The sequence below is a fragment of the Dipodomys spectabilis genome, unplaced genomic scaffold (assembly GCF_019054845.1).
Source record: "Dipodomys spectabilis isolate Male_0828 unplaced genomic scaffold, ASM1905484v1 ptg000363l, whole genome shotgun sequence".
NCBI classification, from domain to species: Eukaryota; Metazoa; Chordata; class Mammalia; order Rodentia; family Heteromyidae; genus Dipodomys; species Dipodomys spectabilis.
In genome coordinates, this window is record NW_024871040.1 from 4,665,907 (window position 1) to 4,934,755 (window position 268,849).

The following is a 268,849-nucleotide window of genomic DNA, read 5'->3' on the forward strand; positions in this document are numbered from 1 at the left end:
AGGATTACAGTGTGAAGCCAGCCTGGTAAGAAAGTCCGTGAGACTCATCAATCAACCTCCAAGACACCATAAGTAGAGTTGTGGGTCAAGTGGTCACCTGCCAACCTTAGCAGAAAAGTCAAGCAAGAGCATGAAGCCACAAATTCAAGCCCCAGTACCAGCACCAGCACCAACAAAAGAAAGGCAGCCAAACACTGGTGGCTCATACCTGTAATCCTAGCTACTCAGGAAGCTGAGATCTGAGGGCACAGTTCAAACCCAACCCAGGCAGGAAGGTCCTTGAGACTTATCTCCAATTAATCACTAGAAAACTAGAAGTGGCACAGTGGCTCAAGTGGTAGAATGCTAGCTTTTAGCTGAAGAGCTCTGCAACAGTGTCCAGGACCAGAGTTCAAACAAAAAACAAAAAGATGAATTTTGCCTAAGTTACAAGGAAGCTAGCTGTTTGGTGGAAATATGGAAGGAGTGAAATAGGCGTGGGGACCATCAGGCCATGGCTACTTAGCATCAGACCGCCCTCTGCAGTCAGGTTACCCTGAGGCTTCCCTCACCTGACAAAGACTAGAAGTGAGAAAGTAACAGGTGGGTTCATAGCCTTCATGGACCTTTTGGAGGTGGTTCTCATGGGCTGTATCTGGTCAACCTCGGGTGAAGGCTTGATACCTGGCTTCTACCTGCAGTGTGGCTCAGATTGTCTCCAAACACTGCTTCCTGCAGACCAGAATCACCCTATCCATGGACAATGGTTATGTGACAATGAGATTGAGACCCAGCCTGATGTCGCTATCAAGTGAGTGTCCAGCCCTAAAAGGCTAATTTTTGTGCCTTCTACCCTTATCTGCTTGGACCTATTTGGAAATATTGCACACACACACACACACACCCCTCTGGTTTTTTCAAACAAGAACCAAAACTGACTTCTTACTAAGTTTTTGAGAGTTGGGGCTAGGGCTGGCCCAACCCAAGCCAAGTGGCATCAGAGAATGGGTAAAACCAATCACTGCTTCCCCAAATCTGAGTTTGTTGACATCTCTAAAAATCCTCAGAGACCTCCAAATCCACCCTCCTTTCTTGATAGACGGGAAACCAAGGCAGGCAAGGTATTTCCTACCATGAAGCATCCCTAAACTGGCCTGTCAGCAGAGACTAGGGGCTCTCATGACTCCTTGTCTCCAGGCTCACCATCAGCAGAAAGACTGCCGAACGAGAGGAGTCAAGGCCAAACCTCACCCACCAGCCCTGTGCTGCCAATGTGGGCCCACGGACTAAGAATTCCTGGCAGCATGTTCTGTTCAAATAAAGGGAAGACAGGAATACATATAGAGACCTCAAAATAAAGCCCTAGTTGCCTTTAAAGGAAGCATTTATGGACTCTAATGATGAACTGTCACAAGGAGTTCTGGAAAGATAAACAAGATATGAGGGAATGACAGCCAGCTCTTGAAGAAGCCCAAATGGCCTGGGGAGCAGAGGCCACAGGTCAGTGGGCAGGATTGGAGCTGGAGGAGTGTTGTTCTTGAGGGGAGGGGGAAACAGACCTAGGATGAAAATGTTGGAGCCCAGTTTGCATAACTTGAGTGGGAGGGAACAGTCAAGCAATGGGTCAGCTACCAGGCAGAACCCTGGGTCATCCCAGTTCTCACAGAAAGGCCAGCTAGGGATGTGACAAAGACATGCACATAAATGGGGTTCTGGAAGACAAGACCATATTGTATCTCTCAACATGACCAGACTGGGAAAGAAACCAGCTGTTGGGGTAAAATGATGCCCTGGAACTGGCAGCCTGGTATGGATCACATGACAATAGAGCAGAGGACTTTAGGAGCCCCCAGTTCCAAGGGCTCAGTCCACATTCCCCACATGCATTCCAATGAACTGAACTGGGAAAGGCCTGACTAATCACTGTCCAAATATGAGCCCCTCAAGTCTGCTTTTTTTTTTTGGTCAGTTGTGGGGCCTGAACTCTGGGCCTGGGCGCTGTCCCTCAGCTCTTCAGCTCAAGGCTAGCACTCTACCACTGGAGCCACAGTGTCACTTCCAACTTTTTCTGTTTATGGGGTGCTGAGGAATCGAACCCAGGGCCTTATGCATGCAAGGCAAGCACTCTACCACTGAGCTACCTTCCCAGCCCTCAAGTGTGTACATTTAAGTGACATCCTGGTCAACGAAAGGCATGAGGAATGGAACCCAATAGCTGCTGGCTCAGCAGCTACCAAAAGAATAGGCCCCGGGAGGGGTGCTGGTGACTCACAGGTAGCTACTCAGGAAGCTGAGATCTGAGGATAGCAGTTTGAAGCCAGCTGGAGCAGGAAAGCCCGTAAGACTCTTTAACCACCAGAAAACCAGAAGTGGCTCTGTGACTTAAAGTGGTAGAGTGTTAGCCTTGAGCTAAAAAGCTCAAGAACAGCACCCAGGCACTGAGTTCAAGCCCCATGACCAGAAAAAAAAAAAAAAAAAGGCCCCAGAATGGTGAGTATGAAAGATTCTGAGCTACTGTGAAGCAGGCAGTCCCCTCCATCCGCTCCAGAGACTCAGATGCCCACAAAGATGTCAAACTCTGAACCCCAAGGCACAGTTCAAGAAGTATGGGAAATCCAGGCTCATCTAGAGGGAGACAAATGCCACAACTACTTATGTAATATTGCTGCAAAATGGATTAGGGACTTAGATCAGCAGTAGAGCACTTACCTAGAATATACTAGAGCCTGGGTTCTGTCTGTAGCACTACAAAAATGCAAATAACTCTGCCACCAGAAGCTTACACTTGTAATCCTAACTCTTCAAGAGGCTGAGATCTGGAGGGCGGCAGTTCAAAGTCTGACTTGGCAGAAAAGTCCTTAAGACTCCATCTCCAAAATAATCAACAAAAAGCTAAACTGGAGGTGTGGCTTGAGTGATAGTACACCATCTGAACAAGCAAGCTGAGCAAAATTGAAGCCCTGAGTTCAAACCCCATTACCACTAAAGAGATGTGAAGCCATGCTCAGGAGGCTGGATGAAACTGATCTTCAAATGAAGGGTTGGGGGGGGGGTGTCATGATATGAAACAATGAGGATATTATTTTTCCCTGATTTTTAAAAATAATAATAATGTGTGTAAAATAAAGTGTGTGTGTGTATGTGTGTGTGTTCACACCTACCCAGGATTTTCTGCCCAGCCTGGCTTCAAGTCACAGTCCTCAGATCTCAGCCTCCTTGAGTAGTTAGGATTACAAGTATGAGCCACTGGCATCATTCCAATCTACATTTTTATTCTTTGTTTCTGCTTTCTTCATCTCCTCTTTGTCTATAAGACTAAACCTTGGAGCTGGGAAGGTGGCTCAGTGGTAGAGTGCTTGCCTTGCATGCATGAGGCCCTGGGTTCGATTCCTCAGCACCACATAAGCAGAAAAAGCTGGAAGTGGTGCTTGGCTCCAGTGGTAGAGTGCTAGCCTTGAGCTGAAATGCTGAAGGACAGCACCCAGGCCCAGAGTTCAGGCCCCATGACTGGAAAAATAAAAAAAAACCCAACCCTTTGGACTCAGCTTATTGGAACACTCGTTTTATTACCGAGCTGTCACCCAATTCAAGAATTTCAAGTTAAAGCCAATTAAGATCTTTATATTTCTTATAATTTTGTCTTTGACATCCATTAGCCAGTCACTACCTCTATTCATCTGCACTCCCTGGCATCCAACATTCTACCTTCTCACTGTGATTTTGTTTTTTGGTTGTTTTTTTTTTGGGGGGGGTCCAGTCGTGAGGCCTGAACTCTGGGCCTGGGCGCTGTCCCTCAGCTCTTCAACTCAAGGCTAGCGCTCTACCTCTTGAGCCACAGCGCCACTTCCGGCCTTTTTTCTTTTTGCTTATGTGGTACTGAGGAATCGAACCCAGGGCCTCATGCATGCAAGGAAAGTGCTCTACCACTGAGCCACCTTCCCAGCCCCTCACTGTGATTTTGACAACTAAATAACTAAGGATTTCTTCTTTGCTATTTTGTGGTGCTGGGAATTGAAACAAGAGCTTTAAGCACACTGGACAAACCCTCTACTACTGAGCTACACACCTAGTCTGAACTGAAGATTCCTTTTTGGGTTGGCCATTTAATCTATCTATCTATCTATCTATCTATCTATCTATCTATCTATCTGTTTATCTATCTATCTATTTCAGGATCTTACTTTGTAGCCTAGCCTGGCCTTAAATTCTCCATCTTCCTGCCTCTGCTTCCCTGAGTGCTGGGATTACAAGGATAGGTCACCAAGAATTGTCCCAACTGAAGATTTCATGACCCAAGGTAAAGCAATTTATAAATGAGTGAGAAAAGGCCAACTGTCAGGTGGACCACTTCATATTGCCAGGACAGATGTGTTACCTTGATTATGATGATGGCTTCTCCAGATGCACAGACCCAAGTCAACAAATCCTCAAGGCCATTATTCCTGCTGATTGGTATTGTGAGAGTTTCTTTGTATTCAGACAAAACAAAGTCTTTGAAAGGGAAAGTAACTCTTTAAAGGCCCCCGTGGCTTGTTGAAATGTGCCTTCCTCCAATTCTGTCCACCTGGAAACTCAAAATGTGCCCTTATTTGGAATAAATGCGTATGTGCTTATTATGAAGGGAAAATTCTGATGATGAGATCATCTTGGATTGGGGAGGGCTCAAAGCCTAAGGCCAAATGTCCTTATCAGCGACAGAAAAGACATGGAGATTCCGAAGAACACGATGCAAAGATGGAGACAGAGATTAGCAGAATCCATCTATAAACCAAGGATCACTAAGGGTCACAGGCAACACAAGAAATGAAGAAAGCATGGAACAGGCATGCCCTCAGGGCCTCTAGAAAAAAAATCAAAATAATAAAAACACATTTTTAAAGGCTGTCAAGTTAACCTATAATAGAAAATAGTCCTTCATGGGCTGGGAAGGTGGCTCAGTGGTAGAGCGCTTGCCTTGCATGCATGAGGCCCTGGGTTCGATTCCCCAGCACCACATAAGCAAAAAGAAAAAAGCCGGAAGTGGCACTGTGGCTCAAGTGGTAGAGCGCTAGCCTTGAGCTGAAGAGCTGAGGGACAGCGCCCAGGCCCAGAGTTCAGGCCCTACGACCAGACCCCCCCCCCAAAAAAAATAGTCCTTCAAATCTTCAAATATTTCTCTGCTTTACTCTTTGTTTTCTAAATCTGTTTCTTGTAATAAAGGAGTGATGTGCAAAAAAAAAATACGCATTCATCTTAAACTTTTGGCCTCCAAAACCGTGAGAGAGGAAATTTCTGCTGTTTTTGTTGGTGATGGTGGTGGTAGTCATGAGGCTTGAACTCTGGGCCTGGGCTTTGTCCCTGAGCTCTTCAGCTCAAGGCCAGCACTCTACCACTTGAGTCATAGTTCTGCTTCCTGTTTCCTGGTAGTTAATTGGAGACAAGAGTCTCACAGACTTTCCTGCCAGGGCTGGCTTTGAACCGTGATCCTCAGATCTGTCTCCTGAGTAGCTAGGATTACAGGTGTGAGCCACCAGCACCCAGCTAAATTTCTGCTGTTTTAAGTCACATAGTTAGTTGTAATTTTTCTAAGGCAGCTACAGGAAACTAGTAAGTTAAAAAATGATCCCAGGGGCTGGGAATGTGGCTTAGTGATAGAGTACTTACCTAGCATGCATTAAGCCCCGGGTTATCAGATAAATAGAAAAAGCTGGAAGTGGCTCTGTGGCTCAAGTGGTAGAGTGCTAGCAGTGAGCAAAAGAAGCCCAGAGACAGTAACCAGGCCCTGAGTTCAAAAACCCAAGACTGGCAAAAAAAAATGATTCCAGCTGGATGCTGGTGACTCATGCCCTTAACCCTCGCTACTCAGAAGGTTGAGATCTAAGGATTGTGGCTCAAAGCCAGAAAAGGCAGAAAAGTTCATACAATTCTTTTTTTTGAATGTTTTTTATTGTGAAAATACTGTACAGGGGCTGGGAAGGTGGCTCAGTGGTAGAGTGCTTGCCTTGCATGCATGAGACCCTGGGTTCGATTCCTCAGCACCACATAAGCAAAAAGAAAAAAGCTGGAAGTGGCGCTGTGGCTCAAGTGGTAGAGCACTATCCTTGAGCTGAAGAGCTGAGGGACAGCGCCCAGGCCAAGAGTTCAGGCCCCACGACCAGCAAAAAAAAAAAAAAAAAATACTGTACAGAGGGGTTACAGTTATATGAGCAAGGTAACGAGTACATTTCTTACCAAGCATTGTTGTCTCCTCCTTTGTTTTCTCCTACCATCCCTTCCCTCCCACCTCCTCAACTACACTCCCCTCTCCCCCTCCCAACCCCCCCCCCCCGCCTAAATTGTAAAGTTCGTTTTTCAGTATGGTATCTTCTACATCTCATTGTTGCAATGGGTCAACCTGTATCACTATTTATACATTTTGTTTTTGCCCTTCCCCACCCCAAATTATACCAATATCAAATACAGTGAAAACAGGGGTTATACCATGGGGGAGGAACATACAAAGCAACAAAAAAATCACATGATACCTTATAAATACATTAGGAACAATAGCAAGAAAGAAAAAACCACTTGTGTTCCTATCTTGGGGTTCATTTCACTTAACTTCATCTTATCTGGTCATATGTACATAGTTTTTGACCTTTTCTACTTGTCCCAGAAATATACAAGTTATTGCAAATAAGGGAAACCATGGGACCTATGTTTTTTTGGGCTTGGTTTACTTCACTTAAGATAACTTTTTCCAAGTCTTTCCATTTCCTAACAAATGGGGCAATGTCATTCTTTCTGATGGAGGCATAGAATTCCATTATACATATATATAAATATATATATATATAAAACACATTTTCTTGATCCATTCATCTACTGAGGGGCATCTGGGTTGGTTCCATATCTTAGCTATGGTAGATAATGCTGCAATAAACATAGTTGTGCTGGTAGCTTTAGTGTGGTCTTGTTTGTGATCATTCGGGTAAATGCCCCAAAGTGGGATTGCTGGGTCATAGGGGAGCTCTATGTGGAGTCTTTTGAGGGACCTCCTTACTGCTTTCCAAAGTGGTTGAACAAGTTTACACTCCCACCAACAATGCAGTAGGGTTCCCTTCTGGCCACATCCTCTCCAGCATCTATTGTTATTAGAGTTCTTGATTATAGCCATTCTAACTGGGGTGAGGTGGAATCTCAATGTTGTTTTGATTTGCATTTCTTTTATGACTAGAGAGGTTGAACATTTTTTCATGTGTCTATTGTCCATCCTTATTTCCTCTTCAGAGAATTTCTCTTTAAGTCTTTAGCCCACTTATTTATTGGGCAGTTGCTTCTTTTTTTCTTTTTTTTTTGTCAGTCGTGGGTCTTGAACTCTGGGCCTGAGCGCTGTCCCTCAGCTCTTCAGCTCAAGGCGAGCACTTGAACTACAGCGCCACTTCCGGTTATCTGATGGTTTATTGGAGATAAGAGTCTCACGGACTTTCCTGCCAGAGCTGGCTTTGAACTGTGATCCTCAGATTTCAGTCTCCTGAGCAGCTAGGATTATAGGCATGAGCCACCGGCGCCTGACTTGGGCAGTTGTTTGAGGATTTGTTGTTGGGGGATTTAATTTTTTGAGTTCCAGGTATATTTTAGATATGAGACCCTTGTCCGTTGTATGGCTAGTGAAGATCTTCTCCCAATCCATGGGCTTTCTATTGATCTTGCTAGCTATGTCCTTTGCCATGCAGAAGCTCTGCAGCTTCATGCAATCCCATTTGTCCAACCTTTCTTTGATTTGTTGTGTTTCTCGGTCCGTGAGATTCTTATCACCAGTTAACTGCCAAAAAGCCAGAAGTGGAGGTGTGACACAAGTGATAGAATACCAGCCTTGAAAAAGCCAAGTGAGAGCACAAGGTGCTGAGTTCAAGTTCCAGCACCAGCACAAAAGGAAAAGAGAAGAAAAAAGAAAAGAAAGGAAGAAAGAAAGAAGGAAGGAAGGAAGGTAGGGAGAGAGAGGAAGAGAAAGAGAAAGAAAGAAAGAAAAAGAAAATGAGAGAAAGAAAAAGAGAGAAGAAAGAAAAAAAAAAAGAAAATGAAACAATCCCAACTCTGCTCCCACTTACAAATTCAGTCCTTTTCTGGGCAAACTTCCACTATCCCATCTCAGGACAGAAGGCTTCAGGGGTAGGGTCCAAGGAGACAGATACAGGAGTCACCCCCAAACTTGATAGGGAAGCAAAAAGTACTTGAGTGAGCAAAGTGCTTACTTAACCCATCCAGTGCTCTGGCCCTGAGCTGAAGCTGTCTGCCACCGCCACCATCCCTCACAAAAGTGGAGCGTGCCTTTTGCTTTCTCCTTGCTTATCCTCACCTGCACACTTTTGGGTCTACACCTTCTTTCTTTATTTTTTTTTTTTGTCGGTCGTGGGGCCTGAACTCTGGGCCTGGACGCTGTCCCTCAGCTCTTCAGCTCAAGGTGAGCGCTCTACCACTTGAGCTACAGCGCCACTTCCGGTTTTCTGGTGGTTTATTGGAGATAGGAGTCTCCTGGTCTTTCCTGCCAGGGCTGGCTTTGAACCATGATCCTCAGATCTCAGCCTCCTGAGTAGCTAGGATTACAGGCGTGAGCCACCAGCACCCAGCTTTACACCTTCTTCCTCCTCTGCTTGGAATCCCATCACCTTGTCGCCCAAACATAGCTTTCTTCAAACTCTAGCTATTAGAAAGCATGAAAGAGAGTTTTGTGGTGGGTAGCTCAGTAGTAGAGCACTTTATAACATGCATGAAGCTTTGAGTTTTATACCATTATGCCACAAAGGAAAAAACAAGAGAAAGAATCAACAATCCCAGCACTGGTGGCTCATGCCTATACTCTTAGCTACTCAGGAGGCTGAGATCTGAGGATCCCAGTTTAAAGCTACCCAGGCAGACAAATCTAAGACTATTTTTCCCAAGCCTAGGGCTTGAACTCGGGGTCTGGGCACTATCCCTGAGCTTTTGTGCTCAAAGCTAGTGCTCTACCATTCGATCCACAGCTCCACTTCCAGCTTTTTGGTTGTTAATTGGAGAGAAGGATCTCATAGACTTTCCTGCCAGGGTTGGCCTTAAACCAGGACCCTCAGATCTCAGCCTCCTGAGTAGCAGCTAAGATTACAAGTGTGAGCCACTGGTGCCAGGCAAATCCAAGGCTTTTATCTCTCTTTAACTAACAAAATGCCTGCAGTGGAGATATGGTTAAATTGGTAGAGTACCACTAGAGCAAGAAAAGCTAAGCAAGAATGTGAATCCCTGAATTCAAACTGTACTATAGGCAGACATGTGTGTGTGTGTGTGGTGTGTGTGCATGCACACTACACACACACACACACACACACACACACACAGACCAACCCCACAGGATAAAACTCAGGAACACCCAGATGGGACGGATACATAGGCAAATGGGTGGGGTGAAGGTTTGGAACTTTCATATCTCCCTTTCGGCTCAGCCACCCTCTAAATGTTCAGTGATCCAGAAGGTCTCTCTGCCTATCTTTTTGGGAGTCTGCATGGAGGCTTCATTCCACAGGCATGACAAGATCAGTGGGCACATAGGCAATAGAGACCTAGCCAAGGACACAAGGAATACATATAAGGCATTAATGGAACTTCAGTTTGCCAGCAGGGCTGCTCTGGGAACAAAGGGAAAAGCCAGTCTTTACTGGTTTGCTGGAATGGGTTAACAGCCAATTGTCATTTTGCCTCAAGAACTCAGATGCTCAGATCCCAGGGAATAGCTCAAGCTGCAGACCCTCCTGGTGCTATGAGCATGAGAGTGGGGTAGGATTCTAGGTGCTTAACCTAGTACTGTTGCAGCTAAAAGTGCCCTTCAGGACCCTGAGAAAATACCCTAGGCAACTGTTAAAACAACCTACATGCACAGGCGTTCTCCACAGCAAAGCTAATAGGAAACTAATAATGTATTACCCAGTTGGATAATCCATTATTATCCAACTAATAATGGGTTGTGTGGCCCAATATGAGGTCACACACACAGTAATATTTGTGTGTGACCTCCAGTATGAGTGATCATTAAGTGAAGCTAGGGGGTGTATTTAGGTTTTCTTGAGGTAACTTGACAATCTCTGATCTTTCTTGACCATGAAAGAAGGCAGATTTGCTGACTGAGTCACTTTCCCTTCTGTGTTTCCTCTGGGCAGGCTGCAAGCAGCTGGACATCCCATAGAGCCTCTCTAGTTTCCAGCCATGATCATCAGGTACATGGGGGTGAGTGGGTTTGGTTGGAAGAGGCAAACAGCTCATCTCTGCTTGCAGACACCTCCTTGTTTGGCTGACAGTTGCACATTTCCCAGGACTTACAGCATGGCTGGTTCCAAAGGAAACACGCCAAGCATCCTAAACCTGATGTCGCAGCACTCAGAGCTGATCACTTGCTAAGGGCTAAGAACAGTTGTTTTTCAATAAAAACTTGGCCTGCAGCTCCCCACTAGTTCTGGCTCCTCCAGCTGTGGTGCAGATGGAGGAAGCTGGACCCAAGAAACTCAATGGACTTTGAGGGATGGGTCACAAAGCTGAGCGAGGGAGAAAGAACGGGAGAGAGAGACAGACAGAGAGACACAAAGAGAGAGACAGAGACACAGAGAGACAGAGACAGAGACAGACACAAAGAGAAAGACATAAAGAGAGAGACAGAGACAGAGACACAGAGAGACAGAGAGAGAGACAGAGACACAAAGAGAGAGACAGACAGAGACAGAGACACAGAGAGACAGAGAAACAGAGAGAAGTGTCCTAGGACTTGAATTCAGGGCTTGGTCACCGTTTGCTCCAGGCTAGTGCTCTACCATTGAGTCACAGCTCCATTTCTGAATTTTTCAGTAGTTTCGTGGAAATAAAAGTCTCAAAGGAGCTGGGAATATAGCTTAGTAGTAGAGTGCTTGCCTAACATGCATGAAGCCCTGGGTTTGATTCCTCACTATTACCTAAACAGAAAAAGCTGGAAGTGGCCAGCCTGAGGAAAAAAAGACAAGACCTTGTTTGAAAAATAACTAAAAAGGGGAAGGAAGGGATGGTAGAGGAAAAACAAAGGAGGAGGTAACAATGCTTGATAGGAAATGTACTCATTACCTTACTCATGTAACTGTAACCCCTCTGTACACTATTTTTATTTTTTATTTTTTTTGGGTCCGGTCGTGGGGCCTGAACTCTGGGCCTGGGCGCTGTCCCTCAGCTCTTCAGCTCAAGGCTAGCGCTCTACCACTTGAGCCACAGCTCCACTTCCGGCTTTTTTCTTTTTGCTTATGTGGTGCTGAGGAATCGAACCCAGGGCCTCAGGCATGCAAGGCAAGTGCTCTACCACCGAGCCACCTTCCCAGCCCATGTACACTATTTTTACAATAAAAAAGAAAAATAACCAAAAAGAAACTTGTAGGGCTGCAGGCCAAGTTCTTTAGCTCGCTCCTTCCTTCCTTCCTTCCTTCTCCCTCCTTTCCCTTTTTTCTTTTTGTGCTGGTACTGGTACTTGGCCTCAGGGCTAAGGTTTTCTCCTTTAGCTTTTTCACTCAAGGCTAGTGCGCTACCACTTGAGCCACAACTCCACCTATGACTTATTGTTGATTCATTGGCGATATCTCATGAACTTTCCTTGCTTCAAATAGTAATCCTCAGATCTCAGCCTCCTATATAGCTAGAATGACAGGTGTGAGCCACCAGTATCAACTTGTGCCCTCTTGTCCTTTCTCTTAGAATCCCTTGCCCCTAATGTTATATACCTTCTCCTTGTGGAAACCCACCTCCAAAAATCCCTCTGACCTCTCTAGACTGTGTTAGCAGCATTTCCATATGATGTTAAACCACATAAGGCTTCTGCTTCAGAGCAAAAGCCTCTTAGAGGCTGTGGACTTTGGGAAACCATCTATGGCTGCTTCCTTCCCTATCTAGAGGCTCTGGCCCTTCATTCTCAGCACTTGGTAACTGCGAAGGAAATGCCTGCTCAGTAAGCTATTTTTGGCTGAAAAATGGCTCTTTCTGGCCATGTGCCTATTAGCCTGCAGTTCTGACTATTCAGGAGTCTGAGATCTAGAGGGTCATAGTGTGAGGCTAGTCTTGGCAGAAAAGTCTGTAAGATTCCATCTCCAAAATCAGCAACAAAAATTAGGGCTTGAGGATATGTGGCTCAGGTGGTAGACAGCCAGCCCAGCCAGCGAGCTGAGCTAGAATGAGGCTGAGTTCAAATACCTATAAGAAAAGAAAATGTGGGCTGGGAAGGTGGCTCAGTGGTAGAGCACTTGCCTTGCATGCTCGAGGCCCTGGGTTTGATTCCCCAGCACCACATAAGCAAAAAGAAAAAAGCCGAAGTGGCGCTGTGGCTCAAGTGGTAGAGCACTAGCCTTGAGCTGAAGAGCTGAGGGACAGCGCCCAGGCCCAGAGTTCAGGCCCCACGACCGGACCCCCCCTCTCAAAAAAAGAAAAGAAAATGTCTCTTTTGTTTTAGAATTTCAATAGAAAATATATTTTAGAGTTTTTGTTCATCATAAACAGTTAGCTGGGCTGTGGTAGAGTATTATCTAGAATATACAAGGCCTTAGCCAAAACAAAAACAAAAGACACTCTTATATACAAGAATGTTCATAAGAATGTTATACTTTAAAATTTTATGGTACTGGGATCAAATCCAGGGCCTTGCCCATGCTAGGGATGCACTAAACCCCAGCCATAGGAACTTATTTTTAATTTTGGGGCTTAAACTCAGGGCCCTAAGGCTTACTAGGCAGATGCTCTACCACTTGAACCATGCCCCAGCCCTTTTTTGCTTTAGCTATTTTTTTTGATAGAGTCTTTTTTCTAGGGGCCATCCTCAGGCTGAGATCCTCCTTCTTATATACTCCTCCTCTGTACTCAAATGCATACCACCACATCTGGGTTATTGATTGATATGGGGTTTTGCTAACTTTTAGCCTGGTTGTCCTTAAACTAACATTTTACCCATCTCAGCCACCTGAGTACTTGGGATTACAGGTGGGAATCATACTTAATTTTTAATACTAGGGTGAATTTTTGTTCCTGGTGGTGGTGGTGGTCATGGGGCTTGAACTCTGGGCTTGGGTGCTGTCTCTCAGCTCTTCAGCTCAAGATGAGATCTGTACCACTTGATCTACAGTGCCACATCTGGTTTCCTGGTGGTTAATTGGAGATATAGATCTCACGGACTTCCCTGCCGAGGCTGGCTTTGAACCTTGATCCTCAGATCTCAGCCACCTGAATAGCTAGGATTAAAGGCATGAGACGCTGGTGCCCTCTGTCTGTCTCTCTCTGTCTCTCTATCTCTCTCGTCAGTTGTCAGGGTCTGGGATCTATTCTTGAGCTCTTTTTTTTTTTTTGGGGTCCGGCCGTGGGGCCTGAACTCTGGGCCTGGGCGCTGTCCCTTAGCTCTTCAGCTCAAGGCTAGCACTCTACCACTTGAGCCACAGTGCCACTTCCGGCTTTTTTCTTTTTGCTTATGTGGTGCTGGGGAATCGAACCCAGGGCCTCAGGCATACAACGCAAGCGCTCTACCACTGAGACACCTTCCCAGCCCCCTTCTTGAGCTCTTTTGCTTAAGGCTAGTGCTCTACCACTTTGAGCCACAGTGTTACTTCTTAGGGTGAATTTTTAATTTCATTTCACTTCTTTATCTCCCCCTCCCCTCCTTTTCTCTCACTCACTCTCCTTCTCTGTGTTGAGAATTGAACCCAAGGGCTCAGGTATGCTAAGCATGTAGTATTCTACCATAGATTTACACTTAGCTTTAAGGGCAATTTTCAGAAAGTAAAACCATGTCTCTTGTACAAATATAAGCATATGTCAAAGAGATCATTTAACTTGTTAATTAAATGAGGAAACTGTTAAGATATTACTATCTGTTTAGAGGAGATCAATAATCAGACACACTTAGAGTCTAGAAATCTTGAAATGAACTTGCAGATTAAGACAGAACTGGCTTTTCTGTTGGGGAGAGCCATCTTTAGGTAAGAATCATTTACATTGTTAACTATTTTCTATAATTTTCAGAGTGCTAAAAGAACTTGAAAGCCCAGTCTTGCACAGATTCAAAACCAGATAACCTAGAAGGGCCAGCTCTAATGTAGCTTTTTACTAAATACCAGGATTATCTGGGTACTGATGTCTTATGCTTGTAACCCTAGCTACTCAGAAGGCTGAGATCTAAGACTCAAAGTTCAAAGCTAGCTTGGGCAGCCAAATCATAGAGACCCTTATCTCAATTAATCAGCAAAAACAAAGTGGAGGTATGGCTCAAGTTTTTAGAGTGCCAGGCTTGATTGGAAGGAAAAAAACTAAGTAAGAGCACAGGGCCCTGAGTTCAAGACTCAGTATTGGCACTAAACAAAACAAAAACAGAAATACCAAGATCCTTTTTTGCTCATTCTAATTTTCCTTACAACAATACCTCATAATTAGAGCCAACCCAATTTTTCATCAATGGGAAATGAATAGACAATGGTTGATACATTCATATAATGGAAGGTTGCATAGCAACCAAAATATTAATTTTACACACCACAGATATATGCAATGAGATAGATGGATGAAAGAAGACAGACACAACGGAATATAATCTGTATTTCTAGCAGGCTGTGTAGTGACCTCCAAAGATATTACATCCTAATTCCTGAAATTTGTAAATGTTGCCTTATTTGGAAAGAAAATGTCTTGGCAGATGTGATAAATTGAGGACCTTGTGATGGCAGATGATTCTAGGTGAGCTCTAAATGCTATCATACGTGTATTTATCAGAATCAAGGGGAGTGGAGCATAGTGGTGCACACCTGTAATCCCAATACTTCAGAGACTAAGAAAAAAAGAATTGTAATTTAAGGCCAGCTTGGGCTAAATAGTTAAGACCCAGACTCAAAAAAAAAAAAGACAGGAAAAAAATACATATACACACAAACATACATATACAAACAAACAATCTGATGTAGGGTTTTGTGAAGACAGGAGCAAAAATTGGAGTGAAGTGGCTACAAAGAAAGGAATTTACAAGGAATGCAGGTCGATGCCAGTGTTAGATGAGGCAATGAGTAGAATCTCCCATAAAACCTGCTGAGGAGGCCCTGAGTTGTGGACTCAGCCCCTTGAGTAACTAGGATTACAGACAATGAACCCCTGGCATCTGGTATTCTGGTTAAGACACTAAGGCTATGATTGATTTATTACAACAGCTCTAGGAGACAAATGCAATACTATAGGTTTCCATTTAATGTTAAAAATCAGGGCCTGCAGCAGGATAGGGGTATAGGGAAATTGAAATTGCTGAGTAACTGGTGATTGAACTCAGGACCATGTTCTTTTTTTTTTTTTTTTCTCTGTTATGGGGCTTGAATTCTGGGCTTGGGCACTGTCCTTTAGCACGTCAGCTCAAGGCAAATGCTCTACCACTTGAGCCACAACACCATTTCCAGTTTTCTGGTGGTTTATTGGAGATAAGAGTCTCATGGACTTTCCTGCCTGGGCTGGCTTTGAACTGCAATCCTCAGATCTCAGCCTCCTGAATAGCTAGGATTACAGGTGAGAGCCACTAGTGCCTAGCCAAAAAATTATATATTTAAATAGCTGTCACAGCTTGACAGGAAGTGAAATGATGTCAAGTGGTTGGGATAATATTATTCTGGATACGACATTCACTAGCTGAGTGGTCTTTCTTTCTTTCTTTTCTTTTCTTTTTTTTTTTTGGGTCTGGTCGTGGTGCCTGAACTCTGGGCCTGGGCGCTGTCCCTCTCTCAGCTCTTCAGCTCAAGGCTAGCGCTCTACCACTTGAGCTTCCGGGTTTTTTCTTTTTGTTTATGTGGTGCTGAGGAATTGAACCCAGGGCCTCAGGCATGAAAGGCAAGCGCTCTACCACTGAGCCAACTTCCCAGCCCTGGTCTTTCTTTCTTTCCTTCCTCCCTTCCTCCCTCCCTCCCTCCCCCCCTTCCTTCCTTCCTTCCTTCCTTTCCTTCTTTTTTTTTTGCCAGTCCTGGGGCTTGAACTCTGGGCCTGGGTGCTGTGCTTGAGCTTCTATTGCCACAGTACCACTTCTGGCTCTTTTTGAGTAGTTTATTGGAGATAAGAATTTCATGAACTGTCCTGCCTAGCCTGGCTTCAAACCTCAATCCTTTGATCTCAGCCCCCTTGAGTAGCTAGGAGTCAGCAGCCACTGGCTCCTGGTCTGAGTGGTCTTTAGAAAGTGAAATAATTTCTTTGAACCTCAAATTTTCAAAGTATGAAGATCAAAATGATGTAGCATATGTTGAGTGGTTTTTGAATTAGAAATTCCAGTATGGATGGAGAATTAATGCCCAGGTGCACTCACTAGACATCTTCAGGGTGCTGGCATTGGGCTACAGCCTCTGCATGTGCTCATTCCACTTGATCACTACAATTTATAAGTACAGAATAGTGGGATGCAAGGATTGCTAATAAGATTTCAACCCAGGCTGTGGCTGTGAGTGCCATGATCTTTGTCCTTAGTCCTAATGTAGACCGAGTGTTAAAGCATTATGGCTATGCTATTTTGTTTTGTTTTTGTATACTGCAGGTTGAACTCAGAGCCTACGTGGTGTCCTTTAGCCTTTTTTCCCCTTTTTTTCTCAGGGCTGGCGCTGCTATACCACTTGGGTCACAATTCCACTTTTGGCTTTTTGATGGTTAACTGGAGATGAGTCTCACATGCTTTTAGCTGTGTCCTAAGATTTCAGCCTCTTGAATAGCTAGGATTACAGGTGTGAGCCATCATCACCCAGCTGGCTTTTTGGTTAAAAAAAAAAAAAAGGAAGAAAAAGAGCCTGTTTATTGGATACCTGTTTATATTAAGTGCAATAATCAGTTGCATGTATAGGGATTGGGTTGAAATGGTTGCTGCTTTCTGAATTCATTCATTAGAAATACACTCAGAGATACATAGGAAAAAATGAAATAAAAAACTGTTAGGGAATTTTGAAAAGATTTTTTCCAATAAAGATTTAACTTAACAAGGACATAGACAGTCTATCTACTGTCAGAACTTGTAAATACAAGAGGCAATCACAAGTACCTACAAAAGGCGCTTGTAGTTTGGCGCCTGCGCAGTCCCGTAAAGAGGAGTGGGCGGGGCGGTGGACGCCTGCGCAGTGGCAGGACGTGGACGGGACCAATACGGCGCCTGCGTAGGGGGCGGTGGCGCCTGAGAGGGGCGGGGAAGAGGGCGGAGTCCAGAAGGAGGCAGGGCGGGCCTGGCAAGCGGCGCCGCGGGGTTGGCTGCTACCCTGAGGCTGGACTCAACGGATCTGGGCTGCGCCACCGGGCGAGCTTGCCGCCCGGCCCCTACTCTAAGCCAGCGTGAGAGCGAGGCGGTGCCGCGCGGTAAGAACCAGGCCGGGTCCCTTCAACCTGCGCCGGCGGGTCGTTTTATCTCCTCCGCGTCGCCCCCGCAGCCAGGCCCGGGAGGCCCCGCAGACCCTAGCGGGCCCCGCGCCTGCGCCGTCCCCCTAATAGGGCCCCGCCGAGGCCGTCCCGCGCTTGCGCCGTCTCGTTCCCCGGCTCCGGGGCCGGTCGGCAGCGTGCCGGGCTGGACCCCCCTCGCGTCCTGGCGGGTGTTGGGGCCCACCGGTCTCGAGTACCCGATCTCCCCGCTGAGAGGTTGAAGTGCAACCCTGGGTCTTTTCTTTCCTTGGGCCCAGGGAGAGATTGGGGCCATCACCCCGGCCCCTAGTACCTTGTCCCGGGCGGGGACAGCGTTGCTCTGGGGTCCCGAAGACCCGGCCGGTGTACCGGGGCTGAGAGCGGCGGACCCAGCCTGCCGCGGCCGCTCCTTCTGCTGGGGCCATGCCCCTCTCCGTTGGGGCCGGGGCGGCCCGAAGCAGGAGGTGTCTTTTAATTCTTGAGACCTGGAGAATTGCATCAGATTGAACATGAATAATCCAGGGTATTGCTGAAGAAATCTTGTCTTTCCAGGAACCTGCTTTTTAGCTGAATGGTTATAGTTCTTTCTTTGGCACTTGCCCTGGAGATAAATAGGAAAGAAATCCGTTTCCAGATCGGTTTAGTCTGTTGACAGATAAAACAATTGCCTTTATATATCCTGGGCTGGAAACCTGGAATTGTTGATGCCCTTGATAATTCCTCTTAAAGTAAGGAGGGGCCTGGAAGAATTCCAGTAAATTCACTGGCCCAATTGACTACAGATTTTGTTGTGCAGACAATCAGGCTATTGATAATGTTTTAGTTGAGACTGATTCTAGAACCTTTAATGTTGGAAGAAGCAGGGATTTTTCGTGTTTTTTTTTTTTTTTTCTTTCACTAAACTTGGGAGGTGAAGCAGGAGGATCTTGAGTTGGAGTTTACCTGGATACAAAGCAAGACCACCTCTCAAAAAAATTGCAAAAAGGTTATCCTGGCACCCCCAATTGTAAAGTCTAACCAGATTTGGGGGTCTGTCATTTTCCTGCCTGGCTGACTTCGAACTTTGATTCTTAGACCTTTAAGAGTAGCTAGTATTACAAGTGTGAGCCACCGCAGCCTGGCTAGATTGATCTTTAAACAAAGAAAAATGGAAAAAAATGGTGTGCTGAACATGTACACATTTTGTCACTATTCCCTAAATACAGTATAACACTATCTACATAGCATTTTCATTGTATTTAGGTAGTAAAAGAAATCTAGGCGGGGTGCCAGTGGCTCTGGTCTGTAATCCTAGCTACTCAGGAGGCTGAGATCTGAGGATCGTGGTTCAAAGCCAGCCGGGGCAGGAAAGTCTGTGAGACTCTTATCTCCAATAAAGCGGTCAGAAAACCGGAAGTGGCATTGTGGCTCAAGTGGTAGAGCGCTCGCCTTGAGTTGAAGAGCTGAGGGATAATGTCCAAGCCCAGAGTTCAAGCCCCACAACCGACCAAAAAAAAAAAATCTAGAGATGTTTTAAAGTACTGGAATATCTATTTTCATAGCTTATATGCAGTATGTTATGCAACATACAGTCAAATATTTCACTATTTTATCTAAGAGACTTGATATCCATAGATTTTATTTATCAGTGTAGACTCTGGATCCAATCCTCTTTAGCTGTAATTTTCCTTAATTAAAACAAGGTAGGGTTGGGGATGTAGCTTAATGGCAGAGTGCTTACCCAGCATGTGTGAGCCCCTTGGTTCAATCCTCAGCACCAAAATACATACCAAGCTGGGTTTTGGTATCTCATGCCTAAAATCAATCCTATCTACTTAAGAGGCTCAGATGTAAGGATCACAGTTCAAAGCCAGCCTGGACAGGAAAGCCCATGAGACTCTTATCTACAGTTATCCACCAGAAAACTGGAAGTTGCTCTACGGCTCAAAGTGGAAGAGTGCTAACCTTGAGCAAAAGGAGCTCAGGGACATGCCCAGTCTCCCTGACCTTCCCCCCCCCCCCCCCCCCCCCCCCCCAGTTAAAGCCCCATGTCTGACATAAAATAAATAACTAACTAAATGAAACAGCCATGGTAGAGCAGTAGCCTTGAATACAAAAGCTCAGGGACAGTGCTAAGCTCTTGAGGTCAAGTCCCAGTTCCAACACACACACACACACACGCACACACACACACACACACACACACACACACGTCTCCAAAGGCTAGTAGCCTTGAATACAAAAGCTCAGGTGCTAAGCTCTTGAGGTCAAGTCCCAGTTCCAACACACACACACACACACACACACACACGCACGCACACACACACACACACGCACACGCACACACACGCAACACGGACAGTGCTAAGCTCTTGAGGTCAAGTCCCAGTACACACACACAAACACACACACACACACACACACACACACACACACACACACACGTCTCCAAAGGCTAACACCAAGTGCCGGTGGAGCTACTCAGGAGTCACTGAATCTGGGTTTGAAATCAGCTCACACAGAAAAAGTTCTGTCAGATTCCATCTTTAATTGACCAGTAAAATGCTGGAGGCATGAGCAAGCCAGCCTGAGAGCAAAGGGTCATAAGTTCAAACCACATTAACAGCGCGCGCACGCGCACACACACAAATCAGTATAGAAAAAGTATGTAGTGAAAATGTATTGATCTGAAAAATTTTTCCCCTTTTTTGTCGGTCATGGGGCTTGAACTCTGGGCCCAGGAGCTGTCTCTCAGTTCTTCAGCTCAAGGTCAACGTTCTTCCAGTTGAGCACAGTGCCACTTTCTGGTTTTCTGGTGATTAATTGGAGATAGAGTCTCAGGGCTATGTACGTATGATCATATTAGATGATGTTAGGTGAAATGGACCCCAAGATAGGGACACAAGGGCTTTTTTTTTCTTTCTTGCCATTGTTTTTAATGTATTTAAAATGCACTATGTGATTTTTTTGTTTCTCTTGTATGTTCTCCCATGGTATAACTCCTGTTTTCGCTGTATTTGATGTTGGTGCCCTGCATTCTGTATATACAGTTTTCTAATTTGGGGAGGGGAAGGGAAATAACAAAATGCTAAAATAAGGATACAGGTTGACCCATTGTAACAATGAGATGTATGAGACACTGTTGAAAATGAACTTTACAACTTGGGGGGGGGGGAGTTGGGGAGTTGGGGAGGTGGGGAGGGAAGGGATGGAAAGGAGGTGGTAACAATGCTCCATAGGAAATGTACTCATTAGCTTACTCATGTAACTGCAACCCCTCTGTACAGTATTTTTACAATGAAAAACATATTAAAAAAAAAAAAAAAAGAGTCTCAGGGACTTTCCTGCTCAGGCTGGCTTTGAACAGTGATCCTCAGCCTCCTGAGTAGCTAGGATTACAGGTGTGAGCCATCGGCGCCCCGCTAAAATTTTTCTATAAAGAAAAAACTGATTCAGCCTGGAGCTGGTGGCTCACGCCTATAGTTCTAGCTACTGAGGAGGCTGAGACCCGAGGATCACTGTTCAAAGCCAGCCCAGACAGGAAACTGCGTGAGACTCTTATCTCCCATAAACCACTAGAAAACCGGAAGTGACGCTGTGGCTTAAGCGGTAGAGCGCTCATCTAGAGCTGAAGAGCTGAGGGACAGCCCCAGGCCCTGAGTTCAAGTCCCACAACTGACAAAAAAAAAAAAAAAAGAAATAACTGATTCAGTAATTTGTTATCCATAAAATCTTTTTCCCTTTGATTTAGTTAGTGGGCACAAAGCAATCTTTTTCCATTTGCCAGTATGGGGACTTATACTCAAGACCTCAAACTTGCTTGCTTGCCCAGCTAGCCTTCCACAAAGCAGTGTTAAGGCATCACAATTTTAGATACCAGCTGCATGCTTTGTAATGGTTGCCTATGTATAACCCAGGTATGCTGGAATTGCCTTGTGTTCATTTTTCAGTAAAAAAGTGGTAACTGTATCAGAGAAAAATCACTGTGTACCTTGATAACAGTCCAAATAGCTTGAGTGTCAGGTACAGAAGGTTGGTGGGTAGAGAATAATTACAGTAGTTGTAGTTAAGGTGAAAGTTTGTTTTCAGAATTCCTATTTCAGACTTGAACTTTTAGTAACCGGTGTGTTATTTGGGTATGGTTACCTTTCAAGCAGAAGGTTCTCTTAATAGCTGACTTGAAACAGTATATTTGATCACATGACTCAGGTGCTAGTATCGTGTAGGTTCAAAATTACTATTGGGGCGGGTTTTCTTAATATATAAGCCTTACTGTATAATCACTACATATTGAAGTCACATGGCTAACTTGAAAGTATTTTGCAAACAGTATGTCTTCAGTAGAAGAATGGTGACAAATTCTTTTGGTTTTATGGCTTTGGACAAGTCACCTTTATTTTTTGGCCCTTCATTTCCTTGTTTAGAGGACAAAGGAGCCTCAGGTGGCTTTTTTTTTTTTTTTAAAACATTTAAAGGGTCCTTTTCTATATAATGTAGAAGGTGAATTGGGTCTTTTCTCTCGTTAGTAATGGGACTTGCACTTGCTGCTCTACCACTTGAGCCACACTTCAAACTCAACCTGGGGCTTCTCACCAGTTCCATAACACTGTAGTCCCTCCTAAAAGATGGGATTTGGGCAAGCTACATTATGAAGTAAGTAAGAATGAATCTCATATACTTGGGGGATCAAGCCTTTCAAATGGAGAGTTAAATGGGTCTTAATGTAATAAAAAAACAAAAGACAGGCTTTAGAGTTGTTGTTTTTTTGTTGGTTTTTTTTTTTTTTTTTTTTTTGGTCCGGTTGTGGGGCCTGAACTGAACTTGGGGCCTGGGTGCTGTCCCTCAGCTCTTCAGCTCAAGGTTAGCACTCTACCACTTGAGCCACAGCGCCACTTCCGGCTTTTTTCTTTTTGCTTATGTGGTGCTGAAGAATCGAACTCAGGGCCTCAGGCATGCAAGGCAAGCACTCTACCACTGAGCCACCTTCCCAGGCCCTCTTTTTTATTTTTAAACTGAGGCTTGACCTCTGGGCCTCAGGCTCTCTTTCAGCATTTTCCTCTCCCTCAGCTTTTTTTCCCCATAACTTAGGCTCATATCATTTGAGATACGCTTCCACTGTTTGTTGATTAATTGGAGATTTTTCAGATTTATCTGCCCAGGTTGCCTTTGAACTGTGATTCTCAGATCTTAGCCTGAGGGGTAGCTAGGATTTATAGGAACAAGCCACTGACATCCTGGTTACACTCCATTTTTTATTGGTTGAAATGGAATTTTGCACACTTTTGCCTGGGCTTTCTTTGAACCTCAGTTCTCCCAATTTCAAACTCCTCAGTAACTAGGATTATAAGCATGAGCCACTTGCACTAGACTGAGTAAAGACCATTTAGCGAAGTTTTCCTGGAGCTTTTACCACATCTTTGTTATAGTTTTCTTGCTGGCTAAATCTAGAGGTTTTCTTATACTTATGCATTCCAATAAGTCTTGTACACTTTAATTTCTCCCACCGTGTTAACATAAGTAAGGCCTCTTTTAGTTTGGTATTTGGACTGCTCCTTCATTGACCTTTGTCCTAAACTCACATCTTTCCTTCACTTCTGTTGAGATACTTCATTGAGGTGGGAACCAGTATTGAAATCCGATTTCAGTTCCTTGAAATCACTTTGTCTCCCTCTGCTGGCATGTTTTGTTTTTTGGCCAGTCCTGGGGCTTGAACTCAGGGCATGGGCATTGTCCCTGAACTTCTTTTGCTCAAGGCTAGCACTCTACCACTTTCCACAGTGCTACTTCTGGCTTTTTCTGTTCATATGGTACTGAGGAATCCACGGCTTCATGCATGTTAGGCAAGCACTCTACCACTAAATCACATTCCCAGGACTGGCTTCTTTTTAATTCAGCTACTGTTAAAACTCAGCAGCTGTTTTTACCTTGCCTATAAGGATTCTCTAGTCCAGTAGATTTGTTGAGCACCCTGTACATCTAGCATTTGGTATACTGTTTTGTCTACTACTTTTATTGGATGGTGACATGGTGGCAGCGTATAACTGTGGCTTGATGGGAAGTTGTTAAATCTGCTGGGTGTTAGTGCAGTGTTTAGGAGCTCATTGTCATAGAGGAAGAGCACTCCTTAGTCCCTCCCCTCAGGGAACTTCTCATTCCACTTACTCTTACCCATGTGCCTGCTAGGAGACAATTCTTAGTAGATTACCCCTGCTTTCAAAGTTCATTTGATTATCTAATTTAAATTTGTATGTTCTCAAGGAGGAGAACACGTCTCCAATGTTTGTTTTATCATCCAGAAACCAAGTCACTTTCATCTTTTTTCCCCCTGCTCTGGGGACAATGTGCATTTGGTACAGATTGCTTCCCTTTGCCTCTTGTACACCTTATATTTTTCTCCTCTAAGTTTGATGTGTTTGGATAGTAGAGGTTTAAGAGATTAAGATTTTGGCTATTATGTATGCATGTACCTAGGGAAAATTAAGAAGGTAAAAATACTATTCTTTGAAAAGATCCATTATTATACTCTTTTTTTCCTGAATAACTGAAGTAACACAAAAGAAAAAAAAGGCTATGGTTAAACTTAGGAGTCAGTGCCTTCTTGCTCACAAGATTATTAAGATGTGTCAAGGAATACTTATTAAAAATAAAGCTGTCCCATTCTTCTTCCCTCTTTCTATGCAAAATTTCCCTTCTTCAATGGGTGAGATTTTGGGAAAAATTTAAACAGTGGATTTATTTTTCCTGTGATAGGCGATTAAGCTCAGGGTATTATGTTTGCCAATTAAGTATATACTTTACCACTTGAAAATTTCTTGTTTTCTTCACTTAACACTCTTTTCATTAAATTGTCACTTTTAATTTCCTGAATTAAATGGCTTTATAGTAGCATTGCATAGTACCATTCATTATGCTCAACAGATTTGCCATGTATTGCTCTAGGTACCAGGATAACATCAAAAGTCATTACATTCTTAGATTTTTTTTTTTTTTACCTTGTTTTTTTTTGACATTTAAAATTTTTTTGAGATAAAGGGTGTTACCTGTAGCCCAGGCTGGCTTCAAATCCTCCGGGCTTAAGTGATCTTTCTGTATCAGCCTCCCCAATAGCTGGTGGAATAGAGGACTGTACCACTGCACCTGCTTGGTAGAGTTTTCTTTGTAAAGGCAGGGCTGGGAATGGTGGTGAGAAGTGGAACTGTATAGTATAGAATTCTGTTAGAGCATTTGAGCCTTTGCTAGCTGTCTGTGCAGTGTACGTGAATATTGGAGACAATTACTTCAGTTACTGTAGTCAGTATGATTAGTGTTAATGACCTTGCAGATAAAAATGGAAACACTTGGGCTGGGAAGGTGGCTCAGTGGTAGAGTGCTTGCGTCTTGCATGCATGAAACCCTGGGTTCAATTCCTCAGCACTACATAAGCAGAAAAAGCTGGAAGTGGTGCTGTGGCTCCAGTGGTAGAATGCTAACCTTGAGCTGAAGAGTTGAGGAACCATGCCCAGGCCAGAGTTCAGGCCCCACAACAAAAAAAAAAAAAAAAAAAAGAAAAAGAAAAAAAGGAAACACTTTCATAAAATAAAAAACCCCAATAAACTGTAAATGTGTAGTATTTAGAGAGAGAAACTGGTGAGCTTGAAAACTAAGGCTTTGATAACAAAGTTTGAACATTCCTAAATCTAATTTAGGTGATAAATAATAGTGATTTTTATATTGCTTGACTGATTATTGAGATTATACCTCTAAGAAAACCTACCTTAAAAATATTAGAGGAAGATGATAAGAAATGTACTCATTATCTTGCCCATGTAATTGTAACTCCTCAGTATAGTATTTTCACAATAAAAAAAAATTAGAGGAAGAAAAGTTCTCTCTGAAATGGTAGTCTTATATTGATATAATTCCTTCTCTTTTGGTATTGGATAAAATAAAGTTAAAATAAACAGTAAAAAAAAATTGTTAAGAGTCTAGATCCTGTATCCCCAAGATCTAAAGTTTGAGGCTCTCCAGGGCCACATGGAAGACTATGTCTCAAAAAAAATGAAAAAGAAATTAGAAGTTAGAGGCATGGGTCAAGTGGGACAGTGCTTGCCTGGATGAGGCCCTGAGTACAATCCCTCATGTGTCTCTCTATCTCCTTACCTAGGCAGGCACTAAGTGTATATATGCAGATATGCTTTTCTTTTGGTGGTGGTGGTGGGGGGGAAGGGGTAGTGGTGGCGGCTTGAACTCAGTGCCTGGACACTGTCCTTGAGCTTCTTTGTTGAAGGCTAAGGTTCACCACTTGAGCCACAGCTCCACTTTTGGCTTTTGGTGGATTATTGGAGATAAGAGTCTCACAGACTTTCCTGCCCTGGCTGTTCCGCACTGTGACCTTCAGATCTCAAGCCTCCTGGGTAGCTAGAATTTAGGAGCTACCAGAGCCCAGCCCTTTCTGTATTAACACCTATTTACTCATCTTTCCCCTTGTCCATCGTGTATGAGCCTGAGTGGTTTGTGTTCCTAAACTATTTATGAAACTAATTCACAAAATTTGTGAAGTATATTGAGGTCCTGATGGCCCACACCTCTAATGTCAGCCACTTAGGAGGTTGAAATCTGAGGATTGTGGTTCAAAGCCAGCCCAAGCAGGAAAGTCCGTGAGACTCTTATCTCCAATTAACCACCCAAAAGCTGAAAGTGGAGCTGTGGCTCAACTGGTAGAGTGCTCACCTTGAGCTGAAGGCTCAGGGACAGAGCCTGGGCCCAGAGTTCAAGCCCCATGACTGACCAAAAAAAAAATTTGTGAAGTATATTTTGGTAATAGAACAGAATCTAGTGTGCATCTGTAATACCATGTTGGAAAACAGGTATTCATTTTGTGTAAATCCCTCATTGAATTTCTATTTCAACAAATAGTACAATTACATTTTCCTTATACAAAATGAGAAAACAGAATATAGAGCTAACTAGTGACTGAGCTTGGATTTGAGCCCAGGTTTTCATTTAGATACCTTATATTCTTTTCACTGTTAGGCGCTGCCTTTCAAGCTAAAATGTGGTTATATGGCTGAAGGAAACAATACTATTTATCCTGGAGATCAGAAGACTTGGGTTCTCTTGAACTGAAACTTTTGAAGGGTTTTCATATGGGAAAAGGAGTGAGTTTATTTTGTGTTGCTTTGGGAGGTAGTCTGGTAAATCATAGTTACAATTACATTGAGCTCCCTATCCAGGAATTGGAGAGCTGTCCTTCAGTTAGCCCCTGGTAGCAAAGGCTGTGGAGTTGGTAGTGTGGATGGCAGATGAAACTTGATCCTGCTCTGTTTCACCAGAATCTTCTCACCTCTTTGGCATTTCTTTCTTTTTCTTTTTTCTTTCCCCTTACGTTCTTTCTGGTCTTAGCTTTATGCCTTCTTTCCCTTAAGCATTGAGAGACATTTTTTTTTTTTTTACTACATTAAATTGTTTCTTGATTATTTAATATAATTAGTCATTTTCTCATACTTGGAATGTCCTAATTTATTCCATTAAAATAATGTCACTGAAAGGTATGAATATAGAATTTATAATTTTTTTCCAACATTAACCTCCTATGGGAATTTTTTTTCCCAAAAATGAGATAAAAATTGGAGTGTAGCTTAGTAGAGGAGCACATGGTTAGCATATGCAAAATCCTAGGTTAGAGCAGCACCCCAAATACCAAACTAAAAGAGGCCTTACTTATGTTAACACGGTGGGAGAAATTAAAGTGTAAAAGACTTATTAGAAATGCATTAGTGTAAGAAAACCTCTAGATTTAGCCAGCAAGAAAACTACAACAAAGATGTGGTAAAAGGTCCAGAAAAACATTGCTATATGGTCTGTACTCAGTTTAGTACAAGTGGCTCATGCTTATAATCCTAGTTACTGAGGAGTTTGAAATTGGGAGAATGAGGTTCAAAGACAGCCCAGGCAAAAGTGTGCAAAATTCCATTTCAACCAATAAAAAATGGAGTGTAACCAGGATGGCAGTGGCTTGTTCCTATAAATCCTAGCTACCCCTCAGGCTAAGATCTGAGAATCACAGTTCAAAGACAACCTGGGCAGATAAATCTGAAAATCTCCAATTAATCAACAAACAGTGGAAGCGAGTCTCAAATGATAAGAGCCTAAGTTATGGGGAAAAAAGCTGAGGGAGAGGAAAATGCTGAAAGAGAGCCTGAGGCCCAGAGGTCAAGCCTCAGTTTAAAAATAAAAAAGAGGGCCTGGGAAGGTGGCTCAGTGGTAGAGCGCTTGCCTTGCATGCCTGAGGCCCTGGGTTCCATTCCTCAGCACCACATAAGCAAAAAGAAAAAAGCCGGAAGTGGCGCTGTGGCTCAAGTGGTAGAGTGCTAGCCTTGAGCTGAAGAGCTGAGGGACAGTGCCCAGGCCCAGAGTTCAGGCCCCCCGACCGGACCCCCACCCCCCCCCCCAAAAAAAAAAAAAGTGAGCAGTGCTGGGGGTTAAGCCCAGGACTTGGCCCATGAGCGCTTGCCTTGCATGCCTGAGGCCCTGGGTTCCATTCCTCAGCACCACATAAGCAAAAAGAAAAAAGCCGGAAGTGGCGCTGTGGCTCAAGTGGTAGAGCGCTAGCCTTGAGCTGAAGAGCTGAGGGACAGTGCCCAGGCCCAGAGTTCAGGCCCCCCCGACCGGACCCCCACCCCACCCCCCCCCCAAAAAAAAAAAAGTGAGCAGTGCTGGGGGTTAAGCCCAGGACTTGGCCCATGCTGGGCAAGCACTCTACCACTGAGTTCTAGCCTCAGCTTTTTATGCTAGCACTGGGGTCTTGAACTTGGGCCTTGTGTTCTCTCTCACTCATGGCTGGTACTCTGCCACTTGATCTAGATCTCTAGTCCAGTTGTTTTGCTGGTTATTTTGTAGATGATGAATTTTCTGCCCGACATGCTTTGAACTGAGATTCTTAGATCTCAGCCTTCGTAGTTGTTAGGATTATAGGCATGAGTTACTGGTACTAGGCTCCTCCCACCCCATTTTTTTTTTTTTGTCGGTCTTGGGGCTTGAACTCTGGGCCTGGGCGCTGTCCCTCAGCTCTTCAGCTCAAGGCGAGCGCTCTACCACTTGAACTACAGCGCCACTTCCGGTTTTCTGGTGGTTTTTATTGGAGATAGGAGTCTCACGGTCTCTCCTGCCCGGGCTGGCTTTGAACCGCGATCCTCAGATCTCAGCCTCCTGAGTAGCTAGGATTACAGGCGTGAGCCACCAGCGCCCGGCTTCCCACCCCATTTTTAATATGGTGCTTTTAAAAGTGAATAATGGAAGGCTGGGAATGTGGCTCAGCGGTAGAATGCTTGCCTAGCATGCTTGAAGCCCTGGATTCAATTCCTCAGTGCCACATAAATAGAAAAAGCTAGAAGTGGTGCTGTGGCTCAAGTGATAGAATGCTAGACTTGAATAAAAGACGCTCAGGACAGTGCCCAGGCCTTAAGTTCAAGCCCCAGGAATGGCAAAAAAGAAAAAGAAAAGAAAAAAAAAGGCAATGGTGGAGCTGGGCACTGGTAGTTTATGCCTGTAATCCTAGATACTCAGAAGGCTGAGATCGGAGGATTGTGTTTGAAGCCAGCCTGGGCAGGAAAGTCCATGAGACGCTTATCTCCAATTAACTACCCAAAAGCTGAAAATGGGGTTGTGGCTCAAATGGTAGAGCAAAAGTCTTGAGCAGGAAACTAAAAAAGAATAACAAAATCCTGAAGGACAGCACCTAAGGATGGGCACCCAAAAAAAAAAAAAAAAAAGAAAAGTAAATGGTAGGCCGAGGGAGGGAATGGATCAAGTTGGAGAGTGCTTGAAGGGCCTAAGTTTAAACTCCAGTACCACCAAAAACAAAACAACACCAAGGGTAAATGGAAGCTTGGCACTGGTGGCTCATGTTTGTAATACTAGCTACTCAGGCGGCCAGGAAAGTCTGAGACACTCTTACCTCCAATAAACTACCAAAAAGCCAGAGTGGAACTATAGTTGAAGCCCCAGGGCCGACAGACCAAAACAAAAAGGTAAAAGGAGTTATGTATTTGGAGAGCTGAACCATTGTGAATATTTAGCATTCCAACTAAATAAGAATAGCACAAGAGCTTTATATTTCAGTTGATGTCTATTAATTGGCAGCCCTTCTTGTTCTACAAACTCTTGGTGAGTGTGGAGGCCAGGACCAGCTACTTTTAAAGGCAAGCTTATTTGATGTAGGGACATCTCTGAGTATTAGCTGCCTTTGAAAATGTCTCTTACTAACTTTCACTCAATAGTCCTATTCTGGTCTTCTGGAACTTTCCAAAATTGAAAACAGCTTTTTGAATGTTGTCTTTGTGTTGTACTCCAAGCTTTCTGGACTGGAGGCAAGCTGTTTTGTTAGAGTCTCTGCTTGTAGTCTTATTTTAGAATTGTGAACAGTACACCTCTGGTCCTCTGAGGAGCCTCGTTTGACTGGGACCCCTGTCAGCCTTGATCTACAAGAGTAATTCAAGTGACTTATCTCAGGCCTGTATTAGTACTCTTGGAGCAGCACTGGCATGCTGGAGGCACTGAATTTATGATCAGTTTACACTCCCATGTGGCCTCCTGGAGACAGGTCTTAGAATCCACAATCTTGGGCTGGGAAGGTGGCTCAGTGGTAGAGCGCTTGCCTTGCATGCATGAGGCCCTGGGTTCGATTCCTCAGCACCACATAAGCAAAAAGATAAAAGCCGGAAGTGGCACTGTGGCTCAAGTGGGAGAGTGCTAGCCTTGAGCTGAAGAGCTGAGGGACAGCGCTCAGGCCCAGAGCTCAGGCCCCATGACCAGACCCAAAAAAAAAAAAAAATAAAAATAAAAAAGAATCCACAATCTTCTTGGGAACTCCTGGATCATAAGATCAAATCCTGACTTTTGGTAGCATCTGCATACTTCAAAAAATTGGTTCATTTCTTAGCTGCCATTTTAGATTGGAGATGAAAACATTGGGTATCCTCCAAAGTTGAGAGTTTCTTACCTGTGACTTCAGTTACAGAGATGGAGAAGGTTTTTTTTTTTGGTTGGTTGTGAGGCTTAAACTCTGGGCCTGGGTGCTGTCCTCAGCTCTTCAGTTCAAGGCAAGTGCTCTACCACTTGAGCCACAGTTCCACTTCTGGTTTTCTGGTGGTTTATTGGAGATCAGAGTCTCACAGACTTTTCCTGCCCTGGCTGTTTTCAAACTGTAATCTTCAGATCTCAGCCTCCTTAGTAGATAGGATTACAGGTATGAGCCACCACCAGTGCCTGGTTGATTTTTTTTCCTTCTTTTTTCTTTCTTTCTTTTTTTTTGGGGGGGGGGGTCCGGTTGTGGGGCCTGAACTCTGGGCCTGGGCACTGTCCCTCAGCTCTTCAGCTCAAGGCTAGTGCTCTACCACTTCAGCCACAACGCCACTTCCGGCTTTTTTTTTTTTTTTTGCTTATGTGGTGCTGGGAAATCGAACCTAGGGCCTCAGGTATACAAGGCAAGCACTCTACCACTGAGCCACCTTCCCAGCCCTCCCTCCCTCCCTCCCTCCCTCCCTCCCTCCCTCCCTCCCTCCCTCCCTCCCTCCTTCTCTTTCTTTCTTTCCTTCCTTCCTTCCTTCCTTCCTTCCTTCCTTCCTTCCTTCCTTCCTTCCTTCTCTTTCTTTCTTTCTTTCTTTCTTTCTTTCTTTCTTTCTTTCTTTCTTTCTTTCTTTCTTTCTTTCTTTCTTTCTTTCTTTCATGTCTTTGTCAGTTTTTGATATCAGTAATGCTAACTTGCTAACTTCATATAATGGGCTAAGAAATAAGTCTTTTCAGTTTTCTGAAAGAAAGCTATGATCTGGATGTGTTCTCCTTATGCCAGGATGGGGGGGTGGGGGGGAAGGGAGGGCTCATGCCTATAATTCTAGCTACTCAGGAAGCAAAGATCTGCAGTTTGAAGCCAGCCTGGGTAGGAAAGTCTATGAGACTCTCCAGTTTACCCCTCCTCCCTCAAACCAACAACAACAACAACAAAACAAAACCAGAAGTGGAACTGTGGCTCAAATATTGAACACAGAAGCTCAGGGACAGTGCTGAGGCGCTTAGTTCAAGCCCCAAGACCTGCAAAACAACAACAACAACAACAACAACAACGCCTCATAAACTTAATCCTGATGCCACAGTGTTGCAAGGTGGGTCTTCTGAGTGGTGTTGGGCATTCACTTGCTCTCTGATTTTGTCTTCACCTTTCGTCAAGAGGTGACACAAAAAAGGCCTTTGCCAGGTGTGTCCCCTCAGTCTTGTTTTTGTTAGCCTCCCGAAGTATGTACTGAATAAATTTTTGTTGTTTATGCCTTAACTAACTATACGCTGTTAGAGCAGCGTAAAACAAAGTAAAACAGAAAATTGGTTCCAAGAGGAGGGAGGCTGTTGCCATGTACAAGTATCTGAAAATGTGTGAGCCGCTTTGAAAGTGGTTAATGGGTAGAGACTGGAGACAACCAGAGACAGCCAGTAGTGGCGCTGCGGCTCAAAGTGGTAGAGCGCTCGCCTTGAGCAAAAGAGCTCTGGGACAGGGCCCAGGCCCTGGGTTCAAGCCCTGTGACTAACCAAAAAAAAAAAAATGCATATGGACAGAAAGAACCAAGTTCTGCTAGTGGAGAGTGGGAGAAAGACCCTGAAGACATTTCAGAGACTTTGGGACAAGTAGGTTCAGTAGGTTCTTGAGGCCAAAACCTTCAGCATTTGCTGAAACTTAATTTGCTGGAACCTCAGAATTTGCTATCTTGTATTGCCTCTAGATTGTACTTTCCAAATCCCAGTTGCAGTGTCCCTCAGCTGCCCAAGTGTGTCTAGGTTCCTGTTTTGGAGGGTGCAAGTTATGAGCCTTGACCATGCCCATGTCATATTGACTCTGCAGAGGATGTGCTGAAGGCAAGAGCTGTGGGACCACACCAGCCTTCTTCTGTATTTAAAAGATGTACTGGACGGCATGGAGGAGACTCAGGCAGAAACCTGGGGCAGGTCAGAGCCAAGACAGAGCCAAACTAGTGTCATGTTCATTGTGAATATGGGATCAAGGCTGCCACAGACTCCAGCAGTATAGAACTACCAGTATGCAACTTGACTGTAAAATCAGCAGGCCTAAGGTTCCAGGTCCAGTCCCATCCCAAGGTTAGGAGGCAAGGAGTCAAGGAAAATTATTGTGGACTTTCCAGGAACCATCTATACCCCTTTTTTCTTACCTAGTTTTCTCTTACAGAATAAGACAGTTGGGGCTGGGAAGGTGGCTCAGTGGTAGAGTGCTTGCCTTGAATGTATGAGGCCCTGGGTTTGATTCCTCAGCACCACATAAGCAGAAAAAGCTGGAAGTGGCGCTATGGCTCAAGTGGTAGAGTGCTAGCCTTGATCTGAAGAGCTGAGGTACAGTGCCCAGGCCCAGAGTTCAAGTCCTATGACCAAAAAAAAAGAATAGACTGTCTTATGTTTGTCCCATCATTGCTTTTGTTTTTGAGATAGGCCTTACTATGTTGCCTAGTCTGGTCTTGAACTCCAGATACTCCTGTTTCAGCCTCTCAGACTCAGAGGTCATAGGCTTTCACCACAAAGTCTGACACCATCCTTGCATTTTTTTTTTCTAAGTAGATTGCTTGTTTGTTTGTTTTTGCCAGTCTTGGTGCTTGAACTCAGGGCCTGAGCACTGTCCCTGAGCTCCTTTTGCTCAACACTAGCACTCTACTACTTGAGCCACAGCGCCCCTTCCAAATTCTTTTTTCTGTTTATGTGGTACTGAGAAATGGAACTCATTCTACCCATTCTGGGTAGCACCAAGCCATTCCCAGCCCCAGATTGCTTGTTTTGATGTTGCACAGCTGAGGGGAAATTATGTTAGGATGAATCATGCCGAGACTCTTACCCATATCTGTTTTGGATGAGACTTTGGAATTGGTATGGAAATACTTTGGACTTTGAGGCTAGTAAGATGAAATGAATGGATTTATGTCAAAGGACATAAATTTGAGGGGCCAGAGGCTAGATACTATATAGCTTAATCTGGCCCCCTCAAAACAGTGCCCAGGAAATTTAATCCCTAGTGTCACAGTGTTGGAAGATGGAGGCCTAATGGGAGATGTTGGGTCAGGAAGGGTCCAGCATCATGAATAGATCACTGGCAACCATAGAGGAGTTTGAGATTGTGAGTTCGACCTCTTTTTTTCTGATTCTTGTCCTTTCACCTTTTAGGAACATGTGCTAAATAAACTTCCTCTTTTTTTTTTTGCCAGTCCTGGGGCTTGAACTCAGGGCCTAGGCACTGTCCTCGAGCTTCTTTTGCTCAAGGCTAGCACTCTACCACTGGAGCCACAGCACCACTTTGGGCTTTTCTATTTATGTGGTACTGAGGAATAGAACCAAGGTCTTTATGCATGCTAGGCCCGCACTCTACCATTCAGCCACATTCTCAGCCCCCTCAAATAAACTTCTATTATGAATTATATTCTGTTAAAGTAGCCCAAAATGGACAGAAACAGTTTGTAGGAAATTTATTTTATTCTGTTTGGTAGAATTTCTAGTAAATCTGGCTCTGGAATTTTCTTTTCTTTTCTTTTTTTTCTTGTGGGTTGTGGGCCCTGAACTCTGGGCCTGGGGGCTGTCCCTCAGCTCTTCAGCTCAAGGCTAGCGCTCTACCACTTGAGCCACAGTGCCACCTCTGGCTTTTTCTGCTTATGTGGTACTGAGGAATTGAACCCAGGGCCTCATGCATGCAAGACAAGCACTCTACCACTGAGCCACCTTCCCAGCTCCCTGGAATTTTCTTTGTGAGGAAGTTTGGTGGTTGTTTTTGTTTTTTTGTCAGTCCTAAGGCTTGGATTTAGTACCTCACATTGCCACTTGGCTTTTTTCACTCAAAGTTGGTACTCTATAATTGAAGACACAGGTTTGCTTTTGGCTTTTTTGTAGTTAGTTGGAGATGAGTGCCATGGGCATTTCCTGACCAGGCTGGCTTCAATCCTTGATTTTCATATCTCAGTAGCTAGGATTACAGAAATGAGCCATCAATGCCTGACTAGTTTTGTTTTGTTTGAAACAGGGTCTTGTTCTGTAGCTTAGGCTGGCCAAAAAGGTATGCTCCTCCCCCATTAACCCTTTAAGTGCCAGGATTTTAGGTTGGGATTACAGTGTGTACAACTATACCAGTCCACTGTGGGCTATTTCCCCCTTGATCTTAATTGGCATTATTTTGCAATCTAGACTTGGACAAAGGTTTGTTCTACAAAATGGGTAAAGTTGCCATTTTAGGAGGTTAACTGTAAATTCAAATTTTTCTTAAGTATTAGGCTATTCAGGTTATCTGTGTGTGTGTGTGTGTGTGTGTGTGTGTGTGTGTGTGTGTGTTTTCCTGGCGATTGAACCCAGAGTGCCACTTGAGCCATACCGCCAACACTGAGGTTATCTCTCTTTTTTATTTTGTTGTTCATGGTACTTGAACTCAGGGCCTGGGCACTGTTCCTGAGCTTTTATATTCAAGGCTAGCTCTACTACTTATAGTCACACTTCACTTTTATTTTTATTTTTTGTGATTGATTGTCTAAAAGAGTCACTTGGAAGTGGCGCTGTGGCTCAAGTGGTAGAGCGCTAGCTTTGAGCTGAAGAGCTGAGGGACAGTGCCCACGCCCAGAGTTCAAGCCCCACTCCTGACCAAAAAAAAAAAGACTCTCACAGACTTTCCTGCCTGGGCTGGCTTTGAACCTTGATCCTCAGATCTCAGTCTCCTGAGTAGCTAGGCTTATAGACATGAGCTAACCAGCACTTGGATGAGGTTATCTCTTTTTGTGTGTGCTTTTGTAGTCTATTTTAAGAAATCTGATTATTTCATTTAACTTTTTGACTTTGATATGCATTTGTTCAGGATAGTCATTTCTTACCCTTTAATAAGAGATAGAATCCATAGTGTTTAGCTCTCATATCCAATGCTGGCACCTCCTCTCCATCCTCTTCCTCCTCTTCCTCTTACCCCTCCTTCCTCTTCCTCCTCGTTCCCCCATCATTTATTTATTTCTCCTCCTCCTCCTCCTCCTTTTCCTCCTCTACTTTCCTCTTTTTCTCTTTTCTGGCATGGGTAGCAATTTATCAATGTTACTAATTTTAAAGAAACTTTTTTGTTTCATTGATCTCCATTTTTCCCTTTTCTCATTCATTGGTGAGTCTTGCTTATCATATTACTTCTTTTGCTTGTTTTGAGTTTTATTGTTTTTCTTTTTTCTTATTTTTTAGAGTAGAAGCTGAGGTATTGCTTTGATCCTTGTTTTTCTGATGTGTTAAAGTTCTCCCATGTACTATGTTTGTACTATCACGAATTTTGATACGTCATATTTTAGTTTTCATTCAGTTTATAATTCTTAATTTCCCTTCCCCACTTTCCTTTTTGGACATAGGATTCTTGCTATGTTCTGTAGACTGATCTTTAAAGGGGCTCAAGCCATCTTTCTGCAGCCTCCCCAGTAGCTATACCACTGGACCTAGCTATTATCCATTTGATTTCATCTTTTACTGAGACTATTTATGTATATGTTAGTTTCTATGTATATGAGAGTTATTTGGACATGCTTCCATTACTTTCTAATTAAATTATAAGGAATCTTTTTTTTTTTTTTGTGGTTCATGGAGCTTGAACTCTAGTCCTGGGCATTGTCCCTCAGCTCTTCATCCTCAGCTCAAGGCTAGCACTCTACCATTTGAGCCATAGTGCCACTTCCAGTTTTCTGGTTTATTGGAGATAAGAGTCTCACAGACTTTCTGGCCCAGGCTGGCTTTGAATCTTGATCCTCAGATCTCAGCCTACTGAGTAGCTAGGGTTACAGGCTTGAGCCACCAGCACCCAGCTAAGGAATCTTTTTAAAGAAAGCACAACCACAAAGCCATTATGTGTGATCAAAGTCCAGTGACAGCATTGAGTCAGGGTGAGGGAGTAGACCAGAAGAGAAAGGGATAGACAATATAGATGCCAGGGTAGTCAAAGTGAAGAAAAGCTAAGTTTAGATCCTGGTTGAGGAAGGTAGAGGGTGGAGAGCAAGGGAAGATTGTATTGTATTAGACCAGAGTTGGCATCAAAGCCTTAGAGGTAAAGGTGCTACTTGGAATGGAATGCTTGAAGTGGCCTGAAAGAAATCTCTAAGCTTCATTGTGTAAGTTAGGGAGTAGAAGAATTATGTTTCTGCTAGTATCATGAAGAAATAGAAAGAGGTAGTAAGAAATAAGATCAGGATAATGAAATTTTCCTTGCTGTAATTAGGAAGGAAAAGAAATTATAGCACCATGTGCTGAGCTTTTCCTTGTTATTCATACATTGTTCTTGTAGCATCTGGTTCTTGCAGCAGCCTATGTAATAGTTCCTTTTTTCATGGGTAATTTTTTTCCCTTCTTGGTTTAAATCTAAGATCTCACACTTACTAGGCAGGTCCCACTTGAGCCATACCACTAACCCTCCCTCCTTGTTTTTTGCTTTTTAGTTATTTTTTCACATAAGGTCTTAGGTTTTTGCCAAGGTTTGGCTTCTGACCTGAATCCTTCTACCTGTGTCCTCCCAGGGAGCTGGGATTGTAAGAATATATCATCATGCCTGGATGGCTAACTTTATGCCTGGACTGGTCTTACATGTAGTTAATTTATTGTATTTATATTTCTCCCCTCCTCCCCTCCCAATTTTTTTTTTTTTTTTTTTTTTTTTGGTCGGTCGTGGGGCTTGAACTCTGGGCCTGGGCGCTGTCCCTCAGCTCTTCAGCTCAAGGCGAGTGCTCTACCACTTGAGCTACAGCGCCACTTCCGGTTTTGTGGTGGTTTATTGGAGATAGAAGTCTCATGGTCTCTCCTGCCCAGGCTGGCTTTGAACCGCGATCCTCAGATCTCAGCTTCCTGAGTAGCTAGGATTACAGGCGTGAGCCACCAGCGCCCGGCTTCCCTCCCAATTTTTTTAACATGCTCTATTTTCTTAATATTGTATTGGTTATTTTGAAACTGATAAATAATTGAGCTGTATTTCTTGAACTTGCAGTAAAGACACACAACAAGATTTAACTTGAATTGGTGAAAGCAAAATCTGTAACTGAGTTATGTTTCAGAATTTTAGGAAGGAAGTATGGACTGTGACGCTTTGAACTTGGAAGTACTTTCTCATTTTCCTTCTTATATCCTCATTTTGCTACTAAGAAGTGAATCTGAACTTGAGTTATGGGATATCTCATGATAGGCTGTGAATTGTGTAGTAGGTGATGAACTGACCTATTTTGTCTTTGATGTGCATGTACTTTTCATCAGTGATTGGATTCTTCACATCAAAGCTTTGATTTTGTCTGTTTTTCAAGTGTTTGTTAAAGTGTCCATATGGTTTTTGAGGTACTTGCCCTGTTTGCCGTAGATACAGGGCCTGTGCTTTCTAGGAGAAACCTGTGGGAGAAATTTACATACAGTGTTGCTTGAGAGTCTGTTGGTAAGTGCTATAAGAGTTAAACACACATGTTGGGAACCAGGTGTGATTGCTAGTTTGTGAGTCATAGGTCCTTTCATATGTACTTCATGGGGGAATGAGGGTGGAATGGGATGTAAGGGGTAAGAGCATGCGCGTGCATATGTGTATGTCTGTGTGTGTATGTACTTGTGCCTGTACTAGGGCTTATACTCATGATCTTATTTATACTCATACGTGGCTAGTACTCTACCACTTGAATCACATCTCCATTTCTGACTTTCTGCTGGTTAGTTTCAGATAAGAATCTTAGATTTGTCTGTCCAGGCTGGCTTTGAACTACTTTCACAGTCAATATCATCAATAACTCTCTCACTTTCCAAGTTATGACAGCCAAGAATTTCTATAGACAAAGTGCAATGTCAGTGTCCCCTATGGTGCAAAATTGCTCCGTGTCCTCTTGAATACATTGCTTTATATTTGTAGAAACAAGGTTAAACAACTGCATAGAAGTATTTTTTTTTTTTTTCAGGCAGAAAAAGAGTTATTGGTGGGAGAGCAAACTGTGGGCCTGCAAGAGATGGAGACATGTGGAGAGAGAGGGGAAGGAAGAAGAGAAAAAGAGAGAGAACAGAAATATTTTTTTGTGTGTGCTGGTATTGGGTTTTAAATTTAGGGCATCATACTGTCATTTGTTTTTTTCACTCAAGGCTGGCACCCTACCTTTACTTTTGGCTTTAGTTTTTTATTTATAAAGATGATATACAGAGGAGTTACAGTTACATAAATCAGGTAAAGAGTATATTTCTGGGTTGGGAAGGTGGCTTACTGGTAGAGTGCTTGCCTTGCATGCCTGAGGCCCTGGGTTCGATTCTTCAGCACCACATAAGCAAAAAGAAAAAAGCCGGAAGTGGCGCTGTGGTTCAAGTGGTAGAGCGCTAGCCTTGAGCTTTGAAGAGCTGAGGGACAGCGCCCAGGCCCAGAGTTCAGGCCCCACGACCGGACCCTCCCCCCCCCCCCAAAAAAAAAAAAAAAAGAGTACATTTCTTTTTAGCAATGTCATCCCTTCCTCATGCTCTCTCAGATTTCCCCACCCACAAGTTGTATAGTTCATTTTCAATATATTTCTAGTGAGTACCACTGCTGTATTTGTTCACCCTTTGTCCCTCCATTTCTGCCCTCCTTCCTGAAGATAGAAAAATGAACAAAACAACAACAAGGAAAAAAAACCTTGTTTTCATTTCAATAAACCTTATTTTATATGATCAAATGCACATGGGTGTTCGGCCTTTGTGTTCCTCTCTACAGAGAATCTTCCTTTAGTCTCACCGCATGAGACTCCATTGTATTTTAGATTTAGCTTCTGCATATGAGAGAAAACATGTGATATTTGTCTTTCTTGCTCGGCACTTTTGGCTTTTTGATGGTTAATTAGACATAAGAATTTCACAGACTTTCCTGCCTAGACTAGCTTCAAACCTTGATCCTCAGATCTTAGCCTCCTTAGCAGCTAGATTATAAATGTAAACCATTGGTGCCCAACTCCATAGCACTTTTTATTCATTTTTCTTCTAAAACCTAACCAGTAAAAAGTTTGTTGGAAAGACACGTAATTTTTACCAAACTTAATTTGAATTCTAATCTGTTTTAACTTTTAGTTTAGAAAGACTTCCTTTTGGGCTAGGAATGTGGCTTAGTGGTAGAGTGCTTGTTTTGCATGCATGAAGCCCTGGGTTTGATTCCTCAGTACCACATAAACACAAAAAGCCAGAAGTGGTGTTGTGCCTCAAGTGGTAGAGTGCTATTCTTGAGCAGTAAAAGCTCAGGGACAGTGCCCAGTCCCAAAGTCAAAGCTCCAGGACTGGCAAAAAAAAAAAAAAATCCTTTTTGACATTATCGAAACATATTTGCAAATATAAACATTTAAGCTTTTCAAAAAGCATTTTTGCCGGGTGCCGGTGGCTCATGTCCGTAATCCTAGCTATTTGGGAAGCTGAGATCTGAGGATCAGGGTTCAAAGCCAGCCCTGGCAGGAAAGTCCATGAGACTCTTATCTCCAATTAAGTAGCAGAAAACTGGAAGTGGTGCTGTGGCTCAAGTGGTAGAGCACTCTCCTTGAGCTGAAGAGCTCCGGGACAATGCCCAGGCCCAGAGTTCAAGCCCCAGGACCAAAAAAAAAAAAAAAAGTTATTTTTATGGGCTAGGAATGTGGGTTAATGGTAGAGTGCTTGCCTAGCATGAATGAAGCCCTGGGTTCGATTCCTTAGTACCACATAAAACAGAAAAACCTGGAAGTGGCACTGTGGCTCAAATTGTAGAGTGTAAGCCTTGAGTGTAAGCCTTGAGCACAGAGAGGCTCAGGGACAGAGTCCATACGGAATTCAAGCCTCAGGACTGGCCAAAAAAGTATTTTTACATTGTTAAACTGAATTACTAGTAAAATATAAAAGTTTTATTTTTGTATTTTTGATGAGAGTTTGTTACAAATGTAGAGGCATATAAATTGGTATTTTTAATTAAACATAGCCAGAAGTTTATTTATGAATACAGTATTGTATAAGTTTGTGACTTCCTGCCAAGTGGCTGAGCATAAAGCCATGATTATAGAAGTCCTGAATAAACATATTATTTTTCTAAATACTAAGAAACTTTGACTGAGAAGGGTGGCCAGGGGACTCAAAGTTTCTTGCCTTCTGGCAATTTGAACATTGGGAACAAATTTGTTTTGGACTAAATCTGGAAAAATCATTTGTGTAGTATAGCCAGAAATTCTTTTAGGTTGTCCTTTTCCAGCTTTGTCACTTGTCTGGAATGCTAAGTATTATCAATAGGCCTTTCCAGCAACTTGTATTAAAAAGAGATCTTCCAGAATTGGATCTGAGAGGCTTACTGAGATGGTTACTCTTTGAAAAACTATTAGAAGGATAAGAGTTATATGATTCTGAGTTTGAAAAAAAAAATCTAGGGAGCTTCTAATTCTTTCTAAATACTGTGTTAAATCTTACAGAACAATAAAGAAAAATCATGTGTCGGCGTGAGTGGCCTTTTCTCTGATTAGGAAAATTGAAAATAGAGCTTTGTTATGTTGTGACCTTTTGAGCTGGGGTTACTAATAATTAACTTAATTAACTTCTTCTCCCTCCCCCCCCCCACTATCCCATAAGTAGATGTAGCTTAGTGAAAAGAATTCTGACTAGCAAAAGTTAGTGAGACTCTCTTAGAAATAGGCAGGAATGGTGGCTGAAGGTGTGGCCCAAGTATAGAATGCTGAATTCAATTCCCAATACTGCTAAAAAGAGAGAAGAGAGGGGAGGGAGAGAGGGAGAAAGAGAGGTCAGTGCTTTCCTTGGACCTGTTCTGTAATTTATAAAATATTAAAAACCCAGCCCAGCAAATAAGAACAATGATTGGTGAGAGTGCATCAAGTGAAAAACTTTCTGCACATCAAAAGGAACCATTGCAAAAGACAATCCACAGAACAGGGAAAAAAATCCTTGCCAGCTGTTCAGTGGATAAAGGATTAATATCCAGAATATACAAAAAGCTTAAATTAAGCAAAAGAACAAATAATCCCGTTAATAACTGGGCAATTGAACTGAACAACCAGTTCTCAAAAGAAGAAATACAAATGGCTAATAAATACATGAAATGTTACATTAGACATAAAAGAAATTCATATCAAAACTACACTAAGATTCCATCTCATTACAATTAGAAAAGTAGTCATCAAGAAGACAACAGTAAATGCTCCTGAGGATATAGGTAGGGGAAGAAACCCTTATACAGTGTTGGTGAAAATGTGAACTAGTACAGGCCACTATGGAAATCATTACAGAGATTCCTCAAAAAGCTAAAAATTGACCTACCTTATGATCTCTTTGTACCACTATTGGATATATATATATACAAAGGAGAGTAAATCAATTTACAAAACGATAACTTGCATACCCATATTTTTTGCAGCTCTGTTCATAATAACCAAACTCTGGAATCTTCCTAGATGCCCAACAGCAGATAAACGTTACTCAACATGGAATATTATTGAGCTGTTAAGAAAATGAATTTACATCATTTGTAGGGAAATGAATGGAGGTCATCATCTTGAATGAGATAAAGCAAACTTAGAGATCCAAATATTGTAAATTCTTGCACATCTTTGGAGTATAGATTTAAATGGTGATACTTTAGTGATAACAAACATGAATAAAAGGGACTGGAAGGCCATCATCTGGAGGGAGTAGGGGAAAAAGAGGGACTACAGGGGTTAAAGAGAAACAAAGGACAGGAATACCTCTCCCTTCAATAACAGCATAATGAAACCTACCAAATGCTGTTTCAAAAAGGTCAGGAGGAAGAAAGGCAATGGGATTATAGTGGAAGGGGTGAATTTGTTCAAAATACTCTGTGTGCATATGGAAATAACGCAGATCCCTCATTTTACAAATGTCATTTGACTCAAAAAAAAAAAGGTTAAAAATCTCCATGTGTGTTGAAGAATTTAGTATAAGATCAATTGGCTGTATTATTAAACCTTTTTTTTTTTTTTTTTTTACTGTGCTACTAGTGTTTGAACTCAGAGCCTCACTTTTGCTATTCAGATGCTTTACCCCTTGAGCCACACCTCTAGCCTAAGAAACATTTTTTTTTTTTGGGTCCGGTCATGGGGCCTGAACTCTGGGCCTGGGCACTGTCCCTCAGCTCTTCAGCTCAAGGCTAGTGCTCTACCACTTGAGCCACAGCGCCACTTCCGGCTTTTTTCTTTTTGCTTATGTGGTGCTGAGGAATCGAACCCAGGGCCTCGAGCATGCAAGGCAAGTGCTCTACCACTGAGCCACCTTCCCAGCCCCCTAAGAAACATTTTTACTAGCTTTTTCTCCCCCGGATTTGTTTTTTGGCAACTAATATGGTTATCATATTAGTTGTTGGTTTTGATTTACCTGATGCTAACTTACTGACTTATGTAGCTCTCTTCATGAGTTTAAGTTTTCTTTTGACTAACTCCTCTGTTTAACTGTTTTTAATACATCAATTTTATTATGATTCGTATATCTTCAGTATAGAATTTTATGAGAGATAAATGTATTTATTGTTTGCTTCAAGTACTTTGTGAGTTTTTAGTAGAATATTGATAGGCATAAAAGATAATTATTAGGGCTAGAGGTATGGTTCTGGTGGTAGTGCTTTTTTCTAACAAATTAGGGGAGTCTCTGAGTTCAAACCTCAATTACCTGTGTGTGTGCACAGCACTCCCACACAATCCTAATAAGCAATTTCTTCTCTGAGAAAAGTTTTGGTTACTGGTTCTAAAGATACAAACCATGAATGGAGTTTCTGAGAAGCCAAAACAAAGATCTTAATTCACCTTTCTTTACTAACAAGGATGACTTGCTCAAGGCCATGTAGATGGTGCCAAATGTGGAGCAGCAATACTAGACTTGATTATCATTCCTGTGGACTCTCTACCATATATTTCCAGTACTTCCTGATATGTAATTTTCAGTGAGAAAGAACTAGAAGCTAGAGTTGTTTGTTGACATTTTATGTGCCATAGTATATAATTTAATGTAAGTACTAAGTAAAACAGTCTTTCGTCATTCTTTATAAAGGATTTCTCTTACAAAGTGTCTTTTGAATTGCTGCCTTTATTTTAATAAGGCATTAGTCATAATTGGGGAATGCAGTGTGTTTTGGAAATTATGATAGCTCCCCATTTACCTGGTCTTTACTGTGGGCTGTCACCCTGGCAAGTTCTTTAGTTCATTATTTCATTTAATTCTCTCACATAATTCCATGCACCTTCTAAGATACGAAGAATTACCAGTCCTCTTTTATGTATGAGGAAACTGAGACTTCAGAAAGGTTAAATAACTTGCCCCAGGATACAGATTTGATTGAAAGAGGTTAGGTGAGTCTCATGGGTGGTAGTTTTAAAGTCAGTACAGAGAATTTACACCTATTGGACAACAGGTTAAATGGTTTTAAGTAGTTATACATTTCCTACAACTGGTAGAAAAGATTCTAATGGAGGAATTTAAAGGGAAAAATTAGTGACAGCAGTCAGAATCCTGGTGTGGCTATGATAGGAGAGGTTGGAACCACTCCTGTAGTTGCCTACAAAGGTTCTTGTCCCAAAATGTGCCTAGGCTAAAAGTACTTCTCAGCTGGGCAGTGGCCTCAGGGCTTCCATGTGGTTTCCTCTACAGTTTGTGTTTTCAATTCAAGGTGAATCCTTCCGGATGCCGAATGACAGTGAGAATGCGTCTATAAATTCCTTTTGACATTACCAGTGAAACCTGGTTGGTGTGTCCTTTATATAGGTGGATGGTTGAAGAGGGTGGGGTTTTTGAATCACTGAAATAAGTTGTCATACCCGATCTTGGCTTGTTACACCATTTTTATGACCTTTGAGTCCTGGTGAAATAACTCCTGTACTTGTGTGCAAGGACTTTAGCTCTCATTGGCTTACACGTGCTATTTTGCACAGCAACTCTGTAAGTTAGATTTTATCAATTCCTATTTATAGGAGAGGACATTTGTAAAATACAAAGTATGATTAAATGGTTTTCCCTTACATAGTTATACAATCATGTGACAAAGCTGGAGTTTGGACCCAGGTCTCTTGACTCTTAAGTTCAGTACGCTACATACTAGATGAGGCCTGGAGGGAGCTTCTTATGGTATGTCACAGCTTTATCATTGCTTTGTCCTATGTAAAATTGTTATATGGTATGTGAATTATAAGGTTTTTAGAGTTGGAAGGTAACTTAGATTCCCTTGAGTTCAGTTTCTTTTTTATTTTTATTTTTTTAAATGCCTGTCTTGGGTCTTAAACTCAGGGCCTGGGCACTGTCCCAGGCGTTTTTGCTCAAAAAATTTTTGGTGGTTAATTGGAGATAAGAGTCACACAGACTTTCTAGCCTAACCAGGCTGGCTTCAAACTGCAATCCTCAGATCCTAGCCTCCTAGTAGTTAGGATTACAGGGGATTACAGCTCCCAGCTTCAGTTTCTGGTTTGTTGTAGAAGTTATTATTATTATTATTTTTAATGTTTTAATTCGCCGAGGTTCTGAGTGCTCTATATATATATATTTTTTTTGTCGGTCGTGGGGCTTGAACTCTGGGCCTGGGGCGTTGTCCCTCAGCTCTTCAAGTCAAGGCAAGCACTCTACCACTTGAGCTACAGCGCCACTTCCAGAAGTTATTTTTTATTTATATTTTTTTTTGGGGTCCGGTCGTGGGGCCTGAACTCTGGGCCTGGGCGCTGTCCCTCAGCTCTACTTGAGCCACAGCGCCACTTCCGGCCTTTTTTTTTTTCTTTTTGCTTATGTGGTGCTGAGGAATCGAACCTAGGGCCTTGTATGTACCTAGGCATGTAAGGCAAGTGCTCTACCACTGAGCCACCTTCCCAGCCCTGTTGTAGAAGTTAAATGGACATAGTTTGAAGACAGCACTTGTTAGCATGGAGGGTAATTTTAGCATGTCATATGAAAGTCAGAATTTAGAAGTGTTCTGAGCTATTCCAAGTACAGTGTGGTGGTCAGGCTTGCAATTGTAGCACTCAGGAGGGTGAGACAGGAGGAGTACAAGTTCCAGCACAGTCTGGACTACACAGTGAATCCCTGTCTCAAAAACACCAAAAGTATTTCAGAGACTGGAACCTTTATCTAAAACTGACCAATTGAAAAAATTTAAATACATAGTATACATTTTTCATAATATAAATTGCCCAGTTATATAAAAAGGAGAAAAATGGGATGTTTACTGTGCAAGTTTTTTTTGTGTATGTGTGTGTGCATGTTTGAAAAGTTTGGTGAAAGGAGAAAAAGGAGAAAAGCAGTTTAACAGCAGTTTCTGTGACAGACTAGAAAGTATTAGGTAACCATGAATTCAATATGTGCCTTTGATACCTCCTAGAAAAGCAGGATTGTTCTTTTTTGTTGTTGTTTTGTTTTTCTCCTTAGATTAAGAGCAACCCAGACTGGCACACTGTATTCTGAGCTTGCCAGCCTACATTTTTCTGGTATCTGTGTCACCTTCAAGGTATCCTCACTCTGTGATGCTAGTGGATAGAGATGGTGCGGGAATTGAGTATATATGGCCTGGGAGGGTCCACTATAAAGAATTACAAGGCAATCTTCAGATAGTAGGAGTGCTGCTGTTGAGTGTAGAGCTTAGATTTAAGGCAGAGAAAAACGTAGTTTAGAAGGAAGATGTCCAGTCTCATTTCCTCTTATTTGATGTGCTCATTCTGTGGCCATTGAGTTTGCTGTGCACAACAGCCCCAGATTAATGTAGGAGGTAAGAGATGGCCCCTCTGTGTTTTATTTCCTCAGTAGGTTTTAATCATACCATCTCCTTAGATGCACAGGAAACTCTGGAACTTCCTGCGTGGCTTTGGATGTATAATTAGGTTTAGGCAGGGCTCCTGGAGTTCAAAATCCTCTTCTAAGGAGGCTGTCCTAACCAGACATCTGGTTAGAGTCTGGCCACCCAGACTGCAGCCTTTGAAAATGCAGGGTTTATTTCTATAATGAAAGCAGTTTATGTTTCCACCCATGTCTGAGAAATCATGAAGTAAAAAGTAATCAGTATCTACAAATTAAATATGGTTATAGTTAAGAATTTTACTTTTATAGCTCTAAATTAATACATAGAGGTCTAGAACTGGCAATACATTTCCTGTTTTGCAAAACTATGTATTTTCTATTAAATAACATGATAATTAGTACCTCAGAATGAAAATTTTTGTTTACAAATACAGCAATAGGCTGGGGAATGTAGCTTGGTGATAGAGTACATGCTTAGCATATGCTAGGCTCTGTGTTGTATCCACAGAATCTCCCTTTTCTCCAAGAGTCCCTCACTGACCCATGGAACAAGGAGATAAATCTAGAAAGGGCAGATTGGACAATATAGTGTTATCACCAAATAGTTATTAAATTCAAAATTGTGAGTTCTTGAGGGATTCATTATGTATGGGTGCATTGCTCCTGTAGACCATTGGGTTGGGAGTAGAATTTGAATTCAGAATATTGTCACCAGTGACAGTTGGTTCCTTAGTAGCTTCTACTGTAAGTGCCCTCTTGGTAGACTCTTATGAGGGCTTGGTGACTTGTGCTAGGTTCTGCATAGGCCATATGGTATCTGCTGTGTGGGGTGGGCTTTAGTGACCTTCCCTTCAGTTTTGGGAACAGTACATCCATTTTGTGTTTTCAAAGAAATATTTTGTGATAAATACATGTGACATTCTTCATGGATTATTATAGTGAGAGATTAATTTAGCATTTAGCGGCTACATCACAGTTTTCGTGAGAATATTTTTGTTGTTGTTGCTAGTCCTGGAATTTGAACTTAAGGCCTGATGCTGAAGGCTAGTATTTTGGTAATTTATTGGAGATAAGAGTCTCATAAACTTTCTTTCCTGGACTGACTTCAAATCACTATTCTCAGATCTTAGCCTCCTGAGTTGGAGGGATTACAAGTGTGAGCCACCAGTGCCTGACTTGTGAGTACTTTATATTCCACACGTTGACTTGGCTAGATGAAGTAGGTGATGGGTGCTGATGTGACACCCTTCAGTAAGGCTGGAAAAGGCATAGGTAGCTTCTACGGTGTTTGAGAAAAGAATTTGCTTGTTTTAGTCTATTGATTAAAATGTTAATTTCATCTAGAAATATCCTCATAGATAGACCTGCAATAATGGCTGGCTGAGTGTCTGGGCTTTTCTTTTTTTGATTAGTGCATAATTGAGACAAAAAAATAACACATTAAGAGTGGTTCACTAAGCCAGGTACCAGCGGCTCACATCTGTAATCCTAGCTATTCAGGAGGTCTGAGGATCATGGTTCAAAGCCAGCCCAGGCAGAAAACTCTATGAGACTCTTATCTTCAATAAACTACTTTAAAAAAGCTAGAAGTGGTGCTGAAGTTCAAGTGGTAGAGTGCTAGCAAAAGACCAAAAGAGCTCAGGACAGTGCCCATGCCCTGAGTTTAAGCTCCATAACTGGACTCCTCCCCTCCAAAAAAAGTAGTTCAACTTTTTGGAAAATTGGGTTTTTAATTTAATTAATTAATTTTTGATATTTACACACGGACTTTAATCAGTAATAGCAAAATTAGGTGCTTATAGGAGATTCACAAATGACTACATCTTAGTTTATAAAATAAACTAACAAATTTATAATAATTAAGATGATAAAAATGTTCTTAGGTCATAATACTACCAAACCGGAATTTAACAACAGAAAAGTATTAGTCTTTAGATTCTTTTGGAAGTCATACAACCTGATGGGTTTCTTTTTGAACTATATATATATACACACACTTCCACTCTCATTGCATTGTTTCTGAGGAAGTCAGCTAATAATGGTATCTTTGTTCATTTATAGTAAGGTGATTTTTTTTTTTTTTTCTTCTCAAGATTTCTATTTCTGGCTGGGCACTGGTGGCTCGAAGCCAGTTAATTACCAAAAAAGCCAGAAGTGGAGCTGTGGCTCAAGCAGTAGAGTGGTAGCTTTGAGCAAAAAAGCTCAGGGACAGTTCCAGGTACTAAGTTCAAGCTCCAGAACTGGCACCAAAAAAAAGATAAAAGATTTCTGTTTCTCTTCCTCCTATCTTTAAGGAGTTATACAAAAGTGTTTCAACATGTCAGTTGATCAGTGTTACCCTATTCATCATTCTCTCTCATCTCTTGATCAGTGTTACTCTATTCTTCACTCTCAGCTCTCCCAACCCTACTCATCCCTCTGTTATTTTATTTTTGTGATGTTGGGGATTGAATCAGGACCTTGTACATATATGATAAATACTTTCAGATTCAACTGTACATCCTCAGTCCTAGGAAATTATTGATAGCTTCATGATGATAGTGTGATATCTGAGTTTCTGGTAGTAAACGCACAAATCAAACTGATTTATGTAATGATTTGTAATTTATTTTTATTTAAATTTTGAGAAGGGGTTTTACTATATAGCCCCAGCCTTTTGAGTGTCCGGATTACAGGTGTGTCATCCATCATGCCTAGTTGCCAAATTCATAGGGATTGAATTTAGAGTTGTGGATTTCTAGTGTCGTTCTGCCTAATAATTTACAAATTGAAATTCATACTTTGTTATAAATTTTACTTTATTTTTATAGACCTTTGGGAAGTGTGTATTTCATTTCAGGATAGTGAAGGTATGTTTTACATGATTTTTTTTTTTTTTTGGGTCCAGTCGTGGGGCCTGAACTCTGGGCCTGGGCGCTGTGCCTCTTCTAGCTTTTTCTGCTTATGTGGTGCTGAGGAATCGAACCCAGAGCCTCATGCATGCAAGGCAAGCATTCTACCACTGAGCCACCTTCCCAGCCCCTTACATGATTTTTTGAGGATAGATTGGGGTCTGATGTGCTAATAATCACTAGGTTAAGAGATCTCAAGCTGTCAGCTTCTGGGACCACTCTGTCTCTCAATGTATTCATTGCTTCACCTGAACTTCCTATTTCTTAGGACCTTTGCAATAAGTATTTCAGTGTTGGAATTTATTTTCCAGAAATCCTTGTTTGATATTATTCATTAGTTGTTTTCTAAAATGTATAGGTTGTTGCGTTTCATACATGATACTATTTGCCCATTAAAAGTGTAAAATTTCGTGTTTTTTTAGTTTATTCAAAGTTATGAATTATTGTCACAATCAGATTTTAGAACTTTGCATCACCCTAAAAAGGAATAACCAGCTGCATACACATTAGCAGTCACTCTGTTTGCTATCCATAACCTCTGGTAATTGCTAATTAACTTTCTGTCTCTTAGTGTATCTGTTCTAAACGATTAATATACAGGGTTACATAAGACATGGTCCCTTGTGTCTGACTTCTTTTGTTTAATGTGTTTCAAGGTTCATCCATATTGTGACATGTATCCATACTTCATTCCTTTTATTGCCAACTCCATTCAAATGGAGTGTTATTGGATAAATATAGTACATTTTATTTATGGCCATTGTTTATCAGTTGATGAGAATTTGGAGTTGAAACAAAATTGTTTGTTATATAAAAAGCATTAAAATTAATTGTGTTATAAGATCCACAATTAATACATAACAAATATATGCTAATAATTAAAAAAATTAAAAATTATTTTTCTGCTTATGTGATATTAAGGAATCCAACCCAGAGCCTCATGCATGCTGGGCAAGCACTCCACCACTAAGCCACATTCCTAGCCCTATGCCAATAATTTTAAAAAATTTAAATATTGTTTTTTATTATTTTTTAATTGTGAAAATACTGTACAGAGGGGTTACAGGTACATGAGCAAGGTAATGAGTACATTTCTTTTCTTTTTTGGGGGGGGAGGGGGTCTGGTTGTGGGGCCTGAACTCTGGGCCTGGGCGCTGTCCCTCAGCTCTTCAGCTCAAGGCTAGCACTCTACCACTGGAGCCACAGCGCCACTTCCGGCTTTTTTTCTTTTTGCTTATGTGGTGCTGAGGAATCGAACCCAGGGCTTCATGCATTTAAGTACTCTACCACTGAGCCACCTTCCCAGTCCATGAGTACATTTTTTATCAAGCATTGTTGCCTCCTTTGTTTTTCCCCTACCATCCCTGCCCTCCCATCTCCACGACTATACCCACCCCCCACTGCCTAAATTGTAAAGTTCGTTTTTTGGACACAGCATCATTGTTTCAATCCGTCAATCTGTATCCCTATTTAAACAATTTGTTTTTTCCCTTGCCCTCCCCAAATTATACCAACATCAACTACAGTGAAAACAGGGGTTATACCATGGGGGAGAAACATACAAAGCAACAAAAAAAATCATATGGTACCTTATAAATACGTTAGAAACAATAGCAAGGAAGAAAAAAAACACTTGTGTCCCTATCTTGGGGCTCATTTTACTTAACATCATCGTATCTGACCTTTTCTGCTTGTCCCATACATATACTAGTTATTGTAAATAAGGGAAACCTTATTGTCAGTTGTGGGGCCTGAACTCTGGGCCTGAGCACTGTCCCTCAGCTCTTCAGCTCAAGGTAGCACTCTACCATTTGAGCCACAGAACCACTTCTGGCTGAAGGTAATCTGTGCTGTCAGTTCTGTTAGAGACAGATGTAAGACACTCTTACAGAATAATATTCAAGGAGGAAGCTTTAGAATTAGAGTACATTCTGACAAGTAAGTCTAAGAGTTTTGCTATCACTTGTCTTTTATTTCTTCCTAATTTATTTTCTATAGTGACATGTAGCTTTCAAACATGTTTATCAAATTGTAAATGTCTTTCAAACAGATTTTTAAAGAACTTTCTTCCAGATTTGTCTCAGTGTGAATGTTATTTCTTTTACAGATTGGATTGTAAATGCATCACCAAGAGGCAGCGCAGAATGAAGAAAGCAAGCAGGAGTGTTGGCTCAGTGCCTAAGGTATCTGGGACAAGTAAATCGCAAACAACAGAAAAAATTAAGCCTGAAAACAGTTCTTCAGTTTCTACTGGAGGCAAACTTGTAAAACCTGCAACAGCAGCATCACTGTCAAAGGTATTAATTTGAATATGTGATAGAGTTTAGGAAGAGTGCGTTTTCGTATGATGTTGAATTTATTAAATGAATATTATTTAGGGTGTCACCCTTTACTGGTACTGGCTTTTTGAATATCTCTTAGAATTAGGTGGCTTTAATTGTTGCTTTGGTCTATCGCTATGAATGAAACTCATAGTAAGTATCATATGAAACAAATAATTGAGGACCTGCCTTTTATAAGGTGTTGTGCTTGTGACGAGAGGTAGAGTCTGCCTTCAAGGAACTTGTGGAGTAAAAGGTAGTATGGTGAGATCCAAACATAAGTAACTGAAACACACAGGGAAAATGTCAGATGCCCTGCAGGAGCAGAGCAGTGTGGACAGTTTCAAATAGGAAGATACTTCTTGTAGCCTAAGAAGGTTTTATGAAAGGAGCATGTAAGCCACTCTACAAGACTCAGCAGCTGTGGTGTTCCGGGATTCAGTGTCTAGTCCTACTACATACCCTTACGTACCATAAGCTGCTCTTCTTTTTTGGACAGCTGATTGATCCAGTATGAATCCTAGATAAAACAGGATTTTAGTTTAGTTGGTTTTCTTTTTTTTTTTTTTTTAAATTTAATTTTATTTTATTTGTGAACATACTGTACAGAGGAGTTACAGTTACATGGGCAGGATAATGCGTACATTTCTTACCAAGCATTGCAGCCTCCTCCTTTGTTTACCCTTCACATCCCTTCCCAGCCTCCCCCCTCCCCTAGTTGGTTTTCTTTATACTCCTTATAGACTATATTATTATTATTATTTGTGTCTGTCATGGGGCTTAAACTCAGGGCTTGGGCTCTGTCTCTGAGCTTCTTTTGCTCAAGGCTAAGCTCTCTACCACTTAAACCATAGCACACTTCTGGTTTTTTTGTCAGTAGTTTATTGGAAATAAGAGTCTCACGAAACTTTTCTGCCTCGGCTGGTTTTGAACCTCAATCTTCAGGCTCTCAGCGTCCTGAGTAGCTAGGATTTATAGGCATGAGCCACAAGTACCTAGTTGCTTTTTTTTTTTTTTTTTTAAGTGCCAATTTTGGGTCTTGAACTCAAGGCCTGCTTCCTGGCCCTGAGCTTTTTCACTCAAGGCTAACTCTACTACTTGAGCCATGGCTCTACTTCTAGCTTTTTTGGGTGACTAACTGGAGATAAGAATCTTAATGGAGAGGGAAAAGGGGGGGGGATGGAGGGGAGGGGAGTAAAACAAAAACAAACAAATAAACAAACAAAAAAAGAATCTTAATGGACTTTCCTGCTCTGGTTGGCTTCAAACCACCATCCTCAGATCTCAGCCTCCTGAGTAGCTAGGATTATAGGCCTGAATCACCAGTGGCTAGCTAAACGATTTGTGGAATGAAAAGTAATTAATTAGACCACAAGCTTTGGAAACAGATCTGCGCTTAGATCCTGCTTCAAAAATCTATAGACGGGGCTGGGAAGGTAGCTCAGTGGTAGAGCGCTTGCCTTGCATGCCAGAGGCCCTGGGTTCAGTTCCTCAGCACCACATAAGCAAAAAGCAAAAAGCCGGAAGTGGCGCTATGGCTCAAGTGGTAGAGCGCTAGCCTTGAGCTGAAGAGCTGAGGGACAGCACCCAGGCCCAGAGGTCAGGCCCCATGACTGGACCCCCAAAAAAAAAAAATCTATAGGCAATTCAATCCCCATGACCGACAAAATAAAAACAAAAACAAAAATCTATAGTCAAGATTAAATGAGGGAATGTATGAAAGTAGGTAACACAGAGCTGGGCAAAGACGACGTGTTCAATAAAATGACAAATAGTAGCATTCTTTTTGTTGGTGGTGGTGCTGGGGTTTGAACTCAGGGCCTTGTTCTTTTCAAGTAGGTATTCTTTTTTTTTTTTTTTTTTTTTTGTCGGTCGTGGGGCTTGAACTCTGGGCCTGGGCGCTGTCCCTCAGCTTTTCAGCTCAAGGCGAGCGCTCTACCACTTGAGCTACAGCACCACTTCCAGTTTTCTGGTGGTTTATTAGAGATAGGAGTCTCACGGTCTCTCCTGCCCGGGCTGGCTTTGAACCGCGATCCTCAGATCTCAGCCTCCTGAGTAGCTAGGATTACAGGCGTGAGCCACCAGCGCCCGGCTTCAAGCAGGTATTCTATTACTTGACCACTTGAACCAAATAGTTGCCCTCTCCCTCCTATCCTCTCACTTTCTCTATCCCTTCCTTCTGTTTTGTGGTATGTACTACTTGAGCCATGCCTCTAGTCTTTATTTTCCTGCTTTCTTTTCCTTTTTTCTGTATGTTTTTTTTTTTTTTTCTTTTTTTTTTTTTTTTTTATTGTAAAGCTACTATACAGAGGGTCACAGTTACATGAGTGAGGTTATGAGTACACTTCCTCTTGAACATTGTTACCCCCTCCATTGTTTTCCCCCTACCATCCCCTCCCTCCCTCCCTTCCCCGAGGTTCTTTTTTTTTTTTTTTTTTTGATTGTGATTAAATGATTACATAATTTCAAAGTCACAAGTTCATTCTAACTTCCCTGGAGCAAATTGTCTACCACAGTCTGTAATATATAACAGTGTTCACATGTTATATACCATATTTGTGATCAGCAGCATGAGGATATTTAGTAGTGGTTCAACCAGATGAGCGGGAGTTCTTTGTTTCTTAAGTCCTGTTAGTTTTGTCGTATCACTAACCTTTTGGATTTAGCATCCACTTATGAGGGAGACCATGTACCGTTTGTCTCTTCGTTCTTGGCTTACCTCGCTCAACATGATTCCTTCTAGCTCCATCCATTTCCCTGCAAATGCCATTATTTTGTCATTTCTAATGGCTGCATAATATTCCATTGTGTATAGATACCACAATTTTTGGATCCATTCATCTGTGGTGGGGCACCTAGGTTGTTTCCATATCCTAGCTATTGCGAACAGTGCTGCAATAAACATGGAGGTGCACGTGTCCTTGTATATTGGTTCCTGTTGTTCAGGGTAGATGCCTAGAAGTGGTATGACTGGGTCGTAAGGGAGGTCAATCTTTAGCTTTCTAAGGACCCTCCAGACTGCTTTCCAAAGTGGTTGTATAAGTGTACATTCCCACCAGCAGTGTAATAGGGTTCCTCTTTCTCCACATCCCCTCCAGCATTTGTCGTTGGCTGATTTGTGGATGTGGGACATTCTGACTGGGGTAAGGTGGTATCTCAGGGTTGTCTTTATTTGCATTTCCTTCACCACCAGGGATGATGAACATTTCCTCATGTGTTTCTTTGCCATTTTTATTTCTTCATTTGAGAAGTCCCTCTTTAGTTCCCTTGCCCATTTAGTAATTGGTTTGTTAGGTTTGGGAGGGATTAGTTTCTTGAGTTCCCTGTATATACAGGATGTTAACCCCTTGTCTGATATATTGCTGGTAAATATTTTTTCCCAATTAGTTGGTTGTCTTTCTAGCTTAGTTGCGATAGATTTAGCTGTGCAGAAGCTTTTTATTTTAAGGTAGTCCCATTTGTCGAGTCTCTCTCCAACTTGTTGTGACCCTGGGACTCTGTTCAGGAAGTTCCTTCCTGTGCCTATTAGTTCAAGTGTCTCTCCTACTCTGTCCTGCAGTAGTTTCAGAGATTCAGGTTTAATGTTAAGGTCTTTAATCCATTTTGAGTTGATGTTGGTGCATGGTGATAGGCTGGGGTCCACTTTTAGTTTTCTGCATGTGGCTGCCCAGTTTTCCCAGCACCAGCGGTTGAAGAGGCTGTGTTTCTTCCATTGTATGTCTTTGGCTCCTTTGTCGAATATCAGCTGGCTGTAGGCCTGTGGATTTATATCTGGATCTTCTATTCTGTTCCATTGGTCTTCGGGTCTGTTTTTGTGCCAGTACCATGCTGTCTTTGTGATTATAGCTCTGTAGTAGAGTTTGAAGTTCGGCATGGATAGCCCTCCCATATTGTCTTTATCCCCTAGAATTGTTTTGGCTATTCTAGGTCTTTTGTTGTTCCATATAAATTTTTGGACTGTTTTCTGTATTTCAGTGATGTACGTCATTGGGATTTTAATAGGAATTGCATTGAATTTGTATATTAATTTTGGAAGTATCACCATCTTTACTATATTAAGTCGGCCTATCCAGGAGCATGGGAGGTCTTTCCATTTCCTAGTGTCTTCTGCAATTTCTTTCTTTAACTTTTTATAGTTCTCATTAAATAGTTCTTTTACATCTTTGGTTAGGTTAATTCCTAAATATTTTATTTTTTGGGAGGTTATTGTGAATGGGGTTGCTCCCTTTATTTCCCTCTCTTCCTGTGCGTTATCAGTGTATAGGAAGGCAACTGATTTTTGTGGGTTTATTTTGTATCCTGCTATTTTGCCGAAGTGACTTACGATTTCTAAAAGTTTGGGGATGGAGTTTTTGGGATCGTGGAGGTATAGTATCATGTCGTCTGCAAAAAGGGATAGTTTCACTTCTTCTTTCCCTATGCGGATCCCTTTAATGTCTTTTTCTTGCCTTATTGCCCTGGCTAAGGGTTCTAGGACTATGTTGAAGAGGAGTGGAGACAGTGGACATCCTTGCCTTGTTCCTGTTTTTAGGAGGATTGGTTGTAGCTTTTCCCCATTAAGTATAATATTGGCTATTGGTCTGTCATAAATGGCTTTTATTGTTTTTAGAAATGTTCCTTCTATTCCTATTTTCTCCAGAGCTTTTAGCATGAATGAATGTTGAATTTTATCAAAGGCCTTTTCTGCATCTGTGGCGATAATCATGTGATTCTTGACCTTGGCTCTGTTGATATGCTGGATTACATTTATTGACTTACGTATGTTAAACCATCCCTGTGTCTCTGGGATGAAGCCTACCTGATCATAGTGTATTATTTTTTTTATGTGTTTCTGGATTCTGTTAGCTAGAATCTTGTTAAGGATCTTTGCATCTGTGTTCATCAAGGAGATTGGCCTGTAATTCTCCTTTTTGGTTGGGTCTTTGCCTGGTTTGGGGATGAGTGTGATATTGGCTTCGTAGAATGAGTTTGGGATAGCTCCCTCCTTCTCTGTTTCTCTGAAGAGCTTGAGGAGTATGGGTATTAGTTCTTCTTTAAAGGTCTTATAGAATTCTGCTGTGAATCCATCTGGTCCTGGGCTTTTTTTTGTTGGAAGACTTTTGATAGCTTCCTGTATCTCATTATAGGATATTGGCTTATTTAATTGGTTAACTTCTTCTTTGCTCAGTTTGGGTAACTTGTATTTCTCTAAAAATGCATCCATTTCCGCCAGATTTTCTTCCTTTAGAGAGTATAGCTTTTGAAAGTAGTCTGTTAGAATTGTTTGGATATCTTGGGTACGTGTTGTGATGTTTCCCGTGGCATCCCTAATCCTATTAATATGGGTTTCCTCTCTTCTTTTTTTAATTAATCTTGCCAACGGGCCATCAATTTTGTTTATTTTTTCAAAGAACCAGCTTTTTGTTTGGTTTATTTTGGTTATGGTTTTCTGATTTTCTAATTGGTTAATCTCTGCTCTCAATTTGGTTATCTGGCTTCGTCTAGTAGCTTTAGGTCCCATTTTTTCTTGTTTTTCTAGCTGTTTTAGTTGCAACATGAGATTATTTACTTGGTCTGTCTCCATTCTCTTGATGTGGGCACTGAGGGCAATAAATTTGCCCCTCAGGACTGCTTTTGCTGTGTCCCACAAGTTTCTTTGTGAGGTGTTTTCATTTTCATTGAGTTCTAGGAAATGCTTTATTTCTTCTCTGATCTCTTCTGTTACCCAGGCCTTGTTAAGGAGTGTGCTGTTCAATTTCCATGTATTAGAGAAATTTCTGCGGTATGCTTTGTTATTGAGAGCTAGCTTGATTCCACTGTGGTCAGATAGGATACAGGGGATTATGTCGATCCCTTTGTATTTGCTTAAGTTCCTTGAATGAACTATGATATGGTCTATTTTGGAGAAAGTTCCATGAGCTGCTGAGAAGAATGTGTACTGTGTTGTTTTAGGGTGAAATACTCGGTAGATGTCAGTTAATTCCGCTTGAAGTATGGCCTCACTTAATTCGGTAGCTTCTTTGCCAATCCTCTGGTTGGTAGACCTGTCCTTTGGTGAGAGTGGCGTGTTAAAGTCTCCTAGTATTATCGTATTGGGATCTATTTTATTCTGTAAGTTTGAGAGCATTTGTTTAACATATCTGGGTGCACCGATATTTGGGGCATATAAGTTGATGATGGTTATATCCTCCTCTTGGATTGTTCCCTTTATTAATATGTAATGTCCGTCCTTGTCTTTCTGTACTGATTTTAATGAAAAGTTTATTTTGTCAGATATCAGGATAGCTACACCTGCTTTCTTATTGGGGGAATTTGATTGGTAGATCCTTTTCCACCCCTTCACTCTGAGTTTGTTTGTATGTTTGGCTGAGAGGTGGGTCTCCTGAAGGCAACAGATGGATGGGTCTTGTTTTCTGATCCAGTCCTCAGTTCGTTTTCTTTTAATTGGCGAATTCAGCCCATTTATATTAAGAGAAAGTATAGAGAGATGCATTGTTGTCCCTGCCATTCCGTTTTCCTAAGTTTTTCTTCTTTCCTTTCCTCCTGTGCTTGCTCAGTTAGACTTTGAGTAATGCCTGTTTGGGGCAGGTCCCAGTTCCTGGTTGCTTTCTTCAGGTTGTGTCCCCCCTCTTAGAATTCTTTGTAATGCTGGCTTAGTGTTTATGTATTCATTTAGTTTTTCTTTGCTATTAAAAGTTTTCAGTTCTCCATCGAATGTGAATGCTAGCTTTGCCGGGTATATCAGTCTGGGTTGGCAGTTATTGGCTCTCAGGGCTCGTATGGTGCTTTCCCAGGCTTTTCTTGCATTCATTGTTTGTGTGGAGAGATCTGCAGTGATTCTAATTTTTTTCCCGTTGTAGTATAGCTCCTTCTTCATTTTTGCTGCATGCAGGATTGTTTCCTTATTATTCAGATCCATCATTGTTACTATTATGTGCCTAGAAGTGTTTCTCCTGGGATCTTGCTTGTTGGGTGTTCGATAAGCTTTTGTGATGTAGTTAAGATGGTCGTTTTTGAGGTGGGGAAAATTTTCATTGACTATCTTGTTAAATAGGTGTTGCATTCCCTTGCTCTGGAATTCCTCACCTTCGTCCACTCCGATTATGCGAAGGTTAAATTTTTTAGCATTATCTGCTTGCTCTTGAATTTCCCTTTGGTTTAATTTGAGTGATTTTTCCATATCTGTCACTTTTTGGTCCAGTTGGTGTATTCTGTCTTCTGTATCTGACACTCTACCTTCCATTTCATTCACTCTGTTGACCGTGGCTTCTATTGTGGTTTGCATGGTGGAAATGGATCCCTTTATGGATTCAATGTTGGTTCTCAGAGTACTGATCTCACCTCTCAATGAGGTGATATCAGTATGCATTACCTCTAATTTGGCGTTTATCTCACTTCTTACTGAGGTTTGTGCAGCTTCTATTTTTGCATCCAATTTTTGTTTGATATCCTGTATATCTTTTGATAGTTCATCCTTGTGCTCTTTCAATTTCTGATCCATTTCTCGCTTTATTTCTTGAGTCATTGCCTCCAGCAACCCTTGGATGTAGTTTTTGTCTTCCATTCCTGCTTTGCTCCCACTGGGGCTCTCCCCTGCGTGGCTGCTGGCTTTTGAGGTGAGCTTGCTGTCCTGGGTAGTGGTAAACCTTGTGATTTTTCTCTGTGATTTTCGCATGGGGGTTCAGGAGACTGCTCTTCAATCTTGTTTTGGTGTGTCTGTCTTTGCTTGGTTGCTGATTCTCTATTGGTAGAGAGAGTCTGTGTCTGATCTGGATTCTGTTGGGAGCCTATTTCCAGCTGCTATTCACTTAGGATTCTCAGCTCTCTGCTGTAGCAATTCCCGCCTTTGGAAGGGTTGAGCAGCCTAGACTGCTTGTGTTTGCTCCTGCGGGTGCTCTTGGGAAGATCAGATGCTCTGGATGCACTCTCCCAAATACTGGAGTCTGCTATGGGCTCCTGATGTGTTTTTGTTTGTTTGTTTTGGGCTGGTTGTGGGCTTGAACTCTAGGTTTGGGTGCTGTCCCTCAGCTCTTCAGCTCAGGGCTGGCACCCTACCATTTGAGCCACAGCCCCACTTCTGACCCTTTTTGCTTTGTTCAGGCGCCGGTCCCCTGGCCTGGTTCCGGCCCCAGCCTGGAGCGCGCTCGTTAGGCCTGTGCTAATGTGTATACCACCTTGGTTATGCAGCCTGGAGGACACAGTTCAAATTTCTTCTACTGTTGGTAGTCTTGACCCAGGGGCACTGTTCCTGGCTTGAGCATTTAAGCTCCCTTCCCGGGGCGCTCTTGCTCTGGCCTGGCCAGCAGAGTGTGCTCCACCGGCTGGTGGGGCTCTCGAACAGTTCCCAGTTTTAGTGGGTCCTGTGGTCCGGGTGTTGGGGTAGGGAGTCTAGGTCAGGGTCTGGGGATTCCCTCCAGCTCTGGTCTCCCTTGATGGATTCCCTGTCCCCTGATGGGTACTCACCCTGTAGGTCGTCAGTTGTTGTTGCAGTCCGTCAGTTGTTGTTGCAGTCCGAGTTCAGTTGGGGTGGTTGCGGGCTGGGTTGGGCGGCCCCCCGCCGGGTCGTTGGGATCGCGATTGGACAGGTCCCTTTGTGGCGCTGCTGGTGCCGGGCGGCTTTGGCGGGATGGAGCCTCTCCGCTCCGGTGGAGAGTGATGGGTGGGGTGGGATCCTCCTGGAGACTCCCGGCTGGTAGGTTTCTCTGTTCCTGGCGATCCGCTGTTCTGCAATCCGGTACCTGGTGATCTGCAAGCAGCCCCCTGTGTCTCTGTGGCTCCGGCAGCCCCCGCCGGGCTGGGCCGGCTGGCCGGCGGCTTGGCGCACTGCCGCGCGGCCAGTAAAGGTTGGGGGAGGGGTCTTCGCTCTTCTCTGTTCTGAAATTCTTCTTTTCCTCTCTTTCTTTTTTTGTTATTTTCCACCTCTGGTTTTTCTCTGAGTGTTCGTCTTTTTGTTGTTGTCGGTCTCTTGGGGAGATTAAAGGTTGGAACTCGAACTCTCTTTTTGGTTGGAGAGAGCTGTGGCGTTTCCCTACTGCCCCGTCGCCATCTTCTCCTTTTTTCTTCTGTATGTTTTATTAGCATCAATTAGTTGTACAAGGACATCTCATTTTGATATTTTCTTTTTTTTGATGGAAAAACAGTTTATTTCAAAATTAATTTAGGAATAGAAAACATCTTGGAAGGGGGATAAAACCAGAAAAAACACCAAGTATTTAGATGAATGTTTACTTCGCGAGCTTCTCGAACCCTCACTCACTCACCCACAATGATGTTATTAATAGGGATATGGATCAATTTTACGAAGAAGCCAATGAAGCCCATTATTGCAAATCCTATTGCTGTTGCCATGGCAATCTTCTGGAATTCTTTTCTATTGGGTTTGGTGCATCTTTTTTTTTTTTGGGGGGGGTCTGGTCATGGGGCCTGAACTCTGGGTCTGGGCGCTGTCCCTCAGCTCTTCAGCTCAAGGCTAGAGCTCTACCACTTGAGCCACAGCGCCACTTCTGGCTTTTTTCTTTTTTGTTTATTTGGTGCTGAGGAATCGAACCCAGGGCCTCATGCATGCAAGGCAAGTGCTCTACCACTAAGCCATCTTCCCAGCCCCTGGTGCATCTTTTAACCAGTCCAATTGAATCCTTTACAAACTGCCGACTTGGCTCAACAAACTGCATTACCTGATCCATGATTACCGGGCGGCTACTCCTCATGCCAGTGACACGTCGCACTAGAGCTGCCGGCCTGATATTTTCATATATATATATATCTTGATTAGTCTCTTTCATTTCCCCCCCCCCCCTTCTCCTGGCCTTTTTTTTTTTTTTTGGTCTGTCAAGTTGTGGGGCTTGAACTCTGGGCCTGGGTGCTGTCCCTTAGCTCTTCAGCTCAAGGCTAGCACTCTACTACTTGAGCCACAGTTCCACTTACCATTTTCTGGTAGTTAATTGATTGGAGATAAGAGTCTCACAGACTTTCCTGCCAGGGCTGGCTTTGAGCCTCGATCCTCAGATCTCAGCCTCCTGAGTAGCTAAGGTTACAGGCATGAGCCACCAGGACCTGGCTTTACTTACTTTTTTTAAAAAGGTCTTAGGTATATGCTTATTTATCCTTCCCACATAGCTAGGATTTGAGGTGCATAACATATCCAGCTGTTAATTAACTGAGGTTGAATTTTTGAGTTTGTGCGTTGGCTGGCCAGGAGCTGTGATCCTTCTGCTCTCAACCTCCTGTATAGCTGGAATAAAAGGCATGCACCATCTTGTTCAGCTATTGGTATGAGTCTCAGGTTTATATACGGGTTGAGCTCAAACCAAGATCCTCCAGATCTTGTCCTCTTAAGTAACTAGAATTATAAGTATAAGCCATTGGCACCTACTTCCACATAGTGTTTTTGTTGGTTAGATCTACAAACTTTTCTTTAACCCTGGATTGTTTTTTGAATATACCAGTTTTCCCATGGTATGTTCTCAGTGTCTGTTGATTTGGGCCATCCAAGGGACAAGATTGCTTTGTGCCATTTTCCTGCTGATCCAGCCTTTGATATATTGTTGCACATAATCCAGTCTTTTTGAATTTCAGTTCAAAATTCTTTTGTTCTTGTTTACTTTAGGTTGTGGTGTCTTGGTAGAAACTTTGATTCTGCAGAAATCTAGAAGAGCATTTCTGCTACTCTGATAGGGAGAAATGAAGCATGACCTGAAACATGAGTTGTTCAAAAGCCCTTTGTCCAGGCAGATAGAGTGTGTCTTAATTATTTTAAGAAACACCTCAGAAAGGATGAGCAGATGCCATTCATGTGGCTTTATTAAGAAGGAAAGTAAAGATCTCAGGTAAGTTTAAAAAAAAAAGAAAAAAAGAAACAAGCCTGGTGCTGGTGGCTCACGCCTGTAATCCTAGCTCCTCAGGAGACTGAGATTTGAAGATCGTGGTTCAAAGCCAGCCTGGGCAGGAAAGTGAGACTCTTACCTCCAGTTAACACCAGAAAACTGGAAGTGGTGCTGTGGCTCAAGTGGTAGAGCACTAGCTTTGAGCTGAAGAGCTGAGGGACAGTGCCCAGGCCCAGAGTTCAAGCCCCACGACCGACAAAAAAAAAAAAAAAAAGAAACACCTCAGAGGAACAGTTGATTAGAGACTAACTTATCAGTGTTGAAAGATCTAACAGGAAATGCTGGTTTTTCTATTCTGAGGTTGTTAAAATGAGCCTAGACTTACTCCATGGCTTAGGAAAGGCCCCCTGGTTTTCTTGATACAGCCCTGATGACTTGATAGGTGTCATCCTATGGCATGGAGGATAGTACCAGGATAGGTCTTTGCCCTGCTGACATTACTCTGAATCAGCACCCTGAAGAATTTCCTTGATGGTAGTGCTGCCACATGTCTAGAAGTCAGGCAGCATTTTCTAACCTAACTGGTTACTCCATTGCTGGGGTTGTCCTCAGAGTGGAGGGCCTGTGTGATTGGGTGACCTGTTGTTGTGACTGGAAGAATAGGTTGATACATTGGCCCTGGATGTGCACTACTGCCTTCCTTCTATGGCTTCCTCATCAGTGGCAGTCAGTGTCTTTGAAGATTAACTATGGAGCATGCATGGAGCAGGCATGTCAGATCTTCTGAGGTGTGGATCTTGACTCACTGGCAGTTTGATCTGAAAAGTGAGTACTTTTCCATTCTAAAACAAAACTGAGTATCAACTCTTGCCGGCACGAGCTAGCTGTCTTACCTTTGACTTTGCTGTGTTGACAAGTCTATTTAAATTGATACGTGTGTAGGCAGGTAGGTAGTGGAGATGGTTAGGGAAGAGCTAAAGCTCTTTTGTAATAGTTCCTGTAGGGAGTACTATGTTTTACCTAAAAGAGAAGTCATTGATTAGCAATTGAAGAAGTGAATGTAGGAAAAAAGAAAATAGTGAAACAGAACAGAAAAATTGAAACCATTAAGTGGCTTTTGAGGGGCCAGAGTGTAGCTCAGTTGTAGAGCACTCATTTAGGATAGTTTATGCCCAGGTTCAATTCACAGCCCTACAAAAGAAGGGAGGGGAATGGAGTAAGACTTCCATCTCTGGCTCATGATACCTTTCACAACTTGAATTCCAATAACTATGATGGAGCAGTGATGATTAGTGAGCTGAAGGAAGCATTTGCCTTTTAATTATTTAGATTCCTACACAAACTCATTTGTGTGCGGACTCATACCTGGGTATCAGCATTGCACAATATTCTTATGCCCCTTTTCAGTAGTAAGGTATAGGACAATGCATTTTCTCACTTACCTCATTTCTTGAGGCTAGATCTTATCAAGAGCTAGGAGGAAGAACCTCTGATGCTGAGTATCTCACTGCTCATTGGAGCTGTGGTTATCATTGAACAAGCCACTATTATTGTGCAGTAAGTTTGGAGGAGGTTACTCTTTTCAGGAGCTGTGACATCTTGTATGGGGATTTTGTGTGTTCTTTGTCACAAATAATAGAATTATTTTCTTTCTTTCTTTTTTTTGGGTCCGGTCGTGGGGCCTGAACTCTGGGCCTGGGCACTGTCCCTCAGCTCTTCAGCTCAAGGCTAGCGCTCTACCACTTGAGCCACAGCGCCACTTCCGGCTTTTTTCTTTTTGCTTATGTGGTGCTGAGGAATCAAACCCAGGGCCTTGAGCATGCAATGCAAGTGCTCTACCACTGAGCCACCTTCCCAGCCCTAGAATTATTTTCTTTGTAGAGATAAATTCATAAATGCCTGTTCTGCCAAAATCAGCATACTGATCAGTATTCATAGTTTGTGCTTGTAGGATCAATATGCCTTTTTCATTATACTGGCAAATACTTTTTTCCTAAAAATGGATAGATGGAAACTAATAACCTTCAATCAGAGTCTGAATGAATAGCTGAGTACTTATGATCATACCTTTTTTGTGTGTGATCTTAACCTTATAGTCCAATATTAGGTTATCAGAGCAGAGGAGGTAGCTAGTGATAGTTTGTTTGTTTTTCATGAACAAGGTCCCAGGTTTAGGTTGCCAGCCACGTCCCCCAACCCCCATAACAGAAGAAAGCAGTTAATGGTATGAGCAGTCCATCTCTGAAACTTAAAAGGTAAAATTTAAAGCAATTTTTTGATATATAAGCGTTTGAACTCGAGGCCTCCTTATACTTGCTAGATAGGCATTTCTACTACTTGAGCTATGCCCTCTGTCCTTTTTTGCTTAAGTTTTTTCAGATAACCTTGTTCTAGCATGGCTGTCCTACCTACAACCTCCTTAGTAGCTTAGATTACAGGTGTATGCCATTCTTACCTCTTTAACTTTTTGCATGGGCTACCCTTGAACTACCATCTTCCTGATCTTTGTCTCTCAAGTTGCTGGAATTATAAGCATGAGCCACCACATCCGACCTTGAACACTCATCTTAAAATTTGAGCTGAAGGTGTTCATTAGGAAACTTTGACTTGACCTTGAAAAGTGTATAGTACTTTAGTTGTTGTATTTTATTATCAATATCTGGAATATTTTACTGAACAATTTGTATTTTACATGTTATTAAAAAAGTGTTCTTTCATCAACTTCATTTATTTGTGTGTATGGTGTGGGTGTATATGGGGGTATTGGGAATTGAATACCATACCCCATTCCAAATTTCATGTGTGGAAACGTATGTGTGTGTACAGAATCTTGTGGCAATATTTAAAGAAATAGGAAAAGCAGCAAGCCTACAGGTAAGTGTAAAAGGTAAGCTGGAAAGTGCCTTTTGTTAGTTGTGGGGCTTGAACTCAGGGCCTGGACACTGTCATGAGCTTTTTTACTCCAGACTAGTACTCTACCACTTTGAGCCACAGTGCCAGTTCGGTTTTCTGTTGGTTAATTGGAGATAAGTCTCATATACTTTCCTACCCGGGCTGACTACAAACTGTGATCCTCAGATCTCAGCCTTCTGAATAGTTAGGATTACAGGGGTGAGCCACTGGTGCTTGACTTGGTTTTGTTTTTACTTTGTTGTTGTATAGTCTATGTACAGAAAAATTCACACAGCTTGGTATTTTTTTTTTTTTTTTTTTGGTCTGCTGTGGGGCTTGAACTCTGGGCTTGAACGCTGTCCCTGCGCTCTTCAGCTCAAGGCAAGGCTCTAACTGCTTGAGCCACAGTACAACTTCCAGTTTTCTAGTGCTTTATTGGACATAAGAGTCTCACAGACTTTCTTGCCTGGGCTGGCTTTGAACTGTGATCCTCAGATCTCAGCCTCCTAAGTAGCTAGGATTATAGGCTTGAGCCACCGGCACCGGGAGGTATTGGGTTTTTTTGTAAGGTGAACATACACTGCAGCCACCAGCCAGATCATGAAACAGCAGGAACTTTCTCTCCAGAATCTTCTTTGGCCCAGATAATAATTACTCTTCCTGACCTCCCCAGAGTAATACTTACATGTAGAACCATAGGTTAATTTTTTTTCTCTCCAGTTTTTGATCTTTATTTGAATGGAACCATGTATGCTTTTTTTTTTTTTGGTAGTACTGGAATTTGAACTCAGGGCTTTGTGGTCACTAGGCAAAGCACTCTGTCATTTGCGCCACGTGCCCAGCTATACTCATTTATTTTATTTTTTTATGTATGCCTTCTCTTTTACTCTCTATTATATGTAACAACATTCCTTCTCTTTATTGCTGGTTAATAGTCTGTGGGATGAATGTACTACAATTTATTATTTATCTACTTACTGTTGAGGGATTTTTGAAGGTTTCACTTTGAGGCAATTTTATATGCATTTTTTTTTTTATTGCATGCATGTAGAATTTCTGTTGGTTCAGAGTATAATTAGTGGATCAGAGAGTGTATTATATGTTTAGCTTTAACAAACCAGATTGCTTCTCAGAGTGGTTACTAGTTCTTACCTACATTTATATTGTTATTCTTTTCATTTTAACCATTCGGCCCAGAGTGGTAAAGGGGTTCTTTTGTGGCTTTGATTTTCGTTTGTGTTGTTATTAGTGAGATTAAGCACCTTTGTAAATGGCCTTGATTATTTTTTTTACGCCCTTTGAATATACTTTTTAAAATTGGTATATATTTATTATACATTGAAAAGATATTTGTTAGTTATATTCACTCTGTTTTTCAAAGTTTCTTGGTAGCTATTAAAGTCAAGAAGAAAAAAATTCAGTTCTTTTTTAATGGTATATTCTCCCAATCTGATCCTTAGTTAATTTATTTTTATCAGCTGGCATTAATTGTGCAGGGAGGGATTTCATTATTGGTATCCACACATTTACTCTGCTTTTCAATCTCTTCCCCATCTGTCTTCTTGTCTTTGTAAACAGGTTTCATTGGTGTGTGTGGATGTGTGGGTGTGTGAGTATGTAAGTGTGTGTCCTGGGGCTTGAGCTCAGGGCCTGGGCTCTGACCCTGAGCTGCTTAGCTCAAGGCTGGTTCTCTATTACTTGAACCCCAGCTCCACTTCCAGTTTTTTTGGTGGTTAACTGGAAATAAGAGTCTTACAGACTTTCTTGCCAGGTCTGGCTTCCAGCTAAGATTAAATCTCAACCTCTTGAATAACTAGGATTACAGCTGTTAGCTACCTACTTCCTTGTTCCACTTGAATAATTACAGTGATTGATTTGAACGCTAACCTTCATCACTCTTCACTCTCCCTGCAGCCCAATCTCCCATCTAGCAAAAGAGTTGATTTACTTTGTTACTCAGGCCTCAAACTCCTGTACTCAAGCAATCTTGCTTCTGCCTTTCAAGTAGCAGGGATTACAGGCAATATAACTACTTTGTTACTATATTGTATACTTCATATTAAGCTTTTATTAAGATTGCCTGATTACTTGCCACTGCATATATGTATACATACACATATACATGCACATACATATACATGTATATATACATACACATATATACCATATATTATATTGAGTAAATTTTTTGGGGGGGTTGGTTGTGGGGCCTGAACTCTGGGTCTGGGCACCGTCCCTCAGCTCTTCAGCTCAAGGTGAGCGCCCTACCACGTGAGCCACTTCTGGTTGTTTTCTGCTTATGTGATGCAGAGGAATGGAACCCAGGGCCTCAAGCATGTGAGGCAAGCACTCTACCACTGAGCCAACTTCCCAGTCCTGCATAAATTTTTTCTTAAACTTTATGAGAAAAATTCTAGACATACAGCCCTTACCTAATATTTTAGTATACATTTACTAAAAAACAATGATGGTTTCTTTTATAACTATAATTAATTGCAAATAATTGCAAAATCAGGAAGTTAACATTGATATAATGCTAGTATCTGAAATATAGACTTTGATTAAATTTCTCCAGTTGTATTAATATTCACATTGAGAAAAGAGAAAAACACTTCATTTTTGGTCCAGTATCCAATTCAGGATCAGATTACATTAAGTGGTCTTTGTTCTCCTTAAATTTGGCATAGTCCTTAATTCAGGAATTTAGAGCACAGACTAGTTATTTAGTAGACTATCCTGACAAATTGGGTTTGTCATTGTTCCCATGGGACCAAGTCTGGGTTATGAGATTTTGGTGGGGAGAGAGCAGATATGGCACATCCTTTCTGAAAACATACGGCTTCTCTTTGTTCTGGTACTGGGGACATATATTTGCTTGGTTAAGGTGATGTTGGCTATATTTCTTCACTGTCAGTTATTATGTTTGCTTTTGTAACAAATAAATAACCTTGTTGGAGATACCTTCTTTTCCCCTGTTTCCATTTTTGATATGTAAAAATTTTTTGATAATTTTTAGAATCATTTATTACAATGGTTTTTGCCAAATGGTAATTTAGTAATACCATCATTCCTTTTACAGATAGTAGTTGACATTCTATTCTAAGGAAGAGTTTTTACTTTCTCCCTCATCTATTTATTTGTTGATTTGGATTCATTGTTTCTTCTCCAGTGTTCTGTAAATTATATTAGCCATCACTTGATTTCATGCTTACATTGTCCCTGATTTGGCCAGGGACAAGGGCCAGGAACCTTTCCGTGTGGCTCCTCTGTCTCTTTAGCATGTTTCTGTTATTTCTTTGAGCACTTCCTTGATTGCTGGCAGAGTAAGCTTTGTACTTTTCCAGGTTTCAATTAGACTTTGTTAATCTTGTAATAGAGGACCGAATTTTAAAACAAAGGTCTAGAAGTTAGAGATGTTCATTATTTTTGGGACATGCACATGCATACAAACATGCCCTGGGTACTGTGGATTACACCTGTGATCCAAACTTCTTAGGAGTCACAGAGAATGGGAGGATTTTGGTTAGAGGACAACCTATGCAAAAAATGAGCAAGACCCCATCGCAGCCAAGAAAAAGCTAGTCATGGTGGTTCTTGTCATTCACTCCAAATATGTGGGAAGAATAGATAGGATGATTGTGGTTCAAAGCTCAGGAGAAAAAGCACAAGATTCTATCTAAAAGATAACTGAAGCATGCCAGGTGCTGGTGGCTCACGCCTGTAATCTCAGGAGGCTGAGACCTGAAGATCGAGGTTCAAAGCCAGCCTGGGCAGGAAAGTCCATCAGACTCTTACCTCCATTAAACCAGAAAACTGGAAGTGGCACTGTGGCTCAAGTGGTAGAATGCTCTCCTTGAGCAGAAGAGCTGAGGGACAAAGCCCAGGCCCAGAGTTAAAGCCCCAATGAGTGACTCCCCACCCACACCCCCAAAATAACTAAAGCAAAAATGTATGGGGGCATGGCTCAAGTGATCATTTTCTGTATAGCAAATACAAAGGCCCCGAATTCAAACCCAAGTTCTGAAAAAAAAAATAATGATGAGTTTTGCTTATATTTCAATTCCAGTAGCATACAAGGTTTGCAATCTGTAGTTTGTAACATCTTTTTCCTTCAGTGAGAAACCGTCTGTTTAATATCTAGATTCTCGAATCTTAGGCTATACAGAAAATTGTTTCAGACTGCTCATCTGTAATGAGCAGGTAGGTGTGTGTGTGTGTGTGTGTGTGTGTGTGTGTGTGTGTGTGTGTGTGTGTGTGTGTGTGTGTGTGTGTGTGTGTGTGTGTGCGCGCGCACTATCCCTGAGCTTTTTTGCTCAAGACTAGAGAGCTCTGTCACTTGAGCCACGTGTGTGTGTGTGTGTGTGTGTGTGTGTGTGTGTGTGTGTGTGTGTGTGTGTGTGTGTGCACTATCCCTGAGCTTTTTTGCTCAAGACTAGAGCTCTGTCACTTGAGCCACAGCTCTACTTCCAGCTTTTTTTGGTGGTTAATTTTTGGAGAGTTTTCTTGACTGAGCTGTTTTTCAACCATGATCTTCAACTTCCTGAGTAGCTAGGATTACAGTCATGAGCTACCAGCACTAAGTTTTAAGCTTTTTCTTTTTTTTTCTTACCATGTATATTTTTATTGTAAAAATACTGTAAGAAGGGTTACATTTACATGAGTAGGGTAATGAGTACATTTCCTATCAAGCATTGTTACCTCTTCCTTTGTTTTTACTCTTTTTTTTAAACAATAATTTGATTGCCAGTTCTAGTATTCATAATGTTCATTTTCTTTTCAAAAGCTTATATTTTTAATAATCTTTATACAATATAGCTAAATGTTACAAATGGTTTTTCTCAAGTGTGTTGTGATCTTTGAGGCAGACTAGCCTTTGCTCTTCCTAGGAGTTGTGTAGTTTAAACGTTTTTTTAAATTAAAATATTTTATTGTTATTATAAAGGTGATGTACAAAGGGGTTACAGTTATATAAATCAGGTAAAGAGTACATTTTTTCATCAGGCGAGAGTGGCTCATGCTTGTAATCCTAGCTGCTCAGGAGGCTGAGATCTGAGGATTGTGGTTTGAAGCCAGTCTGGGCAGAAAAGTCCACAAGAGACTATAGGAAACTCTATCTCCAATTAACTATTCATAAAGTGGAAGTAGAGCTGTGACTCACATTGGTAGAGTGCTAGCCTTGAGCAAAAGAGCTCAGGAACAGCAAGCACCCAAGCACTGAGTTCAAGTCCCACAACCTACCAAAAAAAAAAGTACATTTCTTTTTGGACAATGTCACCCTTTCTTTCGCATTGTCCCCATTTTTTCTCTTCCATCCTCAGTTCTGTAGTTTTTTGTTTACTTATTTTTTTTTGTCCATTGTGGGGCTTGAACTCAGGGCCTCGATGCTGTTCCTGAGCTCTTTTCTCATTGTTAGTGCTCTACCACTTTGAGCCACAGCTCCACTTCTGGTTTTGAGTGGTTAGTTGGAGATAAGAGTCTCCTGGAGACTTTTCTGCCTGGGCTGGCTTCAAACTGTGATCCTTAGATCTCAGCCCCCCTGAGTAGATAGGATTATAGGTGTGAGCCATTGGGGCCTGGATCTGTAGTTTTAAATTTATGTATTACCTTGGTCTTCAAAAACTCAGCTGGGTGCTGGTGGCTCACGCCTGTAATCCTACTTACTCAAGAGGCTGAAATCTGAGGATCACAGTTCAAAGCCAGCCTGGGCAGGAAAGTCGGTGAGACTTTTATCTCCAATAAACCACTAGAAAACTGGAATTGGTGCTGTGGCTCAAGTAAAATAGTGCTTGCCTTGAGCTGAAGAGCTTAGGGGACAATGCCTAGGCCCAGAGTTTAAGCCTCAACTTTTTTTAAATGTAAACTTTACTAGATAATTAGTTAAGAAAGGTGCATTTCATAGGAATTTTATTTAGATTTTAGTTCATAATTAAGTCACTTTGGAGCAGTGAAGATCATTTAACTATTTTTTCTTTTCTTTTCTTTTTTTTCTAGTCCTGGGGCTTGAACACAGGGCACAGCCATTGCCTTGAGCTTCTTTTTGGTCAAGGCTAGCACTCTACTACTTGAGCCTCAGCACTGCTTCTGGCTTTTTCTGTATATGTGGTATGGTACTGAGGAATCGAACTCAGGGTTTCATGCATGCTAGGCAAGCACTCTACCACTAAGCCACCTTCCCAGCCCGATTATTAACTATTAATAATTCTGCTCTCTTGAAAGTGTGAGTTGGCACTTTGTATGGAAGTATGGAACTGTTCTGAGATAGCCCATGTGGTTTTGCTGAGATGATTCATGGTCCAAAGTCAGTCCTAGATGACAAGGGTGATTTACATATGTGATTTTAGTATCTTAGCAAGATTTCCTATAAGCCATAAGGAGATTCTGTTAATGAATGTCTACCCAGTGTGGTTTGCTGCTTACTAAAAATCATAAAGTCTCCGTGTGGCTAAATTAAACTCAGTTTGAAAATCAAGAACTTTGCTCATTCTTGAAATGCTTATTCTTGCTTTGTCTTAAATTTATTTTTATTTTCTGTTGTTTCTAGACCAAGAGCAATGATGACCTTTTAGCTGGAATGGCTGGAGGAGTAACAGTGACTAATGGTGTTAAAGGAAAGAAAAGCACCTGCTCATCTGCTTTACCTTCAGCATCTGCCCCTGTCATGACCACTGTGGAGAACAAATCCAAGATCAGCACTGGTAGGGGGCATGCCCTCTTGAGATATCAGCCGCCTTTTGTTTGTACAGGCACAGTGCATTCGTATTTGAAGTGTTCCATCTAATTACAGTATTTTAAAGCTAAGAAAAATATTCAAATGCATATAAAATGGACACATTTTCATTGCCATTATCAATTCATAGTCGGTTCTAGCTCCTGATATCCATCCTCCTCTCCCGTTACTTTTATTGATTGGTTGTTGTTTTTGTTTGTTTGTTTTGGGTTTTTGAATCAGGGTCTTACTGTGTAGCTCAGGCTGGCCTTGAACTCATAATCCTTTTGTCTAATTCTCCTGAGTGCTAGGATTAAAGGTACGTGCTACCACACCTCGGCTGTTTATATATTTTTGCTATACTGAGGGGTCAAATCTAGGATTTAGTAAGATGTAGGCAAGTGCTCTACCACAAGTGCTCTACCACTGAATAATACTCCTTAAACGACTTGCAATTTTGAAACAAATTCCAGAGATATACTATTTTATTATGTTTGAAAGATAAGGATTCTTCTACAGCATAATCACAATACCACTTGAGTTCTTGAAAATAACCTTTAATCAGAACCAGGCTCTGTCCAGGATCTTGCTTAATGCTTTCCACAAAGCTGGGACCGTGGGTGCTCACCACCTTTTGGCTTGTTGGATACTGTTTTTTACCTTGAGTGACCTCAACCTGTGATTCTCTTAGTCTCTGCCTCCTAAGTATTAAATCACAAGTGTATACTTCCACGCTTGACCTTCTTCCCCCTACCACCCAACAAGCTTGGTTCATATGTGGTGGTTTGACCAAGCATCAGGAGGCACATTTCTTATGGTTGTTTCTCTTTCTGTTTTAGCCTTTGATTAATGGCTAGGATCATTCATTCCAATTCTCTAACCCTTTGTTTGTTCAGTAGCAGATGTTTTATTTTAGACTTAGTGTGAGTGATCCGTTAACCCATTCTCCTTAGTCTAAAGAGGAATGCTACTACATTATACTTCTTAGATTTATAAAGACTTCCAGTAAACATAAAATCACATGATGAAACCCATTAATTTGTAAAGTTGTGCTGCTAATTGTAATAAAAAAGAAAAAAGCGTCATGTAAATTGTGATAAAGCCCAGAAAGGCTAGTTGGCCAACAGAATAGCAGATCCTGCTTTGTCATCCTGAAAGCTGTCAGCCTCTGTCATGTGTGTTAGACTTAGCCAGAATTTACTACCTGCCTATCCCTATGTCTGCTTTTTTCCCCCCAGATCATGATACATTGTTTTGGGTTTTTTTGGGGGCAGTTTTGGGGCTTGAACTCAGGGCCTGAGCACTGTCCCTAAGCTTTCAAGGTTAGCTCTCTACCACTTTGAGCCACAGCATCACTTCCCATTTTCTGGTAGTTAATTGGAGATATGAATTTCATGGATTTTCCTGCCTGGGCTGTCTTTGAACCATGATATTCATAAAAATACCACCGAACTCAGTGCCCAGGCCTTCAGTTCAAGCCTCATACTGACCAAAAAAAAAAAAGGAAAAAGGAGAGCTGATAACAGCAGGAAAGGAGAAGCTCCCCACCCATGCTCTTGTAGGATGAGTAAGGTGTAGATAAGCTGAGGTAGAAACCACTATTTTGCACACTGGAGTCAAACAGCTTTAGGAAGGTCATCAGGAGTAAGCAAAAGTATAGCATGAAAACTGAAGAATAAGGCTGCTGACAGGCTGAACTGTGTCCCCTTGAAATACCTATGTTGAAGCCCCAATGCCCATAATCTCAGAATGACATATACTTTCAGACTAAGTACTGTAAAGAGGTGATTAAATTAGGATGGGGTTAAGGTAGCCCTAATCTAGTCGGAAGGAGATGAGAAGGCAGGATTGCCACGTGAAGACATACTGAGAAGGCAGCCATCTGCAAGCCAGGGAAAGAAGCTACAGGAAAATCAGCCCTGCCCATACTTACTCTTAGACTTAGTAGAATTCAAAACTGTAAGAAAATTAATTTTCCTGTCTGGGCTGGCTTCAAACTGCATCCTCAGATCTCAGCCTCCTGAGTAGCTAGGATTACAGGCGGGAGCCATCAGTGCCTGGCTCCTCTCTCTTCTTGTTTCTTTACCTCTCTTTTTCACTTCAGGCGTGTTTATCCTTACTTTCATTCTGGATCCTTTTTGTTTGTCAATCATTCATAGGTTTTTTTTTCTTTTTGCAAAGGTTTAGATATGAGGAATTAATTTTAGAAGGTAAGTATAAAAGTTATACTATTCCAGTTTGGATCACCCTCTGCATTAGTTTGTTCTAGTCGTGTTTCTCTCTGCCTTTGAAATCTGCCACAGACTTCCTGCCCTGTTTTTATTACTGCTACTTGAGTTTCAATTCCTGTGTATTCTTTTTTTTTTTTTTTGGGTCCAGTTGTGGGGCTTGAACTCTGGGCCTGGGCACTGTCCCTCAGCTCTTCAGCTCAAGGCTAGCATTCTACCACTTGAGCCACAGCGCCACTTCTGGCTTTTTTTTTTCTGCTTATGTGGTGCTGAGGAATTGAACCCAGGGCCTCATGCTTGCAAGGCAAGCACTCTACCACTGAGCCACCTTCCCAGCCCCAATTCCTGTGTATTCTGTGAAGTGAAATTTCTTTGCACTCATTTGGTCATCATTTTTGTGTTTTGTGTAGGTAACCTAGATTTTTTAGTTCATTCTTTCATTGCTAACCTGTGATCTTCCTTCACCCTCTGTTTCTGCACTTAGTTTGCCACATGGCTGATCTTCGAATCATCTTCACTTGGTTTGCTCTATAACTTTTTGCCCTGGCTAACTCTTTTAGGCCCTATTTTCAGTTTTGAGTTTGTGTGTGTGTATGTGTATTTTATTTTTAATGCTGCTACTAGGGTTTAAACTCAGAACCTGGACACTGTCCCTTAGCTTTCGCTTTCCTTTTTTAAAAATTAACTTTTAATTGTCATTATAAAGGTGGTGTACATAGGGGTTAGAGTTATATAAGTCAAATAATGAGTACATTTCTTTTTGGACAGTGTCACTCCTTCCCTCCCTCTGTCCCAGTTTTTCCCTCTTGTCTCCACCCACAAATTGTATAGTTCATTTTCAATGCAGTGTCTAGTGAGTACCACTGCTACATTCGTTTACCCTTTGTCTCTCCATTTCTGTGCCCCCCACCTTGTTTCCATTTTTCTGGAATTCATTTTGATAAATGTTATTGTATATGATCAAAGGCACATGGGCATTGGGCCTTTGTATTCCTTCCTTAAGAATATCCCTTAGCTTTTTTTTTTTTTTTGTGCAGTCCTGGGGCACTCAGGGATTGGGCACTGTCCCTAACTTTCTTTGGCTCAAGGTTAGTGTTCTACCACTTGAGCTACAGTGCCACTTCCAGCTTTTTCTGGAGATAAGAGTCTCATGGACTTTCCTACCCAGACTGGCTTTAAACCGCAGTCGTAAGGTCTCAGCCTCCTGAGTATAGGTATGAGCCCCAGTGCCCTGCTCCCTTAGCTTTTTCATTCAAGGCTCACATTCTACCACTTGAGCCACACAGCTCTACTTCTGGCTTTTTAGTGATTAATTGGAAATAAGAATCTCCTAGACTTTACTGCCTGGACCGCCTTTGAATCTCAGACTTTATATCTCAGCCTCCTGAGTAGCTAGGATTATAGATCTGAACCACCAGAATCTGGTTTAATAGGTATATCTTTTTAAACAGCTCTGTTGAGTTACATTTCACATTCTATGATATTTACCCTTTTTAAGTCTAAATTAGGTTAACAATTTTTTTATGTTTTATTTTTATTTATTTGTTTGTTTATTTATTTTTGTCAGTTGTGGGGTTTGAACTCTGGGCCTGGGCACTGTCCCTCAGCTCTTCAGCTCAAGTGCTCTACCACTTGAGCCACAGTGCACTTAGGTTTTCTGAGTGGTTTATTGGAGATAAGAGTCTCATGGCCTTTCCTGCTAGGGGTGGCTTTGAACTGTAATCCTCAGGTCTCAGCCTCCTAAGTAGCTAAGATTATAGGCGTGAGCCACTGGCACCTGGCTTATAACAATTTCTTAATTGCTTATTAAAAGATGAATGATCTAGTTTTGAGGAAATTGAATGTTAAAGTAATGAGACTATAAGGTGAGATTGATGCAGGTCTAAATCGTGGTATATAAATCAGACCTGTCCATGAACTCTAAATCCATTTGTTGCTAATATTTTTGCTTTCAATCTTTGTTTTAAATATGTAGGCACAAGCTCGTCAACCAAGCGGAGCACTTCTGCAGGTAATAAGGAATCCAGTTCTACCAGAGAAAGATTACGAGAACGTACCCGACTAAACCAGAGCAAAAAGCTACCTTCTACAGGTCAGGGAAATAGTGATGTGGCATTGGCAAAGCGTTCTCGAAGTCGCACTGCTACAGAATGTGATGTTCGCATGAGCAAGTCGAAATCAGACAATCAGATCAGTGACAAAGCTGCTTTGGAAGCCAAAGTGAAAGATCTCCTCACCCTGGCAAAAACCAAGGACGTGGAGATTTTACATTTGAGAAATGAACTTCGAGATATGCGTGCTCAGCTGGGCATTAATGAAGATCCTTCTGAGGGTGATGGAAAGTCTGAGGGGAAGGAAACCATCATTGCTCACCAGCCGACTGATGTGGAGTCCACTTTGTTGCAGCTGCAGGAACAGAACACAGCCATCCGTGAGGAACTCAACCAGCTGAAAAATGAGAACCGAATGCTAAAGGACAGATTAAATGCATTGGGCTTTTCCCTAGAGCAGAGACTGGACAATTCAGAAAAACTGTTTGGCTATCAGTCTCTGAGCCCAGAAATCACCCCTGGCAACCAGAGTGATGGAGGGGGAACTCTGACTTCTTCCGTGGAAGGCTCTGCCCCAGGGTCAGTGGAAGATCTCCTGAGCCAGGATGAAAATACCCTCATGGACCATCAGCACAGTAACTCTATGGACAACCTAGACAGTGAGTGTAGTGAGGTGTACCAGCCCCTCACCTCCAGCGATGACGCCCTGGACGCCCCATCATCTTCTGAGTCTGAGGGCATCCCGAGCCTAGAGCGCTCTCGGAAGGGGAGCAGTGGGAATGCCAGTGAAGTGTCTGTGGCTTGCTTGACAGAACGAATTCATCAGATGGAAGAGAACCAGCACAGCACAAGTGAGGAACTTCAAGCAACCCTGCAAGAGCTGGCTGATTTACAGCAGATCACTCAAGAACTAAACAGTGAAAATGAAAGGCTCGGGGAAGAGAAGGTTATTCTTATGGAGTCCTTATGTCAGCAAAGTGATAAGTTGGAACACTTTAGTCGACAGATTGAATATTTCCGTTCCCTTCTAGATGAGCATCACATTTCTTACGTTATAGATGAAGATGTAAAAAGTGGGCGCTATATGGAATTAGAACAGCGTTACATGGACTTAGCTGAGAATGCCCGTTTTGAGCGAGAGCAGCTTCTTGGGGTCCAGCAGCATTTAAGCAACACTTTAAAAATGGCAGAACAAGATAATAAAGAAGCTCAAGAAATGATAGGTGCACTCAAAGAACGTAGTCACCACATGGAGCGAATTATTGAGTCTGAGCAGAAGGGCAAAGCAACCCTGGCAGCCACCTTGGAGGAGTACAAAGCCACTGTAGCTAGCGACCAGATAGAGATGAATCGCTTAAAAGCTCAGCTAGAGAATGAAAAACAGAAAGTGGCTGAACTGTATTCTATTCATAACTCTGGAGACAAATCTGATATTCAAGATCTCTTGGAGAGTGTTAGGCTAGACAAAGAAAAAGCAGAGACTCTGGCTAGTAGTCTGCAGGAAGATTTGGCTCATACCCGAAATGATGCCAATCGATTGCAGGACACCATTGCGAAGGTATTGTCTAAACAGATAAAAATTTGGCTGAGCATTATGCAGCTGCCTCATATACCGCATGCTTATTAAGAACCAGAAATACTTAATGTGTCACGAACTTTTATTCAACTGTGTGTGTATTTTTGTCACTGTGCCTGTACTGGGGCTTGATCTTAGGACCTCAGGCTTCCTTAATTGGTTCTCTACCATATGTGCCAGGCCTCCAAACCAACTTTTTGCTAATTATTTGGGAATGGACTCTCATGGGATTCTCTGCCTGCGCTGGCTTTGAATAACCATCTTTCAGATCTCAACTTTCCAAATAGCTAGATTACAGTCGTGAGTCACCAAGGCCTAGCCTTTAAGCTAGTAGTATTTTTTAAAGCTCAGGAATTTTTTTCTTTTATTAGAATACTGTGAAAAGTATTCTTATAATATTGTCACTGCCACTCTTCATTGTTTTCTTACTTGTGGGAGAATGGGCTAGATTTATAAAACAGAATGCTTTCTGCCTAGTTCTGGGTATGCCTATGGAGTGTGTCATGGAATTTTGTGTCCTTATCTATAGTCACTGTGGCATAAGATAATGCAGAGCTGGAGTTTCAATCTGCAGGACTGGCAATGCCCACTGCCTGTTGCCCAGCTATAGTGGCAGCTTTTCAAGTAGAGTTTTGCTAAAAGTAGAGGTGTGGCTCAAGTGGCAGAGTGTCAGCCCTGAACAAAAGAGCCAAAGAATAGCATCCAGACCCTGAGTTTAAGTCCCAATACTAGTAAACAAACAAAATTTCTTTGTAGTTGCTTGATTTGATATTGAAACTGTCTCAAATACATCCTTTTTATAGGAGAACATATTTGTTAATCTCACCAAATGCAGCGATTAGTCCAACCTTTGGAAGAGGGAAACTTTTGAAATTCCCTCATAATTTGATTAAGTTCAATGATACATCAGTGTAATTTCAGTGATAGAGCAACAGTTTATGTAAAACATTTATGTAAAATCTTATATTAATGTAGAATAACATTTCATACTTTTAGTTCTGTTTTTCTTTTTTTTCTTTGGTGGCATAGTCTTGAGCTTGCTAGGCTGACACACTACCACTTGAACCATGCCTCTATCCCTACTTTTTGCTGATTATTTTGGAGATGGAGTGAACTTTTCTGTCTGTGCTGGTCTCCTACTTCAGTTCCCTCAAATATCAGCCTCCTGAGTAGCTAGGATTATAGTTGTGAGACCCTAGCCCTTAAACATTTTTTTTTCTTTTTTCTGAGACTTGGACTCAAACTTGGTATCTGATGCTTCTGCTCATTGGATGGCTGTCTACCACCTGAGTCACACCTTCAACCCCTAAACATTTCTTTTAGTTCATGAGTAGCTGCTCATGCTTAACTTCTTCTTCTTTTTTTTTTTTTAGGATTAAAAAAAGCAAGTTTATTAACAAATATCTTGCAAGATATAGAAAAGATAGATAAGGGGCTGGGGAGGTGGCTCAGTGGTAGAGCGCTTGCCTTGCATGCCTGAGGCCCTGGGTTTGATTCCTCAGCACCACATAAGCAAAAGGAAAAAAAAGCCGGAAGTAGCATGTGGCTCAAGTGGTAGATCCCTAGCCTTGAGCTGAAGAGCTGAGGGACAGCGCCCAGGCCCAGAGTTCAGGTCCCCCCCCCAAAAGGAAAAGATAAATAAGGAAACCTGACAATGAATTTTGAGATATACCAATGACATATTTGGGTCCTTTGTGGATCCTAACCATAGTAACTTGCTATACCTTTGATAAAATTGACAAAGTTCAAACATGGACTGGATACTGAGTGATACTAAGAAATTAATTTATAAACTATTTAATGGCAACTCCTTTTTGTTGTTGTTCTTGTTGTTGATCATGGGTATGAACTCAAGGCCTGAGCACTGTCCTTGAGCTGTTTTCTCAAGGCTAGGTAGCACTCTACACTTTGAGCCACAGTGCCACTTCTAGTTTTCTGGAAGTTAATTGGAGATAAGAGTTTCACAGACTTTTCTGCCCGGGCTTGGCTTTGAACTATGATCCTCAGATCTCAGCCTCCTGATTAGCTAATATTTACAGGCGTGGACCACCAGTGCTTGACTGACAACTCCTTTGTACGACTACTTAAAGATAATAAAAATATTTTTAAAAAAGAAATTGCTCTTGAATGTTGTTATGGTCATATTAAGGAAAAATGTAGAAATAACGAATATATGTAGAAATAACTTGAATGACATGCAAATACCTATGGAAATAACATCATAAGGAGAGTGGGCAGTGGGCAGTGGGAGAAATGAATCAAACAACACAGACCATGTACTCAGTGACTTCAAAGCTGAGTTGTTAGTACACAGGAGTTTATTATTCTGGTCTCTACCATGCATCTTATTTATTCCGTAATAAAAAAGGGAAAAACTGTACACAGAAGATATAAACCATCTATTACAGCATTCAGAGATGGAAACTAGGGTGCTGGACATCCTAAAGGATTACATCATGCTTAACTTGTGTGGGTTTCAAAATTTTGAATTTATCTTAGATTCTCCCAAATCTGTTAATTTTTTATAGGTAGAAGATGAATACCGAGCCTTCCAAGAGGAAGCTAAGAAACAAATAGAAGATTTGAATATGACATTAGAAAAACTAAGATCAGAATTGGAAGAAAAAGAAACAGAAAGGAGTGACATGAAAGAAACCATCTTTGAACTTGAAGATGAAGTAGAACAGCATCGAGCTGTGAAACTTCATGACAACCTCATTATTTCTGATTTAGAGAGTAAGTAATGAGGGAACTTTTCACTTCTTTTGTCCTACCTTTAGAATACATACACATTTAGTAATACGATAAAAAAGCCAGCCCAGCTGGCTTGCAGAAATACATACATATATAATGTAATTCATACATAATAGACAAATCTTTATATGGATATTCCTTATATTGTTTTTGCAACTTTTTGTTAGTTTGCAATTGTGTCTGAATAACACAGTAAACGTTTTTGTGTATTGTTAAATTTTGTCATATGGTCACAAACTTGAAGTTACTATACATATATAGTTGACAAGGAGTATGGAGATAGCCCTTTTCCATTCACTAGTTACAGCTTCTTAAACTTTTGGTGTACTTGCTGCTCCTTTGGGCTCTGCCACCTTATTTTTTAAAAATTGCTATTGTAAAGGCAATCTACATTGGGGTTAGAGTTACATAAATTAGGTAATGAGTACATTTCTTTCTGGGCAGTGTCACCCTTTCCTTCTCTCTCCCAGTTTTTCCTTCTGGTCCCCATCTATAAGTTGTATATTTCATCTTCAACGTAGTATCTAGTGAGTACCACTATTGCATTTGTGCACCCTACTTTATTGTTTCTTGACAGAGGATTGATTGGCAAATAAATCATGGAACCCCATCCCATATACTATGGATGCATGGAAATTTGTGGCAGAGTGGGTCATTTCTTTGAAGCCCTCACTGTAAACTGTGGCTGTTCTAAGCTCTCGCTAGCTGACCTAGCATCTGCAGGTTCAATCTCTAGAAGCCTTTGTAACTAAAGCAGCCAACTTCAACTGTGTCTCTGAGATGATGGAATCATTAAAATGCACTGTCTCATGTACAGCCTTACAAAACTTGAGTCTAGCACTTATATTTAGTCTTGTTATATTTAGTTTTTGAATTGAGAAGAATTATTTAATTCTACTTCATAAAAGAAAGTGGTTCTAAAGTTTTTTAAATAAGCTTGTAAGATTGTTTTGCTTTGAATGGGGGAAGAGTGACATCTTGTGGTAGTTTGAGCAATAGCTAGAAAAATGTTGGGTGATCAAGATTCCCGGGTTGAAAATACAAATCATATTATGTTTATTTTAGCTGTCTTTTTTTTTTTTTTTTGCCTTTTACTTTTTGGAGGTTAGGATCGAACCCAGGTTGTTACGTTTGCTAGGAAGTGCTTTGCCACTGAGCTACATTGTACTCTGTTATGCAGATTTTAATTGGGAAGTAACTGCAAACCCTAAAGTTTTTAGCCACAAATCAGTATGATGACAGAAAGCTGTAATCCTAATTATGTGGAAGGCTGAGACTGGGAGGATCACAGCTCTACACCAGGCTAGGTAGAAAAGTCTATGAGACTCCCATCTCAATGGAAGTAACTGGAGATTATGCAGCAACCTTTCATCCCAGCTATAAAACAGGCAGTTCATGGTACAGGCTTGCACTTTGGAAAGGAAGTGAGCCTTTACCTCAAAAGTAGAAGTATAGCCAGGCACTGGTGGCTTATTCCTGTAATCCTTGCTACTCAGGATTAGCAAGTACATCTTTTGGATGTACACCTTCATTGGAATTGTAAGTATGTGGTGCCATACCTGGCTTGTTTGTTGAGTTACTTGATCAGAAGATGGAAGTTTTCAGGTAAAGAAATCAGAGACTCCCATGTCTAATTTGCTAACAAAATGCTAAGTTTGAGGCATGACTGAAGTGGGAGAGCGCTTGCTGAGCCAGAATATAAGATCTTGATTGAGTTCACAACCTGGTACCAGCATGAAAAAGAAGTATTGCACAAAAAAACTAGAGAAAATAATACTCAGAAATAGAATTTCTGTCTCACAAGCATGGGGCTCTGAGTTCAAACTTCCTATTTTTTTTCTTTCAGCCATATAGCTTATCTTTTTAAAGTTTTGATATGAAATTTCATATATGAAAGAAATAAATGGTTATTACCTACCACCTATATTAGACAGTTGTTAGCATTTTACATTGCTTCTCTTGAGTGTGTTTAACCAACAATATGTTGTAGACCTTGTGACACTTAAGCCCTACATATTTCAACATGCCACTAAAAAATTTCTCCTTGTAACCACAACACTATAACATCTAATAAAATTAGCCCATAGTGGGTGGGGGGGGTGGGAGGGTGGGAGATGGGAAGAGATGGGAAGGGGAAACAAAGGAGAGGCAACAATGCTTGATAAGAAACATACACATTGTCTTGCTCATGTAATTGTAATCCCTCTATATGGTATTTTCACAACAAAAAAAATTAGCCCATATTTACATTTCTTCTTACCTTATAATGTCTTTTTTTTTTTTTTTTCTGGTCGGTTGTGGGTCCTGAACTCTGGGCTTAGGCGCTATCCCTCAGCTCTTCAGCTCAAGGCTAGCGCTCTACCACTTGAGCCACAGTGCCACTTCCAGCTTTTTCTGCTTATGTGGTGTTGAGGTATTGAACCCAGGGTCTCATGCCTGCAAGGCAAGCGCTCTACCACTGAGCCACCTTACCAGGCCTCTCCTCTCTTCTTCCTCCCTCCCTCCTTCCCTCTCTCTCTCCTCCCTCCCTCCCTCCCTTCCTTCTTCCCTCCCTCCCTCCCTCCCTTCCTCCCTCCCCCCCCCCCCCCCTCTCTTTTGGATGTACACCTTCATTGGAATTATAAATATGTGGTGCCATACCTGGCTTGTTTTTTGAGCTAGAATCTCATTAGTTTTTCCCTGGCTGATCTCAAACTGAACTTCACCTTCCTGGTAGCTGGGACTGTAGATATACATACAGCACCATACTCAGCCTCATAGCTTTATTTTTAAGAAATTTATTTGGTGCTAGGGATCAACTCTTGTGCCTTTTGCTTGCTAAGAAAGTATTCTACCACTAATCTACACTCTATTGTTTTTCTAAAATAAGAAATGGGAGCCAGGCACCAGTGGATCGTGCCTCTAACTCTTAACTACTCAGGAGGCTGAGGTCTGAGGATTGTGGCTCAAATCTAGCCTGGGTAGGAAACTCTGTGAGACTCTTATCTCCAATAAACTACTCAAGAAATGCTGGAAGTGGAGCTGGGTTCAAGTGGTAGAGTGCTAGCCTTGAGTAAAAGAAGCTCAGGGAGGGTGCCCAGGCCCAGAGTTCAAGCTCCAGGACTGGCAAAAAAGAAAAAGAAGTGGGCTCTAAATGAATTTTGCACATTGTGTTTACTTGTTGAATCTTTGTGGTTTGGGTGTTACTTTTATTCCCTTTGAGAACTCTTGAATTTAAGTTAGGTATTAAGTCATCATGCTATAGGAACTTGATGATAGAAAATAGTTACTTGAGAAATCAGAATTTTCCTCTTTGGGATGTTTTTTTAACAACTGTCACTATAAATCAACTTTAGAATTTACAAAATCATCATCCCAGAAGAAATCTTTTTGTTCATTGGTAGTAATTACTTAGCTGCCCCAGATAAATTCTTGACTTTGGAATTAGTGGATAGGATTTTAATGCAGCTGTTTACTGAATGTGGAGGAAAATATGCTTTTAATAAATGAACAAATGGCAAGTCTTAACAGAGAGATAAAAACTTCAGAAAGAACCAAATAAAAGTTCTAGAACTGAAAAATTTAACATCTGCTATAAAAGTTTACTGAGTCATTTATACATCAAATTAAAGGTAGAGAGGAGCCAGTGACCTGTCAATATATCAATAGATATTTTCCAGTTTGATGAATAGGAAGAAGAAAGGTTGAAGAAGATAGAGTATTAATGACTTATGTAATGACTCATGTACTTAGAGACCCAGGAGGCTTCAGCTCATGTGGGCACCACACTGTAGTCCTGACCTGTGTAGTCCTGCTCCTTCCCGCCCCCCCCCCCCCCCCCCCCAGTACAGTAACTGGCCAAAGGCTCTGCTGCTGACATACACAGAGTTGCCACCTTGCAACAAACATGAAGGGGAAGGGAAGATGAATCTATTTTGTTGTTGGAACCAGACTGCCTTCTTTATGTGGTTTTCTCTTCAAGACCATATGGCAGCCTGCAATCATATTAGGTACTAATTCACTTTTTTCTGACACTAAAGTCATGCTAGAAGTCCTGGCACTTTGTTTCACTCCATTTAGGAACTGGGCTCAGCAAGAGGCTGGAGGGCAAATGAGCTAGCACCCTACAGCTGGATAGTAAGGTTCTGACTTCTGGTATTCCTTTAGCACCATGGCTTTCTGCAGTGTGTGTGTGTGTGTGTGTGTGTGTGTGTGTGTGTGTGTGTGTGTGTGTGTGTGTGTGTGTGTGTGTGTGTGTGTGTGTGTGTGTGTGTGTGTGTGTGTGTGTGTGTGTTGGTATGTGTTGGTGTGTGCTGGTGTGTGCTGGTGTGCCAGTCCTGGGCTTGAACTTAGGGCCTGGGCTGTCCCTGAGCTTTTTTCCCAAGGCTACTGCTCTACCAATTGAGCCACAGCTCTACTTCTAGCTCTTTTGGTGATTAAGTGGAGATAAGAGTCTCACAGCCTTTCCTGCCCGGGCTGGCTTTGCATCGCAATCCTTTGGTCTCAGCCTCCTGAGTAGCTAGGATTATAGCATGAGCCACCCGTGCTCTGCTCTCTGCAGTTCTTTTAGTTAGTCCCCATGGTCACCACGCTGACATTCTCCTCTCTCCAAAGTTTGATGGGAACATCATTACCCAGAGCTTCATTTTTCTCTTCAATTTTATTCTGTTTGAATGCTCTCCATTCCCAATTCCATATGCTTTTTGTTGTTGTTGGTTGTGGGGCCTGAACTCTGAGTCTGGGCGCTGTCCCTTAGCTTTTCAGCTCAAGGCTCTACTACTTGAGCCATAGCGCCACTTCCAGCTTTTTTTTGCTTATGTGGTGCTGAGGAATCGAACCCAGGGTTTATTGCATGCAAGGCAAACACTCTACCACTGAGCCACCTTCCCAGCCCCATAGGCTTTTTTATATTTCAGAAATTCCTCAAATTACTTACCAGTTGGTGGGACTCTGCCCTATACCTATCTCAGTTTTATGTTAGGTTCACTGTAATTTCTTCTGTCACTAAGAGTTTAGGAAGGAGAGGAAGGGAGTATATGTATGGTCTTGAATCGGATATTGTACTTGTGTTTTTATATCAGATCTTTCCACATATTAAATTCTAGAGCTGATGATAACCTCTGAAAGCCAGGTTTACTCAGTGTATTGCTTATACAATTTTTTGTAGTATACCAATAAAAATTTAAAAGTGTAGCACCAACTTAGTAGTCTACTCCTAGAAACTTGCCTTTCAGAAGATCTTCCACATTTATAGATGTTTGCACAGATATAGAAGCTTGTTACAGAACTGCTTGTTAGGACAGAATTTGGAAACTTGCTGTATTTTCAGGAATTGTGATCTAGTTAATAACCCACGAGAGCAGTGCCCCTACTTTGGCTACCATTTCACTAGTGAGGATAAATCTCTGTGTATACTGGCTATAAAATAAAGCCAGGCACAGGACAGATACATACAAAATTTTATAATTTAAAATAAATGAAAGGTGTTTTTTTTTTTTTTGTTGTGGCACTGGAGTTCAACTCAGGGCTTGCTAGATGAGACATATCTGTAGTATTTTTTCTTTAGTTATTTTTGAGGTAAGTTCTCACATTTTTGCCTGGGCCAGACTCAGACCTGTGTCTTTCCATGTAGTTGGGATCACAGGCAGGTACTACCATGCATTCATGGCTCTTTGGTTGAGATTGTTTCTTGTTAACTTTTTCCATCTCTGCCTCCTGAGAAGCTGGGATTATATGTGTGAGGCCTTTAAAAAGTTTAACCATAAGTAAATAAATGTAATAATAACACTAAAAGATAGCCAGATATACTAATATTCTTTAAGAAATGGTAGTTGCTATGTATTAAATAATACAGTAAATAACTTGGTAATACTCAGAAAAACTCTGACTACTTGAGCAGGACAGAAGCTCTTAAAGCACTGATTTGGGTCCTATTAGTAATTTAAAATGGGCCATCTTTTTCCTCTTATTGGAATTGTTCTTCAAATAATACTGAACAATTGTGTGAGGATGCTCATGTTTATAATAGATTTGAAATGATTTTAACTGATTATTGAAACTTGCTGAAGCAAATTGTGATGCGTTTATTTGATGAATTACTCTGTACTCGTGAGTATAGCTTTATTGATTACAGTGTCCATTATAATACTAGCCAGACAGCTAAGAGAAAGGTTGCTTAAGCCCAGGAAATTTGAGGCTAATCTGGCTAATTTAACAACAGTGATTTAAAGAGAAGAAAAAAAAAAAAAAGCAAGACAACGCTGAAGTAACATAAGAACTCAGAAAGGCTCAAATGCAAATAATGAATTACCTTTTTGTTACTCTTATTGTTTTCTATTTTCCAGGCCTATATGTGTGTGTGTATTATCAGTAATAGTGCTTGAATAATAGTGCTTGAACTAAGGACCATGAGCTCTTTGCCTTAGTTTTTTCATTCAAGACTGGTACTCTATCTACCGCTTGAGCTACGCTTCTATTTCCAGATATTTGCTGGTTAATTAGAGATAGAAGTCTTTTGATTTTGTTTCCCCAGGCTGATTTCAAACCGTGATCCTCAGATCTCAGCCTCCTGAGTAGCTAGGATTACAGGCATAAGCCACCAGCATCTGGCTTTTCCAGGCTTTTTATTGTGAATTACTAGAATGAAAAAAAAAAAAAAAACTACCTACTTTTTGTGGAAAAATAAAGTTGAGTTATAAAACTTAAAATTAGCTGGGCGCCAGTGGCTTACACCTATAATCTTAGCTACTCAGGAGGCTGAGATCTGAGGATCTTGGTTCACAGCCAACCTATGCAAGAAAGTCCTTGAGACTCTTATCTCCAATAAACCACCAGAAAACTGGTGTGGCTCTGTGGCTCAAGTGGTAGAGCACTCAGCTTGAGCCGAAGAGCTGAGGGACTGTCCCCAGGCCCAGAGTTCAAGCCCTACAACCGACAAAAAACAATAACCCCCCTCAAATTAAAATTAGCATATAGTTCATTTGAAACTTACCTGTCTTTTTTCTGTGTCAAGAGTCTTGGGTTGAAGATAAAACTGTCCAGGTGTCTGACACACTACCTACCCTGCCCCTAAACTTATTGATATTGTTTATTCTTGTTCTTTTCCTTCCTCTAAAAATCACATATGGAGTTCACTTGGAATTAAAAATCTCTCTAAGCACGGTCCAGTCCCCTGTGGGTTTTGTGGGCATTCAAATGGCAAGAAAGGTTGTTAGGGATTTTACCTCATGTCCCCAAGAGTTACAGGTTGAGCTTGTGCCTATGGCAACTGCCTGATTGATAGGTAGAGCTTAGAGGATTACTCTTGATTTGTCATAAAAAGATTATGAGTCCCATTATTATTAAATTGTTATGAGTTTTATTATTAAACAGGCTCAGAATTGTTTACAACAAAGTTAGTTTAATAATTAGAATAGCATTTGATCTGATTTTTAGAATAAAAACACTGTAAAAGTAGAAGTAGAATTTGTAATTGAAAAAAAAGATACATTTCTGTTCTATGCTAGAATTTGAATTGAAGACAGTAGGTGGCAGTGTCCCTCACACTAGGCAAACTGGAGAGGCAGGAAATTACATTTAGAGGTTCCAGAGTTAAGAGTGAGACCTTTTGGGACTACTTATGGTACTAGGTTAGGTGGTTTTGTTAAGTAGTCTTCAAAACAAGAATGTAAATATAAACTCATGTGTGTGTGTGTGTGTGTGTGTGTGTGTGTGTGTGTGTGTGTGTGTGTGCGCACGTGTGCTTTAGCCCATGTGGTGGTGTTTTTTTAATTCAAGACTAATACTGTGTCCTTGAGCCACAGCTCCACTTCTGGCTTTTTAGTGGAGGTCAGAGTCTTTTTAGATCAAAGTCAGCTTTTTCTGCTTAGGTGGTGCTAAGGAATCGAACCCAGGGCCTCATGCATGCAAGGCAAGCACTCTACCACTGTCTTGTCATTTTTAATAATTCATATTTCATAGGGAAAATAGAGACACTTTTACTATTCTTTATTTCTATTTAAATATGTCCACTGGCTGACAGATTTCCTTCTAATTTGAAAGGGATGCAATAATAAGAATATAACACTAGCACTGAAGAATATGCTTGTAAGAATAATGGGGTATGTGAATTCTATGCCCATGAAGTTGGAAGTTGGTAAAGAGAAAAGATAAGAACAAGAGAAATTGAATGACAGGGCTGGGAAGGTAGCTCAGTGGTAGAGCGCTTGCTTTTCATGCATGAGGCCCTGGGTTCGATTCCTCAGCACCACATAAGCAAAAAGAAAAAAAAGCCAAAAGTGGCGCTGTGGCTCAAGTGGTAGAGCGCTAGCCTTGAGCTGAAGAGCTGAGGGACAGCACCCAGGCCCAGAGTTCAGGCCCCACGACTGGACACCAAAAAAGAAAAGAAAAAAGAAAGAGAGAGAAATGAATGACATTTGGAAATTTATGATCAGTCTAAATGTCTTAAAATGTCATTTAGAAGCTGAATGCTGGTGGCTCATGCCTGTAATTCTCAGGAGACTTGAGATCTGAGGATAGCAGTTCAAAACTAGCCTAGGCAGGAAAGTCCCGTGAGACTCTTATCTCCAATAAGCCATCAGAAAACTGAAAAGGCCCTGAAGAACTGAGGGACAGCACCCAGGTTCAGAGTTCAAACCCCATGACAGACAAAAAAAAAATCAAAACCCTCCCCCACAGTATAACCCCTGCGTTCACTGTATTTGATGTCAGTATAATTTGTGGAGGGGAAGGGGAAAAACAAATCATTTAAATAGGGATACAGGTGGACCCATTGCAACAATGAGATGTATAAGTCGTTATGTCGAAAACGAACTTTACAACTTTCGTGAGGGGGGAGGGGGGGAGGGGGCAAGGAGGATGGGGTGGGGGAGGCTGGGAAGGGATGGGAAGGGGAAACAGGTGGAGGCTACAATGCTTGATAAGAAATGTACTCATTATCTTGCCCATATAATTGTAACCCCTCTGTACAGTATTTTCACAATAAAAAAAAGAAATTAAAATTTAAAGAAAAGGAAAGCGCTTTTTAACAAATTTCAAGAGAAATTACATCCTAATATATTTTTGTGTACCTATTTGTTATAAAATGTCATTTGTGGGGCTGGGAAGATGACTCAGTGGTAGAGTGCTTGCCTTGTATGCCTGAGGCCCTGGGTTCGATTCCTCAGCACCACATAAGCAAAATGAAAAAAAAAAAAAGCCGGAAGTGGCGCTGTGGCTCAAGTGGTAGAGCGCTAGCCTTGAGCTGAAGAGCTGAGGGACAGCGCCCAGGCCCAGAGTTCAGGCCCCATGACCGGACCAAAAAAAAACCAAAAACATCATTTGTATATAAATAAAAGTGTAACTTTTAGTTTCAGCTTTTGTCTTTATTCTTTCTCTATATGTGATATTATCATCCAAACCCTGAGTTCATTCATGGTTAGGTTTAAGGAGCCAAGTTCCCTCGCTTGTTTCAGAGCCATTCTTACCTTTGTCTTGGCGAAGCACAGGTGTCTTGCCCATAACTAGATGGATGGGCCCAATTTGGACCTCAGTTTCCAGTTTAAATGACCTTTGGAGTGGTTTGTACTTCAGACACACTTTGTTTTGGTGGTTCTCATGTTTGAGTGCATGGCTTTTATGCTTACTAGGAAGCATTCTACTGCTTAAGCCATGTTTCTAGTCCTTTTTTAATGCGGATATTTTTGAGATAGGGACTTTGCTTTTTGTTTTATCCTTCTTATCATAAGCTGAGATGATACTTGTATACTACCACACTGTTGAGATGATTCTCCTGAACATTTTAACCTGTATTGACCTCAGATAGTGATCTTCCTGATAGTAGTTCCCCAAGTAGCTAGGATTACAGTATAAAGCATGGCAACCAGCTGAGACACACTTTTAAAGTTTAATCCTTTGCATATATATGTTTTTAATGTTTTCAGCACTTAGAAAAAATGTTTGGCACAAAATTGGTACCACAGGGTTTTTTTTGAATAAATACTTTTTATTAATTAATACTTTAAATTTTTATTTTATTTTATTTTTTTATTATTTATTTATTTTTTATTATGAAAGTACTGTACAGAGGGGTTACAATTACATGGGCAAGATAATTAGTACATTTCTTATCAAGCATTGTAGCCTCCTCCTTTGTTTCCCCTTCCCATCCCATCCTCTCCCCACCCCCCCATCCGACCCTCCTCCTCCTCCTTTTAATTTTTTTGAACCCTGACTTTGTTAAAAATTTTTCTTGGGGAAGTGGCGCTGTGGCTCAAGTGGTAGAGTGCTTGCCTTGAGCTGACAAGCTGAGGGACAGCACTCAGGATCAGAGTTCAAGCCCCATGATCAACAAAAATAAATAAATAAAATGAATAAAACAATTTCTTTTGGGGCTGGGAAGGTGGCTCAGTGGTAGAGTGCTTGCCTTGTATGCATGAGGCCCTGGGTTCGATTCCTCAGCACCACATAAGCAGAAAAAGCCGGAAGTGGCTCTATGGCTCAAGTGGTAGTTTGATTGCTTTTATATCAGTAATGTATATATTCCTAACAACTAACTTCAGTTAACTTTTTGTTGCAGAATTAATATATTTAGGAAGTAATCTAGAAACCATAATTATAACTTGGTATATTTCTTAGAAGTAATGTTGCTGAATACTTGGATTGAACATGCCTTTTTACTTTAAAAATTCTGAATTAAGAATAGTCTTCAGGCAAGACAATTTATTTGCATGTATGCATACCTCCTTCTCCACATGTATGTGCATATATATGTATATAGATATTTAATATAGTGCTAAGAATATTAAAACTTTTGTGGTCTTTGCAGACACAGTTAAAAAGCTCCAGGACCAAAAGCATGACATGGAAAGAGAAATCAAGACACTCCACAGGAGACTTCGGGTAAGATAAACCTTGTTAGGAAACAGTTTTCTGCAATTTGAGATGTGGTCATTAATCTATCATTTACCTTAAGCTGTAAATACAGTGTGATATGGGTCCCATTGGGCTTTGAGTAGATGGTAAATGCTATCATTTCAAGTTGGTACTGGTGCTAGATTTGGGGTAGAAGAAAGTACTAGTAATTTATGAGTGAAGGTTTTAGGAGGATAGATTTAGGAACCTTGTATATTTGGAAAGACAACAAGTATTAGTTTTTAATTATAAAGTGTCCTAAGACTGGGCTTTTTTCATGTGTTTTTTTTTTTTTAATTACATACGTTTAGTTATGGGAGGGGTGGCATTTCACTGTGACTTTTCCACGAGTTACAATGTTTTAGGTTTTTTAAACTGTACATATGTACATATATATATATATGTAGATAGATAGATATATGTCTTTTTTGGTATTGGGAATCAAACTCAAGACGTTATATTGCTAGGCAAGCACTTACTCACGAGCTACATCCCAATCCCACACATTTACAACATATTCCCATCAGTCTCACTCCTCTATCACTCTTTCTTCTCCTCATCCTCCTCCCTAAAATAATTTCAGCAAGTTTTGTTTTTCATACACGCGAACAATCAATTTTGACCACATTCATCTTCTTTCATCCTACTTATTATGTATGTCGTATTATGTTTTGAATGGATTTGATCAGCTTATATACTAACTTTAGAGTTTAGGTCTTGCTACAATTGCTTAGGCTATCTTCACGATGTCAAAAATTGCTTTGCGGGTGAAAGGGCTCCAGGATGGCCCAGCTGTGGCTGTGTTGGAGGTGGGGCCGTGGAAAACTTTCCTGCCCAGTCATACTGCCCCCTCCATGACTGTGGGAAGCAGCACGCCATGCAGCTCCTCGCTGCCTCTTGTATAATTTTGTCTGCCTATACTGAGTTCAGTGTTTTTCTTCTGACTTCCTCTTCCTTTTCCTTTACTTTTGATTTTTTTTTCCTACTAGTTTTTGATGTCAGTTTATTTATAGTTTTGTACTGTATGGTTCACATACCATTTATATACCTTCTTGAGTTTTCTAGAGGTAAAGTTCTAGACTTTTGATATTTATTTTTGTAAGATTAGCTTTGAAAAGCTTTATGTTATTCTCCTTAATATATATTGAACACTCGGATGCTTTAGTAAGCAGATCATCTAATCTTCCCTTTTTTTTTTAAGAACAGGTCTACTAATAGTTGTATTACTGGTTAGGTACAGACTATAGCAATTCTCTAGGATTTAAAAAAAGTCATTAAAAGGCATGATAGTATAATCACACAGTTTTATTGCTTTAAAACCATCATTGTTTTCTTTTGGAAATAAACTTTTTTTTCCTTTTTTTTTTTTGGTCGGTCGTGGGGCTTGAACTCTGGGCCTGAGTTTTTTTTTTTCCTTTTTGTGCCAGTCCTGGAGCTTGAATTTAGAGACTGGGTGCTGTCCATGAGATTTTTTTTGCTCAAGCCTAGCACTCGACCACATGAACACAGCTCTATCTCTGGCTTTTTGGTGGTATTGGATATGAGTCTCAGACTTCACTGTTCTGGCTGGCTTCAAACCTCAATCCTCCAATTTCAGCCTTCTGAGTAGCTAGGATTATAGGCATAACTAATATTTAGATTTGGTGTGTGTGTGTGTGTGTGTGTGTGTGTGTGTGTGTGTGTGTGTGTGTGTGTGTGTGTGTGTGTCTGTCTGTCTGTCTGTCTGTCTGTCTGTCTGTCTTGGGGCTTGAAATCAGAGTCTGGGTTCTGTTCTTGAGCTATTTTGTTCAAGGCTAGCACTCTACCACTTGAACCACAGCTCCACTTCTGGATTTTTGGTGGTTAATTGGAGATAAGACTCTCTTGGACTTTTCTGCTCAGACTAGCTTTGAACATTGATCTTTAGATCTCAGCTTCCTGCATAGCAAGGATCGTTAACATTTACTTTTTTAATATAGGAAGAATCTGCGGAATGGCGACAGTTTCAAGCTGATTTACAAACCGCAGTAGTTATTGCAAATGACATTAAATCTGAAGCCCAAGAAGAAATTGGTGATCTGAAGCGCCGATTGCATGAGGCACAAGAAAAAAATGAGAAACTCACAAAAGAATTGGAGGAAATAAAATCACGCAAGTATGTTCTAAGAAACCAGTTGTGCACTATATTTCAGTAGAAAACACTTCAACACCAGTTTAGTGATAAACTTTGTTTTTGTTTTTGTCTTTTCGTGGGGCTTGAACTCTGGGCCTGAGTGCTGTCCCTCAGCTCTTCAGCTCAAGGCTAGTGCTCTACCACTTGAGCTACAGTGCCACTTCTGGTTTTCTGGTGATTTATTGGAGATAAGAGTTTCACAGACTTTCCTGCCCGGGCTGGCTTTGAACTGCGATCCTCACTCAGATCTCAGCCTCCTGTGTAGCTAGGATTACAGGCGTGAGCCACCGGCACCCAGCTTTAGTGATAAACTTTTTGCATCTTATTTTATGAGACCTGTAAAATACTACAGTCTGTATGAATCTTTCATAGTGTTTTTCTGTGTTCCTGGTCAACAACTTTGGAGGCAGATGATTTAAAACTGTACCTTGTGATTCTTCTTATCTTACATTGATCCAGTCCTGTTGTTCCTTTTTCCTTTTCTTTTTCTATTTTTGTACTAATATTGGGGCTTGAACTCAGGGTCTTGCATACTCCCTTAAGTATCCTCAAGGCTGGTGCTCTAGGCTCCACTTCTGGCTTTTTGCTAGTTAATTGGAGATAAGAGTCTCATGAACTTTTCTACCCAGGCTGCTTTTGAACCTTGATCATTGGATTTCATCTTCCTGACTAGTTAGGATTGCAGATGTGGGCCACTGGTTCCTGTCAAGTTTTTCTTTATATTAGGGTATACTTCCCTTGTGTCCCATTCTGAGGTGCTCCTTGCTTCTTATTAGCTAGATCTGATCTTGGTCAGCAACCTTAATTTCCCTGAGCAGCCTCAGTTTTCTCATCTTTGAAGTGAAGACAATACTACTTTCTTTCTTTTTTTGGGGGAGGGGGGTCCGGTCATGGGGCCTGAACTGTGGGCCTGGGCACTGTCCTTCAGTTCTTCAGCACAAGGCTAGCACACTACCACTTAAGCCACAGCGCCACCTCCGGCTTTTTTTCTTTTTGCTTATATGGTGCTGAGGAATCGAACCCAGGGCCTCATGCATGCAAGGCAAGTGCTCTACCACTGAGCCACCTTCCCAGCCCAATACTACTTTCTTTACAGTATTGTAAGGAGTAAATGAGATGGTACCTACAAAGTGTTCAGAGCAATGGCCAGTACACTTTAGCTAGTAATTTTAGAAGTAAAGAATCAAAGTGAATTTCTCTCTACTTCCTATTTAAAGAAGGTCCATTTGTTACAATCACATATCAATAGTACATTTTTCCTTCATCCAACAGATACTGGAAATGTATAAAATTTACTAGGTGAGAGGCCGTCAGGATATGTTCTGAACTCCACAATGAGACACCATCTATGAGTAGGGGAGAGTAGCTTTGCATTTGAAGTTATTACAAACTGGATTATTCCTTGAGTAATTCTTTTTTTTTTTTTTTTGGGTCCAGTCGTGGGGCCTGAACTCTGGGCCTGGGCACTGTTCCTCAGCTCTTCAGCTCGAGGCTAGCACTCTTATCACTTGAGCCACAGCGCCACTTCCGGCTTTTTTCTTTTTGCTTATGTGGTGCTGAGGAATCGAACCCAGGGCCTCGAGCATGCAAGGCAAGCGCTCTACCACTGAGCCACTTTCCCAGCCCCTCCTTGAGTAATTCTTAATTAGACATAGGAAAAAGTTAAAAAATAGTGTACCTATGACAACTTTATTTTATTATTTCCTAGTCTTAGTGTATGTCCCAGAGAAAAGTATTGCTAAACATTTTTCATTGGCTTCCTTAAGTAGAATTTGAATGAGGCTAAGGATTTTTGATCCTCCATTGATAGACTCTTTGTTATTTTTGTTTCTCTGTATATTATCAGAAATGCCTTATTTAAGGAGTTATGATGAGTGACTGAAATTCTTTTTGTTTATTTTTGCCATTTTGGGGACCACAGAGGATCAAACTCAGGGCCTTATTCATGCTAGGCGAATGATCTACCACAGAGCCACACTCCTCGCTCTGAAATTCTCCTTTTAAAGGATCATTCCATTGGCTCCTAAAACCTCATGAGTCTTTGAGATACATGTTTACAACAAGTTGCCTTCCAAAAGAAGCAGCATCTTGTACAACAGTAATCGTCAGTAATTTTGAGGCTCTTATACTTCCACAAGACCCGTTCAGTTAGCATTGTTTTCATTGTATTACTAACAGGTTGTTAGCTCTTTTTACTGCGTTTTCCTTTTTGGTGGTACATTCATTTTTTGAGGGGCATCTGGGTTGGTTCCAACATCTCTGGCCATAAAAGAAATGCAAATCAAAAACAACACTGAGATTCCACCTCACCCTAGTTAGAAAGGCCCTTATCAAGAAATCTATTAACAACAGATGCTGGCAGGTATGTGACCAAAAGGGAATACTACTACACTGTTGGTGGGATTGTAAACTTGTTCAACTGCTCTGGAAAGCAGTATAGAGGTTCTCAAAAGACTAAACATATAGCTCCCCCATGACCCAGCAATCCCATTTTTGGGCATTTACCCAAATGACCACAAACAGGCCCATACTAAAGCTACCAGCACAACTATGTTCATCATAGCATTATTTACCATAGCTAATATTTGGAACCAGTCCAGATGCCCCTCAACAGATGAATGGATCAAGAAAATATGGAATATAATTATTATTAATATTTTGTCAGTCCTGGGGCTTAAACTCAAGGCCTGGGCACTGTCCCTGAGCGTCTTTTGTCCAAGGCTAATGCTCTACCACTTGAGCCACAGTGCCACTTCTGGCTTTTTCTGTTTATGTGGTACTAAGGAATTGAATCCAGGGCTTCATACATGCTAGGCAAGCACTCTACCACTAGGCTATATACCACTAGCCCTATAATTACATTTTTAATAGTAACTTTTCATAAGGATATTTTCATCATGTAAGTCCCGGGTTTACCTTTGTTTTTAGGTGAGATAAATATTTTATATAGTTCTTAGTTTTAATTAATGGATAAGTAAAAACTTTCTGGAGCCCTCAATAATGTTTAGGAGTGGAATGGATTTCTGAGAGCCAAAAGTTTGATTGCCATTATTGATCATTAAAATTTCTAATCGTGACAACTAGCTGAATATGAATCCTATTGTACATTTTGAGGCAAGAAAGCCTGCCAGCAGAGTCAAATGACTACCAACAACAATTTTTCCTTAAGGACTGGCTTAATTTTTGTTCCTAAGTATACTTGATAGTTTTATGACATGCAAACTCTGCAATTGTAATCTCATTTCAGATTAAAAAAAAATTTATTAGCTCAGTAAGAAGGTCAGAAATGAATGGTAATTTACTTTTCTGATGACTCAGGATAAATTACCATGAGCTGCTAGGGGATTCATGTTACAAGTATGGCCTATTCTTCTAATTCTTCATAGATATCTGTTTAGAGATTATAGCAGTTTTGTTTTATTCTTTAAGAACATGGGCTTTGGTTTCATTTCTTCATTTTCATGTCAAAGTACAACATATTAGCCAGAGCTGGCAAAAATTATCTACATAATGCTGGTAAATTCCCAAGACTCCTAAGGACTGGGCCTTCCCAGCAACAGAGTACTCTACTTCCCAGAAGTAGAGATTCCAGCTTCAAGTCAGGCCTGCAGCTAGTCTGCCTCCCATTTCACTGCTGATTACCTACTGATGTCCTCACTGGCACATACTTAGGTGAAATGAAATTTGATGGTTACTTAACTTACTTAACCTGATTTGAAAATTTTAATATCATTTCCTGATATTTACCAAGCAAATGAGACTATTAGACTGGTAGTCTATTCTACTTAATTGTACACTTTGAAACAACAATAACAACAACCAAAAACAAAAATTAATACCTTTCACTGCTTTTCAATTTAGAGGAGAAAATGTATATGATCTCTCATACAGCCACACATGAAATGCCCAAAGTTTAATATTGTTTTTAGGCAAGAGGAGGAACGAGGCCGAGTGTACAACTACATGAATGCGGTTGAGAGAGATTTGGCAGCTTTAAGGCAAGGGATGGGACTGAGCAGAAGGTCCTCAACCTCCTCAGAGCCAACTCCTACAGTAAAAACCCTCATCAAGTCCTTCGACAGTGCATCTCAAGGTAAGTACTTCCTTGTCTCCTATGCTCATGGCATATGATTATACCACTTGCCATGTGTTTCCTGGACTTTATCTTAGTCTCTTGGTCTTTTATATAATATCAAACTTTTATATAGTATCAATAAGCCAAAAGGCCAGATCAATTTTAATGGAGGAGTTAGAATCTGTTCTGCTTTAGAAGCCTTTGTCTCAGACCTTACCATGTATCTTCTCCTCATCTGGATCACACACGTTCTTATTATTTCCTTTTTTTTGCTGGTCCTGAGGCTTGAACTCGCGGCACTGTCCCTGAGCCTCTTTGTGCTCAAGGTTAGTGTTCTACCACTTGAGCCACTTCTGGCTTTTTCTGAGTAATTTTTTGGAGATGAGTCTCATGGACTTCCTGCCTGGTCTGGCTTCAAACCATGATCCTCAGATCTCAGCCTCCTGAGTAGCTAGCTAGGATTACAGGTGTGAGCCACCATGCCTGACTTCTTATGACTTTCAATAACTTCTTTTTTTTTTTTCTTTGTTGGTTGTGGGGCTTGGACTCTGGGCTTGGGCGCTCTCCCTGTGCTCTTCAGCTCAAGGAGAGCGCTCTACTGCTTGAGCCACAGCACCACTTCTGGTTTTCTGATGGTTTTTATTGGAGATAAGAGTCTCACAGACTTTCCTGCCTGGACTGGCTTTGAACTGCTTTCCTCAAATCTCAGCCTCCTGAGTAGCTAGGATTACAGGCGTGAGCCACTGATACCCGGCTTTCAATAACTTCTTTTCTAAAACTTCCATATATACAACTATAGTTCTCTGCCAAAGGGAAAGTTCCCTTCCCTTTATCTTAGCTTCTTTAGTTCTATGTATCTTAGTGCATCCTTGAGATTGACACTCATGTGTCCTAGACTTTTTTTTTTATCGGTTTGAATTTAGGACCTAATACTTGTTTGACTTGCTTGTGGCTAGTGCTCTATCACCATGCCTCTAGTTTGGCTTTGTGTGTGCGTGTGTGCGTGTGCATGTGTGTGTGTGTGTGTGTGTGTGTGTGTGTGTGTGCGCGCGCACGCGCCTGTACTGGGACTTGAACTCAGGGCCTTGAGCTTTGTTGACTTTCTTGCTCAGGGCCGGTACTCTACCACTTGAGCCATACCTCCAATCTGCCAGCTCAGCTTTTTGCTGGTTATTTTGGCCTCTTAGACTTCTCTACCTGCACTTGCTTGAACTGTTGATCTATGGATCTCAACCCTCCTGAGTAACTAGGATTATAGGTGTGTGCCACCACTGCCCAGCACTTTCCTAGATATCTTATGTACCAAACAGATCTTATGTTCCCCAGCTTTCTTCACCCATGCGTAAACAGGTATATATACATATATACTTCTAGAATAAGAAAATAATGGCATTTACTGTGAAGTTATAATCATGTGATGATTCAGAATACTAACAAAGCACCTCTAATAAAACATTACATAATAATAAAGTATATCTCATTGACCCAGAAAAGAATTACATAAGAATTGAAAGTAAGTATTTAGACAAAGAATTGTACATAAAGTGTTCATGATGGCACTATTCACAGTAGGCTCTCTAGTGACTCTATGAATGGAATAATGAAACCTGTTAAAGCGTATTCAGTAAAGGGAGAATAAAAGAGTAATAGAAAAGGTAAATTTGATAAAAGTATATATACATGTATGGAAATAGCACACCGAGAACCCTTTGTATAATTAGTATACACTAACAAAATAAAACACTCCTAAGTGTCCACACAGGACAAACAAAAAATACAGTGGAATAGATATCTCCTCAGCCATAAGGAATCAAATATTACTACATGCTGCCTTCGTAGTATTATATTCAGTGAAAGAAACCAGGCACAACAGACCACATTTTCATAGAAACAGAAAACAGATTGCGATGGGCTGCGAAGGGTAGATGAAAAGTGACTGCTTAATAGGTAAGGAGTTTCCTTCTGGACTGATGAAATAACTTTGGAGCTCGGTAGAAGTGGCAATTGTATAATATGGTAAATGTGCATAATGCCACTGAACTGTACATGTGAAAATGGCTAATTTCATCTTGTGTGAATTTTATCTTTGTGTAGAAGATACCGGTAAAATTCCCAATTCTAAGTATGAGCACTTGGCTCTATCAAACGGTCCTCAGTGGTCAATGCTTTATCTTGCCATGCTCTGGGAGGGCTTCAGTTCACTGATGTAGCTCATTTTGAATTTAACTCTTCTTCAAATGAATTATTATTTTGGTTTTTTAAAATAACCATGTTTTTGCAGCCATTACTAGAACCTAGATATATAAAAATAAATACAAAGTATGTATAAATAAGAGGTATATATATATATAGAGAGAGAGAGTTGGATAGTTCCAACTATTAGGAAGATTGACATACAAACACACATATTAAATACATGTTAGGTAAAGCGGTCAATTCTACTGGAGGAAGTAAGGAAAGATGAGCAGGAACGCACCTTTCTTTGATATAATACTCAATTGCTGGATATCTACAAAATGTCTGGCCTCTTATCTAAAGCACTTTTATGTGTATGTATTCCTCCCTCCTTCCTTCCCTTCCTTTCTTCCATGAACTCAGGGCTTTGTACTTGCTAGGTAAGTGCTATAGGCCATTGTAGGCAATGCCTGACAACCTGTCTCTGTTTATTTTGTTTGTTTGTTTTATACCAGTCCTGGGGTTTGAATTCAGGGCCAGGGCATTGCCCTTGAGATTCTTTTGCTCAGGGCTAATATTCTGCCACTTAAGCCATAACACCATTTCCAGTTTTTTCTGTTGATGTGGTACTGAGGAATTGAACCCAGGGCTTCATGTATGCTAGGCAAGCACTCTACTAAGCCACATTCCCAACCCCTGTTGGTTTGTTTGTTTCTGGTTTGGGGGCTTGAACTCAGGGGTTGGGTGCTATCCCTGAACATGAGCCATTGGTGCCCTGCTCCATCTCGTATTTTTGTTGTTGTTGTTTCGTGTGTGTGTGTGTGTGTGTGTGTGTGTGTGTGTGTGTGTGTGTGTGTGTGTGTGTGTGTGTGTGTGTGTGTGTGTGTTTTGCTGGAGTTTGAATCTAGAATCTTGATGCATGACCCTCTGTAAGTACATTGTACCTTTGGGCTATACCCCTCAGTCCTCTTTTTTTAATACGTAGATTTCATTGGTTTATGGACTACTTTTGTAAAGTAATTAACAGCAAAAATGAAATACTGGCTTAGGGAGACAGAGAGTTTACCTGGTAGGAGGGGAACCTGTCTTGAAGGGCATAGGTTAGACAGCAGCTAAGGTAGTGGGAGGGGGTGGGGTGGGGGAGAGTCAAGAGTATTGGCTTATCTAGTGAATTGTTAAATGGAGTCCAGTTAAGAAAGCTTCTATTCACACTGTAAAGTATTCAGTTTTTACTTGTTTGTTACTTTTGTAGTACCAAACCCTGCTGCAGCTGCAATTCCTCGAACGCCTCTGAGTCCAAGTCCTATGAAAACTCCTCCTGCAGCAGCTGTTTCCCCCATGCAGGTAAGGGCTGGGAGCCCCAAAACCTAAAAATGAAATCTCTTCTTTAAGTCACACATGCATGACTCAGGTAGGCACTGATTACCTGAGAGAGGCATATGTGGAATTTGTTGCTTAAGACTGTATATTCTTCATGGAAGTAAATCATAAATATAAATGGTATTATTCTAGAAAATGTAGATGACTCTCTAAGAATGTAATTGCTATGTTTCATCTTTTCTGTCTAGTGAGTCACTTCAAAATTTAGTGACTTAAAAGTGCAACTATCTTATTAAAAATTGCTTTAGAGCGCTTGTCTTGCATGCCTGAGGCCCTGGGTTCGATTCCTCAGCACCACATAAGCAAAAAGAAAAAAGCCAGAAGTGGCGCTGTAGCTCAAGGGGTAGAGCACTAGCCTTGAGCTGAAGAGCTGAGTGAAAGTGCCCAGGCCTAGAGTTCAGGCCCATGACCGGACCCCCCAAAAAAAAAAATAAATAAAAATTGTTTTAAAATTTGACGTAGATGTACAAAGGGGTTTCAGCTTAACAAGTTGGGTTATGAGTATAGTACATCTTGATCGTTGTCACCCCTTCCATCATTGTTCCCCATCTTTCCCATATTGAATATAATGACTATATTTGCTCCCAATTCCTGTCTTTATTCATCTGACCCCCTTCTCTTTCCCATACCCAAAATGTTTCAGCTCCCTGGTATTCATTTGTTAGACTGTTCATTAGTTGTTCAGAGGAGTTACGCCATTGGAATCTTCCCTTGGGTATACCATACATTAGTCTGTTGTGTATGTATGTATATAGCTGAACATATTTTCATATATGTTTAAAATTTAGGTCTAACCTTCACATATGAAAGCACGAGTCATTAATCTCTAGATTCATCAATTTCCCTGCAAATGACATAATATTCAACACACTATTCTTTCTGATAGATGAGTATGTGTGTGTGTATGTGTGTATATATATATATTTATAGTGTGTGTATGTATGTGTATATATATGCATAAATACATATATACACACATTTTCTTCCTCTGTTATCCATGAAATGGCAGATACCCTATTTTCACTTTCTGGGTTGGCTAGGCAGTCCTTTGCTGCTGTGCTCAGGCTCAGTATTGTGATTGCAGTATCAGGCAGAGTTGGCTGGGGCCTGAGCTTAGCTGGATCCTGGGCCCTTCTTTCCACACGTTCTTTCTCTGATTCCTTCATCCTTTGGTCCAGTTCCAGGAGAATAAAAGTGGAAGTTAGCAAAAGCCATGTTGAGAAGATCTCAACATAGATCTTGGACAGAATCACTTGTAGCTTGCTGTTTTGGTCCAACCAAGGCACAGGATCATCTCAGATTTAGAAGGGGAAGGATCTGAACAAGGCATGAGTGCAGAGAAGCAGTATTCATTTGGGGCCATTTTGCCACAGTGTAGCACGAAAACATGATTGATTCACATTACATTCAAGCTTCAGAAGTTACCTTTCATTGCTGTTGGGGGAATGTAGGCCAAGAGCAAGGTGGGGTCTGTTCTCTGTGGTGCTCAAAAGCCAAAGTGGCTTAATGGAATATGGGTGAGAGTAGCCAGAGGAAAATTGCCCCAAACTTAGTTTCTGTGATACAGAGAAGTCTTGGCCATACCTACTCTCTAAAACAATAGGACATAGGAACATTTTCCTTTTGAATTAACTTTTGTGCTATGCTAATTATTGGTCATGTATTTTATGAGTGGACTTTTGCAGAGTGTTAGCTTTGTCTTGGGATGTTTGGGGTACTGCATGGGAATAAGGACACCAACTCAAAAGGAACTCAGCAAGGCAAAGTTTACTTTTGCAGAAGAGTACACCATCAGTCACAGCAGGCAGGCTGCTCCCCTTTTATCCCTAACCCAGCAGGCCCTGCCCTCTGTTCACACTGGCTGAGCTCAGGTTCACAATCTGCATTAGAATTTGGCTTAATTAACAGGAACAGGATGTCTTAACAGGAACAAGATGTAACCAAAATTCAGTAAGCTTGTAAAAGTGTAGCAGAAATATCCTACTCCTGTTTTCATATCTGTATATGTATGAAATGCAGTCAACAAGGGCCACGCTTCCGGAGTAGCTAGGATTATAGGCACGAGCCACCATGATTTTTGTTGGTGGTGGTGGACTGGGGTTTGAACTTAGGACCTCATTCTTGCTAACTAGGTGCCTTACCCCTTGAGTCAGGCCCTAAGGTTTTAGAGCATAGCCGAAGCTGTTTGAAACCCATGACTCTTCTGCCTTTTCTTCTTCACCTTGTTGATTATCAGCATGAGAATTTTTAAATGCATATATTCCCAGGCTTCATCTTAGTGAACCAGAATCTCTGGGGACTAGAGTCTAAGGTTGGGATTGCTAGGTTTTGTTGGTTTTTTTTTAAACTCCCTGGGTGGGAATTCTCTTCTGACCATGAGGGAGTTGCAGGAGTTACTATCACAAACAAATAGAAAACAGGACAAAATGTAAGAACCAATTATTTTCAGACATTGTAATGTCTGAAAAAGTGATACAAAACTGTTATTCCTAGAAAATGAAGGTACATAGGAAAACCCTGCTATGGCCCATGTTCTTTTTTTCTTGGAGGCAATTTCCAGATGATGGTGCCCAGAGATGAACTGCCTTGGAGCAAAGCAGGGAAGCCAGTCAGATCTAAGGGGACAGTACTGGGATTTTGACTTCATGCTTACTAGTAAATGCCTCTACTATTTCTTTTTTGGGGGGTTGGTCATTGGGCCTGAACTCTGGGCCTGGGCGCTGTCCCTCAGCTCCTCAGCTCAAGGCTAGTGCTCTACCACTTGAGCCACAAGACCACTTCTGGCTTTTTCTGCTTATGTGGTGCTGAGGAATCGAACCCAGGGCCTCAGGCATGCAAGGCAAGCGCTCTACCACTGAGCCACCTTCCCTGCCCTACTTGAACCACTTCCTAGCTCTTTTTGCATTAGGGCTCCCCCACCTTCACCCCCTAGGATATTGTACTTTTTCCTAGACAGTCCTTGGACCAAAGTCCTCCTGCCTTTGCCTCTTGAGTAGCTGGGTTATAGATATGAACCACCATTCCTGGTTTGTTTTTTGAGATAGGTGTCTCACTAACATTTTATACAGGATGGCCTCAAACCACAATTATCTTACCTCTGCCTTCCAAGTAGCTAGGAAAATCATCATTTATGAAGAATGAAGAAATTTCAGGGTAGAGTTCTTGTAGGGAAGGAGCTTTATAAAGAGAGGGTCCAGAAATCTGCAGGGACATCCCTTTGAGTCTGCGTGATTGCAAGGGTAGGCATGTAGTCTCCATTTGAGCCATGCCTCCAACCTGAGTGCCAGTCTATACATGCATCCCCACAAAGCCAGACAGTAGTTTACCAGGTCAGTTATAGGAGCCCATCAGACAAATACTTTCATAGTTTACATAGGGTAGAGAAGTATGTGAGTTCCTATCAGCAACAGTAGAGAAACCTCTTTGACTAGATAAGGCAATAAAAATCGATGAGAGCGGGTCTCTCCTTGCAGCGTCGGCGTGAGAGCAGAGTCCGAGTGGCGACCTCAAAGAGTCATGGCCGGACAAGCATTTAGGAAGTTCATTCCTCTGTTTGACTGAGTGTTGGTCGAAAGGAGTGCAGCTGAAACTGTAACCAAGGGAGGCATTATGCTTCCAAGTATTGCAAGCCACAGTAGTGGCTATGGGATTGGGCTCTAAAGGAAAGGGTGGAGAGATTCAGCCAGTTAGTGTGAAAGTGAGTGATAAAGTTCTTCTCCCAGAATATGGAGGCGGCAAAGTAGTTGTAGATGACAAGGATTATTTCTTATTTAGGGATGGTGACATTCTTGGGAAGTATGTAGAGTGAATACATCACTAAAATGGCATCCTGTGAAGTTCTGAGATCTTTCATCATGTAAATTATTTCCATATCTCCCTTTTATAATAAACTGATAGTAACTAAAAAAAAAAATCGATGAGAGCAAGAGGCCCTAGGTTCAAGTTCTGGTACCAGCACCAAACCAAGCCCAACAACTTCAAAAAGGTCAAGGGGAACAAAGATCAAGTGCTTCCTAGTGATTCTCAACTCCTAGTAACTATTGCTTATATAATCTGCTCTTATTAAGCGTTGACTGGACTTGATTTGTTTCTAATAAATGGAGTATGGCAGAAATAGTGGAATGTTACTTGTAAGAAGAGGTTACAAAAAGAGAAACTGGGCCTCTTATGTATTTTCCTCCCCTCCCCTCCCCTCTCTCCTCCCCTCCCCTCCCCTCTCCTTTCCCTCACCACTCCTCCCCTCCTCTCCCTTCCCCTTCTCTTCCCTTCCCTCCCTTTTTTCTCCTTTATTCCTTTTATAGTGGGAATTGAACTCCAGGCCTCACTTAAGCCATGTCCCATTCTTTTTAGTTTTTTCCTTTTTCTTTTTCAAATAGGGTCTTGTACTTTTCCCTATGATCCTTGGACTATGATCCTTATACCTTTACCTTTTGAGTACTTGGAATTACAGACATAAACCATATCTGGTCCCTCTTGTACGTATCTGCTGGGAATATGAAAAACAGTAGCCTTGAGTTAACTAGATTTTTTTTTTTTATTGTGAAAATACTGTACAGAGGGGTTACATTACATGGGCATTAGCTAGATTTTTTTTAAAAGGGCCGAGTAAAAGCTGAGGGAATGACTGACATCTGAGAAAAGGCTCAAAATATTAATTATGTTATTGGTGTAAGTATCACTGGTGAATATTTCCACATAGTTCTGGAAATGAAGAGACTATTGTTCTGGGGTAGTTCAGAGTTAATTAGTTGGTGGCAGAATTGAGGTCTGTTTGTAATAAGAGTAGGAATGACTAATGTAAGCATAATAGAAATATGTCTGCATTTCCATATGGAGATTTTTTTTTCTTTTTTTGGGGGGTCTGGTCATGGGGCCTGAACTCTGGGCCTGGGCGCTGTCCCTCAGCTCTTCAGCTCAAGGCTAGCGCTCTACCACTTGAACCACAGCGCCACTTCTGGCTTTTGTTTTTCTTTTTGCTTATGTGGTGCTGAGGAATCGAACCCAGGGCCTCATGCATGCAAGGCAAGCATTCTACCACTGAGCCACCTTCCCAGCTCTATATGGAGGTTTTTTTTAATTTAATGAATTGCCGTTAGATATTTCAAGAATTTTTAAACAAAATAATGCAGTCATTATCAGGAGACCAGTAATCAGGGGTCTGCAAGGGAAAGATGGTTGAAACTGTAAAAGGACCATAGAAAAAATCTTTATGGGGGCTGGGAAGGTGGCTCAGTGGTAGAGCGCTTGCCTTACATGCATGAGGCCCTGGGTTCGATTTCTCAGCACCATATAAGCAGAAAAAAAAAGCCAGAAGTGGCACTGTGGCTCAAGTGGTAAAGTGCTATACTTGAGCTGAAAAGCTGAGGGACAGCGCCCCAGGCCCAGAGTTCAGGCCCCACGACCGGACCCAAAAAAAAAAACCAAAAAACAAGAAAAAATCTTTATGATGACGGAAAAGTTCTATATCTTGATTATCACTATCCTGGTTGCAGTGTTTTTTTTTGCTGTTGTTGTTTGTTTTTCCCAGTCCGGGCTTGAACTCAGGGCCTAGGCACTGTCCCTGAGCTTTTTTTGCTCAAGGCTAGCACTCTACCTCTTGAGCCACAGCACCACTTCTGGCTTGTTCTGTTTATGTAGTACTGAGGAATCCAACCCAGGGCTTCATGTATGCTAGGCAAGCACTCTACCACTAAGCCACATTCCCTGCAGTGTTTAACTACAGACTTACCAGGTGTTAGTATTTGGGAAAACTGAAGAGAACATGAATTTCTGTATTATATCTTACAACTATATATGAATCTACATACATCTATACATCTCATAATATTGAAGTTTTTAAAAAGTTCATTAATCCCATGGTATGCCTATGGCGTATGAATGTTATAACATTACTATAGCACAGGATGCAAATTTATGTTTCATCTTTGCAACACTTTTTTTTCATGTGAGTTTTAGTACCAGATTTTACCTGACTTTGTATTATGTATCTTATGATTTCAGAGACATTCCATAAGTGGACCAATCTCAACATCCAAGCCCCTAACAGCCTTGTCGGATAAAAGACCAAACTATGGAGAAATCCCTGTTCAAGGTACATCTAAAAAAATGTCAAAATCTTGCCCTTTGTTTTGTTAGTTAGATTCTTTTGGCTGCTTTGGCTAATTATTTGCTACTTTCTTTGCTATTGACATCATATCAGGCAATCTGGTATACATTTGTAGCCAAGGTTACTAGTATATCTGGTGATGCTCTAGGCTCAGTCCCTATCTCAGGAAAAAATAAATAAAAGGAAAGAGTACTTTATGTATTAATTACAAGTAGGGAAATGAGTTATTATTAATGAATGTAGTTTTTACAACTCTTTAAGGTTGTTTGTTTTTGGTACAGGGTTTTTCTATGTAGCCCAGGCTGATCTGAAACTTAGGATCTTCTCCTCTTAGAAAGACCTCTTCTAAAGAAACAGTGAAAGGTTTAGAATCTCCTTGGCCTAAACCCTGCCTTTCTTTCTTTTCTTTATATACCATTTTCTGAGTAGACCTTCACAGGATTTACATGGGAGGAAAGGCACAAAGTTACGTAGTACTCCTCGATACATCCTGACCTACCTTTTAGCCCCTATGATGATGTCCCCAATCTAAAACAGTATATAGCTCATGGAGTGCTTAAGTTCTCTCTTTAGGCTCTCCTAAACTCTCGAGTCAGACTTCCATTCTGACACTCAGCTCATTTTTAAAGCCTTGCTTATCCACCCCTCTTCAGTGAGGCCCTAAGTGTCATTGTAATATTGTGAATATGTCCCAGGGGAGGAGATGAGTGGACAAAACAACAGCTAGAGCCTGTAAAGTGCTTAGCACTATTTTATCCCCTAATAAATATCCACTGTCAGCTTTTATTAATTATCTCTGTGAACTTAGTAGCACAAATGGCTGATGAATCTTAATAGCCTACAAGTAAAACATTTTAGACAACTGAGTACTGTAGGATTTAAAATTTTAAATTATCTTTAAGTAGTTGTACAAAGGAGTTGCCATATGACAAAGCAGTTTATGAATACAGTTCATCTATTTTTTGTTGTTGTTGGTTGTGGGGCTTGAACGCTGGGCTTGGGTGCTGTCCCTGCGCTCTTCAGCTCAAGGCGAGCACTCTACCACTTGAGCCACAGCGCCACTTCCAGTTTTCTGGTGGTTAATTGGATATAAGAGTCTCACAGATTTTCCTGCCCAGGCTGGCTTTGAACCATGATCCTCAGTTCTAAGCCTCCTGAGTAGCTAGGATTACAGGCATGAGCCTGGCACCCGGCTTGAATACAGTTCATCTTGATCAGTGTCACCTCCTTCAACATTTTCACTCTTCTACACACCCCTTCCCTCTTAGATCTACTATTTCCTGTTGTTGATTTTGCTGTGTTTTGACCTAGTCTTTCTAACTGTAGGATTTTGTATGCTGCCAACGAAGAGCTATGAAGAAGTATCTATACAAATTGTGTTCTGGGCTATATGCATTGAGGGCAGAGATGGAAATCAGTGGCTCAGGCACTCTCCTTCTGCAGCTAACTAACTACATGTGCCCTGGCCTGGGGATAAAGTCTACCTGCAGTCTATGCCATTGTGGTCAGGGCAGGTACCAGGCAGCCATAGATTCTGGAGTATGTGTAACTGTGGGATGATGCCCTCAAGCTTTGGTTAACTAGCTTGCCACTTCTGTGTGGTACTAGGCTGGAAATGTCTTGTAGGAAGGATCCTATCTGGAGGGCTCTCTACTTCTTTCTAGAGCATCTGGTTTGGGCTGCAGCAGAGTGAGATTTACAAGGGGAAGACCCATCTCTGGCAGTATTGTTCAAATGTACTTGAGTCACTTTTTTTTTTTTTTGGCCGGTCATGGGGCTTGAACTCAGGGCCTGGGCTCTGTCCCTGAGCCTCCCTGTGCTCAAGGCTAGTGCTCTATCACTTGAGCCACAGCACTACTTCTCTTTTTCTGTGTATATGGTACTGAGGAATCGAACCCAGGGCTTCCTGCATGCTAGGCAGGCACTCTACCACTGAGCCACATTCCCATCCCTGAGTCACTTCTTTAAATATGGGATCCTAGACCTCTTAGCTCATGAGCTTCTAGGAAAAGGAGCTTGGAAATTCCATTGTCATAAGCACCACAAGGGACTCTTAGCATCAACTTGGGAATCTGAGCAAAAAATGAAAAAGTTTATTATTTCTGGCTTTTGTGGGTAAAGAAGGTGGAAGTTCTGTGGACCAAGGTTACTGAAGACAAACTAAATGTCTTAAAATTCTGTTCCTAGTTCTTTTCTTTTTATTACCTGGTGCCTCATTGACATGGCATTGGGCATGAAGTGTGTACCAGGAGCTGTGCTAGTGCTGTTCCTATTCTCTCCCTAGGCTCTTCTAATGTCTTAATGAGGTTTAGTTGGAACATTGCAAATACAGGATGTAGGGAAACACTGGGATGAATTTTTATGTGGTAATTTGTTGATCTTTTAAACAGTTATTAGAAAAATGACTACCTACAAAATTAAGAACAAGCAAATGACTTGTAGCCATACTAAGCTGTTATTTCCTGGTCATAAAATCTACTGTGGTTATCGAAACTGTGACAAGAAGAATAGGATTTCTGAGTTCTGTCTTAAGCTGCTTTTCTTCTTTGTCTTGGCATAATTTTTTTTTCATTTATTTTATACTAAATGTATTCCTGGGCTCTGTAAATTCAGTGACACAATTTGGGTACTTTGCTCACCTAGATGTGTTCAGTGACTAGGGAGCTACCTCTAAACCCTTCAGTTCAGCATTACTCTCTGCATTCTTAAACTCGTGCAACAGAAAACTCTTTTTTGGGCCACCAACCCTGTGTCCAGCCCCACTGTTTGGCCTGGGCACACCTGCCAACTCCACCACTGTAACATCAGAATGGCACACATGGCTTCTTTAAAGTGACATCTTTCAGATGCTCAGTCGCTTTTCAAATATGTTTACCCTTGATGGCTTGGGCTGTTTCTCTGGTGTTCTTAAACTGAACACAAAGATTTGAACCTCTTGGCTTGTATGATTTTATAGGGTTTTCAGGTTAAGCAGATCACCTCGGGCCAGGAAGAGTGGCATAATTTTTTTTAATCTAGTATATAATTTTCATTTTGAAAGTTTAAGTAAAATTACTAAAATTTAAAAGGTCCTGTCTCTTATTCTACTTACACTTAAATAAGAGAATTTTGTTTTTCTAATTAGTATTTTATCATGTGTGCGTTTATGTTATAGCACCATGCCTGATTGGATGTTAAATTGCAAAAAAATGTCTCAGGTTCAGCCAATAAAAATCTCCTTATTAATGGACTAGTGCTTGCACGCTCTCTCACGCTCCTCCCCCCTCTCCCCTCTTCCTCTATGTCATGGGGCTTAAATTTAGGGCCTGGGCGCTGTCCCTGAGCTCTTTTTTTCAAGGCTAGTGCTCTACCACTTTCAGCTACAGTGCCACTTCTAGTTTTCTGGTGGTTAATTGGAGATAAGAGTCTCATGGACTTTTCTGCCCAGGTTGGCTTTGAACCTCCATCCAAAGATCTCAGTCTCCTGAGTAGCTAGGATTACAGATGTGAGCCACCAGTGCTCAGTTCAGATGCTCTTTTACTAGTACTTTTGGCAATTGAATTTAGTGGCAGGGTTTGTTGATGCTTCCTCCAGGAATCTTTATATCATATATCAGTTAGCTCTGGTGGGAGGTAGCTACCTGGCTAAAGAGCTGGAAAAGTTTTTACTTTCCCACTAACTCAGTGGAATTAGGAGGTCTTCAGTATTCAGCAACTGGTGGTGTCTGGATGAAAAGCTTGAGATTACTTGATGCTGATCAGATCACCATTGCCAAATAATGGTGTTTTAGTCAACTGTAGATCCATTATTAAATGGTAACCATCATTTAATAATGGCAATTCTTCCATTGGAAGTTGACTAGTCCAAGTGTAGCCATTAATTGTATGGATATGTTTCCATTCTTATAGTTGTATCTTTTCCAGAATGTGATATAAATGAAATTGTACAATGTACAGTCTTTTAAGTCTGTCTTCTCTAAGCAGTATGCATATGTTTTGTTCTTATTGGGAAGCTTGTTTTATAAAAAAATATCAGTTAGACCCAGGTCTTCTATTTCCTTACTGATTTCATGCCAACTTCTTCTATTATCAAGTATTGAACTCTCCAAGTATTTTGATTTTCAATTCTACCCATTTTTACTTTCATTGTTTTAAAGTTCTTTTTTTTTTTTTTTTTACGTTTATTTAATTGTAAAGGTGATGAACAGAGGGGTTGCAGTTACCTAAGTAAGGTAATGAATACATTTCTTGTTGAACAGTGTTACCCCCTTCCTCTTTTATTTTCCTGCTAGTCCTGAGGCCTAAACTTAGGGCCCGTCCCTGAGCATCTTTTGCTCAAGGCTAGCACTCTACCATTTGAACCACAGCACCACTTCTGGTCTTTTCTGTTTATGTGGTACTGAGGAATTGAACCCAGAGCTTCATGCATGCTAGGCAAGCACTCTACCACTTAGCCACATTTTTAGCCCTAAAGTTCTTTTTTTTTTTTTTTTTTTGGTTGGTTGTGGGGCTTGAACTCTTGGCCTGGGCACCATCCCTCAGCTCTCAGCTCAAGGCTAGTGCTCTACCACTTGAGCCACAGCCCCACTTCTGGTTTTTCTAAATGGTTTAATGGAGATAAGAGTCTCTTGGACTTTTCTGCCCAGCTGGCTTTGAACTGCAATCCTCAGAGCTCAGCCTCCTAAGTAGCCAGGATTACAAGCATGAGCCACTAGCACCTAGCCCTGAAGTTATTTTGATAGGTACATTCACATTTATAATTGTTAGGCCTTCCAGAAAATTGAACCCTTTATTATTGTATAATGATCATTTTACTCTTGATTATGTTCCTTGTTTGGAAGTTTTCCATGTCTTATACTAATATAGCTACTCCATTCTACTCTTCTCTTGGTTAGTGTATCATGATGTGTCATTTTCTTTCATTTGTCTTTATCTATGTGTAAATTTGTCTTTGTCTATATTTAAAGTGGACTTTTTATAGACAGTATATGGTTGGATCTTTTTATTCTTTTAATCTATCTTTTAAGTAATAGATTTAGACTTTGTGTGTGTTGGGTCTTTTTATTCTTAGACTGTCTTAATTGGTAGATTTAGACTATGTGTGTGTGTGTGCATGTGCATGCATGCACATACATGCATGCTGGTTCTGAGGCTTAAACTGGTGATCTCGGTGCTGTTCCTTAGCTTTTTTGCTCAAAGCTGGTACTCTACTACTTGAGCCATGCTTCCAATTTCAAGTGCTTTGCTGGTTAATTGGAAAAGTGATTCTCACAGATTTTTCTGCCAGGGTTGGTATATAACCATCCTCAGATCTTAATCTCCTGAATAGCTAGGATTACAAATAGGAGCTACCAGCTCTAGGCTCCTTCCAAGCAAGGTTTGACCTCAGGAACTTGAGTTTTTAGGCAGGTACTGTACTATTCAAGCCCAGCCCTAGGCCATTTATCCTCTTCCTTCCAGTACTGAGGATTGAACTCAGGGCCTTATGTTGATTCAGCTTACTTGCTCAGTGGTGCTCCACAACTTTAGCCATACCTCTAGCTCAGCTTTTTGCTGGTTATTTTAGAGAAAGAGTCTCATGGACTTTTCTGCCTGGATGACTTGTAACTGAAATTCTCCAGATCTTACAGTACTTAATATCTAGGAATAGGCATTGGCCACTAGCACCTAGCTCATTCACTTTTAATGTGCTTATTGATATGGTTGGACTAAAATTTATCTGGTTGATAAATGTTTTCTATTTGATTTGTATATTTTATGTTTCTCTTTTCTCTCGATCATTATTTTTTCTTTCTCTATTTTGCCTCCTCTGTCAACTTATTATTTATATACTTCCTTTTTATTAGTGGTTGCTTTGTTAGCCTTGGCCTTAGTTAGGCCACACAAAGTTTGGTTAAGGGAAGCTGTTTTGTGAAGTATAGGATGAAGTATAGGTATTCCTGGCTTCTATCCACTGGAGGGTAAGTGCCCACTAGGATGCTAGTAAGCTCCCCACACCAGTGTTCTCAGTTAGGCCCCTGGGGGATTATTTTCTCCATTTGAGCACCAAGAGGCATGATCATCACAGTTTTATTTGTATAATTTGTACAAAGAAATTGAAACTACAAGAGAAAATCAAATCAGAAATCCTAACTGACCTTGTATATTTTCTTACCTTTTCCAGTAGGTACTTTAACATATTTATCATAATTATTAGAATGCCTGGTCAGATAGTTCTAACATTTGTGTCATATCTGAATTTTGTTTTGTATATATACTCTGCCTTATTGTAGTGAGGTGGCTATGTTGAATTTCCTTACCCTTTGTTTCTGGTTTCTGGTTTTTGTTTTGCCTTTTTTTTTTTTTTACATATTGCCATTCAGCCCAGATCTGAGTGACTAGATTACAGGCAAACTAGCCTTTTCTTGCTTGCTGTATTTTTATATTTGTTTGTTGAAAATGAATGTCTTATTAGAAAATAGATTAAACTTTGTGTCTTATAGTAGGCACCTACTTTCCTTCTGGTTGGTCTTTAGCTGTGGGAGTTTAAGAAGATCTACTCAGGAAATGTTGTTGCTGTTGTTTGTCTTCAATGAATGAGTTTCCATTTCTTCTAGAAGTACTTTGAATTTCAAGTGGGGACTATATTTTCATAAGTCTTTCTCAATGTTGGTTCCATTTTCAACTTTAGATTGTCCTTTGAATTGTATTTCAGGGATCACCTATCTTATATTCTTAAAACTCTTTTAGCTGAGATTTCCTATTTCCTTGCAGTAGAGTTTTCTTTGTAACCTTGATCATATTTGTGGGGAAGTGGAGGTATGGCTTAACATGATAGAGCACCAGCCTTCAGTGGAAAAAGCTAAGTGAGAGCTTGAGGCCCCAAGTTCAGGCCCCAGAAACAGCACCAAAACACACACACACACACACACACACACACACACACACACACACACACACACACACACACACACACACACACACACACACACACACACACACACACACACACACACACACACACACACACACACACACACACACACACACACACACACACACACCCTTTTTGACTAATACTAACATATCAGCTATCTTCACTTAGCAGACCATGAGTAGCAGGTATGACCATGTTATCTCCAGCTGTCTATCTGAAGTAAATAGAATTTATCTATGGCTAGATGTATCTGTTTATCTGTCTTTTTTTCCTTTCTTGCTCCCCCCTGCTTCTCTCATATCTGTACCTGGGATTGAACTCAAGAGTCTTGGACTGGGCTGGGAAGGTGGCTCGGTAGAGTGCTTGCCTTGCATGAGGCCCTGTGTTCAATTCCTCAGCACCACATAAACAGAAAAAGCCAGAAGTGGTGCTGTGTCTCAAGTGGTAGAGCCCTGAGCTGAGGGACAGCATCCAGGCCCAGAGTTCATGCCCCATGACCGACAACAATAACAACAACAAAAAAGAGCCTTGAGCTTACTTGATAGGCAGTCTGCTACTTAAGCCATGACCTCAACGCTTTTTTGCTTTGGTTATTATTATTATTATTATTATTATTGCCAGTCCTGGGGCTTGAACTCAGGGCCTGGGCACTGTCCCTGTGCTGAAGGCTAGCACTCTACCACTTGAGCCACAATGCCACTTCTGGCTTTTTCTGTAGTACTGAGGAATCGAACCCAGGGCTTCATGTATGCTAGGTGGCAAGCACTCTACCACTAAACCACATTCCCAGCCCTGCTTTGTTTTTGTTTTTGTTTTGTTTGTTTTGTCGGTCATAGAGCTTGAACTCTGGGCCTATCTGGGTGCTGTCCCTCAGCTCTTCGGCTCAAGGCTAGTGCTCTACTACTTGAGCCACAGCGCCACTTACGGCTTTCTGGTGGTTAATTGGAGACAAGAGTCTCACAGACTTTCCTACCCTGGCTGGCTTTGAACCGTGATCCTCAGATGTCAGCCTCCTGAGTAGTTAGGATTATAGGTGTGAGCCACCAGCGCCAGCCTTGGTTATTTTTTGAGATAGTGGGGTTTTTTGTTTGTTGGGTTGCCTGAGTCTAGTTGGATTGTGATCTTCCTGCTTATACTTCTTTCATAACTGGTATACAGATATGGTGCCACCATACCCAGCTCTTTAGGGGGAGGAGAAAGATAGAGGGTCTCATTTTTTGTCCGGGCTGGCCTCTCAACTGTGATACTCCTACTCTCTGCCTCTTGAGTAGCTGAGATTGCAGGTGTGAACCATAGCATCCAGTAGGGCTTATGTCTTTATCTGAACTCTGAATCTTACTTCTTTGAGCATTTTCAGATGCTATTAGTCTTTTTTTTTTTTTTTTAGGTCAGTCATAGGGCTTGAACTCTGGGCCTGGGCGCTGTCCCTGAGCTCTTCAGCTCAAGGCCAGTGCTGTACCACTTGAGCCACAGTGCCACTTCCACTATTAGTCTTATGGTTTGATTGTCTTTTTTTTTTTTTCTATACCTTTAACTTACTGGCTCTCTTCCATCATTCACAAATGTTCATATCTTGGGCTAGGAATGTGGTTTAATGGTAGAGTGCTTGCCTAGCATACTTGAAGCCCTGGGTTCAGTTCCTTAGTACCACATGAATAGAAAAAGCCAGAAGTGGCACTGTGGCTTAAGTGGCAGTATACTAGCCTTGCACAAAAGAAGCTCAGGGACATTACCTAGGCCCTGAGTTCAAGTCCCAGGACTGGCAAAAAAAAAGAAGCAGCTCATATCTTACTGGGTGTTAGTGGGTTATACCTATAATCCTAGCTACTTAGGATGCTGAGAACTGAGGATCATGGTTCAAAGCCAGCCCTAGCAAGAAAGTCTCTGAGACTCTTATCTCCAATTAGGGACACACACGCACACGCGCGCACTCACACACACACACACACACACACACACACACGCGCGCACGCACGCACGCACGCACGCACGCTCAAGTGGTAGAGCTCTACCCTTGAGCAAAAAAAGTTGGGACAGTGCCCCGGCCCTGAGTTCAAGCCTTAGAACCAGCAAGCCACCCTCCACCTACCCCTCCCCCCACCCCCACAAACAAATGACTGTGGTGCTTGTCTGAAAGCTCATCATTTAGGAAACTGAGGCTGGAAGGATCATAAATTCAAAACCAGTCCAAGGTACATTCTGAAGGAATTTTTAAAAAATGAAAAAAAAACCTTACAATGTATTATACCTTGTCCTGTGTTCCGTACCCTTGTACAATTGATCTCTACATCTTTCCAGTCTCCTTTTACTAATCAACACATTCTAACCTTACTTTGGTCTCTGCTAGTGTGTTAAATTGGTCTGACAAAGGTTACCAGTGAGATGTGTCAATACATACCCACACATCCCCAGACTACATGTTTACTTCACACTTTTCCTCCTGAACTCTCTGTGGTCACCTGTGCCACATCTTCTCTTGGGTGTCTCTAATTCTTTAACTTTTATTCCTTTACCTTTTATATCTCTGTATGTGGTATCCTCACTTCCTCTTCTATCAGTCAGTAACTGTTTATTATACCTTGTTAACGATCTCTTTAATCTGTCCACCTTAAGTTTTCACTACTGGTAACCAAGTCCAAGTCAGCATCATCTCATCTGTATTGAAAAACTCATATCCTGTACTAACCTCTCCAACCTACTGAAGCCAGAATAATGCAAACCTGAGAAAACCTTCATTGGTTCCCACTGCTAACAGGATAAGTCCACAATCTCCTTACCTTGCGGTTTGCCTGCATGACTTTTCCTTGCCTTTGCAGGTTTACCTTGCTCCATTCTTCCCCTTGCCCTCTGAACATCATCCTCCTGAACACTAAGCTGGAGACACTTTTCCTTCCAAGCTTTCCTTGCCTGTATAAAAACTATCAATTATCCTTTTAGTTTCCACTTCACTGTCATTTCCTGAGAAGGCCTTTCCGGACTACCAGCAAAACCAGGCACGTCACACTCTGGGTTCCCAGGGCCCCTGGCTTGTTCTTTCCTCGCATCATTTGCTTATGAATTGTTTAAAAGTCTGGCTTCCGCTCTTGACTCTGAGTTCCCTGAGAGCAAGTTTCTTGTCTCCTTTCTCTGACCTTTGCACCTAGCTCAGTGCTTGGCAAGTAGTGAACAGCTAAGTGATTTTTGTCTGATGAATGAATTAAAGATGAGAATAGCTCCATATGACAATTAAATAGAATCTATTACCATAAAATATAATATACTAATCTTATTTCCTGAAGAGGGCTAAACTAACATTTGACATGAAAATGAAACCAGTAAGCATGTCTGCATTCTTACTGTGACAAGTGCCTTGATTTTTTAAATTTTTTTTATTGTAAAGATACTGTACAGAGGGGTTACAGTTACATGAGTAAGGTAATGAGTACATTTCCTATCGAGCATTGTTACCCCCTCCTTTGTTTTTCCCCTACTATCCCTTCCCTCCCCACAGTGCCTTGATTTTCACAATATAAAAGTACTTCATGAAATGGTAACTGACTGTGTTTTGGCTCTTGGAAGTTCCCACAATTCTTTGGTGGGAGGGGGCAGATAGTATTTGGGATGGAACCCAGAATGTCGTATATCCTGAGCATACCCTCCATGTTGAGCTACACTCCTAGTACTAGCACAAGTAATTTAAAAATGAATAGCCAAATAAGGTCCAGTGCATTTTTGTATGTTGTCAAAAAGTTTAGCTGTTAAGCTATTTCAGGGACTACCTGTAAAATTGAGATAGATACAGAGCTTTAAATGAACAGTAACAGAAGTCCAGTGTTGAATACATATATCTGTGTAAATTTTACATAGTAGAAGAGTAAAGTTTGAATAAGTCACCTTTACAAACACTTTCCACCTAGAGAATGAACAAGTTTTTGTGGTTGTCTATAGCCTTTGTCTTCAGTTTCTTGACTTTGCTGTGTTCTTTGGGAGACAAAGTTTTTTAGTGAAATGATTCTTTAGTTTCATAATTGTAGGATGGAAATTTTGATTAAATTTAAAATGTTGATTTCTGCTTCCTACTATTTCCATGTTCTGCTTTGTTTTGTCTGTCAGACTTTGTGCATGGTCTGCTGTTCAAGTAAAGATAAATGCCAGCTGCAGACAGGGTTCAAGATTCTGATTGATGTTTGCTTGTAAGTTCTTTGTGCAAAAGTGATGTTTTTTCAGGATAAACATGTTGTAATCACTTTGAGCTTTACATGTCCTATCTTCATTTGGAAAGTAAGTTCATTCTTCTTACTCTGGAGGCATCTAACGTAGGGAGTGATTATAACCAGTTGTTCTTCAGGCTCTTAAAAAATGTAATTTGAAGTGAAAGATACTCTGTCCTTAAGAGACAATGTTATAAGCCATTGTTTTGACATACGGTATTTTGAGAAAAGCTAAATTATGTATGTACGTATGTATGAATGTATCTATCTATCTATCTATATCTACCTATCTGTCTAGTCTGTTGGTACAAACAGTAAATGCAAACAGTAAGTAGATAGTAGACAGTATCTGATTGTGATCTTCAAATGCTCAAAAACGACGATGCCTACAGAGAAGGTTCTTCATTCAGCCTGTCTTCCCTGGAAAGCCACTCTCATGCTGCCTGTTGTTCATATATCTCATAGTATAGTTATATAAGGCCTTTTTTTTTTTTTTGCTTACTCACACCTTTATTCTGATTTTTGTCTGGCTGAAATATAGTTCCCCACCCTTCTTCTGTGTTTATCAGGCCATTATGTTTTTTTGTTTGTTTGTTTGTTTGTTTTTGGGTCTGGTCATGGGGCCTGAACTCTGGGCCTGGGCGCTGTCCCTCAGCTCTTCAGCTCAAGGCTAGCGCTCTACCACTTGAGCCACAGCGCCACTTCCGGCTTTTTTCTTTTTGCTTATGTGGTGCTGAGGAATCGAACCTAGGGCCTCTGGCATGCAAGGCATGCGCTCTACCACTGAGCCACCTTCCCAGCCCCCAGGCCATTATGTTTTTAAAGCCTTCTTTGTTGCCTGAAATGTTTCCCCCTACCTTATCATCCTAGTACTGTAATTATTCCATCCCGACTTTGCTGTGGCTGTATGTGTTTGTGATCGTCTCACTAATATAGGCACTAAGGCAATGTTTTATTTAGTTTGTGCCTTAGATCGAAGGGATCTTTTTATTTTAGTTGAAGAGGTAAGTGGCAGTCAATGACTTGAAGCATTCTTCTGGGTAGAGCATCTTATCCCTAGAAATAAGACATTTAGATGGTTGGGCTGGGAAGGTGGCTCAGTGGTAGAGTGCTTGCCTTGCATGCCTGATGCCTTGGGTTCGATTCCTCAGCACCACATAAACAAAAAGAAAAAAGCTGGAAGTGGTGCTATGGCTCAAGTGGTAGAGCGCTAGCCCTGAGCTGAAGAGCTGAGGGACAGCGCCCAGGCCCAGAGTTAAGGCCCCAGGACCGGACCCCCCCCCCCCCCCCCCAAAAAAAAAAAAAAAGACATTAAGATGGAATGTTTAACCATATTCCTTGTCTGTAGGGTATGTTTTCACAATGAGGCATTGTTGAAGTGCCTTGTCTTAGGAAGAAGGTTGAGCCTCAGTGTTGAGAAGACTTAAGTTCAACTTCCTTGTACCTTTGTTACTTCACCATTCATCAAATTTATATATTGTGTATGACTTTTCCACTTTATGCAGAGCATCTACTGAGAACATCTTCCACCAGCCGGCCTGCTTCTCTACCAAGAGTTCCTGCCATGGAAAGTGCCAAAACTATCTCAGGTAACGATTCCTACCTGATATTTTCTTTTAGAAGATTCTTCCAGTTTTTAAGGGCTTACAGTGTAACAGATAACATGGTGTAAATACAGCTTTGTGCAAAATTGATAGAGTCAGGAAAGAATATTTATCCCCAAGTGTTTCATGACTGATTTTAAAGAAGTATTTGAAAGCACATTCATAAATTTCTGGAATCTAAACTTTCCAATGTGATAAAGCCATATAATAATGAATTAATATAAAAATGAATTTTAAAATTTTAATGATGAATTTTTTTTTCTTTTTATTTATTTATTTTTTATTTTGTCGGTTGTGGGGCTTGAACTCTGGGCCTGGGCACTGTCCCTCAGCTCTTCAACTCAAGGCGAGCACTCTACCACTTGAGCTACAGCGCCACTTCCGGTTTTCTGGTGGTTTATTGGAGATAGGAGTATCATGGTCTCTCCTTCCCCGGGCTGGCTTTGAACCGCGATCCTCAGATCTCAGCCTCCTGAGTAGCTAGGATTACAGGCGTGAGCCACCAGTGCCCGGCTTTAATGATGAATTTGATAAGCTTACTACTTTGTCTTCGGAACCTCTTTAATTTATAATTATTTATTCTATTTTTCCTTGTGGCTTTTTCTTATACTACATAGCTAAACTATAAACTGGAAATAACTTCTCAGTACAATTAATGTTCCTCTTGCACATGGCCCTTCCTTCCTCTTCCTTGCTTTCCAACTTCATATGATTATTATTTTGTATTTTCAGGGTCAGGATTTAGTTTTCTGTATGTTATAGATGGTCTTTGAGTCAGCTGAGTTTTTTACTCTTTGAGTCTGTATTCAATTTATATACTGTACAAGAGCCTTTTCCTTTTAATTCTTTGGGGTGTTTTGAGACAGAGTCCCACTATGTAGGTTATGTTTTTCTGAATCTCATAATTCCCCACTTCTCAACATGTAAGTTCTGTGATTTATACCATGCCACTCTCCAGACCCTTTATTTTCTATGTGCTTTTCTTACAATAGAGCTCTTCAGATTCTCCCTCAGTCTGTTTCTCTATTTAAAAAAATAGTATTACTGGGCTGGGAAGGTGGCTCAGTGGTAGAGCGCTTGCCTTGCATGCCTGAGGCCCTGGGTTCGATTCCTCAGCACCACATAAGCAAAAAGAAAAAAGCCGGAAGTGGCGCTGTGGCTCAAGTGGTAGAGCGCTAGCCTTGAACTGAAGAGCTGAGGGACAACGCCCAGGCCCAGAGTTCGGGCCACGACCAGACCAAAAAAAAAAAAGAAATAGTATTACTATAAAGTCAGGTAAAGAGTACTTTTTTTTTAGACAATGTCACCCTTTCCCTTGCTCTCTCCCAGTTTTTCCCTCCTATCCCCACCTTTAAGTGGTATAGTTCATTTTCAACTATTGTCCAGTGAATACTGGACTGCTGCATTTGTTCACTGTTTGTCTCTCCATTTCAGTGCCTCCCCTTACATTCCCCCAAAATATAAACGAACGAACAAGACAAAAAGGAAAAACAAAACAAAAAGCCAAAGAGAAAAAACCTCTTGTTTTTTTTCCTGGAGTTTATTTTGATCGATCAGATGCATATAGGCATATGCCTTTCTGTGCCTCTCGTACGAGTATCCTCCTTCAGTCTCACTGTGTGTGAATATTCTGGTATTTTAGATCTAGCTTCTGCATATGAGAGAAAATGTGCCATTTGCCTCTGTGGGCTTGGCTTACCTCACTTAACATGATTTGGTCTAGATACATTTATTTCCCTGCAAATGACATATTGTTATTCTTTCTAATGACTTTTCTTTATTTTGTATAAACTTTTTTTTTCTTTTGTGTGCCAATCATGGGGCTTGAACTCAGGGCCTGGGCTCTGTCCTTGAGCTTTTATATTCAAGGGTAGCACTCTACCACTTGAGCCACAGCTCCACTTGTAGCTTTTTGGTGATTAATTGGAGATGAAAGTTTCACAGACTTTACTACTTGGACTGGCTTTGAACTATGACCCTTAGACTTTAGCTTCCAGAGTAGCTAGGCAGTGGCACCTGGCTATTTTGTACAAACTTTTGAGAGTTTTTTTCATCTAGTTTTCTAGCATAGTACTTAAAAAAAAAAAGCCTACAGATTTTAAAGGCCTAAAAAAAGATTGAGAAGAAAAATAATTATAAAATTATGCCTGATGGGCTGGGAATGTGGCTCAGTAGTAGAGTGCTTGTCTAGCATGCATGAAGCCCTGGGTTCTATTCCTCAGTACCACATAAACAGAAGAAGCTGGAAGTGGCACTGTGGCTCGAGTGGTAGAGTGCTAGAGTGCTAGCCTTGAGCTGAAGAGCTGAGGGACAGTACCCAGGTCAGAGTTCAAGCCCCACGACTGGCAAAAAATAAAATAAATAAAATTATGCCTGAAACATTGTCATTCTAAGATCATATAGGGATAGGAAACTTTTTTTTTTTAACCATGGGCCATTTAGATATTTACAACATCATTATTGTGGCCATTCCCCAGTAAGTAGACTTTGTACCTTTTTTTGTCCTGTTGATTTAAAGAATATATATATGGTCAGAATGGCATGAAGTCCTACAAGTCGTGTTCTCACCTAAATTCAGAAGGGATTTTAATGGTGTGTATGGGGGAAGAGGTGTGTAGTTAGGGACTGGTTTTTTTTAGTGGCATTATAATTAAACAGAAGCTTATATAGTATTCTCTACGTACTTAGTAGATAGTAGTTGATTGCATATTTCATCTTCTATGCCTTTTCAAATTTTTTGGGGGGGGAGAGGTAGGGGATCCTGGGGCTTGAACTCAGGGGCTGTATGTGTCCCTGAACTTTTTTTTTTTTGCTCACAACTAGCTCTCAACCACTTGAGCCACAGCTCCACTTTTGGCTTTTTTTTTTTTTTTTTTTTTGAGGGATGGTTAATTGGAAATAAAGAGTCTCACAGGCTTCCTGCCCAGGCTGGCTTCACATGATCCACAAATCTCAGCCTCTTGAGTAGTTAGGATTACAGGCGTGGGCACAGTGCCTGGCCTCACAAAGGACCTTTCTAGTCATTAGTAAGATAAAGTGTTAGTTTTATCTCTTCTAAGGTAATATTTGTGCTTTTGGGGAAAAATAGCTAAGAACTCAATCTAAGATGTTTTTGCTACAAAACATGTGTTTCTCACCATCAGTGTCTCGACGAAGTAGTGAAGAAATGAAACGGGACATCTCTGCACCTGAGGGTGCATCACCAGCCTCTCTCATGGCTATGGGAACCACGTCACCACAGCTCTCGCTGTCGTCTTCTCCCACAGCATCTGTGACCCCCACCACCCGGAGCCGGATACGGTAGGGAATAATGTTGGCATCTTTCATGAGTACCTTTCCTGGCCTTTCAGAGTAAATGATTATTATAAAAATAATGGCATCTAAACTCTGTCTCTCCCTCCCCCCCCCACCCCCCTCCTTTTGAGTTAAGGGTTGACATATCTGTGCAGAATTGGGTAAATGGTATAGAAAACACTGACAAAAAAAATAAGAGACAATTCCTTTCTTTAAGCAGCTAAGTATTTTTCTTCTTGTTATAAGTAATTAGAAAATATTTAAATGCAGAAGTAAATAGGAATCTGAAATGCTTCTGGTCCCAAACATTTCAGATAAGGAATACTTGTATTAGGAAGTTTACTCTGGGATATGGGATGGAATGTTAGAGATGTCTTTCTAGAAAGATAGAACTTGGGTAGAGCTTTGAGGGTATTATTGGCAAGTTAAATGAAGAATGAGTGTACAGGAGGGATGAATAGGTGAGCAATCGGGGCCTGTCAGAGGAGACTGGGGTGTTGCAGATTCAGAGGAGGTAGCCAGAAGACCTGAGGAATTTGTTGGTTATATCTGGGACAGTGAAAGACAAACAGAATAGCTAGGGTGTGGCTAGGTGAGGGAACCTCTAAAGTCAAATTGAATCACCACTTTGACATTGTAGAACCTATAAAGTAGAGTAAATACTTTTACATGACAGGATGATTAGAGAATTGTTCTGTTCTGGACAAAAGTTAGGGAAATCAGCTACAAAAGGATATTGTAATAGTCTGGGACAAAGTCTTCAAGTTTGGGTAAAAGGCCTGGAGAAAGGGTTGGCCTGGGAGGATTTTGTAAAGAAAAGATGACTTCAGCAGTAGATTTCTATCAAAAGAAGGGAGATGTCAAGGTTGGCTCTTACTGTTTAGACTGGATGTTGGGCAATGTGATGCTGTGTTAATAATTGATCAACAATACATAAAATGTAATTTTATATTTTATTCATAGTTCTCTTGTTATGAGCTGCTTTGGGCTAAGATACTAAAATAGATATTATGATAGATATTATTAAGATAGTATCTACATACCTTATCTTAATCCATACTGTTAAGATAAAAACCACACATTTCTTTATAGGATGAGGAAAGACTTAACAAGTATTATGAATGAGGGAAGGAGAAATGAAAAAGAGTTTCAGAAATTTTGTTGCATATTAATTTATAGGTTTGAGAATAAAGTGGAATATTTAGCGTCTCAAATTATGCACTTGAATTTTTTTTTTTTTTTTTTGGGTCCGGTCATGGGGCCTGAACTCTGGGCCTGGGCGCTGTCCCTCAGCTCTTCAGCTCAAGGCTAGCGCTCTACCACTTGAGCCACAGCGCCACTTCTGGCTTTTTTCTTTTTGTTTATGTGGTGCTGAGGAATCGAACCCAGGGCCTCAGGCATGCAAGGCAAGCACTCTACCACTGAGCCACCTTCCCAGCCCTATGCACTTGCATTTTAAGTCCTACCTCCAAGGACATCAACCTCTGAGAACTGAGGTGTGGTAGGCAGTGCCCCTTGGAGCAAGTAGGCAGTACAGCAGGTGACAGAGTTGCTTGTGCTACCTTGGATTTTCAGGCAAGGGGCTGTCAGTGTTCCCCTTTGTGTTTTGGTGATGGGCTCCCTGCTTGGGAGACACGACCTGGCTCCCCTACTTCAGAGCTTCCATCATCAACAGGGGAACACCTAGCTTTAGTTTCCCTATTGCAGATTGAAGAAATGGTAAGAGATAACCCTGCAGTTCCAAAGGACTCTTCTACAGCTTCTCATTGTGACATAGAGTCACTGTGGTGCATTTTAATCCACAGGCCCTGTGTGAGCTAGAGTGAATCTTTCCATTTAACAAAATAGTTACTTCTATATTGAGCATGACAATTTCCTTTTTATTTGTTTTTTTTTTTGGCTTGTTTTTGCATTTATCCCCTTCTCCTCACTTTATTTTATTTTCCTATGCTCAACAATACTATACCCAACTTCTTTGAATCCTTTAAGCCAAATCAGGAATCTGGAAGACTGGCACATATACATCAAGGCAGCAATCTATATGTTGATAAATATTTGGTATTTTTCTTTTGGCTCAACATAAATTAAAATTGAAATATTTCAATGCACTTTTCAGTTGGAGAAGAGTGTAAGTCTGAGTAGTTAGGATTATAGGTGTGAGCCACTGGCACTGGCAGAAAAGATAAGTCTTGCTAAATTGAGTGCCTAAGTATGTGAAATTATCCTCTTCCAAAAATGTGTAAACTAATACTATATTCTTCTATCTCCTTATTCTAGTGCTTAAATAAAAACTATTTCAACTTTGTGTTTCTTGTTTTCACTTACCAGGGAGGAAAGGAAGGACCCTCTCTCAGCACTGGCAAGAGAATATGGAGGATCAAAGAGGAATGCCTTATTGAAGTGGTGCCAGAAGAAAACAGAAGGCTACCAGGTAGTCATGGGTTCTTTCATCTCACATGAACTTTGCTAAACCAAGTACTAGAGTACCATAACTCTCACTTATAACCTACATTTACAATAAGCCTTATACTGAATTTCAGAGACAGTCTCTGAGTTCACCCTAAGCTTGTTCCATCCAAATGGCAGCTGCTATTCCTCATGGTTTGGTATTAGTGTGCAGAAGCAGGACGTGAGAAGGTGATGAGAGTCCTGTATTCTTGGTGTAATCACTTTAGCTTTCACCACAGCAAAAAGCAGAAAGGGGGCCTGGGAATGTGGCTTAGTGGTAGAGTGCTTGCCTTGAGCAAAAGAAGCTCAGGGACAGTGCCTAGACCCTGAGTTCAAGTCCCCAGATTGGCCAGAAAAAAAAAAAAGCAGAAAGGAAGTAACCGAACATTTGCATCAAAAGAAGCAACAAAGTAGACAAAGAACAGATAAATAAGATTTGTCATAATTAACAAGCCCCTTGTGGACACATGTATTTGCTCCTGACTTTAGCAATAATCCTCTGCTCATGTAGGATCAAAGGACCAAGGGTATAGCAGTGGACATTAAGAAAAGTCAGAAGCTGGGCGCTGGTGGCTCATGCCTGTAATCCTAGCTACTCAGGAGGCTGAGATCTGAGGATCCTGGATCAAAGCCAGCTTCAAAGCCAGCCCGGGCAGGAAAGACCTTGGAACTCATCTCCAATAAACCACTCAGAAAACCGGAAGTGGTACTGTGGCTCAAGTGGTAGAGCACTAGCCTTGAGCTGAAGAGCACAGGGACAGCGCCCAAGCCCAAAGTTCAAGCCCCAGGACTGATTAAAAAAAAAAAAAACAGCTCAGGGACAGTGAGTGCGCAGGCCCTGAGTTCAATCCCCATGACCAACCAATCAACAAACAAAAATCATAATAATCAACAAGGATCTACTATGAATCTGTATGAAAAAAAAAAAAAGACATAACCCTTGAGGTTGGAGGTGTGGCTTAGTTGATAGAGTGCCAGCCAGTGAACAAAAGCATCAGGTATCAAGTTTGAGTCCCAGTCTCAGACCTAAAAAAAAAGTCTTATGTCTCAGTATTAGTATTGCTATAATATTAGTATTATCACTGAGGATGTGAAGAAATGGGTAATCTTGTTATTGTTAAATTGATATAGTAACTGCACTAGATAATATGGCAGTTCTAAAACATTAAACAGAATTGCCATGTGATCTGGTATTTGCATCTCCAGGTATATATACAAAAGAATTGAAATGGGAAATGGTGCTGTGGCTCAAGGGGTAGAGTGCTAGGCTTGAGCTGAAGAGCTGAGGGATAGCGCTCAAGCCCAGAGTTCAAGCCCCATGACCGACTGAAAAAAAAAAATTGAAATGAAAGGCTTGAAATTATGTTTTTGTTTGTTTGTTTGTTTATTTATTTATTTTATTTTTGCTAGTCATGGAGCCTGAACTCTGGGCCTGAGCACTTGTTCCTCAGTTCTTCTCTACCACTTGAGCCACAGTGCTACCTGGGGCTTTTTCTGCTTGTGTGGTGCTGAAGAATTGAACCCAGGGCCTCATGCATGCAAGGCAAGCACTCTACCACTGAGCCACTTTCCCAGCCCCTTGAAATTATATTTTTAGATACACTTATAGCCATAGCAGTATGATGCACCTAGCAGTATAATTAATTCCTAGATGGAAGCATATCAAGTGTCCACTGATGAATGTATAAAGCAACTCAGTGGGATATTATTATGTATAAAAAGAATATCATCCTCCTTAAAATGAAGAATTTTTTAAAAATCTTTTTTATTGTGAAAACACCATACAGAGGGGGTTCCAATTACATGAGCAAGGTAATGACTACATTTCTTATCAAACATTGTTGCCTCCTCCTTTGTTTCCCCTTACAAAATGAAGAAATTTTTGACATGTGCTATACAATATACCTGATGACATTGTGCTACGTGAACAAGCCATATACAGAAGAACACAAAGGGATGATGAATCTCATGTGATTCCACTTATGTGAAGTATCGAGAGTAGTTATATTCACACAGACAAATGGCAAAATGAGAGTTACCAGGAACTTGAAGATGGAGAAAAAGAGGAATTATTGTTTAATTGTTGCAAGATGAAAAGTGCTGTGGTGAATGGGTGGTAGAGGTAATAGCCCACTGATGAGCATATACTTGATGCCACTAATAGCTAAAATGGCAGTTTTTCAGTTATGTATATTTTATCACAGGGAGAAAATTACTCACTAAACAATAAGCAAATGATTTAGATAGAACTAACAATATCAGAAAAAGATAGAAGACCACAGTACACACCTATAATTCTAGAAAGACTAAGACAGGAGTTGAGGCCAGCCTACACTATTCAGCAAGACTTTTCTTTAAAACAGAATTGCATTATATCCTCAGCAGACTTGTGAATATAACACCATAAACTCACTAGACCTGAAAGATCCTTTGTGTAGCACTCCTAATAATTATAGTAGGATGCACCTTCATAGCTGTAGATGAGAGAGACATGCTAAGCATATGTGAAGTCATAAGACTAGTAGATAAATAAAAATAAAAATATACAGATTTCTTTTAATATTTTCTGATAATTATGAAATATTAAAAGTTAATAACACAAGCCGGGCGCCTGTGGCTTACTACTGTAATCCTAGCTACTCAGGAGGCTGAGATCTGAGGATCGAGGTTCAAAGCCAGCCCGGGCAGGAAAGTCCGTGAGACTCTTATCACCAATAAAAAACCACTAGAAAACTGGAAGTGGCGCTATGGCTCAAGAGGTAGAGCGCTCACCTTGGCCTTGAGCTGAAGAGCACCGGGACTTCGCCCAAGCCCAGAGTTCAAGCCCCATGACTGACAAAAAAAAAAGAAAAATGAAAGAAAAAAAAGTTAATAACACAAAGAAAATTCACAACTATATGGAAATGAAGCCACTTACTTCAATCATCTGTGAGTCAAAGAGTTAAAATGACAAAAGAAATTAAACAATACTTTAAGGAGAATGAAACTGAAAACATAATGGACCTCGTAGGGACATTTCTAACATATAGCTTCTTTTGAGAAAGAGATGACTTGTTTCTTGTGACTCAGGACAACTGGCTTGGTTCTTTAAAAGATTTAATACTGGGTTTTGTTGTTTTAATTTTAAATTTCAGGGTCTGTAAATGAGTCTGAATGTGTAGTTGTTTTAAGCTGACAGACATGCTGGAGTTCCTAATCTGTCAAGAGCCATGTAAGCAGTGTCAGAGCCCTTGTCCTATCTAGCTATAAATGTGGACGAGCAGATCCATCCTTAGGCACCAGCAGTCAGGCATTTGGTCTCTGTCCACTCACAAGTCTGCAGGAAAGAGTAGGTTGTGACACTTGACTACTCAGTGGAGCAGAAACTGTTACGTGACACTTAGCATGCTCTGCTCTTACAGGCCCCAAATGTATCATTAATGTTTGGACCATGAATGCTTTATGTCGAAGAAGCTGTCTAATCAACGGAGATAGATTCCCTAATACCCATATCTTCTTTCACTAACTCTTTTAAGAGTCATCCTCAAATTACTGTGCTGATCACTGTAATTTCATTAACCATCCATTATAAAACAAGCCCTTGTGAGTTTCCCTTTTATCTAACAAATACATTTTTCTGTTTTAAATTGTGCCCTGCCATTTGTTAAGCACTGAAGTTTTAGAATACTAGAATATTAGTGTTGAAAGGGCCTTGATATTTTGATTATTTTAAAGTTTACAGATGTGGACTGAAATCAGATCCCCCACAAGTTTTAAGGAGAAATAAAAACATACAGCATTATATAAACAATTTCTAGAACTATTGCTTTAAAGGCCAAATCTCCTTTAAAAAATCAGTTTGTACATAATTTTTTCTTCCTGTGACAGGGGAGTGGAAATGAGGGCCTCACATGTGCTAGACACGCACTCTACCACTAAGCTGCACTCACATCCCCCGCCATTCTGTTTCCAAATTAAAGTATAGATTGCACTCTAAAAATTCTTAAGTGCTAATAGTGAGAAGTGGTAATCCCCTTTCCTTTCTCCTTACCTCTGAAATTTCTCTTCTCCAGAGGCAACCACTGCTAACTCTGTTAACTGTTCCTTTAGGGAATGGTGGTACAAGATTCAGAGAGAATATAAGAGTATCCAGTGAGGTAATAGAGAGAAAATAATTCATACCTTCAGTAAACCTTACTTTTCAATATAAGAGCTTTTCTTCTACCATTGCCTCCTTGTTGTGGAAAAGCTCAACTAAATACAGTCACCCAAACCTCTAAAGGTTAATTTGACAGAGCTTCAGTTTGGATGAAAAATCTCCTTGTTTTCTGATAAAATGCCATATTTATAAATGGATTAGTTAAATCTAAAGGATATTGATGAAATCACTTAATCTAGTGTAAAACAGTTTTAATAAATAAACAATAGATTATATACTTCCTGAGGCAATTTAGTCTCAGATAAGCATTGAGAATGCAATTTCATTGAGGGATGTGCTCCATTAGTCCTTGGCCAGAGAAGAAAATTAGACATTTCTTAGTGGAGATTAGTGCAATTAGATGAATTGATGGGCTTGAATGGTTCAGAAGCCATGTTTTTAATGTGCTGTGCTTGATTCAAATTCTAGCATATTTTCCCTAATATAAAAATTGGTTTTTCAGTTTTTAACCTCTCTGCCAGATAGTGTGCTGGGTGTAGAAATAGAAATCAGGAAATAAAAAATAGTTCCCTCTGTCAGGAAGCTTATGGTCTAATCATTAAAATATTCACCAATAATTAAAAGTCAATATGGACTTCTGTTTATAGTTATGATACAATTATGAGACCAGACCTCTACTGAGACAACAGTTAAGAACTATTTAAATTTCAAATAAATATCTTTAAAGGCATTGGGAATTAGCCACCAGGAAAAATTTGGCAGGGCCAAAATTACAGAGAAAAGGAAAAACATAAAATTGAGCATCATATTTACTCATGTTATCTCCCTGGAGGCACTTGGCAGCATCTGGCCTGGGGTAGAGGACAATCAGAAAGCAGTAATTCAGTGCTCATTTCAGAAGTTTTAGGTAGGAAGACTAAAATTTGATTTCAGAGAAGCCAAGATATAAGGGTCCAGTAACCCTAGGGAAAAGAAAACCTCAACATTTGACTTAGCTTTTGCTATCAATTTTTCAAGTCCTGAGGTATATAGAACAAAAAGAGACATTCAGTAGAAAGCTGTTGGCCAGAGGGCTGAAAGCTTAATTACAACTGTTCTCACAGTGCTAAAGAGCTAGGAGACGGGCGGGGAAGGTGGCTCAGTGGTAGAGTGCTTGCCTTGCATGCATGAGGCCCTGGGTTCAATTCCTCAGTACCACATAAGCAGAAAAAACCAAAAGTGGTGCTGTGGCTCCAGTGGTAGAGCACTAGCCTTGAGCTGAAGAGCTGAGGGACAGCGCCCAGGCCCAGAGTTCAGGCCCCATGACTGGCAAAAAAAAAAAAGAGCTAGGAGAGTTCAAGAATGGTTAAAGAGGAATAACAGGCAAATACTCTAGGTTTTCACTTGAGATCTTGAAAGAATTACGTTCTACAAATAAGGGTTGACTGGAAGCATTCAGTTTGGATTGCAGGTTCAGAACTGGACCAGTTGAATGATGGCCATCAGTCCTTACTCTAATTATCTGCTAGTAGACGCTTAAAATCTTTCTGGAGAGGGATGACATCATTCAGCCCAACCCAGACACCCTTTGATACATACAGTCTCAAATTCCATCACTATTGGCAGAAGAGCAGATGCCAGCAATAATAATCAAATGACTGAAAGTCAAGAAAAACAATGAGAAATAGGAAGAGAACTTCAGGTTATCCAGGTATTAGGATCTTTAAGCCTTTAAAATAATTGTCTTGTTCTGCTCTGGTGGCTCAAACCTGCAATCCTGGCTACTCACGAGGCTGAGCTCTGAGGCTTGCAGTTCAAAGCCAGACTGGACAAATTTGAATGATTCTTACCTTTAACCAGCCAAAAGTTGGCAGTGGAACAGTGTCTCAAAAGTGTCAGGCACCAGTGGTTCATGCCTATAATCCTAGCTACTCAGGAGGCTGAGATCTGAGGATCCGGTTCAAAGCCAGTCAGGGCAGGAAAATCCATGAGACTATCTCCAATAAATCACCAGAAAAGTGGAAGTGGCGCTGTGGCTCAAATGGTAGAGCACTTGCCTTGAGCTGAAGAGCCCAGGGACAGTGCTCAGGCTCAGAGTTCAAGCCCCACGACCAAGATACACACACGTATGCACGCATGCACGCCCGGTGTAGAGTGCCAGCCTTGAGCAAAAAAGCTAAGGGACAGTGCCCAGGCCCTGAGCTCAAATCTCAGTATTGTGTGTGTATTCTCTCTCTCTCTCTCTCTTCTCTCTCTCTCTCTCTCTCTCTCTCTCTCTCTCTCTCTCTCTCTCTCTCTCTCTCTCTCTCTCTCTCTCTCTCTCTCTCTCTCTCTCTCTCTCTCCCTCTCCCTCTCCCCCCCCTCCCTTTCCCCTCTCTCTGAAAGTAAATGAAGAGCTAGAAAATTTACCAGAATTAGGAAGTATACAGTGGAGTCAAGTGGAAAATTTAAAGAATTCAGTAGGTCAAATTAAGAACTCTAATACATGTGTTTAGTAGCATATAAACACAGGAAATTTGTGGTTTGGAGGACTGATCAGTAACACTACCCCCAATAAGCAATGAGATAAAAGGCTAACCATGCAGCAGAGAGTACAGTGGGTGTATAAGGAACAACATAAGATTTAATGTTTGTAACTGGAGTACTAGACTGAGAGAAGAGGGAGGGAGAGGAGCATCATAGTAAAAGTGCTGAAAATCATGGGCAATGAGGAAGTCTTAAAATTACCAGAAGAAAAAAAAGTGTAAGCAATAGTGATAAGATTGGCCGTTGATTTCTCAGTAGATCAACACAAACATTTGTCACAAGCAGGCTCATTCTGAAAGAAAATTAAAGGAAGTTTAGCAAAAAGAAACAATCTCACAGGAAAACAAAATTTCCTGAAAGAGTAAAGAGCAGTCTTGGAAAACAAGGTTAGAAGACTTAAACTACCCAATATGAAGACTTTATAGGTCCTTACCAGACATAAGTGAATTTGCATCATAAATTGATATGAATCTAATACCATAATTCCACAAGACAAAAAGTAAAGCTGACAGAATTAGGAGAAGTATAAATGTTTGGAGATTTAACACACCTCGTTCAGTAACTATTGGAAAAAGCAAATAGAAGTTTAGTTAAGCTATGAAAGATTTAAATAATGCTATCTAACAGTTGGTATGGCCAATAGTTATAACTGCTGCAGTTTGAGGTTACATATTTCTTCCCATTAGCTGCAGAGTATTTATCCAAATTGGATTTTTAAGTCTCTCACGATGAGATGAATTTATATTCCCAGACTCCAGGTATTAAGAAATTGACATCTTTGTGGGTCTGCCAGATATCTATATAAAGATAAGTATAATCTTCTGAGACTTATATTTCTAGGGCTTAGTTTCATGGGGGAAATATAGGTGCGTGAGGAGAGGTTTGTTATGTTGTGGTTTTTTTTGTGGTGCTGGCATCCACCCCAGAGCTTCACACATGCTAGGCAAACACTCTGCCTAGCACTGAACTGCATCTTCAGCCAGTTGTTGTTTTTGTTTTTGTTTTTAGCAACTCTATTGAGATATAATTCACCTACTATAGTTCACCAAATTAAATTGGACATTTCAGTAGTTTTTCCTATATGCATAAAATGGTGTACTCATCACAATCCATTTTATATTATTTTCAGCACTTCACAAGCCCTGTAACCCATTCTGATACTCTCCAGTTCCTCATGGCACTTTCCAGCTTTGGCAGCTGCTGTAGTTTTACCCATCCTAGACATTTTATCCAATGAATGTTTTGTGATTGTTGGTGACTGTCTTCTTTCAATTAGCATGTTTCAAGTTTCCTCCTTGTAATTTACTTCATTCTTTTTGTGGCTGAATAATTCACTGTATCTTATCCCTGAATAGTTAGAGTTAGGGTTAGGGAATGGTCAGACTTAGGGGCAAAATGAGTTTTGTACCAAAGAAGCAAAGTACATGTGAAATTTGAAAGAACGCACAAGAGTTTTCTTATTTTTACTCTTTGGCATCACTTGGGTTTTGTTTCTGAATGCCTTTAGGGCTGTTTCTGAGTTCACTGGATTTATATCTTGCTACAGGTTTTGGACAGTTGAAAGACATTGGGATTGTCTACTTTGAGATATTAAGAGTAAAGGTTACTGTAAACATTGTGAATGTGGATATGTTTGCCTTTCCCTTGGGTACTTCTAGAAGTAGAATTGCTAGATCTTATAATTGTGGTAAGCTGTTTAGATGTACCAATATACATTCATACCAACAGTGCATAATGGTTCTAGCTTATCTTGTCTTCAGCATCATCTAGCTCCCCTAGCTCTTGTATATACTGGTCTTTATTTGTATTTCCTTATTGACTAATAATGTTAAACGTCTTTTCCTGTGGGTATTGACCATTGTGTGTGTTCTCTAGGGATTTCTTCATATATATACACGTATCTATCGATCTGAGTGCTGGTGGTTCACACCTGTAATCTTAGCTACTAAGGAGGCTGAGATCCAAAAAAGGAAACTTGAAACCTGCTCAGGTAGATAAATCTATGAGCCTCTTATCTCCAATTAACCAGTATAAGCTGCAAGCTGGTAGTGAAGGTATGGGTCTGCTGAGGCCTATCATGTATGAAAAAGCTTAGAGAGACTCAAGTTTAAGCCCAACTATAGGTACAAATGATGTAATATTAGTAAATATTATTGCTATCTCCTTCTCATCTGTCTGCCCATTTCAGGACCTTGCTAACTTTGTGCCCAGGCTTGCCTAACATTTTGATCCTCTTAGTCTCTACTTTCCAAGTAGTTGGGATAACAGATGTGAGCTACTTTGTATGACAGAAGACTTAATTTTGGTAAAGTTCAGTTTTTTGTTTTCTTTTGATTTAAAGTGTGAAAAGGCTTGCCTTGCCTAAGACCACAGAAATTTTCTCCTATGCTTTTCTCTCAGTTTTACAAGTAAAAAACACTTAGATTTTGGATCTATTTTGAGTTTGCTTTTGCATATGATATATGACTTCATTCTTTTTTTGCACGTGACTCTCCAGTTTTCCCAGCATTATTTGTTGGGAAAAAACTGTTCTTCATGAATTATCTCAGCATATTTGTCAAAAATTAATTGACAATAGGCTGAGTGCAATGGCTCCAGTTACCCAAGTTACCAAGATTGTGGTCTGATTGAGCTGTGTTACTAGTCCTTTTTGCTTTCAGCTGTATTGTAAAATAATTTCCCACATTCATGCAGTAGTCAGCCTAGACTTACATTTGTACTTTCTACATAGCTCAGATGAGGAACATGTGGCAACATGCACAGCTGCTTTTTTTTTTTTTTTTTGGTCAGTTGTAGGGCTTGAACTTAGGGCCTGGGCACTGTCCCTGAGCTCATTTTGTTCAAGGCTAGTGCTCTACCACTTGAGCCATAGAGCCACTTTCATTTTTCTGGTGGTTATTTGGAGGTGAGAGTCTCATGGACTTTCCTGCCTGGGCTGGCTTCAAGCCACAGTCTTCAGATCTCAGCCTCCTGAGTAGCTAGGATTACAGGTGTGAGCCACTGGCACCCAGCCAGCTTTTTTCATTGATGGAGATGGGGTCTCCCATACTTTTTTTTGTGGGGGGGGGGTCCAGTCGAGGGGCCTGAACTCTGGCCTGGGGCGCTGTCCCTCAGCTCTTCAGCTCAAGGCTAGCGCTCTACCACTTGAGCCACAGCACCACTTCCGGCTTTTTTCTTTTTGCTTATGTGGTGCTGAGGAATCAAACCCAGGGCCTCTAGGCAAACGCTCTACCACTGAGCCACTTTCATACTTTTTGCTGGGACTGAAATCCTCCCAATCGCTGCCTCTTGAAGAGCTAGGCTTACAGGCATGAACCACTGTACCTGGCTGCTTTTGTTTAATTTTGTTTTTGATGGTACAGTAATGCACAGACATAAATAATGTCTCATATGTACAAAATACATTTTTAAAATTTAACTCAATAGAAAAATGGCTTATTGTACATATTGGGATCTGGACCCTTGGAGGAATTTTATGGGGCCCAGCCTAAGAACAACTGCTTTCGTAGAAACTGCATTGTGATTTATTGAGTGCTCTGTATTTGTTGGAGTTTGTCTTAAGTAATGAGAATTTAGCAATACATAAATCTGTCAAAAACCCTTCTCATCAAAAAGCTTTCTCCCAGTGGTGTTTTGTAATTTTTTAATGTACATGTTTTATACCTCATTGCTTAAATTTATTCCTAAGTATTTTATTCTTTTTGATGCTATAAGATTGCTTTCTTTCATTTTTGAATTAACTTGTTAGTATATAGAAAAACAGTTGGCTTTGTGCATTGATCTTGAATTATATGACCTTGTATAATTTAATTTGTAAATACTTGTTGTGTTTTTACTGTATTTTTTTTTTTTTTTTGTCTTTTCTTTTTTGGTAATGGGGATTGAACCCAGGACATTGCACTTGCTAGGCAAGCACTTTGTCACTGAGCTACATCCCAGCCTTAGTTGGTATTTTTAATGATTATTTCATCACATTTTCTACATGGTTTAAGTCTTTCATTTCATTTTTGGATCTTTTGATTAGAAAATCCAGTACGGTGTTCAGTAGAAATAATGAGAACCAATATCCTTACCTTACTCAAGGATCTAAGAGATATTTGATAACTTGTGGATTATATGGTCTCCGTTAAACCCATTCCATTCCATTAGACCTCAAAATTAGCTAGAGATACAGAAGTAAACCCAGTTTTGTTTCATTCAAAATAGTCTAATTTTCAGACTCTCTCTTACAGGGAAAATATTCAGTCTTTGACCTCCAAGAACAATGTTAACTCCATTTGATGTTGTTGTTGGTCAGTAGAGAAAGTTCACTTGTATTTCTGCTTTGCAGAAGTTTTTAAAAATCAGGAATGGATCTTGTATTTTGTCGAAATGTTTTTATGCTTCTATTTAATTGATGTTATGGTTTTTCTTTTTTAGTTTGTTAATGTGATAAATTACATTACCTCATTTTTTAATGTTAAATCAATGCCTGTGATTTGTTTCTGATGTACTTTATAAAGATCCTGTGAAAATTTTGTTTTGAATTTGTGCCTCTATGGGGAATAATGGTCTGCAGCTTTGTTTCTTTGTAATACCTTTATCAGTATTTGCTATCAAGGTAATGCTGACCTCTTAGAATGATTTGTTGGGAATTTCCTTTCTATTTTCTGGAAGTTTATGTTGAATCAGCACAATTTCTTCCTTAAATGTTTGATAGAATTTCCTATAGAAGCTACTAGCCTGGAGTTCTCTTTGAAGGAGTTTTTTAAACTATGTATTTAGTTTCTTTAATAGATACAGGGATCTTTGGTAGTCTTTTTCATGAATGATGTTAGGTTGTGTCTGTAGGGAATCAGTCCATTTCATCTAAGTTGTTGAATGTACTGGGATAAGTTTTTCATAATATCTGTAGGATCTGTAGTGTTGGCATCTTTCAAATTATAATTTATGTATTCTCTTTGCTACAGATGAATGTGTCTGGAGGTTTATCAAATATTTAAACCCAATTCTCTAGTAATCAGCTTTAACTTTTCATGTTCTCTGTTTTGTTTTCTATTTCATTGATTTCTGCTATGCTCTTTATTATTTCCTTTGAAGATTTTTTCTTTTTTTTTTTTTCGCCGTAGGCATTTATTGCTACAAATTCTCCTAAGTAAAGCTTTATTGACATTCCATAAATTTCAATATTTTATTTTATTTTATTTATTTTTTGGGTCCGGTCATGGGGCCTGAACTCTGGGCCTGGGCGCTGTCTCTCAGCTCTTCAGCTCAAGGCTAGCGCTCTACCACTTGAGCCACAGCACCACTTCCGGCTTTTTTCTTTTTGCTTATGTGGTGCTGAGGAATTGAACCCAGGGCCTCGAGCATGCAAGGCAAGCGCTCTACCACTGAGCCACATTCCCAGCCCCTTCCTGGCTTTTTTCTTTTTGCTTGTGTGGTGCTAGGAAATCGAACCCAGGGCAAGAGTCTCATAGACTTTCCTGCCTGGGCTGGATTTGAACCATGATCCTCATATCTCAGCCTCCTGAGTAACTAGAATTACAGGCGTGAGCCACCAGCACATACCGTCCCCCCCACCCCCACCCCTTTAAAAAAAAAGTTTTATCAATGCTGCCTTGGCAGGCCTCAAACTTCTGGCCCAACCTATCTTACTTCATCCTCCCAAGAAGCTGATTAATTTTATTTCTCTTTTTTCTTTTCTTTCTTTTTTCATATTGTCTCTGTCTCTTTATTTCTTTCTCTCTTCCCCCTTTTCTATAACTCCTGGGTAATTTAGAAGAATGTTAGATTTTTCACAGTGATTTCTAATTTAATCTCATTATATTCAGAGAATCTTTCCAAATACAAGACTCAGTTTAGGACTCAGAATGTGTTCTATCTTGTTTATGATTAAGGTGCAATTTGAAAGAATGCTATTCTGCTGTTGCTGGAGAAATGTTTTGTAAATGTAGATTTCATTGTTTGAGAGTGATGTTCACTCTCTTTTTATCCACTTATTCTATCATCTATTGAGTGAGGGATATTAAATTCTATCATTATGGATTTCTACTTGAAGTTCTAACAGTTTTTGCTTTGAATATTTTAAAACTGTTACTAGGTCTATAAATGTTTACGATTATCTTTCTTGAGAGATTTAACTCTGTCATTATAAAATGACCTTCTTTACATTTGACGTTGCTCTGAAATCTACTTTGATAATATAGCCATTTTAGCTTTCTTTTGCATTTGGCATAATAAAAAATTCGCTTTTTTCTTTTAGGCATCAGATAGTTGATTATTACTGATTTTAATTTATTTTCTTAGTGATTACTCTGAAGACTGCAATGTAAATTTCATCATCGTTTACTTAAAAGTTTTGGGGCGTTTTTCGTGAAATACAGCAACTTTGTCTTAGTATAGCTTCATGTATTCCCTCATCTTTTGGCTATTAACATCATATATATATATTATCTATCTATCTATCTATTTGGGTTACAAATGCAAGTGTAATATTATAATTTCACTGTATACAATGCCAGTTTTTAAAAAGAAAAAAAAAATAGTTTCAGGCAGGAGGACCAAATACTTGTACTGGTCTTGCCTGAAATATTTGCCAGTTTTTGTGAATAATACTTGTTAACTTGTTGTTTACCTTTGGTTGATTTCTAAAAATGGTTATTGTTTTGACACTTGTATCTAGTTTTATATTTACTTTTAAAGCATAGTTTTCTAGCATGTATCAGCTTGATACCCCTTCTCTTGATCAAGCAAAAGCAAAGACAGATGCTTCTTATTCTCCCAGAATGAGTGAACCCATAGTTTGAAGAGTAGACAGATAAACATAGTCCTTCACAGCTTCCTTTGTGATAACGGTTTGTAGACAAATGAAGAGGAAGTACTCTTCATAAATTGTATGACGTATTCAGGGTGTTGCTTTGTACCTGCTTAACCCCAGCAAGAAATTGCCATTTGGTATTAGCCACACTCCCTCTGATCATTGCTCATTCCCAGCATTCAGAAGCTTGGGGGCTCCATGTATCCTGAGCTCTCCTGGTGCAGATACAGTCCTGAAAGCTCAGTCTTGTGATCCCTCCTGGTTATTGTGTGCTGGAAGAGACAAGGGAATAAAGAAAGCTTCTTTTTTTCTTTGGGGGGGGGGGGGGTGGGTGGGTCTGGTCGTGGGGCCTGAACTCTGGGCCTGGGCACTATCCCTCAGCTCTTCAGCTCAAGGCTAGTGCTCTACCACTTGAGCCACAGCGCCACTTCTGGCTTTTTTCTTTTGCTTATGTGGTGCTGAGGAATCGAACCCAGAGCCTCATGCATGCAAGGCAAGCGCTCTACCACTGAGCCACCTTCCCAACCCCTGAAGAAAGCTTCTTTTCATGTGGGATCCCTTTTCCCTGACATGTCCAGTGTTTTTATTTGTACCTACTCCTGGCTCTTTCAAAGAAGATTGCTGTGGCTCTCGGGAAGAAAGCAGCATGCCACTCCTTGTCCTTCTCTGTTTCCCCCTTCCACCTCTCCACCATCTTCTTTTCATGATTAGAGTTGGGCCTTGGGTTGGAGAGAGTAGAATGAGAGGGTAGAAAGATAGTGATGGCTGGGAATTCAGTCAGTAGACAGAATGCAGTTAAAATAATGCATTCGGAATTCCTGATAGTCGAAGCAAGGCTTGTGTGGTTTAGTTTCCTCTTCTATAACTGGAATCTTTGGTCACAGGAATTACTTATTTCCAGAGGTGAGAACTTAAAAGGTGCAGGCAGTAGATAAGGGTTTTGATCTGAAACAAATCTAGCTTGAAAGTCTAAATCTTTTCATTTGACATTGTCTCTTTGCATGGAAACTCAATGTACAGAATGGTCTTATTGTTTGTAAATACCACCATGTTCCAGGGGTTAAAAATACTTGAACAAGGGGAGGAAAGAATGGCCTGCTTTGTAGTCCCACCCATTCTTTCTGTGGATTGTTGAATGCTCAAATGCTTTTCACAGTGAACTGATAATAACTACAGTAGTATAATCCACTGTCCTTGATGAGATCCTCATCTAGAAAGCCCACAATGGTGGAGCAAGAACTTCCCATTTCTACCAGATGCCACCAGGGAACAGAAAGAGATTCTGTGTCAGTGTTCTTCCGGGCCTGTGTTCGCTTAGACACAGCAGAGGTTAGATAATGGCTTCTTGGTCACAGTGGAGTGAAAGAGCTGTTTCCTGTTTTCAGGGGATTCCTTTTAATGCCAAACATAGCAGCTGGGAAACAAAGTTTTCCCAGAAGCAAGTGTACTTACCGCATTCTTTTTGAACATGATTTTGACAGCAACTGTTAATGTCTATTTCCAGAAATGTCAGAGCTATAATTTTTTAAATTAATTGCCTAGTACCATTACCATTTGTTTCATCAGTGGTGTGTGTATGTGTGTGTGTGTTGTGTGGATGTGTGTTGTGTGGATGTGTGTTGTGTGGATGCATGCACACATGTGTGTGTTTATCATGCATGGGATAAGACTGCTGGGTCAAGACTCCCCTCCTCCCTTGCTAACATAAATTAGACTTTTCTTCATGAGGGAGCAGGGGAATTAAACATACCAACTCTTAAATGCTGACTTTCTTTTTCCTCATTGTAAGCATTTTTCAGAGCTGCATTCAGAGCTCATAAATTTGGAAAGCTGTTTAATAATAGAGTCCTGGCACATGGCAAGAGTCATTACCTAGACATAAATATATTGCCCACACCAATAGACTGGCTACTGGAGGTTTCTGGGAGGGGGCAGGCCTGGAGTTGGAATGGAGTTCTGAATGCTTGCTTTCCCCTACCCCTCCTTGGCATAAGACTCTTCTTTTTTCCTGCATCCTGTCTTCATTTAACTGCACCAATGACAGGAACACCTGCTGAGTGTAGTAAAGTGGTTCAGTTGCCAGTACTCTTTTTTGGCTTTCAAATAATTATTTGGGAACATATTTCCCTTGATAAAATGTAAAGGATTGATGAGCACCTCAAATTCCATCCTCAGAAGTTGGAGGAGGTCAGACTTGAGGCATCCATTAGCAGGTACAAAAAGGCCAGGGTGAGCCTCTGCAGGTGAGGGGAGCGACGTGTGTGTCCAAGACCATACAGCTGGCTCACCCAGCTTCACACTCTTGTATTCAGCTAGCTCGCCTACCAGCAGTATCTCAGCTCTTCAGTAAGTTTCCAGAAGAAGGTATTTATTATGAGTAATGCTTCAAAATAGAAGACAAATCAGATAAGTAACATTTTCAAGAGCTACTTATTTATTTTACTAAAAGAAGAATCATTAAATTGTCTGGGTTGGGGATGAGAGAGTAACTCAAATGATAGCATGCCTGTAAGCGTAAGGCCCTAAGTTCAAACCCCATCACTAAGATAGACAAGAGAGGGGTGCGGGGGTAGAAATAGCATCTTTCCGTCTCTTTCTTGCTTATATCATGAGAAACCATTGTTCTTTGGCTTTGTCCTCTTTGGATAGGATGCCAACATAACCAGGCAGCGGTTGTAAAAGAGGTAAAGTTTGACAGGTTGATTTCATTTAATACATGATTGCTTTGGATTTTAGAAATGAGTTTAGCCTGAGGTCATCCTGGTAATTTAGGGTGACCTCTCCATTTGTATAAGCAGGCTATTTATAAAGTTGTGCTGTTGCTACCTCCTAATAAATGATTGTGGAAAAGCTAATTAGCCATTAGACAGTGTCAGGAGGGACAAAAAAAAACCTAGTTTTCTTTCTGAATGGGCTCTTTAAGGCCAAAAGAACAAATTCTGGTCTATTTATCTGCAAGTATCACTCAGAACTTAATGGCTTCAAATAATGACCTCATCTATTTAGCTGCAGAATCTATAGTTTGGACCAGGTGTAGAGGGGGTATCTCATCTCCACTTAGCTTCCTCAGAGGTGACTCTGTGCTCCCTGAGGACTGGAATCAGCCGCTGACTTCCCCCTCACATCTGGTGGTTACTGACTTGACTGAGATTGTCTCTGAGACTCTGACTGGAACACTTACATGTAGCCTGCTTGCCTCTCTTCTTCCTTCCTCCCCCAAACCTTGCGCGTGTTTGCAGGGACTCATTCTCTCTCCCTCTCCCTCTCCCTACTTCTTTCCCTCCTTCCCTCTCTCTTCCTCTCTCTCTCCTCTCCACTTTCTCTCATGTACCTTTACATATGTTTAAGTACAAGTGTACTAACAGACATATTTACAATGATATATAAGATTATTTGAGGTCAGTTGCGTCCGCTGAACTGGCTGTGAGGCAAGGCCAAAGTGAACCAAGAGACTGTTCAGCGGTTCCTGGAGGAGAATGACCAGTATTGTGTTGTATCGTGGAGTATCAGAATAAGGTCCAGGCAAATGAGTACGTCCAGTACCAGCATGTATTACATAGAAATCTCATTTACCTAGCTACCATCACTGATACCAGCCCAAATGGTACTCCAAAAACAATGGAATAATCCTCTCTGATTGACTAGTAGGTAGGGTGACTCAAATATAATCCATTTCCCATGAAAGGCAGACTGGATCTTCACCACAATATGCTGTTGAAAGCACAAATGAAACTTCCGTGATTCTTTTTTTTAACTGTGAATAGCTATCTAGCTATTAACTTAACCTTATTCTCAATGCCATTATTTATTTTTTTATTTTTATTTTTTTATTGTAAAGATACTATACAGAGGGTTACAGTTACATGAGTGAGGTAATGAGTACACTTCCTCTTGAACATTGTTACCCACTCCATTGTTTTCCCCCTACCATCCCCTCCCTCCCTCCCTTCCCTGAGGTACTTTTTTTTTGATTGTGATTAAGTGATTACATAATTTCAAAGTCACAAGTTCGTTTTAACTTTCCTGGAGCAAATTGTCTATCACAGTCTGTAATATATAACAGTGTTCACATGTTATATACCATATTTGTGATCAGCAGCATGGGGATATTTAGTAGTGGTTCAACCAGATGAGCGGGAGTTCTTTGTTTCTTAAGTCCTGTTAGTTTTGTCGTATCACCTAACCTTTTGGATTTAGCATCCACTTATGAGGGAGACCATGTACCGTTTGTCTCTTCGTTCTTGGCTTACCTCGCTCAACATGATTCCTTCTAGCTCCATCCATTTCCCTGCAAATGCCATTATTTTGTCATTTCTAATGGCTGCATAATATTCCATTGTGTATAGATACCACAATTTTTGGATCCATTCATCTGTGGTGGGGCATCTAGGTTGTTTCCATATCCTAGCTATTGCGAACAGTGCTGCAATAAACATGGAGGTGCACGTGTCCTTGTATATTGGTTCCTGTTGTTCAGGGTAGATACCTAGAAGTGGTATGACTGGGTCGTAAGGGAGGTCAATCTTTAGCTTTCTAAGGACCCTCCAGACTGCTTTCCAAAGTGATTGTATAAGTGTACATTCCCACCAGCAGTGTAATAGGGTTCCTCTTTGTCCACATCCCCTCCAGCATTTGTCGTTGGCTGATTTGTGGATGTGGGACATTCTGACTGGGGTAAGGTGGTATCTCAGGGTTGTCTTTATTTGCATTTCCTTCACCACCAGGGATGATGAACATTTCCTCATGTGTTTCTTTGCCATTTTTATTTCTTCATTTGAGAAGTCCCTCTTTAGTTCCCTTGCCCATTTAGTAATTGGTTTGTTAGGTTTGGGAGGGACTTGAGTTCCCTGTATATACAGGATGTTAACCCCTTGTCTGATATATTGCTGGTAAATATTTTTTCCCAATTAGTTGGTTGTCTTTCTAGCTTAGTTGCGATAGATTTAGCTGTGCAGAAACTTTTTATTTTAAGGTAGTCCCATTTGTCGAGTCTCTCTCCAACTTGTTGTGACCCTGGGACTCTGTTCAGGAAGTTCCTTCCTGTGCCTATTAGTTCAAGTGTCTCTCCTACTCTGTCCTGCAGTAGTTTCAGAGATTCAGGTTTAATGTTAAGGTCTTTAATCCATTTTGAGTTGATGTTGGTGCATGGTGATAGGCTGGGGTCCACTTTTAGTTTTCTGCATGTGGCTGCCCAGTTTTCCCAGCACCAGCGGTTGAAGAGGCTGTGTTTCTTCCATTGTATGTCTTTGGCTCCTTTGTCGAATATCAGCTGGCTGTAGGCCTGTGGATTTATTTCTGGATCTTCTATTCTGTTCCATTGGTCTTCGGGTCTGTTTTTGTGCCAGTACCATGCTGTCTTTGTTATTATAGCTCTGTAGTAGAGTTTGAAGTTCGGCATGGATAGCCCTCCCATATTGTCTTTATCCCCTAGAATTGTTTTGGCTATTCTAGGTCTTTTGTTGTTCCATATAAATTTTTGGACTGTTTTCTGTATTTCAGTGATGTACGTCATTGGGATTTTAATAGGAATTGCATTGAATTTGTATATTAGTTTTGGAAGTATCACCATCTTTACTATATTAAGTCGGCCTATCCAGGAGCATGGGAGGTCTTTCCATTTCCTAGTGTCTTCTGCAATTTCTTTCTTTAACTTTTTATAGTTCTCATTAAATAGTTCTTTTACATCTTTGGTTAGGTTAATTCCTAAATATTTTATTTTTTGGGAGGTTATTGTGAATGGGGTTGCTCCCTTTATTTCCCTCTCTTCCTGTACGTTATCAGTGTATAGGAAGGCAACTGATTTTTGTGGGTTTATTTTGTATCCTGCTATTTTGCCGAAGTGACTTATGATTTCTAAAAGTTTGGGGATGGAGTTTTTGGGATCTTGGAGGTATAGTATCATGTCATCTGCAAAAAGGGATAGTTTAACTTCTTCTTTCCCTATGCGGATCCCTTTAATGTCTTTTTCTTGCCTTATTGCCCTGGCTAAGGGTTCTAGGACTATGTTGAAGAGGAGTGGAGACAGTGGGCATCCTTGCCTTGTTCCTGTTTTTAGGAGGATTGGTTGTAGCCTTTCCCCATTAAGTATAATATTGGCTATTGGTCTGTCATAAATGGCTTTTATTGTTTTTAGAAATGTTCCTTCTATTCCTATTTTCTCCAGAGCTTTTAGCATGAATGAATGTTGAATTTTATCAAAGGCCTTTTCTGCATCTGTGGCGATAATCATGTGATTCTTGACCTTGGCTCTGTTGATATGCTGGATTACATTTATTGACTTACGTATGTTAAACCATCCCTGTGTCTCTGGGATGAAGCCTACCTGATCATAGTGTATTATTTTTTTTATGTGTTTCTGGATTCTGTTAGCTAGAATCTTGTTAAGGATCTTTGCATCTGTGTTCATCAAGGAGATTGGCCTGTAATTCTCCTTTTTGGTTGGGTCTTTGCCTGGTTTGGGGATGAGTGTGATATTGGCTTCGTAGAATGAGTTTGGGATAGCTCCCTCCTTCTCTGTTTCTCTGAAGAGCTTGAGGAGTATGGGTATTAGTTCTTCTTTAAAGGTCTTATAGAATTCTGCTGTGAATCCATCTGGTCCTGGGCTTTTTTTTGTTGGAAGACTTTTGATAGCTTCCTGTATCTCATTATAGGATATTGGCTTATTTAATTGGTTAACTTCTTCTTTGCTCAGTTTGGGTAACTTGTATTTCTCTAAAAATGCATCCATTTCTGCCAGATTTTCTTCCTTTAGAGAATATAGCTTTTGAAAGTAGTCTGTTAGAATTGTTTGGATATCTTGGGTACGTGTTGTGATGTTTCCCGTGGCATCCCTAATCCTATTAATATAGGTTTCCTCTCTTCTTTTTTTAATTAATCTTGCCAACGGGCCATCAATTTTGTTTATTTTTTTCAAAGAACCAGCTTTTTGTTTGGTTTATTTTGGTTATGGTTTTCTGATTTTCTAATTGGTTAATCTCTGCTCTTAATTTGGTTATCTGGCTTCGTCTAGTAGCTTTAGGTCCCATTTTTTCTTGTTTTTCTAGCTGTTTTAGTTGCAACATGAGATTATTTACTTGGTCTGTCTCCATTCTCTTGATATGGGTACTGAGGGCAATAAATTTGCCCCCTCAGGACTGCTTTTGCTGTGTCCCCCAAGTTTCTTTGTGAGGTGTTTTCATTTTCATTGAGTTGTAGGAAATGCTTTATTTCTTCTCTGATCTCTTCTGTTACCCAGGCCTTGTTAAGGAGTGTGCTGTTCAATTTCCATGTATTAGAGAAATTTCTGCGGTATGCTTTGTTATTGAGAGCTAGCTTGATTCCACTGTGGTCAGATAGGATACAGGAGATTATGTCGATCCCTTTGTATTTGCTTAAGTTCCTTGCATGAACTATGATATGGTCTATTTTGGAGAAAGTTCCATGAGCTGCTGAGAAGAATGTGTACTGTGTTGTTTTAGGGTGAAATACTCAGTAGATGTCAGTTAATTCCGCTTGAAGTATGTCCTCACTTAATTCGGTAGCTGCTTTGCCAATCTTCTGGTTGGTAGACCTGTCCTTTGGTGAGAGTGGCGTGTTAAAGTCTCCTAGTATTATCGTATTGGGATCTATTTTATTCTGTAAGTTTGAGAGCATTTGTTTGACATATCTGGGTGCACCAATATTTGGGGCATATAAGTTGATGATGGTTATATCCTCCTCTTGGATTGTTCCCTTTATTAATATGTAGTGTCCGTCCTTGTCTTTCTGTACTGATTTTAATGAAAAGTTTATTTTGTCAGATATCAGGATAGCTACACCTGCTTTCTTACTGGGGGCATTTGATTGGTAGATCCTTTTCCACCCCTTCACTCTGAGTTTGTTTGTATGTTTGGCTGAGAGGTGGGTCTCCTGAAGGCAACAGATGGATGGGTCTTGTTTTCTGATCCAGTCCTCAGTTCGTTTTCTTTTAATTGGCGAATTCAGCCCATTTATATTAAGAGAAAGTATAGAGAGATGCATTGTTGTCCCTGCCATTCCGTTTTCCTAAGTTTTTCTTCTTTCCTTTCCTCCTGTGCTTGCTCAGTTAGACTTTTAGTAATGCCTGTTTGGGGCAGGTCCCAGTTCCTGGTTGCTTTCTTCAGGTTGTGTCCCCCCCTCTTAGAATTCTTTGTAATGCTGGCTTAATATTTATGTATTCATTTAGTTTTTCTTTGCTATTAAAAGTTTTCAGTTCTCCATCGAATGTGAATGCTAGCTTTGCCGGGTATATCAGTCTGGGTTGGCAGTTATTGGCTCTCAGGGCTCGTATGGTGCTTTCCCAGGCTTTTCTTGCATTCATTGTTTGTGTGGAGAGATCTGCAGTGATTCTAATTTTTTTCCCGTTGTAGTATAGCTCCTTCTTCATTTTTGCTGCATGCAGGATTGTTTCCTTATTATTCAGATCCATCATTTTTACTATAATGTGTCTAGAAGTGTTTCTCCTGGGATCTTGCTTGTTGGGTGTTCGATAAGCTTTTGTGATGTAGTTAAGATGGTCGTTTTTGAGGTGGGGAAAATTTTCATTGACTATCTTGTTAAATAGGTGTTGCATTCCCTTGCTCTGGAATTCCTCACCTTCGTCCACTCCGATTATGTGAAGGTTAAATTTTTTAGCATTATCTGCTTGCTCTTGAATTTCCCTTTGGTTTAATTTGAGTGATTTTTCCATATCTGTCACTTTTTGGTCCAGTTGGTGTATTCTGTCTTCTGTATCTGACACTCTACCTTCCATTTCATTCACTCTGTTGACCGTGGCTTCTATTGTGGTTTGCATGGAGGAAATGGATCCCTTTATGGATTCAATGTTGGTTCTCAGAGTACTGATCTCACCTCTCAATGAGGTGAGATCAGTATGCATTACCTCTAATTTGGCGTTTATCTCACTTCTTACTGAGGTTTGTGCAGCTTCTATTTTTGCATCCAACTTTTGTTTGATATCCTGTATGTCTTTTGATAGTTCATCCTTGTGCTCTTTCAATTTCTGATCAATTTCTCGCTTTATTTCTTGAGTCATTGCCTCCAGCAACCCTTGGATGTAGCTTTTGTCTTCCATTCCTGCTTTGCTCCCACTGGGGCTCTCCCCTGCGTGGCTGCTGGCTTTTGAGGTGAGCTTGCTGTCCTGGGTGGTGGTAAACCTTGTGATTTTTCTCTGTGATTTTCGCATGGGGGTTCAGGAGACTGCTCTTCAATTTTGTCTTGGTGTGTCTGTCTTTGCTTGGTTGCTGATTCTGTATTGGTAGAGAGAGTCTGTGCCTGATCTGGGTTCTGTTGGGAGCCTATTTCCAGCTGCTATTCTGACTTACTTAGGATTCTCAGCTCTCTGCTGTAGATTGCTGGCAATTCCCGCCTTTGGAAGGGTTGAGCAGCCTAGACTGCTTGTGTTTGCTCCTACGGGTGCTCTTGGGAAGATCAGATGCTCTGGATGCACTCTCCCAAATACTGGAGTCTGCTATGGGCTCCTGATGTGTTTTTGTTTGTTTGTTTTGGGCTGGTTGTGGGCTTGAACTCTAGGTTTGGGTGCTGTCCCTCAGCTCTTCAGCTCAAGGCTGGCACCCTACCATTTGAGCCACAGCACCACTTCTGACCCTTTTTGCTTTTGTGATGCTGAGGAATCAGATCCAGGGCCTCATACATCCAAGACTATCACTCTATTGCTGAGCCGCCTTATCAGCCTTATCAGCCTGAGTTCCTGCTTACTATCAGGTGCTGGCAGCCTGTGTTGCCCAATTCCCAGCCTAGGGTATATGGGTGGAGTTTTGGTGGGGTTTGGGCTTCTCTTGTCCTGAGCCTCCAGGTCTTTTGTTGTCACAGGCGTGCTTCCCGGGGAGTGTTGTTTCCTGGTTTTCTCCCCTCTGTTGAGGCGTATGCTCAGCTTTTTACTTCAGTTGGGAGGAGTTGGTTGTGTTGTTCAGGCGCCGGATCCCCGGGCCTGGTTCCGGCCCCAGCCTGGAGTGCACTCGTTAGGCCTGTGCTGATGTGTATACCACCTAGGTTATGCAGCCTGGAGGACACAGTTCAAATTTCTTCTACTGTTGGTAGTCTTGACCCAGGGGCGCTGTTCCTGGCTTGGGCATTTAAGCTCCCTTCCAGGGGCGCTCTTGCTCTGGCCTGGCCAGCAGAGTGTGCTCCACCGGCTGGTGGAGCTCTCGAACAGTTCCCAGTTTTAGTGGGTCCTGTGGTACGGGTGTTGGGGTAGGGAGTCTAGGTCAGGGTCTGGGGATTCCCTCCAGCTCTGGTCTCCCTTGAGGGATACACTGTCCCCTGTGGGGTACTCACCCTGGAGCTGGTTGTTTCTGTGTGGTGTAGGTCGTCAGTTGTTGTTGCAATCCGAGTTCAGTTGGGGTGGTTGCGGGCTGGGTTGGGCGGCCCCTGCCGGGTCGTTGGGATTGCGATTGGGCGGGTGGTCTGCCGACAGGTCCCTTTGTCGCGCTGCTGGTGCCGGGCGGCTTTGGTGGGATGGAGCCTCTCCGCTCCGGTGGAGAGTGAGGGGTGGGGGTGGGATCCTCGTGGAGACTCCCGGCTGGTAGGTTTCTCTGTTCCTGGCGATCCGCTGTTCTGCAATCCGGTACCTGGTGATCTGCAAGCAGCCCCCTGTGACTCTGGGGCTCCGGCAGCCCCCGCCGGGCCGGCTGGCCGGCGGCTTGGCGCACTGCCGCGCGGCCAGTAAAGGTTGGGGGAGGGGTCTTCGCTCTTCTCTGTTCTGAAATTCTTCTTTTCCTCTCTTTCTTTATTTGTTATTTTCCACCTCTGGTTTTTCTCTGAGTGTTCGTCTTTTTGTTGTTGTCGGTCTCTTGGGGAGATTAAGCATTGGAACTCGAACTCTCTTTTTGGTTGGAGAGAGCTGTGGCGTTTCCCTACTGCCCCGTCGCCATCTTGGTCCCCCCTCGCCATTATTTATTTTAACAATTAAGTAGACCTCTCACTAAACTCCTAAGGACTCAAGGCCTATGACAACTCTAGCACTATTATTTCCAACAAAATTAATGATTCTCAGTTATCATCTGACATGATCTTATAACAAATGATGTGCAGTTTTGTTCATTAAAAAAGATTATTTGGGGCTGGGAAGGTGGCTCAGTGGTAGAGCGCTTGCCTTGCATGCATGATGCCCTGGGTTCGATTCCTCAGCACCACATAAGCAAAAAGAAAAAAGCCAGAAGTGGTGTTATGGCTCAAGTGGTAGAACGCTAGCCTTGAGCTGAAGAGCTGAGGGACAGCGCCCAGGCCCAGAGTTCAGGCCCCACGACCGGACCAAAAAAAAAAAAAAAAAGATTATTTGACCCAAATTAATCATAACATGTTCAGGAATATATAGGCAAAAGTCTGCATCACTTTTTCAGGCATCATTTTTTCAGGCTGTGACAAAGCCTTTCTACCTACAAAGGGAAGGAAAATAAGCACCATCTTTTGATGTGTTTGTGGGGGTGGGGAGAGCAGAGTTCTGCAGACAATTGCTGCAGAATTTTTAAAAATTCAGATACCCTTGCCTTGCTTGAACCCAAGACCTGGGTATCTTCCTTAAACCTTTTCACTCAAGACTGGTATTCTACCACTTGAGCCATACCTCCACTGCTGGCTTTTTTGGTTAATTGGAGATAAGTGTCTCATGGACTTTCTTGCCCAGGCTGGCTTTGAACTTCAGTCTCCTAAGATTTTATTTTCCTCGGTAGTAAGAATTATAGGCATGTGTCACCAGCACCTGGCTGACTTTTGGTTTTAGGTGGATATTAGAGAAGGTAATCATACTTTTTTTTGAGGGGAGGGGTCCGGTCATGGGGCCTGAACTCTGGGCCTGGGCGCTGTCCCTCTGCTCTTCAGTTCAAGGCTAGCGCTCTACCACTTGAGCCATAGTGCCACTTCTGGCTTTTTTTTCTTTTTGCTTATGTGGTACTGGGGAATCGAACCCAGGGCCTCAGGCATACAAGGCAAGTGCTCTACCACTGAGCCACCTTCCCAGCCCCCTAATCATACTTTTTAAGGAAACTTTTTGTCCCAAGAGGAGGGAATGCGGAGAAATGTAGCAGTCTGAGGGTGAGTGGTGAAGCGTTCTACATTATTCAAGGTGCATGGGTTTGAAATTCGTCCCACCCAGGTATCTTCCAGTAGACACAATTGTTACCATTTTCTTTTATTCCTTTTGTTTTGTAAATAAGTTTTCACCAAAGGCATTTGGGCTCTATTTTCTTTTTTGAGACAGTCTCACAAACTTGACCTTCCAGCCTCATTCTCTTTAGTGCTAGGATTATAGAAGATCACTGTGCATTGCATAAAACTCTGGAAGTAAAAAGCCTGAAAACTTAGAGTTTATGTCATAGCTAACTGTGTTTATAGTTGTTAAATACCTTTAAACATAGATGTATTAAAGTATAATTGACCACTTTTTGTGTATTCTGGTACTGGGGCTTAAACTTGAGCACTGCACTCTTAATGTTTTTTTTGTGTTTTTTTTTTGCTCAAAGCTGGAGCTCTCATTTGGGCCATGCCTCCAGTTCTAGTTTTTTGCTTGTTAATTAAAGGTAGGTATCTCATGAATTTTTCTACCCAGGATGGCTTCAAACCCCAATTCTCAGATCTCACCTCCTGAGTAGCTAGTATTACAGGTGTGAGCCATCAGCATTTAACAAACTGTTTATATTTAAATTTTATAATTTGGGGGCTGGGAAGGTGGCTCAGTAGTAGAGTGCTTGCCTTTCATGCATGAGGCCCTAGGTTCGATTCCTCAGCACCACATAAGCAGAAAAGGCTCAAAGTGGCTCAAGTGGTAGAGCACTAACCTTGAGCTGAAGGGCTGAGGGACAGCGCCCAGGCCGAGTTCAGGCCCCACGACCAAAAAATACATACATACATATTTATAATTTGACAACTTTTGACATTTGTACACAGGCAAGACTATCACCACAGACACTGAACATATATCACAATGGAAGTTATTCCTTTGGTTCTCCCTCTCAGTTCTTCAGACAACCATAGATCTACTGTCACTGTATATTATTTGTACTATTTTATAATTTTTTTTTTATTGGTCATGGGGCTTGTACTCTGGGCTTGGGTGCTGTCCCTGCACTCTTCAGCTCAAGGCGAGTGCTCTTCTGCTTGAGCCACAGTGCCACTTCCAGTTTTCTAGTGGTTTATTGGAGATAAGAGTTGCACGGACTTTCCTGCCCGGACTGGCTTTGAACCGCGATCATCAGATCTCAGCCCTCTGAGTAGCTAGGATTATAGGCATAAGCCACTGGCGCCTGGCTTACTGTTGATAATTTTAAGTGAAAATCATAATTTTAAGTGAAAATCATGTAAAATTTGGGAAATTGTAGCTCCTTTCACTTAGAAATTCAGTTTTGTAACTATCAGTAGCGTACTTCTCTTTTTTCTTCTGGGTAAGAGCCTAGACAGTGGTATAGCTAGAGCACAATTAGTTACAAGTTGTTTCTGTTATTGCTTACTCTTAAGGAAGACACACCTATGTACCTTTGTGTGTATGTGTTCATATGGTGTCACAGTTAGCTTGGACCATGACAAAGTATCATCGAATAGGTGGCTGGTAAACAAAAAAATTATCTCTTTCTCTTTTTCTCTTTTTTCTTTTTAATTGTGCCACTCCTGGGGCTTTAACTCGGAGTCTTAGCATTGTCCCTGAGCTTTTTTTGCTCAAGGTTAGTGTTGTACCACTTGAGCCACAGCTCAGTTTTGGCTTTTGTTTTGGTAGTTAATTGAATATAAAGGTTTCACAGGATTTCTTACTTGAGATGTCTTTGAACTGAGATTCTGAGATCTCAGCCTCCTGAGTAGTTAGAATTACAGGCATGAGCCACCCAGCACCCAGCAAATTGTTATTTTTTTAAATTTTTATTTTTTGCCAGTTCTGGGGCTTAAACTCAGGGCCTGCGCACTGTCCCTGAGCTTCTTTTGCTCAAGACTAGCACTCTACCACTTGAGCCACAGTGCTACTTCCAGCTTTTTCAGAGCAGTTTATTGGAGATAAGAGTCTCATGGACTTTTCTTGCCTGAGCTGGCTTTGAACTGCATTCCTCAGATCTCAGCCGCCTGAGTAGCTCGGATTACATACAGGTGTGAGCACTGGTGCCCACCTAGCAAATAATTTTCGATTGTTACAATTGACTACGCTTGTCTCTCTCGAGAAAATGGAATGTAGAGAAAACAAAAGCTGTGGTCTTGTGTTAGACTTTAGCTGCCAAGGAGGACAAAATGCTGTTCTTGGCCTTGGTGCAGGGTCACAACAGTTCTTGACCTTTGGCCTCCTATATGGGGAGGCTCTTGGTGCATTGTTTTTAATGCTGCCTCTCCTCTGAGCACCTCAGCTTGTGAACAGTATTTTTTTCTTTTGTTGTTATTCTAAGTCAGTCATGACGTATATATCGTTAACACTTACTATATTTAATTTCCAGAGACATAATTAATTGTAAGGAAGAACAGCATTCAATCTAGAGTATGACCTTTGTTCTCAGAAACTTTCATATTATTTCTGAAGCATAATATTGTCAGGCCTTTTGAAATTATGTTTTTTCCTGGGCATAATCTAACCTTTTCACGACTCACGTTTATCATTTTCTGTCTCTCATATGCATCTAGTTTCCTTTCCATTCATTTCTGCCTTACAGTCCTCAGCCTCCAAACCCCCTTTATCTTGTTGCATCCTGTGACTTATACCAAGAAAACAGCAAGGAAAGCTGGTAGCCAGCCAGGATATAAAAGCAGAAACAGAATGGGGTCAGGAGTAAAGTGCCACCCACAGAGGTACTGTGACTGAGCACTGACTCTTTGGGCACAGGTGACAGTTTCATTGGGCATGCTCCTCAAGAACATTGATCCAAAGAAAGGTGTTTCATGGTTTCTTGTAATAATCTCTTACATTAAAGAAAAGGTAAACAAACTCTGGAGTTCGGGGCTCTGGAGAGAAGATGAGAAGGTGGCACTCAGGTGCAGGCATATTATCTTTTTAGAGCTTTGCTATTTTCAGCCAAAACTGTATCTGCTAGGTATAGAAACCAATCCATTGACAGATTCAGTCCCTGCTGTAAGCAGTCCACAGGTTCATTGTAAGATGAGCACGCTGCATTGAGCATCTCTTTCCTGAAATTATTTCTTCCTGTGCTCCTGCAAGACCCATGAGCATTTCATGTCCAGGCAGCCTGCACTTGGATGGCCCAGATCATTCTAAATGAGTTGCATGATTTTTTTTTTTCAGGCAGAAAAGAATTTATTGGGGTGAGAGCAAACTGCTGGCCCACACAAGATGAAGGCACTGTGACGAGGGGGAGTGAGGGGACAAGGGAAGGAAAAAGAGAAAGAGAGCAGCATATGCGTTTTGAAGTAAAAAGTTCCATGCGAGTGAAGGCCAATGGTCAATCCAGTCTCCTGTGCCCTCTCAATATGCATCTGGTGTTTTGGGGGTGAAGCAAACAGGTGGCCTCCTGAAATATGGGTACCAAAGGAGCAGTGGGGAACCCACAATGTGTGAAATTTCCCCGTCAGTGGAGTAGCCTCAGTCTGCTTACTGTTAAGTCTGTTAATGCTGTGGTCTTTGGGGTGTATCTGGCGTCTCTCGACTCTAAAACTTAAGATTCTCTGAACTTTGTTCCTGGATATCTTTCTTCCTATTTCTCTCAGAGTTTACTTTTTTTTTTTGGTCAGTTGTGGGGCTTGAACTCTGGGCCTGGGCACTGTCCCTGAGCTCTTCAGCCCAAGGCAGATGCTCTACCACTTGAGCCACAGCACCACTTCTGGTTTCCTGGTGGTTAATTGGAGATAAGCGTCTCTCAGACTTTCCTGCCTGGGCTGGCTTTGAACTGTGATCCTTAGATCTCAGCCTCTGGAGTAGCTAGGATTGTAGGCGTGAGCCACCAATGCCTGGTTTAGGAAATCCATCTACATGTGGGAAAGTGAGACTTACAAGTTAAAACTGTGCACCCAGGGTTCTCTAGCTGGTCAGAAGTGACCTCAGCATTCATGGTATAGTCTACAGATGTCGGGCCCTTGGGGGTCCTACCTCATCCTCACTTCTCAGTGATGATCTGCAGATAGGTAGCTTTCAGATCTATGAATTATGAACAATTTTTTGGGGGGGAGGTCCAGTCGTTGGGCTTGAACTCTGGGCCTGGGCGCTGTCCCTCAGCTCTTCAGCTCAAGGCTAGCACTCTACCACTTGAGCCACAGTGCCACTTCCGGCTTTTTTTTTTCTGCTTATGTGGTGCTGAGGATCAAACCCAGGTCCTCAGGCATGCAAGGTAAGCACTCTACCACTGAGCCACCTTCTCAGCCCGGAGCTGCTTCTCTTAACCAGAAGGTTCTAACATGAACCGAAAACCTTCTGAACATCTGAATAAGGTTTTCTTCTGGGGAGTACCTGGCTGCCTCAAATGGCCTGCAGAGCCTTCACTACAAGATTTCATATCCAACTCAGTCGTCCTGAACACAAAATTGGTGACCTTTTCCCTGAGGATAAACAGAAGACCTCCAAGGATGTTTTGGAATTCCCCTCAAATATGACTATTCTCTTAAAGAGACTGGGAAAGTTGTTGGGGGATAAAATGGGGCACAACTTCAGTACACTCAGCCTTTCTTTCCTACTGCCAACCTTCCTCAGTGTACACCACAGGATGAGTGTTATTTGGGGGTCACTGTGAGTGTCCTATATGATAAAGATTGCTGATTAGCAAAAAGAACAAAAAAATTCAGGGGGAGTAGTTTGAACTCAGGGCCTTGCACTTGCTAACCAACCACTCTCCTGCTGAGCTGAGCCTCCAAGCCCACAAAAACAATTCTTTTTCTTAAATGTTTTTTATTGTAAAAATACTGTACAGAGGAGTTACAGTTACATGAGCAAGGTAATGAGTACATACATTTCCTATCAAGCATTGTTGCCTCCATTGTTTTTCCCCTACCATCCCTTCCCTCCCACCTCCACAACTACACTCCCCCCTCCTTACTCCCCCACTAAATTGTAAAGTTCATTTTTTTCAACATAGTGTCTTGTACATCTCATTATTACAATGGGTCAACCTGTATCCTTATTTAAACATTTTGTTTTTTCCTTTTCCCTCCCCAAATTAGACCGACATCAAATACAGTGAAAACAGGGGTTATACCATGGGGGAGGAACTACATAGCAACAAAAAAATCACATGGTACCTTATAAATATGTTAGAAACAATCACAGAACCAGTTCTTAAGCTGCTAGTAAGATCATTCATGACAGTGCCTTGAGTTCATTCATTACTGTGACTCAGCTGTTGACTCTAAGCCAATACCCCCTCTCTTCCTGGGGGCAGTTCTCTGAGTTCCCAGAAAGCATATCTCACAGAGCATGTCTGCTCTTCTCTGAGAGAACAGTCTCCATTTCAGTTTTGAGGGAGCAGTATAGATATTTGTGACCTATCTTGAGCTGTGTTTTTAAAGTAGTTGAATTTGACTTTAAAAAATTGTTATAACACATTAAACCCACAACATAGAGTTAAACATTAGATTTTATTTTTGTGATACTTGAGTACATTTGAAGTTGCCTTCCTGGAAGCGTGCTTGCAACTCTGCGAGTTGGGCTTGAACATGGATGCTTCTCAAGGAGGGAGAGCTTGCTGATCAAGGGGATAATTGTCAGGTTCTTTGAATGTGGAGTGGCTCAGTTACACTGGAGGAGGCTGCATGATACCCTGCCTCCTACCTTTACCTATATGTTTCTTTGCTTTTTTTTCTTCCTGTTTCCATTTCCTGGGGTTCATTCTGATAAATATTATTTTATATGATCTGATGTACATAGGCATTGTGCCTTTGTGTTCCTCTCCTAAGAGTAGTCTTTGCTTGTTTTTATGAAACATTTCTTCTTTTTCTTTTTTTTGTCTGAGACCAGAGCTTAAACTCGATACCTGATGCTTTTATTCATTGGCTCGTGTTGTACCAATGGAACCACAACTCCAACCCAACTGAAACATATTTTTGAAAGCTGGGCCATAATAAATTCATGAACACATTTTGAATTTTTTTTTGTTTTTTGTTGGGTCGTGGGACTTGAACTCGGGGCCTTGGCCCTGTCCCTGAGCTTTTTCACTCAAGGCTAGTGCCCACAGTGCCCACTTTTCTGATGGTTAATTTACAGTTCAGTAGCATTAAGGACAGTCACAATGTATTGCGTCCATTACTACCATCTAGTTCTAGAACTTTCCATCGACCCTCCCTCCCAAGGGAACCATCTATACAGCAAGCCACCACTCCTGATCCCCTTCCCTAGCACCTGACAATTAGTAATCTATTTGTCTCTGACCTTTCTAGATATTTCATATAAATGGGATCATATACTCTGTGGCCCTTTGTGTCTAACTTTCATTTACTTTAAGGATTTATTTACTTACTGTATAGCACATGTCAGTGTTCCATTCCTTTCTATGGCTACCAGATATTCCTTGTATAGATATACCATGTTTTGTTTTATCTGTTGATGGACATTTGTGTTGTTTTCCCCCTGTGGCTCGTGTAATGCTGCCATGTGAACATGTGTCCAGCTGTCTGAGCATCTGTGTTCAGTCATTGTAGGCCCCTTCCTAGGAGTGCAATAGCCAGGTCATGTGGAGATTGTTTAACCAGCTGCGGATCTGCCATAGATGAGGATTCTAGTTTCCTCTGCATCCTCGGCCACTCTTGTTATTTTCCTTTCTTTTTGGTGTTGGGGATTGAACTCAGAGCCTTGTGCATGCTTTCTGCATTTGAGAACTACAGGCCCATCTGCTTTTTTTTAAAGTTTTTTTTAATAAGTTTTTTATTGTGAAAATACTGTGCAGAGGGGTTACAATTACATGAGCAAGGTAATGAGTACATTTCTTATCAAGCATTGTTGCCTCCTCCTTTGTTTTTTCCCTACCATCCCTGCTCTACCATCCCTGCCTTCCCATCTCCATGACTATACTCTCCCCCCACCCCCCCCCCCACCAAAGTTGTAAAGTTCATTTTTCAACATAGCATCTTGTACATCTCATTGTTGCAATGGGTCCACCTGTATCCCTATTTAAACAATTTGTTTTTTCCCTTCCCCTCCCCAGATTGTACATCAAATACAGTAAAAACAGGGGTTATACCATGGGGGAGAGACATACAAAGCAACAAAACAATCCCCTTATAAATATGTTAGAAACAATAGCAAGAAAGAAAAAACCACTTGTATCCTTATCTTGGGGTTCATTTCGCCTAATATCATCTTATCTGACCTTTTCTACTTGTCTCAGACATATACTAGTTATTGCAAATAAGAGAAACCATGGGACCTGTTTCGTTGGGCCTGGCTTACTTCAATTAATATAATTTTTTCCAAGTCTTTCCATTTCCTAACAAATGGGGCAATGTCATTCTTTCTGATGGAGGCATAGAATTCCATTGTGTATATATACCACATTTTCTTGATCCATTCATCTACAGAGGGGCATCTGGGTTGGTTCCATCATGGAACATTCCTCAATACAATAAAGGCTGTATACGACAAACCTACAGCCAGCATTATATGTAATGGTAAAAAACTAAAGCCATTTCCTCTTAACCCAGGAATGAGACAAGGATGTCCACTCTCTCCACTTCTCTTTAATTTAGTATTAGAATGCCTAGCTACAGCAATAAGACAAGATGCAAACATAAAAGGGATTCAAATAGGGAAAGATGAAGTAAAACTCTCCCTCTTTGCAGATGACATGATCTTGTATTTAAAGAATCCCATGGACTCCACTCCCAAATTACTCAAGCTGATTCAAAACTTTGGCAGAGTAGCAGGGTATAAAATTAACCCTCAAAAATCAATGCCTTTTCTGTATGCCAACAATGAGAAGAGTGCGGCTGAAATCAGGAAAGCAACTCCATTCGTAGTAGCCCCACAAAAAATAAAATACCTAGGAATTAACCAAAGAAGTGAAGGACCTCTATGATGAAAATTTTAAAAACCTGAAAAAGGAAATCAAACAGAATTTAGAAAGTGGAAAAACCTCCCATGCTCTTGGGTTGGAAGGATCAACATGTGAAAATGGCAGTACATCCCAAGGCTATCTACAAATTCAGTGTGATACCTATCAATATTCCAATCTCATTCTTCAAGGAAATAGAAGAGGCAATCCAAAAATTCATATGGAACAATAAAAGACCCCGAATAGCAAAAACGATCCTTAACAGAAAGAACAGTGCTGGAGGAATATCAATACCAAATTTCAAACTCTACTACAAAGCCATAGTAATCAAAACAGCTTGGTACTGGTACAAGAAGAGACCTCAGGACCAGTGGAATAGAACTAAAAACCCAGAAATGAACCCACAGACCTATAGCCATCTAATCTTCAATAAGGGAGCTAAAAAATAGAATGAAAAAAAGACAGCCTCTTCAGTAAATGGTGCTGGCAAAATTGTTTAATCGCTTGTAGAAAACTAAAGCTAGATCCTTATATCACCCTGCACCAGAATCAACTGCAAATAGATCAAAGATCTCAGAGTCAAGCAGACACCCTGAAAACATTACAGGATGGAATAGGAGAAACACTAGGTCTCCTTGGCACAGCTGAAATTTTCTTAAAAGAGACCCGGAAACACAACAAATCAAAGAAAGGTTGGACAAATGGGACTGCATAAAGTTGCAGAGCTTCTGCATGGCAAAGGACATAGCTAGCAAGATCAATAGAAAGCCCACAGAGGGCTAGGAAGGTGGCTCAGTGGTAGAGCGCTTGCCTTGCATGCTTGAGGCCCTGGTTTGATTCCTCAGCACCACATAAGCAGAAAATAAAAAAAGCTGGAAGTGGCACTGTGGCTCAAGTGGTAGAGTGCTAGCCTTGAGCTGAAGAGCTGAGGGACAGTGCCTAGGCCCAGAGTTCAGGCCCCACGACTGGACCCCCCCCCCCAAAAAAAAAAAAATAGAAAGCCCACAGATTGGGAGAAGATCTTCACTAGACATACAACTGACAAGGGTCTCATATCTAAAATATACTTGGAACTCAAAAAATTAAATCCCCCAACAACAAATCCTCATAGAAGCAACTGCCCAATAAGTAAGTGGGCTAAAGATTTACAGAGAACTCTGAAGAGGAAAGGATGGCCAATAGACACATGAAGAAATGCTCAACCTCTCTAACCATAAAAGAAACAAAACAACACTGAGATACCACCTCACCCCAGTTAGAATGGCTATAATCAAGAACTCTAATAACAACAGATGCTGGAGGGAACCCTACTGCATTGTTGGTGGAAGTGTAAACTTGTTCAACCACTTTGAAAAGTAGTATGGAGGTTCCTCAAAAGACTCCACATAGAGCTCCCCTATGACTCAGAAATCCGATTTTTGGGCATTTACCCAAATGATCACAAGACCATAACACATATATTTAAAGTTTTAATTACTAATCATCCTAGTGAGTGTGAAGTGGTATCACTTTGGTTTTTTCTAATTCTCTGGTGATTAATGGTATTCAGCATCTTCCTATGTGTGCTTTGGCCATTTGTAGAGATCACTTTTGGAAAAATGTTTGTTCAAGTATTTGTGCGTATTACATTTGGGCAAGGTCATTCATCTTTCTTTTGCTGAGTTGTAAGCTTGTTTGTTATGGGCGAAGTAAAACAACTCTCATGTGCAATACCAAGCTAGCACTCCTCAACCCAATGTCCTCCCACCACCACCACCACCACCCCCCTCCCGCCACCTGGGATCCTCATCAGAGTTCACACTTCCCAACTTACCATAGTTAACTGTTGATTTGTTCAACTGAAATCCAAGTAAGTTCCCACATTGCATTTGAGTATTGTGACTTTGTTTTGTTTGAACTAGTGCCTTGTACTTGCTAGACATGCAGTCTGCCCATTTTGAGCCATACTTTCAGCCCTTCCTGCTTTAGGTTATTTTTTTAAAATAAGGTCTCTTGGACTGGGAAGGTGGCTCAGTGTTAGAGTGCTTGCCTTGCATGCATGAGGTCCTGGGTTCAATTCCTCAGTACCACATAAGCAGAAAAGCTGGAAGTGGTGCTGTGGCTCAAATGGTAGAGCGCTAGCCTTGAGCTGAAATGCTGAGGGTCAGCACCCAGACCCAGAGTTCAGGCCCCACTACCGACAAAAAAAAAAAAAAAAAGTTGCCAGGCACTTGTAGCTCAAGCCTGTAATCCTAGCTATTGAGGAAGCTGAGATTTGAGGATCACGGTTCAAAGCCAGCCCGGGCAGGAAAGTCCATGAGACTTTCTTCAATAAACCACTAGAAAACTGGAAGTGGCGCTGTGGCTCAAACGGTAGAGCACTTGCCTTGAGCTGAAGAGTGCAGGGATAGCGCCCAGGCCCCCTCCACAACCGACCCCCCCCCCCCCGCCCCCGCCCAAAAAGTCTCTTTTTGCTTAGGCTAGCCTGGGACCATAATTCTCCTATCTGTATTTTCTGTGTAGCTGGGAAAACATTTGTAGACTACCATTCTCAGCTTATTTTTTGAGATAAAGTCTCACTAACTCTCTGCCAGACTGGCCTTAGATTGTGAGGCGTGAGACACCTCACATCGCTAATGTGTCCTTTTTAAGTCTCTTTCAGCCCATAAATTCCTTTTGTTTTTATTTTTTCTTATGGTTTCTTTCTTTCTTTCTTTTTTTCTTTTTTGGTCGGTCATGGGGCTTCAACTCTAGGCTTGGGTGCTGTCCCTGAGCTCTTCAGCTCAAGGCTAGCATTTTACCACTTGAGCGACAGTGCCATTTCCGGCCTTTTCTGTTTATGTGGTACTGAGGAATCAAACCCAGGGTCTCATGCATGAGAGGCAAGCGCTCTACCACTGAGCCACCTTCCCAGCCCCAGTTTCTTTCTTTTTCTTTCTTCCTTCCTCCTTTTTCTTTCTTTCTTTTTTTTTTTTTGGGGGGGGGGGGGTCCAGTCGTAGGGCCTGAACTCTGGGCCTGGGTGCTGTCCTTCAGCTCTTCAGCTCAAGGCTAGCGCTCTACTACTTGAGCCATAGCACCACCTCCAGCTTTTTTATTTTCTGCTTATGTGGTGCTGAGGAATCAAACCAGGGCCTCAGGCATGCAAGGCAAGCGCTCTACCACTGAGCCACCTTCCCAGCCCCCCTCTCTTTCCTCGCTCTTCTTCACTCCTTCCTTCCTTTCTTTTCCTCTCCCTCACTCCTTCCCTTCCCTTTTTCTTTCTCTCTCTCCTCCCCTGTCTCTCTTGATCCCTTCCTCCCTCCTTGATTTTCTTCTTTCTTTCTTTCTTTCCCTCCCTTCTTCCCTCTCTTCCCTCTCTTCCCTCTCTTCTCTCTCTCTTTGTCTCTTTCTCTCTTTGTCTCTCTCTCTTTCTTTCCTTTCTTTCTTTCTTTCTTTCATTCTTTCTTTCTCTTTCTTTCTTTTCTTTCTTTCTTTCTTTCTTTCTTTCTTTCTTTCTTTCTTTCTTTCTTTCTTTCTTTCTTTCTTTCTTTCTTTCTTTCTTTCTTTCTTTCTTTCTTTCTTTCTTTCATTCTTTCTTTCTTCTCCTAGTCCTGGGACTTGAACACAAATCCTGGCCATTGTCCCTGAGCTCTTGTGCTCAAGCATTTTACTCTGTGAGCCATAGCTTCACTTCCAGCTTTTTTTGTTTTAATTGGTTAATTGTAGATAAGAGTCTCACAGATTTTTCTGCCCAGGATGACTTCAAATTGCCATTTTCAGATCTCAGCTTGCTAAGGATTACAGGTGTGAATCACTGGCTCTTGGCTCTTAGGGTTTCTTTTTGAAGGACCTGGTTCTTATGTCCTGTGGGAGAACATCACCTATTTTGGATTCTGTTGACTATGTTTCCACAGTGTTGCCCCTGGTGTAAGTAGAGCTGGAGGCTGAATGTGATTCCAAGTCACATTTTGTCAAAAGCCCCTCCCCTGTGGAGTTGTGTCACTAGCTTTGTTTCTTATGGCTGTTTGCTCAGAGTGGCAGTAAGCTATTTCCACCAGTGATGGATGCTCCTGTCAGTCACTCTGTTGTTAGTATAAATGTTTACAAACAAATTCCTTGATGGGCTCTTCGGTTGCTGCTTGGTGCTTGGTGCTCTCCCTTGTCATCCAAGCACTCAGTATCCACGCTGGGCTGAGTGTCATCACTAATGCATAGTGTTCACATTCCCCACACTCACACCCATTGAGCTTGGCACACAGTCTCTATTTGGCTAGGTGCTCCTCCTTCTAGGCCTTCACATGAGGGTCAGCTGGAGAGAGATCTTTAAAAAAAAAATGATGCCTATACTGGGCACTGCGCTGATGGCTTATGCCTATAATTCTAGCTAGTCAGGAGACTGAATCAGAGGATCATAGTTCAAAGCCAGACCAGACAGGAAAAGTCTGTGAGAGTCAACTCCAATTAACCACCAGAAAACTGGAAATGGCATTGTGGCTTAAAGTGGTAGAACACTAGCCTTGAACAAGAGGGCTCAGGAACAGTGCCCAGGCCTGAGTTCAAAGTCCCATGACCACACTCTCCCCCCTCCCCACCCCCAGAAAGAAGAGAGGAAGGAAAGACAGAATGATAGACAGACATAAAGAGGAAGGAAGGAAGGACAAGAAAGGAAGGAAGAAAGAAAGAAAAGAAAAGAAGGAAAGAAAGATGGTGATGCATAAACCTATGCCGGCTGGTTGGATTGGCTCCAACTTTGGAGTCAAGCCAAGTGTAGGAAAACCTGAGAAACTTGACTGGCCCTATTGTGGTGCATAGTGAAGACTGGGAGTCCTTGTTAGACATGCTCCTATTTGGACACGGGCATGAGATGTTGTGCCTGTGTTGAGAGGCTCACATGCTTCCTTGGTTACCTGCCCTGGCTTATTCCTTCTGCACTGAGAGGTGCTAACATCACAGTTTCATGCTGCATCTTCTCTCCTCAACATAGAGTAGAAATTGGCTCAGCTTCTGGAAGGAGACGGCAGTGGCCCAGAGCCATACTGAACATGCTTCATTCACACCTCTAGGGCCTCTGGGCCATCTGTGTTGAATAGCTGTAATGGGGGTCACAATCACATCTTGGTCATGATTTCCTCTCTTGCAGACATTACATCCTGTGACCCTACCACACACACAAAAGGTGCTCCTTCCTGCCTCACTCAGGCTCTCAGATCCCCTCCAACCCCTGCCTCCCAGTGTGGGGTGGGTACTTGGGCAGGGTGGGTAACTTACCCCTGCTCCTGAAGGCCAGGCTGTGACCGCCCAGCAGGTTTCCTTTGTGAGTTCTGTCTCAAAGCTGGTTTTCGTGCAGACGGTAGACAGCCCTGCTGCGTGTGGTCCTGTGGATTCTGCTCTGCACAGCCCCATGGGTATGAGGAAGTGGATGATGAGAGATGAGTCATGCCCTTTGGCTTCTTGCCCTGTGCTCATAAAAATGGCATTTCCTTAAATAGATCAGAACCTTAATAGCTATTTAAAGCGCATGTGGTATTTGGGGGTGTGTTTCATGGCCCTTAATTAAGCTTCAGACAAATTCAAACATTTTTAGATATTTTGTGCATACAAGGGAACATCCAGAGAGGCCCACCTGATGGCCACAGGCAGTTCACATCCCCGTAAGGGCAGAGGAGCAGTGGGCAGCTTCTCATGCAGGCTTTGGTGACCTTACAAGTGTCAGGTAAGAAGCACTGCAAGGCAGACTGTCTGTCCTCTTACATCATTCTAGCTGTTACCCAGATAACAGGATGATGTGTCTTTGGGATACAATGGGGTAGGAGCTTCTTGGTCTTTTGTTTTTGTCTACCCTGATCCAGATAATAGAGAATTCCCTTATAGAAGAGAAAAATTCCTTGCCAGTTGCCAGTGGCTCATGCCTGTAATCCTAGCAATTCAGGAGGCTGAGATCTGAGGATCATAGTTCAAAGCCAGCCCGGACAGGAAAGTCCATGAGACTCTTATCTCCAGTTAACCACCAGAAAACCAGAAGTGGCGCAGTATAATGCTAGCCTTGAGCTGAAGAGCTCAGGGACAGCACCCAGGCCCAGAGTTCAAGCCCTACAACTGACAAAAAAAAGAGAAGAAGAAAAAGCCCTTAGTGGACCTGAAAACTATATGTAAAATGTGGATTCATCAGTTAAGATCTTGTATTACAATTACTAGCATGGTTCCTGTGTCTATTCTAAAAAGAAAATTGTTTTCCTTCTTGGATAGGTACTATTGTCTATAAATATTGAACAGTAGAAAGTCCTTTTAGCCAGTTGCTGGTGGCTCTTGCCTATAATCCCAGCTACTCAAGAGGCTGAGATCTAAGGATCATGATTCAAAGCCAGCCCAGCCAGGCAGGAAAGTTTGTGAGACTCAGATCTCCAGTTAACCACTAGAAAACCAGAAGTGGTGCCGCTCAAAATGGTAGAGCATTAGCCTTGAGCAAAAGAGCTCAAGGACAGCACTCAGGCCCTGAGTTCAAACCCACGATCTACCAAAAAAAAGTCCTTTCATTCTTGTACATTTTCCTCTCCACAAAAAAGTAAGTTTGGTGCCTGGTGTGATATATCACATCTGTAGTCTGTGCTACTTGGAAAGTGTAGATTGAAAGAACCATAGTTCAAGACCAGTCAAACCAAAACATTAATAAGGCCATGGCAACTAAATCTGGACATGATAGTACGTGTCTATCCTCCTGGCTGAATGGCAGGCATAAATAGGAGGCACTGTGAAAAACATAACTGATGCTAAAAGAACTGGTGGTGTGGCTCAAGGGGTAAGAATAATTCAACTTTGGCTGGAAGAAGAGCTTGTGTTTCTAGGATCTGCTGGCTTCCCCACTAACTGCCCCATGTGGCAGAAAGACCTGTAGCCCCTGTCTACAGCTGGGGAGCCACCATTTCTAGGAAGAAACCCCAGAAAATAAAGACTTGCCTGTGCACTGGAGAGGCCACTTGGACCCACAGAAATTCCATTTCTAGACCTTTGTGAAGTAAATACATTATTAAAAACAATCTGTGAGAAAGTGTAGAATTATTATTATTATTATTATTATTATTATTATTATTATTGCAGTACTAGGATTCTACAGACTCAGGGCCTCATGTTTGCTAGACAGATGTCATGTCAGTAGGCCCATGGCTTACTTTAATTAATTTTTGAATAGAGTCTCATTTATGCCCAGGCCAGCTTGGTCTGTGATCCTCCTATTTAAGATTACCACGTGACTGGAATGACAGGTGTACCCAGATTGTATTGGTTTGGAGTGGGAAGTGTCTCATCAACATTTTGCCTCGGCTGGCCTCAAACTGTGGTCCTCCTGGTTTCTACCTACCTCCTACCTAGGAAGCTTGGGTTATCAGCAGTCGGCAGGCAAGTGGGCTAGCTGGTTGGTTTAGATATTTATTGTGTTGGGGATAAAGCCCCTGTTCTTGTACATGCTAGGCAAGGTCCTATCCCTGAGCCACACTTCAGTCCATCTAGCACTACTGTAAGTCATCTACTTTGTGCTTCTTAAACCTGATTGGTGGCTGTTTTCCCTTTCATTTGCCGTTACTTGGCTGTGGTTAATGTGACCCGATTGTGAGTAATTTGGGGGAGGGTTTTTTTTTTTTTTTAAGTCCTCCTGCCCTCTCAGCAGCACTACTGCATCTGCTGATCTCTCTTCTCTTTCTCTGCTTTTTTATTTTCTTAATTTTTCATCCCACAGTCTTCCACATGCTAGGCAAGTGCTCTGCTACTGGGCTACACCTAGCCCTTCTCTTCTAAGTACATTCTTCCTTTGCCTTCTAGTTAGTTCCTCTCCCTGCTCTCTGTCCCCCCTTCCCTCCATTTTGTGGCAAAAGCTGTTCTCTGCAATGTAGCTGTGAACTTCCTTTTAACTACCTGCTGCCCCATCCTCAGTGGGACCAGGATACTGATGGCACCTGCTTTTCTTCCTCTCTATATTGTGTCAGTGCCACTGTCTCAGGAGACCCTCAAACTTTGCCTAAAATGTTCCTCCTTGTCTGCTTGAATTTCTCCAGTGAATTCTGCTTCCAGAGCAGAGTAAATATCCCCCTGATGTGTCCCGTCTGTCACCAGATGAGTTTACATTAGCTTCTAAATATCTCAATTGCACCCTAACTTACCCTCCAGCTCATACCTGCCTCAAACCTCTGCTGTTACCATTGGGTCCCTGGCCCAACCTCAGCCACCCCACCCCTTTTCTACCTTTGACTTTTCTGATCCCAAGCCAACAGTGTTTCTCTTTGGAGCCCCAGACTGTGTCAGCTCCCCGGGGCAAGCTCTGTTCTACAGAGTCTGGTTGAGGACATAGTGGCTCTGGGTGGGTTCCACTGAATGGGCCAATGCACGTTGGTCCCAGCCCTCACCAGCAGGCTTCTGTGCATGGCTGTGGCCTCATTCAACAAGAGTCTGTTTTTGGGCCACAGACCTGAATTCAGCTGTTGACTGTGTTTATGTGGATTCTGTAAAGCCTCTTCAGACCTGCAGAAATCCAGTCCACATGGGGAGTCCATGCTGATCCTGCTGCAGACCCCTTTGGAGCACTTTGGGATTTTAGAGGAAGAGGTGAAGCACACACAGTGGCCAGTGGCTGCATCCCTCTTTCCTCTGAGGGCAGGTGGAGGTTTACAGGGTCCATTGTGTCTTGGGGAGCTGGGCAGGGCAGCCTGGGCGTCCAGGGCTTGTGTGGCTCGTGTTAGATGTGGTAGGTACTATCTGTGGCCGGGCACCCTGGAAACTTGTAAGACGCCATTGGGCACAGCACAGGGTACAGAGCTTAGCGACTCACCATGTGTAGGTGGTGTTTATACGTTCACTTTAGAAGAAGCCCAGGACTGAGCCAGGGTCACGTGCCCAGGAAGTATTGGGTCTGGCCCACACCCTTCCCACAAGTGTTACGTTGGCGCTATATAGTTAGAGTTTTTATCCCCGTGGCACAAAAAGTTTCCTATTCCTCACTTGTCAAGAAGACCAGAAGTGAACACTTGATCTGTCCCCAGGAGGGTTCACCTAAGTGCACTCATGCCCCTTGCTTATGAAATGACAGTTTTGCACTCATGCCCCTTGCTTATAAAATGACAGTTTGGCTTTGACCTGAGGGGCAGGGACAGGACACCAAGCTATCCTGTAAGGTTCAGGCAGTGAGAAAATGCCAAGAGGCCACTTGTGGGGGCCACCTTCAGTGGCCCAGGGCCCTCTACCCACACTTCTGTCCCCTGGGGGCTAGGCGCCCACTCCTAGTCCAGGTTTAAGAGCAGGTAGTAGATGGGCAGTGGTGACCTTTCGAAGGTGGGGTAAATGAAGTTGCCTCCCTGCTGACTCTGGATGGGTTCTATGCCCTTCAGTGGATTTCTTCTCTGAGAGGGGAGGGCTGCCTGGCTTCCTTGCTGCTTTTTCTAGCACTGATCCTATCTTCTCACCCTTGGACCACTGTCCTTTGTGACCTAGTGGATTTCATGTCATTAGTAGCTAGACCTGAGCTAGAACATGGAGAGGGGAGGTGACCATTGGGTTGGGAGCAGGGTCTGTTCCCTCAAGCTTCAGGTGTCCCCCTGAAAAACAGTCCCACCACCAGGCCTTCCAGCCTCTTCAGAGCCTTCAAGGAGGGATAGGAGGCATATGCACAAGTGAGCATTCGGCTTTGATGCTAAATGGCCTTGGGAGTCCCTGGTCCCCACATTACCTGTCGTCTGCCCTGTTCCTCTGCAGCCTGCGGGGGAAGGGAGGAAGTGATGCAGCCAGCCTGACATCAGGCTTTGTTTCGGATCTGAAATGAAGTTGTCGTTGAATACCGTGTTAATGTCCTCTGGGTTCCGGGGGTAGGGCCATGGCCCATGACCTCTTTCTGGAGGTTCGGGAAAGCAGCTTCTCCGGGCTAGGGCCCGGCTTGTCTGGAGGAAATGGGGCCTCAGCCAGGGCACCGGAGCCTCTGCTGCGAGGCAGTGAGGCCAGGCACGTCCACGACCCTGGGGGGGCTGCCTCCGGTCCGGAGCAGAGGGGCCCTGTGACAGGAAGAGGAGCTTTGTCTTCCTCCAGAAGCAAGTGTGACCTCGAGAGAGGTGCTGCCATTGGCCTCATGGGGAGACCACATGTGATTAAGGGCACCCTGCCCTGCCCTTGCTCCAAGGCCAAGTCTTGGCTCCTTCATCAGCTGCTTTGTTACAAGCACTTGCCAGAGGCCTGGGGCTGGGGTGGTGGGCTTCACTCCTGGGGGAGGGGGAGAATCGTCTCATCTTAATACCCATTAATTGAGGGTTTTCCTCTGCATTCAGAACAAGGGCCTGCATTTTCATTTCACCCTGGGCTCGCAGGGCTCCCGTTCCTGCCTTCCCTGCTGCCTTACCCCACCTCCCAGGGCCTGGCTTCTCCCAGATGGAGCCTGCTGCCCTAGCTGGCTAAGTCCTGAGAATCAGATGAGCTAAGAGAGGCAACCGTGCCCACATAGATTGTGTGCCTGCATGGCACTTGTTGGGGTTCTTCAGTCGGCAGCTGCTGTCATATACCGTTTATTTCAAGGCGACATCTTGGGACCCTGAGATGGGGAATGGGGGATGTGCAGGGCTTAGGTATTGTTTGGGGAAGGCTGATACACCCCATGCAAGTGAACCTATCATTCCCAGCAGAGGCACAGCACCCTGCCCACTGCCAGCTTTCACCACCTTTTTCTGTACCTCCACATGTGGCCTCTTTCCTCCGTAGTCAGATGAGAGATTCTTGGAGCCACTGCCCTTTGTGGGCTCATGTGCAGAAGAGGTGCTTCCAGGGGGCAATGCTGTGCATAGGAGCAGCTGCAGCGAGGTGACACATTCATTGGGATGTGGCTGCTGGTGAGGAGTCAGCCAGTGCCGCTCTGTGAAGGGACTGCCCAGAGCCACGATGTTAGACGAAGCCCCGGGAGGACTGGCTGGCTGGCTCTCCGTGAACACACCCTTGTCCCCCACTTTTCGTCCCTTCATCCCTGCCTGACCCTCATCTCTGAGCTTGCTCCCCTACTTGGCATTAGGTGCTATCAGCTCATAAAGAAAGGCTGAGAATGGCAAAGTGCTTTGTAAACTTTGTAAAACTCCATGGGACTGTGAATAATGATGGTGTTATTTGACAGATTACTCATTTCTGGAAGGAGTAAGTGCAGCTCGGACTTAAATGAGATCTGGGCTTTCTCAGTCAGCCGGCAGCTGACTCTCAGCGCGGTTGAAAGTAGTGTAAAGTAAACAGTGAGGTGGGAAACAAGAAGTGTTGGGGGCAGACACTGTGCTTTTTCCACTTATATCCTTTACATAAAGCGTGTGAATTCCCAAAATTCAAATGTGTAGTTTTATCTCCAAACAGACTTTTGCAAATAAGGGTAAAGACTACATACCAGCTGAGTTTCAGTGGAATAAAAGCATGATGAATCTGTTTCTTACATGGTTGCAAGTATCTTTCATTTAGACCCTGGATAGGGGCCTCTTAAAAGAATTTACGGTGGTTCTTGGTATAGCATGGGGATTATGCAACCCAGCATTAAAATTATTTTTTAACTGCAAGTGCATTGGGTCTTGACTGGGCTCCTGTGTTGACATTCTGAGTGGACAGAAGGCATTCTGAACACACTGAGATACACACAATGTAAGACAATGTTGTTGTTGTTATTTGAGACAGGGCTTCACTTACATGTAATCCAGGCTGGCCTGGAGTTGACAATCCTCCTACTTCAGCCTCCAACCTGCTGGGATTACAGGCATGTGTCACCATGTCCAGTTTGAGGATCTTTGTAAGTGCTTGACAAACAGTGAAGAATGAATTGCATTTTAAGAAACAGTGTTTTATAAACCTCATTGGTTGTTACCCACCTCTGGCAATCTACATTGTCACTACAGCCAGGCCTGGCAGAAACTTCTCAAGTATGGAGCAGCTGATAAATTATGTCATAAGTGCAGATGTGGCCATGTAGGGGCAGCAGCTGGTGGGCGGGATGGGGAATCCATAAAAGGCCCAGTCATAGACACCAAGTGGGGCCTGAGACATGGCCCACAACATGTTGTGGTTTCTCCACAGCTCACTGTCTCTGGGGTTTGGTTTTGTGTTTCGGAGGCCTGTCTGACTCTCTTGTACACGCTTGAGAATCACAGTGTTTACAGCATACACCTTTTTCTTTTCCCTCAGAATATCGACATCACAAACTTCAGCAGCAGCTGGAACGATGGGCTGGCCTTCTGCGCACTCCTGCACACATATCTTCCTGCCCACATTCCATATCAAGAACTGAACAGCCAGGATAAGGTAAGGCAGACCCCTGGAGGGCCGGCTCAAAGCGGGCATGAGGGGCAATGCCCTCTGTCAGTAGCCCACATACCATGGCCTTGTCTCATGACAGACCTGTCTTGAATTTGTCTCATCCTGGGATTGGTCCTGTGTTCTCAGTCAGCCAATCCCTAACTCACCCTGTGTGGAACATGTGGCTGATTCAGAATTCTCCACATGACACTATTCCCAGTGTCCATAGCTTCAAGAAATGGCCATGGAAGTTGATGTTTTGAGATGCCAGGCAGTCTCCTGGGTCCTCAGGACTAGGACTGTTGTTGATGGCTTACATTGTACTAGGACATCTTATCTAGGTGCTGGTCAGGTGACAGAACAAGACCCCCCGCCCTAGTACCCTTGAGTCTCCCATGGCAGCTTCAGCCCTACAAATAGCCCTAGAAGACCCCCATTGGGACAAAAGACGCTTGGGAAATGTATGTTTCTAGCTTTTGCCATATGGATCCAGGCAGCTCAGGGATGGCATGTCAGAACTGAGTCTTTCCGGGTGAAGGAAGAAGAGCTGGCTGGAAAAAGAAGCTATCCCTGTGGTACTTAGCAAATGGGCATAGGTTTATTTTGACCCCAAGTGTCAGTGGGGTCTGTGCTTTATGTAACCTTCCTTGCACTGGCATATACTGCAACAGCATGATTTCTTTTACAGAAGAGGAACTTCACACTGGCCTTCCAGGCAGCTGAAAGTGTCGGGATCAAGTCCACCCTGGTGAGCCTGTGTTCTGTAGGCGTCACTGGCAGGGCTCCTGGTTCAGAGGGTGGTCACTGGGTGAGGGGCCTCTTTGTGGACTAGCACCGAGAGGGAGGGTCCTGTTGTGTGGGATGCTTCCAGAGAGCTCAGCTGCTGTCCCCGTGCACCCTCAGGAAGCACTCAGGTAAGTTCAGGGGAAAAAATGTCATCCATTTAATAAGTGTCAAAGGTCATAGCCTTTTGTGGATGTAGATGGAGAGGGCAGGACCAGCCTCAGTGCTGCAGCCCAGAGCACAGTGCGCAGAGCACAGTGCACAGCTCAGGAAGGGACCCCTGTGTAATCAGGTTAAGCCACAGAATGTTACCTGGGTACCCCTTCTGCCCTCTAGGGTCACTTCCCCATCCCTGGGTGCCACTCACCCTAATTAGTAACAGCTGCGTGGGCCTTGAGAAAGTGTTTGCAGTCAATTATGTATGCTACACGAGTGTTCACCACTACAAGAATCTTCTAAATTCCTGGAGATGTGCTTGCTCAGATGCCCCCTGTTGGGCTATCTAAGGAGAGAAACCACCAGTATTGTAGGATGTCCCTTTACTGTCACATCACACATGGAAAGTTCTCATATAAAAAGTGGGCAGTCTTTGGGCGTGGTGACTCGCGCCTGTAATCCTAGCTACTGAGGAAGCTGAAATCTGAGAATCGTGGTTCAAAGTTACATTCATGAGACTCTTCATCTCCAGTTTACCACAAAAAGCTAGAAGTAAAACTGTAGCTCAAGTGGTAGAGTGCTAGCTTTGAGCATAGAAGCCCAGGAACAACACCCAGACCCCAAGTTCAAGCCCCAGGACTGGAGGAAAAAAAAAAAGTGGGCAGTCTCCCGACCCTAAGAAACCTTAGAGTAAAGATTGTTGCACTGAAAACAGTCTCACATAGGTTAGTAAGGGCAGGAGGCACTGCCTAGGGGCCACTGTATAAAAGGGACAATCAGGCTTAGACTAAAACTCCTTTATAGTTGGGATGGGCCAGGTGGTGACCTGCAGTCCTAACTGAGCCTCTTCTCTCTGCCAGGACATTAATGAGATGGTACGGACTGAGCGGCCGGATTGGCAAAATGTGATGCTGTATGTGACTGCCATCTACAAGTACTTTGAAACCTGAGCTCCAAGGCAGATCTGCTACCAGCTGGGACCTCTGCGGTTACCAGGCGACACCAATGCCATTAGCTCTGCACTCCTAAAGCTTTCTGCGACTTCTGGGCTGCCCTGCAGTGTGGGCGCTTCAGCCCAAGGCCTCTGAGTCAGGAGAACTCGGGCTGTGTGGCCCTCAGCACAGCACAGAGCTCCCCCATGAGGCCAGCTCACCCAGAGTGTGGATGTGACACCCAGCTGCTTCTTTCTGCAGAGTATTGACTGCATTGGCACCCTGGGGAATAAACACAGCAAGGCTGGTACCCAGCTGAACTTGGGGAGTGGGATAAAATTGGGGGAGGGGGCTGCCCATGGGCCAGTGAAAGCTTTTAAGCCACAGCTTCTACCTGACATCAAGTGGGTCCCCTCAGAGGTGTGAATGGGAGCCAGGAGGAAAATGAAGGCCTGGCAGGTGTCTGCATTCAGCACCGGGGCACATCCAGCCTCAGCCCTTCACTGCAAGTGAGATGGTCACTGCTCCATGTGCCAGGCCTCGCTGGGTCGCTGTGGTTTAGGAGGTTTCAGCCTGAGTGAAGAGCCCACAGCTGGATGAGTCCACACTGCTGCCAGCTTTGGTCTTCCAGAAGCAGGAGGCAGGGCCCTGGCCGGGAGCCTGGCCACCTGTCTCCAGCCCCACAGAGGACAGGTCACAAGGCATTTCCCTAGTTAAAATTTTTGTTTGTTTTATTATAAGCAATATTTGGGAAAATAGCTCCTATTCTGTTAGAACCAAAGTTAAATTGTTTTAATAAGCATAGGAATAAAACACAGTTTGGGTGTTGGTGTGGACAGCAAGGTTTTGTGGAATAAGTAGTAGCAGGAGGCAAAGGATGTGCTTTAGGAAGCCAGAGGTTCAGCCTGTGCTGGCGCATTGAGACTCACTCCTGGGCAGAAATTTAGACAGTGCCTTAGTCCCTTGTCAGGATGGCCGAACCCTGTGCCTGCTGCCCGCCCTCCCAGGTGCTGGGCCTGCACCCCATGAGTGTAAGCCTTACTCACGGGTGATCTGTTGGTGACTTTCAGGCTGAGACTCAGAAGCCGGTTTTAGAAGCTGGGAGCCCATGTCAGGCACACTCCTGATCCAGTGACTGTTGTTTGACACCTGTAACTTCAGAACACAGTGTATTTGGTACCAGTAAAGCACCACAAGGAAGACTGACCTCCTGCGGACCCAGCCCCATAAGCTAGATGGACACAAGGAAGACTGGCCTTCTGTGAACCTGTCACAGCTCCAGATGGACACAAGGAGGAGCACCCAGGACACCCACCCAGGACACATGTAGGCCAGGGCTAAACCACTCAAGCATATGTTTTAAACTAGGATTTTGACACATGGATGGTTATTAGGGGGTGGGCTGTGTGCCTGTATGTGAGACCTGTGAGATTTCACCACAAGGTGAGTGCTAGCTGCCATGTACCTTTGACTGTCCTCACATGTCCACGGAGACTACAGTCCCCATGGGCAGGGGGCTCCCTTGTGAATGCCCATTTTCAGTTAAATGCCAAGCCCTAGGTCATTCCAGAAAAGACCCCTGGTGCAGGGCCAGCCCTTTCTGGTCAAGTCCTTTTCTGTCCTCTTGCTCTGCTGGCGGTTGGCAGTCAGCATGAGTGACCATTTGTGGGGAACCATCATCTCTGAATGTTTCTCCCCTTGATCCTACTCAGTTTTGCCTCTGTTCTCATTGCTGTCAGGGAAGCCAGTCCACTGCCTGCCCCAAGTCATGTTTTTGTTTATTTATTATGTCATGAGTGGGATGTTTTGTCCTATGAGTAGGAAGATGTGTTTTTTTTCTGGGCATACAGTTCACAATTGGGTGAAGTAGTGAGCAGGCGGGGCAGGGTGGAAGGTTCTTGAGGAAGGCCCTGAAGTGGGCTATGTCCATGCAGATAGCATTTCTGTTCTGGAATCCAAGGGCCCAGCCTAATCCTGAGAGCAGCAGGAAGAGCAGAGAGCGAACTTGCGAGGACCATCCCGACCCTGCCTGTCTAGAGGACTCTGCCCAGTGTGGATCCAGCTTCCCACCCTTGCAGTGATGGTCCACAAAGGCACAGGCTCCAGAGCACTGCTTCTTGCCTTTTCTAATAGGCTCTTCCAACACTGCTCTGTGGACCTGGCAAGCCAGGGTCCTGTGTGTTTAAAAGTGATGTTTGGAGGTGCCCCCCTTTAAAGGGCACCTGCTATGAAGCCTCTAGGAGTCATTTTGCCTCTTTTCCCTTCAAGCACAAGCTTTATTGCAAAAGGGCCAGTTACATTTCTATTTCTATCACAGATTTCTGCTGACTGATGATAATTTGTTATTTTGTTCAGTAAATACTCTTGAATGTATTAAAACTATTGAAACACAGAAAGTCATAGTTTGTCATTGCTCCCTGCGGCCCCTCTGACAATCCAGAGTCCTTGATGCTGGCTCTGAGAAGGCACTGGCAATCCAGGCAGGCTGGCAGCCAAATCCTCTCGAGAGACCTGGCTGAGGTGGCGTATGCGTGTGGTGCCCTGGCCTGTGGGCCAGGCAGGTCTTTGGTGTGGGAGTGGCACCAGAGGTTTCACTCTGCCCGGATAAGCACACGGTTTCTGTGGCAGGTCCTGTGACCCAGAAATGCCAACACAGCCCAGACACATACCAGTTTTTAGAAATCTCGTATCTTAAATAATTTTCAGGATAGATGAAATTACAGAGGGGGGAAAATGCACACAGTCATAATACACTCTCCAAGCTGCATGCCATTGGCTTACGGTTCTCATGAGGCTGCAGAAAAACAGAAGTGGAGCTGTGGCTCAAGTGGTAGAGTGCCAGCCTTGAGTGAAAAAGGTACAGAAGGGCATGAGGCCTTGAAGTCAAGCCCTAGTAACACACACACCACCACCACTACTGCTACTACCCAGAGGCAACAGGAAACTTGTTTTGTTTTGTTTTGTTTTGGGTCTGGTCATGGGGCCTGAACTCTGGGCCTGGGCGCTGTCCCTCAGCTCTTCAGCTCAAGGCTAGCGCTCTACCACTTGAGCCACAGCGCCACTTCCAGCTTTTTTCTTTTTGCTTATGTGGTGCTGAGGAATCGAACCCAGGGCCTCAGGCATGCAAGGCAAGCGCTCTACCACTGAGCCACCTTCCCAGCCCCTGTAACCAGGAAACTTGATTGTGTGTTTTTTCTTTAATACTGGTTCCCTCCTGAACAAAACCTCGAGCCCACTCTGTTTCTGAGTACAGTCATTTTATTTTATTATTTTTGGCTTTCTGTGCCACTTCTGGGGTTTGAACTGAGGGCCAGGGCACTCAGTCCCTGAGGTCCCAACACCATCTTGTCACCTTATACACGCCACATGAAGGGGAGGTCTGTGGAGCACCGGCCTCACATTGGTGAGTACCCTGAGAGTCCCAGGGTCCCAGGAACACTGATAACTTGATCAGGCCTGAGTTGGGTTGCATCCTGAGCAACTGTAAACGACTGTTAACCCTGCCTTCCTGTGCTAGCAGTTGCAGGTGAGAAGCCTGACCAGCAGGGCCTGGCTCTAGAGCCTGGGGTGCAGGCCCCTCATACAGTTTCAGAGCCTGTGTGACAGGGCTGGGACTTGGTTCAAGCTCATCATCAACAGCCATGTGTCCTATGCTAAGATGGTAAGTATGGCAGGGTAGAGCTGGTCCCACCCTACCAATGGACCTGGGACCTTCCAACTGCAGTTCCCTGAGATGCTGCATACTGCATTGTCTCAAGATAATCTCTGAGGAGCTCTGTAGTAGCCCAGTTCACCTGCCTGATGATTGCAGGGCTCAGTGAGATTAGCCCAAGGCCTTTGTGGCCCCCAGCTTAGAGCTAACACGGCCTGCAGCACTTCTGAAGAGGAAAGTTGAAATGACATATGGAAGGTTCCAGAACCTCACTGAGCATTTCATGAATGAAAAGAGACAAGTTCTTAAGAGAGCCAGACAGGGCCACCTCAAGGATCTGGAGTTCTGAGCAACTGTGCCAGAGGCCCTAGTGGCACCCAGTGGACAATTCTGACCCCATCCAGATGACATCTAGCCCCAGGCTGTCTCAGATTGTCCCTCTCATGGGGACAATGACAGATGGAATAGGTTTCAACATGATTTGGGTCAGATGGGTAAGGGCTAGTGTGGTTGCCAGCTGGAGCTCAAATAGCAGCAGGTCAAGGCATCTGTGGAAAAGCAGGTAGGGCTGGGAGAGGAGGAGGCCTTCCTGGGCGCACAAGGTGGGGCTGAGGAGAGCGGGCTGACAGCCCAACTACACCCTCCCCAGATCAAGGCTTGGGAGGGCCCATCCTTGTTCCAACAAAGTATCTGCAGGGCCCAATGTGGGAAGAGGTCCAGAGGGGACCATGCAGCCTCAGGAGCTGGGGTCATTGGTCCATGTCCCATGGGCTTCTGTAGGATGCACTAAGCTGAGCAGGAGTTAGCCATTCCAGGGTCCTCCCCTGGTGGACCAACACTTGCAATATGCCAGAACTGTTCCCATGTCTACAAAGTGGGGACCCTCAAGCATCCTCATGTGGGAGAGTGGGGAGGAGGCTGGGGTGGTCCTCCAGGGGATAAAGGATGACCTCTGGCCTGAAGGGGAGCAGAGGGCTATCATTGCCCACCATAGACCAAACCACAGCCATACTGCCAGGTCTTGTCTCCCACCTACACCAAGACCTCAGACCAGCACACTTGCGGGTTGAGGTTCTTATTGGTCTCTATGTGGCCAGAAGCAGATGTGGAAGAGCATCTTCCTACAGGGTTGAGTTGAGACCTGGTGTCACTGTTGAGTTGTTGCTTCCTCTGACATGATTCTGGCCTTTTCATTTAAACTGGAGCCCTGTGAAGTCCCCGGCTCACAGGATGAAAAGTTGAGCACCTGAGGTTTGGTTGGTTCTCAGGAGCCAGCTGGTACATGGTGCTGGTCCTAGCAGGTCTTGCTCCCTGATGAGGCTCAGCTGGGCCCAGAGCGAACAATGAGGGCCAGAGGCCGCCCAGGTGCATCCTGGGCAGGAACAAAGGGCCAAGAGGTGGGGTGGGGGCGGGTCATCTGAGAACGGAATTCTGGAGCAGGAGAAGGCCCAGCTGGCCCCACTGTGTGTCCTGAGGAGCCAGGGCCTGGACGGAAGGAAGGGCGGACCCCTGCAGCCTTCAAAGCCTGCCTGGGGCTGAGACAGGGAGTAGAAGGCCCAAATCTAGAAGCTAGAGTCTGCCAGGGATCCCATGTCCAAGAAGGGTTAAGTGGCCATGTTCTGTGTGGTCCCATGCCCTTCACTCTTTCTACAGGGTAGCCCAGGTGCATAAATGGCTGCGGTGGCTTGTAAGGGGTCATCCAGGCAAACTGAGGCTTTGTCTAAGTGGTGTGGCTTGTCCAGGACAAGCACAGGCACCCACAGGAGTGGGGGTAGCCACCTTAAGACCATTCCCTTCCCCGCTCAAGTGTAAAAACCTGAGTATGCCACATGTCTAGCAACAACTTCCACTGGAGGTCTGAGCCAGGGTGCCTGACAGATGACACAGGACCAACAGAGTCAGTGCTGTTACTTCCCAGTAACTGGCTTTGGCTAGGAATGTGTGGGGCAGTTCCCTCACCAGCTCCTTAGCACCAGCTCCTATGGCCATTCTGGGGCCAGTGGAGTTCAAGTCACACTAATTCCTGCCTGACCAGGACACAGCTTTTCCCCACATTGAGAAATGGGGCTCTGCCCAGACTCTGAGCACTGTGTCAGAATGAATTTTCATTCTCTGGATGAGGTACATGAGGCCAGGCCACATGTGGGGAATCTGATGGAAGGGTGTTGGGCCCCAGAATGGAAACGACAGAGAAAAGAAGCATGTGGTCCCACACCATGGGCTAGGGGGCAAGAGGGTCCCACAGAATAGGCCAAGTGTTGTTTTCTGCCCCATGAGCACCCAAGCCCCTTCAAGGCAACAGGGTAGTTGAGGACTTGAATGGACCCAACAGGAGTAGATAAGAAGGGACCCCCTTCTCAAAGTGATCTTCCTCATGGAGAGAGTCCAGAATGAAGATTGGTCCTGGGGAAAGGAGTCCCTAGCCAGGTAGCTTCCCAAGTTCCAATGGATGGCATATCACAAACAAATGGATTCCTAGAAGGCCTTTGGGAATGCCAGAGAAGCTCCAGGATCTGGTCCCAGGGGCAGCGTGGTCAGGTTTCCTTTTCACTAAGGAAAGCTAGGGCCCTGAATGGAGGGGGGGCAGGCTCAGAAGGGACCTGGACTGAGGGGTAAGAGGTGAGGGGTGTGTGTGTGTGTGTGTTTGAGAATGGAGGGGGGGGGCAGATCTGAGGCTGGAAAGGCATCTGAGGAAGAGAGGAGGAGGATGGGGACTGGTATCCCTAGGGTCTCATGTGACACCCATGTTGGGTCCTCAGGTTAACTCAAATGGCAGGTAGGTCTCTACTGCACCTTCTTGGCATAGAGACCAGTGGATGGGCTGGAACAAGAGACCAGGCTTTAGCCCCAAGCATGAGCCAGGAAAGCTATCAGGTGATCAAGACTGAGTCCCTTCAAGTGAAGATCACTGCCTCAGGTTCTTGGCTCCTCTTGATTAGAGGCCAGGTACCTGCACACAGAGCTTCTGCATTCTCTCTCCTTCCTGTGCTGGGGGTGGCTAAGGACTGCTTAGAGGAAGGTGGCTCAGTGGTAGAGCGCTTGCCTTGCATGCCTGAGGCCCTGGGTTCGATTCCTCAGCACCACATAAGCAAAAAGAAAAAAAGCCGGAAGTGGTGCTGTGGCTCAAGTGGTAGAGCGCTAGCCTTGAGCTGAAGAGCTGAGGGACAGCGCCCAGGCCGAGTTCAGGCCCCACGACTGGACACCCCCCCCCCAAAAAAAAAGAAGTCTTTCCTCTTGCAGACCTTAGCCCTAGGGGCTAGACTGGCCCTGAGCAAATTTCTCAACCTGACTACCGGGAGCCCCTCTGGTTCTAGGAGCTTCTACTAGACAAGCCCTGGGCCTCTGAGAGGCTTCTGGGAGCAGACTGAGGCCAGTCCAAGTCCACCTGCTGGAGTCTAAGGCAGATCCCTGTGCACAGTCAGGCTGGGGCTGTACATGGGGGTGTTGACAATTAGAAACTTCCAGAAAAAGGACAGAGAGAGGAGCAGGGATTACCAGCCCATGTCTGAGGTTCCCAGAGATGACTCTCGCCACCCTCTGTGCTTCAGAGAAGGGCGGGAGGTGGGGGGTAAAGGGGGGGCAGGAAATAGTCTGGGCTTTAGGGACACCAGGGCTGTAGCAACTGGAGAGCGACCCTGGCCCAACGTAGCCTGGAGAAAGAGGGAGTGACACGGGTGTACTAGCGCAGGACACGGGACGGCACTGCCCCAGGAGGACCAGAGCAGTTGAGGCTGCTTGGAGGCCTTCTTGGAGGAGGGTGCCTGAGCTTCGCAGGGCTGGAGGGGTCCCTCCCGGGGGGGGGGGGGCGGGGGGCAGCGCCGGAAGAGGAGGCCGGGGGCTATGGAATCTCCAAGACCGCGCTGGGGGCCCACGGGCGAGGGATATGATGCCGCGCAGATCCACGATGCTATCGCCTGGCTTAGAGACATCGCTTCGCGTTCCCAGCCGCCCCGTGGGCCTCGGTTTCCCAGGCCGGCGGGGCGGGGCGGGGGCAGCGCGGATCTCGATGCCGCCTGCAGGGGGCGCCCGCGAGCGGCGCGGCTGGAGCCGGAGCCCGAGCGGCCGCGGAGACAGCGGGAGCCGGCGCGCGCGCCGCAGGTCAGCCGGGGTACCGGGTCTTGGCGGGGAGGGCGGGGAGGAGAATGAGGAGGGTCGGGGTTGGGGGGGGGGGTCTGCCTGGAGATGCGAGGCCTTCGGAGGTGTGCCGGGCCGAGAGAGCTGGGCATCTCGCCCCGCCCCTCGGGGTACCCGCCGCTCCCTCTGCCCCTCGAGAGCGAGTTCTGGGGCGCCCGGCGCCTTGCCCCGCTGCGGCCCCGGGAACGGCCTGCGCCCGGGACCGCGCCTGGCCCGGTCACGTCGTAAGCCGGGTCGGGGGACGGTGTGCGGACCCTTCGGGCGGCCCCCAGACGACCGGAAGGTGGTCAGGGACAGGCGGGGAAGGGAAGGGGCCCGGAAGAAGGGCGGCCGGGCGGCGGGGTGCGGAGAGGGGTGCGCGCCGTCGGCAATGGGCGGGGAATGGCGATCGGTCGGGGTCGGTGTGCCGCGCGTGCTCGCCTTGGTCTTTTCGGGGTGTCCCGCCCAGGAATGGGCTGGGGGCCCCGCGAGACGAAGCCTCGGGGGTGCGAGGCGGATACAGGTGGAGCCGAGGGGCACAGGTGCCCCAGGGCCGCGCGCTGCGGGCGCATCGCGGACACCTGGGCGCGGCGGGACTCGCGAGTCGGGGCCGCGCCGCAGAGCGCGCGCGTCCGGTGGACGGCAGTGGTGGGGACCCCGGGGAGGCCGGGGCTGGGGGCGGGGAGCGCCTCGAACTGGCCCGGGGCCGCTAGCCGCGCTAGGCAGGAAGAGCGGCGGGAATGGTGACGGCTCTGGAGGGATTTGGCATGGGATGGCCCACGGGACGGAGGGGCCTCGGTGGAGCCTGTCAATTCGTCCAGGCATTTATACTTTAATTTCCCTGCGGGAGGTGAGGATCGAGGAAACCCAAGTGTCCCAAAGCAACAAGCGCGCAGTAGCCAAGTGTCCCCCAGGAGGAGGGCATTGTCCTGACCCGTGGATGAGGGGTACATCTCCCTTTGCCGGCCGGCTCTCCTTCCCCCCAAAAGCTGCACCCGCTCTTCTGGCGTCTGCTACTCTCTGGCCGGGGGCTCAGGCCTGTCCTGGCCTTGCCATCCAGTTCTCTCTAAGCTCCTAGACTGCCCCTTCTAGAAGATTCTGAATCCATGTCCACCCCAGGCTGCTCCTAGCTCCCTAGCCCTGGCGATCCTGGCGAAGAGCTCTTGGGAGCACTTCGGGCTGTGAGGATATGGTGGAATCAAGGGCTGCTTACTGGGGCTGGGAAGGCTGGGCCTTATGGATTGTCTCGCCACCATCCTGAGTCCTAGCACATTTGTGGCAAGGAGTCCTCATGGATTTGTCCCCTCATCTATGGTAGCTACACCTTCATAGCTCAGCCGTTGCCTTTAGGAGACTCCCATGCTTTGCCAAATTCTAGTGTCCCTTAGACAAACCTCGGTCAATGTATGTCCACCCAGGTCTGGGCTGCCTCCCAGTCCGTGTCCTGAGGGAAGCCCACGCGTCCGGCAGGCATCAGATTTGGGGCCAGATCCATCAGGGGACCCCTGATCAGAGACTTCACTTAGCTCACCTAGTGGTCTTGAGCTGGGTCAGTATCCTGGGAATCCATTTTCTCATCTGCCAAGCAAGGGTGGTAGTGTTCCTAGCAATGCCCAAAGGGCATTAGGACTGTAATGGAGAAGAAATGAGGTAGCCTTGACTAGACAATTTGGGACCGAGGGGATTCTGTATTCCAATTGGGAAGCCGTGGAGGATGGGTTGGAGAATACCACTAAGATTGCTGTGGCAGAGGGAGACGTTGGCTCCAGAGAAAGCATCAGGATCTGCAAAGCCCCGGACCTGAAACCCTACAGGGACTCTTGTTACCCTCTAACCTGCCTGGTCCTGAGCTACTGACTTCATCCTGAGGCGCTCCAGCTGTCAGCTCAGCATCGTTATGAGATCTGTCCTGTTTCATACAACTCAAACCTGGTCCCCAAGATTGGGTGTGTATGGGAAGGACGGCTTTGCAGACTGATGCTGATAAAGATGGTACAGTGTAGAAAGGTGGGTCTCTGGTCCTTGCTAGGTCACATGAGCAATGGAGTTCATATTCTGAGGAGCCCCTTCAAGAATTCTCACCTTCTGGGCAGGGCTTAGGTCCTGGGTGTGGGAAGAAGCACTTTGGTGGCAGAGAAGGAAGCCTTAGACTCTACATTCTGGAAGTCATGAGAACCTGCTAGGGATGTAGGAGGGTCCAGATGGAGTGGCAGAGCTGCAGCCCCTCACCCCTGCATGCCTGGGAAGGTAAGACTGCAGCTTTCCAGGGTTGTCATGGGCTTTCTCTGATGCAGCACAGAGCTGTGCAGTCTGATTTCTTTGGTGGACTCTGTCCCTCTTTTCTCCTTCTTCAAAGTGCAGCCCAATGACCCCCCTCCTCTGAGAAGCCCTGCAGAGATTCCTTCTGAGCCCCCATGCCTTCCTATAATCCTGCATGACAGGTCTGTTGTGGAGGCTGCTGGGCAGGGGCTGGAACCTTCTGTGGTTGTGTGATGCTGATGTTTTGGCAGCAGCTGTGGTCTGGATGAAAGGCTGCTTGGGGAAGTGGGGAGGGCAAGAAGAGACCAGCCATGGTGCTAGGGTGTCTCCCCCAGGGTGTAGGCTGCCCAGAGGCTTCACAGATTTCACTTCTAGCCTCATTGTGGCCATGAGCCAAGCTAGGGGAGGGGTAGACAGGCGGTAGGGTGGCCAGGGTTCAGGTAGATTATGCTCAAGTAGGTGCAGCTCCCTCACCCTTTCCCTTCAGCCTCCAGGGTTTCTTCCTCACACCTATGTCCGAGGGACCCCAGCCATGAGTCCATGTCCCTCCATCCTTAGTGCACTTAGCAGCAGCTGGGGCCTGGGTGCCAAGGACCTCCCCCGTCAGCCCCTATTCAGGCGGCACACTACCCACAGTACCTGTGATCAGCTGTTTGTGGGAGGTGCAGGTGCCAAGCCTCACATGGTGCTGGCACACGCGAGGAGCCACATGCAGAGGGGAAGTCTGGTGATGGAGCTGGGGCCGACCTCCCTTTGCTCCCACCACCGATTGATCTCTCAGCACGTCCTGGCGGTTTGTCTGCAAAAGTAGCCTGTGATCGGTGAGTGGCTGCCTCAGGCAAGATATCTAGGGACCTCTGGCTTTCTCGGGCAGTCCCGTTGGTCCTGGGAGTGAAGCAGAAGCAGGGACAGCACGCTGCCCTGTTCCCCACCTGCAACTGCTTCTCTTTTCCTGCCCACATCCTGCCCCCAGGAGCACAACAGTAGCAGCACAGCCACAGGCCGGTGGGGGAAGAGGCACACCCAGCTGCCTGCCCTGGTACCTGGGGCCAGCCTGCTTCAGGTGCTGGAAGTAAGGAGGGAAGGGAAGCCCGGGGCTTTGTAAGTGGCTCAGTTCCAGGCAACTGAGGAAAGCACCTGTCCTGCTAGCTGATGTGTTTGGGGGAGGAGGTGGGCTTTGTGGGTCCCAGGCTTTCCTGGAAACTCAAGTCCAGTCATGGCGGTGCCACTGCAGGGCTCGTGCAAGGAGCCACCCAGCCCACCCAGCTGTCATTCTGTCTCATATCTTTCCACATGCCTGCTGAGCTCCTGAAACACCAACGCTGGTGCTTCTCTCTTCCCTTCCGTGCAGATGTCTGTTGCTTTCTCACACAGACTCGATAAGGTCTCTGTGAGAATTCCCTTGGATTGTCTTCGGACCCCAGTTGTCCTCTTCAGCCGCCCGCAGGCCTGAAATCCATCACAGCTGGTGTGTTCTTTATGTCAGTCCTTCTGTTCTTCGTGCCAAGGATCTCTTCTTCATCTTTCTTTGTTCATATTTGCCTGCTCCTGTTTCTGCCAATGGCTTGATAAGTTCTCCTTGTTTACGGATGCTTTGTTTCTTCGAGGACCTGAAATGTCTTTAGAAATCATTATGGTGCTGGATGCTGGTGGCCCGTGCCTAGAATCCTAGCTACTCAAGAGGCTGAGATCTGAGGACCATGGTTTGAAGCCAACCCTAGGCAGGAAAGTCCATGAGACCCTTATCTCTAATAAACTACTCAGAAAAAGCCAGACATGGTAGAGTAGAGCAAGCACTTGGGCAAAAGCAGCTCAGAGATGGTGCCTGGGCCCTGAGTTTAAGCCCCAGGATCAGCCTGTGCATGGACGTATGCACACACACACACACACACACACACACCATTATAGCACTACTGCATGACCCGCCTCTTTGAAGATACTAATCTCTGTGGTTTGATGCTATTGCTTGTGTTTCTTAGCTTTAATTTTGTTTTGAAATTGGGGTTTGCCGTCCATCTGAAATGGGAGTTTAGGTCCTGGTAACAGGATATGGCCTGTGGGCACCTGAATCCCCAAAGTGGTGGATGCCACTCAGACTTTCCTGGGCTTCCTCCTGCTTCCAGGTCCTTGGTGCAGTATAAGGGCCTGCATGTTGGTAGCAGACAGTACAGAGCTCCTCGGGGTCCAAAGTTTGGGCTGTTTTGTAGCACAGTAGAGTAGGAAAGTGGGGAAAACTGGTTACAAGGAAGAGGATTCTAAGACTGGGATTTCGGAGTCCAGCATGGCTGCAGTGGGTAGAATCTCGACACGGCTCCATTCTTTGCCCTAGGCTGCAACTAGGCATAGGTGTACAGGGCCTGCCTGGAAGATAGTGGGTGCCTCTGAACAGCAGGCTCTAAAAGGGTACAGCTACCATCTGGGCATGTGTACTGAGGGACTTGCTGGTTGGATGTATGAGGAGCCAGAAGAGGTGGGCCAGATGTATGGGTTTGGATTAAGTGACGATTTCATTGAAGTGCTTAAATCAGTGTGGTGGCAAGGGGGTAGTGGTGAAGGAAGGTGCAGTTTTGACTCTAACTACTGGGAATCCTCTGGGATCGTTCTTTCAAGGCATATCATGGATGTTCCGCAACATATCTATAGTTTACATGGGACACTAGCTGCCCTCTGCCCCATCCCTAACAAGGGGCAATCATGAGGAAACAGGACCTTATTAGTATTTAATTTCCTCTCTTAGCAATAGATGACTTAAGGATTAATTAGATAGTGCCCAACAGGAGAGAGATAGGAAATTGCCAGATCCTGACCCCGTCCTGGCCCCCCTGGGCCTCAGCTTTTCTGTGTTTCTGAGAAGCTTTGGAGAGAAGGGAAGGTCAGAGAGAGCAGGAGGTTCCAGAAGTCTTCCATGGAATCCTGTGGCCTTCTCTCTCAGTGCTGTCACACATTCGTGTTCCTGGTAAGGCCGAGAGGTCACCTCTCCTCTTTGGGCCTTAGCTTCCTCCTCTGTAAGATAGAGCTCGTGGGCCCCGTGAAAACCACTGTCTTTTATCATTTCCCCAGTTTCCAAGGAGACGGAATAAGCTCTTCAAGAAGGTCCAGCCATTTAGGCAGGTGGCCTCCTGGAGAGCCTAAGGTTTGGTGGCTCAGTGGTGGTGTGGCACCAGGTAGCCAGCTATGTGCATTGCTTCCCTGTTCTAGTCAGTGACACATTAAGAGTTTGAAATTGCCCCCCTCCCCAGTGGGAGCATTTGCACAAGGAAAGACTCCAAGTCAGGGTACTACCCCTAGTCCTGCAGCCCCAGCCTTCCCCTTTGCAGAGCTACCCTAGAAGCACAGATCTCCTGGCCTCCTCTTCCACTCCTATCCCAAGACTGTCTCTGCTGAGCTCCTGGGCTCAGCTGGGCAAGGCACAGCCAAGAGTAGATTCTGGTTTGGCAGGTGTCCAGGTGGCCTGTGGGATCAGAGCTTTACCTGTGATGTGCTGGCAGCAATGGAGGCAGCCTGCGGAAATGTCAGAGGAAGGGGTAGAGGTGGGCATGCTTGCTGAAGGGAGCTTCGTATGTGTCTGCAGCTCCTGCGAAGCTGACTTGGTAGGTGGGGCCAGTGCATTCAATGAGATGAGGATAGAAATTGTGGCTTCAGTATGATCAGGAAGCATGTGGGTCCCCAATGCTGTTCAGCGTGATGGAGAAACTCAGAGCGCCAGTGGTTGGTTCTCAGGCAGGTACCCAAGACTGCTGAGAGGCTAGGTCAGGTCCCTTCCGAGACAGACATCCTGGCCGCTGGGAGCCAGTGTGGTCCCTGGGGCTGATGGTCGTGGCTCTGAGCAATGGGGCTGAAGAGAAATCTGTCCTGGATCTGTGGGCTGGTAGGAGCCTTCTTACCTGCCTAGTTAGATTGTCAAATGTCTGTGGTGTTCCTTAATGTAGATTCTTTTGGTGACTGACATAGGTCCAGCAGTTGCCCTGAGGCAGGATCCCGGGATGGCCAGTGGCCCATCAGGCCTGGCAGGTTTTGATTGGACAGTAACCTGCTGCTGCTGGTACCAGGCCTGGGAGGCCACACCATGGAGACAGGCCCAAGGCTAGCCTCAGCTCCTGAATGCTGATCTGGACTGCAGGCTAGGACACAGGGGAACACGGAATGTAGTCAGGGATAGCATCTGGACTTAATGGTCTTATCTGTCTGCCAGGGACACGCTTGGCGAGCAGCTAGTTGCCCAATATCCCATGCAAAGCGACATTCAGTAGGGCTTGGGCCTCTTCACATGCTGCAGGCTTCTAACTCCTCAGTTTATGCCAGGGCTTTGGCTTTCCCCTCATGCCCTCTAGCCCTTTGTGTCAGGAAGTCTATTCTGAACTTCCTAAGTGGGTACTGGTACCCCCAACCCATGTGGATGTAGCCTGTACCTGTTGCAGCTCCAGGCTGAGGCAGCATTGCAGTTGGAAGGACACTCAGGGTTTACTTATTTCAGCCAATTTCAAGTGGGATGAGGGAGAGGGAGCCTGAGCCTTGAACTAGGACTAAGGAGTGGCCTTCTCTAGGATCTCTAGTCCTCATGAGCTGGAGGAAAAGGGGGAAGATGCAGCCACAGGCAGGTAGCCAAAAGGCCTCTAGCCTCTTGTCCCTAGACAGGCAGGGACTGCTGCTCCTGCACCTCTGGGGCTCCTTGAGGAATGAAAGGTGGTTTGGGGGGCCTCTTGCCTCTGAGGGAGAGGCACTTGGTGAGAGAGTTCTGCTTGAACTGAAGCAGTTTCACAAGCACAGGGAGGACAATGGGAGTTCAGGCTGGGCTCCGGCTTAAGCTTCTTTAGTGTCATTCATTCCTATCTTTCTATGATATTTTCACTCTGGGGTGCCCTTTCTAATATGTTGTTTAGTTCCTTTTCATGGACAAAACAACACGGAGAGCTGAAATGGCTCCTAGAGATCACCCAACTTCCTCACTGTATGAATAGGGAAACTGAGGCCCAGAAAAGAAACATGCTTGGCCACAGTTCCCCAGCGAGTCAATGTTGAGCACCTGCTTTTCTAACTTAAGTCAGTCATTCATGCCCACATTTTCCAGGCTGAGGAACAGGTGGGAGAGAGGGTGTGGGAGGAGAGAGGGGAGGAGGAAGGGGAAGAGGAAGGGGAGGAGGCTCTGTCAGAGAGGAGAAGCACCCAAGCTCCTGCCCCAGCAGAGGTGCAGCCTGCCAGTTGGTGGGGACAGTGGGAGTCAGCCGGTTCAGGTGTGTGCCTGCTCTGCTGCCTGGGAGGGTAAGAATGCTTATACACTGCCACTGGTAGGACTGAATGGATCCCCAGATCTCTCTAGAACTAGGCTCTAGGAGTCACTGGCTTGTCCCTTTGTTGGGCACTGGTAGCTTCTGGAGAGCTTATTGGGGACAAAGTGGTACAAGTAGGCTAGTGCAGTGAGACATATGGGTGTGACTGGGAGAGCCTCTCTCTCTCACTGTGTGTGTGTGTGTGTGTGTGTGTGTGTGTGTGTGTGTGTGTGTGTGTGTGTGGTCTTTCTGGAAGGAATGGAGTCATAGAGCTGGCAGCAAGTGGAGAGACCCAGGGGACTGAGTGGTTGGGCTGCCACAGATGGTTTGAGATGCTGAGTTTGGGGAGCCAACATGACAGAATTAACTTTGACAGATTCTTGGCCTCCAGGGCGGGGTGGGGGTGGGGGGAGTAAGACTGGCTGATCTTTGGCCAGGCTAAGAGAGTTATGACCTTAACACCAGGGAAGGGGGAATACAGTCACCTTGATTTTTTTGTGGCGATGAGGGGCAGATAGAGTCGTGGCAGAGCCTTGGCTCTGCCTGTTAGTCCCTCCCATGCCTGTCATGCAGCGCTTGGTCATGCAGGGTTTGGGTGATGGTCTTAATAGGAATTCTATAGGACTCAATGACTTTTCTGGGCCCATGGACTCTTTAGTGGTGGGGGCCAGGTCCTACTTCTGGGTATGGGAGCATCTTCAAAGCTGACACACCACCTGCATGGGGGAGTAGAATCAAGAGCAGTGGAATCTTCGAGGCTTAGGTGGTTCAGTGGCTCACCAGGGTTCTGTCTTTCTTTGCAGGTGCCTTAGGAACCCTGAAACTGAGTTGAGCCATGAGGCCATCACCGGAGCCCCCGCTGGAGAGGGCCTGATCTCAGGAGCGGAGTTGCCTGTGACAAAGCCTCTGGAGCACCCATGAGGGGACACTCTTGGCTCCTGTGAGGAAAAGGCTCCGGGGCCTGGGCAGGTGGAACGGCTGGACTGCAGCTATGGACCGTGAGCTGGCCCAGGCCCGCGTCCTTGCTGAACCTGCCCGTCTGTGGCTGCTCCCACCATGGGCTCCTTGGTGTACATCACAGTGGAGCTGGCCATTGCCGTGCTGGCCATCCTGGGCAATGTGCTGGTGTGCTGGGCTGTGTGGATCAACAGCAACCTACAGAATGTCACCAATTACTTTGTGGTGTCGCTGGCAGCGGCTGACATTGCAGTGGGCGTGCTTGCCATCCCGTTTGCCATCACCATCAGCACTGGCTTCTGCGCTGCCTGCCATGGCTGCCTCTTCTTTGCCTGCTTTGTCCTGGTCCTCACGCAGAGCTCCATCTTTAGTCTCTTGGCCATTGCCATTGACCGCTACATCGCCATCCGCATCCCACTCCGGTGAGTTAGAGGCTTACATGAGTACAAGGCCAGCTGTGCTGTGCCCAGGGTCTGGTCTGTATGAATCTGAGCCTGGGGCTGCACAGGGCTGGCAGATGGGTGGCTATCATACCAGTCTGGCTGGTCCTCATGGCACTGAGCAACCTGAGCTCCCCTAGGCCACATTAGACATAGTGCTGAGGGCTGACACTGTGTGTCTAAGTTATTCTTCATGTGTCAGAGCAAAACTCTTACAGGGACACTGGAGTGGAGGAGGAGCCACAGATAACCACAATACCCTGGTCAGGAACCACTTGCCACCTGCCTTTCCCTCGCTCCTCAAGGCAGGCCCTGTCACGTGCATGTTAGGAGAGAGACCTAGAGAGGGGAAGTGACTTGACTCAATGCCACAGTGAGTCACTTGGGTGCAAATTATGTTGCTCCTTAGGTCATGAGTTGGCTGTGGGAGGGGTTTTTTTAATGGTGAATCTTTTGTGAAGTGACTTCAGCTAAGTATTGTGTAAATAAAGACTTCCCAGAGGCTGTATTTCCTGGGAGTAGCCTCCACCTAACAAGGCCATAGATAAAATAGGAAGTACATCCTTCCTTAGGGGTGCCAGGAGCTGCCAGCTCTACCTCCTTGCTCCCCCCAACTTTTGTCTCACAGCCAGGGGGTGCTGCAGGTGCTCAGGAGAGTCTCTGCGATTTGGGATTGGCGTATACTATCCCCATGGTAAATTCTCCCAGATAGGTGGAGTCTCCTGCGGAGGAGACCCTACAGTCCACTGCAGGCTGAGGACCAGGCTCAGGGAGCAAATGGAAACTCAGGGTGTCAAACCCAACAAGGCCCTTAGAAACCATTTCCTTCCTCTCATCGTCTAGATGGAAAAAAATGAGGCTCTGAGGAGGGAGCCTGCACTTGCTGGGCCATGGGAATTGGTAATAGAGCTAGGACTAGGCCTAGGAAGAAGCAGGGCCTGCCACCCCTATGGACCTCTGTTTTTGGAGGAGTTTCCCCAAAGCTGCATCCTACAGCCATTGCTATCATTGCACCCAAAAGGGAAGCAGGCTCAAAAGAAGCAGGCCCTGAGCTGAAACTCCAGTACTCCTTAAAAAGTTGCCAGGGAGGAAGGAAGGGGGGGGGGGGGTAGAGTAATAGCTGAAGCTCTATGTGATAGCATGTAACTGTAATTCTGGTCCAAGAAGCAGAGCAAAGTCCAGGTTTATCCAGTGACAGCTCTGAACAGAGGAGTGGAGCTGAGCCCACACAGCCCAGGAGCACAAGGAGCCGGAGCAGCACAGAGGGGAAGCAGCAGCCCGGCTTTCACTTTCTTCTCTGATTTAAAGGGCAGCTGCATTCTAGGGAGAGGTTGGGGCAGCTGTTCTCAATTGAAAGACCTCAGCTTTTCCCTGCTTGGTCTCCCTTTTCTATGTGTTCTCTGAGAGTCAAGACAATGAATCCTTGAATTAGTAGGATGGGGCATGCTGTGTGGCTATGGGAAATCAGCTGTCCTACTCTAGGCCCATTTTCTCTTCTATAATGGGGGTGTATCTGTCTGTCTGCCTAAGTTCACAAAAGTTGTGAGGGTCCACAGTGAGTGGCAGGGAGTGGGTGACATGTCTGGCAGGACAAGGCAGGGTGAGGCCTCAACTCTTGAGCTGCTAGGAATCTGGAGCCATAGCCTTTCTGGCTCTAATCTGCCTTCCTGATCCCAGGATCTTCCAGAGTTAGACTTGCACTCCAGCTGGACTTTCAGCCATATAAGTTCTGCTGAGGGAGGCTTCAGAAGGTTCAAGCTGGTCTTTGCAGGGAACCAGCAGGGATGAAGGTACTCCTCCTGCCCCTTGGGCAGAGAGAATAGAACTGCAAAGGTTTTTTTTTTTGGCTGGGTGCCAGTAGCTCCTGCCTGTAATCCTAGCTACTCAAGAGGCTGAGATCTGAGGATCGCGGTTCAAAGCCAGCCCGGGCAGGAAAGACCGTGAGACTCCTATCTCCAATAAACCACTAGAAAACCGTAAGTGGTACTGTAGCTCAAGTGGTAGAGTGCTCGCCTTGAGCTGAAGAGCTGAGGGACAGCACCCAGGCACAGAGTTCAAGCCCCATGACCGACAAAAAAAAAAAAGTTTTTTGTTTGTTTGTTTGTTTGTTGGTCGTGGGGCCTGAACTCTGGGCACTGCCCCTCAGCTCTTCAGCTCAAGGCTAGCACTGTACCACTTGAGTCTCAGCACTACTTCTGGCTTTTTCTGTGGTGCTGAGGAATAGAACCCAGGACCTCATGCCTGCAAGGCAAGCACTCTACTACTGAGCCATCTTCCCAGCCCTGTAAAAGGGTTTTAGCTCAGCGTCTTCTTTGGCCCTCTAAGCTCAGTATTTTAGCAAGAGCAGATGTTATGACTCTCATGGCCAGGACCAGGAAAGGACATACACATGGCTTCTGATGTAGATGAACTCTAGAGTCCTTCAGACTGTACCTGGCCTTTGGGTCCCTCCCTTTCCTATTCCTTGAAGCCCCTGGTTGCTGGACACGTGGAAGTATCAATATGGGGGGTCCCTAAGAGAACAAGTCATGCATAAGAAGGAGCTGGAGGGAAGCCCATGAGAACCAGTAGCTCTTGGCTGGTTACAGGGTGCTGTCTGGCTTGGGCTCCTTTCTTCCTCCGTCCTCTCACAGCTAGGAAGCCAGTTCCTGCTCCACTGGCAAGGTCTGAAGGGCTGTTCTGAAGTCTGTTATGCCTATTAACTCCAATTAATGCACCGTGGTAACTTTTTTTTTTTAAAGAACTCAACTTTAGAACAATCTGTCTCCTCTCTCCCAAATGTAAGGACGCTGTTGAGAGCTAGGGCAGGTGAGAAAATCAGAGCTAGACGCAGAGATACATCTCTTGATGTCCATAGAGAAGATGAAAAGCCCAGGGCCAGATACAAGCGTTTTCTTTTTCAGGTAACCTTTGAATAACCACAGAGGAAGATATGTCTCCTGATAGGCATTCAGATGTATGGGTCTCCAGTGTGTCAGCAGGACCACAGAGCCTCCTGAGGAAAGAATGAGTCTGTAGGAACAGGAACAGGAGAGGTAGCCTGGCTCTGAGTGCTAGGAGATAAGTAGGCAGAGAGATAGAAGGCTGAGTTAGGCTTGATTTCCCCATTGGGTCAGAGGTTCTTCAATTCTTGGATCACTGGCCCCTTAGGATAACTTAGGGAAATTCTGCTGTCTCAAAGTAGTACAGATGCATGTGAAACTTCTAGTTGTGGGATATGTTTCTGGACCATAGGCTGAGCCCCCAGTGTGGGTAATCTAGATCCCCGGAAGGGCAGTTGGGGTCCAACTGGAGGACAACTTGAAAACGGGAACTGGTAGCAGCTTTGGCAGCTGCATCCTATAATACTTCTCAGTCCTCTAGAGTATGAGATGGCTTTGATATTTCTTCTAGCTGAACAGTCTATGTGTGAGGTCCCAGAAGGTCAGGAGGTGACCATGTTAGTCACAGCCTGGGAGATGCTTCTGGGACATGCATGGTTTGGTCATAGTTCCATTTGGGCCCTGATGCTGTCCCAGGCCCCCATTTGGGTGTAGGACTCTCAGCCCAAGAGGCTTTCTTTTCTTTTTTTTTTTTTGTTTTTTAAGTATTTTTTTTTGTAAGTCAATATTGGGCTTTAAACTCAGGGCTCCATGTTCTCACTCAGCTTTCTGGCTCAGGGTTGGTGTCCTATCACTTGAGCCACAAAGAGGCTTTCTTTTGACAAAAACAAAATGCATCTATCCCCCCTCCCCCCCACACACATTTGTGCATGTGTGTGCATGCATGTGTATGCATGTAGAGACTGCCTTGCACATGCTAGGCAAACATTATTAGCACTTGAGCTACACCCCCAGCTTTGTTAGTGTTTTTGTAAAAAAGTAAACTATGTATATATGCAAACATTATAAAGAAAAAAGTATATCAATCTCTCCTACCCTGAGTTTTTTGCCCATCCAGGCAAGCACTACTCATGTATTTGTTTGTATGGCCACAAAAGACTTTCACCATGCAGTAGGAGACTTTCCCTGGTGGAGTCTTTCTTCTGTAAAAGGAGATAAATGGACACATAGGGATGTCCATGCTGTGGCCAGCCCTGGTTTCTCCAGCAACTTGCCCACCTCCCTTTCTCCAGCAGGTGGCCCTTCACCGTCAGTGTAGCTGCTTGCTTCTGCTTGATAGCCTGGGATGGCAAGAATGGGGCCCATGGCACCCCATTTCCCTGTGAACAGCTCAGATGAAAAGCATTTACCTACCCTTGGGTGCAGTCTGTACTTAGGGGCAGTGCTGATGGGCCCAGGATTCTAAGTTCCGTTTTAAACATGAGGACACTGAAGGCCCAGAGAGGTGAAATGACATTATGTTCCTTATTTATAGGGATGGAACAGGACCAGAGTCCAGGGAGGGCTATGCTTTTCTCAGGAAAGATGTTAACATATTGGAGCTTCCTCTTCAATGAAGGCTAAGTACTTTTGTAGAATATTGAGAACAGTGAAAAGTGCTGAGGCATAGAGATGTGTGCTATGTAGGTATGAGACTCATGTTTGAGTCTCTAGAACAGGAGACAAAGTGTAGGTTCTACGTTGGTTGGTAGAAAAGGTCAAGTCCATAGCCCTCCTCGTGTAGAGGCCTTGCTGAAGATGGCTAAGCCCTTGTTGTGTGGGCCTGGGGAGCTTGTGAAAATAAATCTGCCTAGTAACTGTTCTGAATGGACAGGGCTGGAGTTATAGCTCAGCACTAGAGTGCTAACCTGCCTTGTACAAGATGCTGGGTTTAATCTGTAGTAGCACCTCAAAAAAATGAGAACAGGGCTGGGAATGTTGCTCAGTTTTAGAGTGCTTGCCTAGCATGCATGAAACTCTGGGTTCGATTCCTTAGTACCACATAAACAGTAAAAGCCAGAAGTAGTGCTGTGGCTCAAGTGGTAGAGTGCTAGCCTCAGGAACAGTGCCCAGGCCCTGAGTTCAAGCCCCAGGACTGGCATAAAAACAAACAAAACCAGAGATGGACTGTAGGCATCGCCCATAATACAAAGCCCTGAGTTCAAACCCAGATTCAGAACCAATGAGTTTACTTGGGTTTACATTGCCTCGCACAACTCAACCAACTGGGTGCCTACATATTCACGTCTATACCTCACTTTGTGCCATGGTTTCCCCATTTGTAAAATAAGAGGTGGACTATGGACTAGATATCAGATACTACTAGGTTGTCTTTTTTAAAATTCATTTTATATTTTAATTATCTAACAATGTTTAAAACTTGGAAGATTTTTGCCCAGAACATAAGCTGCCCAGACACTCTTGAGATCTGACAAAATGAAGGCACTTTTTTTTTTTTTTTGACAATGCCGAAGTTTGAATGTGGGGCCTTGCACTTGGTAGGCTGGCATTCTACCACTTGTGACATACCTCCAGCCCAGCCTTTTGCTGGTTATTTTAGTTATGAAGTCTACTTTTGTTCAGGTTGGTCTGGAACAGCAATCCTCCAGATAACAGCCTCCTGAGTAGCTAGGATGATAGGTATGAGCCACCTGCTCAGCCTTTTTTCCCCTTGTGTGCTAAGGATAGAACCCAGGGCCTCATTGTACTACTGATGCACATTTTACATGGCAACCAAGGGTAAATGCACATTTACCAGGGTAAATGCCTCACATTTATTACCTGTAGGCACCTATATTTGCCACCAATAGACTCAGTCCTTGCTGGATGCATTTTCCCTTGTCATCTCCTGCGTCGTCCTGTCTAAAAGTTGCCATTTGCAGATGGATGCAAGAGAGCCCTACTTCCAAGGAGCTCCCCATCTCTTGAGCCCAGATGAGGCAGAAAACTTCTCTGAGGAAATACACAGCCTGAGCTTGAAGGCTGAGCGGGGTTTCCACCAGGTGGAGAGGCTACTCTGGTTTTGCCAGAATGAAAACTAGTAAGCAGAAGCTCATACTTCAGAGAACACGGAGCTTGCCTTTTTCCATCCGGGAGACTTTTTAGGTACCCACTCTTTTGCAGAACTGATGCTTTACCTGACCTAGTGGCTCATGACTGTTAATCCTAACAACTCAGGAGGCTGAGTTCAAAGCCAGTCCCTGCAGGAGAGCCTGTGAGACTCTTACCTCCAATTAACCATCAGAAAACTGAAGTGAACTGGTGACTCAAAGCGGTAGAGCACTAGCCTTGAGCAAAAAAGCTCATGGACAGTACCCAGGCCCTAAGTTCCAACCCCACCACCAACAAACAACAACATCAACAACAACAACAAAAACCCTGATGCCTTTACAAGGGGCTGAAGCTGCATCTTGGGTAGATCAACCCATTCTGAGTCTTAGATTTGTAATGAGTAGACTTGGATTTTTATCTGGCTCTTAGGAAAACTGAGTGATTTCAAGAAGATTATTGTCATTGTCTGAACCTTAAACCCTCATCCAATTATTTTCTTTAAGACTATTAAGATTGCCAGATAAATGTCAAGACACAATTATCTTATTTCTCTATAGAGTCTGTGAGTAGATTTGCTGGGGAGATGGTATCTCATTCGACTTGGCACTTCCATTCCCTGTCTCCACTCAGGATACTTAAGTCAAATGAGGAAGAAAGAGCTTGGTGAACAGAAGCTCAGATTAGCTACAGGTCTCAAGTGGCAAGGAGCCCACCCACCAGACCCCTCCATGAAGGGGTGGGGAACATCTGGCCCTTATAAGGCCCTTGAAATAATTGGTACCTGACAAAACAGACATGTATGCTTTTGGTCGGTTTCCAGCAGCCAATTTGCCTGCATTGTAATTTTGTATGGTCTGTAAATTATATAAATACCCAAATGTCCCTTTATAGAAAAAAGTTTCCCCACCCCTGGAAGGGATGGGGAAACCAAGATCAACCAACTTGGGTGCCGTTCTTCTTCCCCGTCCCCCCAAATCACTTACTTCCCCTCAAATCAAATTCAAATTAAGTCTCAGGATTATCTGATTATCTGAACATTTGTACAGTAGTTTCCATTTCCAGGGTGCCTGCTCTGTTATCTACTTGTTATCTACTCCTGGCCCACAACAGCCTGTGAGAAAGGCAAGGCCCACTACCTCACTTAAAAGAGGATACTGAGGCATCCTCAGGAAGTACCTATTCTGGGTGCCGCAAAGAAAACCTTTTAGCCAATAAATGGGGAACCCACATGGTGTCTTCTCTGGATTTTTCTCTCCTCTTCCCCTTTCCCTTTCCCTTTCCCTTCCCTTTTCCCTTTCCCTTTCCCTTCCCCTTTCCCTTTCCCTTTCCCTTTCCCTTTCCCTTTCCCTTTCCCTTTCCCTTTCCCTTTCCCCTTTCCCTTCCCCTTCCCCTTCCCCTTCCCCTTTCCCTTTCCCTTTTTCTTATTGTTAGTTGTGGGGTTTAAACCCGGAGCCTAGGCACTGTCTCTTACCTTTTTCCGCTCAAGACTAGTACTCTACCACTTTGAGCCACAGTGCTACTTCCGGTTTTCTGGTGTTTAGTTGGAGATAAGATTCTTACGGACTTTCCAGCCTGGGCTGGCTTTCAACCACAATTCTCAGATCTCAGCCTCCTGAGTAGCTACGATTACAGGCGTGAGCCACTGGCGCCTAGCTTTTCTCTGGGTTTCTTGACTATTGGCTCTGCCTAGTCCTGGATTCTCAGGGTTCTAATGCTGGTCTCTCTCCAGGTACAACAGCTTGGTGACCTGCACGAGGGCCAAGGGCATCATTGCCATCTGCTGGGTGCTCTCATTTGCCATCGGCCTGACACCCATGCTAGGCTGGAACAACTGCAGCCTGCTGAAGGAGGGCAGGAACTCCTCTTGTGGTGAAGGCCAGGTGACGTGTCTTTTTGAGGACGTGGTGCCAATGAACTACATGGTATACTACAACTTCTTCGCTTTCGTCTTGGTGCCCCTGCTGCTCATGCTGGGCATCTACTTGCGGATCTTTCTGGCAGCCCGGCGACAGCTGAAGCAGATGGAGAGCCAGCCCCTGCCAGGGGAGAGGACCCGGTCCACACTTCAGAAGGAGGTCCATGCAGCCAAGTCATTGGCCATCATTGTGGGACTCTTCGCCCTCTGCTGGCTGCCTCTGCACATCATCAACTGCTTCACCTTCTTCTGCCCCACGTGCAGCCATGCCCCTCTCTGGCTCATGTACCTGGCTATTGTCCTTTCGCACAGCAATTCTGTTGTCAATCCCTTCATCTACGCCTACCGGATCCGTGAGTTTCGTCACACCTTCCGCAAGATCATTCGAAGTCACGTCCTGAGGAGGCAGGAACCCTTCAAGGCAGGGGGCACCAGTGCTCGGGCTCTGGCAGCTCACAGTGCTGAAGGAGAGCAGGCCAGCCTCCGTCTCAATGGCCATCCCCCTGGGGTGTGGGCCAATGGCAGCGGTCCCCATCCTGAGCGGCGGCCCAATGGCTATGCCCTAGGGCTGGTGAGTGGAGCGAGTGTCCAGGAAGCCCACCAGGATGTGAGCCTTGAGGATGTGGAGCTCCTTAGCTATGAGCACAAAAGACCTTGCCCAGAGTCATCTGGCAAAGAGGACCCCCTCGCCCAGGGCAGAGCAGGAATATCCTGATGGTCCATGGAGTTTGCCCCTTCCTGAGGGAAGCAAATCATTGTCTTTCTGGTTGGCTGGACCAGTCATGTTGGGAGAAGAGTGAGTATGCCATGAGAGCCATCAGGCATCTGGCAACCACTTTGAATGGAGAGGAAGGAGCCCCAAGCTGGTGTAGCATGAGGCCCAGCAAGTAGGGCCTGAGGCCTGAGAAAGTAGATGTTTCATGCTGCGAGGCCCTGTACGAGGCCGGGGCTGCAGCCCCAGCGGCATCTTCACTGGGCAGGGCCCAGTCTTCCACTCCAGACGCCTCTGGAAGTCCCAGTAGGTCTCTGCAGAGCTGCCATGGCTTAGTGGACTGGCCTGCAGCAAACCTCCTGTCACACGCACGCCACCCTTCTCAGACTTTCTAGGGCTCAAGAAGCTGCTGGCCTGGAGGTGGCATTTGACTAATTTTTTTTTTCCCCAGAAGATATGAGTGTGAGGAAATCCTTTCTATTTTATTATCTTCCTCTCCCTGGCTTCTGGGTCTGTTGCCTGTCCTGCTGCTAACCTGGCCTTGGGAGGATGCCAGGGAGTCTCAGGCAGCCCTCTCCTATTGTCAACCACGGCTGTGCACTGAACGCCCAGGGCCATCTCTTGGGGGTGATGAAAGTGGACTGGAGGACAAGTTACAACAAGAACAATGCCAGAACATGGGCTCATGGTCCCAGGGGGCTGGAGCCTGGAGCCTGGAGCCTGGGCAGTTCAGAGCTGCCTCCAGAGAGGCCCTATCAAACCGGCCTTTCCTTCTAAAGGGAGTGTTTGTTTTTTTCTGAGATAAAATAAAAATGAGCCACATCGTGTTTTAAGCTGTCCAATGAGAATGGTGTCTGAGTTCCTTTCCCCACTCCATAGCCAGACTGTGGTGTACACAGATGGGCTGTGTGTGGAGTGTGTGTGGGCATGTATAGATGCGCAGGCAGACAGAAACACAACCCGCCCTGGAGGCCTCCAGGCACATATACTCCTGGAGCCAGGCTTCTGTATCACACCCGTACTCAAGTGGAGAGAGCCCCACATCTTCAGTTCTCTGGGAAATCCCAACCCTTACAAGTAGCACCGGAGGAAGGGATTCTGTACCCAGCTGCTTCCCCTCTCAGGGAACCTGACCCTTCTGCTCCTAGATTTTCATGGTGAAGAGAAGCTGGCTTCCCTCATCACCTTCCTGGCCTTTGAGGAGGAGGATTTCTGTAGCGATCTCTGAAATCGGTCCACCATCCCTGACCCTATTCCAGTCCTCAGCTGGGAAGCCACAGAGGTATCTGGAAACAGATCTGGGCTGGGGCTAAACTGCCTTCTCTGAAATCACAACCTCAAAACCTGTGAGGAATGTAGTGTCTTCCTCTGACATGGCCTGAGGAGGTGGTGTCACCCTCCTGTGATGGTGAAGTTGGCCTATGCTTTAGTCTCATTCAGGCTGGGACTTGGGAAAGGAGGGGTAGAACTTTGAAAGTAATGCTCACGCAGCTCTGGCAGTCCTGTTTTATAGATGATTAACAAGCTCAGAGGGGTTAAGTCCTTGCTCCAGCTCACATAGTAAGTGGCAGTTTACTTAAAACCTGGTTTGTCTGTTTGCAAAATCCATGCTCTATTCATTAATTGATAAAGTATTGCAACCAACAAAAAGGTATGAATGTAATGTCCCAACACTCTACTTAAGAAATGAAGCATTACAACTCCAGGAGATACATCTGACCCTTCCTGATATAGTCGGCTGCCTGCATCTAGAAAAACAACGACTTTTCTGAATGTCCTTTCACACTATTGTACATCTGTTTTTGTCTTCTTGGGTGTTGAACTCAGAGCCTTGTAAATGCTAGGCAAGCATGAAGCTACATCTGTAGCTTTTCTATTACACATTATTCTACCTTTTTAATTGTCAGTTGTGGGGCCTGAACTCTGGGCCTGGGCACTGTCCCTGAGCTCTTCAGCTCAAGGCTAGCGCCCTACCACTTGAGCCACAGCGCCACTTCTGACTTTTTCTGCTTATCTGGTGCTGAGGAATGGAACCCAGGGCCTCACACTGTGAGGCAAGCACTCTACCACTGAGCCACCTTCCCAGCCCCGTATTATTTTTGCCAGTCGTGGGGCTTGAACTCTGGGCCTGACATTCTACCTTTTTTACACCAATACATAAAGTTAATTAGCTGTTTTTCACTATTTCATCAGTCAGAAGTTCTTTTCACAGGGAACAATCTAGAAAGCTCTGAGAAATGCTGAAGCTTGGGCCCCTTACCAGAGACCCTAGTTTAACTGGAGCAGTCATTCTTTTTTTTTTTTTTGGTCGGTCGTGGGGCTTGAACTCTGGGTTTGGGCACTGTCCCTGCGCTCTTCATCTCATGGCAAGCGCTCTACCACCTTGAGCCACAGCGCCACTTCTGGTTTTCTATGGTTTATTGGAGATAAGAGTCTCACAGACTTTCCTGCCCGGGCTGGCTTTGAACCGAGATCCTCAGATCTCAGCTCCTGTGTAGCTAGGATTACAGGCATGAGCCATCAGCGCCTGGCTGGAGCAGTCATTCTTATGGGGTCTTACAGACATCTAGGGCGAAGAAGTTCTGCATAAATGCAGTCCACCCCTGCTCACATTGGCTCCTTCCTGCCTACATACTTATGTCTATGCTGGCCATGGGCTGAGAGCAGAAAAGTGACTTGGCTTGTGTCTGAGGATGCTGGGAACAAGGTCACTGTTGGCCCTCATGACCAACTGGTAGAAGGCCAGAAAAAGAACACAAAGGTTAGAAAGAATGACACCTTAGTGCTTCCGCCTGTTCTGAGGTCTCTGAGAGCTGGGCTGCAGGGTTGGAGAGGTCAGGGCAAGAAGCTTAGGAAGGGATTCCTGGGTACAGCTGCATCCTAACTCCTGTCTGGGAGAGGCCTGGCCCATCTATGGAGTCCAGGACCCCTCAGGTCCCCAGGGCCCAGTGTCCTATCTCCATGGGCTCCCCCATGTGGTCCTCCACTCTGAACAGGTCTTGAGTGAGAACACACATGTCCCTGACACATTGGTCTGTGTCATTCCTCTGATTATGAGAACATAGGAATGTACACACACACATCATGGGGAGCACCCACTTCAGCAAGAGCAAGTGCCCATGGCAGCAGCCTACCAGAAGAGGTAAGGACCGGAGAGGAGCATGAGCAGCTTCCCAGCCCACAGATCAGATGGATGTCAGCCTCTGTGCCCACTCCCTGGGCCAGCCCTACAGCTTTATCTCAGGGCGCTCAGGTCCTCTCCCTGCCCCTTCCAAAGGGCTGGAATAGACAAAATGGTTTATCCAGGCCTGTTCTGAACACATGGGGCCCAGCTTCTCTAAGCAGCTATGGTCAGAGCCACAGAGCCTTCAGAGCAGTGGCCAGGCTCAAGCTAGGTCTTGGCTCATCCTTGGCTCCCTTGAGAGAGGGCCCTCCAAAGGCTTTCTCCACTTTTCTTTTAGAAACCACCCTCCTCAAACCCTACCTTTGTAGCTCTTCTGTTTACATCAGGATCCTCCCTTTCCTATAGGAGGTATCACAGGGGGTTGAGGAACTGGGTCAACCTACAGTTCTATGTGTTGAACATGGGGTGGCAAATAAGAACAGAACATCGATGAGGGGCTCCTGGGAAGAAGAAACGAGCTGCTCACACCCCCTGGAATGGTACCCCAGAGAAGAAAAAGAGAACCTTTTTTTCGATTGCAGGAACTGAGGATGAGCACCTGTTTTTGCTCACTGAGTCTGGAGGTAGGTCTTGCCGAAGAAGCCAACAATCACTTAAGAATAAGCTAGATCCAATTTGGTGAAGATCAGAAGTGGGGCTCACCTTGGAGGTGGGGTGGAGTCAGAAGAGGAAAGGTCACATTCCCCTGGGCACTCAAAGGTGGCCTTTTCCAAGGTTGGTCCTAGTCACCTGGCTCATCAACTTGTGGGTTAGGAAATAAAAACAAGAAAGATCTGGCTAAATCTGTGCCTGATTTACATCAGCCTATACAGAATTATGCCATCAATTTGGAGGCAATTTTCGAGTTAAGTTGTTGTCAGAGGGTTGTCAGAGTTTTGATCTATCTTTTCTGTTCTTTCTCAGCCCACTCACATTTTCTAGTTGGGTTGGGAAGGGGAGTGAGGTGAGTTAAGAGAACCTAGTTTAGATTCAGAGATTTTTGGAATTGTTAAAGGTAGATTAGACTTTTAGAAATTGAGCCTTCGCTTTGGGAAAATTTAATTGTGGAACCCAATGTCCTAGCTCTTCTGTTGTTTTTAGAACTGAATTCAGAGACAGGCAAGACCAGGCTAACTGATGGGGTTCAGCTTCCTTCTCCCTACCGCCTCGTCCAGAAATGCCACAAATCTTACAGCTTACTCCTTCCAACTACCACCTTGCTTTGTTGAATGGAGAGTCAAAATGCCAAGTTCAAAACCTTACCTTAGCTGGGTGCTGGTGGAGTACATCTATAATACTAGCTGCTCAGGAGGGTTAGAGCTGGAAGATCAACGTTCAGTACCAAACCAGGCAGAAAAATATGCAAGATTCCACCTCTTATTAATCAGCAAAATACTGGACTGGGGGTGTGACTCCAGTTGATTGCATGCCAATCATAAGCAAGCAAGCTCAGTGAGAACACAAGGCCCCTTCAAACCCCAACACTGTAGTACGTACACACACACACACACACACACACACACACACACACACACACACACACACACATAAAATCAAAACTCTGGCCTTGGCATGACTTCTTGCTCTGGGCAAGTCCCCTTTCTGAGCTGCCATGCCTACTTTAGATAAAAACACAAGAGTACTTTTTTTTTTCTTTTTTTTTCCAGGGCTGAGGACCAAACTCAGGGCCTTGCGCTCGCCAAGCGGGCACCCTTCCGCTGATCTACACCCCCAGCCCCCACAAGAGCACTTTTTGAAAGGCATATGTAACATAAATGCCCACAATGTTATTAAATTATTTTTTGGGGGGGGGGTGTCCGGTCGTGGGGCCTGAACTCTGGGCCTGGATGCTGTCCCTCAGCTCTTTAGCTCAAGGCTAGCACTCTACCACTTGAGCCACAGCACCACTTCCAGCTTTTTTCTTTTTGCTTATGTGGTGCTGAGGAATCGAACCTGGGGCCTCATGCATGCAAGGCAAGCGCTCTAACACTGAGCCACCTTCCCAGCCCTGTTATTAAATTATTATTGCAATAACAAATCCAATTATAATTTAGAAAACACAAGAGGGCAACCATTCAATAACTCTGCTTTTCTTAATATCAGAGGGGAAAAGGTTGGAAGGGAAGGAAGAAGGATGCTGCCCAGGTTTCTATAGTCTACTCACTGACCACGAACACCAATACCAGATGAAGAAAGATGGGGAGAATACATTTAAGTCAAATAAATAACTGGCGGTTTCTGGTCTCTGTGCTGGAAGTGAGTATGGAAATGGCAGATGACTTAGATTGGGGACATTGATTATAAACCAATTTCTGTCTTCAACCCCATAACTTCCTGCCTTAATGAAAATCTAGAAACATAGAGAAGTTTGGGATTCTGGAAAAAGTGAGCATGGCAAATTTGTAAACAGACTTAAAATGACCTCCACATGCTAGCTAGCAAGAACCAAATCTGCACAACTTTAAAAGGCAAACGTGCTGGGAGAAGCGGAGGAGACAGACCAGTTCACTTCAAAACAACATGGCAGACATTTCAGTTGCCAAGAGTGGCACTGGATAATTCCAGAGGGCTAGCCTGGGAAAGAAGCACTTGCAGTCCAGTTAACAGGATTCTCCCAAGAAAAAGGGGTGTGGGACCCCCACTCAAGGCAGGAGATGCTACTCAGTTCTCAGCACCTCACAGATGGTAAACAAACTGAAATACCATTTCTAAATGTTGGACATGTTTTTGAGTGTGTCCCTCAAGAGTTTGTGTGCCGTAAGCTTGTTCCCCTGTGTGGTAGGACTAGGGAGAGATGGTCAGGTCACCTTTGGAAGAGATGAATGCATCTGTCGTGTCTGGATGACTCCTGAGAGAGTTACAAAGCAAGGCTACTCCCCACGCTTGGCTCTCCTGCCTCTCTGCCATCTTATGACACAACCAAGGAGAGGCCCTTGCTGGGACACCAGTGCCATGCTGTCTGGACCTTCCAGGCATCAGAATTATGGGTCAAATATACCTCTTTACATATTAAACATTTGGATTCGGGTATTTTCATATACAAAATATAAAATGTACCCCCAAATGGACTAATGCAGAGGACAAGCCTGACAGGTGAAATGATGGTCTCACGATTATGCCCAACAGAATCAGCCACAAGGAGAGTCTGGAAAGTGAAAATAGTAGAAATGAGATGAGGGGAGACTCGGGGAGATCTGTGGCAGCAGGTGAACAGAGCAGCAGGAAGACCCAGCTTGCCATGAGCACAAAGGCACAACTTGGCTTGGTGATGGGTGATGTACTGGAGTTCCAGGGCTCACAGGAGGTCTGGTAGAACAACTAGTTTCTGTTGGTAGGCCACCAGGATGCAATCATTTGAGATCCAGGCTGAGTCCTTAGTGTGCTCCAAGGACATTCAGGAGCTCACTGGACTAGAAGAGGTTCTTTACTCCCTGGTGGGAACTTGAGCTTCATGTGTGCCTGGGCACATGTGCAGCTGGCACATAATCAGTAAAGATGGATCAAATTTGGGGCCAGAAATGTCCATTTTCCAAGGTCAATGTGGTGGTGCACCTCAGTAATCCAAGGGAGGATAGCAATCTGTAGCCAGCTTGGGAGAAAACAGAAGATCATATCTTTAAATTTTCATTATTACCGAAGGTTGATGGCTCACGCATGTAATCCTAGCTACTCAGGAGGCTGAGATCTGAGGATGGCAGTTCAAAGCCAGCCCTAGCAGGAAAGTCTTATCCCCAATTAACCACCAGAAAAACGGAAGTGGTGCTGTGGCTCAAATGGTAGAATGCTGGCCTTGAGCTGAAGAGCTTAGGGACAGCACCCAGGCCCAGAGTTCAAGCCTCACGACGGACCAAAACAAAAATTAGGTAGTTATACAAAAAAGGATCATAACTCCATAAAGGAAACTAATGTTGTTGTTGTTGTTTTGTCACTTGTGAGGTTTGAACTCAGGGCCAGGGTACTGTCCTTGAGCATTTTTTCTCAAGGCTAGCACTCTACCACTTTGAGCTACAGCTCTACTTCCAGTTTTGGAGTACTTAATCAGAGATGTGTGCTTTCCTGCCCAGGCTGGCTTTGAACTGCAATCCTCAGATCTCAGCCTCCTGAATAGCTAAGATTACAAGTGTAGTACACACAACACCCAGTAAGAGACCACATCTTAAACAGAAACCAAAAACAAAAGTTCTGGAGTCAAGGTACAAATAGCAGAGCAGTTTCCTAGCAAGCACAAAGCCCTGAGTTCAATCACCAATTGGTAAAAAAAAAAAAAAAAAAAAAAAATTGTGTATGTATGTATGTTTTCATTTCCTAGAAGCCCAAAACAAGCGTGGAATAAGAAAGGGAATAGAGGAGCAAATGACAAAGTATTAAAAAGTAAAAGTGAACAGTTGAGGGATGGCTCATACCTATCATCCTCTTGCTCAGGAGTGTGAGAGCTGGTTCAAAACCAGCCTGGGAAAATAAATCTGAGATTCTCTTATCTCCAACTAACTAGCAACAAAACCAGCACTAGAGGCATGGCTCAAGTGCTAGATTACTATCCATGACCAGTAAGAGTCCTTGAGTTCAATCCTGGTACACACACACACACACACACACACACACACACACACACACACACACACACACACACACACACACACACACACACACACACAATGTATATAGAACTGAATAGAAAACGTAGCATTACCTGATGTGACTAGAAAGGAATAGAAAAAGGCCATGATTTGTATCAATAGAATACACTCCAGAGTTTGAAATTCAGTCTTGAAGACATCAGTGTCACTTCAAGTGTCATGTATCTGCTGTCTGGTGTGATAGCGTGACAATACGTAGGGTCAGCATGTGAGCATCTGGTGAAGAAGCAGAGGGCCTAGGAAACAGGGTGGAGAAGGTCATCTCAGCACGTCAATAAGCAGACTTTGCCAATATGATACACTGCTGTCACCAGTGACCAGCAGAAGGTCCTCACTGCCTCCTCTGTCCTCCTCCCCACTTCCTGTGGTCACTCCTCATGTCCCCCGTCCCACTGGCTTGGACTCTTAGCCTTTTCTTATCTTCCCTAATCCAGTCTACTGCATTCTGCTATTCTCCATCTGGAATCTGTTCCTTCTACTGGGCAACTCCTGCCACCATGTCATCATCTAGCTGAACCCTCATCATGTCTACTAATGTCTACCAATCTCTCTCTGCACTTAGCTTTTACCACTCACTATTCGGTCCAACTTGCTAGATGATAGATGACTCTTCCCAAAGCAGAGCTTCAATAGTATCCCTCTCTTGCACTAGAACATGGAATTGATCCTGAATGTATGTCTGATCAAGTCTTTTGGCAGTAGTATGGATTGAACTCAGGGCCTTCTGCTTGCTAGTCAGGTGCTCCTTCATTTGAGCCATGGTTCCAGCTCCTTTTTGCCTGGTTTGTGGGTTATTTTTGAGATAGTGTCTTGCTGGGACTAGCCTAGGCTACAATTCTCCAACTTATATTCTCCTACACTCTTAAGATGACAGACACTTACCTCTATGCCCAGCCATTACGCTTCTCCCTTCACTGGGATAACAGGCACATGCCATTGTATTCAGCCATTGGTTGAGACAGAGTCTGAGAACTTTGGCCCAGGCTGGCCTCAAACGTCAGTCTTTCTACTCTGATGCTTTCACTTCTATCCATCGCCACCTCTCAAATAGCTAGGATCGTAAGCCTGAACATCATATTTGACCTCAAGTCTATGATTCTTGCTTCATGGGTATTGTCACCAGATAGTGACACTAATTTGGGAGGTTGTATAAATTTTAAGAGATGGAGTCTAGTTGGAGGAAGTAGACCATTGGAGGCTTTGAAAGCTTATCTCCGGTTGCCAGTCCCTATCTTTTTCTCTGCATCTTGTTCTCTATAAGGTGATGAATCCGCTCTGGCACTCCTCTCCCCCACACAAGGAGATTGCACACAATCATATGGGGACTAAATTCCCTGAAACCAAGAGGAAAAAACCATAAGTTTTTCCTCCTTAAAGCTGTTTTGTATAGGATATTTGGTAGCAGCAACCCAAAAAGAAACCAATACAGCATTCAAGGGGGCACAGCTTTGCTTTCTGCCTTGTCTCCGAACACCTGCTTTCTCCCTATCCCATGTCTGTTGAGCTAAACTTAAGTGTGTGCCCATCCTCTTTTTAAAAAATATTTTTGTATGTTTTTAATTGTAAAAGTGCTGTACAGAGGGGTTACAGTTACATGAGCAAGGTAAGGAGTTCATTTCCTATTGAGCATTGTTGACTCCTCCTTTGTTTTCCCCTTACCATCCTTTCCCACCCACCTCCACATTTCGTTGGTCATGGGGCTGAACTTAGGGCCTGGGTGCTGTCTCGGAGCGTTTTTGCCAAACAATAGTACTCTACCACTTGAGCCACACCACCACTCTTTTTTATTCTTTGGTTTTTTTTTTCTGGTGGTTAATTGGAGATAACTTTCCTGCCCTACAGGGCGTGTGTGTGTGTGTGTGTGTGTGTGTGTGTGTGTGTGTGTGTGTGTGTGTGTGTGTGTGTGTGTGTGTGTGTGTGTGTGTGTGTGTGGTGAGTTTCCTTCTCTGCTAAATGAGGAAACATGATGGATGTGTATGTCCCTTCCAGCACTACAGTTCTCAGTCTCTATGAGTAGGGACTGCTGACCCAGCTTAGGACTGGCTAAGGAAGACACAAGGGAGACTATGGACAAGCCCTGAAAGAGGGAGAAGGAGATGGGGGAGCTAATAGCTTGGGAGGAAGGAAGGACATGCTGGGCTAATGGGATAATTGGATAATCCTCAGAGCTAGGGGCTGCCAGGCTGGGGCCAGCTGTTAGAAGCAGACACAAATAGCACAAGCAAAATAAGGGTGCTGATGCAGGAAGCAGCTTGCTGGGAGAGATGGGGGAGGGCTGGTAGGTGACAGAGGTTGGGGAGGGAGCACTTAATCTGAAGTCCTTTTCCATGAGGATGTTGAGAATAGATTCTTTAGGGACCTTTGTCCTGCTAAGATTACAGTTAGAGACCTTGGGCCCACTTTTGTATCAGAGAACTCTCAGAGACCATGGACTTACCATGGCTCAAGAATGTTATTGCCATGGAGAACTTGGGGACCACGAAGTACTATGCCTTCCCACTGCGGGTGACTGTAGATGGGGCATCTGTTTGACATACCTTTGAAAAAATGAACACATTCTTGTATAATCATTTTGGTATAGCATATTATAGGAATATTATTCATGCTAATAGGTGGAGCAGTCAGTGGGATTGGACAAAAAGAAACGAAACTTTGGTGGAGGCCTGCTCTAGGAGTCAAAGCTTGGCTTTTAGTCTCCAATGTGCTGGGTTCCATAATTCATAATGGTATCTCCCTGGACCTCATCCATAAAGTGGAAGCAATTACCATTACCCTTCCTTTGAAATTTGAAAGTACTCTGCCAAGTTCTGGAGTCCCAATTCTGTCTTAACTTCGTAAATGTTACAAAAGTGAGTTTTGTTTCCCTTTTTTGAAGTATTGGGGTTTGAAGACAGTGTCTAGCACTTGTTAAGTAGTCACGCTACCACTTACATCCTTTTTGCTTTTGTTATGTTTTGAGTAGAGTCTTGCTTTTTCCTGGGTGGGCCCTGATCATTCTATTTGCACTTCTGTCTAGTACAAGCCACAGCACCCAGCTTGTAATGAAATAAGATGGGATCTTACACACTTTTGGTGTAAGCTGGCCTCTAGCCTTGATCTTTCTGATTCTAGTCTCTAGAGTAGATAGGATTATAGGAGAGAGAAATAGCACCAGGCCGAGGTTTCTTACAATGAGATCAGACAGGATGCTGTGTCTGACTGACTGCCTTTCTAATCTATCTATCTATCTATTTGTCTGTCTGTCTGTCTGTCTATCTATCTAATCTTGCTAGGTAGCCACAAACTGGCCACATACTGCTGGTTTTACTGCCTCAGCCTCCCAAATGTTGCTTTATAGGCAAAAGCAACTATACATGGCTTGAATGCACTTTAACTTCCCTTCAAATTGAAGTGACTCTCCTATCAAAACCGGGCGCTGGTGGCTCACGCCTGTAATCCTAGCTACTAAGGAGGCTGAGATCTGAGGATCACAGTTCAAAGCCAGCCCAGGCAGGAAAGTCGTGAGACTCTCATCTCCAATAAACCACTAGAAAACCAGAAGTGGAGCTGTGGTTCAAGAGGTAGAGCACTCGCCTTGAGCTAAAGAGCACAGGGACAGCGCCCAGGCCCAGAGTTCAAGCCCCATAACCGGAAATAAAACAAAAAAAAAAAACAACTTACGTTTATATCTGTATAAAGGAGAAAAGAATATCAGAAGACAATTTTATTCATGAAAATAGATATAAAATAGTAAGTATTCACAAATCATATATAGCAATGGAGACAAATTAATATAACACATCAGAGACCCCAGCTACTTGTGAGATGGGGGTCAGAGGATAGAATCTTGATTCAAGGTGAACACAGGCGTGTGTGTGTGTGTGTGTGTGTGTGTGTGTGTGTGTGTGTGTGTGTGTGGTGTGTGGTGTGTGTATACATGTTACAGGGCCTTATTTGAAAAACAAACAAAGCAAAATAGCTGAAGTCATAGCTCAAAGTGATAGAGTACTTGCCTAGTAAATGTGAAGTCCTGAGTTCAATTCCAGTGCTTTAAAAAATAAAAGCCTACACGCCTGTAATCCTAGCTACTGAGGAGGTTGAGATCTGAGGATCATGGTTCAAAGCTAGCCCAGGCAGAAAAGTCTGTGAGACTCTTATCTCCAATAAACCACTAGAAAACCGGAAGTGGTGCTGTGGCTCAAGTGGTAGAGTGCTGGCCTTGAGCTGAAGAGCACAGGGACAGCACCCAAGCCCAGAGTTCAAGCCCCATGACGAACAAAAAAATAAAAATAAAAGCCTAATATAAGCCATGATGCGTTAGAGTTTATTCCAGAAATGTAAGGATGAGTTAACATTAGATAATTAATGTCATCCATGTTAATAAACAACACTGAAGAAAGATCTCAATAGATGTAGAAAATCCATGTGATTAAAAAAAAAAATTCAGCGGGGCACTGGTGGCTTACGCCTGTAATCCCAGCTACTCAGGAGGCTGAGATCTGAGGATCACGGTTCAAAGCCAACTCGGGCAGAAAAGTCCGTGAGACTCTTATCTATAATAAACCACCAGAAAACCGGAAGTGGCGCTGTGGCTCAAGTGGTACAGCGCTTGTCTTGAGCTGAAGAGTGCAAGGACAGCACCCAAACCCAGAGTTCAAACCCCATGACCGACAAAAAAAAAAAAAAAAATTCAACCCAAGTCAAGTGCTGGTGGCTTACACCTATAATCTTAGCTACTCAGGATGCTGAGATCTCAAAATCACAATTTGAAGTCAGCCAGTGTAGGAAAGTTTCTGTGAGACTCTTTTCTCTAGTTAATAACCTTTAAAAGAATCCAGAAGTGAGGGCTGGGAAGGTGGCTCAATGGTAGAGCACATGCCTTGCATGCCTCAGGCCCTGGGTTCGATTCCCCAGCACCACATAAGCAAAAAGAAAAAAAGCCGGAAGTGGCGCTGTGGCTCAAGTGGTAGAGCGCTAGCCTTGAGCTGAAGAGCTGAGGGACAGCGCCCAGGCCCAGAGTTCAGGCCCCACGACCGGACCCAAAAAAAAAAAAAAAAAAAGGAATCCAGAAGTGGAACTGTGGCTCAAGTAGTAGAGTACTAGCTAGCCTTGAGCAAAAAAGCTCAGTGACAGCACCTTAGGTCCTGAGTTAAGCCCCAGGACTAACATAAAAAAAAAAAAAATCAACTCATTCAAAAAGTAATTCTTAGCAACTAGGATCCAGTGGCGTGTGCCTGTAACCCTAGCTACTCAGGAGCCTGAGATGTGAGAATTGCAGTTCAAAACCACCTAGAACAGGAAGGGCCATAAGACTCTTACATCCAATTAACTAGCAAAAAGCCAAAGTAGAGCTGTGGTTTAAGTGGTACAGCACTAGCTTTGTGCAAAAAAGATCAGGGATAGTGCAATAGCACCCAGGTCCTGAATTCAAGCCAAGTCCCAGGACTGGCACACACACACAAAACAAAAACGCCCTCTTAGCAAACTATAAATTTTCATGTTTTCTTCCTTCCTTCCTTCCTTCCTTCCTTCCTTCCTTCCTTCCTTCCTTCCTTCCTTCCTTTCTTTCTTTCTTTCTTTCTTTTTCTTTCTTTCTTTCTTTCTTTCTTTCTTTCTTTCTTTCTTTCCTTCTTTCTTTCTTTTCCTTCCTTCCCTCCCTCCCTCCCTCCCTTCCTCCCTCCCTTCCTTTCTTCCTTCCTTCCTTCCTTCCTCCTTTCCTTCCTTCCTTTTTTTTTTGCCAGTCCTGGAGCTTTAACTCTGGGCCTGGGTTCTGTCCCTGAGCTTCTTTTGCTCAAGGCTAACATTTTACCACAAGCCACAGCACCACTTCTGACTTTTTTGAGTAGTTTATTAGAGATAATAGTCTCACGGACTTTCCTGCCAGGGCTGGCAGATCTCAGCATCCTGAGTAGCTAGGATTACAGGTATAAGCCATAAGCAACTGGGTTCATACATTTTCTTAATCTAATAAAGGATATTTTTCAAAAACCCACAAGCAGGACTAGAGGGTTGGTTCAGGGTAAAGTGAAGCCCTGAGATCAAACCCAATAATACCACCCCAAACTCACAAATACCATATTTGTTGTTGAAAATAGAACTCTTCTCTTTATAGTCAAGTGCAAGCCTGTTCAACAGAGTACTAAAGACCCTAGAGATGGAAAGTAAGTCAGAAAAACCCAAAGATACAAGGCTAGGAAAGGAAACAAAGTGACATTCTCTACAGTTGAATTAATAGTCTAAACATAGAAAGCCCTCAAAAAATTTCTGAGATATTATTGAAACTAGTGAGAGTTCACAGTCATTAGATATATGGTTAAGAGCAGCATTTAAAAAAAAAAGCTGTTCTACAGCAAAAACTTTATAATTTATAAGAACAACAAAAACTAGAAGGTATCTTGAGTCTAAATTTAACAAACATGGGACTGGATGTACAGCTCAATGGTAGAGAGTGTGCTTACTATTTACAGGTCTCTGAGCGCGCGCGCGCACACACACACACACACACACACACACACACACACAACTCCAATAAATGGAGAGATGTATCATGTTCATAAATGGAAGGAGGAAAATCACAAAACTGATGATTATTCCAAAAGCAACTTGGAAATCAAGTACAATCTCTTCAAACTATAGAGTTTTTCCCTGAGATTTGACAAGTTAAGTCTTAAAAATCATTTGAAGACAAGTTTCCGATTCCATTTTTACACAGAAAGCAGAAAATGTTTCATCTCTATTTCTCTGTACTTTAACCCTGTTATATTGAAACAAACTCTTGCTAAACTTAAGAAAAAAATCATTTGAAGAGAAAATGGAGTCAGAAATTAATGGATATCTAAAGTATACAGTCAAAGTCATTACAATGAAATGGTTTAGGAATAGGTAAACAGACATTTTTTAATACACACACAAAGAGCTGGGAGGCTCCCACCTGTAATCCTAGCTACTCAGGTGGCTAAGATCTGAGAATCAAGGCTCAAAACCAGCTCCAGCAGAAAAGTCCACGAGACTATCTCCAATTAACTACTAGAAAACTGAAAGTGGCATTGTGGTTCAAAGTAGTAAAGTGCAAAAAAGCTCAGGGACAGCACGCAGGCCCTGAGTTCAAGCTCCAAGACTGACCAAAAAAGAAGAAGAAGGAGGAGGAGGAGGTGGGGGGGTGGGGGGGGAGGAGGAGAAGGGGAGGAGGAGGAAATGAAATGGAAAAAATGGAAAGAAAGGTATGTTAGTGCTGGAGGTATAACTCAAGTGGCAGAAGTCTTGCCTAGCAAGCATGAGGCCCTAAGTTCAATTTTCAATACTATGAAACATAACAAATAAGAGAATGTCTTTGTAATCCCTATACCTGTTAAAATGCAAAGTCATAAAAGAAAAGGTTGCTAAATTGACTGTGATTTTTAAACTTTTGGAACAAAAAACAGTATAGAGAATATGCAAAAATCAGTCTGAGAGACAGTAAGCAAGGAGAAGGTTAGGTAAGACCTATAACCAAAGCAATCAAATATATACATGAAGATATGGTCACATATATTAGAAGAAAAAAATGATCAGTGAAACTTAAGAAAGCTAATATGATCTCACTGTTAACTAATGAAATGCAAATCAAAATATATTCACAGCTAGTTAATTGGCAACAATTTCGAAAGTGTTGGTAGGACACACAGTGAGACTAAAGTACTCTTAAGGGAGGAACATAGATGCTAGATCTAAAATACATTAGGACATGATAAATTATACAGGACTCTAGGCATTCACACACGGTGAGACCAAATGAGGACACTCTTAGGGGAGGAACACAAAGCTGATCATACAAAATAATATCTGTTGAAATGAACTCCAGGAAATGGAAACAAGGTTTTATTTTTGTTTCTTATTGTTGTTGTTTTTGCTTTGTTTTCTTTTTGTCTTGTTTGTTCATTTATCTGTCTTTAGGAGGGTAAGGGGGGGGGGCACAGAAATGGAAGGGGAAAGGGTGAACAAAATGTAGCAGTGGTGCTCACAGGACACGATGTTGAAAATGAACTATTCTACTTGTGGGTGGAGACAGGAAGGAAACACTGAAAAAGAGCAAGGGAAAGAGTGACATGTCCAAAAAGAAATATACTCTTTTTTTTTTTTTTTTTGTCAGTCATGGGGCTTGAACTCTGGGCCTGGGCACTGTCCTGAGCTCTTCAGCTTAAGGTGAGCGCTCTACCACTTGAGCCACAGCGCCACTTCTGGTTTTCTGGTAGTTAATTGGAGATAAGAGTAGCAAGGATTTTCCTGCTCAGGCTGGCTTTGAACTGCGATCCTCAGATCTTAGCCTCCCGAGTAGCTAGATTACAGGCATGAGCCACTGGCTCCCAGCCAAGAAATGTACTCTTTACCTGACATAAACTGTAACCCCATCACCTTTAAAATAACAATAAAAATTTTTTGTTGTTTTGTTTTTGCCAGTCGTGGGACCTGAACTCTGGGCCTGGGAACTGTCCCTCAGCTCTTCAGCTCAAGGCTAGTGTTTGACCACTTGAGCCACAGAACCATTTCTGGCTTTTTCTGCTTATGTGGTACTGAGGAATCGAACCCAGGGCCTCATGCATGCAAGGCAAGCGCTCTACCACTGAGCCACCTTCCCAGCCCGACAATAAAATATTTTTAAGTGTAGATGGTTATAGGGAAACAGGAACATACAATACCTAGTAAATCTCTAGGTTTCTATCTTTAATCAAGTCACATATTTTTAAAAATAGGCACATGAAAGTTTATCATATCACTATAATAGTAATAAAAGAATGGGAGCTATGTGGCCTTTGTAAGATTCCACCACGGTGTACCGTGGCCAGGGCCAAAAGGTGCAGAAGATGATGGTGTAGCCCATCAACCTTATCTTCAGATATTTACAAAATAGATCTTGGATTCAGGTGTGGCTCTATGAGCAAGTGACTATGCAGACAGAAGGCTTTGATGAATCCATGAACCTTGTGTTAGCTGATGCAGAAGAAATTCATTCTATACAAAATCAAGAAAACAACTGGGTTGGATTATGTTAAAAGGAGATAATATTACTCTACTACAAAGTGTCTCCAACTAGAAATGATCAATGAAGTGAGAAGTTATTAAGAATGATAGACAGTGTTTTTTGTTTTGTTTTGGTTTGGTTTGGTTTTAGTGTTCTTTGCTGGGAATCTAAGAAAACATCTGTTCTTTTAAAAAAAATTTTTTTGGGGGGTCTGGTCATGGGGCTTGAACTCTGGGCCTGGCCGCTGTCCCTCAGCTCTTCAGCTCAAGGCTAGCGCTCTACCACTTGAGCCACAGTACCACTTCTGGCTTTTTTCTGTTTGTTTATGTGGTGCTGAGGAATCGAACCCAGGGCCTCATACATGCAAGGCAAGCGCTCTACCACTGAGCCAACTTCCCAGACCAGAAAACATCTGTTCATATTGTTTGATGAGCCCCACTGTTAGTGTGCACAGCTCTGATGACCTTGTGTTATCATCAGGTGACAATAAATGCCTTGGGATTGTTTTTATTAAAAAATAAAAGAATGGGAGGTTTTTTTAAGTATCTAGCAGATTTTAGAGGCAGAATGCACATATATAAGTTGTAGCATCATCTATCATAGAGAAACAACATGAACTTGATATATCAACATCTGTTGCATATTCCAATTTAAATATATCTATTTCCAGAGTTAGTTTTTCTTTTCTTCTTTCCTTTTTCCTTCCTTCCGTCCTTCCTTCCTTCCTTCCTTTCTTTCTTCCTTTCTCTTTCTTTTATTTTTTGCTGGTTGTGGGGCTTGAACCTCAGGGCCTAGGTGCTGTCCCCGAGCTTTTCTGCTCAAGGCTAGCACTCTACTACTTTGAGCCACAGCGCCACTTCCAGTTTTCTGGTGGTTAATTGGAGGTAAGAGTCTCATGGACTTTTCTGCTGGGGCTGGCTTCAAAAAATTCTCATATCTCAGTCTCCTGAGTAGCTAGGATTACAGGATTACAGTGCCCCACTTACATCTTGAATTTCTATCTTGTGTGTTGGAGTTTATGGTTATCATCCTTCATCTTTTAGCCTCCAAAATGTTAATAACATACTTTAAATGCTGCTTCCTCCTAAAACATTTCTGGGTCCCTTGGTAGCATGAAAGGCTACAGATCATCTCAGAGAATGGGTCCCCCCTCTTAGCCTGGGACACTTTCCCTCGAACACTGTTACACAGCTCTGATCTCAGTTTCTATATCCCCTTTTAGCTTGTGGCATGCTTTGATTCAGCTTCATCACTCAATCTTTGGGTGACTCTGAGTAAGACAACCTTTCTTCCACTGTCTCAGTTGCCTTATTTATAAGATGCCAATAATCCCTGCTTTGCTACTGCATGACCTCACTAATAAATTAGATGAAGTAAAGAACAATAGTAAACTAGCAATGTGTCAAATACATGCACAATGATTACTTTTTAAAATTCTTTTCAGGATGTAGAAATGCCTGCCTTCTTGCTAAAAGGATCATGAGATGTTCAGTATGCAAATAAATCTAATTTTGAGTCGTGTCACTGAAGATAATCGAGTATGGTGGTAGAGGGGAAAATGCAAGCCTTCTATCAGAAAAAAGGATTCTGAAAGCTCTTTTCCCTCCCTCCCCTCTCTTTTTGTCCAAGACTAGGACTCAAACTTGATGTCTAATGCTTTTGCTCACTGGCTGGTGCTCTACAACCTGAGTCAGGCCTCCAACCCATCCGCTCTTCTGCTTGAAAGATCAATACCCCTGAGTTCTCTGGAATAGGAGGACCAGAAGGTAGCCCAAGGCTCCTGAGGGGTAGAGTCCTAGCCCTGGTTAAATACTGAAGTGGGCCAGGTTTGTCTATAAAATATCTTTCTATACAACCACCTTCCAAGCACTGTTTGTTTTCCTGTCATTAAAGGCCTACAGGGACCATAATATAGGGGTCGGTGCCTGGCCCATCTTTTAGCAAATTCTGAACTGAGACTTGCGTGTCTTTCTCTTACTCAGCTGCTCTGCAATGAGCAAGTCTCCTTGCTTATAAGGGAAATATCTAATGGGTCTCTTTCTACAGATTGTTGGAACGCTACATTTCCAAGCTCTGCATTTGTAAGCAGTCCCTGGAGAGTATAGAATAGGGCAGGAGGAACAATGGGAGGGAGTGTACCTGGGTGTGAGTGTTCTGGCCCCTGCTCCCTGCTCTGATTCCTCTATTGTGGCTCAGATGTTGCACACCACATGTTTTCTGCCATGGGCAGGGTAGTGGCCTGGGAATCCCATGGGCAAGGCTAGAGCCAAGAAAGCTTCTCTCATTTTTGATCTTTGTTCTTTTGCTGGTAGATCTGTTTTTTGGCAGTACTGACATTTGAATTCTTGCCTCTCATTTACTAGATAAGTATCTACCATTTGAGCCATACTTTTAACTTCTCTTCTTTCATTTCTTTAAGTTGCTAACTAGTTCCTGTTCTGATTCACAGTATTAAGAGGATTCAAATGCAGCCAGTTGCTCATGACTGTAAATCTTAGCTGCTAATAAAGTTTGATATCTGAAGATCATAGTGTAAAGCCATTCTAGGGAGAAGAGTCCTGGAGAGTATCTCCATTAACCAGCAAAATGCCAGACTGGAGGTGTGGGATCGATCCCCAGCCATGAGTAGGAAAGCTGGATGAGAATACAAGACCCAGAGTGCAGTTCCTAGTATGGGCACGTATGTGCACTTGAGTGCATACATACATACATACATTCATACATACATACATATATACACACACATATATACATACTCACATAGATAAATAAAATGATTAAATGTAGTTAGGTGCCAGTGGCTCATGCCTGTAATCGTAGAGAGCTGGGAAGCTTACATCAGGAGAATCACAGTTTGAGGCCAGCTCAAGCATACATATGGCCCCTTTTCAACCAACAAATAGGCATGGTGGCCTATTTGTTGGTTGAGAAGGGGCCATATGTAGGCACAGTGGCCTATCTGTTGGTTGAGAAGGGGTCATGCTAGCTGAATAGGAGGTAGAGATTGGAAGGATTACAGACCAGCCCAGGCAGAAAAATTTGCAAGTCTCCATTTCAACAAAGAAGCGGTGTGTGGTGTGACGTGCCTATCATCCCAGTTATTCTCTTTTCAGGGAAGCCTAAAATAGGTGGACCAAGGTCCAAATGCACAATTGCGTAAGGATATCTCAAAAATAGTCAAAGGACTACAGGCATGGCTTAGTGGAAGAGAACCTACTTAGCAAGCATGAGGCCAGTCCTGCCAAAAGAGACAGATTAAATATGAAAACGAGTAGAAAGAGAAGAGTGATAAAATACCTCCTAAACTTTCCAGGTCTGCTGGGCTCCTCTGCCTGTAGTCCTTGGCTTACTGCCAGCTTGGGCTTCAGTGTAGCACCCTACAGGCACCGTTAAGGGCCTTCATGTAACCCAAACCAAGGATGTAAGGACTAAACACAGGAGGCCCTACCCTCTGGAGTGACCTTTTATCTACACATGATTGTTTCTCTGCCAAATAGACCAAAAGGAAGGAAGGCCAACGAATTCTTTTCTTAGCTCTTAAGTGGTGGGCATTTCAGGAAATCAAAATTCTAAAGGGACCAGAGGGGATTTCAATTTATCCTAACTCTCTAGAGACAGGGTCAGTTCTTCCATGAGGTGTAATTCTAAAGGTATGATTCCAAAGATTCAGGAAGGCCCTTGCCTAAAAAACTCTTCAAAGCATATCTGCTGTGCTTTAATATCCACCATTACTGGGATGGAATGAGGGAACAGAAGATACTGTATGAAAGGAAATGTACTCATTACCTGATTCATGTAATTGCTATCCCTTTGTACCTCACCTCTATCATAACAATAAAGTAACTTAATAAAGAGGCACAAAGATCCATTGTTAGAGTGTTATTTATTTTCTTTTTTATTATTTTTTTGTGTGTGCCAGTACTGGGGCTTGAACTCAGAGCCTTGCACCCTTGTTTTAGTTTCTTGCTCCTGGCTAGTGCTTTACCACGTCAGCAACACCTCCACTTCTGGCAGTTTGCTGGTTAAATGGAGATAAGAGTCCTGAGAATTTGTCAGTGTAGGCTGGTTTTGAACCTTGATTCTTACCTCTAAGGCTCACTACCTTCTAATAGCACCATGGATATGCCAAGCTGACAGAATAATAGTAATTAGTGCATATAGAAATAGCAGGAAAAAAATTGTGGACTAAGTATATGCATCTAATCTCACAAAATCTAAGAGCCTACTAAAAAAGATTTTTTTCAAGAGCAAAATATACAGTGGAAGCGCTTAGGAAGAAGAAATATGGCATCATAAATGAGATGAAATACTTAATGGACTGACTAGAAGTCAGATTGAGGAAAGGAAAGTGAAAAGACAAAGATAAAACTAGGAATAAAACAGATACAAGTCGGGCGCCGGTGGCTCACGCCTGTAATCCTAGCTACTCAGGAGGCTGAGATTTGAGGATTGCGGTTCAAAGCCAGCCTGGTCAGGAAAGTCTGTGAGACTCATCTCCAATAAACCACCAGAAAACTGGAAGTGGTACTGTAGTTCAAGTGGTAGAGCGCTAGCCTTGAGCTGAAGAGTTGAGGGACAGCACCCAAGCCTAGAGTTCAAGCCCCATGACCGACAAAAAAAAAAAAAAAAAAAGATACAAACAAGTCTGAATAACAGGAATTTTAGAAACACAACGAAGGAAATGAAATAATTCACAAAAACATCCCAGAACCAAATGGCATGATTTTTTTTACAATCAAAGGACCACTGAGAGGCTAGTACAATAAGTATTGCATAGTGAAGATTCCTAATCCTGGGGACAAAGAAATCCTGGCAGGCTGCAGTCAGGAATTAGAGTGGCTGTGGCTTCCTCCACAGCAGCACTGTGCACTAGAAAACAATGGACTGTGCTGTCCAAGTTTAGAGGCAAGATGACTTCTTATAGAATTCTACTCTTCATCAAGTATTACAGAGTTTCAGACATAGAGATTTTGAAAAAATTGATCTCCCACCTAGTCTCAGGAAACTCCTAGAAGATGTATGTCATCAAGAAGAAGGTAGAGGAGAAAGTAAAAATGAGGAAGCATGGGTTCCAGAAGACAGACAATCGAACACAGGAAAGAGGCAAGGGAATTCCTGTGACAATGGTGATGGGGGTTCCAGGACAGGTTAATTCAGCAGACCCCCCCCCCCCCATAGGAGGGCAGATGTCAAGAGACACTGAGAGATCTAGATAGCTGGCAGAGGTTAGGAGATAAGAGAGGTTGGTGATAAGACTTTAAAAATAGAAATACACTGGAAAAAAATACACAGCTGACTAGCAACTCTGCTGTAACTGGTATTTATGTTGTCATAATAACAAACATGCTAACCAGTGATCTACCAAAAATTAAACTCTAACTATATTGGGAGTGAGGGGATGTGGGGAGGGGATGTGTAAATAGAGCGGGTGGGGGGGGGAAGGGGAGGGAAGAGCTAAATCCTCATCTCTCACAGTGGGAAATCAACAGATAATGCAGAACTAAAAACACCAGGAAGTAGCATTATAAACATGTCACTCAGAGATAAGGAAATTCCAGAAGAATTAAACAAGTTGGAAGTGGTTCTTCTAGGGAAAGGGAAACTTGGTGGTAGTGGGGACCAATCTTTGTCTTAAACCTTCTAGAACAAGTTCACCTTTTAAAATTAGGCACCTATATAAATCTGAATTTCAAATGAAAAGCACAGGTGTCGTGGAATGGTGGAATGAATACAATGAGTGCCTGCAGTCTGAAAAGGTGGACACCTGTAGGAGCCTTACTACCGCCTGGTTTTAGAGCAGCAGCTGGTCTGCACATGAACGAAGGCTCTTCTATTTAGGAGGCAGTATAGGGCTGATGCTACACTGTGATGGTAAGGGCCACAGGGTAGGATCTTGCCCAGACCAGAGGCAGGTTATGCTTCTGGATTGCTGAGTGAGTGGAAATCAGACATTGAGATCATCTTCTTTTACCTGTGTGCCAAGATTCTGAGGTTCAACAGAAAGATGAGTCTGTGGGAGTTTTGTTGTCGTTGTTGTTTTGTTTTGTTTTTAAGAATTCAGGATGATGACTAAAGCTCAACCTCCTGTTCTGTAGTATGCTATTAACTTTGAATTATATTCCTTAAAAAAAAAATAACACATATATTGGTTGGAAGCTCCAAAATTAATTGTATGGACTTCTTCTTCTTTTTTTGGGGGGAGGGGGTCCGGTCGTGGGGCCTGAACTCTGGGCCTGGGCGCTGTCCCTCAGCTCTTCAGCTCAAGGCTAGCACTCTACCACTTGAGCCACAGTGCCACTTCCAGCTTTTTTCTTTTTGCTTATGTAGTGCTGAGGAATCGAACTCAGGGCCTCATGAATGCAAGGCAAGCGCTCTACTGAGCCACCTTCCCAGCCCCTTGTGTGGACTTCTTTAGGCTGAATTCTTATTAAAAATTTTTTTAATGGTAATTGTGCTATTTCTTACAAAATAACTCCATGAGTTCATTGTATCAATACATTTTATGTACTTTTTGTTTTTCTTCCTTTACTTTTTTGTTTCACTTTTGGGTTTTGACTGGATCTCACTATGTATCTCAGGCTCTCTGCCAGGTCATAATCCTTCTGCTACACTCTCCCAAGTGCTGAGATTATGTTCTGCTCAACGACTTTTCTCTACTACCCATTACATGCTATCCTCTATTAGAAACCATAGAAATAGAAGAATAAAATAGAAATAGCTCCTGTCCATCTAGAGCTTACACGTAAGTAAAGGAATAGAGAAAAGAACTTGAGAACAAGAAGTGAATTGTTTGGTCTAGCATTGAAAACTGGATTGGATCTGAGGGTCCTTCAACTATCCCAGTTACATTCAACCTCCTGTTTAGAAGCCTGAGTAAAACCAAATCTCCCCCCCCCCCTCCCAATTTATTCCCTACCTACAATGCTTCCGGTGCTGTATTTAAATCCAATCCTACCAGCATTCTGGGATAGGCAATCTTATGCTAGCCCCACCATGGGTATTCATGTCTTGGTTCTCACATTCTTGTATGTGGACTGAACCTAGTGATTTACTGCTGATGAAAGCATACAAACTAGGCTAATCAGCTTATGTCCCAACACGTTTACTATAAGTTGAAAACATTATGAAGTTAATATGCACTTAAAACACCTAACCTGGGGCTGGGAAGGTGGCTCAGTTGGTAGAGCGCTTGCCTTGCATGCACGAGGCCCTGGGTTTGATTCCTCAGCACCACATAAGCAAAAAAGAAGCCAGAAGTGGCACTGTGGCTCAAGTGGTAGAGTGCTCGCCTTGAGCTGAAGAGCTGAGGGACAGCGACCAGGCCCAGAGTTCAGGCCCCATGACCGGGAAAAAAAACAAAACCAAACAAACCACCTAACCTGCTGGGCGCTGGTGGCTCTCACCTGTAATCCTAGCTACAGGAGGCTGAGATCTGAGGATCAAAGCCAGCCCGGGCAGGAAACTCCATGAAACTCTTATTTCCAATAACCCACTAGAAAGCCGGAAGTGATGCTTTGGCCCAAGCGGTAGAATGCTCACCTAGAGCTGAAGAGTGCAGGGACTGCGCCCAGGCCCTGAGTTCAGGCCTCATGACCAAAAAAAAAACCCTCCAAAAAACAACAAAAAAAACCACCTAATATCCCTAACACCATAAGTTAGCTTAGTCTACTTTAACATGTTTAGATTATTAAGTGTAGCCTACAGCTGAGTAAAAATCATCAAATGCAAAGTCTATTTTTATTTTGTTTTTATTACCTTTATTGAAAAGGTGATGAGCAAGGGGGTTAGTTACATAAGTAAGGTAATGAGTACATTTGTTTTTAAACACGGTTACCCCATCTCTCATTTTTTCCCACTCACCTCTCCCTGCTCCCACCCCCCAGGCTGTAAGATTCATATCCAACATAGTGTCAAGTGAGAGCAAAGCCTATTTTTTAAAAAAGCACTGAATATTTTATGCAATATATTGAGTTCTGTACTGAAGGAGAAAAATAACATGCTCTTATGAGTATACTTTCACATCACCATAAAGGTAAAAATTATAAAAACTGCAAGTTGGAGATTATCTATAGTGAGAAGTGATAGATCGTCACTTCTTTTTTTGGGGGGGGGGGATGGGGATCCAGTCATGGGGCCTGAACTCTGGGCTTGGGTGCTGTCCCTCAGCTCTTCAGCTCAAGGCTAGCGCTCTACCACTTGAGCCACAGCACCACTTCTGTTTTTTTTTCTTTTTGCTTATGTGGTGCAGAGGAATCGAACCCAGGACCTCAGGCATGCAAGGCAAGCGCTCTACCACTGAGCCACCTTCCCAGCCCCAACTTCTGAGATAACATTACAAAAGGATGCTGAGCACCAATAGCTCACATCTGTAATCCTAGCTACTCAGGAGGCTGAGATCTGAGGATTGCAGTTCAAAGCCAGCTTGAGCAGGAAAGTCCTTAAGACTCTTCTCTCCAATTAACCACCAGAAAAGCAAGTGGCGCTGTGGCTCAAGTGGTAGAGCACTAGCCTTGAGCTGAAGAGTTCAAGGACAGAGCCCAGGCCCAGAGTTCAAGCCCCACGACCAACAACAAAAATCTTACATCCTCATTCAGGACAGGTGTTTGGCCAAGCAGAGAGGGTAGGCGTAGAGAGGCTAGTGTAGTGACAGAAAGGTCTTTTCATTCAAGTTTGAGGGCTGACTCATACATGATTTAGAAGTAAGATGCTAAGATGCAGCGATGCTATGGAGGAACTACAGCTTAGGGAGAGATGTTTCGATTTGCATCACACTGAGGCTTTCGCGGTCAATGCTCACAGTCCCTCAACCCTGCACATTACTTCTGGAGATTTCCTCCTAATTGTGTGTGGGGTTCAGTCTTGTGTTGGCAATTGTGACAGGCAGCAGAGAGGGCAGCTCTGGGACACTGGGGTCAGACACTTCAGAGGAAGGGAAGCCCATTGTTTTCTCAGGGCCCTGCTCCCTCACGTTTATTCTTTGCTAGGGCCTCTGTAGAAGGACTGTGCTGAAGCCTGCTTCCGACACGAGGGGCACCATTTATTTAAAACACACACCACATATACATAACAAACCAAATGCAAAGGGAAAAAAAAAGACTGCTGAAGACCAGAGTCACTCAAAGTTCAGGCTAAGAATAGACAAGGAACTCTGAGAGCTGCTGGACTATGTGATCTCCTGCAGGGGCTTGGCAAGAAGCCCAACGTAGCTTTGTGTTTTTCTAGGCTTTTAGGAAGAAAGAGCACTGACTTGGGAGTCTGGAGAGCTCTGTACCTGGCTTGGCTCTGGCAGTGCCTCTTCCAGTGTCCTCCGGCAAGTCATTTGGTCTGCGTTTCACTTTTCTATTTTCAAAGGCAAAGGGTGAGGCTCCTGTGGCTCTAGCCTGTAAACCTAGCTACTCAGGACAGATCTGAGGATCTGGGTTCCAGGCCAGCTGCGACAGACAAATCTTATCTCCAATTAACTAGTAAAAAAGTTGGAAGTGGAAGTGTAGCTTTAGTTGTAGACAGCTAGTCTTGAACAAGAACGCTAAGCAAAAGCACAAGATCCTGAATTCAAGCTCCAGAACTGGTGTGCGTGCACGCACGCACACACGCGCGCACACACACACACACACACACACACACACAAAGTTGTATTATACTCAGATATTCCAACTGCCATCCTGACCTCTTAGAGGTCACTTCTCACTAAGAAGTAGAAAGAATGCTGTCTGGCCAGGGAAGAGAAGCTGTCTTCCCTCACCCAGCCCTTTAACACATAGATCCTGAGCACCTACTGTATGACAGGCTTGGTGCTAGAAGTACAATGGTGAGTCAGGTCAGATGTGGCCCTGTGCTCATGGACTTTCTAGTTTATCAGGGTGGAAAGGAGGAAGGAAAGATGAGCCCTAATGCAACAATCATCCATAGGGGTGTGATTATTATCAAGAGAAGTTCAATGAGCAAAGATCATACTTCATTCTCAGATAGTGAGGGATGGCTACAATCTGGAACCATTCTTATGTTCTATGATCCAATCAATTGACAGAGAAACCCTTCAAAGAACTCACATAATTTTTTTTTTTCTACCCCAGAATGGCACAGTTCAACACAATTACAGCTCAACCATTTGTTGGGGACATACTGCAGGGACTCAACCACTCAACTCCTATCTTCCTGGAGCTGACACTAGTGGGCACAATGAATGGACTCATGTACATAGCTATAAAATGTCTCACACTGGGCTGGGAAGATGGCTCAGTGGTAGAGCGCTTGCCTTGCATGCCTGAGGCCCTGGGTTCGATTCCTCAGCACCACATAAGCAAAAAGAAAAAAAGCCAGAAGTGGCGCTGTGGCTCAAGTGGTAGAGCGCTAGCCTTGAGCTGAAGAGTTCAAGCCCAGAGTTCAGGCCCCACGACCGGACCCAAAAAAAAAAAAAAAAGTCTCACACCATCCTCTGACTGCTAATATTGTGTTCCAAACAATGTGTATAAGTTCAAGAACTAAGTGAGGATTTGAATGTGGTAGGGCAAGCAGAGAAATTTTCTTAGAAACAGAAATTGATACAGGTCTGGAAGGTACTGCATAGTCTGAGATAAACAAAAATAAGGCCATCAGGGTACAATGGCCCCATTCCCTACTACTAGAAAGCACAGATACATGGTATATAAAGACATATCCAAAACAGAAAGTTCTTAAGTCCCTTTGCAGATAGGAGAGATTTAAGCCCCGTCTTGTAAAGCAAAACATTTCCTGTATTAATTCTGACACTGGGTCTTGGATTGGGAGGCCTGCCGCCGATGACTGTAACAGCACCCTCACCTCTGAGAACCTGTGTCTCACGTGTAAAATGAAGGGGTGAGATGCTACACAAAGTCCCCTGCAATACCCAAAGGGGCCCAACCTGGATTCTCGGGAGCAGTTTTAATAGTTTATGATAAAACTGTTGGTTGTTACTATGGAATATGAGCCATTACATATTAGGCAAGTTGCTAAGTTTTCTAAATCTGATATGCTTTCTTATTTAAAATAAAATTTTAAATAAAAGGACACAATTTTTTATTTATTTATTTTTTATTTATTTATTTAGTTTTTTGTCGGCCGTGGGGCTTGAACTCTGGGCCTGGGCGCTGTCCCTCAGCTCTTCAGCTCAAGGCGAGCGCTCTACCACTTGAGCTACAGCGCCACTTCCGTTTTTCTGGTGGTTTATTGGAGATAGGAGTCTCACGGTCTCTCCTGCCCGGGCTGGCTTTGAACCGCTCCTCAGATCTCAGCCTCCTGAGTAGCTAGGATTACAGGCGTGAGCCACCAGTGCCCGGCTAGGACACAATTTTTTAAAAAAATCAGATACTATCAAAGATCATTCTGTAATTATTAAGAGTTTATGTTTGAGGTTATAAAATTGTGGCTGTTGTATAATATTGTGAATATATAATACTACTCACAATTACACATTTTAAAAAGGTTATAATTTTGCTTTATATAAGCAAATGTATAGTTATGGTAAAGTGCATATGAATACATAAACATAAAAATATAAATAAATGAATATATTAATATATAATATATAAATTTAACATTTCTATAATATATAAATATATTCATAATGATAAAGCATATATAGTATAGATATAGACATAATGGTAAATATACATATTTTTTTATTGTACAAATACCATACAGAGGGGTTACAATTACATGAGCAAGGTAATGAGTACATTTCTTATCAAGCATTGTTGCCTCCTCCAGCTTTACAGTGATTAAATGGAGATAAGAGCCTCAGGGACTTTCCTGCTGCAGTTGACTTTGAACTATAGTCCTCAGATCTGAGTAGCTGGAATTATAAGGGTGAGCCATGGGAACCTGGCTTTAGATGTATATTTTTTACTATAATGTTAATAAATTAATGTAACATACAGAGAAGTATTGACTTACATACTATAACTGGGTCAGTTATGTAGTTTGTAAATTGTATCTTTTTTCTTTTTGAGACAGGCTAGCCTTAAATTCACTATCTTTCTGCGCCTTTCCTCCTGTCACTTTCCAAGTGCTGTTCTAACATATATGAACCTCTCCATCCAGTTGTGAATTGAATACTCTTAATAAGAATATATTTTCTTCCAATCTAGCACTATGATTTCCTCCCTCAGAGACACTATTTGTTTCTTGTCTTCTAAATAGTCCAGAGCATTAAAAAATCACTTTAAATCTCTGATATATTTTTACTTTAACTTGAAGGAAGGAAGTGACAAACTATTTTGCCTTTTTGTTACTTAGCAACTAACACATCTAAAGTTGTATGTATCAGCACATACATACACATTTTACTCTCTTCTACTTTTATATAGATTTCATATAGGAATCTAATGATACGCTTTTGTGCTTTTACTTAATTAAAAATTTATCTCTTGAACCATACACTACTAGCTCATACCTGTGACCCTAGCTACTCACAAAGCTGAGATTTAAGGATTGCACCTTATCTTCAATTAACTAGAAGAAAGTCAGGGGTGGATCTGTGGCTCAAATGGTAGAATACCAGGGCTGGGAAGGTGCCTTGCATGCATGAGGACGTGGGTTCGATTCCTCAGCACCACATAAGCAAAAAAAGCCGGAAGTGGCGCTGTGGCTCAAGTGGTAGAGCACTAGCCTTGAGCTGAAGAGCTGAGGGACAGCGCCCAGGCCCAGAGTTCAGGCCCCATGACCAACAAAACAAAAAAACGGTAGAATGCCAGCCTTGAGAGAAAAAGCAAATGGACAGTGCCCAGGCCCTGAGTTCAAGAACCAGTACTGGCACTGAAAACAAACCCAAATTTCTACGTTGTCATGTACTAGAGCATGCATATTTATTCCATTCATTCCCACTTGTACATAGAATCCAGGTGATTAGCTCATAATGTATATCTGACCAATATACATATTGATTGCTGCTACTTTTTTTCTAGAAAAAATAGTATTTTAGTATACACGTGGCATTTAAGATTCTTGGCACAGGCATGAATATACCATAGAAAGGATAAATTTCTCTGGCGTTGCAGAGTTAAAAGGTTATTGTGTATTAAATGTTACCATTGCTAAACTGACTTTCCTCTAGTATATATTAATTTACACTCTTATCAAGAATTCTTTCACTCATTTTTTTTCCACCCAATTACTATTTAAGTTCTCACCCTGTACTAGGCATAATTATAGCCCCCTGGGACACTGCAAATGAACAATAACAATAGCAATCACAGACAAACTCATTTCCTAATGGAGCTAACAGTCTTGTAGGGATGAGGGCAAACAAAAAAAGTAAAACTGTAACATTTCAGGTGGTCCTAAAATAAGGCAGAGAAAGAAGTGTTAATCAGGAGATAAGGCTTGGTAATTATTTATTTGAGACACAGTCTAGCTATTTTGTCCTAGACTCAAGTGAGCCTCCTGCTTCAGCTGGACCACTCTACATTGGTACCATTGTATATGGTATCAATTTATACAGAGTGGTTAGTGTATGAAAGTTATGTTTGTTTGTTTTTTGATTGGTCGTGGGGCTTGAACTCTGGGCCTGGGCGCTGTCCCTCAGCTCTTCAGCTCAAGGCTAGTGCTCTACCACTTGAGCCACAGTGCCACTTCCAGCCTTTTCTGTTTATGTGGTGCTGAGGAATCAAACCCAGAGCCTCAGGCATGCAAGGCAAGCACTCTACCACTGAGCCACCTTCCCAGCCCAGTGCATGAAAGTTCTAAGACTCAGTTTCCTTAGCTGTACAGGACAATAACTGTATGTATCTTTATGGGATTGTTTGAAATATTTCAATGAGATAGTACTGAAACATAGTAAACATGTCACAAATGGAAGCTATTCTTAGTCTAAACAACCTTGCAGCTGAAGAAACCGGAGCTAAGGAGGAGCACTTTGGCCCCAAGGAAATAGGGTCCCAGGGAAAAATCAATGGCCCTGTGGCGATCAGAACACAAGCCTCCTGACTATGCAGTTCCAAATCTGCCAAGGGCCCAAGAGTGCTAAAAAGCCATCCTCCCAGGGATGCTCATGGGCGTGGCCTTACTTTGAGGATTGTTCTGGGAATGGGATTTGTTGACATGCACAAAAAGGGAGGGAAGATGTGGGAGCACACAAGGTCCTTCTTCAAGGAGACACAGGCCATACTACTCTGGCCTGTGGCTGAGCCTGCTGGAGTTTACTCACAAGACACTCATTTCCAGGATGTTGTTCTCAGCCAAAGGCAACAAGCTTTCTGGTTGCTGCGGCCCATCTGCTTTGCTGAGACTCTCCCAAAGCCTGGACTCCCATTGGTTTCATTCCAAGGAATCTCCTGGAGGAAAGATAAGCAGCACTTAAGTCACAGCTGTAGAAATAATAAGATCTAGAGGGGTACTTGTTTGTATCTGTTTGGCCGAGTCGATTTTCAAGTAGGCCAAGTGTGTGGTAGTGGCGGTGATGGTAGTATCTCAAATGTGTTTCTTTTTCTCACTTCATAGAACCTTCTCTTCCTGTCTATGAGATACATACTGCTTCTCTGGGCCTTCTACCTATCCAGAGCTCTCTCCTTGAGTTCTAACCTTCCTTCAATGAGAATCTAATTTCTGTCATTTCTCCTAACTCCTTCTTTGGAAATAGATTTAAAAAAAAAAAAAGGATTTTCATTGGTTTAACAAAGTCAGTTTCCAGAGGGATTCTGGTTTTATGAATTGAAGGAAGTCAATGACATTTTCTGGGCCTCAATTTTTTATATTAAAATAATGTATGCTATATTGTATTTCAAGTATCACACAGTTCATTTTTCTGTAAAGAAAGGAGACAGATCCATAAGACAAAAATGTATGCAAAGAAGTCATTTTACTGAGGGCAGAAATTTTCAGAATGAAAGCACCAGGACCAATAAAACCATAATTAATAGATGTGATATGCACATCTATTGCCAACTTATCTTCCATAAAGGTGTTAAGAACAAACACTGGGGAAAGGACAGACTCTTTAATAAATGGAGCTGCAAAGTTCGATATCCACATACAAATGAGTAAAACTAAACCATTGTAGCTCACCACATACAGGCCAACTCAAAAAGGGTTTAAAGACTGGGCTGAGAAGGTGCCTCAGTGGTAGAGCACTTGCCTTGCATGCCTGAGGCCCTGGGTTCGATTCCTCAGCTCCACATAAGCAAAAAGAAAAAAGCCGGAAGTGGCATTGTGGCTCAAGTGGTAGAGCTAGCCTTGAGCTGAAGAGCTGAGGGACAGCGCCCAGGCCCAGAGTTTAGGCCCCACGACTGGACCCCAAAATTTTTTTTTAAAAAAAGGATTTAAAGACTAAAATTTAAGCCTTGGAACTATGAAACTACCAGGTGAAAACATAATGAACATTGAGACTTTTTTAAGCTAAGATCTCAAAAGGAATGAATATAAAAACAAAAATAGACAAACCTAAAAGCTTTTGCACAGCATAGGACAAAAACAACAGAGTAAAGAAAAAGATAAGAGACAATATCTGAAAACTATTCATCTGAGAAGAGACTAATATCCAGGATATGTAAAGACCTAAACAACTCAATAGTAAAAATAAAACAAAGATACTTAGCAAAATCCCTCCAAACCTCAACCTTCAAACCAATTGAAAAGTGAAAGATACAAGTATTTCTGAAAAATAATCTTTTTTTGGGGGGGGGGGAGGGTCCAGTCGTGGGGCCTGAACTCTGGGCCTGGGCGCTGTCCCTCAGCTCTTCAGCTCAAGGCTAGGGGTCTACCACTTGAGCCACAGCACCACTTCCGGCTTTTTTTCTTTCTGCTTATGTGGTGCTGAGGAATCGAACCCAGGGCCTCAGGCAAGCAAGGCAAGCGCTCTACCACTGAGCCACCTTCCCAGCCCAAAATAATCATTTTTATAAAGCCATAAAAGCAATCAACAAGTAAATGATAAATTCTCTATTTGGGAGATAGAGATCAGAGAATTATGGTTTGAGCCTAGCCTGGACAAAAAGAACTATGTGAAACTCTCAGCCTGTAGCTGGGGTAGTGGTTCACACATGTCATCACCAACCATGTGGAGAAATGTGAGTAGGAAGACTGCAACCTGGGCTGGCCTGTGCAGATAGGGAGATCCTACCTCAAAAATAAAGATGGGCAAGGCACTGGCGGTCCATGCCTGTAATCCTAGTTACAGATCTGAGGATGGTGGTTCAAAGCCAGCCTGGGCAGGAAAGTTCAAGAGATTCTCCAAGTAAGCACCAAAAAAGCCAGAGGTGAAGCTGTGGCTCAACTAGTAAAACACTAGCCTTGAGCAAAGAAGTTCATGGACAGTGCCCATCTCTAGAGTTCAAGCCCCAGGACTGGAACATACAAAAAATGATGGTATACGGGGCTTGAAATGTGGCTCAAGAGGTAGAGTACCTGATATAGCAAGTGTAAGGTCTGGAATTAAAGCCTCGGTACCACCTCCAAATACCCAAATGTTCAACATTACTAATTATAAGCAAAATTGAAATCAAAGCTAAAATGAGATTATCACTTTAGTCAGAATGGCTATTATGAAAAGGATGAATGGGCTGAGCATAGTAGTTCATGTCTATAATCTATAATCAGAGCTACTTGGGAGGTAGGATACAGGAGGATTGTGGTTTCAGGTCAGCCCCCACCATCCTAAAAATATTAGCAAGACTATCTCAAAGAACCAATCAGATATATTGGCTCACATCTGTGATCCCAGAGAGGCAGGTAGGAAGATCTCAGTTCGAAAGCCAGTTCCAAAAGTTCTCAGTTCTTGCCAGGCACCGGTGGCTCGCACCTATGATCCTAGCTACTCAGGAGGCTGAGATCTGAGTATTACAGTTCAAAGCCAGCCAGGGCAGGAAAGTTGGTGAGACTCTTATCTTCAATAAACCACTAGAAAACCGGAAGTGGCACTGTGGCTCAAGAGGTAGAGCGCTTGCCTTGACCTGAAGAGCACAGGGACAGTGCCCAGGCCCAGAGTTCAAGCCTCACGACTAACCAAAAAAAAAAAAACAAACAAACCAAGCAAACAAAAGTTTTCAGTTCCAAAAGCACCAGACCCAAGAAGGATGCTAGTGACCTACACCTATAATCTTAGCTACTTAGGAGACTGAGATTAGGAGAAGGTCTGTGGGAACATACAAAAAATCTCTTCCCAACCAGTATATGGGTGATACATGCCTACACCAAAAAGATGTAATAGATGGATCATGATCCAGGCACAGAGCAAAGAGTAATTCTCTATCACAATATAACCAGTGTAAAAAAGAACTAGGGGCCTTTATCAGTGGTTAAAAAAACAAACAAACAAACCTGCCTAGCAAGTACAAAGCCCTGAGTTCAAACCTTAGTACTACCAAAAACAAAAAACAAAAAGTATTAGCCCATACCTGAAAATTAAATAAATCAAAAAGGGATATAGGTGTAGCACAAATGACAGAACATTTGGCTAGTAAACACAAGGCTATGAATTCCAAACCTTAGTACTACCAAAAATAAAAATAGGGGCTAGGAAGGTGGCTCAGTCATAGAATGCTTGCCTTGCATGCATGAGGCCCCAGGTTTGATTCCTCAGCACCACATAAGCAGAAAAAGATGAAAATGGCACTGATGCTCAAGTGGTAGAGCGCTAGCCTTGAGCTGAAGAGCTGAGGGACAGTGCCCAGGCCCAGAGTTCAGACCCTATGACTGACAATAAACAAACAAACAAATAAATAAATAAAATAAAGCCAGGCTCTAGTGGTTCATGACTGTAATTCTAGCTATCGAGATGGCCAAGATCTAAAAATCAGAGTTTGAAGACAGCCCAGGCAAGAAAGTTCCTGAGACTTTTATCTCTAATTAAGCACCAGAAAACCAGAAGTGTCACTGTGGCTCAAAATGGTAGAGCACTAACCTTGAGTGAAAAGGCTCAGGGACAGCACTCAGGCCCCGAGTTCAAGCCTCATGACTGACAAAAAATTAATTAACTAAAAAATAAGAAAGGACAGCAAGCGAGAGAGATGCAATATAATCTTATTCAGACATAAAATGGATGAAATCCTGTTATTTTTGACAACATGAATAAATTGTGAGATGTTAAGTGAAATAAACCAAACCCAGGCACCAGTGGCTCATGCCTGTAATCTTTTTTTTTGGGGGGGGGGGGAGGGGGTCCGGTCGTGGGGCCTGAACTCTGGGCCTGGGCGCTGTCCCTCAGCTCTTCAGCTCAAGGCTAGCGCTCTACCACTTGAGCCACAGCGCCACTTCCCACTTTTTTCTTTTTGCTTATATGGTGCTGAGGAATCGAACCCAGGGCCTCATGCATGCAAGGCAAACGCTCTACCACTGAGCCACCTTCCCAGCCCTCATGCCTGTAATCTTAGCTACTCAGGAGGCTGAGAGCTGAGGATTGTGGTTTGAAGCTAGCCCTAGCAGAACCAATTAACTACCAAAAAGCTGGAAGTGGAGGTGTGGTTCAAATGGTAAAGTGCCAGCTCTTAGTATAAAAGCCCAGGTAGTGAGTTCAAACCCCAGAACTGGCATGAAAGAGAGAGCCGGGCACTGATGGCTCATGCCTGTAATCTTGGCTACTCAGGAGGCTGAAATCTGAGGATCTTGGTTCAAAGCTAGCCCGAGCAGGAAACTTCTTGTGACTCTTATCTCCAATAAACCACCAGAAAAACCAGAAGTGGCACTGTAGCTCAAGTGGTAGAGCACTTGCCTTGAGCTGAAGAGCTGAGGGACAGCGCTCAGGCCCAGAGTTCAAGCCCCATGACCAACAAAAAAAAGAAAAAAAAAAAAAGAAAAGAAAAAGAAGAAAGAGTCAGAGAGAAAGAGAAAAAGAGAAAGAGAAAGAGGAAGGAAGGAAGGAAGGAGGAAAAGAAAAAGGAAAGAAAGAAAAAAGAAAGGAATGGGCTGGGAAGGTGGCTCAGTGGTAGAGCGCTTGCTTTGCATACATAAGGCCCTGGGTTCGATTCCTCAGCACCACATAAGCAGAAAAAATAAAAAAGCTGGAAGTGGCGCTGTGGCTCAAGTGGTAGAGTGCTAGCCTTGAGCTGAAGAGCTGAGAGACATTGCCCAGGCCCAGAGTTCAGGCCCCATGATCGGTTCAAAAAAAAAAAAAAGAAAAGAAAAAAGAAAGGAAGGAAGGAAGGAAGAAAGAAGGAAAGAAAGAGAAAGAAGAAAGGAAGAAGGAAAAAAAGAGAATGAACCACATATACATAGGTAGTTATCACATGATCTCAAGCAAAAGTGAAATCTAGGCTAGGTATGATTGTTCATACCTCTCTAATTCCAGCTATTCCTGAGGTAGAAATTGGGAGGATCAAGTTTAAGGCCAATCCTAAGGAAGTTCACAAAGACATTTCCCAACTCAACTAATAATGGGGTGTAGTGGCTCATACCTATCATCCCAGTTATGCTGGAAGCACAAACAGGAAGCTAGAGTCTAACCTGGCCTGGGCAAATGGGAAGAATTTAGTCACAAAATAACTAAGGCAAAAAATGTGAGGGTATGGTTTAAGTGAAACTGCAGCAGTCTAGTAATCCTGAGGGTGATTTCAACCCCTAGTACCACCACTAACGAAAGGAAGAGAAGAAGGAAAGGAGAGGAAAATTAAAGAAGGAAGGAAGAAAGAAAACAAGAAATCTAAAAAACTGAAAGTAAAAATAGTGGTTACCAGAGGCTGGGGAAATAGCAGGAGATTAGAATGGTCAAGATTGGGCAATGGATACTAAATTGTAAGTTTTAGCTAGATAGACAAAATAATTCCTGGTGTTCTATTGTACAGTAGAGTGACTACAGATGATCATAATGCACTATGTATTTCAAAGAAGCTAGAAGAAAGGATTATGAAATTTTTGCCATGAAAAGATAAATATTAGAGGAGGTAGGAATCATTACCAAGATTATATAATGCATACATGTATATCAAAACATCATATATCCCTATAAATAGGATGAGGTAATATGTACAATTATGTAGTATGAGTGGTGCTGTGGCTCAAGTGGTAGAGCGCTTGCCTTGAGCTGAAGAGCACAGGGACAGCGCCCAAGCCCAGAGTTCAAGCCCCATGACTGACAAAAATTCAAAAAAAAAAAAAAGATTGTAGTATGTACAATTTTTTGTGTGTATGTGTCAATATCAGGGCTTAACTCAGGGCCTGGGTGCTAAATTAACATTTTTGCTTGAGGCTGGTGCTCTACCACTTTGAGCCACAGTATTTTTTTTTTTTTTTTCTGGCTAGTTGGAGATAAGAGTTTCATAGACTTTCCTGACTAGGCTGGCTTTGAACCAAGATCTTTTTTGGGGGGGGGGTCCGGTTGTAGGGCCTGAACTCTGAGCCTGGGTGCTGTCCCTCAGCTTTTCAGCTCAAGGCTAGCGCTCTACCACTTGAGCCACAGCACCACTTCTGGCTTTTTTCTTTGGTGCTGAGGAATCAAACCCAGGGCCTCAAGCATGCAAGGCAAGCACTCTACCACTAAGCCACCTTCCCAGCCCTTGAACCAAGATCTTTAGATCTCAACCTCCTCAGTAGCTAGGATTACAGTATGAGTTACTGGGGTCTAGCAACAATTTTACTATCATTAAAAAATACTGAAAACAGCTGGGCACCAGTGGCTTATGCTTATAATCCTAGCTACTCAGGAGGTCGAGATTTCATGATTTTGGTTCAAAGCCAGCCTAGACAGAAAAGTCCCTGTGAGACTCTTATCTCCAATTAACCACTCAAAAACCAGAAGTGGCACTGTGGCTCAAGTGGTAGAGCACTGGCCTTGAGCACAGAAGCTCAGGGACAGTGCCCAGGTCCTGAGTTCAAGCCTCATAACCAAAATAAAAATAAGAATAAGAATAGGATCTGAGGATCTTTCCTGGTCAGGGAAATTAATTACCAAAATAGCAGTTAGCAGAGATGTAGCTCAAGTGATAACGCACTACCCTTGAGCAAAAAAAGCTCAAAAAAGGGACAATGCCCAGTCTGAATTCAAAGCCCAGAACTGACATGAAATAAAAATATAAATCATAGAGACTTATACATACACACATGCAATTTTTAGAGAGGAAAAAGGTGTGTTATGATAGACCTGGTAGAGGCTTAAGTTTCAATTCTCTATTGAGCAGATCTTTTTTTTTTTGCCCGTCATGGGGCCTGAACTCTGGGTCTGGGCACTGTCCCTCAGCTCTTTAGCTCAAGGTTAGCGCTCTACCACTGGAGCCACAGTGCCACTTCCGGCTTTTTCTGCTTATGTAGTGCTGAGGAATCGAACCCAGGACCTCATGCATGCAAGGCAAGCACTCTACCACTGAGCCACCTTCCCAGCCCCTTGAGCAGATCTTTGACAGGGGAAATCCCAGGCCAGCTTTGGAGTATGTCATCTCTATTTGTAAAAGAGAAACATAGAAGTAAAGAGTTTTCAGTTTAGCCGGGCGCCTGTAATCCTAGCTACTCAGGAGGCTGAGATCTGAGGATAGTGGTTCAAAGCCAGCCCGGGCAGGAAAGTCTGTGAGACTCTTATCTCCAATAAACCACTAGAAAACCGGAAGTGGTGCTGTGGCTCAAGTGGTAGAGCACTCGCCTTGAGCTGAAGAACTGAGGGACAGTGCGCAAGCCCAGAGTTCAAGCCCCTCGACCAACCTAAAAAAAAAAAAGTTTTCAGTTTATATCACCAACACCTCAGTTACTGGACATTACAGGCCAACTCCCAGTTTCCTTTCTAAGACTAGGAGTAGGAAAACCCAGAAATATTCAGATTGACAAGAAGAGATCTTGGTCTCAGATTTGGGGAAGTGAAAGAAGTTTGAGCTATATACAACTAGGTCAATGTTTCTGCTCAAACTGTTCTATAGACAATTATACTAACAAATGAAACGTCTGTTGGGTAAATTTGAGAAAACTTAAAAATCTCAGTGACTATCACTAATATATGTGGGTGACTTTCAAAGTGGCATCCATATTATTATTTTTTTCTTGTGTTGGCAATGGAACCCAATGCTTTGAGCATACTAGGCAAGTGTTCTATCACTGAGCTACACCCCCAGCCTGGCATCTGCATTTTTTTTGCCTGGAAATAAGAACTTGATATGTAGCTCAGATTGTCCTGAACCTGAAATCTTCTGTGATATTCTTATTTTGGGTGGTGGTGATAGTGGTGGTGGTGGAGTTTGACTCATGGCCTTCCACTTGCTAGGCAGGTGCTCGTCTACTTGAGCCACACCCCTAACTCTTTTGTGCTGTAATTTTTTTTTAGGTCTGGTCGTGGGGCCTGAACTCTGGGCCTGGGCGCTGTCCCTCAGCTCTTCAGCTCAAGGCTAGCGCTCTACCACTTGAGCCACAGCGCCACTTCCGGCTTTTTTCTTTTTGCTTATGTGGTGCTGAGGAATCGAACCCAGGGCCTCATGCATGCAAGGCAAGCGCTCTACCACTGAGCCACCTTCCCAGCCCTGTGCTGTAATTTTTTGATAGGGTTTCTTTCCTTCTCTTTCTCTTTAATTCTTTTTCCTTTCTTCTTACCTTCCTTCCTTCCTTTCTTCCTTCTTTTTTTTCTTTCATCTTCCTTTCTCTTTCTCCTTCGTTCCTTCTTTCTGCTCTTTCTCATCTGAGCTGGCTTATATTGCAATTTTCCTATGTCTGTATCTCATAGCTGTGTTTATAGAAACATATCACCACTGCCCAGCTCGTTTTACTGAGATAAAGTCTCTCTAACACTTTTCCCAGGGTGGCCTCAAACCATGATCCTATCTCTATCTCTGGAATAGAGTATCTTTTAAATTTTATTTTTGCCAATCCTGGGGCTTGAACTCAGGGCCTGGACACTGTTTCTGAGCTTCTTTTTGCTCAAGGCTAGCACTCTATCACTTGAGTCACAGCACCACCTCCAGCTTTTTCTTTTTATGTGGTACTGAGGAATTGAACCCAGGGCTTCATGCATGCTAGGCAAGCGCTCTACCACTAAGCCACATTCCCAGTCCCTCTGTTTTATTTTTTAACTTCACTCACAGACATTGATAGAGAGTAAGATAGGGGATGGAGAACTTGAAACACTGAATTCTGAAATAACCTGCGATCATTACTATATTATTGTTCTTGCCTGAAAAACAGTCTGAACTCTAAACTTGATGCCTTGCAGTTGGGTTGACTACAAACTCTCATAGGCTTGAGTCTTTCAGCATCATTGGTATAGCAAAAACTACAGATGCTTTGTATTTTAGTTGTAAAGACTACTAAACCTGCTTGCATGTCCTTGCCAGGACACCAGTAGGGCAGACCTCTTAGTCAGCGGTGTGTCTAGTAGAGCAGCAGTGAAGGGGTGGTAGCACTGTTTTCACAGATTTTTCAGTGACTTTCCACTGCGCTGTGGGAAAATTTGACAGCTGACTGTGGCTGAATCATAACCCAGAGGTCCTGACCACTCAGATCTCTCAAGATTCCTCTCATTCTTGTCCCAAAGGGGGAACCTGGCAAAATCCAGCTGGTTAATTCCATTTACCTCTGTGTCTCACATGTACATTTAGGTTCAGAGTGGTGTCAAAAGGGAATCAGAACAGCAGCACCAACAATCTGTAGTTATAATAGTGTTTATCTAGTGTTTACTTCCTTGCCAGTCACTTTCAATAAGTTCTTCTTGCTGAATCTTCACAACTCTACAATGGGGAGTATTTACTATTATTATCCTGAGTTTGCAGATGAGGAAAATAAGGCCCAGAGAGACTAATCATGGGCTCACAGCGATTGCAGAACTTGGGTGTGAGGTGCTGATATTTAATTTGAACATTTGAACTTCACAGTCTATTCTTCTAACCACTTTACTATATGCAAATACAGGCACAGATAGTCCAGACTCAAAGGTACATGGATAGATCAGATCACTCCTGGTTTTTGCAGCTGAGAAAACAGACTTGGTGAGGAGATGAGAATTGCCCAGTGACAGAGGCAGGATTTAAAGCAGTTTTTTTCTCTCCAAGTTCAGAGTGCAATGCTCTCTCTGCTGCAAGAATGCCTCAGATTTCTGCATTAGCTTGAAAACTTGGAGTTCTTTGACACCTACTTTATCCCTTATTCTTTAAGGGATAGACTTTCCATTTATGCAGACAAAACGTTTTCCATAGTTTTCACACAATATACTGATTTCCCGTCTCCTTTCTTTTTATTACTCAGAGCATTTAGGGTTGACAGTAAAATTGAGTGGAGAGCACAGAAGTTCTTCCATAAATTCCCTACCTCCACACATGCATGCACAACCTCCCCAGCTACCAACATCCAGCACCAGAGGGGAGCATTTGTTACAGTCCATAAACCAACGTGCACACATCATTATCACTCAATGTCCAGAATCTACCTTAGGGTTCTCTTGGTGTTATGCATTATATGAGTTTTGACAGACATAATGACATGTCTCTGTCATTATAGTGCCATATGAAATAGTTTCACTACCTCCCAAATCCTGACCTGTTCATCCCATTCCCTCCCCCAAAATCTGTGGCAACCACTGACTTTTTACTGTCTCCAGAGTTCATAGTTTTGAACTATTGGATGCTACTGAAATGTAATAGGAGTCACACAATATGTTGCCTTTTTTCTCCCTCTCCTTCTTTTTTCTTCCTTCTCTTTCTTTCCTTTCCTTCCTTTTTTGTGCCCATCCTAAGGCTGGAACTCAGGGCCTAGGTACTGTCCTTGAGCTCTTTTTCTCAAGGCTAGTGCTCTACCACTTGAAGCCATAGCTCTACATTTCTAGCTTTTTGGTGTTTAATTGGAGATGAGTTTGATGTACTTCTTGCCTGGGCTGGCTTTGTACCACAATCCTTAGATCTCAGTCTAAGTGGCTCAGGCGTGAGCCACTGGGGCATAGCATCAGACTGGTTTTGAACTCCCAGAATTAATGATTCTTCTGCTTCATCCTCCAGAGTAGCTGGGACTATAGGTAGCCATCATGGTTTTTTTCATTAATTTAATTGCTCTCAACCCCTGTGTAGAGGTTTTAATAAATACTTGGCTTATCTTTACCACTACCTTTTTTTTTTGGTCCAGTCATGGGGCCTGAACTCTGGGCCTGGGCGCTGTCCCTCAGCTCTTCAGCTCAAGGCTAGCACTCTATCTACCACTTGAGCCACAGCGCCACTTCCGGCTTTTTTTTTTTTTTTTGCTTATGTGGTGCTGAGGAATCGAACGCAGGGCCTCATGCATGTAAGGCAAGCGCTCTACCACTGAGCTACCTTCCCAGCCTACCTTTTTTTTTTTTAATCCTCAGAAAAACAAAGTCATGGGAATGTGGTTTAGTGTTAGAGTGTTTGAGTAGCATGCCTAAAGCTCTGGGTTCAATTCCCTAGTACCACATAAACAGAAAAAGCCAGAAGTGGTATCATGGCCCGAGTGGTAGAATGCCAGCCTTGAGTACAGAGAGGCTCAGGGACAGAGGTCAGGCCCTGAGTTCAAGCCCCAGGACTAGCAAAAAAAAATCCTTTAATCTACTTTTATCAAGCTGTATTAAACACTGCCACTCAGGTATAAATTTGAGTGATCAGTCATCTAGTAAGTGTTCTTAATCTCCGTATCATATCCCCTCCAGCCTTTTATTTATTTATTTTTTATTTTATTTTTTTTTAATTTTATTTTATTGTAAAGCTACTATACAGAGGGTTACAGTTACATGAGTGAAGTAATGAGTACACTTCCTCTTGAACATTGTTACCCCCTCCATTGTTTTCCCCCTACCATCCCCTCCCTCCCTCCCTTCCCCAGGTTCTTTTTTTTTTGATTGTGATTAAATGATTACATAATTTCAAAGTCACAAGTTCATTCTAACTTCCCCCCTCCAGCCTTTTAGAAGATGAAGATGACCAGCTAATGCACTTTATACCCCTGAGCTCCTGTGTTTCCATCTTCAAGCCCTACTCTGTGCAAGTCTTCCTTTTGCTTGCTGTCATGGGCAAGAATTAAAGTACTAGAAATAGAGGGGTTGGATGCAAGAGTAATTGTGGAAATAATAATAAAAAAACAAGCAAAGAGATTATAACCACAGAAGATAGAGAATAGAAAATAGACTTTCCAGATAACTTGGGCTTTGTGCTCAAGCACAGGGTTACTGATAAAACCCTTAAAGAAATGTCCCTATTATTCTCTGATAGTCTCCCTATAGTGACATTAGTTCCTTCTAGCTCCTTTCTATATACTTTTCTTTTTTTTTTTTTTTTGTCGGCCGTGGGGCTTGAACTCTGGGCCTGGGCGCTGTCCCTCAGCTCTTCAGCTCAAGGTGAGCACTCTACCACTTGAGCTATAACGCCACTTCCAGTTTTCTGGTGGTTTATTGGAGATGGGAGTCTCACGGTCTCTCCTGCCCGGGCTGGCTTTGAACCACGATCCTCAGATCTCAGCCTCCTGAGTAGCTAGGATTACAGGCGTGAGCCACCAGCGCCTGGCTTTATATACTTTTCTTGTATGTGCCTATACTGGGGCTTGAATTCAGGGCACTGTCCCTTAGCTTTTTCCACTCAAGACTGGTGCTCTACCACTTGAGCCCTAACTCTAGTATAGTTTTTTAATTTATTTACTTTATTTTTATTATAAAGGTGATATACAGGGCTGGGAAGGTGGCTCAGTGGTAGAGCGCTTGCCTTGCATGTATGAGGCCCTGGGCTCGATTCCTCAGCACCACATAAGCAGAAAAAAAAGTGGAAGTGGCGCTGTGGTTCAAGTGGTAGAGCGCTCGCCTTGAGCTGAAGAGCTGAGGGACAGCACCCAGGCCCAGAGTTCAAGCCCACGACCAGACCCAAAATAAAATAAAATAAAGTGATATACAGAGGGATTACAATTACATGAATCAGGTAATGAGTCCATTTCCTTTTGTACAGTGTCCTCTGTTCCCTTATTCTCTCCCAGTCCCTCCTTCCCATTTCCACCCATGAGTTGTGTAGTTCACTTTCATCAGGGAGGGTTGGAGCGAGCTCTACTGCTGCACTTTAACCCTTTTTCCCTTAAGTTCTATATCCTCCCTCCAATCCTCCCAAAGCTACACACTTGAATACACCATACATAAAAAAAACAGAATTATCAAAAAAATTTAAGAAAAACTAAAAAAAAGAAAGATAAAAGAAGAGAGATCTCTTGTTCTTTCTCAGGCATCATTCAACCTTAATTCTCAGATTTTAGTGTCCTGAATAGTTAGGATTATAGGCATGAGCCACTGCCTCTGTAAGAGGCAACTTAAAAGATGCTTTTGCTTGCCCTTGTGAATTAACTGGAAGCTGGACACTGCATCAGTGGTGACACTTGCATCTGTGCCTTTGATCTGTGCTATTTCCAGCCGTAGTCGCTTTATAACCATCCTGGGCTCCAGGAAGAATAGGATTCACTGATTAGTATCTTGTGACAAATACCTTGTGGTAGAAGGAAAGGTGGCCCTCAAACAGGCAATGCCATCTTCTTAGCATTTTAAACGGTCAGAAGCTCAGACCAAACCAGGTGCTGGTGGCTCATGCCTGTAATCTTAGCCACTCAGGAGACTGAGATCTGAGGATCACGGTTCAAAGCCAGCCCAGGCAGGAAAATCCTTGAGACTCTTATCTCCAATAAACAACCAGAAAACTGGAAGTGGTGCTGTGGCTCAAGTGCTAGAACACTTGCATTGAGCTGAAGAGCTCAGGGACAGCGCCTAGGCCCAGAGTTCAAGCCCCACGACCCACCAAAAAAAAAAAAAAAAAGCTCAGACCACCTACCAGATAACTTGTTCCTGTTCCATTTCAGTAGTAAAATGATTTTTAAAAAGATGCAACAAAGAGCTTCTCCAGAACTCTTTCAGAGTCAAAGACTGAGGAAATAATCACGTAGGCTGTATCAGTGACTTGAGATTGCATTATTTTTATTTTTATTTTTATTTATTTGTTTTTTTGCCAGTCCTGGGGCTTGAACTCAGGGCCTGGGCACTATCCCTGAGCTTCTTTTGCTCAAGGCTAACACTTTACCACTTGAGCCACAGTTCCACTTCTGGCTTTTTCTGGTTATGTGGTACTGAGGACTTGAACCCAAAGTTTTATGCACGCTAGGCAGTCTACCACTAAGCCACAATCCCAGCCCCTTGAGATGGTTTTTAACTATGTGTACTTTTCTTGCCTCCTTATCTCTATTTAAGCTGAAATTAGTGTCTGTACTCCTGAATGTAGTGGAATGTATACTGAAGTACTGTGTTCCCATGGCTGCCATGTAATATATTGTTTTACCATGTCTTTTCATTTGGCATATGTGGGTGATTGGCCAGAACTGGCATGGAATCTAAAAAGCCTGTTTTACCACTTTCCTTATGCTGGAAAGTCACAAGTGGTGGAAGAGTTTAGTCTTTACAATCCACAAATTTTGACTTCTCTGGGGAAGCTAGTTAACCTTACCAGACTCATGTCAAGTACAAAGAGACCCTTGATAATTATAAAAATTAAGTATAAAGTATGCCTAGGGAGGGGAGATGGTGGCTCACACCTGTAATCCTAGCTACTCAGGAGGCTGAGATTTGAGGATCGTGGTTCAAAGCCAGTCCAGGCGGGAAAGGCCGTGATACTCTTATCTCCTGTAGACCACCAGAAAACCAGAAATAGCACTGTGGCTCAAGTGGTAGAGCTCTTGCCTGGAGCTGAAGAGCTGAAGGACAGCACATAGACCCAGAGTTCAAGCCCCTTGACCCCCCACCCCCCCAAAAAAAGTGCCTTGGAATTACTCCATCACATCTGTCACACAATAAACACTGCTCTGTTCTATCTCCCTCCCCCCCCCCCCCCCCCCAGTTCCCTGGTACTAAGGCTTGAACTCAGGGCCTGGATGCTCAGGGCCTTGAGCTTTTTTGCTAAACCTGGCATTCTATCACCTGAGCCACAGCTTCACTTCTGGCTTTTTGCTGGTTAATTAGAGATAAGAGTCTTACAGGCTTTCCTGTCAAGCAGGCTGGCTACAAATCTCAATCCTTAGATTTGTCTCCTGAGTAGCTAGAATTACAGTTGTGAGCTGGATTAGAGTTGTGAGCCCTGCTGGGTGTCCATTTTTAAAAAGCTCAATCAAATCCTCAAATAATGATCTGGTCTTTCCCCTTCTTGTCTTTGCAAGCTTATTAAAACCTCTTCCTTCCTCATTCCTATTCAATTAACTATGACTACCATTTATTGCACTCCTACCAGATACCCCTTCAGATAATTTCAATACTTTCCCAAATACTGTATCCAATACATAATTATAGCAGATCAGTCTTAGCTTGGCATCTATCTGGCCCTCTGACCTTGTTATCCCTGCATCTGCTCTACCTTATCTAAGCATTTCTGTCCTAAGCAATTTTCGCCTCTTGATTTTCAGTATCCCCTTTCTGGGTGATCCCTTCTATTCCTATGGCTTCAATGGTTACTGGTTACATTTAAAAATTTTTTTTGGGGGGGGGGGTCCGGTCGTGGGGCCTGAACTCTGGGCCTGGGCGCTGTCCCTCAGCTCTTCAGCTCAAGGCTAGTGCTCTACCACTGGAGCCACAGCACCACTTCTGGTTTTTTTCTTTTTGCTTATGTGGTACTGAGGAATCGAACCCAGGGCCTCATGCATGCAAGGCAAGCGCTCTACCACTGAGCCACCTTCCCAGCCCCGTACATTTCTAAATTTTTTTAGTCCAAATTCCAATCCTTTGGCCCAGGCCAGATTTTTCAGGTGCTCATAGCATTCTTCCTTCCTGTGGACACTGATTTGCTTTGTTTTCTAATCATTTTTTATCATTAAGCCTGCCACAAGCAAGAAACTGGATTCATCCGGAAGATCTCTGTTTTGTATACTCGATATTCTGTGATTACAATCTCTTTGATCTTTAAATTTTTATTTCCATAGTGGCATTGAGTCCATCCCCTCTGTTTCTGGTGCATTAGTTTAGGTTTCCATCACATCTTAGCTAATGCTGCAGACCAGCAGCCTTTTACATGTAGTCTTTTACCCTGCTCATTTTCTGCTCAGAACCAAGATTTAGCTAATGGATATATGTATACATATTAAATATCTGCTATAAAATCTTCCATAGTAGCCGGGTGCCGGTGACTCACGCCTGTAATCCTAGCTACTCAGGAGGCTGAGATCTGAGGATCACGGTTCAAAGCCAGCCCAGGCAGGAAAGTCCATGAAACTCTTATCTCTAATAAACCACCAGAAAACCGGAAGTGGCGTTGTAGCTCAAGTGGTAGAGCACTAGCCTTGAGCTGAAGAGCACAGGGACAGCGGTCAGGCCAGAGTTCAAGTCCCACCACCACCAAAAAAAAAAAAAAAGAATCTTCCATAGTGCTGAATTCTGGATTTTGAAATTTCTAGCTTCTCATTAGAATGAAAGTATCTCAAAATTAGGTGACTTTGTCTCACTGTCTTACTGCTTACTATTCTATATTAAATACACACTAGTAAGTGTTTAATAAATGAATACCCAAAACTATGCCGTGTGCAGTAGGGAATATGAAAGAAATAAAACCATGAGTGAAATACAGGATAGGCCTTGTCTTCTGGGAGCTCAGACTCTTAATGGAGAGATAAAATAGACACATCAAATTTTTACATGCCTAAACCAAGACATAACTCTAAGTGCCAGGGAAATTCAGATAAGACAGAGGTGACTATAAGATGGAACTGTTGGTGAAGACATCACAGGGGAAAAAAGATTCCATCCAGCTCTAACAGTATGGGGAGGATTTGAGAGAGCAGGATGTACCAGAATAAGAATGACATAGGAGCCAGGTGCCAATAGCTCATGCCTGTAATCCTAGCAACTCAGGAAGCTGAGATCTGAGGATTACAGATCAAATCCAGCCTGGGCAGGAAAGTCTGTGAGACTCTTATCTCCAATAATTCTCACACACACACACACACACACACACACACACATACCATCAGGAGATAAGGTGGTTGAAATATAATTACGAAACTCTAGAGTAGGATCTCAAGATGGCGACGGGGCAGTAGGGAAACGCCACAGCTCTCTCCAACCAAAAAGAGAGTTCGAGTTCCAACCTTTAATCTCCCCAAGAGACCGACAACAACAAAAAGACGAACACTCAGAGAAAAACCAGAGGTGGAAAATAACAAAAAAAGAAAGAGAGGAAAAGAAGAATTTCAGAACAGAGAAGAGCGAAGACCCCTCCCCCAACCTTTACTGGCCGCGCGGCAGTGCGCCAAGCCGCCGGCCAGCCGGCCCGGCAGGGGCTGCCGGAGCCACAGAGACACAGGGGGCTGCTTGCAGATCACCAGGTACCGGATTGCAGAACAGCGGATCGCCAGGAACAGAGAAACCTACCAGCCGGGAGTCTCCAGGAGGATCCCACCCCACCCATCACTCTCCACCGGAGCGGAGAGGCTCCATCCCGCCAAAGCCGCCCGGCACCAGCAGCGCCACAAAGGGACCTGTCGCGATCGCAACGACCCGGCGGGGGGCCGCCCAACCCAGCCCGCAACCACCCCAACTGAACTCGGACTGCAACAACAACTGACGGACTGCAACAACAACTGACGACCTACAGGGTGAGTACCCATCAGGGGACAGGGAATCCATCAAGGGAGACCAGAGCTGGAGGGAATCCCCAGACCCTGACCTAGACTCCCTACCCCAACACCCGGACCACAGGACCCACTAAAACTGGGAACTGTTCGAGAGCCCCACCAGTCGGTGGAGCACACTCTGCTGGCCAGGCCAGAGCAAGAGCGCCCCGGGAAGGGAGCTTAAATGCTCAAGCCAGGAACAGTGCCCCTGGGTCAAGACTACCAACAGTAGAAGAAATTTGAACTGTGTCCTCCAGGCTGCATAACCAAGGTGGTATACACATTAGCACAGGCCAAACGAGCGCGCTCCAGGCTGGGGCCGGAACCAGGCCAGGGGACCGGCGCCTGAACAAAGCAAAAAGGGTCAGAAGTGGGGCTGTGGCTCAAATGGTAGGGTGCCAGCCCTGAGCTGAAGAGCTGAGGGACAGCACCCAAACCTAGAGTTCAAGCCCACAACCAGCCCAAAACAAACAAAAACACATCAGGAGCCCATAGCAGACTCCAGTATTTGGGAGAGTGCATCCAGAGCATCTGATCTTCCCAAGAGCACCCGCAGGAGCAAACACAAGCAGTCTAGGCTGCTCAACCCTTCCAAAGGCGGGAATTGCTACAGCAGAGAGCTGAGAATCCTAAGTGAATAGCAGCTGGAAATAGGCTCCCAACAGAATCCAGATCAGACACAGACTCTCTCTACCAATAGAGAATCAGCAACCAAGCAAAGACAGACACACCAAAACAAGATTGAAGAGCAGTCTCCTGAACCCCCATGCGAAAATCACAGAGAAAAATCACAAGGTTTACCACTACCCAGGACAGCAAGCTCACCTCAAAAGCCAGCAGCCACGCAGGGGAGAGCCCCAGTGGGAGCAAAGCAGGAATGGAAGACAAAAACTACATCCGAGGGTTGCTGGAGGCAATGACTCAAGAAATAAAGCGAGAAATGGATCAGAAATTGAAAGAGCACAAGGATGAACTATCAAAAGATATACAGGATATCAAACAAAAATTGGATGCAAAAATAGAAGCTGCACAAACCTCAGTAAGAAGTGAGATAAACGCCAAATTAGAGGTAATGCATACTGATATCACCTCATTGAGAGGTGAGATCAGTACTCTGAGAACCAACATTGAATCCATAAAGGGATCCATTTCCATCATGCAAACCACAATAGAAGCCACGGTCAACAGAGTGAATGAAATGGAAGGTAGAGTGTCAGATACAGAAGACAGAATACACCAACTGGACCAAAAAGTGACAGATATGGAAAAATCACTCAAATTAAACCAAAGGGAAATTCAAGAGCAAGCAGATAATGCTAAAAAATTTAACCTTCGCATAATCGGAGTGGACGAAGGTGAGGAATTCCAGAGCAAGGGAATGCAACACCTATTTAACAAGATAGTCAATGAAAATTTTCCCCACCTCAAAAACGACCATCTTAACTACATCACAAAAGCTTATCGAACACCCAACAAGCAAGATCCCAGGAGAAACACTTCTAGGCACATAATAGTAACAATGATGGATCTGAATAATAAGGAAACAATCCTGCATGCAGCAAAAATGAAGAAGGAGCTATACTACAACGGGAAAAAAATTAGAATCACTGCAGATCTCTCCACACAAACAATGAATGCAAGAAAAGCCTGGGAAAGCACCATACGAGCCCTGAGAGCCAATAACTGCCAACCCAGACTGATATACCCGGCAAAGCTAGCATTCACATTCGATGGAGAACTGAAAACTTTTAATAGCAAAGAAAAACTAAATGAATACATAAACATTAAGCCAGCATTACAAAGAATTCTAAGAGGGGGGACACAACCTGAAGAAAGCAACCAGGAACTGGGACCTGCCCCAAACAGGCATTACTCAAAGTCTAACTGAGCAAGCACAGGAGGAAAGGAAAGAAGAAAAACTTAGGAAAACGGAATGGCAGGGACAACAATGCATCTCTCTATACTTTCTCTTAATATAAATGGGCTGAATTCGCCAATTAAAAGAAAACGAACTGAGGACTGGATCAGAAAACAAGACCCATCCATCTGTTGCCTTCAGGAGACCCACCTCTCAGCCAAACATACAAACAAACTCAGAGTGAAGGGGTGGAAAAGGATCTACCAATCAAATTCCCCCAATAAGAAAGCAGGTGTAGCTATCCTGATATCTGACAAAATAAACTTTTCATTAAAATCAGTACAGAAAGACAAGGACGGACATTACATATTAATAAAGGGAACAATCCAAGAGGAGGATATAACCATCATCAACTTATATGCCCCAAATATCGGTGCACCCAGATATGTCAAACAAATGCTCTCAAACTTACAGAATAAAATAGATCCCAATACGATAATACTAGGAGACTTTAACACGCCACTCTCACCAAAGGACAGGTCTACCAACCAGAGGATTGGCAAAGAAGCTACCGAATTAAGTGAGGCCATACTTCAAGCGGAATTAACTGACATCTACCGAGTATTTCACCCTAAAACAACACAGTACACATTCTTCTCAGCAGCTCATGGAACTTTCTCCAAAATAGACCATATCATAGTTCATTCAAGGAACTTAAGCAAATACAAAGGGATCGACATAATCCCCTGTATCCTATCTGACCACAGTGGAATCAAGCTAGCTCTCAATAACAAAGCATACCGCAGAAATTTCTCTAATACATGGAAATTGAACAGCACACTCCTTAACAAGGCCTGGGTAACAGAAGAGATCAGAGAAGAAATAAAGCATTTCCTAGAACTCAATGAAAATGAAAACACCTCACAAAGAAACTTGTGGGACACAGCAAAAGCAGTCCTGAGGGGCAAATTTATTGCCCTCAGTGCCCACATCAAGAGAATGGAGACAGACCAAGTAAATAATCTCATGTTGCAACTAAAACAGCTAGAAAAACAAGAAAAAATGGGACCTAAAGCTACTAGACGAAGCCAGATAACCAAATTGAGAGCAGAGATTAACCAATTAGAAAATCAGAAAACCATAACCAAAATAAACCAAACAAAAAGCTGGTTCTTTGAAAAAATAAACAAAATTGATGGCCCGTTGGCAAGATTAATTAAAAAAAGAAGAGAGGAAACCCATATTAATAGGATTAGGGATGCCACGGGAAACATCACAACACGTACCCAAGATATCCAAACAATTCTAACAGACTACTTTCAAAAGCTATACTCTCTAAAGGAAGAAAATCTGGCGGAAATGGATGCATTTTTAGAGAAATACAAGTTACCCAAACTGAGCAAAGAAGAAGTTAACCAATTAAATAAGCCAATATCCTATAATGAGATACAGGAAGCTATCAAAAGTCTTCCAACAAAAAAAAGCCCAGGACCAGATGGATTCACAGCAGAATTCTATAAGACCTTTAAAGAAGAACTAATACCCATACTCCTCAAGCTCTTCAGAGAAACAGAGAAGGAGGGAGCTATCCCAAACTCATTCTACGAAGCCAATATCACACTCATCCCCAAACCAGGCAAAGACCCAACCAAAAAGGAGAATTACAGGCCAATCTCCTTGATGAACACAGATGCAAAGATCCTTAACAAGATTCTAGCTAACAGAATCCAGAAACACATAAAAAAAATAATACACTATGATCAGGTAGGCTTCATCCCAGAGACACAGGGATGGTTTAACATACGTAAGTCAATAAATGTAATCCAGCATATCAACAGAGCCAAGGTCAAGAATCACATGATTATCGCCACAGATGCAGAAAAGGCCTTTGATAAAATTCAACATTCATTCATGCTAAAAGCTCTGGAGAAAATAGGAATAGAAGGAACATTTCTAAAAACAATAAAAGCCATTTATGACAGACCAATAGCCAATATTATACTTAATGGGGAAAAGCTACAACCAATCCTCCTAAAAACAGGAACAAGGCAAGGATGTCCACTGTCTCCACTCCTCTTCAACATAGTCCTAGAACCCTTAGCCAGGGCAATAAGGCAAGAAAAAGACATTAAAGGGATCCGCATAGGGAAAGAAGAAGTGAAACTATCCCTTTTTGCAGACGACATGATACTATACCTCCACGATCCCAAAAACTCCATCCCCAAACTTTTAGAAATCATAAGTCACTTCGGCAAAATAGCAGGATACAAAATAAACCCACAAAAATCAGTTGCCTTCCTATACACTGATAACGCACAGGAAGAGAGGGAAATAAAGGGAGCAACCCCATTCACAATAACCTCCCAAAAAATAAAATATTTAGGAATTAACCTAACCAAAGATGTAAAAGAACTATTTAATGAGAACTATAAAAAGTTAAAGAAAGAAATTGCAGAAGACACTAGGAAATGGAAAGACCTCCCATGCTCCTGGATAGGCCGACTTAATATAGTAAAGATGGTGATACTTCCAAAATTAATATACAAATTCAATGCAATTCCTATTAAAATCCCAATGACGTACATCACTGAAATACAGAAAACAGTCCAAAAATTTATATGGAACAACAAAAGACCTAGAATAGCCAAAACAATTCTAGGGGATAAAGACAATATGGGAGGGCTATCCATGCCGAACTTCAAACTCTACTACAGAGCTATAATCACAAAGACAGCATGGTACTGGCACAAAAACAGACCCGAAGACCAATGGAACAGAATAGAAGATCCAGATATAAATCCACAGGCCTACAGCCAGCTGATATTCGACAAAGGAGCCAAAGACATACAATGGAAGAAACACAGCCTCTTCAACCGCTGGTGCTGGGAAAACTGGGCAGCCACATGCAGAAAACTAAAAGTGGACCCCAGCCTATCACCATGCACCAACATCAACTCAAAATGGATTAAAGACCTTAACATTAAACCTGAATCTCTGAAACTACTGCAGGACAGAGTAGGAGAGACACTTGAACTAATAGGCACAGGAAGGAACTTCCTGAACAGAGTCCCAGGGTCACAACAAGTTGGAGAGAGACTCGACAAATGGGACTACCTTAAAATAAAAAGCTTCTGCACAGCTAAATCTATCGCAACTAAGCTAGAAAGACAACCAACTAATTGGGAAAAAATATTTACCAGCAATATATCAGACAAGGGGTTAACATCCTGTATATACAGGGAACTCAAGAAACTAATCCCTCCCAAACCTAACAAACCAATTACTAAATGGGCAAGGGAACTAAAGAGGGGCTTCTCAAATGAAGAAATAAAAATGGCAAAGAAACACATGAGGAAATGTTCATCATCCCTGGTGGTGAAGGAAATGCAAATAAAGACAACCCTGAGATACCACCTTACCCCAGTCAGAATGTCCCACATCCACAAATCAGCCAACGACAAATGCTGGAGGGGATGTGGAGAAAGAGGAACCCTATTACACTGCTGGTGGGAATGTACACTTATACAACCACTTTGGAAAGCAGTCTGGAGGGTCCTTAGAAAGCTAAAGATTGACCTCCCTTACGACCCAGTCATACCACTTCTAGGCATCTACCCTGAACAACAGGAACCAATATACAAGGACACGTGCACCTCCATGTTTATTGCAGCACTGTTCGCAATAGCTAGGATATGGAAACAACCTAGGTGCCCCACCACAGATGAATGGATCCAAAAATTGTGGTATCTATACACAATGGAATATTATGCAGCCATTAGAAATGACAAAATAATGGCATTTGCAGGGAAATGGATGGAGCTAGAAGGAATCATGTTGAGCGAGGTAAGCCAAGAACGAAGAGACAAACGGTACATGGTCTCCCTCATAAGTGGATGCTAAATCCAAAAGGTTAGTGATACGACAAAACTAACAGGACTTAAGAAACAAAGAACTCCCGCTCATCTGGTTGAACCACTACTAAATATCCTCATGCTGCTGATCACAAATATGGTATATAACATGTGAACACTGTTATATATTACAGACTGTGGTAGACAATTTGCTCCAGGGAAGTTAGAATGAACTTGTGACTTTGAAATTATGTAATCATTTAATCACAATCAAAAAAAAAAAAAAAAAAAAAAAAGAACCTCGGGGAAGGGAGGGAGGGAGGGGATGGTAGGGGGAAAACAATGGAGGGGGTAACAATGTTCAAGAGGAAGTGTACTCATAACCTCACTCATGTAACTGTGACCCTCTGTATAGTAGCTTTACAATAAAAAAAAAAAATAAAAAAAAAAAAAAAAAAAAAAAAAAAAAAAAAAAAAAAAAAAAGAAACTCTAATATATGAACTTGAATAATTCAAGACCTTAAGAATGTACACACACACACACACACACACACACACACACACACACACACACACACACACACCATCAGGAGATAAGGTGGTTGAAATATAATTACGAAACTATAATATATGAACTTGAATAATTCAAGACCTTAAGAATGTATACACACACACACACACACACACACACACACACACACACACACACTTTACTACAGCAGTTGTTTAATAGAGATCCAAGTTGAGTATCTCATATCCAAAATGTTTGGGACTAGAAGTATTTCAGATTTCAAATATTAGAAAATTTTTAATATTTGTATAGACTACTTTTTGAGCATGCCTAAAGACAAAATGTGAAATCTGAAATGCTCCAAGATGTAAAAAACTTTTGAGTATCATTGCTACATCATTTTGAAGTATTTTGGGTTGCCAATTTTTAAAGAAGCGATGTTCAACCTCTGCTATTTTCCCCATTTTACAGATGAGGACATTTTGCACAGAGCTAAGTCACAACAGCTACATACAAAGCCCTATAATAAGTACTACTGGAGCAGATAGGAAATCTGGAAGCTCCTGTTTTCAAATTTAAAGATTCTGATTTCAAATTGTTCACACTCTAACTAAAGAAACAGCAATACAGATATCTTGCAAACAATCTATAAGGTAATGTTTCAGTTATTGAAAAAAGATGCAGAACATGAGAGTGTTGCAGGAGGAAAAGAAACTTGGAAAGGCCCTATTGGAAGACAAATACAACACAGTGCAGCCTCCTGATGCAGACAGGATGGAGCTTGGAAAAGTAGATCCTCTCTGAAAGGAGAGGCAGAATGCAAGACATTTCACAAGCAAGAATGATATTATCGGTTTAATGTAAGGAAAATGATCATAATTTAGTTATGTCTGATGCAAAGAATAATATTGATAGGAAGAAGATTAATTCACTTTAAGGTATACTGAGTCAAAGACAAACCACTTTATTCTGTGAAAATATAACAGTCTTTCATATAGTAAGATTCAGATAGGGGAGATGGGAAGGGATGGAAAGGGGAAATAAAGGAGGAGGCAACAATGCTTGATAAGAAATGCACTCATTACCTTGTCCATGTAATTGTAACCCTTCTGTATGGTATTTTCATCAAAAAAAGATTCAGATATAATACTTTTATAATTGTTAGCAACCAGGGTTGAGTTGTATATAAAAAAGAAGTTTAGCTGACCATTGGTGGCTCATGCCTGTAATCCTAGCTACTCAGGAAGCTGAGATCTAAGGATCATAGTTCAAAGCTGAGCAGGAAAGCCCAGTAAGACCCTTATCTTCAATTAACCACCAAAAAGCTTGAAGTGAAGCTGTGGCTCATGTGGTAGGGGGCTAGCCTTGAGCAGAAATGCTCAGTGATAATGCCAGGCCCTGAGTTCAAGCCCCAGGTCCAGCACAACAAAAAATAAGTTGAAGTTTAATTTGGAGGTAGGGGGACAAAATGTGACAGACAAGATGAGATTGATTGAAATACAGCATAAACATGTTTGGAGATTTAACAGTGAATCCTCCCCTGGTATAATTAATATAAGCCAATTAAAATTGTTTAAATGCTTAATTTAGGCTCTTATGGCAGTTGATTGTCTCTATTGTAAGAGATAGTCTTTTCTACCAAAGTGTGTTACTTTGTTTTTTGTGATGGTCCTGGGGCTAGAACCCAGGGCCTATATGCCATCCCTGAGCTTATTTTGCTCAAGGCTAATGTTCTACCACTAGAGCTTTTGGCTTTTTGGGGATGGTGTTTTGTATTTTTTAGATTTTTTTTGTCAGTCCTGGAGGCTGAACTCAGGGCCTGGGCACTGTCTCTGAGCTTCTTTTGCTCAAGGCTAGCACTCTACCACTTGAGCCACAGCACCACTTTTTTTTTTATATGTAAGTTCCATTTATTCTTTTGTTTTTAATTTTTTATTGTAAAGATACTATACAGAGGGTTACAGTTACATGAGCAAGATAATGAGTACACTTCCTATTGAGCATTGTTACTCCCTCCATTGTTTTCCCCCTACCATCCCTTCCCTCCCTACCTTCCCCAGGTTCTTTTTTTTTAAATTGTGATTAAGTGATTACATAATTTCCCAAATTTCACAGTATTGTGGAATAATGATGCTCATTTAAAGTCACAAGTTCATTCTAACTTTTCTGGAGCAAATTGTCTATCACGGTCTATAACATAGAATGGTGTACACATATACACCATACATGTGATCAGCAGCATGGGGATATTTAGTAGTGGTTCGACCAGATGAGTGAGAGTTCTTTGTTTCTTAAGTCTTGTTAATTTTGTCGTATCACTTAACATTTTGGATTTAGCATCCACTTATCAGGGAGACCATGTACCATTTGTCTCTTTGCTCTTGGCTTACGTTACTCAACATGATTCCTTCTAGCTCCATCCATTTCCCTGCAAATGCCATTATTTTGTTCTTTCTATTGGCTGCATAATATTCCATTGTGCATAGATACCACAATTTTTGGATCCATTCATCTGTGGTGGGGCATCTGGGTTGTTTCCATATCCTAGCTATTGCAAACAGTGCTGCAATAAACATGGAGGTGCACGTGTCCTTGTATATTGGTTCCTGTTGTTCAGGGTAGATGCCTAGAAGTGGTATGACTGGGTCGTAAGGGAGGTCAATCTTTAGTTTTCTAAGGACCCTCCAGACTGCTTTCCAAAGCGGTTGTGTAAGTGTACATTCCCACCAGCAGTGTAATAGGGTTCCTCTTTCTCCACATCCCCTCCAGCATTTGTCGTTGGCACAGCACCACTTCTATCTGTTTATATGGCACTAAAGAATTGAACCTAGGGATTCATGCATGCTAGGCAAGCACACTATCACTAAGCTACATTCCCAGCCCTGGGTATTTTTTTTTTGGTCGGTCATGGGGCTTGAACTCTGGGCTTGGGCGCTGTCCCTGCTCACTTCAGCTCAAGGCAAGTGCTTTACTGCTTGAGCCACAGCACCACTTCCAGTTTTCTAGTGGTTTATTGGAAATAAGAGTTTCATAGCTTTTCCTGCCCTGGCTGGCTTTGAACTGTGATCCTCAAATCTCAGCCTCCTGAGTAGCTAGGATTACAGGCATGAGCCACTGGTGTCTGGCTCTGGGGTGGGTTTTTAATTGGCCATAAGTCTCACAAACTTTGCTGCCCAGCTGACTTTGAACTGTGATCCTCAGATCTTAGCCTCCTGAGTAACTAGGATTACAAGTGTGAGCCATCAGTGCCTGGTCAAAATGTGTTACTTTGCAAGACTTCATGTTTACTTGCCCTATTCAGGATTCTTTTCTGGATTATTGTTTTGCTAAGCCTCTCCTCCCTTGTGTTAAACTTGCCCCCCACAGAAATATAAAGCCCATTAGACTTGCCTAGACTCTTGCTGCCTTACCTTTTGTTCATTAAATGCTCAACAATAGGACAACCAACCCTTTTGGTAAAATGTTGAGTGTTAGACAATTATGAAACCGAACCTGACTAATGTAGGTAAGGGGCAAGGCTCATTGTACAGGATAAAAGAGAGAAGTACAATGCCCAGGGCATGTCTGTGTGTTTAACTTTATATCCTTGTGTGCTCTTCTGCACAGAAGTAAACTTTCTTTTCGAGTTGGTGTCCTCTTTTCCAATACCTCAATATCCTGAGATATCTCTAACACTATGTATTTTCTGTAGCTTTCTTTTTTACTCCCTGCCCACTAGTCTCTATAATTAATTTTGATTGGCATCATTCTTTCCATGGAAATGGGATATTATAAAGTAACAAAGCCAAAGCTTAAACACACAAGAACTTATCTGGAAGGTTGACATTTATCAAGATGCATTGTACTAATAATCTGACTTCTAGAACTGAAACCTCTTTAACTACTTAATAAAAATAATTAATTAAAAAGAATTTATCCAAAAAGGTTTTCAAAATTGCTATTTTCGGGCTACGAAGGTGGCTCAATGATAGAGTGCTTGCCTTGCATGCATGAGGCCCTGAGTTTGACTCCTCAGCACCACATAAGCAGAAAAAGTTGGAAGTGGCGCTGTGGCTCCAGTGGTAGAGTGCTAGCCTTGAGCTGAAGAGCTGAGGCACAGCGCCCAGGCCCAGAGTTCAGGCCCCATGACTGACAAAAAATAATAATAATTTTTTAAAATGCTATTTTGGTTATCATTATTCTGAAACTGTCAGAGTTGCTTTCAGAGTTGATCAATAGTTCAATTAGAAATTTTCTATGATTTGCCTAGAGATTACAACAGATAAAGTCACTGTATCTGTAAACCATTATATCAAAATATCATAGCTTAGCCGGGCGTCAATGGCTCCTGCCTGTAATCCTAGCTACTCAGAAGGCTGAGATCTGAGGATCACAGTTCAAAGCCAACCTGGGCAGGAAAGTCCAAGATACTCTTATCTCCAATAAACCTCTAGAAAACTGAAAACCGGAAATGGCGCTGTAGCTAAAGCAGTAGAGCACTTGCCTTGACTGAAGAGCGCAGGGACAGCACCCAAGCCCAGAGTTCAAGCCCCACAACTGACAAAAAAAAAAAAAACAACATAGCTTAGCTATGATATCCTGTTGAGAGCTGGCCATTGTACTGCTTACTATTTCAGACTTGCTTTTTATTTCATATTTGAAGCAACCATACAAGAAATATCTTCTGGGCTGGAAAGTTGGCTCAGTGGTAGAGCGCTTGCCTTGCATGCCTGAGGCCCTGGGTTCGATCTCTCAGCACCACATAAGCAAAAAGAAAAAAGCCAGAAGTGGCGCTGTGGCTCCAGTGGTAGAACGCTAGCCTTGAGCTGAAGAGCTGAGGGACAGCGCCCAGGCCCAGAGTTCAGGCCCCACGACCGGATCCTCCCCGCCCCAGAAAAAAAAAAAGGAATATCTTCTTATGCTAAAGAAGAATGAAGGAGCCAGGCATCATGGTGTGTGCCTATATTCTCTGCTACTGGGGAACCTTAAGCAGCAGGATCTTTAAATTCCAGGAAATCAGCACCAGCTTAGGCAACTTAATAAGACACTAACTCAAAAATAAGAGGTTGTGTATAGTGGTCCATGTCTTTAATTATAGCTTTGGAAGACAAGGCAGGAAAATCTAGAGGATCATGGTTCAAAGCCAGCCTGGGCACAGATAGTCTTTTGAGACTCTCTCTCCAAAATAACGAGCAGAACACGGGGCTGAAGGTATGGCTATAGTGGTACAATGACAGCTATAAAAAAGAAAGCCAAGTGAGAGTGGAAGACCCTTGTGTGTCCTTGTCAAAACACCATTTTTCTGTGTTTTTTTTTTGGGGTCCGGTCATGGGGCCTGAACTTTGGACCTGGGCGCTGTCTCTCAGCTCTTCAGCTCAAGGCTAGCGCTCTACCACTTGAGCCACAGTGCCACTTCCGGCTTTTTTCTTTTTGCTTATGTGGTGCTGAGGAATCGAACCCAGGGCCTCATGCATGCAAGGCAAACGCTCTACCACTGAGCCACCTTCCCAGCCCCCAAACACCATTTTTCTATGTAGCCCAGACTGACCTAGAACTCTAGATATGGACACAAGAGGTCTGTCTTTGATGCTGTTGTTTTAAATGTACTATTTGATTTTTTTTTGTTTCCTTTGTATGTTCTTCCTCCTATGGTATATCCCCTGATGTCACTGTACCTGATTTTGGTACCCTGCATCTTGTATATATATTTGTCTAATCTTGGAAGGGAAGGAGAATAACAAAAGGATGAAACAAGGACATAGGATGACCCATTGCAACAATGAGACCCACAGGACAGTATATTGGAAATGAACCATACAACCTTAGGATTGGGGGGTGGGGTGGGGAGGAATGTGGGAGGTGGGGGAGGGGAGGAATAGTGAGATGGCAAGGGAAGGAGTAACAATAATCAACAAGTAATGTCCTCACTGCCTCACTCATGGAACTGTAACCTCTCCGTACAGTATCTTTACAATAAAATAAAATTAAAAAAAAAGAAAAATGCGGTCTCAACATACAAAACATAAAAAAAGAGGAAAACTAATGAACTAAAGATTTTGAGCTGGTGGACGCCTGTGATCCTAGCATTGAGAAGGCTTAGACTGATCAAGAGTCTGAGGCTCTCATGGGCTATATATCAAGCTCCAGGCTAACCTGAGCTACATGGCAAGACCCTGTTTCAAACAAACAAACACTTCTATCCCAAACCCAAAACCAACCAAACAAAAATCTTGCCAGGTACAATGGTTCATGTCTCTATTCCTAGGCTAGAAGCTGAAAATGGGAGGATTGTGGTTTGAGGCAGCAGACTGAGCAAAAATTTACAAGATACCTCCCCTCAACTCACAAAAAGCTGGGTGTGGTAGCATGTACCTGTCACCTCAATTACATGGGAAATATAATAGGAGGATCACAGTCTAGTCCTGCCCAGTAAAAGCCAGGAAAAAAATACGTATATATGTATATATTTTACACAAAGATCCTAATATAATTTCTCTATCATGGCTAAAACATGTTTTATGGGGCTGGGAAGGTGGCTCAGTGGTAGAGTGCTTGCCTCGCATGCATGAGGTCGTGGGTTCGATTCCTCAGCATGACTAAGCAGAAAAAGCCAGAAGTAGCACTATGGCTCAAGTAGTAGAGCACTAGCCTTGAGGTAAAGAGCTGAGGGACAGCACCCAGGCCCAGAGTTCATGCCCCATGATGGACAAAAAACAAAACAAAACATGTTTTATGTAAAGCCACAAACCAAGTTCTAACAAACTACTATAAGAAACAAAACAAAACAAAGAAATGCCCTACTTGAAAAATACTGAAAGCAAAAATGGCTGGAGATGTGGATTAAGTAATAATGTCTATCTGGCAAGTACAGGGTCCTGAGTTCAAACCCTAGTACTGCAAAACAAATGAAACCAAAAGAAACACTTGTAATTTTGCTACTGTACACCATGCTGCTTCTAATGAAATAGAAACACTACTTTCCAACATGGATGGAAAAGCTATTAGTTAAACAGCATGATTACTGTGTAATTTTATGCCTTTAAATTTAATGCTCTTAATTTCATTTGCTGGCCTACCACTTTCTGTATCGATTAATTCAGGAAAATATTAAGAGAAATTTAAGCAATCACTCATTAAAATGTGTTATAGATTTTGAATTAAGCCTATCTGATAAATAAAGAACACCAGAAATAAAAATGCTTTTGGTTCAACAGGCTTGACTCCCTGTGATTAGAACAGCACAACAGAGTTTATGTTATAGGACAGGTTGTCAGGCAATAGTGTTTCCTTCCCCTTATACAATGTGGTAAAATGAAGGCTGTTGTACCTTTATTCATTCACTGTTCGTTGAACACAGTACATTTTACATATTCCTTCTCTAATTTCCACTCATTCACCACTGGAACACAATATACATTTATATACAGCAGACTCTCAGACAATCTTAAACTGAGTTGGAAGCCTGCAGTCTTCAATTATTTAAAAGAAAAATATTTCTACTTTGCTGCCAAGTGTGCGGATCAATGCTCACTTAAGTAATGTAATCCTCTCATTTTGTAAGCCCTTTTCTCCCTGCAGGTGACTAAGCAATCTGCCATCTTCCTTCCTTTCACTGCTTACTTTTCAGGCTTGTGCTCATACTTCTGGGTTTTACAAAGCCAGGCAGTCATTTTCTCTTGTGAATGCAGTAGAGAGTCATTCTCCTTGTCTCTAAAACTGTCTAGATCAGTTTCCCATACATTGTTCCTCTATGACCTTTCATCTACTCCTGTTCCAGACCCACTGGCTACTCTGTAAGGATTGTGCTTTTTTTTTCTTTTTCTACTTAGAGGCTTGCTTTTCTTCCTTTATGGATTGACCTTCCTGTGTTTTCCACATTCTTGTGGCTCAGATGTTTGTATTCCCACCTCTGGCTTATATGGCACTTCTGGTAATGTTATTGTCTAACACTAAAACATTGCTATTGTTTATTAAGCACTAACCATGGTCTGTGTCTCTAACTTCCCTCTCCTATAATATCTGTCACCTATGCTTTTCATACTGCCTAGCAGTGCCTGGCATATAGCAGGTGCTCAAGAAATGAAGCTATTATGATAATGAGAATAACCATTACATTCATGGTTGACTCCAGTCCCTGAAAAAAATCACATCTATTTCACTTTATATATGTGTATATAACTAGGCAATACAGTTAACACATGTTGATTTGCTAAAAAGACCCTTGTGAGCAAACTATGAAGCTTGTTGTGGAGTGGTGAAACTAATTCCACAGACTCTGGATGTGAAAAGCACACAGTTAACAGAGATGGAGTTGTGTTGCCCAGAAGCATAGCTGAAAAGCCCAGCAGGATTCATAGTTAGGAGGCTGAGGAAGCTTTATTTCTCTAGAGATCATACAGGCCTAGTTTTAAGAGGGCTTTTGATAGATTGTTTGGGACACTGGTCAACATCAGTTTTGTGAGACAGAATAAGGCCAACTTGACCTTAGTTCAGAGAGAAAGCATTTTAAACGAGATTCTTGAAGACAAATGGATGCCTGATTCTTAGAATTAAAGCTATTCTAGCAGTCACATGATCCCAAGGGGGAGGCTTTGGGGCCTTGGGATTTAGCAATGGCAGTCTGTGTTAGAAAGTCTAACAAGAGCTCATGCCTGTAATCCTAGCTACTCAGGAGGCTGAGATAGGATCATGGTTCAAAGCCAGCCCGGGCAGGAAAGTCCATGAGACTCTTATCTCCAATAAGCCACTCAGAAAACCCAAAGTGGCGCTGTAGCTCAAGTGGTAGAGTGCAAGCCTTGAGCTAAAGAGCTGAGGGACAGTGCCCAGGCCGAGTTCAGGCCCCATGGCTAACAAGTAAAAAGAAGAAGGAGGAGGAGGAGGAGGAGGAGGAGGAAGGAAGGAAGGAAGGAAGGAAAGAAAGAAAGAAAGAAAGTCTAACAAGAGCCAAGTGCCTGTGGCTCATGTCTGTATTCTTAGGTATCTTAGGAGGTTGAGATGAGAGGATCATGGTTCAAAGCCAGCCTGGGCACAGATAGTCTTTGAGACTCTATCTCCAAAATAACCAGCAGAAAACTGGGCTGAAGGTATGGCTATAGTGGTACAATGACAGCCATAAAAAAGAAAGCCAAGGGGCTGGGAAGGTGGCTCAGTGGTAGAGTGCTTGCCTTGCATGCATGAGGCACTGGGTTCGATTCCTCAGCACCATATAAGCAAAAAGAAAAAAGCCGGAAGTGGCACTGTGGCTCAAGTGGTAGAGCAGTAGCCTTGAGCTGAAGAGCTGAGGGACAGCGCCCAGGCCGAGTTCAGGCCCCACAACTGAACCCCCCCCCCAAAAAAAGCCAAGTGAGAGTGGAAGAACCTGAGTTCAAGCCCTGATATTAGTATAGAAAGGGGGGGGGGGCGGTTGTGGTGGGAAAGCAGGAGAGAGGAAGGGGAAAAGGGAAGAGAAGGGGAGTGGGAGTGGAAGGGGAAAAGGGACCTAATCAAAATTAGGAGGACCCAATGATTAGGATGAGACTCGAAATTCAGATCCTATAGTATTTGGCAAAGCTAAGTTTATCGAACTGATACACAATCTACTATGCTAATGAGGCATCTTAACAAAGCCAAGTTTGAAAGGAGGCTGTGAACTGTGAAACCAGAGTAAGACTTAAGTTTAAGGGAAAAAAAACCTGAAAGTCAAATACTTAACTGGAGCACAAAGTGGTTTGATGTTCTAAACATGGAAGACTAGTTACTAGATTTGGGCTCTGAAATCCAGCAGGGATAGCAGCAAGGTTGAGGATCTGAAATAGGACTCAGATTCTGGTACTAAAGGCAGGACTGACAGTGTTTGAGTTGGGGCTGACCTTACTAAGATTGTTGGTAGAGCTCAGAATTTGGTAAGTTATTGATACTACAAGTCTTCTACAACATCATTAGTATACAGCCTCTCAGCCTACACTATGGTTTAAGAATTCTAGTTATCTATAAATGGTAAAGTATTGGTACTGAGTGCTAGTCTGTTTGACTGGCTCAACAAATATCTAATTATTTCTAAATACTTATTTTACCTCTAGTCTGAGTACCTACTTGCTCTCACTTCCATATAGCTGTTGGGAGTTGTTTTTTTCTTTCTTTCTCCTAATTGACACAGTCTGATACAGCCACTTTCACATGGAAATTGTTCTTTACAACAATGAAATTGTTTCACTCTGACTCTGGGGCCAGAACTCCTTTCTTCAACAGGTTCCAGAATCTAAAAGAGTATATAGGCTTTAGTAATAAGGTAATCTTTCCCTTTAAACTGAAGCCAATCAAACACACCAAAAATTTAATTAAAAAAAAATAAGCTAGGTGCAATGGCTCAAGCCATTGCAGATTTCTGCAGATTTCTGGGGCTCATGGTTCAAGACCAGTATGGGCAAAAAGCTCACAAGACTATGCACCTGTTAGCACAGACACAGAAGAAGCATAATGGCTGGCCATGGGGGTATGTGTCTTATCATCCCCAGCAACATAATGAAGCACAAGTAGGATTGCAGTCCAGGCACCTTAAAAATAACCAAAGCAAAAAGGAATTGGAGGTATGGCTTAAGTGGAAGAGTGCCTGCCTGAAAAGATTATGGCCCTGAGTTCAATTCCCAGAAAAAAAAATACTTTAATACAAACTAAAATAAAAATATCTTCCCATTACATGTCCTTCAGTAAGACATCTTGACTTTCACATCTTCAGATTCCAACTGTCTTTTATTTTTCTATGGCTTGTTTATGGTCATTTGGACTTGATCTTTGGTATTTTTTGTTGTTTGTTTGTTTTGGCTTCATGTACTGTACTTCATGTTACTGTACACATCAGTCTCCACAGTTCAAGGATCTAGCAGATGATTGATTTTTCTTCTACAATACTCCCACCAAGTGGTCATCCTGACTATATTTGAATGCCCTGAGTGATGAGAACTTATCTACTGTAGTCTTTGTAGCTCATCTTTGACATCAACAGTTGGGGATAACTGTGTTGGGCTAATATACACCTCCTTTTTAAATTCCAACTTTCCTTAGGGTCATATGAAATAAATATAAACCTTTTATATGTGACCTTCAGAATCTAAGTATAGCAGACGTCTCCTTTCCAAGTTTGTTTACTTTGTTTTACTGGACAAATGTTCCCAGTGCTTCAAAATCATCTTTCTCTCTGAAATCATCTCTCTTGCTTTGGTAAACATTCAAGATAATAACCTAGAAAAAAAAAAGACAATAACTTAGAGCTAGATGAACTTCAGGTGTGTTTCAGTGTAAAACAGAATGAGCTAGCCATCTACTTTATGTTCTCAACACTATACTTTTTATTTCTTGGAAAGTTTTAGCATAGCAAGGATTTATTTTAGTTTAACTGGCCTAAAGAAAGGAGAAACAGAAAGAGAAATATTTCCTGTTCCTCATGGAGAAAATGAAGTTAAAGACTCAAATGGCAGTGCTTGCTAGGAGTTTCTGGCTTCATGCCTATAATCCTAGCTACTCAGAAGGCTAAGATTTGAGGATGGTAGTTCAAAGCCAGTCCAAGTAGAAAAGTTTTTGAGACTCTCATCTCCAAGTAGCCACCAAAAGCCAGAAGTGGAACTGTGGCTCAAGTGGTAAAGTGTCAGTCTAGAAAAAAAAAAACTAAGGGAGGGGCTGGGAAGGTGGCTCAGTGGTAGAGTGCTTCCTTGCATGCACACACCACAGCACATATAAGCAGAAAATGCCGGAAGTGGCTCTGTGGCTCAGGTGGTAGAGCACTAGCCTTGAGCTGAAGAGCTAAGGGACAGTGCCCAGACCCAGAGTTCAGGCCCCACGACCAACCAAAAAAAAAAAAAAAAAAGCTAAGGGATAGTGCCAAGGCCCTGAGTTCAAGCCCTATCCTCAGCATCACCAAAGAACAGGTAACCAATCTGTTTCTGTGTTCTTCTTTTCCTTTTGGGAAGGTACTGTTTTTGTCCTGTGGCATCTCTTAGAGTGAGGGATGAAATAGTGTAAGATATATCCCTGTAGTTTAGCCTTCCAGGTGAGCATTCTACCTATAAGCATGAGGTGCTAGGCAGGCTCTACACCACTTGAGCCATGCCCCCAATACAAACATAATCTTTTTTCTTAATCGAAGTTGGCTTAATTACAAATTTCCTTTTGTAACATCTATCTTTTATAAACTTTCTATAACTTGTTTAGACTATAATTCCTTTCAATCTTTAGATTTTCTTTTTTTGTTCCATTTTGAAAAATATGACCATTTTATTTTAGGATAAAAATCTTAATCCTAGCTACTCAGGAGGCTGAGATCTGAGGATCGAGGTTCAAAGCCAGCCCAGGCAAGAAAGTCTGTGAAACTCTTTTCTCCAATAAACCACCAGAAAACCAGAAGTAGCACTGTAGCTCAAGTGGTAGAGTGCTCGCCTTGAGCTGAAGAGCTGAGGGAAAGCGCTCAGGCCCAGAGTTCAAGCCCCACTACCAACAACAACAACAACATTTAAAGTCCTTTTTCATTCAAAAAGATTTTCTTTCTTTAAATCTTTCTCTCCTCTAAATATATCTCCATTATATCATTTTTTTTTTTTCTTGGCCAGTCGTGGGGCTTGAACTCTGGGCCTGGGTGCTGTCCTTCAGATCTTAAGCTCAAGGCGAGCACTCTACTGCTTGAGCCACACCTCCACTTCCAGTTTTCTAGTGGTTTATTGGAAATAAGAGTCTCACGGAGTTTCCTGCCTGGGCTGGCTTTGAACCGTGATCCTCAGGTCACGGATTACAGGCTTGAGCCACTGGATCCCAGCTCATCTTTTTCTTTATTTGGTTTGTTTATGCCCCACTTCTCCTAGATTTATATTTTACCTTATAAAAATCTTTGTATCTAGAAAAAAACTGGGGAGGATGGGAAGGGATGGGAAGGGGAAACAAAGGAGGAGGCTCCAATGCTTGATAAGAAATGTACTCATTATCTTGCCCATGTAATTGTAACCCCTCTGTACAGTATTTTCACAATAAAAAAAGTATAAAAATACAAAAAAAAAGAGAAAAAAACAGCTCTTTTTCCAAAAAGTAATTAAAATTTAAACTCTTACTAATCTTTTTTTAAACAAAAGAGCCAGGAAAAAAGGTGATCCTGATGGTTTCTATATATACTAACACTTTATGGTCACATTTAGAGCTACATTTAGAGCAGGCCTTAAATGCTAAGGGTACTTGAATATGTATTTATCAACTGATAGTTCAGTATTTTAACTTATATAAACATACTAGAGGCTGGGAAGGTGGCTCAGTGGTAGAATGCTTGTCTGGCATGCATGAGGCCCTGGGTTGGATTACTCAGCACCATATAAGCAGAAAAAAGCCAGAAATGGCGCTGTGGCTCAAGTGGTAGGATGCTCTCCTTGAGCTGAAGAGCTGAGGAACAGCACCCAGGCCCAGAGTTCAGGCCCCACGACCAGCAAAAACAAAAACAAAAACATACTACAAATATCTGTCTCATTTTATTTAGAAAATGTACCCATTTTTCTAAGCTACAATATAGGTTTGGAGGCATTGAGGAAAGATACATATCATATAATCATATTTTACAGCCATGTGTATGTTAGGGAATGTTTACTTAAGCAAGAGTTCTTTAAGAGCATGAGTATTTTGTTGTTGAGAAGATGTGGCTGCTTTTTTATGAAACTAATATTCAACAAATCTTATCTACCTAAGATTTCCCCAAGTAGATCTTGAGAAGCATCTGGGGCTGGGCATGATGGTATATACCTGTAATCCCAGCACTTGGGAGGAAGAAATACCATAACTTTGAGGGCAGATTGGGCTAGTGATACCTTGTCTCAAAAAATCAAAAAGAAAAGCTGGGTGCCAGTGGCTCATGCCTGTAATCCTAGATACTCAGGAGGCTGAGATCTGATGATTGCAGTTCAAAGCCAGCAGGGCAAGAAAAGCTGTGAAACTCTTATCTCCAATAAACCACCAGAAAACCAGAAGTGGCGCTGTGGCCCAAGTGATAGAGTGCGAGCCTAGAGCTGAGGGACAGTGCTCAGGCCCAGAGTTCAAGCCCCATGACCGACAAAAAAATAAAAGAATAAAAGGTAAATAAATAAATGGGCTCCTGCTTTTTATTTAACTCATCAATGCTCATTTATTTCTAAATTCATTTCAATACCATGTAAGCAACATGAAAATATAAGCACACCAATAGAGAGATAATATAAAATGCACACTACACATGATAGAAATATGCTACAGATTACATTGCATTGTTTGCCAAGTTTTTCTTTAGATTATAATGTGATACCATAGCCCAAAGTAATCCTTAATCTTTTGCACTTCCAAAGGTTGAAATAAAGTAGTTTTACTATGCCAAAGACCCAGAACTTAACCTAAACACCGAAAGGCCCAGTGGAAGCAAAAGTGAAAAACTCATAAGGACTAATCAGCAGAAAGACTTGCAAATAAAACTTATCCACTTGGTAAATCTAACTTGTTTTCTGACCAGGTGCAGCCTTTTATTTATTTATTTATTTTTGGGTCCGGTCATGGGGCCTGAACTCTGGGCCTGGGCGCTGTCCCTCAGCTCTTCAGCTCAAGGCTAGTGCTCTACCACTTGAGCCACAGCACCACTTCCGGCTTTTTTTTTCTTATATGGTGCTGAGGAATCGAACCCAGGGCCTCTGGCATGCAAGGCATGTGCTGTACCACTGAGCCACCTTCCCAGCCCCAGGTGCAGCCTTTTAATGAGCAAGAAAAACTATACTTTCTATGTTCATCCAACCTAAAAAAGACTTCTTGAGCTTTCTAAAGTCACTTTTGTTTCAGAGCTCTCTTCTCTCTCCTTCCTCTCTCTTCTCCTCTCCCCTGCCTCATCTCTTCCTTCCCCTTCCTTCCCCCCGCCCCCACCCCGTTATGTTGCCCAAGTTATAATCCTCCTGCCTCCACCTTCTGAGCTGAGTGCTGGAATTCAGGCTTGCAGGCCAGTATATCTAGCCATTTAATATGTTTTTAAAGTACCTGTCATATAACCATAAAACTCATTAGCAAGAGAAACAGAAGGATGTTAACCAAGTGCAAAACTAGTCCACAATCCACAGCATAATAACCAGTCACATCTACCACCACATAAAAATTTGTTTATATTGATATAGACCAGAATCATTATGTGTGGGTACATGTACACCAATACTGAGATTTGAACTTAGGGCCTTATCACTTGGCTTTTTCTGATCATGATAGTTCTAGGCATGACTCCAGTGTTTTGCCTTTTCACTATTTGGAGAAAAAAGTCTTGAAGATTGTCTGCTCTGGCTAGCTATGAACCTTGGTCCTCAAGTCCCAGCTTCTGTACTTGCTAGGAATGCAGGTGTGAGTAATTGGTGCCTAACCAGAATCACAGAATCATCATATTACTATCATCTATATAGTATATATCATATATGTTTATATATGTGTATGTGTGTGATCGCAGTTCAAAGCCAGCCCAGGCAGGAAAGTCTGCAAGACTTATATCCAATTAACCACCAGAAAACTAGGAAGGGGCACTGTGAGTCAAGTGGTAAAGCACTTGCCTCTAGCTGAAGAGCTGAAGGACAGCATCTAGGCCCAGAGTTCAAGCCCCACAACCAACAAAAAAATAATAATAAGTAAAACCAAAAGAGCTCGGACATGGCTCAAGTGATAGAGTGCCTGTCTGGAAAAATGTAATGTCCTGAATTAAAAAACTCCAGCACTGCCAAAACAAAAATCAAAAAAATCTGCTTTCAGAGGAGGGAGTCTAGTCATATGTCTAGAGTCCAAGTGAGATCAGCAGATCTAGTTTTCAGTCTTAGAAGGTAGTGGCTCACTCCTGTAATCCTAGCTCCTTAGGAGGCTGAGATCTGAGGATCACTGTTTGAAGCTGGCTGGGATAGTAAATTCCCCAGGAGACTCTAATCTCCAATTAACTACTCAAAAACTGGAAGTGGCACTGTGCACTGTGGCTCAACTGGTAGAGCACTAGCCTTGAGCACAAAAGAGGTTCAGGGACAGTGCCCCTGAGTTCAAGCCCCACCACTAACAACAACAACAAAAGTATTAGAGCAGCTAGCTTTTAGTCATTTTTCTGTCATTGCTCTAGACAGGTGTTTCTCTTTAACAAGAGATTTTAAGATTCTAACTGAAGGCTGAAGAAACTCAGAAACTGAGGATAAAAATTGCTGAGCTTGAGAATCTCTAAACCAATGTCTTCTTTTTAGTTACCTTGTACTTTTCTCCGTCTTTCCATTTGTGGTTTTATT

At 43.0% G+C, this 268,849-nt stretch overlaps 2 protein-coding genes, 1 long non-coding RNA gene and 3 pseudogenes across 3 annotated transcripts; 5 read left to right on the plus strand and 1 right to left on the minus strand.

The window, feature by feature from the left end:
- The first annotated feature begins 17,159 nt into the window (after positions 1-17,159).
- Specc1l (sperm antigen with calponin homology and coiled-coil domains 1 like) lies at positions 17,160-175,318 on the plus strand. The gene is made up of 16 exons (XM_042666204.1): positions 17,160-17,304; positions 51,055-51,244; positions 71,504-71,657; positions 75,872-77,505; positions 80,052-80,259; positions 91,061-91,134; positions 93,105-93,280; positions 97,228-97,391; positions 100,801-100,892; positions 106,929-107,019; positions 119,625-119,708; positions 122,867-123,023; positions 125,346-125,448; positions 170,945-171,061; positions 171,744-171,803; positions 172,855-175,318. Exons 2-16 carry the CDS (start codon positions 51,092-51,094, stop codon positions 172,942-172,944), a joined length of 3,357 nt encoding a protein of 1,118 aa, XP_042522138.1. The 5' UTR covers positions 17,160-17,304; positions 51,055-51,091; the 3' UTR covers positions 172,945-175,318.
- Positions 42,013-60,629, minus strand: LOC122095900. Its single transcript, XR_006145225.1, has 4 exons — positions 60,500-60,629; positions 60,420-60,421; positions 43,348-43,354; positions 42,013-42,026 (listed from the first exon to the last, which is right to left on the minus strand). It is a non-coding gene; the product is annotated as an uncharacterized LOC122095900 (long non-coding RNA).
- On the plus strand, positions 87,490-104,759 carry LOC122095899 (annotated as a pseudogene).
- On the plus strand, positions 136,029-142,618 carry LOC122095871 (annotated as a pseudogene).
- An 8,368-nt stretch (positions 175,319-183,686) lies between the features above and the next one.
- Adora2a (adenosine A2a receptor) lies at positions 183,687-198,991 on the plus strand. Its single transcript, XM_042666259.1, has 3 exons — positions 183,687-183,771; positions 189,021-189,596; positions 197,256-198,991. Exons 2-3 carry the CDS (start codon positions 189,274-189,276, stop codon positions 198,154-198,156), a joined length of 1,224 nt encoding a protein of 407 aa, XP_042522193.1. The 5' UTR covers positions 183,687-183,771; positions 189,021-189,273; the 3' UTR covers positions 198,157-198,991.
- A 13,095-nt stretch (positions 198,992-212,086) lies between these two features.
- Positions 212,087-215,100, plus strand: LOC122095884 (annotated as a pseudogene).
- The last annotated feature ends 53,749 nt before the right edge of the window (positions 215,101-268,849 follow it).

Excerpts from the sequence above, each read along its gene's own strand:
- Adora2a (XM_042666259.1), top strand. The coding sequence starts at position 189,274 with ATGGGCTCCTTGGTGTACATCACAGTGGAGCTGGCCATTGCCGTGCTG. Across the intron at positions 189,597-197,255 it reads GCCATCCGCATCCCACTCCG|GTACAACAGCTTGGTGACCT; the intron begins GTGAGTTAGAGG and ends GTCTCTCTCCAG.
- Specc1l (XM_042666204.1), top strand. The coding sequence starts at position 51,092 with ATGAAGAAAGCAAGCAGGAGTGTTGGCTCAGTGCCTAAGGTATCTGGG. Across the intron at positions 80,260-91,060 it reads CATTATTTCTGATTTAGAGA|ACACAGTTAAAAAGCTCCAG; the intron begins GTAAGTAATGAG and ends TGGTCTTTGCAG. Across the intron at positions 91,135-93,104 it reads CACTCCACAGGAGACTTCGG|GAAGAATCTGCGGAATGGCG; the intron begins GTAAGATAAACC and ends TTTTTAATATAG.